Source organism: Saccopteryx leptura, chromosome 6 (genome assembly GCF_036850995.1).
Source record: "Saccopteryx leptura isolate mSacLep1 chromosome 6, mSacLep1_pri_phased_curated, whole genome shotgun sequence".
Classification (NCBI taxonomy): domain Eukaryota; kingdom Metazoa; phylum Chordata; class Mammalia; order Chiroptera; family Emballonuridae; genus Saccopteryx; species Saccopteryx leptura.
Genome location: NC_089508.1, coordinates 37,153,230 through 37,384,440, shown reverse-complemented (window position 1 = coordinate 37,384,440; position 231,211 = coordinate 37,153,230). Strand labels below are relative to the sequence as shown.

At 40.1% G+C, this 231,211-nt stretch overlaps 1 protein-coding gene across 5 annotated transcripts; it reads right to left on the bottom strand.

Annotated features, from left to right (window-relative positions):
- Positions 1 to 24,224: 24,224 nt before the first annotated feature.
- On the bottom strand, positions 24,225 to 191,037 carry PPP2R5E (protein phosphatase 2 regulatory subunit B'epsilon). Of its 5 annotated transcripts, none has more exons than XM_066342796.1 (14): positions 190,427 to 191,037; positions 187,715 to 187,878; positions 104,368 to 104,564; positions 78,876 to 78,977; positions 68,991 to 69,083; positions 45,321 to 45,451; positions 45,145 to 45,204; positions 44,041 to 44,149; positions 42,524 to 42,577; positions 42,378 to 42,428; positions 40,294 to 40,413; positions 35,301 to 35,428; positions 33,277 to 33,363; positions 24,225 to 27,350 (listed from the first exon to the last, which is right to left on the bottom strand). In XM_066342796.1, exons 2-14 carry the CDS (start codon positions 187,869 to 187,871, stop codon positions 27,251 to 27,253), a joined length of 1,389 nt encoding a protein of 462 aa, XP_066198893.1. In that variant the 5' UTR covers positions 187,872 to 187,878; positions 190,427 to 191,037; the 3' UTR covers positions 24,225 to 27,250. The 5 variants fall into 5 exon arrangements, with proteins under 5 accessions (XP_066198893.1, XP_066198892.1, XP_066198891.1 ...); XM_066342795.1 differs by having other exon boundaries at positions 33,262 to 33,363; positions 187,715 to 187,875; positions 190,427 to 191,036; XM_066342794.1 differs by having other exon boundaries at positions 33,262 to 33,363; positions 190,427 to 191,035.
- Between the last annotated feature and the right edge of the window lie 40,174 nt (positions 191,038 to 231,211).

Here is a 231,211-nt window from a genome sequence, read left to right as displayed (position 1 = left end):
AAAGTTGACAAAGTCTAAGTTCTGAGCTTTGACTTCAGTTAGTACAATGTATCCAAGAGCTGGGGCCAGGGTCCCAGACAGACCTCAGGACCAACGCTTCCTGCACTCAAGAAACAACAACTGAGTCAGCTCCAGGGTCATGGGCAGCACCTAGCGGAACGTTCTCTCCTCGTTGCCCCACCCCTGAGATGCTAGACTGGGTGTCTGTGGTGCCATTTCATACCTAATGACAGAAAAAATATATAAATAACACACAAAACTGACAAAAATGCGCAAATAATGTACCCATGTTCTGAAGACCTGGTAATCTGGTACAAACCTTTTGTAAAATAATTTGCCCACATGTCTCAAAAGTCATAGAAAGGTTTCTATCCTTCTATGCCTGGGAATTTATGCTAAAGCAAAAATATCTAAAATGAGAATACAACTTAGGCAAAATGCCTTTTGAAGCATTATTTTACAGAAACCGCAACAAGGAAACACCTTAATTATGCAAGGATAGGAAATTATTAAATTATGCTTCATCCACACAATGAAATAGTATATATTTATCAACTGAAATTATTATAAAAACTATAGCTTGTGGAAAAGCATTTGAAATAACTTTAAAGGAAAAATCAGGATGTAAATTACACATAATAAATGATATAACTACATGTATTTAACAATTATGCAAGCATATGGACTAAAATTAGAAAGTCATATAAAAAATAATTTTTTAAAAATATTTATTTATTTATTTATTGTGGCAGAGACAGAGAGAGTCAGATAGGGACAGACAGACAGGAAGGGAGAGAGATGAGAAGCATCAATTCTTTGTTGTGGCTCCTTAGTCGTTCATTGATTGATTTCTCATATGTGCCTTGACCCAGGGGGCTACAGCAGACGGAGTGCCCCCTTGCTTGAGCCAGCGACCTTGTGCTCAAGCTGGTGAGCTTTTGCTCAAACCAGATGAGCTCGCACTCAAGCTGGTGATCTCGGGGTTTCGAACCTGGGTCCTCCACATCCCAGTCTGACACTTTATCCACTGCGCCACTGCTTGGTCAGGCTGAAAAATAATTTTTAAGGTAAATATATTGTGTTAACCATAAAAAACTGAATTGTTTTAAATCTCCAAGGAAAGAAATTCTGACACTATTTAAACAAACTCAGAGAGAGAAGAAAAATGCCCCAATTCTTTTTATAAAGACATGAATACTAAAGCCAGAACAAGAGAGCACCAGAAGAGGAAGATAGCATCTTATTTCCCTTATGAATACTGACATAAAAATGATAAACAAAATATTAGCAAATTGAATCCAGCACTATAAGAAACAAATTATATACTGTGGCCAAGTTGGGTTTATTCCAGAAATGCAAGGATGATTCAGAAACAGGAAATCTGTTCACATAATTCTCTGTATTACTAGATCAAAGGAAGAAAAATACATGATGTCATCTCAACAGAGGCTACAAAAGCTTGTGACAAAATAAATACTATAGTTATTTCTGATTTACAATAACATTTAAATTATTAGTGAAATAGGAAAAAGAAGTACTTTCTCAATATTTTATTCTATCCATGAGTATATATGTATAGTTATCTGGATTTTTGTTACTCAAAACTATAAAAATGCAGCAACAGTTAATTGACCTGACGAATTCCTTGGAGATTAAGTGGGTGTAATAACATTCAAAGGTTTACAGGCAGACTAGCCATCAGAGAGTACTATGGTTCTTGTAGACTGTATCTTCAGGCCCAAGGTACCTTACCTCTGTACCCATTAGGTTGCTCTGAGCTGCAAAGAACTCCCATTTTCAGTATTCTCCAATAGTTTCCCATCACATAGACAGGCGATTCCACTTCCTATTGTAGCCTCTAGGAACCCACTGGTCTCACCACTGCCTCACTCTTACCACAATCTCCATTTCACTCAGCTGGGCCAGCCTCCTGTTTTTCTCTAAAAACACACCGAGCATATTTCTGCCTTGGGACCTATGAACTTGCCTTTCCCTCTGCCTGGAAAGTTTTTCCCTCAAATATTTTAATGTCTCACTCCCTCACTTTATTCATTTCCCTGACCACATTGCTTCAAATAGCACTCCTCTCAGGCATACGACCCCCCATCAACACCCTCTCCCTCCTTACCCTGCTTGATTACCTGGCATCATTTTATGTATTCGTGTAGGTATTGTCTTCTCTGCTTCTAGACAGTATGTTTTATGAGGGTAGTCACTTGGTATTGTTCACTGATGTATAGCCAGTACCTAGGACAGTGCCTGGCACGTAACAGTTGGTGAGTAGTTATTTGTTAAATATGTTGTTGAAACCAGAGAAAACCTGCCTAACATAGATTTTAAACAATTAAGAGATTTATTATCTCACATACCTAAATCCCCGAGGTGGGACAGGTTCCAGGAAAAAGGCTTCTTTCTCTGCAATTCTCTCTGTTCTTCCCTCTTTAGCATGCCAGCATTGTCCTCATGAGAAGGCTGTCCTCATGGTCACAAGGTGGCTGCAGCAGTAACCGCAACAATGCACTTTCTCATTCCTGTACATTGGAGGGAGCAAGATTCTCCCCTCATGTTAGTCATAATTCTCTGAGGTTGACATATAAAATTAATCATCACACTCTCTATCGTGGAATAAAAGTCATTCCCTTCAGCCTGATTGAGCCCCATTTGTTCATGTGCCTACCCTGTACCAGTCATTGGAAAGGACAATTGAATTCCATGGTTGGGCTCCGTGAGTCAGGACCCACCATCAGGAAAGGTTGGAGTCAGCCTCTGTGGCCTCTCATGGGTTCACGAGGAAGAGCAAGAGGATGCATGTTCTGGATAGACACCAACCATGATCACTATGACCTCTGATTCAGAAGAACTCCTGAAGCCCAGGGAACTCTTTCTGGTAGAGTAACCAATTTCTTGGGATCCTGAAACAAAATCATTTCCTTGAGATGTTTCTTGAGTTAAATATAACTCTTATATCCTAGAGCTGCCTCAAAACTCTTCCTCCTGGAGCACCTGAGCCCCAGGAGAAAGGAAATGAAAATAGCCCTGCAAAGTACATTTCACCAGAGAGTATTTTTATCAAATCAGTATCAAAACACGAAGCATCTACAGTGTTCCTCAACAGAAAGTAAAGGTCATTAAATTCATATTTAAGCAACATGAACAGAGGCAGCAATTCGGCACAGGAGAAAAGATTTTGGGCTTCCCGGTCAAGGTGATAGCATAGGTTAATGCAGGGGTCCCCAAACTTTTTTCACAGGGGGCCAGTTCACTGTGCCTCAGACCGTTGGAGGGCTGGACTATAAAAAAAAAACTATGAACAAATCCCTATGCACACTGCACATATCTTATTTTAAAGTAAAAAGGCAAAACTGAAATAAATACAATATTTAAAATAAACAGCAAGTAAATTTAAATCAACAAACTGACCAGTATTTCAATGGGAACTATGCTCCTCTCACTGACCACCAATGAAAGAGGTGCCCCTTCCAGAAGTGCGGCGGGGGCCGGATAAATGGCCTCAGGGGGCCGCATGCAGCCCACGGGCCGTAGTTTGGGGACCCCTGAGTTAATGCATCCTACCACAACCACATCAAAATTGCAACTAAACTAGAGAAGAACCATCATTCAGCACTGCCTGAAATCTAGCTACACAGAAATCCTACAACTAGGGATTTAAAGAAGCCACATTGAGACTGGTAGGAGGGGCAGAGAGGTAGACAGCGCTGGCCTGTACCTCTCGCTAAGTGGCCCAAGGCTAAACACTAGCAGCAGCCAGCCTTGGTTCACAGCTTGGCCTCTTCTGGGCACCTCCAAGTCCACCACAAGTAGCAGCCACCTGCAGAGCACTTTGTAGCTCATGCCAGGTTTTAACCCTGGGCAGAACGCCAGTGGTGGCTGACCTTGGCTTGCACTCTCTGAGAGACCCCAGAGCCCTGCTGAACTAAGTTCTGCTCCATGTCCTGCACAGCTGATCCTTCATGGATGTCACACTCGGACCGTGCAACCAATGGTCCTTGGGTAAATCCCTTCTATTGACATGCCAACAGCAATCAAGGCTCAACTATAATAGGAGGTATGCACAGCCTACATGGGGGGAGGAGGTGCACAGCTGGAGTGCCCAGCTCAAATGCACAGGGAGGCTGTGCCACTGGGCCCTGCAGGACATCCCTACACTGGGCCACTCTACCGAGCCCAGGAGACGCAGCAGCTCTACCTAGTACATAAGAACAAACGCAGGGAGGCTGTGCCACTGGGCCCTGCAGGACATCCCCTACACTGGGCCACTCTCCCGAGCCCAGGAGACGCAGCAGCTCTACCTAGTACATAAGAACAAACACAGGGAGGCTGCCAAAATGAGGAGACAAAGAAACATGTCCCAAATGAAAGAAAAGAACAAAACTCCAGAAAAAGAACTAAACAAAATGGAGATAAGCAATCTACTAGATACAGAGTTCAAAACAATGGTTATAAGGACGCTCAATGAATTTAGGGGGAGAGTAGACGAACTTAGAGCTCCAACAGCCTAAAAAAGGACATGGGAACCATAAAAAAAGAACCAGTCAGAAATGAAGAATACACTAACTGAAACGTAGAATAATTTACAGGAAATCAGTAGTAGAGTAGATGAAGCCGAGAATCAAATCAGCGATTTGGAAAATAAGGAAGCAAAAACACCCAACCAGAACAGCAAAGAGGAAAAAGAACCCCCAAAAATGAGGATAATGTAAGGAACCTTTGGGACAACTTCAAGCATACCAACATTTGTATTATGGGGATGTAGGAAAGAGAAGAGAGAGCAAGAAATTGAAAACCTATTTGAAAAAATAATGATAGAAAGATTCCCTAACCTGGTGAAGGAAATAGACATACAAATCCAGGAAGTGCAGAGAGTTTCAAACAAGATTGAGTCCAAAGAGACCCTCGCAAAGATGCATTATAGTTAAAATACAAAAGGTTAAAGATGAAGAGAGAATCTTAAAAAGAACAAGAGAAAAGCAGTTAGTTTCCTACAAGGGAGCTCTCATAAGACTGTCACTGATTTCTCAACAGAAACATTTCAGGCCAGAAGGGATTTGCAAGAAATATTCAAAATGATGAAAAGTAAGGACCTACAACCTAGATTACTCTACCCAGCAAGGCTATCATTTAGAATTGAAGGACAGATAAAGAGCTTCCTTGACAAGAAAAAGCTAAAGGAGTTCATCACCACCAAACCACTATTACATGAAATGTTAAAGGGTATTGAAAAATAAGGAGGAGGAGGGGGAGGGGGAAGAGATAAAAAACATAAATAATAAAATGGCAGTAAATACAATGAAAAAAAGAAAGAAAATATCTTGTTAGCAAAATAAACCAGACTGTAACTTACTGAGAACATATCATCAGCAGACAACCTAAACTGTTAAACAAATAGTTTGACTAAAAATTTGCTCAAGCTTGCATTAAAGTGACTTGCTAGGAAATAGGGCCACAAGGAGACTTAGAAAACAATCTGAAGTATTGTCTGCCCTTTGAACAATGCTACAGTAACCTATTTCGTCTGCTGCAAAAGAACAAACTGACTTCTAATATATCATCCCTGAAAGATACTTGATTTATTTTTTTTTTACATTGTGACTCCTTTACTGAGATATTTTAAATCCCATAATTAACTTTTAAAATTAGCTGTTCAGGTGTCAGGTACTATGCTAAGACATTTTGGACTCTTTCACATGCCTTTAAAAAGCTGCTTTTCTCAACATTAGCTCCATCACCTCTGTGAGAAGTTGGCCCTTCCCCACCCCCAATGCTGGAAGCTGCCCACAATGCACAGAAAAGACAAGCCTTTTGTTTCTGTCATCAAAAGATACAGCTTTGAGGAGAGCTTTCTTGCATCTTTCTAATTGTCCTGCAAGGGTGACTTTCTAAAGGGCTTCTGGTGCTCACATGACACAGCCCCAACATTATGCAGCATTTATAAACCCATTCATGAGAAACATCTCCTGATTCTGCAATGAATGAGTGGGGATGGTAAAAGATTTGAAGATGCAAAATATTGCATTACTAACCAGGAAAGCAGCTACAGTGGCCCCAGAACACACAACCAGCAAGAGACAGATTTTGACACCAACTCCAGGATGCCAGCTTCAGCCCAGGGTTCCTGCCACGACAGCAGTGCTCTGGTGGGAGGTTCCCCATCACCAGGTGGCCAAGCCCCTTTCTGGCATGTCCTTCTGCACACACAGTGGGCTCCTGCTTGTGTACTATAGGAAAGCGCACATTCACCTCTGAGTTCTCCTTCTTCCAAAGTGAAGGCTAGTGGAGGGTCATATATCCATAAGGATATATAGATAGCTGAAATAAAGTTGCTTAAAAGAATCACAGCCATTCCCAGTTCCGAACCTGAGAGAACTTTCTCCAAGCATGTGATATAATGAACAGTGGACTCACACCATATTCATAGAAAGTACAAAAGTGTGTATTTAGGCTGTGTCTCATGTTGTTTCTTTCCTTTTATTGTGGTAAGAACTCCTAACATGAGATCTACCTTCTCAACAAACTCTTAAGTGTACAATACAGTATTAGCTATAAGCATGATGTTCCACAGCAGGCCTCTAGAACTTACGCATCTTGCATAACTGAAAACTTATACTATTGAACGATGACTCCCCTTTTCCCTCCGCCTCTATCCCCTGGCAACTTTTGCTTCTGTGAATTTGACTATTTTAGAGATATCACATAAATGGAATATCATGTAGTGTTTGTCCTTCTGTGTTTGGCTTCTTTCACATAGTATAATGTCCTCTGGGTTCATCCATATTGTTGCATATAGCAGAATTTCCTTCTTTTTCAAGACTGAATAATATTCCATTATATGTGTATGCCATACTCCCTGTCTATGTATTTGTTGATGGACATTTAAGTTGTTTCTATGTCTTAGGTGTTGTGAATGTTGCAATAAACATGGGATCTTGATCTCAGTTATTTTGAATATAGACCCAGAAGTGGAATTGCTGGATCATATGACAATTCTATTTTTAATTTGGGGGGAAAATCCATACTGTTTTTCACAGTAGCTGCACCATTTTACCTTCTCACCAACAGTGTGCCAGAGTTCTAATTTCTCCACATCCTTGCCAACATTTATCTTTTATTTCTTTGATAACAGTCATCCTAACAGGTGTCAGATGATATCTCACAGTGGTTTTCCCTTGCATTTCTCTGATGATTAGTGATGTTGAGCACCTTTTTATGTGCTTGTTGGCCATTTGTATGTCTTCTTTGGAGAAAATCTCTAGTCAAGTTCTTTGCCTATTTTTTAATTGAGTTATTTGGGTTTTTTGCTGTTGAATTATAGACATTTCTTATATTTTTAAAATATTAACCTTTAATAGAAATAGAGCTTGCAAATATTTTTCTCTCATCCTGTAGGTTGCCTTTTCATTTATTGATGGTTATTTTGCTGTGCTGTGCAGAAGTTTTTTAGTTTGATGTGGTCCCTCTTGTTAATTTTTGGTTTTGTTCCCTGCGCTTTGGTATCATACCCAAGAAATCATTGCCAAGATCAGCATCAAAAAGCTTTTCTCCTATGTTTTCTTCTAAGAGCTATATCGTTTCAGGTTTTACATTTAAAACTTTAAACCATTTGAATTGACTTTTGTGTGTGACATAAAATAAGGATCCGATTTCATTCTTTAGCATGTGAATATCTAATTTTCCCAACACCATTTGTTGACAAGAACATCCTTTCCCCATGGTGTAGTCTCAACTCCATTATCAAAGGTCAGTTGACTATACATGTGCATGTTTATTTCTGGTCTCTTTACTCTGTTCTGTTGGTCTATGTTTCTATTTTTATACCAGTGTCATACTGTTTTGATTACAGTAGTTTTAGAATATATCAAGTTATTTCTTACTGAAGTGACATGGTACCAAAGCAGGGCTCAGTAAAAGAGTGGATGAGTTGACCGGAGGGGAACTAACAAGAAGTTCTGAAGAAATATGTTTACAGATTGTTTTCTCTCAAAATAGAAACCAAGCCAGAGAGAAGAAAGAAGTGGTCCTGGGGCCCATAGAAGATGAGCAAGGGTTTAAAACAGTCACTAAGGAGAATGAAGCCAGAGAGATTTAATCTAAGTAAACAGACAGCCAGGCTGCAGAAAGGACTAAGATGCGTCTGGAACTCCACAATTTGCAGAGGAACCAGCCTCAAGGTCAGCATGACCTTATTCAGCAGCGATCAGCAACCCAGGTGAGCTAAACTGCAGAAAGCAGAGAGTTGAATTGAGGTAAGTTTAGGAGGTTTCCAGGACAGCTGAAAGGGAAGGGTTTTGAGAGTGTTGTCAATAAAGTGTGTGAGGAAACAAAGCAGAATTCTGAACTAGATGGATAAAGGAGTAAGGACAAGGGAAAGATGACAGGCCATGGGGTCCTCGCAGCAAGAGCCATCTCACACTTGTCTTTGAATCCCAGCATCACCGACATAGCAGATGCTTAGAACATATTGCAGCTAAGATGAATGAATGAAACAGATGAATGGATTCATATATAACCAGGAGTTTACTCACTGAAAAAGAATGAGAAAGAGAGAAACTTACACATATATGCTAGGAAACCAAGGTCATCATTAGACAAAATTCACTGTTATAATTAATCCTTGTTACTTCAAATTCTTCTTTGCTTCCCTTGCAGTAACCTTTAAGATCTAAGAACTTGGACTCTCAAATTCCTGGGAGAATTCTGGGAAAGAATTTCCTCTGTGATGGAAAGAGACCTAAAAAAGAAGCTTTTCTTCCTTCTGGATGCAGTAGCATGAGGACGTGATGCCTGGAGCTGTGGCAGCCATCTTGCAAGAAGGAGGAAGCAAGCCTGCAAACGAAAGCCAGTGCAATGAGGGCAACACTGATGAGATGGAAGTCCTTGGGCTCCATTTTTTTCACTAAATTAAGCAACCTTCAGACTTCTTATTATCTGAATTTATAAATATTTTCATTATTACAGCCACTGTTAGTTTGATTTTCTGCTAGTTGTAACCCCATCCCATCTGATGATACCATAAGAACAACAGAGTGGAATCCCTCACTGGCATACTGTAATTCATACCAGGCTGCTATAAAGGGGAGGTAGCATTGGACTCATTTAAACTGAAATACTCATGTATTTAGGTCAGGAAGTTCAGAAGCATGATTACTTGGGTTGGTTCATGAGTATATTGTTTACAATATTTCTGACCAGCTAATCCAGGAGAGACTGATAGAAACATAGATAAAATCTATACCTCATTTTAGCCTATAATTTGAGCCCCACTTCCTCTCAATTAATGAAACTAATCCACATACAATGTTTTACAATTTATGTTTGTTGATCTTACTTTGTACCAAGCACTATGTTGAGCACTTTGTACATATCATCCCTTTTAATCCTCAGAACAATCCTATGAAATAAAAAATGTTATTATTCTTATTTTACAACTGAGGAAAATCAAGCTGAAAGTAACCACAGAATTTGAACTTGCTGTAAATTTCTTCTCTGTTATCATTTTCATTTTTCAGTGTAAATGTTAATGAGTGAGGAAATACACAAATATCAGGAAGAAAAAGTGGCAGAATAGCAAGAGACTCCAATAATCCACTGTTAGAATAAACCTAGTCACGGCTTAGGGAAAAAAAAATATAACTTGTTTAGAACTTAACAATAAAATAATATGGAAAAAGATCAACTTCTACATAAGTTTCTTCAATTTTATTATTCAGTTTCTCACCAGGAGGCTATAACTGGGGTTCCGTCTCACCTTTCCTGTGGCTACTGTTTTAAAAAGATACCTACATTAATGAACCACTCTTCATCCATTCCCCAAGTTAAAGAATTGATCTTCTTCCAATTCATGTTTATAAACTGTCAATCAGGAGTCATCAGTGGTAATAAAATCATCACCATTAAAATATAAAACTTTTAAAATGCATCTGCAAAAAGAAACCACAAAGACAACAAAGAGACATGTTTGTTTACTTCAGAACGACATAGTAACTCTGTGCTGTTTAATCAACTTTCCAACTAAACCAGGATTTCTATTCTCCATAACCAGGACATTTGATCAAAGGAAAATACTAGAAAGCCTTGGTGTGGCTTATTTCTCCACCCCCTTTTCCCTGGTAATTAAGCCAAACACAAATTTCATTATCTGGTTTCTAGTCACATTAATGAGCCATTCTATTCCAAAATCTCAGACATCAGAGTCAAGGATTGTTCAGAGGGGTTGTAGGTAAATAAGAAAGAAAAAGAAAGAAAGAAAATAGTAGTTAATGGCAACGGTTTTTAGGGAGGAAAAAAAGAAAAGCGTGCAAGTAAGGATTTTTCAATGCACTAAGTGAATTCTGTAATCTCTCCTCTTAGGAATTTGTCACTCAAATTCACTAAGGTTCCAAGAGAGCCTTAGGATAACATGGTGTCACAGCAAGTTTCCCAGCTTTCCACACAGAAAATGCTGTAGCAGGCTTCATCACTTTTTCTGTTTATAAATGCAACAACAACCATTACTTAGGGGTTACCACTTGGATTTGTTCTCTTTATGGGGCATGAAGAATGATATTTAAGATACTCTTTATATGACATTTTCATTTGATGATGAGAAACAATGCTATAGGACTGCACACATCACACAGGAATGTGTTCACAAATGTGTTCTCCAGAGAGAAATAGAACACCCGGATAAAGTCAACATATTTAAGCCTATTTATACATTTACTTAAAAAGTAATAAAGACCACTGAGAGGTAAGTGGAATTATGCCATACATTTTACATACATCTTTTTATATACATATTTTACAGGAAAAAAGAATAATACAGTACCAAGTGATTTAAAAATTTTTTAATATCTCAATCATTGTATATATTACTTACATATTAGTTTGTGCTTCAGTTCAACTGAGAATTTTGAAATTGAAGTCTTTGTCACATGAAATCATTGAGCATAAGAATAATGTTGGATGTGTACATGATTAAACATATTGGTCTCAGGATCCCTTTATTCTCTTAAAAATTACTGAGTACTCACAAGAGCTTTTTTAAAAATATTTTAAACTGGTTTTTAAAGAGACTGAGAGAGAATGGGGGGGAGAGAGAGAGAGAGAGAGAGAGAGGCATCCCATCCATTTGTTTTTTCACTTAGTTGTACATGCATTGATTGATTCTTGTATGTGCTTTGACCGGGCTCAAACCCACAACCTTGGTGTACTGGGACAATATTCTAACCAACTGAGCTAACCAACCAGGGACTCCAAGAGCTTTTATTTAATGTAGGTTTTACCCATAGATATTTACCATAGTTGAAATTAAAACAAAAAACATTTTAATATTACCTATTAATTTTAAAATAACAATAACAAGCCCATTACATATTAACATAACACATTTTTGTAAAAAAATTATGTTTTCCAAAAAAAAAAATAGTAAAAGAAAGTGTTCTGTTTTACACATTTACAAATTCCTTACTATCGGCATATAGAAACATCTGGGTTCTCACAGGTTTCTTCATAGTCATTCTGTCATGATATGTAATGTGAGTGATACATATAAAGAACATCTTGCCTCATAGTGATACATAGTGGGAAACAAGAGGAATATATTACTACTTTAAAAAAATTTTTATTTAGAAAATTAAATTTAACAGGATGACATTGATCAATAAGCGTACATAGGTTTCAGGTAAACATTTCTATAGCATTTGAATGGTTGATTACCTTGTATACCCATCACCCAAAGTCTAATTATCTTCTGTCACCGTGTATCTGTCCCTCTTTAGTCCCTTCCTTCTACTCCCTTTACCCCCACACCCCACTCCCTCTGGTAACCACTTTACTTTTATCTATGAGTCTGTTTTATATCTCACCCATGTGTGAAATCATATAGTTCTTAGCTTTTTCTGATTCAGATAATGTATATTCTTTGATACTAAACCAAAATTCAGCAAGTGGTAGTTTCTAAAAGATTGATTGTAATGTGGAATTTAAAATCATATTATTGAACTTTTTATGAGCAGCATTAAAAGCCATTGGTGTATCTTGAACTTTGAATGTATTGTTTACCCGTGCATGATATTTGTAATGTCCTACGTTGATCATTTAGAAAACTTTATGTACTGGGCAAATCGTCTAAGCGGTCACACATTTCATCATACAATATCAAACAGTCACATCCATTAGTATCATCAGCACGCTTTTCAGAAAAGACTATCTTTTTGGAAGCCTGCAGGCTCACGGAAGTGGATACAAGTTTTCAGAAATTTTAATTTCCAATTTTATTTATTTATTTATTTATTTATTTATTTATTTTTGTATTTCTCTGAAGCTGGAAACGGGGAGGCAGTCAGACAGACTCCCGCATGTGCCCGACCGGGATCCACCCGGCATGCCCACCAGGGGGCGACGCTCTGCCCATCCGGGGTGTCGCTCTGTCGCGACCAGAGCCACTCTAGCGCCTGGGGCAGAGGCCAAGGAGCCATCCCCAGCGCCCGGGCCATCTCTTGCTCCTATGGAGCCTTGGCTGCGGTAGGGGAAGAGAGAGACAGAGAGGAAGGAGAGGGGGAGGGGTGGAGAAGCAGATGGGCGCCTCTCCTGTGTGCCCTGGCCGGGAATCGAACCTGGGACTTCCGCACGCCAGGCCGAGGCTCTACCACTGAGCCGACCGGCCAGGGCCTAATTTCCAATTTTATCTTAGCAACAAATACCATCAGTTACTTTCCTTGAACTGACAGGTTCCTTTGGTTTACGTTCTAGAAAATACCTGCCAAACGTCCAATTCTAAGTCACCAGTCTGTCCGTCAATCAGTGCTTTCGAGTAAGAACGATGTCCCTTGGAAAACGATCGGCAACAGCTCAGTGCACTCACACCAGTGCTCCATGCATACTTCCCATATCATCCTCACACCAGCACTAAAACGTTTCGATCTTAGTGAAATTAATCACATTTACTGCTTAAACCAGGGCATTCTTGCTTGAAACGAGCTTTTTGTTTTTCACTGAGAATGTGTGGTGGTGAAAATTTTGGTTCGGTGCCACTGTCTTTAACTCACACACCTTCCTCTTCCATTGAGCTTACACCGTCGGCGGAGACACCAACGTGGCAAAGAGCCAAGGCGCCTTCATATTTCCCTGTAAATAGTATCTACCTTGCACACGCCTAAAAAAGTCTCAGTGTTCAAAGATCACACTTTGAAAGGCACTGCGCTCCAAAAAAGATAGACTAAACTTTAACTAGAAGGGCTGGGGAAGAAAAACAGCAGAGAGAAAATTTGATTTTTGGTTCATTCATTTCTAGAATTCACTATCATTTTCTTTAAAACTTAAATTTATGCATGGTAGAACTAAACCACATAAATCTCAATACATTTTCAATAAGGTAATCAGCAACTTTATTAATGGTCATGAGGTCCGTAACATATTAACTGGCACCAGTGACCAAGATTTCTTCCTGAATCTCAAAAATCAAATTCCTATTGTTTTTAGGAAAATCTGTTTTAACTGAAAGGGTGGTTTTGTATTAGACGATAAATCTGTTAACAATGTTAGTGGGTTTTTTTTTAAGTTGCCAAGTGTTATTGCCTTGCAATATAATCAATTCATGATGATCTGTGATATGGTATTGGGCATTTCAAACAACTTTATTTTACTCTATCAGTACAATGGCAAAAAAAAAAAAAATAGCAGTGAGAAGTTAATAGATAACAATTGTATTCAGTCCTCCCTTTTTTTAAAAAAAAAATTTTTTTATTGCTTTTCAGAGAGAGGAAGGGAGAACGAATTGGCATTTTCTACTTAGAAGAAAATTCTAAGACTGCCTGTTTCTCACATCAACTGAAATTTTTTTTTTTTTTTGTATTTTTCTGAAGTTGGAAACGGGGAGGCAGTCAGACAGACTCCCGCATGCACCCGACCGGGATCCACCCGGCATGCCCACCAGGGGGCAATGCTCTGCCCATCTGGGGCGTCTCTCTGTTGCGACCAGAGCCATTCTAGTGCCTGAGGCAGAGGCCATGGAGCCATCCTCAGTGCCGGGGCCAACTCTGCTCCAATGGAGCCTCGGCTGCGGGAGGGGAAGAGAGAGACAGAAAGGAAGGAGAGAGGGAGGGGTGGAGAAGCAGATGGGCGCTTCTCCTGTGTGCCCTGGCCGGGAATCGAACCTGGGACTCCTGCACGCCAGGCCGACGTTCTACCACTGAGCCAATCAGCCAGGGCCTCAACTGAAATTATTGTTACCCATGCAACCCTGCTCCTGGAAATTGTATCCACCCAACAAAGAAAAACAGATAATGAGTTTTAATTAAAGTTGATCAGAAAATTGGCCAAGGTTTTTGGGGTAATTACAAGGCAAAGCCACCCCTGATTGAGGGGACTTTCCTAATAGACAAGTAAAAATGAATCTTTCAAAAAGAAACATTTACATGACAGTGGAGAAGAGGATCCTGGCTAGAACTGAGGAATATACTGACCTAGATGAAATGGAAACACCTCTAAGAACGGATGTTACTCATGCAGTAGCAATTTCCTAGGCAGAAGAATGGTTCAGTTGGTCAACTGAGATGTAAAGATGCTAAGATATAAGGCCATGCCCATGGCATTGCTGAGATCATGCTGAATAAAGCTCATGTGATAGATACCAAGTTAGACAGGCATGATCCTTAAGGCACTCAAATGACTATAGACTTTTCATTCTGATATTTGCTACAGAGAAACATTCCAGATTAGCAGAAACCAAGCATGAATGCAAGCAGCACTCTTGAGCTGTGGAAGGCCCTTTGCTGTGATCCCAAGACTCACCTTCAGGGTACATCTCCAGAATTGGACACAGGTCAAGGAATCTCATTGCCAACTGGGCTTGTTAGAGCAGACACTGTTGCTAGGAGGACTTTATAGCCTGAAGGCTCTTTCTCATGTGTCAGAACACTTGGGTACCCTGGCTGCCACCGCAGGGGACAGCCATCATAGGATTTGTTCATCCTGCTCAAAGGTCAGACTGCTGGAGGAAACATGTGGGCAGTGGGCCAATGGCTTGCTGGAGAATCCACATTTTCAGATGGGTTGGAGATCACAAAGCACAACCCATTACCAAATGTTTCATTCCTAACACCCCTCTAAGCCACTCTCACCCAGTTGTGTCTTTCTTGACATTCCTATCTCCCAGAAACCTCAAGCCCAGAATCTACACTCAGTGGCTTGACTTCAAGGGAATTTGCTCTACTCACTCATCAGGAAGACTTTGCACAGCATGTGCAAAGGTCCTGAGGCAGGCCAAGGAATAGGATGGTAGCCAGTAGAGTTAGGATCAATGATTAAAGGAGGGGAATAAGGAGGGGAATAGCAGGAGAGAAGGTTAGAGAATTGGGTAGTGCCAGATAACTTATAGACCATGGTTGGGAGTCTAGTTTTTATTCCTAGTGTATCAAGTTGTCACAAAAACATTTAGAAAGGCGAGTGACATGACCTTACATTCAGAGCAATCTACTGTCTTTCCTTTAGTTTTTCTTCCACTTGTCTGAGTCAGTGATGAGTCATTGGATGGGAACAAAACCTGAATTTCCTGGAAAAATCATAGCAGCATCTTCGCATTTATTCCCTTACTTGCTCCTAGTCCTGTTTCTTCTAGATCCGGAACCTGAAGTCTTTTACTGCCTTCCCAGGTGTTACTGGGTGCAACCATGTAGTTGGCAGGATGTAGGTCACTGTGGCATCCTCACAGGGGGTCATGCCTCAGGCAATCCTGATTGATCCTGCAAGGAGCAAAGACAATTACGGGGAGATGCAGCTAACTATGGCCCTCAGGTGCATACAGGAGCATCTAACCTCTGTCACTAGGTGGTGACAGAGCAGAACACTGTCTCTCCCAAACTGTCTTCTACTTCTAACTTTGGTTTCTTGCTTTCATCTTAAAAAGCAGTCAGTAAAAATGCAGTGAACTATTCGTATACAACGTGGGCACTTTTCTGCAAGGATATTGTACTTCAATAAACAGTGACAGTGAAAGGATACATGCAATTTCATGATGAACATAAAGCCTCCAAAACTGATGTGCTTTTTACCGATGAGCTGTTAAAAGTATTCTCCCCAGGACTTCCCCTCTCTCTTCCACTGCTGTAACTGAGCTAACTGTTCACACAGTGCTATATAGACCTTCCGAGTTCTGATAACTCATCAAATTACTAAGAAGAAGAGTACAGGACTACACCCCCTCAAGGGTGCCTTTGGCCTCAGAAGCTCTTTCCCCTTCCTGACTGCCTCCCGCTCCCTAGCTCCTGGCTCGCTGGACCTCCCCTCACTGGCACTGGGCTTTCTAAATAGAGTGCTGTCCCAGGGTTCTAACAAAGAAATTGGCCTGCCTTTGAGATCCTACGAGCTCAATTTGTTCAATCATAACCACTTGGCACTTCAGACTGCACATTCTGTGAACTTGCTATTGTCTGAGACACTCCAGGTGCTGAAGTGCAGTGGGGAGCAGCGATAATATCCTTTTTGTGTCAGTGAAATCGCCTGTCAACATCTAGCTAGTTAAAGCCATCTGACGTTCACATTTCCTCATTCAAACAAACTGGAAGTGATCTGTGCCAGCTTCCTCTCTCATTGGGACATAGCATGCGTGGTACTGGTCAACTTCTGGCCCCCTACACTCTCAAAAGCTCAAGAAAATAGTTATGTATTTGGGGGCCTATGAGCTCAACATGTTACCTCCTAAGGCTTGACCCGAATCTGCTTTGTCCTGATATTGCAATCACTCTGGCCTCAAAGAACGCCCCTTTTATACCTACAGGCAAGTCTCAATCTGCTGCTGAGGTTGTCTAAGGTCTATTACGCTTGAAAAGAGAATGCACACTATTTATTTGACCTATTTTTCAGACACTGAGACTTTGGTAAATGATAGCTATGCTTTCTTTGCGTATCACTCTTCCCTTCAGCTAATTTTAACTCCGTGATCTGTTAGTAGTTGCTTCCTCATTTCCAACTGTTTATATTGCTATTCCTCTGCTGCTGTGCGAAACAACTTGGCAGTTTCTCAAGATGTCCTATTGCCATAGGACCCAACGATTCTATCTACTGTATATACCAAAAGAGCTAAAAACAGGTACTTAAACAAAAACTCACAATGAATGTTCATAGCAGCATTATTCACAATAGCCATAAGGTGGGTTTAACAAACTAAATATACATCAACTGATGAATAGATAAACAAAATGTAGCATATCATACAATGGAATATTATGCAGCCACAAGAGTGAAGAAGGCACTCTCCCTCTCAGAAGCACACCCATGCTTTTCCCTTCCCCTCTTCTTCCCCTCAGGTATGTTACCTTTGTCCTTCTCTCTCCTAGGCCCTAAGGGCCCTTTTTTCCTTTCATTCTTCTTTTTCCAAATGAGAGGAGGGTAGAGAGAGAGACATGCACCCTGACCAGGACCCACTGGCAACCCCCATCTGGGGCCCATGCTCTGCCCATCTGGGGCTATGCTTGCAACTGAGCGAACGCCTGAGGCAGAGGCTCCGTGGAGCCTTCCTCAGCACTTGGGACCGATGTGCTTGAACCAATTGAACCATGGCTGTGGGAGGAGAAGAGAGAGGGGGAGGGGGAAGGGTGGTGAAGCAGACAGTTGCTTCTCCTGTGTGCCTTGACTGGGGTATCAAACCTGGGACATCCACATGCCAGGTCAATTCTCTACCACTGAGCCAACTGGCCAGGGCCCCAAGGGCCCATCTTTTGCCTCTGTAACTTGTTTCCTGAGCTCACACACTTTACCCAACTCACTTCTACTACCTCTGTGACTTTCAAAATAAACTTACTCTTATAATTTGAAAAAGAAAAAGTGAAATAGTAATAATACATGCTACATGAACTTCAAAAACTTAATGCTAAATAAAAGAAGCCAGAACCAAAAGATTATGTATTGTTTGATTCCATTCATATAAATATCCAGAATAGGTAAACCCATAAAGACATAAAGCTGATTAGTTGTTGCCAGGGGTTGGGGAAGGAGGATTGGGGAATAACTCAGTGGGTCTGGGGTTTCCTTCTGGGGTGATGAAAGTATTTTGGAACAAGATAGAAATGAAGGTTGTACAGTAATGTGCATTTAATGTCACTGAATTATATACTTTAGAATGGTTGATTGCATGAGAATTATATCTCAATACAAAGACAATTTTGTTAAAATTGAACTGTTCCTTGAGAGTAATCATGCAAAGTAAGCATAACTGTCATTTACAAAAGTCTTGCCTGACCAGGTGGTGGTGCAGTGAATAGAGTATCAGACTGGGATGCGGAAGGATCCAGGTTCGAGACCCGGAGGTCGCCAGCTAGAGTACGGGCTCATCTGGTTTGAGCAAAAGCTCACCAGCTTGAACTCAAGGTCGCTGGCTCAAGCAAGGGGTTACTCGGTCTGCTGAAGGCCCGCAGTCAAGGCATATATGAGAAAGCAATCAATGAACAACTAAAGTGTCACAATGAAAAACTGATGATTGATGCTTCTCATCTCTCTCCATTCCTGTCTGTCCTTACCTATCCTTCTCTCTGACTCTGTCTCTGTTAAAAAATAAAAAATATTTAAAAAGTCTCAAAATAAGACAGTAATTCAAAGATCAATAATAAAAAAGCAAAACTGTTTTTACTTGTAGATGATTATTCACATAGAAAATTCTAAACAATTTATAAAACAACTAATTGAACTATTAAGTGCTTTTAGCAAGGTTTAAGGATGCCAGTTAATGTACAAAAACCAATTGCTTTTCTATACCAACAGCAAACAATTGAAAAATGACATTAAAAAACAATTTTATTTATAACTTCAAAAATCATAAAATTTTAGTAATAAATTTAACAAAATATGAGTAAGACCTCTATGTGAAATATATTACTGAAATTCAATACTACATAAGTCAATAACTATACCATGTTCATGGATTATAAGACCCAATATTATAAAGATGTCAATTTTTCTCAAAAAAATTCAGATTCAATGTTAACTCCAATCATAATTCCATGAGTTTTTTCTTAGAAACTGATGTGCTTCTAAGTTTTTCATATATTATTTGAAAATACAAAGGACCTATAATATGCAATCTTGAAAAATAAATTAGAAAAAAGGACTCAGACAACTTGATTAAAGACTATTTTAAAGCCACAGTAATCGTGACAGCATGGTTCTTGCATAAAGATCAAGTCAATCATTGAAGCAGAATAGAGAAGCCAGGTATAGAACCAAACTTTAGTGGTAGCTTTATTTTTGACAAAGATACCAAAGCAATTCTTTGGAGAAACTTTTCAAAAATTGCTGCTGCAATAACTTGACATCCATATAGGGGAAAAAATAAATGTAGATTCCTATCTTAGAGCTTATGCAAGAGAAAATAATGCAAGGTGAATAATGGACCTAAACATAAAAGCAAAAACTATAAAGCTCATAGAGAGAAAACATAGAGTATAATTTGGCTGGAGGGGTGGGGTGGGTGGGAGGGGAGGAAGCAGAGAGAAATAAATGTTTAATCAGATTTTATCAAAATTTAAAACTTCTCATCAGACAAGAAGAAAATATTACAAAACATATATCAAACAAAGAATTATTATTCAGGATATATAAAGAGCTCCAATTCAATAATAAAAAGTCAAGAACACAATAAAGTAAAATGGGCAAATGATTTGAACAGACATTTCATAAAAGGTAAATAAATCTCCAAAAACTTGTTCAATTAGTCTTCAAGAGGATACATATTAAAGCCACATATATGATACCACTATAAACACTCACCAGAACAACTAAAATGATAAAGGATATCATTTTTGACAAGAATGTGAAGCAACTGGAATTTTCATACATTGCTGGTTAGTGTGAAATGTTATATCCAGTGTAGAAAATAATTTAGTAGGCATTTTTCTTACTCGTGTGGTAAAACACGTGTTATTGAATTTATCACTCAACCATTTTCAAGTGTCCAAGTCCGTGGTATTAAATACATTCACACTGCTGTGCAACTATGCAACCATCCATACTCATCACTCTTGTACCTTATAACATGGAAATGCTGTACCTATTAAATAGTAACTCCCCATCCTCTCCTCCCAGCTCCTGGCAAACACCATTACACATTCTGTCTTTATGATTGACTACTCTTAGATACCTCATATAAGTGGAGTTATATAGTATCTGTCATTTTGTGACTGGCTTATTTTACTTAGCATAATGTCCTCAAGGTTCATCCATGGTGGAACATATTTCAGCTTCATTCTTTTTTGAGGCTGAATAATATTCCATTGCACATTTGTTTATCCATTCATTGAATGCACTTGTGCATTGCTCCCATGTTTTAGCATAATGATGCTATGAACATGGGTGTCCAAAATACCCCTTGGGGACCTTGCTTTCACTTCTTTGGGGTATATACCCAGAAGTAAAATTGCTGGATATGATGGTTTTATTTTCAATTTTTTGAGGAACTGCCATACAGTTCTCCAGTGGTGGTACCATTTTACATTCCTACCAACAGTGCACAGGGGTTTCAGTTCATCTACATAATCACCAGCACTTGTTGTTTTCTGTATTTTTTTTTTAAGTGGGATGAGTTGGGATAGAGGACTTGAAGGATGATACACAAGCTTGGGGAGCTCTAGAAGAATGGATAGTGAGTGGAAATGCAAGGATGAATGAAATAAGGTTCTTTCTTGCAAAAAAGAGTAAATTTCGGTCTTTCAAGTTATGGGGAATAAAATTTGATGTTATGTTCTCAGAAGCAGCCATCCTACTGCACAGTGATCACTGTTCAGAGAAAACTGGAGCCAGAATCTTGGTTCATTATTTGGTAAAACCTCAGTTGTCTTATTCTCACCCATAAAATGGGGATGATAACTTTTATCCCAGGATTGTTGTGAAAACTTAATGGATAAAAAATTCTTAGCACAATACAATGCATATTTGATAAGAGATAGCTTTTATAATTATTCATTTATATTTAAGTCACCACTGTAAATAATAGCTAATAAAATAAGCACTTATTGCATGTAATAATATTAATTGCAGGATACTCTGTGCCAGGCATTGTTGTTTTACATACATTATCTAATGAAACATAACACTATAAATACCATTTTACCTGCATTTTACAAATTATACTAAGGCTTGGGTCAAGAACCTTTCCCAAAGTCACACAGCTGATAAATAGCAGGTCCCAAGTGACCCCAAGGGTCTCTGCTTTCCAAGCCGATGGCCTTCACCTTGGGCGACTCTGGCCAAAGACACCTTACCTGAAGAGCTTTAGCAAGGATGAAGGGGGATGTGGCTGATGTCCATTGTGGTTGTAGGCCTCGAATCATCTCTGGTATCCACTAAGTTTGACTCCAAATTATATAATTCAGACTATGATTTTAAAAAGGGTGAACTAAGTAAAATGAGTAGAAAGAAAATCTGAAAATCAGAGAATGGGAAGAATATGGACAGAGCCAATCAATAAACACTGGTCCGATCAATCAATGAAAACAGTCTTGTGGTAGACTTTTAAGTATGAGGAGCAGCATGCAGCTATCCAACTTTCTAAAAATCTGCCTTTTCAAGAATAAATTATACAATGCACATGTATCATTAAAAAACCAAATTTTAATTCCCCTTGCTATTCCATAGTTTAGTCTGTTTTAAAAACTCTACTGTGAACTTGATCTGGGAAATGGGAATTGGGCTGTGCATTTACTTTGCCTCTATTATCGTAAATATGTACAGGCAAGAGGCAACATTAGGATTCGCTATTCCATTGAAATAAACTCCAATTTCTCTGAACCCTAAAATTCTTTGTTACAAGTTTCTTCTCCCATAATTTACCAAGAGGGTGATTCTCAGATGTTACCAACGGTTAAGCTTTGAAATACAAAACTGCTGAGTTTACAAAAATTTTTCCCTCCCAACTCAGTTTAACATGAAACATTAGTTAACTCTACACAGTTCAAAGTCTAATGTGATTTAATTACCTACCTATATTGAATGTGTTTGCCAAGAAAGTATCCTATAGTGGATGAAAGACGACATTGTTCTCGTCACATTTTACAGTGAGATCTGTGCCCCCCTCCACTTGAATCTCAGAAGGCCTTGTGACTACCTGACCAATGAAATATGACAGAAGTGATGGCAATACAGTTTCTGGGCCCAGGCCTCAAAGAATTAGCAGCTTCCACTTCCTGTCCCTCAGCAATCATTCTGAGAACCCAGCTGTCATGCTGTGAGGAAGCCCGAGGAAGCCCCATGAGGATGTCGTGAACCAAGGCGTCTGGCTGAACCCCAAGCCACCAGCCAGCACCCATCTTCTAGCCATGTGAGTGAGCGTGCTGGAGGTGAGTTCTCCTGCCCTATTCAACCCAAGTTGACACCGGCGAAGCAGAGATAAGACGATCTTACCAACTCCTGCCCAAACTGCATATTGGTGAACAAAAAAATAACATGGGTTATGGCACTAAGGTTTGGAGTAGTCCGTTACACAGAATTAGACACTGGACCACTCCTGATTTTCTGTATGTGAAAGCGTGAACTTACCAACCCCATGTACTCGCTTCAGCAGCACATACACTAAACATACAAACCCCACTGTCTCACAGGTAAGTTGATCAAATTGATTATTTGTATGGTTCAAAAGGCCACAGAGGTCAGAAACAAACACAGTCAGGCGCCTTGAAACTCTTCACTGCTGCTTTATTAGGATGCACCCACAGTACAGGACCTCTCACGTCTGTGAAAGGGGAGGGTTACATTTCTCTTTGGGAGCACCTTCACTTTTATTTCCATTACCCCTTTGATGAAAGTAAACCATTTTCAAAGAAAGGCGTTTAAAATTCCAAGTGTTTAAGACTCAGCTTGCATTTTGTTCTGTTTGAAAGGGAAGTAGCATATTTGAGCCAGAGCTGGAAGGTTGTTTTGTGGCATTTTAACTTTGATGTGGATAAGAAGTCTTCACCATCTGGTTGAACCAGTCCATAATTTTCATATGCAACTTTTCATATCAAAAATGTTTCATCTACTCACAAACAGACGCTGTTTAAAAACACACATGCACACGCACACACACGCGCACACACACATATACACACACACACACACAACTCAATTTAAAACCAGCCATGAACCACAGCATTTCTAACAGGGAAATTAAACTTTTGCTGCCCTCTCCTGCTAAAACAATGAAATACTAAAATATCAAAAGGTTTATGAAGCTGACGCGAAATCCTCAAACCAAAAGCAATGGACATGTCATTCTGATATACCTCAATCAAAAATCAGACAACAAGCAGAAAATGTATTGGTAATATTTATATTTGAAAGTTCCCCACTGATACATGAGGTTTGGATTACAACTTATTTACAATAAGTGATGTCTAAAAAAGTAAAGAAAGAGAAGGGAAGGAAGCAAAAGAAGGGAGAAAAGGAGCGAGGGAGGGAGGGCGGGGAGAAAAGGAAACCTATATTCACAGACATAACGTGGGATGTTGGTTCCGAGACACACTACTGCTACCATCGTGCACAAGGCGCAGCACAAATGAACATTCCACTAGTTTGAAATTTGCTCAACTTTCTCTCAAGATGCACAACTCTTGTAGATTTTCAAAATTAAATACTGAGAAATATAAAATGCATTGTCAATATGCCTACTACAAAAATCCTTTGTGGCTCATTCCGTAACTCTGCTCAGACAAAGCAGCCGAGCCAGCATATAAAAATAAAAATATTGATGTGCAAATAAAACACCACGATCGTGTCTGCTGCCACCTTTTTGTTGTAGGTGACCATCACTTTGTGATAACATTGGTAATAGCATCAAAAGAGAGAATCTTTTCATTTCCTGGGCCAGGTCAGTGCATCCAATTACCGGGGGGGGGGGGGGGGGGGGGGACAGAACAGAGGTAGGGAAAACAAAAACAAAATTCCGAACACTTAAAAATGCCAACATCATCCATACATTTCCCCTTTCCCACCCCCCAACCCCCACAAAAAAATAAAAAAGCTTTTAAAGCTCTAAATATACTTTTTTTTTCTTTCCATAGTGTGATTGAGCCTAGGTCTATACGTTTAAGTATAGCAGGTGCAATTACAAGCAATTCCTGGCTCTGCACCCTGGACCGTCCCACGCATAGGAGGAGGTACAAAATAAATTAAACCCTTCCATTTAGGCAAGCAAGCCCAAGATGAAGGAGCATGACCCTGCTTGTGAGTATCCAGCGGCATCAAGGGTATTATTTATGTCTTACTTTTTTTATTATTTTATTTTATTTTATTAAAAAAACAATCAGATGTTAGGGAGAGCAAAATATAATAAAATTTAAATGGACAAAAACTAAACATTGAAGTAAAACCGGGGACACCTGCACAATGAGAAAAGGAATGCATGCTTGATTCAAAGGATGAGATGGGTCAATTCACTCACATGGTTTTTCTAGGCCCACAGCCTAAGGCCTCAGCATCACTCTAAACCACAGGGTTTTTGTTTTTTCTTCCAAAGACACTCTTAATCCTACCCCTGAAACCAATATGGTAGGGATAAGTTTGGAGTGATCATCACTCACTAACTACAATATTTGCTATTTAAAAAATAGATTTATATATAGTTCTGGAAATTATGAAGCCAACAAAATATAAACACAAAGATGCACTTGTCACAATGAGCTCAAGTCGCAGCAACAGGAGAAATGTGGGAAAGGACAGAGAGGGAGGGCTGCTGCAAATGCAGCAAGTACGTCCTTAAATATGTCACATAGTGCAACAGTCAGGTTACCTCAGCCATTCTGCGTCACCAGACACGTGACAAATGACACGTTGTCACTCCCAATGAAAAAAGAAAAGACAGCATTTCTTCTCAGAAGTTGCCCTATGAATTTCAGACATATAACTGCTCCTTTAAAATAGGTCTGAAATTTGGCTTTATTCTCCTCAGTTTGGAATGATCAACATGTAAATTGACATCAAAGATATCAGTGGAGTTCTCACCTTAACACTGAAGACCGTAGGTGCAAATAAGGAACTGGTCTTTTTCATTTCAAATGACTGCATTTCATTCTAATGGGCAGGGATATTATCATAAACCTGTGATTTTAATGTCTACTATCTAAAAAAGTTGACTTAATGGCAAAGTAAAGTTTATACAGTCAAAACTAAATGTAATTCAGGCTCAAACTAATGGGCTAAAATTGGAGATGATTTGTTACGTACGTATTTTGTCTTTAGTACCTGAACTTGCACCTTTGCTCCAGCACTTTGAAAGGAAGCTGTTTCCTCCTTAGCAGCCTCTGCTGATTTTACATCGACTCCCCATGAATGTTCTTTAAAAAAAAAAACCTATGAATTCCATTAAATCATGTGTTTGGTGTTGCATGTGACTCCTTTACTGCTGTTTCTCTTTCAGAATTAACACGCCAAGTTTTGTTTCTGTTTTACAAAGTGGTTGAGATGACAATATCCATCTTTAGCTGACTTTTATGCACAAACTCTGACCTGATAATCCTGGAACACTTAAATAGGGGAGCAAAGTCAGTGGCCTTTTTTTCCCTTTTTCTTGGAAACAATACAACTGCATTTTCTACTTTGTACTTAAATGGAAGAAAATATACAAGCCCAAATTCATATTATATTTCTACTAAGAGCAACAACAGTTCATATGTTCATGTTTGCTGCTATCACAATTCAACGCATGAACACGAAGCCAGCTGTACATGTGAATACTGCTGGAAGTGATGGTTTAGGATTACCAACTCACTGCTACCATATCCACAAGCAAAAGCATCCTGGAATAAGCCCCCACACGTCTTTCAGTACAGAATGATGCGACCACAATCGGTAAGCACACACTGTATACAAGTTTTGTCAGTACTTTTATCTCCCCAAGATGTTGAGTCCTCTTTTAAATACAAAGCAGAGAGCCAATATGATATATCTATAATACAGCCCTAGATTTTGTTTTGTTTTTTTGTTTTGTTTTTCTTAAACAATTTGGTCACAATGCACCTTTGATATAAAAGCATTTTTAAACTTTATTATTAATACTCAGGACATTAGGAATTTCCAGATTTTTTTCAGTAGCATTTGTAGAACCACTTTTGGTAACAAATACAGTAGTTAGGAATATGCATCCAATTCAGAATGCATAATAATGTTTATCCTGAATCCTTTCCGGCTAAAAACAGGGCTGGCGCTGTGATGAGATATAGAAGGAGAATCTACAAAAAACACTGTAACATGTTTGTTTTTCCCAGAGGCTACATCCTCTTTTGCTGGAATACTTTATAAATACATATTAAAAAGTAAGGCAACAACTCCAAACAGTCCAAGCTGTTTGCTCAACTCTATTCCCAATTAGATTCGCAATCCTGGCGATCAATTTCATGGTTGTACTGTTTAGTGTCTGTCTTTCTGATTTCAAAATGGTCCAAAAGGATGTTTTCTGACGTTTCTAAAACATCTCTGGTATGTGTGTTCAATGATGTATGCAACTAATACTGATCAGGTACTGAAGCCTATGATGTCCCAGTGCCTGTTTTCAAAGGATTCAAGACATTGATTTGGATTCATCATAAACTCCTGCATGAATCCAAAATTCCCTTCCCTACTATGTTTATCACCTCTTCTCTTTTACTCCTAATTTTAAAACTAAAGGAGTACCAGGCCTACCTGGATACTGGAAAGATTTCACTCCAGTAAACAAACCTTTTATCAGGGACCTTTATAATTCATGGCCCCATTCCGTGTGGACATTCAACTCATGAAGATGTGCAAAAGGAAAAGATGTCAAATTACAGTCAAGTTATCCAGAAGAGGATGTTATACAAACTTATACGGAAATGACAGTCTTTCTTCCCCTTCCTTTACTATAAATACATTTAACAGCTTAGCAGAAAGACAAGCTAAATTTAAGATTGTTCACATTTGAAAATTGTTTCATACTCTCTGCTAATGATAAATAAGGAACTCCTGACAATGGAATTTTAACAGCAATTTCATTAACAGATCTCTGACGACTGCTCTTTTTTGTTTTGTTTTTTTTTAGGGTTAGAACAATGATTATGTTTGCAAAGTTCTGAAAAGTCCATCTACTGTCCAAACTTTGGATTGAAGTCCTTATTTTTTTTCCTTTACTTAGAGACAGGTATATACAGTGCTGTTGTAATAATGAAACGAATGTGAAATCTACTGTAAAGTTGCACAATACAGAAAACTGTTGCTCCATCTCCTACTACATAAATGTGTGACTCCACAGGTTAGTGATGCGTTGTCATGGTTTCTGTTAGGTTGGAATTATCCCATCACGTCTGAGACCTCTCTTCAACTCCAGATCCTCCAGTTTTTTCCAAAGTTCTTCACGCTCTTTTTCTTTCTTTTTCTCGCTGGGGAGGAAACAGACACAAGGTAAACACCTGGGAAGGCCTGGAGAGGTTATTCATCAGAACTGCCCCGTGACACACTTTCCCCAGGTATGTTTTAAAAGGTCTTTGAAAAGTTTGGCATTAAGTTTGTGGATGTTTTTTCTTTTTGATTTTTCTCACTCTTGTTCTTTTTTTTTTTTTTTGGCACTTACATAGACATAAAGTTGTATTAACGAACAGAGCGGGAGATTTTACATTAATATTCCTTTATATTTAATACAGAATATTAACTTCAAAATTACTGAGAAACAAAAATAGGGATCATTTATATGTAACTGTTATTGTAAAACCGAGGGCAGGCACATTAGTGACTTTCACTTGGGGTCTAGTTAAAATCTGATTATTTTGTCTCCAAATAGTTTCTCGAAGGGGATGCTCAAGATGACACTAATGCAGAGAAGTCGCAGGTCAAAAAACTATACTTCCTCTTTGTGAATATCTATTTTTCCTACACTATGTATATTTAAGCTCTTTAGCAGCATCTTGTTTGTACAAGTATTAATAAATCACAAAATCTGAATTTTACTAATTAAAATTATCAATTATTAGCTTATTTTATATTTACATATATATATAATAACATGAAATATTCTTTCTTCCGTGATTTCAATTTTAATGATCTGGACGGAACTTTGTTGATATCATTATATATTAAAAATTTAAAGTTCCAAGCTTTTCAAATTTGGTTTGATAGCAATTTGACTAGTGCCCTCCAGACTTCTGGGAAAATTGGTAAAATCTACCAAAACTCTGGATGTCTAAAATAGGGTTAAAAACTTTAATTTTGCCAAACATATTTTTAGATTACCATGTTTTTATAAAAAAAAACATGTTAATTCTAATATCAACAAAGTCAGAAATACATAATCCAGAAATACATGACTATACTGTAAATTAAATAAATTCACACATATTAAAAATAATTCACTGCACTGTCCCTAGCTTTCCATGTTGTGATGAACCAATAAACAAAACCACACCCAAATGACTTCTGTATATCCATATTCAGATAATTCCTGAAAAAATGGCTCTGTCATCTCAGGCATGGGTGATATGGTCCTTGTACTGCTTTACCTAGCAAGGATTTAATATCAGTTACAGTACAACATTTACTCAGGGAAATCCACATAAGTTAAGTGAAATTTGTATATAATTCCAATACCTCATAATGTTTTTTTCTTCTTAAGAGAGAGAGAGAGACAGAGAGAGAGACAGAGAGAGAGAGACAGAGAGACAGAGACAGACAGGAAGGGAGAAAGATGAGAAGCATCAACTTATAGTTGCGTCACTTTAGTTGTTCATTGATTACTTCTCATACATGACGGCAGTGGGGAAGAGGAGGGTGGACTCTAGCCAAGCCAGTGACCCCTTGTTCAAGCCAGTGACCTTTGGGTTCAAGCCAGCGATCATGGGATCATTCATATCTATGATCGCATGCTCAAACCAGTGACTCCGCGATCAAGCTGGTGAGCCTGTGCTCTAAAGCTGGCAACTTCGTTTTTAAACCTGAAACTTCAGAGTCCCAAGTCAATGCTCTATCCACTGTGCCACCACTGGTCAGGCCAATGCCTCAAATATATATGTATTAATTTTGAGATTTCATTTATTAAATTTAGAGAGAGGAGAGGGAGAGAGAGAAAGTATGGGGGTGGGTGGGAAACATCCCCTTGCTTCTCATATGTGCCTTGACCAGACAAGCCTGGGTCTTGAACTGGCGACCTCAGCATTCCAGGTTGACACTTTATCCACCACGCCACCACAGGTCACCTCATATTTTTTATATCATCACCGATTTTTTAAAGTTATATTGATATGTATAGCAACAAAAATTAATGTTCATTTCCCCCCAAAATTCTCTAGAAATAGTTAACTTTATATTCTCATCTCACCAGTCTTAAGAGAATACTTAATTATATAATATAATTGATGTTATCACTCATAATATTGTTATTTTAAGGCTTGTTTACTGTAATTAGTTTCAGCTATCTCAAATATAATCCATACAATTTCTTTTTTTTAATTCAGGGAGAAGAGAGGAGGCAGAGACAGACTACCACATACACCCTGACCAGGTCCACTAGGCAAGCCCACTAGGAAGCAATGCTCTGCCCATCTGGGGCCTTGCTCTGTTGCTTAGCAACTGAGCTCTTCTCAGTGCCTGAGGCAGAGGCCATGGAGCCACCCTCAGCATCCTCAGTGCCTGGGGGGGGGGGGGGGGGGGAGAAAGAGAGAGAAAGACGAGATAGGGAGGGGTGGAGAAGCAGATGGGTGCTTCTCCTGTGTGCCATGACCAGGAATCCAACCTGGGACATCTACACTGGGCCAATGCTCTACCACTGAGGCAACCAGCCAGGGCCTGCACAGTATGAATTTCAACGGGCATATGGTTTTTCAAACAATTACCAACTGGGTAACTTTGACCCTGAAAAAGTATATTTATAGGGCAATAGGGGCAAGATGAGATAATCTACCAATCATTAAGCATTCTAGATTCTTATAAAAGCAAGCTTTTTGGTAAATTATCACTTTTGGTTTCTCAGTACAGTTTAAGGATAATAATAAATCTAAATAAATATTATAACACTGATTTAAATACATTTAAGTCAATTCTGTGATCCTACTGAGTTTCAGAGTATATGATCTTTTTATCTGGAGGGAGAGGGAGAAGAAACAAGGCAAGCACTTAGTGAATTTATTCAACTAAAAAACTGTTCAAACATACATTAGGTTCATACAGCCCCAATTCACAGTTTAAATTAAGGTCCGACATCATTAAAATACTCATTATCTTATTATTGAAGTGTTTCACTCACGTCTTGGATCATAAGTTTTATGACATTCAATGCAATCTGTCCTGTGGGACTTCTTTTGCAGATGAACTCTATGCTGTGTTATCATACATATTTTATGCTGACTTCATCTTCAAAAATTCTAAATATTTCTGATACAGTTAGTGTCACCCCAATTCTTTCCCACTTATTTTCATCTGTCTGTAGCTGGGAATTTAAAAACTTAACTATGTTATCAAGCTAGGGATACTGTCAAATTCTCTCCCAATTTCAATTTTACTTAGCATTAATGTTGGCATGTGTATCTAACACTGTTGTTACTTATTTCACCCACCATTTCAGATTCATAATACTTAAAGTTTTATCTGAACTGAAACAATTGCTAATGTCTTGTCATTCGGAAGTAAAATCCTTCATTTAGTTCCTCTCAGATAGTATCAAACAGTCTCTTTATTCTCCTTTCCTATGTCTGTATCTACAGAGAAACCCACATTCCCATCTATTCTGGATAACCTTCCATTGCTCGTTGGACAATACATTACCCTTGCTTTAAAAAAAAATCTGTCTCTCATTAATAAAGTTCACTCAGTATAAGTCACTTTAATATATCAGATCATCAAAATCAACTTCACTGTGTCTATTCCTGGTTCCCTTGGTTAATTCTTATTCTTATCTTTTTCAAGAGTTTGATCTAGTTCCTCCATCGGCAAACTGTGGCTCACAAGCCACAGGTGGCTCTTTGGCCCCTTGACTGTTTAGCAAAAGCAAGCTTAAGAGTATCCTATTAATAACAATGTGCCTACCTAAATATTTTAACTTTAAAAAATTTGGCTCTCAAAAGAAATTTCTATCATTGTACTGTTGATATTTGGCTCTGTTGACTAATGAGTTTGCCAACCAGTGGTAGTTTATGTAATAATGATCAGAAAACAGTTTTATTGTTGAAGTTCAATATATATGAATTAATTTACTTCAATCAAAGTCAATATTTTAGAAATAAGGTCTTTAATACTATTAATGGGATTCTACAGATTCCATTAATTATTCAACTAGGACAGTGGTCAGCAAACTCATTAGTCAACAGAGCCAAATATCAACAGTACAATGACTGAAATTTCTTTTGAGAGCCAAAATTTAAACTTAAACTATATAGGTAGGTACACTGTTATCAACTTAATTAGGATACTCCTAAGCTGGCCTTTGCACCCGCACTCAAACTTTAGTTGCTACAAAGGAACATTATGGATATATAACACATTTTAATGGTACATCACAGTATGAAAATGTATCCTTTATCTCCTTTAACTAATATTCTAAAAATATTTTAAGTTTGGAATAAGTTATTATAAATTCAATGATTTGCAAAAACTGTAACTATAACAAATTAAAAGTTCTACAAATTACAAATATGACACAACATATCCATAATTGCTATTTATTTTACTAGTATAAAAAATAAAAATTAAAAAACTCAGCCTCTTCTATCTATAGTTAAATACTTGCCAAATTCCATAATTAAGCTGCTTTTCAATATATCATATCCCAGTCATTATTTTATTTTAGATTTTATTTTTATTTATTGATTTTAGTGAGAGAGGAAGGGGGAGAGAGAGAGAGAAAGAGAGAGAGGGAGACAGGAACACTGATCTGCTCCTGTATGTGCCCTGACTGGGGATTGAACTGGCAACCTCTGCACTTCAGGACAATGCTCCAACCAATCAAGTTATCTGGCCAGGGCCATTCTGGTAAATTTTTTTTAAATGACTGTAATGGTTTTTTGTCTCCTGCTACCAAACCTTTCCCCTCATTGCTCTTTCTTTATCAGTAAAATACAAGTAACACATTCAAAATCAGGCAAAGTAAAGAAGCAAGGGAATCACAGATAGCTTTGCTCAAGAGATTCTGCAAGGTCTTGGGTCTGAACATTCACACACACCTTGGGGTCCTCTAAGGTCCACGGTTTTATAGTATACAAAGTGGAGTTTGTTTCTGTATGACCAATACCAAAAACCAAAGGTCCTACTACTAACAAACTCTCTAGACTTCCCTCAATCTCTCCAAGTACATCAATGCCATAGTCTGAACCTTTGTGTTCTCTCCCCCAAATTCTTAGGCCGAAACCCTAACCTCCAACAGTGATGATAAAGGAGGTAAAGCCCTTGGGGAGGTGATTATGTCTTGAGAATGGGCCCCTCATGAATGGGATTAGAGCTCTTATAAAGGATCCCACAGAAATCCCTTGACCTTTCTACCAAGTGAGGACAAGTGAGAAGGTATCAGCTGTGAACCAGAGGGCTGTCGTTCAACCATGCTAGCACCATGTTCTTGGACTTCTAACCTCCAGAACTATTTATGAGCAATAAATTTCTGTTGTTTATAAGCCACTCATGAAGTATTTTGTTATTGCAGCCTGAGTGGACAAAGACATCTTTTATAAAGTTGGACATACTGAATAAGAAATAACAAAAATTGAAGGATAACATAAATAATATCAAGAAAGGGTTTACTCGGCCACAAGCATTTATTACAAAGAATATAACTGGTTTAGCTTCCTTTTGGTCTTAAACACTTCAAGATTTGTATAATACCAAACTCTCCATGTTCTTTTCACAGCTCTTTAAATTATAATGCATTTGCTGGGTCTGAGAAGAGTCAGTAAGTTCTGGGCCAAAGAGCTAAACAAAATGGTGCCTCATCCCCCCTGCCTCCAGAGTGTAGTGAAGTACATGATCAGCCCAATTATAGTTCAAGTAAGTTCAGAATGGGAATGAACCCAGGTAGCAACCTACCTGATGGTCTCCTTAAGTGGGCCTGAAATACCACCTTTGTGCCAAGCTCCTAACCCCGAGGCAGAAGAGAAACATTATAGAAGGGAAGCAGGAAAGCAGTCTTTTTCCAAATGACATCTTGGTACCCAGTGGTACACTACTAAAGACACAGCTAACGGGCATGCAAAAATGAACAAGTAAATAAATAAAACTGTGCTGTTTAGGACTTCGGTGCAATTAGGTAACTTCTGCAAGGAGCAAGAGAAGAACTCAAAAGTTTTATGCACAGCTGACAAAAAAGCTTTAAAAAGTTACCGCTGACGATCTGACTTGTATGTGGCTGTCAGCTCATCAAACATGGTGCTGTTCATTTCCATAAATGCCTTCAACACGTTGTAGACTAGCGCAACGATAGCCCTGGGAAACAGAGAGCAGAGAACCTGTTGGTTATCGTACGGATGGGATGAAGAGAAAGCACAAGCTTGGAGGGAGCTCCCCGTATTGCACACGACCTCCTCCCTTCTTTATTTAGGTGGAACAACTAGGAATGACCAATGGCTCATTTCCACAAGAGTTACATTCTTTATAGTTCAAGGCAAGACATCTTTCTTAAGGGTTGGCAGGATTAAAACAAAAACCTCTATTTTGCCCTTCTAACTATTGGTACCCAGACAGACAGACTTGCCAGTTTGGGTACTTGCTAACTTCATTTAATAAAAAGGCGAGCATAAAAATAAAGCAACTTCACCCTAAAAAGGAGCACCTGTGGTAGAACTAACCTTAGAGACCTGAATTTGCATAGATAATTTTATTTTTAAAGTGATAATATACATAGTTCATCTAAATCAAAAGCTGTTCTCATGGAAACAATATACATTACTCATATTCAAAGATACAATGCTCAACCCTTGTCAATTTGGCAGTTTAATAAGAGCTATGTTTCTAGTTGTGATTTACGTCTGTCCATGCATGCCTGCTCAGTCCCCTCACTGATGCGATACAGTGCCCGTGAGGGGAGCAGGCTGGTGACGGCTCTATTGGCTGGAGAAACTGTACAGCTCAACAGCCAGAACAGTGGGCTGGCTAATCGAGGGGAAGAATAAGCTCTTGGGCAATGTGAAGACTGTCCCATGACGGGCTTTCCAGCTTCACACTAGAGTCTGCACTGCCCTCTGCAAAAATACACAACAGTACTTTCATTTGCAACAACATTCTACCGATACCTCTACAAAAGACACCAGTAAAAGGCCATATGTTCAATAAACCATGTGTTTAATGTTTCTAAAACATTTATAAGAAAGTATACTTGCTGTGCTGTTTCTTCCCTGTGCCTGTTATTAAAGGAAAACTCGCACTCCCTTCTGTTTCGGGGAATGACGAATTGCCCCCCCCCCCACATACGACAGGCAATAACAGAGAAGGGCCACGTGCAGCACACTGAGCGGTTACCACACTTGCCAAACACACTCTCAGGTGCTCAAGAGATTATCTGAGTAAAGAGACTTAATTGTTTACCACCTCTTTATTTTTATAAGTTTTGTTAATAAAATTGGCCAATTTGAAAGAAGAAAAATGTTAAAACTTCTCTTAGAAGGTTGTAAACTTTTCTTTCCTAGACAACATATATAATGCCTGAGTTGGTGTGTCAGAAATGGATCTTGCTAAAATGCAGATCAATTCCGCCACATCACTCCTTACACTCTAGGATTTTCATACCATCCCCTTGGTGAAGCCCCGCCCCTTTTCTAACCTCTTCTTCCAGCAAGCTCCCCAAATGCCTTACCCCTAGCAAATTCACAGGTCTCAGAACCTGACAGGTACTTTTTACATTTTTGTTCCTTTTCATGTGACAGACAGACCTAGCTCTGAAAGGGCTGCCCCCATCCTAACCTGCTGCTAAATTCCCTAAAGATTCAATTGTCATATCTCCACCCCACTGTGTCCACTGATGCGCTGTGTCCACAAACCTCTCCTCTCGCACCAGGGCATCCCAAGTCTGCTGCATTCACAGACAGGTCAGGAGCCCTCAAGTAAACTGATAGTTAACAGAACACACTTGAAACACTACTTTATAAAGTACTCATTTACTTGTGGGTCTTGCCAACCAGTCAGTGAATTTGTAAATGTAGGGATTTTATCTTTCTTTATCTATCTTAGCAACAAGCACAGCAACTGGTACATAGCAAGCACTTGAGATATTTTATAAAGCAAAAGAGAAGGAGGGAGGGAGGGAGGAAGGGAGGAGAGGAGAGGGAGGGATGAAGGGAAGGGGAGGGAGGGGAGGGGAGAAAAAGGAGGGGAAGAAGAGGAAGGGAGGAAGAGGAGGGGAGAGAGGAAGGAAACTGAACACCTACGGATTCCAATGTTCTTTTGAAATCCTATAAAGACTGGAAAACATGATGGGAAGGATGACATTAGAGTTTTCTTCTATCAAACTCATGATGTATTCATTATTCCAATAGTACAGTGCCCTTTCTGCCACCTTTGAGAAAAGAAAAATAAAACGTTAAGAGAAAAAAGACAAAGATGAAACAAAATCATAAATCTCCACACAAGATATTTTAAGACTATGTCTATATCACTCAATCAAATGGAAAATTAAATATTAATTGCACTCTACATTTTTGTGGATTTAAAGTCTTTCAGAAAGTTCCAAAGTGGTTCATCGATTTGGGGAAGGAGAAGAAGTTCTGCTTCCTATTTCCATCCTTTCAGAACGCCCGTCCCATCTGCCCCCACATCCTTTCTGCACAGCTTCCAAGCTCCAGGCACCTCCACTCCCCATGCCCTGCTGCTTCCCCGCCGCTCAACCCTCCCGCTCACCTGTCACCCACCCAGCCCAGGGCTGGCGTTCAGTCAGCAGCTGCTGAGACGAACCCAGCTGCCACCCCTGCAGAGCAGCCACCTTTCTAAGCACCTCCTACGGCAGGCGCTGTGGCAGTGTGGCAGGTGGAACGTGCCATCCTTACCACGCCTGAGGAGCAAGTACTGCTGTACTTGTACAGAGAAGGACACTGAGGCTCAGAGATGTTGGCAACCCAGCCAAGGTCACATCCCTAGGAAATGGTAAGAGCTAGGGCTTGAGTGTAGCACCCGGCTTCTTCCCAGAGTTCATTTCGGGCTCCCTTCCTTTGGACTAAATGAGCCAGGAGAAAGTCACTCAGCTTCTGGACTCAGGGACACGGCTGTATGTGCACCTGCTGCTATCTCAGGTCCCTTTTCTCTGACTACCACACTGACAACGGACTTTCTAAATTCAATACAACACCTCAAAAAATCATCTTAAATCTCTAAAAAGTAACTTAAAACAATAAAAATCAAAATAAGCCAAAATCTCCCAAAATATTTTTTTAATCTCTAAAAAAGGTAGTTGTTTGGGGAAAGGGAAAAAAGACTGGCTTCTTTCATTTAATTATATTAAGAAGTTATGTTTTAGTTTAATAAAATTTAATCTTAAATTAATTTGAATTTGATTTAATAAAACATACAAGATACACCCACCAATAGACTAAAAAATCAGAACCTTTCCATTTACATTACTCAATTTATTTCAAAAAAATCCTGGGACTTGAGAGGCACTAAACCCCGAGAGTGCAAAGAAAACAATGATAAATGCTGCATCTATTTCTTTATTTCTCTAGTGTTGGAGGAAGAGGCAGAAAGAACCAGCCCGACTCTCCAGGAAGAGCGCCGGGATGGTAACACGGGAGGCAGCATCTGAGCTGGGTTCTGAAGGATGAAAGAAGGCTGGGCATCCCAGGCTGGGGGAACTGCGGGAAGGGGGGCGGACGCACCAGGGACAGTGTGTCTGAAACCCGTGAGGCATGCGGTGAGTCTGAGACAAGAACACTAGGCAAGAAAAGGGAGGGAGGCCCTGGCCGGTTGGCTCAGTGGTAGAGCGTCAGCCTGGCGTGCAGAGGTCCCGGGTTTGATTCCCGGCCAGGGCACACAGGAGAAGCGCCCATCTGCTTCTCCACCCCTCCCCCTCTCCTTCCTCTCTGTCTCTCTCTTCCCCTCGCGCAGCCGAGACTCCATTGGAGCAAAGATGGCCCGGGCGCTGGAGATGGCTCCTTGGCCACTGCCCCAGGCGCTAGAGTGGCTCTGGTCGCAACAGAGCAATGCCCCCTGGTGGGCAGAGCGTCGCCCCCTGGTGGGCGTGCCGGGTGGATCCAGGTCGAGCGCATGCGGGGTCTGTCTGACTGTCTCTCCCCGTTTCCAGCTTCAGAAAAATAGAAAAAAATACAAAAAAAAAAAAAAAGGAAAAGGGAGGGGAGAAGGGAAGGAACTGGGTGAGGCGGCTCTGAAAGTTATAACTAAAAGGAGGACCTTTCAAAGAGACCACAGGAGGACATCATAACAAAGGAGGGATCTCGGCTTTCCTCCATCCAGTAAATGAGTCTAAAATGTACCTGCCACTTAATGCTAACAAGTGTCCTCATCTCCATCTATCTACATGTCAACATGTAAATCACTTAACAGAAAAAAGGTATCCAGTAAAGTTTCTTAAAGAGAAAGGTGTTGTTTACACAAAGTTAAATTAACATGTCTGACACTAGAACAGAGTTACTACCTTCCTAGAACCCACTGTCCTACACACACACACACACACACACACACACACACACACACACGATGGCAGTGTCTCTAGCTAGGAGCCTTCTGATCCCAATGCCACACCTGCAGCAAGAAGTGATCAGCATCTGGCTACGCAGGGTCGTACTGGCTTAACGAGGAAATAAAGGACCTCTTTTCTTTCCTTTCTTCTCAGTTTTACCCCTGTCAAATAATGTGAAATTCTTTCTGTTTCTGCTATGGACTGAACTGTGTCATTTCCCCAGTCCCCACCAATTCCTATGTTGAAGCCCTAACCCCTGCTGTGAGTGTATTTGAAGAGAGAAAGTATTAAGGTTAAGCGAGGTCATAGGGTAAGGTCCTAATTTGACAGGCTTGGCAGCCTTATAGGAAAAGAGGGGTCACCTCTCTTTCCACATGCACACAGCAAGGAAAGGCATGTGGGACAAACCAGAAGGCGGCCATCTGCAAGACAGAAAAAAAGCCCCACCAGCAGGCCAGGCTGACCTCAGACTTCCAGCCCACAGAACAGTGAGAAATGAACTTTTCTGTTGTTTAAGCTACACAATCTGTGGTATTGTATTATGAAATCTGCTATGGTCTAATACCTGTGTTTCCTAAATCTCATATGTTGATATTCTAACCCCCAAAGATGATGGTACTAGTAGGTGGGACCTTTGGAAGGGACATACTACTAAAATCGTAAGAGTGCCTTTCAAGAAGTTCCAGAGAGATTCCCAGCCCCTCTTGCCTGTAAGGATACAAGAAGTCTGTGATCCAGAAGACAGCCCTTACCTGATCATGCTGGCACCTTGCGCTCAGACTTATAGCCTCCAGAACTATAATAAATTTCTGTTGCTCATAAGCCACCCAATCTGTGGTGTTTTGTTAAGAGTCGTCCAACTAAGCCACCACAGCTAACACACTGTGTCCTCCGGGGTGCTGAGTATCATTTCAGCCTCTCTGTGACACTCATTTTAAAAGATCCCTGCTCCTTAGCCCCCACTACTCCAAACAGCCTCATGAAAACTGAAAAATAAGGTAAACAACCCAGATGTGTGAGCACCACAGGTCACGTGTAATATGAAAAACATTCACACAGTATCCTGAGGTGTTTAATCGACATTCATATGTTATATCATCTCAATGTTAATGGTTCATGTAATAGTTTCTACTCATTTGGGGGTGGGGGGAGCTTTGTGTACAATCACAAGATTGTCATAAGATCACTGACGTGACATACTAAGATATCTTTAGACAGCAGCCTGTGTCTCTAACTATGCAGCATAATGACAGAGTGGAAAAAGTCCATCATGCCCACTAGAGCACTGCAGTTCCGTGCTGCCAACAACCTGAGCAATCTCTTCAACTCGGCAGGAAGTGTATAAAAGCAATTCCCCAGATCACCCTCTGCTCTGCTGCCTGGGTTCCTCATCACCGCAGCACGGGCCCCACTGAGAAAGGGTTGCCAGGTTCACCTGCCCTGTGTTCTCCCCAAGTGGCCACAAGGAGGCAGAGCAGTGCCACGGGAAGGACAAAAAGCTATATCCATGACTTGACTCCCTAATGAACTTGGGACCTTGAGCAAATCATTCTCTGAGCCTCATTTTTTAATCTAAAAAATGGGGGTGGGGGAGTTCATAGAATAACTTGAAATTTACAAATAATGATGTAAAGTATCTAGCACAGTATAGAATATTAGTGTTCTTTTTCTTTCTTTTTATTTTTTACAGGGACAGAGAGAGAGTCAGAGAGAGGGATAGATAGGGACAGACAGGAACGGAGAGAGATGAGAAGCATCAATCATTAGTTTTTTTGTTGCGACACCTTAGTTGTTCATTGACTGCTTTCTCATATGTGCCTTGACTGCGGGCCTTCAGCAGACCGAGTAACCCCTTACTCGAGCTAGCGACCTTGGGTTCAAGCTGGTGAGCTTTTTGCTCAAGCCAGGTGAGCCTACGCTCAAGCTGGCGACCTTGGGGTCTCAAACCTGGGTCTTCCGCATCCCAGTCCGACACTCTATCCACTGAGCCACCGCCTGGTCAGGCCATGTTCTTATCTCATAAGCTTTATTTAGCATTCCCTCTCTCATACACACTACAGAACCCTACCAGTCCACCTCTTATGTAGCTACTTCATTTGAGACAAATTATTTTACCACTTTCAGCTTCAGTGTTCACATCTGTAAAAATCACAAGCCCCTCTAGAGAGTAGTCATGAGAACTAAAGTTACTGAGCAGAAAGCACCATTGCAGTGGCTGGCATATAGCAGGTGCTTGTTAAAATCATTATGTGAAAAAATAGCAAATATGTAACAAATATGTTACATATTTGTAAATAGTGTCTGTTATATATTTTTCAATACAAATAAAATTTTACCGCCTGACCAGGTGGTGGCGCAATGGATAGAGCGTCAGACTGGGATGCGGAGGACCCAGGTTCAAGACCCCGAGGTCACCAGCTTGAGCACAGGCTCATCTGGTTTGAGCAAAGCTCACCAGCTTGGACCCAAGGTCGCTGGCTCGAGCAAGGGGTCACTCCGTCTGCTGTAGCCCCCCGGTCAAGGCACATATGAGAAAGCAAACAATGAACAACTAAGGTGTCGCAACGAAAAACTTATGATTGATGCTTCTCATCTCTGTCCGTTCCTGTCTGTCTGTCCCTATCTATCCCTCTCTTTGACTCTGTCTCTGTAAAAAAAAAAAAAAAAAATTTTTTACCAAAATGATATGTGCTGCATAGGTCACACTGACACATGCCCTCCTTACTACTAACCTGAAAATGGGGGCTGGATACACACTTGGCAATTTGTTTAAACAAAGGTTCTTGAATTTTAACAAATTGTGAAGGTTCAATCACATCCAGGATTTCTTCCAGTTCCCCAAGGAACATAACCTGTAAACACATGCAAAGCAGAAAACGTCAGGCCCTTCACTGAAAATCCACAGAATGATGAGGCTCAATGAGCACTCCCCCTGTTTTCAGAAAACTTTACACACAAAATAAAACATGAACCAATCAGGTATTAACTCATGTGAGACTTTCATTTCAGAAGGAATTCACCAGAGGATACTTGTCAAGTTCCTATGCTCTCTGGAAAATCTTTTGGAAAACTTATTTTTGGAAGAAATAAGTGTTACATCTATCACACAGAACAACGGCACTTAAATAATGCAGCAGGGCTCCAGAAACAGGACTGTCCACGTGGGGCTCTCCTCTCCACTGCTACCCACCCGCTGTCTCCTCCTCTCACCCCCGGTTTTCACACAATAGGGAGGCGGCATCCTGCATGCATAGAAACAGGTCCACAGTGGCACAGGACAGGTAAGTACCAGGTGACATTGAGAGACACAAATCAGATTCACCCACACAAGATATGTTTTCAACCCTCCAGAACTGTGGTTTTCAACCTTTTTACACTTGGGGACCAGTGAAAACAGGAGAATTATTTTGGGGATTGCTAAGGCAGAAATCACTCTGAGCATAAGTGAATTGTACTAAGATCACTGGGTCGATAATCTTCATACATCGAATGGTGGTTAACTCTTTTGCCCCGGCACAAAATTTCTGGCAGACTGCTACAAGTCTGTGGACCAGCAGTTGAAAAATGCTGCTTTAGAACACACTGACCCAATTTCCACACTTACATACATACACACACACACACACACACACACACACACACATGCACACAATAACTTCACTATCAAACAGTGAATCTCAGACATCAGCACCATGTGCCTTGATAAACTGCTTTTAGATCACAAAATCATCTCAGCCCCGTGTGCCTCAATAAACTGCTTTTAAATCACAAAATGGAATCAAACTAATAGTATAGTCAACTGTTTTAAATATAATGGAAAACTGACAAGAGAAATAAAAACCAGTCACCTATTTAGGCATGACAAACTAAATACCTTAGCAAAATTAAGTATACAATTAAAATATGAAAAATGAGTTTTCATATCTTAAGCTACAACAGGGTAGCAATATATAACCTTTAATTTTACTTAACAGGTATTAAGGAATTAGAGGATTCTGAAATTGTATCAAGCAGGGTTTTGGAGAATTAAAACTGATTTGGAAAAGCAGAGTGTTTCTGTTTACAGCAAGATTTAGTATACACTTGCCATTTGTCAAGATACATAAATTCTCCCCAAAATTTTCCGAAAAGTAAAACTAACAGCTGACCTTTTTCCTGGGCTATTTTTACACGGTTTCTAACCTTCCAGAAGAGTGGGGGCAGATCTGGTACCCAACTAGGCTCACCTCCAAACCAGGAGACTCACTGCCCCACAACCTCACATGGCACGTGCCCAATTAGGTCTTGGCAAAAGTTCAAATCACTGTAGGTCAGAAGTTTTCAGGGCCACTTGTAAACAGCTGAAACTAAAAGTTTGTAATATATTTTACAATTCTATATAGTAAGATCTTATCTACACTGTGCTTTTAAAGTGAGTGTTTGGGCAGATTACTCTAGCATCTATCTGTAGTGAGAGCAAAACCTCCACACTATGAAGGTGGTCACGAGGAAGGTGACATTGAGAGAGCTAGACATTTAGACACATGACTTGGGCTTCCGTGGGGTTGAGCAGCACTGCGGTAAAAGTTCAGGGTTCACGTATCAGGGAGGCGGGTTCCTGCCTGACCATCTAGATACTCAGTGGACTCGGGAGAATACTTAACTTCTCTAAGCATCAATTTCATAACCAGTAAAATGAGAATATTTACACTCCTGCCTTACAGAGCTCAATGAGGATTTAATGAAAGAATGCATTTTATACATGCTTATTAGCTTGGTGCCTGGCACACACCCAAGTATTTAGAAAGCTATTAACACACTGACATTACGCACTTACCTCTTTCTGACTACATGTTTTGGGCCAAAACTTCATTAATCCCCTAATAACCTAAAATGAAAAGGAGAAAAAAAAATGGCACTTAATTTTCATGTACGCTCCATGAAAAGTGGCCCATAATTTGAAATTATGGAGAACTGACTTACTGGCTCTGTGAGTGAAGGGTCCTTCTCCAGAAACTGGACTATGCAGTATGCCAGCTGGAGGACAGAAACGTGGGAGACTGGGTTGGAAAGCCTATCTACTAAAGAGTCCTAAGGTGCAGTATTAAAACTTCCTACAAAGTTTACAGACTCTAGTTTTAGTAACTTCATGGCCAATCCATTTTAAAAATAAAAAATACATAAAGCAAATAAAAAGCAACATTTCCCAAGTCAAAGACTAACACTTTAATAAAGCTCCAGCAGAGTTTTTCTTAAAAAGAATATTGGGACATGAAGTAGCCAGCTAATGGAAAGCAGAGGTGAAATAATACGTTGGATATATACTGAAAGTATCTCATCTACATCACGTTTGAGCTACATCTATCTCATGGGCTTCCTGTCCCTCTTTGCTAACCTCAATGGTACTGGTTTTCCTGTGGGTCAGAAAAGTCCTCTATGACAAGCAGATCTTTCTAAAAACATTACTGACTGCCAGAAATGGCATGTGCAAACTAAAGCAGTTTCAGGAGACAGAAAAGGTTCTACCTGTCCATTAGAACCTGGAGAAATGTGAGAATGACATCTGATGCTAACTCATCTGGGTAAAAATTCTTTTAAATGATCACGAAATATGATATCCTGTTTCAAAAACTAGAGGCAAGATTTCTAAAAGGCTCGTAAAGATTCTTGGACAAGAAATCCACTCTTGTGAAACCATATTTCGAGGTTGTTCTAAATTAGAAGCATATGGACTAATTTTTCCTTGAAATACCGAATTTTACATTTAAAGAGGAACACCACTCAGAAAAAATGTGTTACATTTTTAAACAAACTCAAAACATTCCCATCAGGAGAGGGGAGAGTCAGAGGTTTGAATACTAGATTTAAAGTACCGCTCAGTCATGTGCCTACACCCTGGTGACAACATTTACCATCCAAGGCTGTGGCACCTGGGAATCAGAGTGGAAACAAAACAGGGTATGCTTTTTAAAGTAAGGAGGCTAAAAATAAAAAGATGAAAAAATACTGATTTGTATACTTGTGTGAGCATTTATTTGTGTGTAGAATATGAGAAAGAAATGGTGAATGAACTAGAAGAGGGAGCAGAGGGCAACTGATAGACTATTACAAAATAAGACTGAGACAAAAATACTCAAGAACATTCAAAAGTAATTACACGTGTCCAAAGATCTAAATCTAAAAGCTCATGTATGTATTTGTATTATTTATCATATGCAGCATGTTCAATATATAATTTTGTGAACTGGGCAAGTCATCTAAATTCTCTGAAAAGTGAGACTAAATACATGCTGCTTCCACTTGAAAAATATTCCCATGAGAATCCTATGCATTGAAAAAAAAAATATATATATATATATATATATGTGAAAAAATACACACACACATTTCAAACTTTAACAAGTCTTTAAAAAAATAAAATTAAGTAAATATCAAAATCAAAGAAACATTGGGTTTGCAAACTTTACTTTGCTTCCAAAAGTACTTGTACAAAATTCTACCTGGGCATGGAAGAGTGATAAGCTCCTGACAGTGTGTAAAGGGATCAACACTTTCACCAGAAACTGTTTGTGTTCTGCCTTAAGTGGTAAAGCAAAGCCATTGATAATACTAGGAAAAAGAAAAGAGACATGAATTAGCAACATTACCACAACAAGCTAAACTAAGGCAAACTGTTCTTGTGAGGTCAAGTTAAGTCTTAATCAGTTTGATTGGTCCTCAGCAACCCAAAACCCATCCCAGTGACGTTCAAGATTTCTTAGTTATTTCAAAGAATATATTTAAGTAGAAAGGAAATTTAAAAGAAGAAAATCTGCTACTGATCTCCCAGCATAGGCTCCTGTGCTCTTGAACCTAGCTGGGTGGTCCCCAAATCCTTTATATCAACAACTCTTGATTCTTTCTCCCTCTTTTCCTTTCCTAAGTAATTGCCTGTCTTGCTCACTCATGACCCTTTTCCATTTCCAGACATCATTCCTTCCTGTCTCTGACCTCTCTGCTCAGACCAAGAATACCCTAGAGCCCAGCCTCCGGAAGTAGCAGAGAAAGAACCATGTGGCTCCACCTTCCCTTTCTCCTCATATTAGGAGGAGAGACTAAGTCATCATATCATCCAGTTACATTAGTCTCCCTTGAGTGTAGAAATCTATACAGCAGCTGTCTCTTTCCAATTCACTTCACTAGGCCAAGAACAGCTGTTCAAGAACTACACCTGGGTACACACTTCCTTTAAAAATGGCAATCTTCCCAATTTATCAAAAACTTGCTTTTAAAAGACCTGGCAAAGGACAGGTAACCTAGAAACTAACAAGAATAAGACGTTTTGGAGTAACCGGCCTGACTGCAATTAGATGTGCTGTCTCTGTAATGAAGATAAACTGTTGGCTCTTTCAGTCATCCCGGTAGAATTAACAACACATAACTGTGGAACAATGGGAACAAGAAATCTTGTTTCGGAGACTCAGTTAGGAAACATGCTAACGCACAAATGAGAGTATCCGATGTACACACACAAGAGACCTAGGTCAACATTTCCCGGTGCCACCTGAACCTATTTACAGAACGATAGCCACCAGAGATTCGCAATGCCATCGAAATGCGCTTACCTTCCTAATATTTCCAGCAGTTCAGCTACCCCATTGAAGTGTTCTGTTTCATAAACAAACCTTTAGGTGAGAAAGAGCAAGAGCTCAGTACACTATGTTCAAATATTTGCGGTTTACTTAATGCTTCTATAAAACCACCAACTTTGCTTCTCCTTCTTCCCCCTCCCTCCACTTACCTTAGAAAAATATTGTTAATCTGTTTTCGGATAAATGCTCTAAGACCAAGAAACTTGCCATAAATTCTGTGTAAGACTGTTTTTAAGTAGTCCCGCTCCCGAGGGTCTTCGCTGTCAAATAGCTCCAAAAGCTGTTGTGAATGAAAGAGTGCAGTTGTTAAAAGCGGTTTCAGGAAAGAATTTAGGAACTCTGCCACTCATTATTTAAAAAACCCTTCCTTCCTCAAAAATGTATTGAATATCTATTATGTGCCAGGCACAGTGCTAGCCTTTGGGAACACAGTAATAAATAAGTCAGATAAGCAGCTTATATTCTAGTGAAGAGATACGCAATAATCATCATAACAATAATAATACATAACACATATACAGCACTTAGTATGATCATCAGGCATTTTCTAAGCAATCTACTTATATGTATTATTACCGTTTATGAGGTAGTTTCAGCCCATTTTACAGATGCAGAAATTGGGGCACAGAAATGGTAAGTAAACTTGACCACGATCTCAAAACTAATAAGTGGTAGGGCTGAGATTTGAAGCCCTACAGCTCATTATCTCAATCACTTTGATACTATAACATACGCTACCTACTGAGCTTATGTTCCAGATCTACAGTTAGGATAAGTCTGCAGTCTACCAGAGCATACAAGTAAATGAAACAACCTAAACCAAAGCAAACATCAACAAGTCCCCAAAGACACAGGTAATGTTTCTTTCTAGATCTTCGTTCTTGTTACATGGGTAAATAAATTTCTGAATATTCATTAAGGTGAATATTCACAATTTCTTTATGAACATTAATGTTAATAGCAGCATTATTCATAATAGCTAAAAAGTAGGAAGAGCCCAAATGTCAATCATCTGATGCACGAATAAGCAAAATGTGCTACAGTGAAATATTATTTGGCCATAAAAAGGAATGAAGTATGATATATGTTACCATATGGATAAATCTTTCAAACATCATACAAAGTCAAAGAAGCCAGTCACTAAAGTCCACATACAAGTATGAAATTAATAAACTGTATGAAATATATAAAGATTCCATTTATATGAAATACATAGAATAAGCACATATCAGAAAGAGTTAAAGCAGAATGAGGAGAGAGGGCTAATGAGTATGGTGTTTCTCTGGAGGACAATAAAAATAAAAATGTTCTGCAATTATGGAGTAGTGATGGTTACACAACTCTGTTGATACACTAAAAAACAATGAATTGTAAATTTTAAAAGGGTAAATTTCATGGTATGTAAATTATATCTCAATAAAGCTGCTATTTTCCCCCCTTAAACGACAGTGGGCAGGTTCCTCCAGCTGAGGAATAAACTTAGAGACTAGTTTAAATTTTACTGAGTTCTTCATATATTCATTATCATGGCAATAAAACAAAACTCATAGTTCTAATGTTAACTTTACAGCAAAACAATTCAAGAGTATACAGCCAGCATACAAATAAATGCAGACTACCCTAATTACCAAAAAGCTATCTACATACTAAAGCATGATTTCAGGTGACTAAAACATGAGACTAAAATTAACAGCAGAATATTATACTCTGTGAGCTATATTCAAATAAATTATCTAATTTTGTTTGGTGCTCTTCTTTGAATAAAAGGTAGAGTTCTAGACCAAAAAAAAATAGCCCTACAAATAATGACAGGAAGCACAAACTGAACAGTAGTCTTCAAAAGTGGGCAATGAGACAATTCAAATTTTTTGCTACAAAATGTCATCACCTATCCATCCATCCATTCATTCAAAAAATGAGTATTTCAAATAAATGTGGCTGAAGACACAATCTACTTTCCGAAAGCCTAGTCTAATGAGGGATGGTGGTAAATAAACAGCAAGGTAGGTGGCTCAGGACGCTATATAAATACATAACGACCTATCTACTCTATTTGGGAGAAGGGGAAAGCTTCTAGAGGAAGTGACACGCAGGCTGACCTATGAAGAAATTAGGAGTTAGGGATGGGTAGAAGTGTTCATTGCAGATTCAGTACCACATACCTTCACCAGCAGCTTATGTGAAAAAAATATGCTGTTAAAATACCTGCCATATCTCTACCCACCCGGCCATGCAATCAATCAATCAATCAATCTGTCTATCTATCAATCAATGAGAGGGACTGTCCTCATTGCTAGGCACACATATACTAGTGAAAAAATTGGAGCCCACAGGAAAAGCAATGAGCAGGTCAACAATACATTTCCACAGGAAACAGTCTAAAAAAGAAAGAAGTGACTCTATAGGTAAAAAAGACCAAATGACTCATTATCTCTTATCTACTGCATGCACAAAATGACAAAATATTTCTAACCTACCCATCCTATTCCTTGATAATGAAATAATTACCCTTTTGAGTTCTATTTTTTCCTTGGTTTCTATTTTTAAGTGCTATAAAGGGCTTAATGAGTAATTTACAGCACAGGGTTAAAGAGGGTGCATTGTCAGCAAAACCTCAATCAACTATGCTTATATATTGTTAATCTTAAGAGTTTAATGAAAACATAATTAAACAAAAATTACTGAACTTATGTTTTCATTAGGCTCTTTAAAAAAATACATTACCAGGCACCTAACTTGAGTCATTTACAAAGCCACAAGCATTATGTATATCATGTTCAATAGGAATATAAGTTACTTTTCTGTTGTTCTAGGATGATTTCATGACGCATGAGACAAAGGAAACTGTGTAATAGTGCAGAGGACAAAAGAGGGGGAGGAGGATGAGCTGAGTTTCAAAATGAAATAACACATGTGTGCGGTTAGTCATAGATATACTCCAAACACCTCCCACAAAAAAGGCAATAAAAAACATAATCTAACCCTGGCCAGAAGGCTCAGCGGTAGAGTGTCAGCCCAGTGCATGCATGTCCTGGGTTCAATTCCCAGTCAGGGCACACAGGAAAAGCAACCATCTACTTCTCCACTCCTCCCACCCCCCTCTTCCCTGCCTGCCTGCAGCCATGGCTCAATTGGTTCAAACGCATCAGCCCCAGGCACCGAGAATGGCTCAGTGGAGCCTCTACCTCAGGCACTAAAAATCACTTGGTTGCAAGCATGGCCCCAGATGGGAAGAGCATCAGTCCCAGACTGGGACTGCCAGGTGGATTCTGGATGGAGCATATACGGGAGTCTGTCTACCTCCCCTCCTCTCACTTGGAAAAGAGAAAGAAGAAGAAAAGAACCCATAATCCAGTGTCTGCATATACCTCGGTGAAATGTGTCCCCTACACTATAACATGCAGCCTGACTCCAATGAATCAGAACAACTCAATATGAAATAAGCCAACCAATGAGAAAGCACAGTGGAGACAAGGGGTCAAAATGCTGCACACTATAAGATTCTAGCAATCAAGATCCCTGTGGAAATTCAGTATAAACTTTTAAAGGGGTCATACAAATATGAACAACTCGACCAAGTCACAAGCTTTTATTTTCTTCCTAATTTCAGGTATTCTTCTCACAAACTAGAAGTCCGTTCTTTTCTCCCTCAAGCATGCACTTTATCTGATTTAAGAAAACCTGTGATTTAAATCTTTAAGACAACCAATTTGGTCAGCATTTCAAGAAAGAACTGCTGTGCTACATAACTTACATCTATTTAGTGGATGCAGGATACATGACTAGGACCAGCTACCGAATCTACAGGCCCCAATGCAAAATGAAAATGTAGTGCTTCTTGTTCAAAAACTATTAAGAATTTCAAGTCAGCAACAGCAAAGTGTTAAGCCCAGTGCAAGACCTCCCTAGGCCCAGGCCTGTGCCACTCCCCTGCTGCACACCCATGCCGCTGAACGGGGCTCTCAGAGCAGTGAGCCAGCGGTGGGACTCAGCCGGTTTGCACCGGTTCGGCAGAACCGATAACTCATTTTTGGTTGAGTTTGGTGAACCAGTTGTTAAAATGGCACTTGTAATCAGGGTCTCTCTAAGGTGGGCGCGTGGGCAGCCGCCCAATGTGGAAATCACAAATTCACATTCCTTACTTGTGTGTGTGTGTGTGTGTGTGTGTGTGTGTGTGTGTGTGTGATACAGGGACAGAGAGAGACAGAGAGGACAGATAGAAACAGAGAGCCAGGAAGGGAGAGAGTTGAGAATCATCAATTCTTTATTGCGGCACCTTAGCTGTTCATTGAGTGCTTTCTCATATGTGCTTGACTGGGGGGCTACAGCAGACCAAGTGACCCCTTGCTCAAGTCATCGACCTTGGGCTCAAGCTGGTGAGCCTTGATCAAACCAGATGAGCCTGAGCTCAAGCTGGCGAACTCGAATTTTTGAATCTGGGTCCTCCGCATCCCAGTCCAATGCTCTATCCACCGCACCACCACCTGGTCAGGCTCCTTCCTCTTTTTTAACATTTATCTGAGCAAAACCATATTCTAAGCACCCATAGTAATGTTCAGTCCATCCACTGGTGAAAAAATTACAAGTGAGGAATCCAATCAAGAAGCAAATGGAGCCTGACCAGGTGGTGGGGGCAGTGGATAGAGCATTGGACTGGGATGCGGAAGGACCCAGGTTCGAGAACCCGAGGTCGCCAGCTTGAGCAAAAGCTCACTAGCTTGGGCCCAAGGTCACTGGCTCGAGCAAGGGGTTACTCCATCTGCTGAAGGTCCGCGGTCAAGGCACATATGAGAAAGCAATCAATGAACAACTAAGGTGTCACAATGCACAATGTAAAACTAATGATTGATGCTTCTCATCCCTCCATTCCTGTCTATCCCTCTCTCTGACTCTCTCTCTGTCTCTATTTTAAAAAAAAAAGGCAAATGAATATATCTTAAATAACAGTGTTATTGTTTTTTTGTAAGGTATTTAATATTTTTTCATTAATATTTTAAAACTCTTATAACAATCTAGATTTGTGTACCTCTTTTATTATTCTTATTTAAGCATTAAATGCATGAAATAATAAACTACCTTTCAGTATATCTTTTTTATATACTTAAAATGGTCATTAGGGCAGAGAACCAGTTATTAAATTATTTAAATCCCACCACTGAATAAAGCCCTTTTTCAAGGTCTAAGTTACAGGTAGAGAGGGTGGAATGAGGTGATTTATTGTCAATTGGTAATGGCTATCTAATGAAATTCCTAGTATTTGTACTAGAAATTTATTTGCGGAAATAAATTCTCTCAAGTTTTATCATTTTTGCTACAGACTGAGAGAGAAATGTAAACATTTTAACATACTCAAGAAACTTCTTCAGAAAATTGTTCTCTGTATTAGAGTTGAAATTCAAGGCCTCACGGAATTTATTCCAGTTTAGAACTTAAATTTTTTAACTAGCTGTCATGTCCAATTTGTCTTGAGACTTTAAAAACACAACAAAAGGTCACTTTTAAGGACAGACTGAATGATTTGCATAATTTGCATAATAAATAAGGCACCTTTCTGCTAAGATAACTGCAAATGTGATGTACAAATTTCTAAATAGCATTCTCCAGCAGTACATATGTTTATAGGGATACTTGAATAGTATGTCTCTTAGCAACCACCAACTGCTTTTCAGATTTAAAGTGGCTAAAAGCAGTCTTTAGAAATATGCTGCTACACTGTTGCCACAATAATCCACCCAATGAAATAATATAAGGTTTGGCAATTCATTTTGGTCTAAAGGGGAAATAATCAAGATATCGTTTTCCCAACCATTCTAACTCAGATGGAAATTACTTTTATTAGGAATAGACAAAGTTGTTCCATAAGCCCAGGAAAGCCTACAAACTTATAGCTATAGAAGGCAGTTACCAAGTTAGCTAAAATCAACATTACCATAGATACAAGTGCACTACGTAATCAACTGACTATCTTTGATAAATCTGACAGCTTTCTTGTGTAAAGGATTATATTAAGTATATAAGAAATGCTAAAGGTTATGTAAATCTAGATTTAATAAAAATTACAACAAAATTTAAGCAAGGCAATCATTCCTTTCTTTTTTTTAATTGGCTTTTTCTGTGTGTGTGTGACAGAGACAGAGAGGGACAGAGAGAGGGACAGATAGAGATAGACAGACAGGAAGGAAGAGATATGAGAAACATCAATTCTTTGTTGTGGCTCCTTGGTTGTTCATTGATTGCTTTCTCATATTGCCTTGACCAGGGGGCTACAGCAGACCGAGTAACCCCTTGCTAAAGCCAGTGACCTTGGGCCCATGCTGGTGAGCCTTGCTCAAACCAGAGACCTCAGGGTCTCGAAGCTGGGTCCTCCGCGTCCCAATCCGATGCTCTATCCACTGCGCCACCGCCTAGTCAGGCAAGGCAGTTATTCTTAAATTTGAAAAAAACAGCAAACTGTTCAAAGTTATAAGTCACAGACAACTTTGTTGGACCCATACAAAAATCTGGATTTTCAGCTTATCTTGAAAAAGTAGACGATCTAGCACAACTTGGCCCATTACCTACCAGCCAACACTTAGCAGCCGCAGGTCGGCAGCAGAGTCCAAGTCCCCGAAGTCACCTCTGTTTCCATGACTCCTTTCTGTCACACTCAGACTACTTCATTATGTACCCCTTGTCTGGCCTCTGTAAAGATTTGAATGTGCTATCCCTGGTTCTCCCATATTAAAAGGTACATGCTCCTAACAGTAATCAACATTCACTTTCAACACTGATTAGAAGAAATCAGTGCCTAACTGGAAATGATGAGAATCCAAGGACAGAAGAGACCATATTTAACATCTTTTAAAAGTCCCAACAGCCTGACCACCAGGCAGTGGTGCAGTGGATAGAGCGTCGGACTGGGAATGCGGAGGACCCAGGTTCGAGACCCCGAGGTTGCCAGCTTGAGCACGGACTCATCTGGTTTGAGCAAAGCTCACCAGCGTGGACCCAAGGTCACTGGCTCAAGCAAGGAGTTACTTGGTCTGCTGTAGTCCCATGGTCAAGGCACATATGAGAAAGCAATCAATGAACAACTAAAGTGCCACAATGAAAAACTGATGATTGATGCTTCTCATCTTTTTCCGTTCCTGTCTGTTTGTCCCTATCTATCCCTCTCTCTGACTCTCTCTGACTCTCTCTCTCTCTCTCTCTCTCTCTCTCTCTCTCTCTCTGTAAAAAATAAATTTAAAGAAAAAGAAAGAAAAAAAAAGTTCCAACAGCCTGGGAAAAACCATCAAAATAAAGTCCAAAGAGATTTTTTATTTTTAGAATGGTAAAAGTCGGATTTCAAAAAACCCATAACACACTTGGTAAGGCATGGTACATTAACACCATATGACTTCATGGAGTGAGGCTATTCAAGAAAATATGATGAAAGATGGTCCTCAAAACAAGAACTGATGATTCCAATAAAAACAGTAGTGACAGCAGCAGCATAACATTTATTGAACACTTAGTATGCACCAGGAATTTCTATGTGCTTATGTATTCACTTAGGAAGTTTCCACAACATCCTTTCCACATAATTACTATTACACTGTGAATATTCTGCACCTGCTTTCCAGAGTAGATGAAGCATAGAATAGTTATATAACTTGCCCAAGTTCACACACTAAAAAATGGCAGAGCCTGAATTCAAACCAGTTCGTACACTTAACCACTAATCTACACTGCTTCCTGATAAGGAATAAAAATGGAAGGTATTGAAAAAGGTTCTTGTAGCAACAAGGAAGTTTTCTATCAAGCTTCAGATTTTCAAAAGGCACATACAGATGATAGGAAGGGAAACGCAACAAACGTTAAGTGTAAAAGAATGGCGCAGTCTTATGAAAATAGTCTTAGGAAAGCTAATACACAAAATTAGCTAAGGTTTGGTCCTGGCCGGGTAGCTCAGTGGATAAAATGTCAAACTGGCACACAAGAGGTCACAGGTTCAAACCTGGCCAGGGCACATAGGAGAAGCAATCCTTAAATACATAACTAAATGGACCAATTAAGTGGAATGAGTTAATGGTTCTCTCTCTTTTTCCATCAGCCCACTCCCTTTCTCTCTCTTTTTCTCTTGAATCAATGGAAAGTTTTTTTTAATCAGCTGAGGTTTATGAAAATGCAAGGCAACAAAATGAGAATGTACTTATAATTGAAATATTTTTACTATTCTTACTGATTATAACATATATGTTCATTATTTTTAATGCAAAAAAAGAGAAATACAAAAATTAGGAAGTGAAGATCATTACACACAATCACATCCTATCAGACAATTGACAATTTCATATATCTCCTTTCAAAATATTTAGTGCATATACAAATAATCTTGTCCCATAAAATAACAGACTCAGGCTCAAAAACCATACTGTTCCATAATGTGCATGTTTCACTTAAAAACAGATCAAGCATAGTTCTGCACACTTTTTTACAAACTCATGATTATTTCACTATATAAATGTCCACAGTTTATTCAACCAAGTCCCAACTGCAGAACTTCTAAATTGTTTCCAATTTTCTAAGTATTGTTAACAATGATGGATTCGATATCCTTGTACATATATCTGTGTGTATGTATCTGATTATTTCTCATGAACTTAGTCAAAATTTAAGTTGATAGAAAACTATTAGATTTCCTCTTTTGAGGATTATGCCAATTTAATGTATGTATGTATATGTATATCCATCCACCAATCTATTTATTTTCTTATGAGGTTTATGGCATATTAAGAAGGGGTTTTTTGGCCTGACCTGTGGTGGCGCAGTAGATAAAACGTCGACCTAGAAATGCTGAGGTCGCCAGTTCGAAACCCTGGGCTTGCCTGGTCAAGGCACATATGGGAGTTGATGCTTCCAGCTCCTCCTCCCCTTCTCTCTCTCTGTCTCTCCTCTCTCTATCTGTCTCTCCCTCTCCTCTCTAAAATGAATAAATAAAAAAAAAAACTAAGCTTTAAAAAAAAAAAAAGAGAAGAAGGGTTTTTTTACCCAAGCCTCTAGTCTATTTCATTCTCCCCTATACCACACTTTAAAATGAGTGTACTTAAAAAAAAAGACTTTATTCATTGATTTTAGAGAGAGGAGAGAGCGAGAGAAAGGTGAAGGGAGGAGCGGGAAGTATCAACTCATAGTTGCTTCTCATCTGTGCCTTGACTGGGCAAGCCAGGGTTTCAAACCCACAACTTCAGCATTCCAGGTCGACATTCTATCCACTACACCACCACAGGTAATGCATAAATGTACTTTCACAGTATGTTTTAATAGCTAACATCATTAGTTTTCTTTTTCAAAAATTTCCTTTATTTCATAAAAATTTCATTTGAAATTTTCAAATAAACCACTGAAAATTCAATTGGAATTGTGCTAAATGTATAAATTACTTGGAGGCTCTATAAATATCTTTATGATGGCAAGTCTTCTCATCTAGGAATATGTGACATTTTTATATTTATTCATGTCTTCTTTGCAAAATTTTATTATGTTTCACATAAACTTTTAAATTTGTTTCAAAAGATAGATATTTTTTAAAATATCAAGCCTCACCAGGCAGTGGCACAGTGGATAGATCATCAGCCTGGGATACTGAGGACCCAGGTTCGAAACTTCAAGGTTGCTGGCTTGAGTGCAGACTCATCCGGCTTGAGCACAGGCTCACCAGCTTGAGTAAGGGGATGCTGGCTTGAGCATGAGATCATGACTCCATGGCTGCTGGCTTGAGCCCAAATGTTGTTGGCTTGAAGCCTAAGGTCGCTGGCTTGAGCAAGGGGTCACTGGCTCGGCTGAAGCCCTCCAGTCAAGGCACATGTGAGAAAGCAATCAATGAACAACTAAGGTGCCACAACTATGAGTTGATGCTTCTCATCTCTCTCCCTGTCTTAACAAAACAAACAAAAACAAAACAAAACAAAAGGTCTGACCTGCAGTAGCATAGTATAGTATAGAGCGTCAACCTGGAATGCTGAGGTCGTTGGTTTGAGACACCAGGCTTGGTGGGTCATGGCACATATGAGAAGCAACTCTAAGTTGATGCTTCCCATCCCTCCCTTCCTCCTGCCTTTCTCTCTCTCTCCTCTCTCTAAAATCAATAAATAAAACCTTTAAAAATATACATATCAGAGTAAAAAAAAAAATCTTATTCTTATGGGAAGATAATGAGGATAATGTGAAAAGAGAAATTAAAATTTAATGAGCAACTACTATGCCCATGCAAAATACCAGAATTTTTATAAATCATATCCTTTTATCATCATACCAAGCCTACTTATAACTAGTAAGAGAGGTGACTGTTATTGCCATTTTATAAAAGAAAACACTGAGGTTCAGAAAAGTCAATAATCCACTCATGTTTTCAGTACCTGTTTAAAATTTAAGGTATGGATCTTGTCTCTGTATCCAAAATGCCAACTGAATTCACAGCTGTCCATTTTGGGGTCTTTCCCTATTTTACTTAACAATGACTCGTTTATCCTGTTATCCCCATGTCACAAATGAGAAATCTCAAGATTGGACATTAAGTAGATAAACTTATTTAAAATTCACATTGCAAATAGGTAGAAAAGCCAGGGTTTGAAAGGAGTTTCTTCTTACTCCTCAGCTCATATTCTCAGCTCCTACAATATACCTAGAGTCCATAGGGAAATCAGAATTCAAATCCACAGCTTCCAAACTTTCTACAATGTCATGTTAAAATAGCTTAATTCTTATTTTGCTTTTGTCTTTACTGACAGGGGAATGAGAGTCAGAATGGGAAATAAAGAAAAGCTAGTGGCTATAGAAAATAAGTTTAAATCTGTGGGTAGAATAAATTAAGTCTAATAAATTAAGTCTAACATCGACCAGGAACGTTGAGGTCACAAGTTTGAAACCCCAATGTCGTGGGCTTGAGTGCAGGATCGATAACATGATCCTAAGGTCACCAGCTTGAGCCCAAAGGTATCTATCTGACTTGAAGCCCAAGGTCACCAGCTTGGGCCCTAAGTCCAATGCCTAGTCAAGGCACATATGAGAAGCAATCAATGCACAACTAAAGTGAAGGAACTATGAGCTGATGCTTCTCACTCTCTCCCTCCCTCTCTCTCCCCCCTCTTGTCTCACTGTTCTAACAAACAAACAAACAAAGTGATACACTGAGATCAACAAAACTCTTTTTGAGATCTTTGAGACTTCACAGAGGGTAAGAAATCTGTCCATAGAAAAGGAATGAAGTAAATGTCATCACAGGGTGGAACCTCACTGACAGTAATGCCTCAAGCTCCTAAAGGCCCATCTATTTCCAGCAGGTCCTAAATCAGGACCAAGCCTCCCAGGAAGGGGGCTCAGAAGAAGAAGGCAGAGAATTAAAGCCCCATTCCTAAAAGGTGCTGGGGTCCCAGGTGATTCATCAGCGTAAGAAAAGAGACAAGAGGCCAACTATACAGGTTACAACATAAATGAATAGGATATTCTGGAAAATGGCTTATCCCCAACATGACAGTTAATACACTGGTTAGTCATACATATTCAAGTACCAGTCAGTGGTGCCATTGAATCTGCCAACAACCTGTTTATCCCTTTTATGACTGATTTAGGAACTGGGGTGAGCCCTGGTCTACAGATCCAGAAAAGGGAATGTAAAGAAACAAAAGTAGTAAAAATGAGGCAGGGGCTGAAAACGTCTAGTATAAATGAATGGACTTCACTAATTTTACTTTGTGTCTTGTCTCTGGCAAAACTTGGGGACAAACGATCATCCCATGGTTTGCAAGTCCTTAAAGCAATTTCATCAGTACATAGCAGAAGGCCCCGGAAGTTCATTGATGCCCCAAGGCAGATGAACAGCATTCATCATGATAGAGTCCCGAGGCCTATAGACGAGAATGCTCTAAACACACAGCATCTGACAAAGTCTTCACACTCTCCTCATGAACAGAATTTAAACTGAAGGAAGGCTGTGACATTAGGGTAAATTCCTAACTGGTTTAAGTAAGGATGAAATTTAAAGACTGTTGATTAATGAATCTGTACTATAATAAAGGGAAGGTGGTAAAGGCATGACACAGATCCCTATCCTCAATCCTAGCTAGTTCAGTAATTTTAATGAATGACTTCAATGAGGCCAATAACCAGTATATTTAACGTCATAGATGTGATTAGGATGGAGATGTGCCTGACCGGTGGTGGTGCAGTGGACAGAGCGACAACCTGGGACACTGAGGTTCCACATTTGAAACCCCAAAGTCACAGGCTTGAGCGTGGGCTCATTCATCTTGAGTGCAGAATCATTGACATAATCCTATGGTCGTTGGCTTGAGCCCAAAGGTTATGAGCTTAAAGCCCAAGGTCACACAGACCTGAAGATGGCAGCGGAGTAGGCAGATGCACAGACTCCCAGCTCACACCACCAAACTGGATTACAAATTAATTTAGGAACAATAAGCGTGAAAAACCAACTCTGGACTACAAGACCAGCTCTCAAAAACCAAGGAACAAAGAAGAAGCCACACTGAGCCTGGTAGGGAGTGCCAAGGAGTGGTGAGTCTCCCCTGCTTACAGGAACAAAGCGGGTGTGAGGCTGAGAGCCCAGAAGGGCTCTCATTCCAAGAAAAAGAGTAGAAAATATTGCTCACAGCCACTTGCCTAGGGACCTGGGAATGAGGTGTGTTGAAAGGGCTGGCTTATCTTCCAAAAAGAAAGGGGAAAGAGAGTGACAGACGGTGAGGGGCAGAGGAATGCATGGGAGAACCTGAGAAGCTGACTCATCCAGTGCTGGAGGCGGCCATAGCTGGGGGAGGGGTTGATCCTTCCACATAACACAAGACTAAAGTGCTTCTGGATCATACATCTTCAGACATCTCTCCAGCTCCAATCAGCACAACAAGACATAGCTGAAAACAAGAAGTGGGGAGGAGGGGCAATAACTGAGGTCTCCATGGAGATCTGAGATACACCTCCCCCTACTGAAGCAGAGGAAGCACCCACCCCCAGAGAGAGTAACTGGCAGATCAGGCCTTCAGAGCCTCAGGTTACAACCACCACATTCCTGGATAAAGTTTCAAATAAGACCCCTGCTGAGATCAGTAAACAAGACTACAACTGAGAAGAAAACAAACAAATCAAGAATTCAAAGCAGCCCAAATCTGAAAGTGGATTACAAATAACAGCTGATGCCAACTCAAGAAGACCTAGAAATAACACAACTGAAAATTAGAGGCAGACAACACGAAACCTAGACTCAACCAGCCCTACAAACAACACATCCAAACACACAGACATAATGAGAAGACAGAGAAGTGCAATCCAAATGAAACCACAAGAGAAATCTCCAGAAAAAGAACTGAGTGATATGGAAATAACCAAACTGCCAGATGCAGAGTTTAGAATAATGATTGTTAAAATGCTTAGGGATCTTAGAACAACAATGGATGGTCATTACGAACACCTAAATAAAGAGATAGCAAGTATGAAAAAGGACATTGAAAATTAAAAAAGAATCAGTCAGAGGTGACAAATACAGTATCAGAAATGAAGACCACCATGGAAGGAATTAAAAGCAGGATGGATGAAGGTGAGGATCAAATCAGCAAGTTGGAGGACAAGATGAACAAAGGCATGAAAGCAGAGCAGAAAAAAAAAGAGACTCAAAAAGTCTGAAGAAACTCTGAGAGAGCTCTGTGACAACATGAAGAGAAATAACATCTGCATCATAGGGGTTCCTAAATAAAGAACAAGGGATAGAAACTTTATTCCAGGGGTCCCCAAACTACAGCCCGCGGGCCACATGCGGCCTCCTGAGACCATTTATCTGGCCCTGCTGCACTTCCGGAAAGGGCACCTTTTTCATTGGTGGTCAGTGAGAGGAATATAGTTCCCATTGAAATACTGGTCAGTTTGTTGATTTAAATTTGTTCTTTATTTTAAATATTATATTTGTTCCCGTTTGTTTTTTTTTACTTTAAAATAAGACATGTGCAGTGTGCATAGCGATTTGTTCATAGTTGTTGTTTTTTTGTCTGGCCTTCCAACGGTCTGAGGGACAGTGAACTGGCCCCCTGTGTAAAAAGTTTGAGGACCCCGGCTTTCTTCAATCAAATCATAACTGAAAACTTCCCCAAATTGATGCAAGGAAGGGTCTCACAAGTTCAAGAAGCACAGAGAACTCCATTAAAGAGAAACCCCAAAAGACCTACACCAAGACACATCATAATTAAAATACCAAAGTTAAGCGATAAAGAGAAAATATTAAAAGCTGCTAAAGAAAGGAAGGCTATCAACTACAAAGGAGCCCCCATAAGGATGACATCCGACTTCTCAACAGAAACACTTGAGGCCAGAAGGGAATGGCAAGAAATATTCAAAGTAACGCAGAACAAGAGCCTACAACCAAGTACTTTTTTCAGTAAGGCTATCATTTAAAATTGAAGGAGAAATAAAAAGCTTCCCAGGCAAAAAAAAAAAAACTCAAGGAATTCATTACAACCACACCAATGCTGCAGGAAATGTTAAGGGGTCTGTTGTAAACAGATCAAAGTGGGAAAAGAATATAGCAAAACAGGAATACATCTTTAAAGAATAAAATGGCAATAAACAACTACATATTAACAATAACTTTAAATGTAAATGGATTAAATGATCCAATCAAAAGACATAGGGTAGCTGCTTGGATAAGAAAACAGGGCCCGTACATATGCTGTCTACAAGAGACACATCTTAAAACAAAAGATGCACATAGACTGAAGGTACAAGGATGGAAAAAAAATATTTCATGCAAATGGAAATGAAAAAAAAGCTGGGGTAGCAATACTTGTATCAGTATTGATGATATAAGTAGATGATATAAGTACAAAATGGACTTTAAAACAAAGACTATAATAAGAGATAAAGAAGGTCACTACATAATGATAAAAGGGAGCAATCCAACAGGAAGATATAACCATCATAAATATCTACACACCTAATATAGGAGCACCTAAATATATAAAGCAGACTTTGATGGATTTAAAAGGCGGTATCGGCCCTGGCAGGTTGGCTCAGTGGTAGAGCGTCGGCCTGGCGTGTAGAAGTCTCTCTTCCCCTTCCGCAGCCGAGGCTCTATTGGAGCAAAGATGGCCCAGGCGCTGGGGATGGCTCCTTGACCTCTGCCCCAGGCGCTAGAGTGGCTCTGGTCGCAGCAGAGCGACACCCCGGAAAGGCAGAGCATCACCCCCTGGTGGGCAGAGCATCGCCCCCTGGTGGGTGTTCTGGGTGGATCCCGGTCGGGCGCATGCAGGAGTCCTTCTGACTGTCTCTCCCCGTTTCCAGCTTCAGAAAAATACAAAATATATATATAAAGGCGGTATCAACAGCAATACTATAATAGTAGGAGATTTCAATACCCCACTAACATCACTAGATAGATCCTCAAGAAAGAAAACAAAGAAACAGCAGACTTAAAGGACAACTAGATCAACTTGACTTAATAGATATCTTTAGAACCTTTCACCCTAGGACAGCAGAATATACATTCTTTTCAAGTATATTCATGTATATTCTTTTCAAGTACATTCTCTACGATAGACCACATGTTAGGTCACAAAAGCAGTCTCAACAAATTTAAGAAGATTGAAATCATATCAAGCATTTTCTCTGATCACAATGGCATGAAACTAGAAATCAACCACAACAGAAAAACTCAAAAATACTCAAACACATGGAAACTAAATAGCATGTTATTAAATAACAAATGGGTTAACAATGAAATCAAAGAAGAAATTAAAAAATTCCTAGAAACAACTGATAATGAGCAAACAACAACTCAAAATTTATGGGACACAGCAAAAGCAGTCCTGAGAAGGAAGTTCATAGCACTACAGGCATTCCTTAAGAAGCTTGAAAAAGCGCAAATAAACAACTTAACCCTTCATTTAAAAGAACTAGAAAAAGAACAGCAAGTAAGGCCCAGAGGTAGTAGAAGGAAGGAAATAATAAAGATCAGAGCAGAAATAAATGACATAGAAGCTAAAGAAATACAGAGGATCAATAAAACCAAAGATTTTATTATTCTTTGAAAGGGTAAACAAAATCGATGAACCTTTAACAAGACTCACCAAGAAAAGAAGAGAGAGGACTCAAATAAAATTAGAAATGAGAGTGGAGAAATAACAACCTACACAACAGAAATACAAAATAATGTAAGAAAATACTATGAAGAACTGTATGCCAAAAAATTAAACAACCTAGGTGAAATGGACAAATTCCTTGAAACATATAATCTTCCAAAAATCAATCTGGAAGAATCAGAAAACCTAAACAGACCGATTACAACAAAAGAGATCAAAACAGTTACCAAAAAGCTCCAAAAAAACAAAACTCCTGGGCCCGATGGCTTCACTGGTGAATTCTACCAAATATTCAAAGAAGAACTAACTCCTATCCTTCTCAAGCTATTTCAAAAAATTCAGGAGGAAGGAACACTTCCAAGTTCCTTTTATGAGGCGAGCATAATTCTGATTCCAAAACCAAGCAAAGACAACACAAAGAAAGAAAATTATAGGCCAATATCCCTGATGAATTTAGATGCTAAAATCCTCAACAAAATATTAGCAAACCGGATCAAGCAATACATGAAAAAAATCATACATCATGATCAAGTGGAATTTATTCTGGGGAGGCAAGGATGGTACAACATTTGTAAATCAATTTATGTGATTTACCACATAAACAAAAGGAAGGAGAAGAACCACATAATTTCAATAGATGCAGAAAAAGCATTTGATAAAATCCAGCACCCATTTATGATCAAAACTCTTAACAAAGTGGGAATACAGGGAACATACATCAACATGATAAAGGCTATCTATGACAAACTCACAGCCAACATTATAATTAATGGACAAAAATTAAAAGCAATTCCCCTAAAACAGGGGTTGGGAACCTATGGCTCACGAGCCAGATGTGGCACTTTTGGTGGCTGCATCTGGCTCGCAGACAAATCTTTAATAAAAATAATAATAACATTAAAAATATAAAACATTATCATGTATTACAATCCATTCATTTCTTACCGCTCATGTTCATGGTTGCAGGTGGCTGGAGCCAATAACAGCTGTCCTCTGGGACAACACCAAATTTTTACTGGATAATGCATAACGTACATGGGTCGTTGTATGGCTCTCATGAAATTACATTTTAAAATATGTGGTATTCATGGCTCTCTCAGCCAAAAAGGTTCCCGACCCCTGCCCTAAAATCAGGAACAAGGCAGGGGTGTACCCTTTCACCACTCTTATTCAACATAGTACTGGAAGTTCTAGTTATAGCAATCAGACAAGAAGAAATAAAAGGCATCCAAATTGGCAAAGAAGAAGTAAAACTATCATTATTTGCAGATGATATGATACTGTATATAGAAAACCCTAAAGTCTCAGTCAAAAAACTACTGAACCTAATAAACGAATTCAGCAAGCTGGCAGGATATAAAATTAATACAAGAAATCAGAGGCACTTTTATACACGAATAATGAACTCTCAGAAAGAGAAATTAAGGAAACAATCCCCTTCACTACTGCAACAAAAAAAAATAAAGTACTTAGGAGTAAATTTAACCAAGGAAGTTAAAGACTTGTACTCAGAAAATTATAAAACATTGATAAAAGAAATCAAGGAGGAGACAAACAAGTGGAAGCATATACCGTGCTCATGGTTAGGAAGAATAAACATAATTAAAATGTCTATATTACCCAAAGCAATTTATAAATTCAATGCAATACCGATTAAAATACTAATGGCATACTTCAAAGATAGTACACATATTCCAAAAATTTATATGGAACCAAAACAGAACACGAATAGCATCAGCAATCTTGAAAAAGAAGAATAAAGTGGGAGATATCACACTTCCTGATATCAAGTTATACTACAAGGCCACTGTACTCAAAACAGCTTGGTACTGGCATAAGAACAGGCATATAGATCGATGGAACAGAACAGAGAACCCAGAAATAAACCCACATCTTTATGGACAACTGATATTTGACAAAGGAGGTAAAGACAGTGGAGTACAAACAGTCTCTTTAACAAAGGGTGTTAGGAAAATTGGACAGCTACCTGCAAAAAATGAAACTAGACCACCAACTTACACCATGCACAAAAATAAACTCAAAATGGATAAAGGACTTAAATGTAAGTCGTGAAACCATAAGTATCCTAGAAGAAAACTTAAGCAGTAAGCTCACTGACATCTATTGCAGAAATATCTTTGCTGAATTATCTCCACAGGCAAATGAAATAAAAGGATAAACAAATGGGACTATATCAAACTAAAAAGCTTTTGCACAGCTAAAGACAATATGAACAGAATAAAAAGACAAACCACACAATGGGAGAACATATTCGACAATATATCTGATAAGGGATTAACAACCAAAATTTATAAAGAACTTGTAAAACTCAATACCAGGAAGACAAACAATCCAATCAAAAAATGGGCACAAGAAATGAATAGACACTTCTCCAAAGAGGACATACAGAGATGGCCAATAGGCATATGAAAAAATGCTCAACATCACTAATCATTAGAGAAATGCAAATTAAAACCACAATGAGATACCACCTCACACCAGTCAGAATGGTGCTCATTGACAAAACAACACACAATAGGTGCTGGCGAGGATGTGGAGAAAGGGGAACCCTCCTGCACTGCTGGTGGGAATGCAGACTGGTGCAGCCACTGTGGAAAACAGTATGGAGATTCCTCAAAAAATTAGAAATGGAACTGCCCTTTGACTCAGCCATCCCACTTATAGAAATATATCCGAAGGACACATCACCGACTGAAAAAAAAAAAAAAGCACTCCCATGTTTATGGCAGCATTGCTTACAATAGCGAAGATCTGGAAACAGCTCAAGTGTCCATCAGTGGACGAGTGGATTAAAAATCTGTGGCTCTGTGGTAGAGCATCAGCCTGGCGTGCAGGAGTCCCGGGTTCGATTCCTGGCCAGGGCACACAGGGGAAGCGCCCATCTGCTTCTCTACCCTTCCCCCGCTCCTTCCTTTCTGTCTCTCTCTTCCCCTCCAGCAGCCGAGGCTTCATTGGAGCAAAGTTTGCCCGGGTGCTGAGGATAGCTCCATGGCCTCTGTCCCAGGCACTAGAATGGCTCTGGTTGCAACAGAGCGACGCCCCAAATGGGCAGAGCATCGCCCCCTGGTAGGCATGCCGGGTGGATCCTGGTCGGGTGCATGCGGGAGTCTGTCTGACTGCCTCCGGTTTCCAACTTCAGGGAAGAAAAAAAAAAAAGCTGTGGTACATATATACTATGGAATACTATGGGGCTATAAAAAAGAAGGAAATATTACCTTTTGCAACAATGTGGAGGTACCTGGAAACTATTATGTTGAGTGAAATAAGCCAGGCAGAGAAAGAAAAATATCATATGACCTCACTCATTTGAGGAATCCAAGGAATAATGAAAACTGAGGAACGGAATTGAGACAGAGGGGAGATCAAAGGGACCAGAGGAAAAGAGGACAGAGGGAAAGGGGAAGATAGAATGGGATAAACCTGAAGGGAAGGGGGAAGGGCGCTGTATGGAGGGGGGCAAGGGAGATGTTGGGAATAGGGGGGAGGGGGAATGCATTCGGGGGTGACCCTAGAATCTATATAAACACAATTAATAAAATAAAATAAATAAATAAACAAAAAATTTTTAAAAATGACTTGAGCAGGGGTTACTGGCTTGGCTGGAGCCCCCCCCCCCCCCATGAAGGCACATATGAGAACATGCTCAATGAACAACTAAGGTGCCACAACTACAAGTTGATGCTTGTCATCTGTCTCCCTTTCTGTCTTCCTGTCTGTGCATCTCTCTCTTGTTTAACTCTTTGAGTAGTGAGTTTTTTTCATGCTTGCTGATCCCTGGGAGTGAGTTCTTTTTCAAAAAGTGAATTTAGTTTCAGTTCCAGTTTAATTAACTTAAAATCATGTTTGTTTGATAAACAATTTATTGAAACAAGAAGAACATACAATTGCCTTTTTTGGGGGGGGGGGGTTCTGAAGCTGGAAACGGGAAGGCAGTCAGACAGACTCCCACATGCGCCCGACCAGGATCCACCAGCACGCCCACCAGGAGGTGATGCTCTGCCCCTCCGGGGCATCGCTCTGTCACAACCAGAGCCACTCTAGCGCCTGGGGCAGAGGCCAAGGAGCCATCCCCAGCACCTGGGCCATCTTTTGCTCCAATGGAGCCTCGGCTGCGGGAGGGGAAGAGAGAGAGAGAGAGGAAGGAGAGGGGGAGGGGTGGAGAAGCAGATGGCGCCTCTCCTGTGTGCCCTGGCCGGGAATCGAACCCGGGACTTCCGCACGCCAGGCCGACACTCTACCACTGAGCCAACCGGCCAGGGCCTTACAATTGCCTTTTTTTTAATGTTGCCTTACACATTTTTAAAACAAAAATTTTTGTATGACATTCTCTGGATGCTCAGGAGGCACTATGTATGACATACATGAATGTTTGTACTACTCAAAGGGTTAAAAAAATAAGAGGGAGACACAGCCAATAAGGTAGATGACAGATTCAAGATCCAGAAAGACTTCAAGAAGCTGAGAAAAAATAATATTCTACAGGAATATATATCAGATCCTACACCTAGACCAAAAAAAATGAACGAGAAAACAAGGGAAACCAGGGCTTCACAACAGCATGCATAAAGCTAAATTAGAAGGCAGCTAAAACCACAAGCATAATGTAAGTTAGTGGTGTGGAACAGTAAGAAGAGCTAGTGAGACTTCCTCCTTAAGAACCCAACTTGAAGCTGTGCTGGACTGAGCAAGTTCGGAAACAGATGTTGTCCCTGAAGACAAATGGACACATGTTGAAAACTTCAAAAACTGACAAATGAAACAGTGTTGACAGAACTAAGGACTCAGGCTACAGCCGAGAATGCATACTGACAGCTGGTAGGCAGTATCTAGAGAGCAGATGGGCTTAGTTCATCCTGATCAGGGTATTAGAACTACCAAAAATTTCCCATGAAAATCTGGATTTCTGTTTTTCTTAGGGGAAAGAAAGTCTGGCTGTACCTGAAGGAAGGTTGGTAGTCAAGCTCCCTCAGTGATGGCCGGTCTACCTCCTACTGTCTGACACCTGGATACCAGGCCTACCATAAATGAGCCTGCAAGCGTTCGAGTTGCAGCTGCTACTCCAGAGAACAAGAGCCAACGGGCAAACACAAAAGCTGTGCCCCAATACCTGAAAGGTTACATATGGGCTAGTGACACAATGAAGGACTATTCCAGGGAAATACGACCAGGGGACAAGGTATAGGAAGGCTCAACATAGAAAATCTTCTTCTCCTACAAATGGAACAGGCTGCCTGTGTATGTGGCCTCTCCTTGCTGAAAAAGGGTAAATTGAGGTCACCCCTGATCAGGGTTTCAAAGAAGGCTGGTTAAAGAACTAGACTGGACCGCATCCCTTTCAAGCCTGGGTTTCTCTGAGCTTTATGACTGTCAGTGCCCATCTACCATGGAGAGCACACTGCGCTGGGCCAGCATGCTTTTCATGTAAGGAAAGCACTGGCTTCACAGTACGATTGTAGAACTTACTGTTTCCATGTCAACTAAACACAGGCTTTGCTGAAAAATCATTAGCTGGTCCTCTCAGGAAGTTTAATTTAGAGTAAATATAAGAAAACCTGATTATTTCATTACTATTGAGAAGTAAGGGCTACTCCTGCCTTGAAGTCATTCCAAGTTATCATGTTTGGGATTACAAGGAGGTATCATGGCATACTGGGCAGAAAACCAGAAGAGAAGGTGTGCTTGGGAAAACTCCATCTTCCCAGTTACAACTGAATTTCAGATAAACAACAAAATTTTCTACTGTAAGTCTGTCCAAAATATTACACAGGATATACTTATATTAAAAATAATTCATTGGGGCCTGATCAGGTGGTGGCACAGTGGAGAGAGCATTGGACTGGGTTGCAGAGGACCTAGGTTTGAAACCTCGAGGTCACTGGCTTGAGTCTGGGATCATAGACATGACCCCATAGTTGCTGGCTTGAGCCCAAAGGTCACTGGCTTTCTGAAGCCCAAGGTCACTGGTTTGAGTCCAAGGTCGCGGGCCTGAGCAAAGGGTCACTCGCTCTGCTGTACCCCCCCCCCCCGTCAAGGTATTGAACAACTAAAGTGCCACAACGAAGAATTGGTGCTATCTGTCCTTATCTGTCCCTCTCTCTGACTCTCTCTGTCAATAATAATAATTATTATTATTATAAATGCATTGGTGAAAACTTTATCTTTCTAGACCTCAGTTCACTCATCTTTGAAATGGGCATAAAACTTAGCCACATCAACTCTAGATTGCCGTACAAATCAAAAGAAATAATGTATGTAAAGGTGCTCTGACAACTATACAGGTTTATATAAATGCGTGGACTTTACAATACAAACACAGACCTGGAATGTGTTGCATTCATTTTATCTGATATGCATTTTGCCTTCTTGGTATAAGAATCTGAATCAGTCTACCCATTTACCCAGTGACCCATGTATTCATCTATTTACCTGCTTCTCTACGTACTTCTCAAATCTCAGTTTTCCAAAGCCTCCCATGTTAGGGAGTGAGGCATGATTTCCCAGTGTGGTATCAATGTATGCTAAATGTGCGCTATAGCTCAGTGATCTACCCACGTACCCAGAGGGAAAGGGGTATACAGGTGCAAATGAGCCCCGGGGGGAGCTCCTTTCCATCTCTTAGCTGACAACTGCATTAGGGTTTAATTCCCCTCAGCCGCATTACTGGGGAGCTAATGGACCCTCCATGACCCTCAGCTCCTTGGAACAAGCCTGCTTCTGACATTCTACTTCACGAAACCATATGAAACTGCTGTGTTTTGAATGTCAAAACCAATCAAAATATCAGCTACGGCCCAACCTTATATATCCAGAATTCTTTATGTATTCATTTAATTAGGGAGGCAGAATGAAGTCCTCACGAAGGTTATCAAACTTTATCCAGGTAAGGCACAGGGAAGATCAATTTTCTGCCAAATTAATGGTTTAAATCTGACATTCTCACTGGAACACTTGGCTCACTTAAATAGATATTTGTTCTTTTCTATTCCAGATGCCCCATGTCTTACTTAGAAAGGAGCTGCCACATTCCACACACCAATTGGCTCAAGTACCCATTTTTATACATGAATGTCAACAAGAGAAGGAGCTGTTACCTAAAAAATCAGTGCCATGAAAGTACCCAAGAGCCAGATACAAAGGAAGATGTGATCTATAGTTTTAAAATGTAAAATGAAAAGTCAAGGAAAATATGTATGCTGATAAATTCCAAACAGATAGGTGAGACTCAATCCCTTCAGGGAAATTTTAAAGTGCTGAGTTGTGCTGCTCCTAGCTATGACTAGTACTCTGACTTTATTTATTAAAGGTTACTCTGAACCATGCCTACTCAGTTTTAACAGATCTATCTGCACAATAGTTCCTTAAGACTCCTTATGCAAATACTAGTTTACAAACTAGGTAAAGATTCATGCAAACTACTAGGGTTATATAAATAAAATTCCTTTATAATTAAATTTTAGGAAGACTGCAGGGATTTAGTATTAACATTCCATGTTATTTAAAATGTAATTAATTTCCAGTGCAATAAATTAAAGAGGTAGCCATTACTTTTAATGGGAATTATGGAAACTTACTTGTATATTCATATATTTGTTTACAAAGTAATATAAATATCATTGCTAGATTTTGCAAACATCAAGAAAAATGAGGTAAAATGTTATCAAATTGAATAACAAATACGTGCAATCACAAGAATGAGCTTACCTGTAATACAAATTTCTGATCTATGTATTTTTTGGCAATGCTGGGTTGGAATTCTTGGCTTTCCAAAAATCGTATGAAAAATTCATATACAAGCTGTAACAAACAATTAAATTCAAATTATTATTCACTGAGTACAGTATCAAAAACCATGAAAAGCCTGTGATGCTAAAACTGACAGGTCTTAAATGCTAACTGAAACTAGTATAATATAATACATCAACTATAATATTTTTACAAGTCTATAAAAGAAAATATGACATGTCTTAGAAAATTGGGTTTTAACATAAATCAATTAGCTATACTAGCCTTTCACTGTGGCTCACAGTTGCTGTTTTTTTTAACTTTTTAAATTAAATATTGGAAAATACAGCCAAACACAACAAATAAAGACTCCTGTAATCTTGCCACTCCGAGACAACCATTAAGATTTTAATGTATAAACCTCCCAAATTTTCTTTATAGTTCTACAACACACCAATGTATTGTAAACATATTTTATATAGTTCTGTAAACTACTTTTACCATCTAAACCAGTATTTTTCAACAGTTGTGTTGCAGCACACTGGTATGTTGCAAGAATTTTTAAAACATGCAATACCTATTTAGTCAGGGGCACTGACCTCTTTTTCCTTAGACTGTCAAATAAAAATAAATAAATAAATAAATAAATAAATAAATAAATAAATAAATAAATAAGCAAGCCAGCACAACAATAGCTATTTGGTATGAATGCCTTGTCTTGAACCATAAAAATATAGGTCTTACAATAGAGTTGGATCTTATTAGTCATGTCGCATAATAAGGTTGCATCTGATTGGTTAATAATTCTTGGTACCAGAAATCCTTATATACAAGTATAGGTTCCTGATTTTTTTCAAAGTCACTTCGGAACAAAAAAGGGGAGGTGATTACTATTTTTTTCCTGTAAATCAATCAAAATTATACATTTTATCAGATTTGCAGAAATATATATTTTCTTGTGCCACGGAATATTAGTAATTATTTTATGTGTGCCATGAGATGAAAAAGGTTGAAAATTGCTGATCTAAACAATATATTATGAACAATTTATGTTAACAATATCTAAGCCATTTTTCTTAGTAGCTACAAGTAGTCCATTATAATCTATGCTCGGACATTTAAACAGTTTTAAATTACTTCTCTATCAAATTATGCCACAAGTACATCATATAGTATACATCAGTATGCACTTGCTCAACTATTTTATGAGGAAATACTTCTAGAAGTGGAATTGCTAGAGGAAAAGATATTCAAACATTCCAGAATTCTGAATAATCATTGACAAATTTCCTTTCAGAAAGTTTACAGCAATTTATACTCCTCTAAGCAACATGCGATGGCAGAATATTCTCACCTGCAAAGAGTAAGAATATTCTCAACTGAAGTGACAACCTTGAATAACTGTTCTGATAAACAGTAGGGGATCACTGTTTATGTTCTTCGCATAATAAATCTATGTTAAAGTATACACAAGATCCTAGTATAGTACACAACTGTATATTAACCCAGAACTTGTAAGAGACAGACACTTAGGTTAGAAGTCTAGGCTCTTTCCCTTACTAACTGTGTAACCCTAGGTAAATAAATTTCTCTAAATTCTTTCTTCAACTATAAAGTGAGGTTGACAATCCCTAAGATTAAATGTGAAATACATACAAAGCCCTCTGCACAGAGACTCACATCACCATTGTTACTATTGCCTAAAACAGCATTCTCAAAATTTTTAGACTCACTTAACATTTAAAAATGATTAAAGACTCAAAAAAGCTTTTGTTTATATATAACATAGTATATTTAGATTATAGTATATATATTTAAAAATAAAAACAGAGCTTTACATATGTATTTATTATTTCATTTTAAAACAATAAAACACATTACATGTTAACATAAATCATATTTTTATAAAAATAACTTTATTTGTCCAAAATATCATTGAGAAGGGAGGCACTGCTTTTTCTTTTTGCAAATCTCTTTATTCAATCTGTATTCAATCTGTTTAGGTTGAAGTATACAAAGAAAGTCAATCCTCACACCGATCTAGCCATATGAAAAAAGGAACATATTTTCTGTCTTTTCACATAATTGAGGATAGTCTTCTTTGATACCACACTACAACTCCACAAACAGTTCTTTCTTAAAGATGAGCTGCAATGCAGATTGTGAAACCACATCAATGAACTTTTCATACTCTGTTACACTCAATTCCATAGTCTATTTTGCATTTTCAATGAATCTTTACTCGTGTGGTTTCCTACTATCATTTATTGGCCAACTGGAAAATATTGGTTCACTGTATTATATAGGATCTTTAAATGTTGACACAATTCATTAGTCACATTCTTTAGTATGTCCAATTTTATCAAAAAAATTTAAGCTTTTGGAATCTGTAAAGTTCAAGGTGACAGATACAAAATAGATAAGTTTCTCACATTTTAATTCTAAATTTTGCTTGAATGTACTGATTTTATTAGTGGTAATAATTGTTTTCTTTGTCCATTTCAGAAAAAATAAACCCCAAATACCCAAGTTGGAATAATCCTGCTCTGTCAGGCATTCCTTTAGGTAAAAACGATATTTCATGAAAAAACAGTTTAGTCTGCAGCTCAAAGCACTCACAAGTGCTTCTGCACAGACATCCTCATATTTCTGTGATCAGCAGCTGGGCTTTATACTTCCCATTTCTTCATAAAGAATATTTTTAAAATGTGTATTCAGCCTGACCAGGTGGTGGCGCAGTGGATAGAGCGTCGAACTGGGATGCAGAGGACCCAGGTTCAAGACTCCAAGGTCGCCGGCTTGAGCGTGGGCTCATCTGGTTTGAGCAAAAGCCCACCAGCTTGAACCCAAGGTCGCTGGCTCCAGCAAGGGGTTACTCAGTGTACTGGAGGCCCACAGTCAAGGCACATATGAGAAATCAATCAATGAACAACTAAGTGTTGCAGCGCGCAATGAAAAACTAATGATTGATGCTTCTCATCTCTCTCCGTTCCTGTCTGTCTGTCCCTGTCTATCCCTCTCTCTGACTCACTCTCTGTCTCTGTAAAAAAAAAAAAAAAAAAGGTATTCAATGGTCAAAATTCAATAAAATTAATAATTTTTGCTGCTTCAAGGACATTCCTAACTAAAACTGCTCTTCTTTAAAATTGCAAGTATGTGGCAGAGAAGAGTAAGTCTGCTCGGCCAATCTGACACAAGCTCCTTGATTTGTGCTAAGGCAACAGCAATTGCAACCACTGTCACTTTTACAACTATTAGTGAAAATGTCAACGGTGAAAAGAAGTAAATAGAGTATTATTATAAAACTAGTTTTGACATTGCAGGTCACTGAAAATCAGGTCTCAGGTCCTCCCAGGAGTCTGCAGATACCACTAACCCAAATGTATCATATAGTCTTCTAACTTCAGACACAAATTTAACACTTAAATTAAGGATTCACATTAGCATTTTAATTCTTTATAAAACTGTGTGTGTGTGTGTGTGTGTGTGTATATATATATATATATCACATAGACACAGACAAGATAGCAATAGACAGAGGGAAAGGGGGGTGGAAGACAGAAAGAGACTTGGCTTGGGGTGGAGGGTGCATGATGTGGTGTGCAGGTGGTGTTATATTGAATTGTACACTTGAAACCTGTATGGTTTTGCAAACCAATGTCATCCCAATACATTCCACTAAAATAAGTAAGTAAACAAATAGAATTATGTTTTTTCTCTTTATACTCGCTGAATTCAGAAAAGCTCCTCTCCCAATAACCTGAAGAATGCTGTCAAATTGTACACATTGTTCTCTTAGTCATAATAACACCCGAGTCCCAACACTACCTAGAAGAATTGTTCTTTTTTCAATACACTAACCTTTCAAATCTTAGTTTTACAAACAGAACATAAGCCTTATTCAAGTAGCCCATAAAAGGGGGTTCCATCTCTCTTCTGACCCCCCAGAGTGGAGAGATTCTCACCTTCCAGACCTGACTTGTAGGCTGGCTGGTCTCGCCAGTGGGGCTAGCAACGTGCTCTCTCCCCTCTAGTCCCTTGAAAGCAGTTATGGTTTCAAATGGTTTGGTGAGAACACTTCATACACACTTATTAATAAGCATAAATGGTTTCTATACTTAAGAGACAGATAGATTTTACCTCAGAATCAAAAATCTCCCAGGAGTTTCTAAAGGGAAAGGCTGGCGACTTGGGGAGGATCAATTACTTTTTAAGGTCACATAAAAGAATTCTCTAAGGAACATGAATAAAGAGACTGGAGCATTGTGCTTTCGGTCTCAAGTATAAAGCACTAAAAACAATCCCTTAATTGTAAATTTTTAAATCATATTCTACTGGAAATATAGACCCAAGTTCAGAAAATACACAAAGAATATCCATGGTAACCATGTGTCACCAGGTTAAAAGATACCAATACAGATGATAGAAAAGATCAAATAACACATACAGTAGACCCCCTGACATATTTGAACGAATATTTGTGGGTTGTATGTATTTCTTTTTCTATTTTTAAATATTCCCAAAGATCCATGATTTGTTATAACGAGTAGTTTTGTCTTTTGCCACAAACCTAAATGAAAGAAGAGGAAGGCAGGAGCAGGCAATTAGCTGGGCAGTGAGGCTGGCCATTCACCCAACAACCACATCTCAAAAAGCAGCAGAAGTGCATTGAGATGTGCTGGCTGGGTGATCATTTTAACGCTTGCTTCCTTGTGAATGTGGTCCAAACAAGGCAGTGCAAGCTAATGCTGAAGCTAAGAAAAAGTGAAAAGGTCAAAGAAAGTGCTATGTTTTGGTATAAAAAATGAGTTGTTTGATCAATTAAAAAGTAAAATGTTGAATATGGTGATGAATCACTGCGACATGAATGACCTACCCATCATGAACAGAAAAGGAAGTTTCTTAATTGTTCAATGAGTGCTCCTGTCAGTACTAAAACCATCTCTTAGTGAAAATGGAGAGGTGGACTAATTGTAGAGTCAGAACATACAGAGGAAACACAGGACTCTTGACCCAAAAGGAGTGTGTACAAAGACCTGCACAGAGCAATAAATGGTGAGGGCAACAGTGTGCCTACTGAATTAGTCTTTACTATAAATGAAGATTGGTTTACAGATTTTTTTTTTTTTTTTTTGCATTTTGCATTTTTCTGAAGCTGGAAACAGGGAGAGACAGTCAGACAGACTCCCGCATGCGCCCGACCGGGATCCACCCGGCACGCCCACCATGGGGCGATGCTCTGCCCACCAGGGGGCGATGCTCTGCCCATCCTGGGCGTCGCCATGTTGCGACCAGAGCCACTCTAGCGCCTGAGGTAGAGGCCACAGAGCCATCCCCAGCGCCCAGGCCATCTTTGCTCCAGTGGAGCCTTGGCTGCGGGAGGGGAAGAGAGAGACAGAGAGGAAGGCGCAGCGGAGGGGTGGAGAAGCAAATGGGCGCTTCTCCTGTGTGTCCTAGCCGGAAATCGAACCCGGGTCCTCCGCACGCTAGGCTGACGCTCTACCGCTGAGCCAACCGGACAGGGCCTGGTTTACAGATTTTAAGAATAGGTTTCCTTTACCTCAGTGGTCCCCAACCCTGGAGTACCGGTCCGCAGAGAAAGAATAACTTACATTATTTCCGTTTTATTTATATTTAAGTGTGAACAATGTTTTATTTTTAAAAAATGACCAGATTCCCTCTGTTACATCCATCTAAGACTCACTTTTGACACTTGTCTCGGTCATGTGATACATTTATCTGTCCCACCCTAAAGGCCGGTCCGTGAAAATATTTGCTGACATTAAACTGGTCCGTGGCCCGAAAAAGGTTGGGGACCACTGCTTTACCTGACCCAGCATTAGTCGAATTTCCCCGAGCTAAAGAAGGGATTAGAGGAGTATAGGCTTAAACAGAATGTCAACACAGATAAAACCAGCCTATTTGAATATAATTTGTGACTTTATTTCCAAAAGTCTCATCATCACACCTTTCTATTGCTTTAGTTTTAGAGTTTAAGGTGAATTAATAGTTAATGTTCCTGTAGTAATAATATAGTATAAGCTAGAGATATTTGGTGACAGAATTTAGTTTAGTATCTTTAAAAATTAAAGTTGGTCCTGTATTTTACAGAGTCATTAAGCTTAGGAAAGATTAACTGAAATATTAAGGTAAATTTTACTGTACTTTAGGGGAAACATATCTACGATGATCGTAATTTTTAGAGTATTCAAAAAGCTCTTGCAACTGGCAACAGTGGTCTATTGTCTCAGCTTTAAAGACACCTCTTTCCCTGTCTTTTCTACCATAAGATATGGAACTTTCCTGAAAAGATTATCTTTTGTTTGTTCTGTTTTTAATTTTCTTTCCAGTCTACAATGCTATTCTGTAAACTGCTGCCAAGAATTAAGAATAAGACATGCCCTGGCTAGGTAGTTCAATGGATAAAGCATCATCCTGGTGCATCGAGGTAGTGAGTTCTATCTCTGATCAGGGCATGTATAAGAAGCAATGAGTGTACAACTAAATAGAACAACTGGATGCTTTTTTTCTCTCTCACCCCACCCCCATCCTTTCCCCTCTTTCTCTATCAATGGAAATAAAATAAAAAGAATAAGACATAAGGCCCTGGCCAGGAAGCTCAGCTCGTTAAAGCATCATCCCAACACAGCAAGGTTGCAGTTTCTACTCCGGGTCAGAGCACATATAAGAATCAACCAATGAATGCATAAATAAGTAGAAAAACAAATAGAAGTTTCACTTTCTCTCTCTAAAATCAATAAAAAAAAATTTTTTTTAAAAGAAGATAGGAGCTGCTTTGCTTAATATATAGTGTTTCCTTTATCCCTCCTACCTCAATGTCCCACTCATATTTCAGGCTGGGACCTACTCCTAATTTGGAGCTCTCTTTCCCCTTTTTGCCAACTTGTATTATGAATTTACCTTTGCCACCCAGCTTAGTGTATCCCAAGGTTCTCTTTACCATGCCACAGTCGCAGAGCTCCAGGGAAAAGCAACCTGGTCTCAACTCTCCAGGCAGAGGAGAACAGAAGTTCCATATCCACGCATGCTGCAAATGGCTTTTCCAGTCTACCTGAATCATTACCAGCCAGAAGCAGCGGTCACTGGGACTTGGACATGAGCTGCAAAGTATAGAATGGTGAAAACAACTCCAGTGCCATGCGGACTTTTCCTGGATGTGGACTTTTCCTGGATTCCTGCTCCCTGTGACAGCTCCTAACAGACTGAACTGTGGTTGGGTTGCATTTTTCAGGGATTTGGCATGGTGATGGGGCCAATTTGGACTTGGTGAACATGTTAAGGACACTACTCTTTTATGGATTCTTGCTGTATTGGCCAAGAGTTTGCTTAAAGGCTTTTAATCACTGTAAAAAAAATAGAAGACTGGATAAAGAAGATGGGGCACATATACACCATGGTATGCTATTCAGCTAGAAGAAACGATGACATCGGATCACTTACAGCAGAATGGTGGAACTTTGATAACATTATGCGGAGTGAAATGGGCGAATCAGAAAAAAACAAGAACTGCAGGAGTCCATACATTGGTGGGACATGAGGGTGGGACTAAGAGACATGGACAGGAGTGTGGTGGTTACGGGGGGTGGGGGAAGAGAAGGGGGAAGAGAGGGAGGGAGGGGGAGGGGTACAGAGAGAGCTGGATAGAGGGTGACGGAGGACGATCTCTCTTTGGGTGATGGGTATGCAACAGAACTAAATGACAGGATAACCTGGAGATGTTTTCTTTGAATATACGGGCCCTGATTTATTGATGTCACCCCATTAAAATAAAATTTTATTTATAAAAAAAAAAAAAAAAAAAAAGAAGAAGATAGGAGCCTGACCAGGCGGCGGCATAGTGGATAGCGTATCGGACTAGGATACGGACCACCCAGGTTCGAGACCCCAAGGTCGCCAGTTTGAGCACGGGCTCATCTGGTCTGAGCAAAGCTCACCAGCTTGGACTCAAGGTCACTGGCTCAAGCAAGGGGTTACTCGGTCTGCTGAAAGCCTGCGGTCAGAGCACATATGAGAAAGCAATCAATGAACTACGGTGTTGCAACAAAAAACTAATGATTATAAAGCGTCGACCTGGAAATGCTGAGGTTGCCGGTTCGAAACCCTGGGCTTGCCTGGTCAAGGCACATATGGGAGTTGATGCTTACAGCTCCTCCCCCCTTCTCTCTCTCTGTCTCTCTCCTCTCTCTCCCTCTCTGTCTCTCTCCTCTCTAAAAATGAATAAATAAATAAAAATTTTTGAAATTATAAAAAAAAAACTAATGATTGATGCTTCTCATCTCTCTCCGTTCCTGTCTATCTGTCCCTATCTATCCCTCTCTCTGACTCTTTTTTTAAAAAAAAAGGAAGATAGAAGCCTGACCAGGCAGTGGTGCAGTGGATAGAGCATTGGACTGGGGCATGGAGGACCCAGGTTCTAAACCCCAAGGAGAAGAAGGAAGAAGGATAAAGAAGAAGAAGAAGGAAGAGGAAGGGAAAAGGAAGGGAAGAGAAGGAGAAGAAGGAGGAGGAGGAGGAGGAGAGGGAAGAGAAGAAGAAGGAGGAGGAAGAAGGAAGAAGAAGAAGAAGAAGAAGAGTAATTCTTTTGGGTTTTTTTTTGTCATAATCTCGGATATACCATGAAAAGCACAAATAGTTTTGCATATTTCTTAGATTATCAATAATATGTCTGGTACCTTAAGAAAAGATCAAGCATCTAAGATAGTAAATGAAGTGTGGCGTGTTAATTAATTAACTCGATCTCGGCGTTAGTCGTAGAAACAGATATGTATAACATGCCTGGGAAGAGTTGAGAACAAAGCCCTGGAAAACCCTGTACATAACCAGAAAATGTCTATCTGTAGTAACCTGGAGTTAGCAGAGCAGGACAGGAAATGCTGCAAGTTTATGTCAAAAATTCTGAAGTGGAGAAAAAAATAAAACCCTTAGAATGTTTCTAGGTCTTATCTCCCTGCTGCACAGTTTTCGGCGCTTCAGAAAGTCAACTAGTAACCACGAGCACAGCTGCAAAGATGCAGTGGCTTCCGCCTCGGGTGAAGATGTGCAAGGTCATATTCCTGTTCTTCCATCCTTCCCCTCCCGGCTAGTTCTCGGAGGACTAGGCTCCGAGGACAGTCCGACTCAGTGGAGATGACTTCGGGGTTCATTACATAAAATTTCCTTTGTTCTATTCTTTTGAGAAATGTTGGCCTAGAGAAGACAGCCAGGAGAGAAGATGGAAAATGGCCAGTGTGAATAAGTAAATGCACCACAGATGAGCCTGGTGCCGGGAAAGGAGGCGAAGGGGTGGCCCTGATCTGTCCCGGCTCGTGAGCACAACTGGAAAACATGGCCTTCTCGGGCCGTCACACAAGCTCTCCCTCAGCTGTTGCTCTTCTTTACAACACTCTGAAATAGCTACTGCACTTTGTGTTTGCCCTTCCAGGCTAAAGAAACACATTTGTGGTTATCATGAAGACAGGCATACAAGTCCCCAGGCTACCAACCGCTGAAAATGAGATATGTACTCTGTGACCTAATCACATCTAACTAATATTAATGTGAAAATACTCTGTTCTTGTTTGAGGTTCCAGCGGGCAGGCTCACAGAAGAACTCTAAGTAAGAACTGCCGCTGGACTTGTGACACGGGAGGGGCTACACTAAAGCATTACATGGATGTTATTATTTTATTCTTTTGGCATCCTAATTATCAAGAAGCAGAAGAAACATAAAGGGCATTCTCTAGCTTCCCATTAATGTACTGTAATTTGATTTCTTAGTGAACAAAGGCCTTTAAGAAATTCCCATGCTAATCAGCTAATAAGTTAATGGATCTTTCCTTTATAACAAATGGTAGTTCCAAGTACCTGTAAGTGCGGCCACGATGCCTCAAGGGTAGGTTCATCTTCTTCTGGATCAAATTCATTGCTGTCACTAGGAGGGAGCGTTCTGAATATATTGCAGGAAACCTAAAAATAAAATAAACAAGCATCAGGGTTAGGTGGAAGCACCTCTGGGCAGCCTCCCACAAGGTCTTTCCAGCCAGCCAAAGGGAACCCAGATGACAGATGACAGGAGCGCCACTGACCTGGACCAGGGACCTCTTTCTATAGGCTTTCAGGTCGGGACCACCTCTAGGCAAAGCTGGAGAGCTGCAAGCAGCACCTTCTACCCTGGTGAACAGTACTCCTTAACCTTATATGGCCGTTCCCACCCCAAGTCCCCATGGCTGCGCACCTTCCATCAAAGCCTGCTTTGGTTATTCACGAGTCAAGCAGGGTGCTAAATAACCAACTTTCACTAAGTCACAAATAACTGATAACGGGCTTCTTGTATTTCCCTTCTCAGGCTTATTCACCATTTGCAAATTTACAGTCAAATGGTGAAATTTCAGGCATTCACAAAAAGTCCATCACAGAAGATATTTTTGAACTTTCTAACATGCTTAAAATCATAGCCAATCTGTTCTCAGTTGGTTTACAAAATAATAACAATGCCCAGGGTAAGATACAAACCTCTATAAGCCAGGCATTCCTTCACCCTAGCTGCTCAAAGAATGGCCATGAGTTTGTAACCACTGAAACTGGGTGAAAATGGTCCATTATACGATTTCTGTACATATTCCAAGACTGCTACAGTAAAATGCTTATTTGGAAGTGCTGCTGCTACTATTCTCAGGGTTTCTTTTCCGTTTCTATTCTGCTTGTCCTACTCACTCAACTATCTTTTCCTAAGTATCCTAAGTTATCTCCAAGCATATCCTCAGCTCTGAAGAACAGAATAGGGGAAGAAAACTGGGGTGGGGTGGGGGTGCTAGTATATGTGTAGAAAGCAAAAAGGAAAAGCAAGGAGATACTGCACCAGAAGCCTCTGCTGAACTTCCTATATAATGCAGAAAATAAAAAATATTATGTTTTAAAATTCTGACCTGAATGAAAGAGGGAAGAAGAAAGGCTTTAGGGGGTACATATAATCTAAATGTGCTTATTCATTCAAAGAGTATTTATTAAGTGCCCATTATGTATGTGCACCCACCGTTCCAGACACTAGGGAAATGGCAGTGAGCAAAGCGGATAATAATCTGTGGCCTCATGGAGCTTAGATTCTAATTAAAGTCAGATTATCTAATTTTCTAGCTATGGAAACTGAGCCCAGATGTGTAAGCATTGAAAAGATCTGACTTTATTTTAAGTACATAGGAAGCCACTAGTGGATCTTAAACAGTTGCATGATTTGATTTTTACTTTATAAAAAAAAAATGACTCTGGTCACTATGTATAGAACAGACAGGAAGGGGACAAGTCAGAAGCCTGTGAAAGTAGTAAGAGATGATGGTTTGAACTAGGATAGTGACAGAGAAGATGGACAAAAATAGAGCGATTTAATATATATACTGCTGACTTGGATATATGGGGTGAGGGAAAGGAAAGAATCAAGAATGACTCAAGTTTAATGCTGTTTACCCAAGATGGAGATAGTTCAGAAAGAAAAAAGGTTTTGGAGGGGAGACCAGAGATCCAGTGAAGAGTATGTTAAAGGAGCAATATCTAGGAGGCAATCAGACATATAAATCTGGGCCTCAAAGCTGAGCAGGTCAAGACTGGAGACATAAGGCCTGGTCGGCATATACACGACGGTGACAAACAAGACTAATGGGACACCTTGGAATGGAGCAGAGAGGGAAAGGATTTTTAGACATCCAACATTTAGAAATCAGACAGAAAAAGAACAGCCACAGAAGAAGTAGGAGGCAGATGAAAAGAAGTAAAGTTGGGGGTCTCAGCAGCTAAGAAAAAATGTCTTAAGAAAGAAGTTAACAGCAGCAAACGCTATTCTGAGATCAAGATGAGCACAGAGCAGGATCTATTGGATTTGGCAGCCCTATAAACTGGGTACTACTATTATCCCAGTTCACCATTGAGAAAACAAGCACAAGTGTTAAGATCTAAGGTTACAGTTAGGAACCAGCAGTTACAACTGAACCAGGCTGTCATGCTCCACCATGTATTCTAGAGAGTAGGTAGACCACCTCTTTTGCTCTACTTTAGTTTAGATGACCGAAAAAAATTATATTAGAATGTTGACTAATGACAGTATGTACAGTTCTACTATTTTATTTCTGTGCCTTCCAATGATTATTAGAAATTATATATACAAAGAAACTAGTGACTTTTCAGATAACCAACAACCTGACTTCTCTTCAGTCAGTCATACTACAATCGCAGGGCAATGTTCTTTTAATTTCTTGTTTTTGAATCTTCCTTAAACTATATATGTATTTCAAAAACTGAATAGGGTTTTCATTCTAACTGAGTCATTTATATTTACTGTACCCTATAACAAGTTTTCTTCCTCTCCTGAAATGTGAAAGTAAACCATAAAAAGAAAAAGAAAATGGCTTCCATATGGTAAAATCTGGATAAAAAGAAACTTCTCCTCCTCTGTACTCTTGGACATATAAACTCTTACAGTCCCCACCACACGGTACAGCAATTGCTTATTCACACATTTGTTTCCGTCTCCCAACTAATTAAGATATTCATGTCATATTCACATTTATTTCCTCTAGCAAAATCGAAGCATCCCATAAATAGTCACAAAATAAGTGCTTTATTGAGTTTACTGCTAAACATTCACCAGATGAGTAATAAGGAAGCAAAGATCTGTTGAGCTGGACACAATCAAGAGCTGACTCAGCTGGATAAGTAGTTCTCTGGAACATTTGCAAAGAATGTCAAAGCGTATCATCAGGTGGCATGGAAATGGCTAAGTCTTTGACCCAGTTTGTCACATAATAGGTGCTTAATAAAAATGTCATGAATGAATGATCATTGCTCACATCCTAGAGAATCTATCCTAAGAAAATAACTCAAGATGAAACTGAAAAATAAACTATTTAAAATGCTCATCTACAACATTCTTCAAAAAGTATATTGGGCCCTGGTCAGGCAGCTCAGAGTATTGCAGCGATATGCCAAGGTTGTGGGTTCAATCCCTAGTCAGGACATATACAAAAATCAACCAATGAATGCATAAGTTAGTGAAACAACAAATCAATGTTTTGCTGTTTTGCTCTTTTCCTCTCTCCCCCTTCCTCTTTCTCTAAAATCAATCAATAAAAAAAATTTTCAAGCATAAAATTGGTAATAAGCTTTATGTCCATCATCAAAGAGATACATCACCTTAGTGGAATATTGTGCAACATTAAAGATGATGGCTATATGAAAGCACAGAGAAATATTTATATAGATTTAGGTAAAAAGACAATTGAAAATGGTGTGGCTATAACTATAGAGATAAGAATGGATATGAGTAACTTAAGGGAAATTTTTAAAAAGCTGTATTAAAGCAAGAAGAATACGGATGATAGTTGCTATTTTCCTCTTGGGATACACCAATAAGTCCTAAATCTATAAAAAGCATAAGTGAAAGACATATAATATGTAAGTTATGTCTTTAATTTTAAGATGAAAATGAGCTCTTGAATTTGTTTGAACAAGATTATTACTGTCAGGAGAGAGTTAAAAATCAGAGCCTCCCATAATACCTTAAGAGTCTAGTTCAAACTTGAATCACTGAAGGACTGAATGAATGAATCAATTTAACTGCACAGTTTAGCTCCAAAATCGTGAGTTTAAAACTGGGTTATCCATGGATGGGCTTGGAGGGGTTCTCTAAATCCCCTCATTTTCCTGCAACATTTCGTATGTGTGAGTCCAATTTGGGAAAAGCTCCAGCTGCTTTCATTAGATTTTCAAGACCTCCTAGCTCTACAAATGGTTAAAAACCACTGTTCAAAATGATAAATTTGCTTCCATTTAAATCTGTTATCACTAGCAGCCATTTCTGATTTATAGCCAGGGCTAGAGACTTAAATAGATAGTATCATTAAATAGGTAATGGCAGTTGTATGCTTATGAAAATACATTATGACCACAGGAGCCACCCACATCACTCCCTACCATGAAGCAGTTTTGTAAAGAGTCTAAGACACGAAGTTAAAATGCATCCAGGTATTTCTAAAATCACAAACTGTTTCTCTAATATGTTTAAATATATGAGGCTCTAACCATAAACCTTCTCTTTTATTCATTCAGGAGCAGACTATCAAAAATGAACAAAAGAAAAAATTTAACTCTATTAGAAGGATTTATTTTCAACTATTTATTTTAATCTACACTGGTGTCAATGCAAAGGAAAAAGTTTAAGAAATAAGAGTCTTTGAGGTAGTCTAGTTCATTTGCATACTAAAGACATTATAATAAACACTGAATGCTGGAATCAAACTGAAGGCTTGGAGGCACAGGACTGACCTCCAAAAAGTGACTGTAGGGACAGAAAGCAAGGCTAAGGGAATGGCAGGAACAGGTATTAAATTCAGATAGAAAACCCAGGATCAGGGGTTCCACTATGCAGCATCCAGAATCAGATCACGTCAGAGACTACTTCATCCAGCACCTTCATCACACAGATAAGCAAAGTGAGGTTCAAAGGGCTGATGGCTTGTTCAGTCACACAGAACTACACAGGCTTGTTCTCTGGCACACCCCCAACCCAACCCGTGAAGACCATGTACAGACCAGACTTCCTTCTATCTCTGTTTTTTCCTCTAATTTAACATTCCCCTACCCATTTCTTTTTATGATTTTTTTTTTTTTGTATTTTTCTGAAGCTGGAAACAGGGGGGGGGGGGGGTCAGACAGACTCCCGCATGCGCCCAACCGGGATCCACCCGGCATGCCCACCAAGGGGCGATGCTCTGCCCCTCAGGGGCATCGCTCTGTTGCGACCAGAGCCACTCTAGCACCTGGGGCAGAGGCCAAGGAGCCATCCCCAGCGCCCGGGCCATCTTTGCTCCAATGGAGCCTCGCTGCGGGAGGGGAAGAGAGAGACAGAGAGGAAGGAGAGGGGGAGGGGTGGAGAAGCAGATGGGCGCTTCTCCTGTGTGCCCTGGCCGGGAATCGAACCCGGGACTTCTACACGCCAGGCCGACGCTCTACCACTGAGCCAACCAGCCAGGGCCATCTTTGTATGATTTTTATTACTCTTTAGTTTCTCACCTCTCCTTTGCTATTATCTTTAGGTTCTTGGCCTGCTAGTGGCCCTTAATGGCACCCATGGACATTGTTTACCTTCCTGAGAGCATTCGGGTATAAGCTGATCACCTTGCTCAGCATTAACAGGGAAATACAACAGTCTCTTCATTCCTGCTGTCTGGTTCAGAGCCTCATTAACAAACATCTTAATTATAATAGTTTCCTCTCTGGAGTTCCTATTCCTCGAATCCCTTCTTCTTATTTTCCCCATAGATCTTGAGCCCCTTGCATACTCCTTAATAATTTCTGAATGCCTAGCACCTAATACACAATAAATGGAAATAATTGGGATTGCCAGATAAATCTGAATTTCACATAAACAAATAATTTTTAGCTCAAGTATGTCCCAAAATTCAAACATAACTAGATGCCCTCTGTTTTTATTTGCTAAATCTGACAACCCTAAAAGAACACTGATACTAATGAAGAACATCTCCTGGTGAGAACTCAGCAGCACTCCCTGCAGCACAAAGGGAGGGAGAGGGACCTCACAGCTGTTTGCCTCCACAACAAGGCAAGGGCTGCTCTCTTACTTTCCAGTTCTTACAGTTTCCTGCTAATTACTGTTAACTATGGTGCCGAGAAATAAGTGTGGAAGTAAGTCTTGGCCAAATGTGAAAGAAGGGACTAAAACGTTTCCCAGTGCATGAACCAACATGCAAAAAAGAAAGATGTGTTTTGGTTTATTTTCATCAGGTTTGAGTAAACAAAAAACTTTTACTTTTGATTTGAATATCCAAATACAACTCTTCTTATTTTTAAATAGTCAATCGAATTACTACAGAAACCAACAATTCGCTGTCCTTAATCCCTTAATCTCCATAGAACTACATACTAATTTTACACCAAGATGTTGATGCCATTTTGTTGTTGTTGTTAAGAAAAATGACTGACAAATTAAAAAAGAACTGAATGTGGCTAGAACCTAGTAGCTACTCATAAATATCTACCAAGATTAACACTGAACAAAACAGAGTAATGACAACACAGTGAGTTGTAAAAAAGAAACAAACTATTAAATGAATAGTTCCAATATCTGTTAGTTATATATTTGCTAGTACTATTATTATTTAAGGCTTAGGTAAACCAGGCATGTATTGTGATTGGGAGACCGCTATAGAACAAGGCAATTTAAATGAACTTCTCTGTGCTTTGCAATCATATTTTCTACATGATTAAGTGTCATCTTTCTGGGATAAAAACAGATGAACTAGTTGACCTTTTATGTGAAATTAATGTCATTACAATTATGTAACACTGTAAGAAAACTGCCAATACAAATACAAGGGCATCAAAAATATAAAATCAATTTTCTTAAGATTACATCTAAAAGAAAATTTTTCTAACCAAAAAAGGATTAAATGAATGATGTTAGAGAACATTCAAGAAAATTGAAAAGCGTCTTTATTCCTTTTGCACTATTTGTATTAAGACCTCATGCAAGTAACAATTTCACTAATATCCTCCTGTGGCAATGTTGAAGCTAGGTCATTAAGCATTATTCTCATGGTATTCAGTGTTAGCCCAACAAACGTGTCTGAATAGAAATAGTAAAACTAAATCCGGAAAAGAAAATCTCAGAAAAGTTAATTAACATTTACTGTGGATACAATTTTTTAAAACTATTAAATGCAAAACAAAAAATGTGAACATAAGTAAAACTTACTTTAAAGCTATAAATCAGACATTTGAAGAGAGACTATTTTCAAACATACTAGAATTTGTATTAAATATTCAAACTCCAACAAGAACTAAAATCCTGCCTGACCTGTGGTGGTGCAGTGGATAAAGCGTTGACCTGGAAATGCTGAGGTCGCCGGTTCGAAACCCTGGGCTTGCCTGGTCAAGGCACATACGGGAGTTGATGCTTCCAGCTCCTCCCCACCTTCTCTTTCTCTCTCTCTCTCTCCTCTCTCTCTCCCTCTCTGTCTCTTTCTCTCCCTTTCTCTCTCCTCTCTAAAATGAATTAAAAAAATTAAAAAGTTAAAAAAAAAAGAACTAAAATCCTAACAAAATTCGTCTAGATACTTTGCTATGTTATGTTTTATAACAAAGTCATAAATAATAAACTACGTACATATAATATCAAGCTACTTTTGGTAACAGCAAATTTAAGAATTCTTAACAGTCTCAATGATAAAAAAGAACTTTCTAAACCTGACTCTCAGCCCCATTTAAAGTAATTATAGATTATTGATAAATAAAAATAAGGAAAAAGTCCCAAAGCCCCTGTAATTATGCTCAAGAGACTTAGAATCAGAGCAAATATCTTTTAAGCTAATGCTCTGAATAGGGAACAAATGGCAAAATTTTTAAACTTTCAATTAGGACTTAATGTAATTTACTCAAAATTTGTTTAATCAGTAATTTGTTTCTAAAGCCAAAATATGTCTTTTAATTACCACAATAAATCTACTGAAGTTTCCACTTCACACGAGGCATATAGTCTCTTTTTATTCCTCACCATCTATGTGAATAAACATGCCTGTTTAAAAGTTAACTGAACTTCTATAGAGATGTTGACCTGAAACCTATGTACTCTTATTGATCAATGTCACCCCATTAAATTTAATTTCTAAATAAAAAAATGTTATCTGAACTTGTGAAACCATTAAGATCCCTTATTCTAACATAAAGGCCTTACTGTAAAGAGCAGAAATGTAGAGATCAATATAACTTCCTAATTATGAGCCATCCACTACTAACTTTATTCTCTAAGATGATAAATATATAACTGTCACTGCTATGTAATATTAACAACACAATTCAAATTTTCAGACAAGACTTTCTAGAAGTTATTACTCAAACATATTCACTTGAGTTGAATATGATTCCTTGAGACAAACAATCTTCACAATGCCCTTGTTTGCCACAAGTGCAGGTATCAGCAACACTACACTGTAATGCACATGTGTGTTCAAGCACTCCAGCAGGGCTGTCCCCTTTTATAATAAAACCACCTTTGAGAGAAAATATTCACCAAACCAGAACCAAAGACTGAGTGCATTGTTTACACGTGACTAAGAAACACGCATTTGTGACAGTTGTGAGATTTGCTTTACAACATCTGGAAATCTAGAAGAGGATTTAAAATATTTCTGAAGTTGATGACTACGTTATTGTTACACATTCATTGTTATACTTTAAATTTGTATTAGCAGGGCTTTCTAGAACATAGCATCTATACTATTAAAGCTGATTTCTGAAGTGAGACAGAAGAAACATCTTAAAAAATGGGAAGAGATGCTTAACAATCAGTGGAAGAAAGGGAATAACAAGGCAACAAAAAGGAAGTTTGAAATTGATATTGCCCAGTTTGAATTTTTAAGTATGCAGCAAAATGCAAACAAGACTAAAGTGACAGAAACCCGAGCATGCGCTATCTATGTTCCTAACTCACAAGGATGTCATCATTTTTACTTATATTTCCTTTATCAAGTATTTCTTTCAAAATCTACTAGGTATAAACAGTACTCACATTTGTATACACTTTAAAAAATCTGTTTGCATTATTGGCTGCTGCTGCTGGGAGCAGTATTTAGCTAATAATTTGATCAATTGGTGTAACTTGATTTAACTTATAATGATTGTTTTGAAATAATCTGATCTCTTCAGCATTCAGCATTTAGAAGGATCAGAGCATTGACAACTGAATGGAAGAAAGGACTCTATTCATGAGAGATCAAGAGCAGTCAACAGATTTTGAACACAGATCAAAAATCAAATCTAAATATACGATATAGTTTTGAGAAATACATCAACATTTAGTTATAAAGAAGCAAGAGAAAAAAAGCGTATGAAGATAAGGACTCGTTCCATTCTCTCTGACTTATGGCAAGCCCATCAGGTGACAGAGATGCCACAAAGGCAGGAAAGAAATGGGGTAGGGGGAGCAAGGGAAAGAGGAAAACATTTTAATTGAGCCCCTTCCATGCACGTTTATATCAAGTTCAAAACATGCAAAACCAATTGATTGTACTGATAACAACTGATAGCAAGGACAGTGTCAGGAGAGAGGAATCGACCCAGAAAATCTGTGCTCTTACAATGCCACATCCAGTCACATTTAAAACGGGAACTGTGTGTGAAAGGGTGGCACTGAGAAGGTTTGCCTGTGCTGAGACCAGGTGGGCTATTATTCCTCACCACCCTCTTACCATCGCCCTTTCACCTTCTAAAACTGTCCTTTAATTGGTGCCTTTAGGTCTTTTCCCCTCCAGAGAAGAATCGTCCATTTCCAGACTACAGGCAAGGGATCTGGGAGCTGAAGGGAAGAGAGGGTGTTCTTTATCCGACTGCTTTCAATGTACCCACTACTTTCAGAAAGGTGTCCGCTGCTCTCAGCTGCGCCTAATGTCCTTGAGTCCAGACTCCCTCCAGTTTAGCCTCTCCAGAGAGTAAACTTTCAGTTTTTTGTTGGGATTTGGGAGGAGCAGTCACCTGGCAGCTGGTTGGGGGGAGCAGGGTATGATCAGGAGTTCCAGCTACTTCTTATACAAACTTCCAGCAAGTCTCCTATTTTTGCCCCCAAGAACCCTTATTTGTAAAGGCATCTGTCTGACCTTCTTGCAGTTAATGGGGTGTGAGTTGGCCACTTCCGGACTTTCCTTGCTGATGCTTAGGGTTCAGCTTTCTCTGATAGGCCAAGATAGAGACCACCAGCTTACTGGCTTTCTAGTTTCCAAAATGGAAACTAGACACTGAGATCTCTGCATTTTGCTTTGGTCTTGTGAGTTTTATTTCTTTTCAGTAATTTTTGTGTGATTTTCAGAGGTAAAGGTAGTAAACCTATACATATTTACTCAAAAGTTAGTTATTTCCTATTACATTATTTCTTCTATACAGTAAATTCTCTTAATTCAAATAATTTCATTATCTTATGTAAATATATCAATTCTGTTTTAGTGGGAAAGACTCCAGTAGAACCAGAAGAAAAGCAAATAGCAGGTGCTCTAACCTTAGCCTAGGCAAGATAAGAGACCCCACATTGGTGTTCTTTCTCAGAATTAGCACAACCACATTAGGTCTTAGTGTGAAACAAAACAGAAAATAAAGCACATTCTCAGAGGCAGATTAAGGTCAGGTGAGGGCTCAGGCGCAGAAGAAAATATTGGGCCCCTTACATTGGAAAAAAGTGTCAAGTTGGGGTTTCATGGGCCCTTCTTCACAAGTCAGGGCCCAGGGCGCGCTCTCAGTGCACCCGCTGTTAAATCTGCCTCTGCACATTCTGGATCTTGGGATACTGTATACAGAAGTCAAACGAATGTCTCAAAGTCATCACTTTACCCAATGAACATGTAAACAAATCTCAAAATAACAAATCAGCCCTAGAACTCAAGGAAGAGCGAGGCTGAATCCTTAGCATGATGCTCTCCTCTCAATTCTGTCACCTTTTCTACTATGACTTCTGTTTCCAGGCCACATAAATGTCTTAGTTTGATTATTTCTAGTTACATACAGAGCAGTTCTGACATCTCACTAGATCTCGGATTCACTCTAGTCAAAACCAATCTCATCCTCTTTGACCTCCATGCCCCCCTAAGAGAGAATTCTATTCTCACCTTCCCAAGTCTGTCTAACCTTCTGGGGTTTTCTTTGACTCTTCCTATCCTACATCTGTTTTATGTTATGCACTTCATCACCAAGACTTATTATTTACTCCTTCACAATGTCTCTTTGGTGCAAATGGTGGTGTTAATTTTAATATTGGAAATTTGGAAACAGTTTAAATGTCCCAAAATGGGCAAACAGTTAAATAAATAATGGTATAGTCACATAGTGGCATATTAGGCAGCCACAAGAATGATGTTCTAAAAAGATATTTGACAACATGCCTGAACCGTGGTGGGGCAATGGATAGAGTGTCGACCCAGGATGAGTTCCCAGGTTCGAAACCCTGAGGTCACTGACTTGAACATGATATCATCAACATGATCTCAAAGTTGCCGGTCTTTTCAAGGGATCACTAGCTTGGCCAGAACCCCCACCCACCCACCCCCATCCCCGATAAAGATAAGAAGCAGTCAATAAACAACTAAAGTAATGCAACTACAAGTTGATGCTTCTCATCTCGTTCCCTTCCTATCTGTGGTGTGTGTGTCTCTCTCTCTCTAAAATCAGAAATAAAAAAAGTGATATTTAACAACATGAAATCATGCTTATATCATAATACTAAGAAAATAATTTTGAAAGAATCCAAAATTATACTGTATGTATTTATATATAAATTATACTACATATATATATGTGTACCTGGTCCCTACCGTCCACTAGTGGGCATTCCAGCTTTCACAGTGGGTGGTAGCGGAGCAACCAAAGTATAAATAAAAAGATAGATTTAACTACAGTAAGTTGTTTTATAAAGATTTATTCTGCCAAATAGCGAAAATCTGACATAAAGTACTTGATAAGTAATTATTATTATATGCTTTAACTTGCTGTACATCTGCTTTATAAATTTTATAAAGTAAAGTTACTTCCCTACTTTATAAATCACCATTGCTGTGGAACTGGTGGGCGGTTAGAAAATTTTACTACTAACAGAGATACAAAAGTGAGTGGTAGGTATAAAAAGGTTGACTACCCCTGGTATATACTACATATGCTACATATAGTATATATACTAGCTACAGTATATAGTATCGATATAAATTACTATATATAGTAAGATTAGAAAATATTTTTAACCCAAAACAAACAAAATAGGAAAGGGTTGCAAGGGAATTTTCTTGGGTGATACAATGTTCTAGATCTAGGGTTTGGTTTTATGAGTATATAGAATTATTAAATTCATAGAACATTCACTGCCTAAGGTTTGTTCTTAAAATTATGTTGCATGTTAAGTATATCTAATTTATTTTAATTTAAGGGGGAAATCTCACAAAAAACAAAACAGGAGAAAACTGGTCAATATGTGAACAATGATTGAATTTAAATAATAAAACTACAGCCCTGGCCGGTTGGCTCAGCGGTAGAGCGTCAGCCTAGCGTGCAGAGGACCCGGGTTCGATTCCCGGCCAGGGCACATAGGAGAAGCGTCCATTTGCTTCTCCACCCCTCCGCCGTGCCTTCCTCTCTGTCTCTCTCTTCCCCTCCCACAGCCAAGGCTCCATTGGAGCAAAGATGGCCCGGGCGCTGGGGATGGCTCTGTGGCCTCTGCCCCAGGCGCTAGAGTGGCTCTGGTCACAACATGGCGACGCCCAGGATGGGCAGAGCATCGCCCCCTGGTGGGCAGAGCGTCGCCCCATGGTGGGCGTGCCGGGTGGATCCCAGTCGGGCGCATGCGGGAGTCTGTCTGACTGTCTCTCCCTGTTTCCAGCTTCAGAAAAATGCAAAAAAAAAAAAATAAATAATAATAATAATAATAATAATAATAATAAAACTACACATAGTAATCGACTTACGACCTATACAACTTACGACCATTCGACTTTACGACCACAGTCGCTAGCCACGACTGCTCCGCATCTGGCAGTGCAAGCGTTGCCCAGCTGGGCATACGGCAGTGCAGACCAGCTTCCGGCAGCACTACCATCTCCGTGTGCACCATTTCAACTGTTATCTCAGACTCGGTACAGCAATTTGTGTTTTGTGTCTTGGATATTTTTCATCAAACCCTTCCCAAGATGTCTACCAAGAGAAAATTGTCTTTGCAAATATTAAACCAGTTGTACTAGTAATGGAGTGTTTTTACTTAAACCTGACAAATGTAAAAATAAGAAACAAAATGGTGTAGAGATGATACAAATGGCATAAAATGAACAAATAAAATTATGATATATAATAATAATGAAAGAAAATTATGATCAAATATTACTTAAAGATTTTTATAACATCATTTCACAGTACTGTACATATAGCCTACTCAACTTACAACCAAATTGTGTTACGACGGTCTGTTGGAACCAATTGAGCACTAGCTGTATAGGTATTGGCCCTGGCTGGTTAGCTCAGCTGGTTAGAGCACTGTCCCAACACACAAAGGTTATGGGTTTGATCCCCCGTCAGGGCACAAATTGATGTTTCTGTCTCCCTTCTTCTCTCTCTAAAATCAATAAATAACAAATTAAAAATAAATAAAACTACAGGTATTTTTCCCTTTGTTTTCCTTTTTTATTCTTTTCTTTAATAAACACTTAAATATTCTCCATTTCCTCTTCCTTTGCCACCACCTGACAAGATCAGGACAACAGCCCTCTGCCGTCAGCCACCCTGGGTTAAATGTGCCAACCTATATCCCCTTTAAGGAGCTGGCAGGAGGGTACAAATTTTCTTTGTGGGGGCTAAAGAAAGAAAAAGAAGAATATCATTTGAATTTCACCTCTTGTTCAAAAACCTTAGCAACTTCCTGTTTGCTGTCTACAAGACTGTCTAACTTCTACTTAGCTTGCTAAGACCTCTGGAATCTGGACCCATCCCTGCCCCCCTACCTATTACCCACAAACTCCAACCACGAACCCTCCACTCCATTAGGCTCCTATTTCCAGATTAAACTTGGCTGAAAATAGTAGGCAATTTTTTACCTGCTGAAATGGTGACAGTAATGTTAAATTAATTCTCCCCAGAGTCTGTTATCCTCACACAAAACCATCACAGGGAAGTATTTCCCACACAGAAACAACTATAGTGTACTGTCTCCAAAATTGGAAATGTAGCAGTGAATCCAAAAGTGAAGACTGTTGATATTAAATCTTGAAATCCAAGAATAGAGGTGTAAACACTGCCATCGTCATGGTGCTTACTGGGTACAAATCCAGAGCAGGCCCTCGCCCTGCTGGCGTCCTCAGTCAAGCACAGCCCCACGCACAGGCAGGCTAGCCTGTGGCACTAGGTTTTTACTTCGTTTCACTGTGCAGGGACTGCAGGTCCTAAAACCCAGAAAGGTACAAAAACTGGTCAAGTAAGAGATTTCTGTAAGAACCAAGGGGTACAAGTTGATAAAACAGTGACAGTACAGGGCTTTTTTGAGAACAGATATATTCTAATATCTGCTTTAACTACTTCATGGCTCAAGGTCAGCTAATGCTGAAAGAAAACTCTTGAATTCTGAATTAAAACACTTGAGGCTCCTGGTACACATTTGTGGCTATTCAATACATGTTCTTACTTGTAATCACTAAAAATAAACAGGAAATGCTGCAAAAATTATCCCTGTCCCTTGTTCTGTGTGTGTTTGTCTGTTTCTGTGACCCCCCCATTAGTAAAACAAAGTCTTGAGCTAGCAGCTGGGTGATGAAAACAAACATGCCCGAAGGGAACTACATCTTACCCCGGAGTATCAGTGCTCCTCACCGGCTAGTGCTGCTTGGCTAGTGCTGCTTGCTCACGGTTGAGTAATACAGGCCCCTCTAGGAGAGGGCAGGACAGACAGCCCTCCTTCCTGGGCCTCACTGAGTCATGCCAGCCTCGCCTCATCTTAGGGGGCAAAGCAGGAGTGTGGATTAAGTTCTGCAGAAAGAAACCAACCCTGTTTGCTTCCATTTTAAATGTGCACTCAAAGATCACTGCCTTCCTATTAGTATTTTATGCCTCAACTAACTACTCCTACCTACTTCTCAGAATAGGGCATAACAGACTCCTCATATAGTACCTAAGGCCAGTACAAATATAAAACTTAATTTTCCAGGCCTTCTCTATTGTCTAAACTTAACAAATTTTCTAACTTTCCTAAGAGAAAAAGCCAACAGTGCCACAAAAGGAAGAGGCCTACAGTATTCCAAAGTGTTCTACCTTTTCTCACACTTAACTTCCTCAGGAAGGGAAACTTCACAGCACTTCAGAGCAGCCCATTTAGTGCCTAACCCTATCAGTCTAGCCCCTCCTCCGTTTGTCCCCTACAGTTCTGAAAGGTCAGGAAACATCATATTCTCCAATATAGCTTGCTTATTTGTTTTATTTAAAAATAAACTCATTCTCCAACTTACCAAGAAGTTAGAACCAGTCCTGTCTTTACTCAGAAGCACCCTCTCCTCTCCGTGCCTCCCTGATCCTGGCAGCGTTGGCCTAGCCCAGACCGCACGCTGCCTCAGGCTGCGGTCTCTCCAGTCCGCTTCTCCGCTGCTCAGCCCACCCCCGCCTCTCTATCCATCGTTGTAAAGGCATTCTTACTCTAAAAGTCCTTTATTTTATCCTCACTTTCCAGAGGCACCTTCCTCCACAGAAGTCACTGGATAGCACATGTCTTGTTTTCATCTACAGATCAAATTTGGCTTTTCACATTGGTCAGTAGCCAACTACCTCCAGAAAATGACTTGTCCATTGTTTTCTTGCCAAATTCTTGCCTCAAGCATTACTGTCTCTGAGAATTACACATTGAGGACACGTGTTCTTCTCTTTTTTACACTGGTGTAACCAGCTTTCTCTTCTGAGAGAATCAACCAATAAATAAATCCCTCTCTCTCATTTCCGTCTTCAGTACAGAGACGGCTGAACCATATGAACTAGCACCAAGTGCTAGAATTATCCATGACCCACTTGCAAATACCTTAGGCAATATTTCCCAGTTGTTTTTACCCATTTTCTTGATAGATTTTTTCACCCAGATATTGCTTATAACTATAACCGTATTTTCAGTTTCAAGGTTAAACTAAAAGGTAGGAGCAAAAGGAAACCAGAACTTGAATGCAGTACTGAAACTTATTCTGCAAAATTCTGTTGCCAGGATGGAACAGAGACGGGACATAGAAGTATTCTCTTTCCAGTGAAATAACAGTATTGGGTACATCTGTGCTAGACAAGTCATAGCTGCCAAACAACTTTAAGTATCTTGAAAACTCTGAACAATCTGTAAAGCCGTAAGCCAGAAGGACGACAGCTTATAAATGAAGCAAATAGCGATCATGAGTCGTCAGTTGCTCCCTAAGTAAAAACAGCTCCTTATCATATTTAAATAAAAACTAAACATATTAAAATCCCTGTCAGATTCCTTGAGAGAATGTTTACAAGGGAGAAATGGTAAATTACTAATATAGTATGGACATGAATATGCAAGTACAGTAGGAAAAATTTTATTTAGGTTCACTAAGGGTAGCAGATATACACATGTAACATAATTACACAGACACATGCACATTTATAGGGTCCTCCAGAAAAAATAATAGATGTAAAAATAAAATTACCCAGACAGAAGTGAAGATTAAAACAAACAGTCATAGAAAAAATATGGAAGGTCACCTTGAAGAGACAAAAAGCTTTCAGGCTAGTAAAATTGACTAATCTACCTAAAGAAAAAGGTAAGCCCTGGCCGGCTGGCACAGTGCTAGAGTGTTGGCCAGGCATGTAGATGTCCCAGATTCAATTCCTAGTCAGGGCACAAGGAGAAGTACCCATTTGCTTCTCTGCCCCTCCCCCCCCACTTCTCTCTCTCTCTCTCTCTCTCTCTCTCTCTTCCCCTCCTGCAGCCGTGGCTTGATCGGAGCAAGTTGGCCCTCAGCACAGAGGATGGCTCCATGGCCTCTGCCTCAGGCCCTAAGAAGAGTTCGGTTGCTGAGCAACAAAGCAATGCCCCAGATGGACAAGGTATTGCCCCCTAGTAGGCTTGCCAGGTGGATCCTGGTCAGGGCGCATGCAGGAGTCTGTCTCTCTGCCACCCATCCTCTCACTGAATTTAAAAAAAAAAAAAAAAAAAAAGGTAAGACTATCAGAAGCAGTAGAGGTGGTATCATGAATAATAATAATAATAATAATGACATCACAACAACCTTACAAAGTGACAGTGGGGTAACAAGCTTACAAGGGTTAAGACCATCTAAGATCACAGTTAAGTAAGTAGCAGCACTGGGCCCAGGTCTGTCTGTCTATACTACTGACTGAGGAAGGACAACAAAAAGAAAAAATGGACTGTACACACATACTTCTAAGACTGGGGTCCATCATGGAGGGGGAGGCATGTTCAAATCTTCTGACTCCCTTGCTACAAATTCAGGCTAACCAAGCAACTTAAGGCTGCCTTTGGCTGCTGGGGGAACATTAAATCTGAAGAGTCAGACAAAGCAACCCCTGCACCTGTGGTAAAATCAAGCTTAAACCATTTTGAAGTCCGATATCTTTGAGATTTAATCAAAAGCTTTGTTGTTCTACCACAAAAATATACAAAACACACAAAATTTTGCAGTGAACATTAGAGGGTCCACTGACCAATGAAACCAATCTATGGACACCCTAAGATGCTAAATTAATATTGTTAAATGAGCACTAACTAAAGAAGCACAATGTGGTAGCTGAAAATGGTAATTAAGGAAAGGATGTCATGCCTGCCAGTTTCTCTACCCTCTGGTAAATCACAAATGGTAACAATCTGCTCCTAACCTGGAGCAGTGAATTCTTCCTGATCTACTCTTAAAATGTCCTTTGGTAATCTTCATTATCATAACCTTCAATTCTTTTCTAAGTACCAAGAAATTCTTTACTTTCTCATTTAATTCTCAGATCCTAGCTTTTGTAAACTTACCCTACCCTCAAAGCTTACAGAAACTTCAGTTCCTAAATGCCTTTCCCAAATAGATACTACTCCACATTCTTCCATTAATTTATATTTCCAGTGGTGTAAGCAGCCTACCTCCACAACACCACAGCCCTCCACTCTGACAGATCTTATCTCCTTGGGGTCTGAAGAGGCACCTCCCAGGCAAATTCTGGCCAGGATGTATATTTATATTCCTTATCAGATGCAGGAAGATGAAAAATGGAAATTTCATCTTTCCCCCTGGTAGTTATTGTTCCCAATGCTCCTTTCAGATAGTTGTTATTTTACAAAAATAAACTCTCTGTCCTTCAGCCAATACAGTATGCAGTGAAGAAAGTACTTCTGTGTAGGCAGACTGAGACCTTTAATTGCGACTTCATAATTTTCTATAAAACCATATTATTCTACTAAGAGGCTAAACAGAGCTGTGATTTCCAGTTAAATTAAAGAATGTATAAAAGATTAAGCACTTAGCCTGACCAGGCGGTGGCACAGTGGATAGAGCGTCGGACTGGAATGCCGAGGACCCAGGTTCGAGACCCTGAGGTCACCAGCTTGAGCGCAGGCTCATTTGGTTTGAGCAAAGCTCACCAGCTTGGACCCAAGGTCACTGGCTCTAGCAAGGAGTTACTCGGTCTGCTGCAGGCCCGCAGTCAAGGCACATATGAGAAAGCAATCAATGAACAACTGAGGCAGGGGTCCCCCAAACTACAGCCCACGGGCCACATGCGGCCCCGAGGCCATTTATCCGGCCCCCGCCGCACTTCCGGAAGGGGCACCTCTTTCATTGGTGGTCAGTGAGAGGAGCACAGGATGCGGATGCACAGGATCCTGGAGTACTGTATGTGGCGGCGCCACAAAGCACGGCGTCGCTCACGTACAGTACTACTTCTGTTTTGTTTTTTTACTTTAAAATAAGATATGTGCAGTGTGCATAGGGATTTGTTCATAGTTTTTTTAATAGTCTGGCCCTCCAGCGGTCTGAGGGACAGTGAACTGGCCCCCTGTGTAAAAAGTTTGGGGACCCCTGAACTAAGGTGTCGCAATGCCCAACGAAAAACTGATTGATGCTTCTCATCTCTCCGTTCCTGTCTGTCTGTCCCTGTCTATCCCTCTCTCTGACTCTCTGTCTCTGTAAAAAAAAAAAAAAAAAAGATTAAGCACTTAGATAACCAAATGACAATGTATAATTAGAAAGTGGGAACAACAAAATTAATGGTGGCTAAGAAGCAACAGAAAGGACTCAAGGAAAGACTTCAATAGAAAAGACAAAAATGTACTCAAATATTTTATCTTAAAAGTATTTAACTTTGGCCTGGCCTGTGGTGGCGCAGTGGATAAAGCATCAACCTGGAAACACTGAGGTTGCTGGTTCAAAGGCCTGGGCTTCCCTGGTCAAGGCACATATGGGAGTTGATGCTTCCTGCTTTTCCCCCTTCTCTCTCTCTCTCTCTCTCTCTCTCTAAAAATTAATAAATAAAAATCTAAAATAAAAAGTATTTAACTTTGGAAAATCACCTATGGTTTGAGGTATATAGATTTTTAACCACAGATTAAGAGTGGGGCTGCCTGGGGCCCTGGCTGGTTGGCTCAGTGGTAGAGCATCAGCCCAGCCTATAGAAGTCCCAGGTTCAATTCCCAGCCAGGGCACACAGGAGAAGCGCCCATCTGCTTCTTCACCCCTCCCCCTCTCCTTCCTCTCTGTCTCTTTCTTCCCCTCTTGCAGCCAAGGCTCTACTGGAGTAAAGTTGGCCAGAGCGCCCGGGCGCTGAGGATGGCTCCATGGCCTCTGCCTCAGACGCTAGAATGGTTCTGGTTGCAAAGAAGCAACACCCCAGATGGGCAGAACATTGCCCCCTATTGGGCATGCCAGGTGGATCCCAGTCGGGTGCATGCAGGAGTCTGTCTCTCTGTCTCCCACCTCTCACTTCAGAAAAATACAAAAAAAAAAAAAAAAAAGAGTGGGGCTGCCTGAGCTGTCATGATGCAGTGGGTCAAGGGTCGGCCTGGAATGCCGAGTTTGCTGGTTAAAATCCCTGGGCTTGCCTGGTCAAGGCACATACAGGAAGCAACTAATACGAGTTGATGCTCCCCACTTCTCCCCCTACTTTCTCTCTCTCCTTCTCTCAAAATCAATAAATAAAAGCTAAAACAAACAAACAAACAACAAATAAAAAACAAGAGTGGGGCTGACTTTGAAACCAAGAAAAATCAAGTTACAAAAACTTAGTAACAGCAACGACCAGTGCAACAAGGTATACTTTCTGCAGGAGAGAAGAGGTAGGGTACTACTCTAATCAAGACTGTACACCAAGATTCTACCACTGTAGGTGCAATCATCATCTACAGCAATCATCTCAACACGTTCAGATTTCATGCACCCCTCAACCCTCTGGCTCCCACCAGTACCACTGCACTCATGTATAACAATCCCTGGTGCACCAGGAGTTCCGTCACTGTTTCCTATCTCCCCTGCCCAGCTTCCATGCTGATGACTAGTCATCTCTATCTCTAGCTTTCTACATCCAGGTCTCCCAAAACCTCAGTTACATCAAAAAATCAACTCCTCAGCCTCCACCCAAAACCTGCTCTCCTCCCTCCTGCTGTACCCTTCTCAAATAGCAGCACCACAAACTACCAAAACTGTCCTACATACCTTCCCCTCTCACTCCAAACATCCATGCAAATGCTAAGGGGCTTCCATTTTGCCTCCTAAGTGAGTCTCTAATGCCATCCTTTTCCTCTCCTTCTCTACATGCACACCTGTGCTTGGTTTAGGCCCTCCACAACTACCCAAATGCCTCTCTGCTTCCATTTCAGCCTCTCCAATCTATCTGGCATGCTGTCATTGCAAAATAAATCTAACTGTGTCACACAACTGCCGCCTTAAACTTCTCAAGGGTTATCCATTGTCCATGAAGTTCTTTCAGGATCTGGTTAGCATTTACATCTTAAATTGCCACCATTCACCTCCTCCCATTCCCCAACACACACACACACACACACACACACACACTCTCTCTCTCTCTCTCTCTCTCTCTCTCTCTCTCTTGGAACAACAGCACTATTTGTGTCTCTCTGACTATAAATCGTAAGGTTGGGGAATTCTTTTGTATCGTGTAATTCTCTTCTTCAGTTCGACACTATTTCAGCCTCCTGAAAAATACACATTCACCTTTAATACGCCACTGAGGCTTCACTCACTTTAAAGCCTTCCTTCACCACTCCTACCTACCCACGCTAACCACCTGTCTTGCTACTCCATCCTTGCCTTGTATTAATGCATTTATGACATGATATATTTATTTGTTCACATAAGTATCCTCTCTACCTGACTGTGAGTTTGTTAACAGAGCAGGGCCCTGCCTTTTCTTTTAACATCAAAATGTAAAAGTGTGGTTCTAAGTCATTCAGTAAACATTACCTAGAGTTAACCGAAATAATGGCTGCACTAACTCAATTTCAGCTCACAATTGAACTATCACCAAGAGACATTTTGAAAAGAAAGACGTGCCAATATAAAGAATACAAAAGACAGAGAGTTTGAGTCTGGTTTTAAAAAAAATTTTAACAAAAGATTACTGAGAGAGTCAGAAATTCTAAGAAATCTTTCAAATGGATGCATGGCAACAGAGCCAACAGGAAACATGAGCACAACGTGGTAAGACGACTGCTCAAGGACAGAAGTCTGACCTTGAGAAGATACAAAGCTGAATGTGCCAAAGCCAAAGGAACTACAAGTCCCAATTCTCATTTTTCCATCAGCTAGGACACCAAGAGAAATACATAAAACAAACCACTCACCTAAAGCAACTACTTTGGCCAATGGTTTGTAAACTTTAAGAATGGCAGACCCCATTCTAAAGTTCATAGGCTCTGTTAACCAAGAGCTGGTCGTTTCCACAACTTGAAGGATGCGAGACAGAATCATCAGTCCCTCCATTTACAATAGGAGAAATTCGGGCTTAAAGCAGAAATTACTTACCCAAGATATCACCACTAGTGAAGTGAATGATGAGAAATGAGTGACTTCCACATTCTCTTTCTGGGGCTCTTTCCACTACCCCACACTACTTACTCTTCAGGTAAGTACTATATTGTTTTGTCTGAACAAAGTTGTTTTTCTTTCTTAATTCTAGCAGCCTGTAGGTGATATCCAGACTTCATGTAAAAGCTATAAATGGCTGCCACCACTAACAGATTACTTTTATCTGCCACTCTTCTTTTCCCCTAACAGAAATAGCAATTCTCAAAGTACAGGTCCCACTAGATTGGATCCAAAGCTTTTGGAAATAATGCTGACACCATAACATGCTGTCACAAGTCATTACCCATTCTGGTGTCTAAAACCTAGCTATCGCTTCATTGATATTTCATTAAGAGCACTAGATATGTCCTCCACTAAGCCTAATGAAGCAGTTTCAATTACAGTAATTAGAAAGAGGAACAGGTGGGGAGAGTAACTGTTCAACAGGCAGTACCATTTGGAATTACAGAATTTGAGAACACTAAAGCAATGCCATATAACAGGTCTAGCTGATAGAGCATCGTCAGTCCACAGCCAGGGACTCTGGGTTCTACCAGTCAGTATCAAATCAAGTGTCTTATAACAAAATCATCAAAACATCATAATTCTATTGACTGAATGTCTGCTGTGTCTTAGGGACTGTTCTAAGTGCTTTACACTCATCATCGCAAATCCTCACAAAACACCCAAAAGGGAGGTAAGAAACATAAGGAAGGTGAGCAAGAGCAACTCCAGAATTTCTATATAAAAGGGTGGTAAGATGAAAGGGAGTAAAGGATACCAAGTGGGGACTTGGTTCCAATCCTCTTTACAGAGTGGTAAGTACCCTGCTTACTAGGTTGTATATATATTTGAGATGGTTGAGCATCTTGACGTACAAACAAAATCACAACAATTCTACTGAGTTGGACTATTTATGTAGCAGGGTAAGCAGGACCACCGCCCCCTTCCCCTCAATTCCATGTACCTCTTAGCACCACATGAAAACCAAGGGTCCAAAGCTGGAGGACTCTATCCAAGGTGAGGAAGCAAGTGTGGCCCAGGGCTGGCACTTGAACCACGTCTATGTGCTTCCAAAGTTCTTTCTACTCTCCAACACTACCTCCTTCTCTGTGAATATACCCATTGTCTAAGAACCACACAAAGTTAGTAGTTAGCAATTTCACAAATCATGAGATAGGAAAAATAAATTATACCTGTGAGAACCATAAAGTTAATGTAGAAAGTTAATTTTCTAATGCCCTGGAATGCCATGCATGCTACAGATTCAATACCTCCTAAGGTAGGGATCAAGAATATTTTAAACACACATCTAATAAAAATATATTTTAAAAAAATTTTGGCAATAGTGAAAGAGGGGTAGAAGGAGAGAAGAGAATATGGTCTCCTTTAAGAGACCAAAGCTGGTTTAGGACCAAGCTATTTCATAAGAATGAAAGAATTTTTGGATTATGCCAAATACTAGGTTTAAAAACTGAGTAGAATCCAATGACATTCAGTATCTTAATCGTGATTCAAATACCTGAAATGCTCACATTTTAAGAGGGTTCATTTACTCATTCAATCAACTTCAGGTAGGCCTGAGTTAGGAGGTGTTAGGAGGCCACAGTGATGTGCAAGACACACTTCTTGCCCAGAAGTGCTTAGTGTCTAATTAGAAAAATCAGAGAAATAAGTGAAAAGATTTTTTTAAGCAAGGGAGAGAGAGAGACAGGAAGGGAGAAAGATCAGAAGCTTCAACTCATAGTTGCAGCACTTTAGTTGTTCATTGATTGCTTTCTCATATATGCATTGACCAGTGGGCTCCAGCCAAGCCAGTGCCTCCTTCCTCAAGCCAGCAACCATGGAATCACGTTGATGATCGAACCTGGGACCTCAGTGTCCCAGGTCAACACTGTATCCACTGCGCCACCACTGGTCAGGAAATAAAAAAAGTAAAAAAAAAAAAAAGAAAAAAGAAAACAACAAATAAACTAATTTACTGGAGAAACAACCGAGACCAAAAGGGTAGGTTGCCAAGAAGAAACCTCGGGCCCTTTTCAGGAGACAGTGGTAGCACTTTCAGCCAGGTCCTGAAAGGAAAGGAAGAATCAGAGTTGGGGGGGGGGGGGGGGGGGCACGGCGGTGAGCGGAGGCAGGGAATACATGAAGGCCCAGAAACAGGAAAAAAGAAAGACTCTTTTTTTAAAATTCAGCAAATATACAGATGTTCTCACACAAGGGCAAACTGAGATGCATAAAAGGACATTCATAGGATACTGGTTAAATAAATTATAGCACATCCACACAATGATATTATGGAGCTGTAAGACTGAATGAGGCAGCTTTATAGGTACTGATATACATTATATAGTAAGCATAAGCGTAAAAAGCAGGTTACAGAGAGTGTGTATACAATTTTATGTTTACAAAAAACAATATTTATACATATATGCTTGTATGTACTGACATTTTCATAACCCCATAGAAAGGTATAAAAGGAAGTTATAAACGGTGGATAAGTGTTGGCTGAGGTCACAGGTAGGTTAAAACCAAAGGACTATCCTCTGCAGAAGGCAGGAGGACTAGAGAACACCCTAAGTATCGGGTTAAGAGATGACATGCAAACTCTAGAGCAGGGTTTCTCAACAGCAGCACTGATGACACTGGGGGCCAGGTGATTCTTTGTCGTGGGGGCTGTCCTGCGCATCATAAGATATGCAGCAACATCTCTGGCCTCCCTCCATTGGTAGTACATACACCCATCCAGCCCTGGTTGTCACTACCAACAATGTCTCTACACATTGCCAGAGCAGAGCCCTGGGAAGCAAAATCGCCCCTGGTTGAGAACCACTGCTCAAGAGCCACATGTTAATAATCTACAAAACATTCTAGTACTATACTCCTGCCAATTAACAATGAATGCAATCAATATACATGCAAATATGGATCTGAGGAATATACTGAATGTTGATTTGAAATAGCTTTCACACATCATTAGTTTCTCATGTTATGAAAATATGTACTACGCTTTTTTACCAATTAGTAGACCAGCCCTTTCTCCACCCCTATTCCACCCACATAGCATGCACTGTATAGATCCCAGATCTTCTAGGATGCCAAGGAAGGCAACCCTCCCACAGAAACTGAAGAGAAAACCATATTTTGACTCAGCTTTTGAAAAACTAACATAATTATTGATACAATAAGAACATAATTATTTGCCTTATGCTAATGTTTCTTCTCTTAACTACTAATGACCACACAAAGTGCAAGACACTGTCCAAAAATAATGAACAAGATCAACTCTGATTTCAAGATTATAAAGAGAATGATTAGCTTATGAAGCCAAGAGAGGCTTAACTTGTCTATAAATCACATTTTATTAAGCATAAAGCCATTTCTAATATACCACAATGAATAAAGAAGGGCGGGAAATCAAGACATCCAACAGGCTTGAATATTTTTCAAACAGAGATCTAAAGCTTTTGTTGATTCTCCTGTGTCTGTTCTTTCCCAGTGCCAGAAATCCAATAAGACCCTGGCAATCTTGGCTTCATAGTCTGAAGTCATTGATTCCTCCAATACTGTTGTAGGTGAAAAGTTCTGGATTTCATTCTCATAAAATAATGCTCTTCAAATTCTAGTACTGTGCCACTACTTGTGCTCAGCTCTCAGAAGGTTGGCTCTCTTTTGTGGAGGTGACCTCCAGTGACCTGACTGCAACAAATACACCTGTGAGTCGCTATGGAAGGTGCTTAAAAGTGTCCGCGGCGGAAAAAAAAGAAACTCACCATTCTAACTACTTCAGGGTAAGTCTGCTCTGTCAAACAGCCTCTGCTTATTGTAATGTAGTCCACCAGTTCATTAAGAGTGGAGCGCTTGTATTCTTTCATTTTAAGATCAGATAGCGTGTCCATGAAGTCAAAAATGACACAGCACTGCTGAAGTTTCTTTAGGAACAGTTCAGGCTGCTCTGAGGATGGAACGTCTAAGAAAAAAAAAGGAAATGGTGTAAGTCTGTCATCAATTTCTAGGTAACAGGAATTCTCTGTGAAAGTTATTTCAAAAGCAAGCTCAAAAAAATAAGAATGCACATGACAACAGTGTTTTGTTTTGGTTTTATAACAGTTATACACCCGCAGGAGGGGAAACCATATACACTACTTCCAAGAACTTGTCGTTGAAAAACTACAAGATACCAACACAACTGACAGCATTTGTTATTCCACACCAAAGGCTGACCAAAATCCCAAGAGCCATTAGAGTTGAAGCAAAGTTTAACCAGAAACACTCCCATGTCAATATCCTTAAGCCAAAAACACTGAAAAAGGTCAAATTTCCCATTATAAGGTAAAAGCCAGAAGTTTTCAGTTGTTTAAATTAGCGTTAGTAAAAAAATTTCAAAGGAACAATGTCAGTCAATTCATTTTAATTTTATGCTGACATCCTTGGTATTTAAAGCAACTGCTGTGTGTGTGTGTTTATATTTTTTGTTTTGTTTTGGCTTGATATCTATGAAATTTCTTTATCACAGAAACTTGAAAAGTTAACAAAATGAAGTAATGCCACCAGCTCTCTCAAAAGAGCGTGTCAGTACTGGGACAAGAAAAACAGTTTCTACTTAAATCTAAGCTCTCCTTTATGACTCGTCTTTTTCCCTTACGCTGGGAAAAAAACCACTAATATCTGTATTAATATGTTCTCAGAATACACATCTATTCTTTTCCTACAAACAGCAGACCAGACATTTGGTTTTATCTCATGTCTAAAAAGTAACTATAAATTTTAGGTTAAAATTCCCCAGCTAGAATGAAAACCTGAGGTATAGTCAAGCTTTATTTTCTTCCTTTCCAAGTGAGAGGAGGGGAGATGAAGAGACAGACTCCCACATGTGCCCTGACTGGGATCCACCCAGGCACCCCCACCCCCGGTCTGGGGCTGATGCTCTGCCCATTTTGGTCCATGCTCACAATCGAACTATTTTTAGCACCTAAGGCAGAAGCTCCATGGAGCCATCCTCAGTGCCCAGGGCCAATGCATTTAAACCAATCGATCCATGGCTGTGGGGAAAAAAAGAGAGAGGGAGCTAGATAGGAGTAGGAGGAAGGGAAAGGGGAGGGGTGGAGAACCAGATGGTCGCTTTTCCTGTGTACCCTGACTGGGAATCAAACCCAGGACATCCACACACCAGGCCAACACTCTACCACTGAGCAAACTGGCCAGGGCCTATAGTGAACTTGAAACACACCACCTAAGTTGTAGACAGCCATTCCATTCCTATCTTCTTTCCACTATTTTATTCCCCCAAAATGGAGTTTCCCTTGAAAGGCAATAAAATTATGACCAGCGCAAGCTCTGCTGCCTTCATCCAAGGTGATGAAATCATTAACACTCTTAGAGGTAAGCAAGTAGCATTATATTATTATTTCCTATTTTCCAAAAAGAAAATCAGAGATATCACTGAGGTCTCAAAATGAGTGAGTTATGGAGCTGGGCAGAGAGCCCATGCCTCCAATCACACTTCCCATATTCCCTCCATACTACTCATGAAGGACTTTGACAATATTTGGCCAGTCACTTGCAAATCCCTGTTCTCAGCCTCCTAATAAATGTTTTACAGCACCTTCAAAGCATGGGCCACCTGCTCCCTGGAGGGTAAGTACAACAGCTACAGCACCCACCTTACAGCTACTAGCTGCCCCAGCAGAAGGGAGTGAGGGCCAGGCTCCTCTTCACAGGATCATGTGACTCCTTTCCAAAACCCCCTTCCCCTCCTCACATCCCACAACCCAAGGACTAGCCCAAGTACACAGGACCTTATGAATAATTTCCCCAAAACAATGCCTACTGACATTGACTTTAGGGTGCACCTAAGTGAGAGTGGATAGAACACCTAAAAACACAGCATTTCAAGACCAGATATAAGAGACCAAGAGGTCAGTCAATATTTTTGAAGGTAGTACCACTGTTTCTTCCAGCAAAAAGAAGTTATGAATTTAGAAGTGATTCTTAACCAATGAGTTTCCCCTCCCACTACCACAGCACAGGCTCCCAAAGGCCCAATGTATCTTAAAGTCAAAGACTTTGGAATTTGAGTCAAGCAGTGAAATATTTCTTATTCTATGCCCTTTGATCACTTCCAAAACATCTACGATTAGACTGTAAGAACTAACTTTAGTCAGATCAAACTTTCTCTTTGTTATCCTTTAAACAAAAACTAAACAAGGCCGCTTATGAACATGACTATATTCCCTTAGCCAATGATTAACTACATGCACAACCATTATGGTTAATTACTAAAGTTGTGTAAGTTCTAAATCAGACCCCATACTTCGAAGCTAAAAGGAAGTTTTGATGCTGTATAGGGAACAAGAAAAGCTTATTAATGTAACACTGAAGTTAAAATCTTCAGGAGAAATTTTAATCCTATTTTTAATACAGGAACTTTAATAAGGCTTAAAAACCAGACCATTCACTCCATAACTCAGCACATATGAATTATAAAAGCATCTATAAATGATAACCTTTTCTCCAAAAAACAAACCATATTTAAGCAGTGACAACAATGAATTAATCTTTGTGGTCACTGCAATAATACTCAAGAGATTCATATATTTGGTTATTTTTAAAATTCAGGCAGTTAACATTTAGTCCTATTTTTTTTATATTAGGCCAAACTTTTTGAAGTCGAGGCACATTTAAAATCCTACAAATAATTGTAGGTGCACTATATACAAATTTCTGAGAAATATGTTATAATAATTAAGTCAAATATTAAAAATATATATAAAGTCCAAGCATACTTTTAAGGTAATTAAACAAAATATGACAAAATTAAATTTATTCTAACATTAAAAAAACTTTTATGTTAATTTTTTTGAGTTATGCTTTTCAGAATTCATAAAAAAGAGAGGTTAAAAATAAAAAAAGACAACAAAAGTGTTTTTTTTTTAACAGAGACTGAAAGAGAGTCAGAGAGAGGGACAGATAGGAACGGAGAGAGATGAGAAGCAATCATCAATCATTAGTGTTTCATTGTGCATTGCGACGCCTTAGTTGTTCATTGATTGCTTTCTCATATGTGCCTTGACCATGGGCTACAGCAGACCAAGTAACCCCTTGCTCAAGCCAGCAACCTTGGGTCCAAGCTGGTGAGCTTTGCTCAAACCAGATGAGCCCGCGCTCAAGCTGGCAACCTCAGGCTCTCAAACCTGGATCCTCCGCATCCCAGTCCTACGCTCTATACACTATGCCACTGCCTGGTCAGGCAAAAAAAGTTATCTTTTTATATACAGTGGTACCTTGAGATACAAACAGACCAACATACAAATTTTTTAAGATACGAGCTGCGACTCCGTCCATATTTTTATTCGAGATCTGAGCAAAATTCCGAGATACGAGTCGTGATTTGGGAAGCTGCTGCTAGTTGGCACGTTGGCGCCTGGGTCCAGTATCGGCAGTTTGATATACGAGTTGACTGACTTACGAGCTCAGTTACAGAACGCATTAAAACTCATATCTCAAGGTACCACTGTATATAAATACATTCTTAGTAAGATTTAGTAAATTCGGCAGGTACCGGCGCAAATGTGTTTTTTCATTCTCGTATTTATGAGAAACATGAGCCTGATGTGTCCTAGTGATTTCTTCAATATTTGGGCATATATTTGAAAGGCACTCTCATTTCCTCATCAATGCATTGAAGAATTCCTCTCTTTTTACTCTTAACTGTGTTGAGTGCAGAAAACCCCCACCATACATATCATCTTAACTTTACATCAAACAAAGGATAGAAGAAACTTGCCTCCAGTCTTTCCCGGGAACATGGAGGTAGTGTAAACAATCCAGCACCACAGCTTAACAGCCTTTTACAATCTAATCAGGCAAGTGAGGAGGGAGGTTGGGCAGACTGTCAGTTTACAGCTAATTCCTCACATCTCTGTGCCCCAAAAATCTAAACTGCAAAAACCTTGTTGGTTTTTTGGTCCCCAACAGGCACATATTTCTCTGGAATACCATAGGGCGCACCTGGAAATCTTCTAGGGCACCATCAGTGCGCCCTGGCACACACTTTGAGAACCACTACGTTAGGCAGTTGAAATTTACTCTTTATTTATCCAAAGTAATGAATGTTATAGACAAATGTGAAGCAGTCTATCCACTACCTAGTGAACAATGATAATACCTTATATTTTCTGACTTCTATTGGGTACAAATATTAGGTCCTATTCCAAGCACTTTCACATATTACTGTATTTCCCCATGTACAAGATGCACCTTTTCCTGAAAAATTTGGAGTCTAAAAACTGGGTGCATCTTATACAGCGGTTGTATATTTTTTTACTTGCATTTTCTGCTTTTTCGTGCTTGTTTTCACATTCATTGTTGAAGACAGTGGTTTGTCATCAGACACAGATGAGGACAAGCTAATAGATGGGAGCTTTGACGGTAATAAGGAGTTGTATGAATTTCATGATGAATAAAACTTGGGTTCAATAACTTTATGTAATACATTTTCTTTCAAATTTTGGGCTCCAAAATTAAGGTGGGTCTTATATATGGGATCATCTTATACATGGGGAAATACAGTATATCTTACTTAATCCCAACAGCATCCCAGTGAAGTCAGTACTACTTCCAATTCAATAGATAAGAAAATTAAGACACAGAGAGATTCAGTGATTAGCCCAGAGTCATAGAGCTAACGAGCAGTGGAGACAGGATTCAAACTCAGGCAGACTGGCTCCAGTGCCTGGACTCTTCACCACCTGGTAACATTCAAACCCAGTCAAGGGCAAGAATAATACCATAAGCCATAGAACAGGGTATGTATGCGCAAACAGACAAGGAAGAATGCAGAAGGAAGAAACAAATTAATCTCCAGTATGCCCCATTCATAAAGGATCATACTGAACGCCCCCTCTCTCCCCTCTAGCCCATTCCCTAGACACTAACACATATACCAGTAAGTACTGGTTCATTCTTTATCACAGACTAAATTCTTCTAAAGTGATTTTCTCTCCTTCAGTTAAACAACTTAAGGAATTAAGACAACCAAAAGAAAAAGGAGAGATTTCTTCAAAGAGCCAATGGCAACATACTTTAAAAATTCTCTCAGATGTGCTAAAGGATGCCCTAATTAAGTTAATCAGTCCAAGCGAAGGGCTCTTCCTATAATGTTTGGCCCTTGAACTGCCCCACACAGCCATGCTGCTTCCAACCTCCTTACCCTCCTCCCTAGTTCTGGTGGCATTCGAAAAAGTAGGATGTGAAAAGGTGTGACAGGCCAGGATCAGAGAAGGGACAAATACTCTCTGAACAGTTCAGAAGACTTCAATGATAAAAGCTTAATGTCCATGGAATCAATTCCAGAGGCAAATACAAATATCCTTTTATTAAAAGAAACATTTATTAAAACGTGTCAGGTACTAGACCATAAAGAAAAAATTTTCATAAATGACAAAAAGAAGAAATCAGGCATTTTTACCACAATGAATAACACCAGACTTTAACTACTCAAAGCTACCCACCTCCCAAATCCAAGCCACCTGAAAATCTAAAAACTTCTAAAGTAACTTAAAGAGGGGAAAAGTATAGACATTTAAAACTAAATGTAAATTAGAAAAAGTAAAGGTCATCTCAGAATCCCAAAGCAGACCAGGCAGTAGATCAGGGGTCCCCAAACTTTTTACACAGGGGGCCAGTTCACTGTCCCTCAGACCGTTGGAGGGCCGGACTATAAAAAAAAAAAACTATGAACAAATCCCTATGCACACTGCACATACCTTATTTTAAAGTAAAAAACAAAACGGGAACAACAAATACAATATTTAAAATAAAGAACAAGTAAATTTAAATCAACAAACTGACCAGTATTTCAATGGGAACTATGCTCCTCTCACTGACCACCAATGAAAGAGGTGCCCCTTCCGGAAGTGCTGTGAGGGCCGGATAAATGGCCTCAGGGGGCCGCATGTGGCCCGCTGGCCGTAGTTTGGGGACCCCTGCAGTAGAGGCTCATGTTGTCTCTCTTCCAACAGAAACCTCTGGTCTCCATGGGCTATTCCTGACTCTGGGACGGGGATCCCATAGAATCATAACCATAAATAATGAGGAATCAATAAGTGGTTATGTAATACCATCTAGGTTGTTAGCACAACAATCCATCCATCCAATGTGAGAATGTTTAAAGAATAACTAATCCAATTATTGCAGTTCAATAAGATCCCATGGGGTCTGATTCCACTGCTCTCAAACAACCTTTTAAATTAAGCTGATTTTCAAAAAATGCTTTTCACCCCAGAAAAGAATGTAGTGACCAGCAAAGTGGTAGGTAATTCCACTTGGCTGTTATATTTCTCACTGTATTGTCCGTCTCTTTTCCTTTTTAACATTAGTCATTTCCTCCCACATTTTCTATTACCATCTCTCAGCATCTTCCAATCAACTTCCATCAATCAGCTAGAGAAAATAACTACTCCCACCTCTAAGGTGTTCATATTTTAAAATTTACAAGTGCCACAAGTAATGGAAAAATGGACACAGAATTCAAAAGTAGAAGGAGGATACAAGTTTACTTAGGTGATAAAGATTTTCCTTCTGTCTAAAAAATAGTCAACAGAACTATAAATATGCTTTTTAACCTCCCCTCACCCTAAATATGATTCTGAGGGCTGACTGCTTGTTGTCTGTCTGTTTATAATTGGCTGAAGAAGCTCATTCTTCTCTACTCAACAGTTTCCAGTATTCCATCCCATCTAATATTTGGGGCATAGGATAATGGATCCGATATCAGCCCACCTTTCCCAGGGGCCTGACTCAGTCAGGACTTTGCAAAAGCAAAAGGTAGCAAAGGGAGAAGAAACAAAACATGAGCCTGAAGTCCCTTGCATTTGGTGCTCTGGGACTCCAGTCAACTGAAGTTGTTGAAAATCAGAATGTTAAATTCACATCTAAATATGCCAATTAAGTAAATAAAGAAGGTCCCCATCATTGTATTTATTAGCCATAATATCAGAGGAAGAAGGCAGAATGGTTTTAGAGGGGGAAAAAAAGATGTGGGCTGCTACCTTATTTATACATAGACTGTTAAAAATGTATGTGGAAATACAGTGACTATTCCTTAAAAATGGTCATGTTTGCACTGGTAGCTAACCAGTATTATTTGATCTCCTAATAAATAAAATTTATAACCAGTTATCTCAATTCAAAAGATCTGAAATATAATTTAAAAACTTCTAAATTAACAATGCTTTTCACTAGAAAATGCCCTAGAATATAAGCCCCCTACCTCCATTTCTCCAACTCACAAAAAACAGAAGTACCAATACAGACTGAGCATGTAAATGTGGTCTTTGATCCCCTCCACCTCAACCGTTACAACTTTCCCTAAGTTGTACAAATCCCCATCTATGCAAGTTATCACTCTCTCACACAACACCTCCAAAACTTCAGTCAGTGAGAATTTTATTTGCATAAGGCTTAGAGCCTGTATTTATAGAAGACTAGTCCCATCATACTAGGGAGAGCTTAGCACTAAAATATTAAGTTGACTTGGCCTTGAAGGACTGAAGCATGGCAAGTTAGCACATATGGTAAAATGCCTAAGTGACTGTCCATGTTGTCTGTCCAAACCCTTGTCACCACTTTATTTCTAACACAAATACAGGTGGCAGTCCTTGTTTGTAACACATACTTAAAAAGAATCCTATTTTACTATGGAACTATACTTCTAATACAGGGGTCGGGAACCTTTTTGGCTGAGAGAGCCATGAACGCCACATATTTTAAAATATAATTCCATGAGCGCCATACAACGACCCATGTACGTTATGCATTATAAAAATAAAATTTTAATAAAAATAAAAATTTGGTGTTGTCCCGGAGGATAGCTGTGATTGGCTACAGCCACCTGCAACCATGAACATGAGCGGTAAGAAATCAATGGATAGTAATACATGAGAATGTTTTATATTTTTAAAGTTATTATTTTTTTTTTATTAAAGATTTGTCTGCGAGCCAGATGTAGCCATCAAAAGAGCCACATCTGGCTCACGAGCCATAGGTTCCCAACCCCTGTTCTATTAGGATTTGCCTTTGACATCCAAAAGAATCATATATAACCAACAATATTTCATCAAAACAAGGAGACATTTATAAATCTTTAAAATAAATCAAATAATAAAATTGGGCTTCATGTCCTATGAACTAGCTATACCAAAGTGTAACATGATTACACAGATACTTCCATGTAAATAAGAAAGTAAGAAACTAACATGTTAGCTAAAGTAAGTACAATATTATGTACATACTATACTTGACCATCGTAATTACTTTATTACTGCATTCAAAAAAGTGGGTTCAAAACATTTGTTGCTGTTGGTGGTGGTGGTAGTGGTAGTAATGGGGATCTTTCAAGTGATATCAAAGTATGGCCACAGTTGAAAACTACTGTTTTTAAAGTTATAACTTAAAAAGCCTTGTGGTGTAGGGGATGGAGCTTAGATCTAGGATGCTGAGGACCCAGGTTCGAAGCCCAGAGGTCGTTGGTTTGAGTGTGGGCTCACCACCTTAATCACAGGACCACAGACATGACTCCATGTTTGCTGGCTGGAACAAGGGGTCACTGCTCGCCTACAGCCACCCACCCCCGGCGAAGGCACATATGAGAAAGCAATCAATGAACATCTAAGGTGCCTCAATGAAGAACTGATGCTTCTCATCTCTCTCCCTTCCCGTCTGTCTGTCCCTGCCTCTCTTTCTCTCACTAAAAATAAAATAATTTTAAAAATCCTTTTTTCATCTCCTTTACCTTCTTTCTCTCTCGGTTCATTTAAAGTTAACGGTGAAAACTTTCCATTCCCAAGCCAAAGAAGGTCCCTGGAAACCTCTACAAGAGTGAAAGCATTCCTTCTTGGCCTCAACTATAAATAAATGAATGTAGAAATGGCTGCCTTTAGAACTCTTTCCAATTGGGAAAATCGAAAACCGCTTTCCTGATTATTAGTATGCACTGCTTTTAAAGGTTCAAAATGTGTCTCGTAGAATGGCTATACAGAAAAAATAATAACAAGAATGAGACTAAGGTATATTAATTAAACAAAAAACTGAAAGGCAGAAAGTCCAGAACTGGTATTTCACGATAAAACTAACGACAATGATAATGAACATTTGCTGTTGCAAAGCACTGTATTAAGCTCCTGGCATACATTATGCCCTTTAGTCCTCAGAATACCTTATGAGTGACTACTATTAATATCCCAGTTTTTCAGATGAAAAAATCTGGGGCCCAGAACAGCTAAATCACTGGCCCAACATCTCCCACTAGTAAGGACTGTAGCTGTTATTCAAGCACAGGTTTTACTCCAGAGCCCACACCAATAACAACAATGATAACTGTGATAAATAACAGCAGCTAACAGCTGCCGCCACCACTGGAGATAGGTATAAACTGTCATGCTTAGCTACTTAAGAAAAGTTGAAACCTAAATAAAGAAAATTCTGATTGACTTCTATAAAAGTAATTAAATGTTTTAAAAACTTAAACTGTATAAAATCAGCTTTAAATAAACGAGTGCTAGTAGGTGGGTTAAATTACAATTTTACATAAAAACAGTATAGTAATATTAATTATTCTTCCTAGCTAGGACAATCATGTGTTTATTATTGTTCTTTCATGGAGTTCTCCAGTTTGCCTTTTCCAAAAGCTGACAAACATGTGCTCCCCAATTTATAACCTAAACCCAAAGGTCACAACTAATGCAGGCTAGTGGCCTCAGCAACAAATTACAGGATGCAGGGCTTTCATGGTGTTTTTGACACTACGTTCCAATCAGAATAAATACAGAGAAACACACAAATGACACACAGATACAAAACCTCTAATAAATATTTCTGTTTCCAACCCTTCATTAGTGTCTTTTATGTTTTATCTTCTAAGGCCAAGGTAGTCACTGAAATTTGTCAGGATAAGAAATAAAACATTTAAAATTGATCCAATTCCTAATTACAGGTGTTACTTTCCTGACAGCAAGCTCACTCACACAGGACAGAAGCCACTGAGACCTCTGACTAACACTGTCAATCTCTCTAATGCTAATTCATTACCTAAGGGCTCACCTCCACAGATGGAGACACCAGGAGTATGGGGACTACCCCTTTTGTATTCAAATACTCTCTTAATACAATAAATTCCTGAAGCATACTGGACTATACCTTACCCAAAAAAAGAAGGCTGCAGGAATTATGCAGTGGTCTAAAGCAGTGGTCCCCAACCTTTACTGGGCCACAGACTGGTTTAATGTCAGAAAATATTTTCACAGACCGGCCTTTAGGGTGAGACGGATAAATGTATCACGTGACCGAGACAAGCATCAAGAGTGAGTCTTAGGCCCTGGCCGGTTGGCTCAGTGGTAGAGCGTCGGCCTGGCGTGCAGAAGTCCCGGGTTTGATTCCCGGCCAGGGCACACAGGAGAAGCGCCCATCTGCTTCTCCACCCCTCCCCCTCTCCTTCCTCTCTGTCTCTCTCTTCCCCTCCCGCAGCCAAGGCTCCATTGGAGCAAAGATGGCCCGGGCGCTGGGGATGGCTCCTTGGCCTCTGCCCCAGGCGCTGGAGTGGCTCTGGTCAGAGCGACGCCCCGGAGGGGCAGAGCATCGCTCCCTGGTGGCTGTGCCGGGTGGATCCCGGTTGGGCGCATGCGGGAGTCTGTCTGACTGTCTCTCCCGTTTCTAGCTTCAGAAAAATACAAAAAAAAAAAAAAAAGAGAGTGAGTCTTAGACGGATGTAACAGAGGGAATCTGGTCATTTTTAAAAAATAAAACATCGTTCAGACTTAAATATAAATATAACGGAAATAATGTAAGTTATTTATTCTTTCTCTGCGGACTGGTACCAAATGGCCCACGGACCGCTACTGGTCCGCGGCCCAGCGGTTGGGGACCACTGGTCTAAAGTATCTCTGTCAGTGGTTCCCTCTTTTGAGGATTTCACATACCTTATCTACACAATTTTAAAATTACAAAAAGAGTACCTGACCTGTGGTGGCACAGTGGATAGAGAGCACTGACCTGAATTGCTGAGGTCACCAGTTTAAAACACTGGGCTTGCCAGGTCAAGGCACATATAACAAGCAAGCAATGAACAACTAAAGTGATGCAACTATGAGTTGATACTTTTGCTGCATCCCCCTTTCTCTCTCCTCTCTCTGTAAAATCAAAATCTTTAAAAAAAAATAATAAAATTGCCAAAAAAAGAACAGATCACCTTTATTTCTTCAGGGAAAGGCATTAAAATAATAACTAACCACCATTAATTTTCACTGTAATTTCATTAAAAGAAAGGACAATCTCAGAATAAAAGATAACCTTTCCTTTAAAAAGCAGGCCTGGCAATCCTACATACACACAGTGGATTCTCTCCCTCTGTATTCCTTCTCTTCTGCTCATTTTTCACTTTGCTCGGTACCAGTAACAACCTTTCTGTCAGCCTGTATTTGAGAATTTCTGAGCCATAGCACTTCCTTGTTCCAACATTTTTCTAGTAGCATAAAAAATAAGAGTTCTAGCTATAAAGACAATGCTGATTTCAGCTGTATTTAGAAGGCAGTTAAAGCTGAGGAAACAATCATATACCCGCAACAGTACAGGAACACCTCACTTTACAGCAGCTGTGTGTAGACCCTAGAAATTCTATTACATCAACATTTCCATAAAACTTTACACAATCCTCAATTCAAAGACTTGCCACATTATATTTTGGCTTTTTTTTTAATAATGAAGAATCATATTGATTTTTTTTTAGATTATATTTATTCATTTTAGAAAGGAGAGAAAGAGAGAGAGAAGACGGGAGGAGCAAGAAGCATCAACTCCCATATGGGCCTTGACCAGGCAAGCCCCGGGTTTCGAACCGGAGACCTCAGCGTTCGGTTCAACATTTTATCCACTGCGCCACCGCAGGTCAGGTCATATTTGGGCATTTTCTAAAACCAGTGAACCATATGTTTCGTTCATCTCTTAATGTCTAGCCCCTAGAGAAGTTTCTAGAATATGGCTGGTATATATATAATAAAAGTGGGTTGAGTCAGTAAATTCTATATATTGGATATTATTTCCATGTTTTCAATTTGTAAACCAAAACTTTATTGCCTGAAAATAAAATTATAGTGAAAAATAAGAGGAAAAGGCTTATTATCACATATTTAATATATTGTTTCCTAATATTTTAATAATACCAAGTCACAAAATGCAAATTTAAAAATTAGGATGGACTAAGTAAAATAAACAGGGAAAGACAAGTACTGTATAATATCACTTATATGTAGAATCTGAAAAGGCCCAAGTCATAGAAACAGAGATTCATGGTCACCAGGGCTGTGGGTTGGAGGAATGGGGAGACGTGGTCAAAGAGTAGGAACTTCTACTTACAAGAGTAGTAAGTTCTGGGGATCTAAGGCACAGCATGGTGATTATGGTTAACAATTCTGTATTATATATTTGAAAGTTACTAAGCAAGTAGACCTTAAATTTTCTCACCACAAAGAAAGGAATGGTAATCATGTGACCAGATAGAAGTGTTAACTAAAGCTATAATAGTAATCATTTTGTAATACCTAAGTGTACCAAATCAATACATTGTATACCTTAAACTTACACAATGGTTTTTTTTGTTTGTTTGTTTGTTTTTTGTATTTTTCCAAAGCTGGAAACGGGGAGGCAGTCAGACAGATTCCCGCATGCACCCCACCAGGATCCACCTGGCATACCCACCAGGGGGCATTGCTCTGTTGCAACCAGAGCCATTCTAGCGCTTGAGGCAGAGGCCATGTAACCATCCTCAGCGCCCAGGCCAACTTTGCTCCAATGGAGCCTCGGCTGCGGGAGGGGGAAAGAGAGACAGAGAGGAAGAGGAGGGGGAAGGGTGGAGAAATAGATGGGCGCTTATCCTGTGTGCCCTGGTCGGGAATCGAACCCGGAACTCCTGCACGCCAGGCCGACGCTCTACCGCTGAGCCAACCGGCCAGGGCTAACTTACACAATGTTATATGTCAATTATATCTCAGAAAAAGCTGGCAATAAGCCCTGGCCGGTTGGCTCAGCGGTAGAGCGTCGGCCTGGCGTGCGGGGGACCGGGGTTCGATTCCCGGCCAGGTCACACAGGAGAAGCACCCATCTGCTTCTCCACCCCTCCCCCTCTCCTTCCTCTCTGTTTCTCTCTTCCCCTCCCACAACCCAGGCTCCACTGGAGCAAAGATGGCCCGGGCGCTGGGGATGGCTCCTCGGCCTCTGCCCCAGGCGCTAGAGTGGCTCTGTTAGCAACAGAGCAACCCCTTGGTGGGCAGAGCGTTGCCCCCTGATGGGCGTGCCGGGTGGATCTCGTTTGGGCGCATGCAGGAGTCTGTCTGACTGTCTCTCCCCATTTCCGGCTTCAGAAAAATACAGAAAAGGGAAAAAAAATGCACACTTCCTTAGCCCCCTACTAATATTCAATAAGATAATGCCTCATTTTCTAACACTTCATAAAAAAAGTCTCGCTGACTTTTAAAAATAAAAGAATGGTTTATATTCAAGGATATCAGAAAAATATTTTTTAAATATTCAAAATTAAGATGAATAAAGAAGTATAATTTGGAAATGCCCTCCAAACCAAAAATAACCTAATAATTTTGTCAAATTTACAACTAACAAATGAAAAGTGGGAAGGTCTAGTACAAAGCACACGGGCTTTGCACTCCCTCACTTATTCATTCATTCACCAAATATTCATTTAATACTGTAGCATCCACCGGGTATGAGAACAAACGTTGGAGACTTTCAGGAGTTACGATGTTACTTTATTGGCCAGTTTAACCTGCACAGGGGCGAACTCCCGAGATGTCCGGAGACACCGTGCCCACAAGGAGCTGCAAATGGGAGCCGCGCCTGGAGCTTACAGCCAAGCCCTTATATATCCTAAGTGAGCAAGCATAGGACAGAAGCAGATGTGGCAGTTTAGCTATTGGCTAGGGAGGTCACACACAGCATAGCAACAGGGGCCGGCATAGCAACAGGGGCCGGTTTTAGCTTAGTGGCAAATTTCAAACCTAAACTTCTGATAAGGGTCTCTGACCTTCTTTGTTTCCAGCCTCACAGGAGCCATATCAGCACTTACTGTTCCTTCAATAGTTACACTCTTTGGCAGCCCCAGTACTCCCTGAATCTAACAAATACCAACTGAGGTCCAGGCATTGCTGGGATACCACAAAGTGAAAAGGAGCCAAAATCCCTTCTCTCACAAAGCTTTACATTCTAGCAGGAAGATACAAATAATAGCAACCTAAAAATAATAAATAAATGCATTATATGGTACTTGGGATGGAAGAAACAGTATGCAGGGTGAGGAGCACAAGGCATGCTGGGGTTGGAGGATACAACTATAAATGGAGTACTTAACTGGAAGCTAGCATTTTAGCTAGTATATACTTTTAGGAGGTGAGGTAGGCAGTCAAAGGGTGTGTGGGGTAAAAAAAAAAGCAGAGAAGACAGCGAAAGCAAAGGAACTTGGAAAGGAGGGAGCGTGCTGGTGAATTAGCGAACACAGCTAAAGCCAGGGTAGAAAATGAGAGATGGTCCAGAAGAGTCAGGAATTAGTAGCTCAGGAAAAATCATGTTGGGCCTCATGAAATACCTAAGAACTTTAGCCTTGACTATGGTTCTGAACTAGAATCGCAACATTACTGTTTACTAGGAGACAGTAAACAGGCACTTACTTCTCTGAACATTAGTTAGGTTCCTTATCTGGAAAATTAGAGAAAAGGGACTTGAACGGGTTGAGAGAGGATTAAATGAACACCATTCGTACAGTGGAAAGTGCTTTTCACAGAAAGTTATCCTTCATCTGACAAATACCTATCAAATATCTACAGCATACAGTATAAGAGCAATCCCCAATTTTAGAACTGTTATTAAAACTATTTTCTGTGTGGAAATGTTTATATTATTGTTGGCATAGCTTCAAAAATTTTAAAAGCATTTTTGTTGAAATTTTATTTTAATAATATCAAACCTCAATTAAACAAAGGCCTCTATTTAGAACATTCAAATAACCATAACTTGTCTTCTCTTCTATACTTGTCTTTTAAGACAAAAAGCAAATCATAACCTCATAAAAAGGAATTAATAGAACAAACTTCCAGGATGTGCCTAAGAGTCAGCATTGTTGAAGGCCAATTTTCAGCAGCATTCAAAATTATGAGCAACAAAAATCTTAGAAAAAAACACTATCTTTACTTAGGCCATGATTATAAGGTAAAGAAATAAATTAATAGAATTAAAGATTTTCCACAAGCACGTATCCTTTGGTTGACCCACCCCCCAAAAAAATTGCAATATAAGAACACATTATTTTCAAGTATTTCAGTTAATTGAAGGTTCCTCTCTCCTCAAGAGATTTCTTCTACAGGGGATAAAAATGGCCTATCTACTTTCCATTTGAGGATTAACATTAATGCAAATAAGTTCAGAATGGGATGAACCTGCAGCTCTTACAACAGTATGACATGAGGTTTAAAAACCAGGTACCACATTAATATCAATTAAGCCCAATGTCTGTTATTTTACAGCTTGCAGTTGACACCAAAGACATCATTAAGCTTAAAAAAAAAAAAAAGATTTAGAGAAAAGACTCAATGCAATGTTGCAATGCCAGCTTAGAGATGCTATTTCTGAACCTCCCTCAGTTGAGAGTTTTAAATATGAGATCTTAAGCTCCTGAGAGTGACACAGGACTGAGTGACCACAGTGGAATGGCCTCTAATCCCAAGAGTAATAAAGAGTGTACATTTATAATTAAGGTCATAACCTAGGCAATAAAGCTCAGTGATAGCATGTAGCACACCCATTAATTGTGAAACTTGTTGGTACATCATACCAAATATATTAATACAAACTAAATATAAATCTAAGGCTATAAGGGTTGAGAAAATCCAAAATTCAAATTTTAAACACCATACTAAGAAAAATTAAATCCTTTTAAAACCTTATTTCCTGGTGTGTATAAAAACAGTACTATCAAGCATAAAATAACAGAGAAACTTAACTTTATTTTAATAATTTCTATTTCAATTGATTGATTGATTGATTAGAGAGAGAGAAACACTGATTTGTCATTCCACTTATTTACGCATTCATTGGTTGATTTTTATGTATACCATAACCAGGGATCGAACCCGCAACCTTGGTGTATCAGGACAACACTTAACAATGGAGCCACCTGGCAAGGGCACTTTATGTAATTATATATGTATGTATATGGGTATGTATAATTGTGGATGTAGAACTCCAAAATTAAAACTTAGAAAAAAAGTAATACAAAGAGTTTTTAGAAGACAAATGATGTATCTGGAAAGCTTAACACTTTAGTATATGTGCTGCCGAAGCGAGCACTGGAAAGCTTAACACTTTATAGCAGAGAAGCGTTTTAAAACACAGAGGATGAGGATACCAGTTTGAGCCAGGATGTTTACAACTGATTTTACTACTGATTTCCTGACCACAAACGTCTGTGTCCAAGGGTAGGAAAAGTCACTGAAACCTAAAGATAAGCATGCTAATAATGCAATTCTAAGCACAAGCCTTTTTTCAGGATCTAGATATAATTCAGCATTCTATGCCAAAGAGGTACCCTATGGCTTAAACGTGCCCCTGGGTAGTACAAACGTTTTTCTTCAGTTATACTAAAAGTGACTTTCCCTTTCAGAAAACGTGTTGCCGGTATATAACTGTATCTTCCATTTAAGAAGCCAGACCAAATATGTGAAATAAGATTTGGTGTTAACAAGAGTAACAAAATTAAAGCTAACTGAGCAACTCATTCTACCATCTCAAAGTCTGTCAGCTGTAATTCGGGAGAAACCACAGAAATGCTTATGATGCCAAATTAATTCAATTTCTTTCAGCACAATTGATAACTTGAAATAAATGTAAACCCATTCTGCATTCTTCCAGATGGCTGAGGTTGTCCTTTGGGACAACCACACCCAGATCTGGGTCACACACACCCAGATTTTGAAGTAGGGGTTCTGGTTCTTTTCTTTTTTGCTTTTAGAGAGGGAAAGGAAAGGAGAAACATCCATGTGTTGTTCCACCTATTTATGTACTCAGTGGTTGACTCTTGTACGTGCCCTGACTGGCAAATGAAGCTACAAACTTAGCGTATCAAGATGACAATCTAGCCAACTGAGCTACCCGGTCCAGGCAAGGGGCTCCTGGTTCTAATCAGATTCCACCATGGACCAGCTGGGCAATTTTGGGGAAGTGTGGTGTAGCACTTAAGACAATGGGCTACAGACTGCTTGCATTCTAAGCCTGGCTTTGCCACTCCATAGCTGGGAAGCCATAGGTGAATCTGTGCCTCAGTTTCCTCATATGCAAATGAAGGCATAATAATAGTTCCTACCTGATACAGTTGACTTAAGAATTAAGTGAATGGATAAAAATAAAAATACATAGAACACGGACCAATTTAGGTGCTCAATAAACTTCAGTTGCTAAGTTATTAAAAGAGCATTGCTGCCTGACCACGTGGTGGCGCAGTGGATAGAGCGTCGGACTGGGATGCAGAGGACCCAAATTCAAGACCCCGAGGTCGCCAGCTTGCGAGCAGGCTCATCTGGTTTGAGCAAAAAGCCCACCAGCTTGAGCCCAAGGTCACTGGCTCCAGCAAGGGGTTACTCGGTCTGCTGAAGGCCCACGGTCAAGGCACGTATGAGAAAGCAATCAATGAACAACTAAGGTGTTGCAACGCGCAATGAAAAACTAATGATTGATGCTTCTCATCTCTCTCCATTCCTGTCTGTCTGTCCCTGTCTATCCCTCTCTCTGACTCACTCTCAGCCTCTGTAAAAAATAATAAATAAAATAAAATTTAAAAAAAGAAAAGAAAAAAAGCATTGCTGAGCCGTAGTATCCTTTGCAAAATGAGCATAAGAATAAAGCTCTGTCAGTGCTAGCTCCAGAATTAAATAAGATAATAATAAAATGTTTCATACAATGCCTGGCACATGGAAAATCTTCGATAAATGCCAGCTTTAAAAATAACTACTTAACAGATGAACATAAATGGCTGACATGTAGAGGGTTTGTTCCCTCCCCTTTTTTGTGTGTCCAGTTGTGTGAGCCATATTTAAAGAAAATAATATTGAGCTTGACCTACTAATATCCAGTGAGATTACTCAAAATAAAAACGTAATTTGATCAGAGGGAAGGTGAAGATGCTGACTCAATTCAATATGTGAAGTGATTCAGCTGTCAGGACATGCATCAGCAAAGTGTCGAAATCCTGGAGCATGAATAGAGCATTTGGATGAATGAATGACAGGCTAACAGAGCGTTTGGGATAGAAAAGCAAAAATTTATAAAGAGTTCAACAACCTGAATGAGCACTGCCAAGACCAGGACACCCCTGGTTCTCTTACATCCCAAAATTCCCTCCAGATACAATCCAGTTTATGCTAAATTTGCAAAGGAAAGAAAAACAAGCAATGTCTGACAACTCTAAATTCCGAATTAATATTACTATTCAGATGTTAATACTTATAAATACTAGCTAAATGTAATAATAGTAGTTTGCATTTGAAGAGTTCTTTACAATAATATATTCGTATCAATATTATTGACCTCCCACTAAAATAGCATTAAGTACTGAACCACTTCAAAGTATTTTGTGAATCTTTCTTCTTTTCCACACACCCTATAAAAGATCTAAGGTCTTAACTATAATTCTGCAAGCTTTTTATAGCCTCCTATTAGGTCTCCTACTAGGCTAAGTCTGGAAGGAATATGATAGGTAGTTTCAACCTTCCCAGAACAAACCCGGATCTACTTAGAATCTATGTTTAACTTAATCAATCATTTATTCATTCATTCCAAAAATATTTACAGAACACATTTAACATGCCAGGCACTAGTCTAGGTCCTAAGTATACATTTCTGAGAAAAAATCGAACAAGATCTTAGCTTTCATGAAGCTTATAGATCAAAAGGGAAGAAAACCTAATTAAATGGTCATATAAATAAAAAGTAAAACAGGTTGCTCCATGAAAAAAAGGTACAAGGTACTATATAAGATCGTATACTGCAGAGAAAGAAAAAGAAATATACTTGTCCTCGAAAACTTGACAGTCTGGTAAGAAGCAAGATTAATATATATATATATAAATAAGAGGAAAATTACAAGAAAAACGTAAGTACCTAAATTTCATGGACCAATTTAAGAGACAGGAAAGGAAAAAGGACTTGGCAAGGACCTACACTATTCCAGACAGGGTCCCTCCATGTGCTCTCTCACCAAAACCTTGCAAAAATCCTGCAAGATAGGACTTTACAGATGAGAGCTGAGGCTGCGAGATATTCAGTTCTATTAGTATGAGTCAATAACCCGGATGTAGAAACAGCTTCATTAACACAACAAGAAGGTACAATTTTACAGAAAAATAGGATATATTTGATATTAAGTTGGACAGAGACATGTAGCAGTAGAAATGTGGAGGTCAGAGCAATGAATGTCTTCCTCATCCTCTACCCCCCTTTTTACAGCTAACCTCCAACCCTCCAGGGAACAAAAATCAGCCTTTCCTCTGAAAAGTGGTTAATTTCCCTGGCTGCTAAAGGGTTAATGGGTTTACCATAAAGAAACATTTTTACTTGCAAAGCCTTCATAGAAACACTAACAAAATAGCTTCATTTTTAACAATTTCAGACATAAAATGGGCAAATGATTTGGAGCTCCTCGGGGCATTTATTCTACTTTCATAAGGATCCGGAGGCATGCTTTCTCAACCTATCTTGGTCAGGGGCACATCTTGATAAAAATAGAAAACGTCGTATTGTGAAGTTTTAACAATTTGCATTGCTTGCTTGTACCGTTAGTGCACTAGGTATCACAAAATTGATCAATCAATAGTTTCTCAACCACCTCAAAGTCCAAAGACTTGATTGTTACCAAGCATGCAAATGACAATGTCTCTTTGGAAAGGGCCAAGTGCAGCAAGCTCAGGAGAGTCCTTTTAAATGACACTCTAGATCAGTGGTCCCCAACCTTTTTTGGGCCACGGACCGGTTGAATGTCAGAAAATATTTTCACAGATCGGCCTTTAGGGTGGGACGGATACATGTATCACGTGACCGAGACAAGCGTCAAGAGTGAGTCTTAGATGGATGTAACAGAGGGAATCTGGTAATTTTTTAAAAATAAAACATCGTTCAGACTTAAATATAAATAAAACGGAAATAATGTAAGTTATTTATTCTTTCTCTGTGGACTGGTACCAAATGGCCCACGGACCAGTACCGGTACCGGTCCGTGGCCCGGGGGTTGGGGACCACTGCTCTAGATCTCAGAAATTCTCATATTACATAAATCTGAAAAAATATGCAACAGACTCCGTGGGACTGGAGAGCACACATATAATGTGTATGTTTCAAACTTCAGATGAAACCCGATGCTTTATCTATAGATTGCTCATATTCAGATGGTCCGGGAAACCTCATTCACACAACAACCCTTACTAGAGTAGTTTTCACAATCTATCCTCTACTGAAAATACCATGATCTCTTTCAGACAGTCTGCCCTTTTAGGATCTATAACACAAGGAACAAGTAAATCAAAATAAACAAGAGTCACCAAGGTCAGATTAGGTATGAAAAAAACATATAAATTTGAAGAGCCATTTCTTGTTTCACAATAAATAGTTCTTTATGAAAATCCTGAATGAATCATCCTTTCCCAATCATATCATATATATATTATAATAGTAAAAACTTAGTAAGCACTTACTCTGAGACAGTCACTGTCCTAAGCAGTTAATATTTATTAACTCCTTCAGTCCTCTCCACAATGCTGTGTGGTATTATCCTATTTTACATATAAAAAATTGAGTCTCAGAGCCATTTAGTAACTTGCTCTTGACTGCACAGCTAGAAAGGGGCTTAGCTGAGCTTCAAACACAAGCAATCTGGTACCTGTATATATTTATACATTATCACCTCTGCTAAAGGGTAACATGAGTTCGCTTATCACTACATTTGTTTTTTATCTAATATCTACAACATACACTAGGGACCACCTGGAAGCATTAATCTTCCTAATAGATTCTTGAACATAGAGATTAAGGCAAACATGAGTTCAGTCACCTCCTTCCACCTTGTACCACACAAAATGCAACTCTCCAGGGGTGATACAGATTCTCTAGCTGGCTAGTTATTTCTGTTAATATGTAAACAACCCCTTTATGATGGTGTTAAGTGTCTCTGATGATCCAAGCCTTCTCTGGCCTTCCAACATTCTCCTCTGCACCTAAGCTACCTTACTTTAAAGAATTCAACATTCTATTTGGATTTCTTTTTTTTTTTGTATTTTTCTGAAGCTGGAAACGGGGAGAGACAGACAGACAGACTTCCGCATGCGCCCAACCGGGATCCACCCGGCACGCCCACCAGGGGGCAATGCTCTGCTGCGACCAGAGCCACTCTAGCGCCTGGGGCAGAGGCCAAGGAGCCATCCCCAGGGCCCTGGTCATCTTTGCTCCAATGGAGCCTTGGCTGCGGGAGGGGAAGAGAGAGACAGAGAGGAAGGGGGGGGGGTGGAGAAGCAAATGGGCACTTCTCCTATGTGCCCTGGCCGGGAATCGAACCCGGGTCCCCCGCACGCCAGGCCGATGCTCTACCGCTGAGCCAATCGGCCAGGGCCGATTTCATTTATTTTTATAGGGAAATGAAGTGACAGATTTAGCCATTTCCTTTTGTTCTCAAACACCTGACATTTGTTGTTCCCTGTATGGTTGTTTGTTTTTAACTTATTGATTTTAGAGAGAGGAGAGAGAGAAATACAAGGGTGGAGGGAAGAGTGGGAGGTGCTTCTTATATATATCCTGACCAGGCAACTCCAGGGTTTCAAACTGGCAACCTCAACATTCCAGGTTGACACTCTATCCATTGCACTACCACAGGTCAGGCCCCTATGTGTTTTTGATGAGTCAGATCACGAGTTCAACCCTGTGTTATCACTGGCACAGCCTAAGTTTAAGAGGACATCCGGTATGTTGAACTGCTCCCAAAAGGGAACTTAGAGAAGTATGAACAGGATAAGAAATAAACCAAAAAAAGTAATAAAACATTTTAGGCAGAAAGAGCATGGAGGTAAGAGTGAGTGAGTTATAGGGGAAATATGAGAAGACACGCATGGTGGGCAGAAGAGATGGGCCACTGGGAGGAGCAGGAAACCAGAGTGAAGAATTAGAGCTGGGGTCATGAAGGAATGCAGGGTAATCTGGGTTTCATGTCACTGACAACAGAGATACTCTGGTCAGGATCAAGCATAAAGAGTTTGTGTTTCTAGAGAGGTTTGGATAGGACACTGTCAACCAAAACAATGTCACCAAAACCAAACATGAAACACTACAGGGCCTATAATAAGCAGATGGCAGTAGAAGAAGTAAAGAAAAAGATGTCTGAGACACACTTAGAAGATGAGAACAAAGAGATTTTTTTGTCATACTAAGATATAATGGAAAGGAAAGTCAAGATTCCTAATGTTTCCAGGTTGGAACAATGATTATATTGCTGGTAAAAATGGAATCACCAGACACAGAAGTTAGTTTATCAAAGGAGCTCATGCATTTTAGTGTTGGGGACAATGGACTGAGAGTTAACTCCAGAGCATTAATTAAGAGGAGAGGTTCAAAACAGTACTGGAAACATGAGGCTAAATGAGAGAATACATTCCAGTTTTCCCAGCAAGGTGAGCGTCAGAGGAATAGATAAGCTCAACTGAGAGCAAATGGAGAGGAACAGAGGTTGAAAATGAAAACATGGGGCAGCTGGTGGTAAGATCAAGAAAATTCAACAATGAGGTAAACGCTCCGGTTAGGATGGAACAGAGAACCCACAAGATGAAGTGTCACCAAAAACAAGAAGTTAAGTTTCTAAACCACTTTAATGCTAACAGTTGATAATAGATATATAAGTGGGGGGAGGGGTGTCTAAGAGATGCCTACGTAAATCAGAGACGTGGGTGACTGGGACAAAGCTACTATTTGTTTTGGTGTGGTTTTTATTAAAGTAAGAAGAGTATTAGGAAAAAGGGACAGGTGAAGGGGGAAAAAATCAAGTCCATTCGAGTTTTTAGAAACTCAAGAGCTTCGATCACATGCATTTGATTTTAAGTATTAAGATTAAATTTTAATTAGTAATGTCAGGAAAATTGGGTTTAAAAATGCCAAGGTGAAGGGAGAATAGCAAAGGTGAGAGTAAGGAATCTGGATTTCTTTCCAGACGCACTGAGCAATCAGGGCAATTTTAAAGCCGGAATGCAGACACAGCATAGGATTTGTATTTTTAAAGAGACTACTCTTTAAATACAATATTTAAATATTTGTATTTTAAAAAGACATACCACTATGAGTGAAATGAATGAAAAAGAAGCAGAAGAAGTAGGGAAACCAGTCAGCAGACCACTACTATGTAGGACACTGCTGCTAAGTAGTCATGATAATGACTAGAGACAAAGAGGACAAATATATTGGGGTGAAATCTAAAGTACTTGCTAGCAGAAAGTATTCTAGGGGGAAGGTGCTCAGGTCAATAGAAAGTGAGAAACAGGGAAGAAACAAAGATGACTACCAACTGTCTGGTTTGAACATCTAGATGAACAGAGGAATCATTAAGTAAGGGAGAGAAAAAATAGATTGATGGGGGAAATCAGGACAAAATGTTAAGTTGAAGATGTTTGGGAGACATGCCTGGAGATGTCTAGTCAGCAGCTATATATACAAGACCAATGTCTGAATAAAGTCAGGGCTGGAGATAGAAATATGGGAGAAAACAGAATATAAATGCTCTTAAAGGTAATGGGATAAATGAGACCACCTATGGCAAGAGTACAGAAAGTGAAACACAGGGGCCCTGAAAAAATCCAATACATAAAAGTTGAGTAAAGGAGGAAGACCCAGCAAAGAGAATAAAAACAGCCAGAGGTAAGAAGAAAATCTGAGTAGTGTCACAGAAGCCAAAGAGGAGCATGTTTTCACATAGAGAATGTAAACAAGTATCAAATGCTGCTGATATATGTGTCCCACAGACTTGGAGGTGACCCTGACGAATAATTTCAGTAAAACAACAATAAGGCAAAACCACATAACAGAAAGGATTAATTTATGGAATCCGTTGAAATGACTCATGTCTTCAGGTTCTCTTCCTGTTTTCAACTGCTCTGTATAGTTCAAATGTAAAGGCTCTGATTGGGCCCTGGTAGGCCTGGCGTGTGGATGTCCTGGGTCTGCTTCTCCACCCTCCTCCTCTCACTTCTCTCTTTCTCTCTCTCTCTCTCTCTCTCTCACACCCTCCTTCCCTCCCTCCCTCTCCTTCTCCTTCAGCCACTGCCCGATTGGATCAAATTGGCCCCAGGCACTGAGGATAGCTCCATGGCCTACACCTCAGGCGCTAGGAAGAGCTCAGTTGTAGAGCAACAGAGCAATGACCAAGATGGGCAGAGAATCGCCCCCTAGTGGGCTTGCCAGGTGAATCTCAGTCAGATGCATGTGGGAGTCTGTCTCTGCCTCCCCTCTTCTCATTGAAAAAAGAAAAAAAAAAGGCTCTGAGCCCTGGCCGGCTGGCTCAGTGGTAGAGTGTCAGCCTGGCGTGTGGAAGTTCGGGGTTCGATTCCCAACCAGGGCACATAGGAGAAGAGTGCATCTGCTTCTCCATCCTTCATCCTCTCCTTTCTCTCTATTTCTCTCCTCCTGCAGCCAAGGCTCCACTGGAGCAAAACTGGCCCAGGCGCTGAGGATGGCTCCATGGCCTCCGCCTCAGGTGCTAGAATAGCTCCAGTTGCAATGGAGCAATGCCCAAGATGGGCAGAGCATCGCCCCCTGGTGGGCATGCCAGGTGGATCCCAGTCGAGCACATGAGAGTGTCTGTCTCTCTGCCTCCCCACTTCTCACTTCAGAAAAATACAAAAAAATAAATAAGAAGGCTCTGATTGGTACATTAAGTCACTCTCATCTCTGTGGGGTAGAGCCTTTAATGCAGATTACAGCCTAGGCTAAAGGCCTTCCTACTGATTAGATGGTCTTGGGTCAGGTGGCCGTTCAGTCTGGTCAACTGAGACCAGAGCATAAGTTTTCACATGAGCCTGACCAGGCGGTAGCACAGTAGGTAGAGCATCGAACTGGGACACGGAGGACCCAGGTTCAAAACTCTGAGGTCGCCAGCTTGAGTGCAGGCTCATCTGGCTTGAGCATGGGCTCACCAGCTTGAGCGCAGGGTCGCTGGCTTGAGCGTAGGATCATAGACATGACCCCATGGTCGCTGGCTTGAGTCCAAAGGTCACTGACTTAAGCCCAATGTCACTGGCTTAAGCAAGGGTCACTTGCTCCGGCTGTAGCCCCCCCCCCCCCCATCAAGGCACATATGAGAAAGCAATCAACGAACAACTAAGATGCTGCAACAAAGAATTGATGCTTCTCATCTCTCTCCCTTCCTGCCTGTCTGTCCCTAACTGTCCCTCTCTCTGACTCTCTGTCTAAACAAAACAAAAAGGTTTCACAAGATATACATTAGAAGGAGGTCTGTGGATATAAGGGGGTATGCTAAGTCTTGGCCAGTCTCTAATGTACTTTACCAAGAATACTCTTATTAATGAATATCTGGGGAGGCTTACAAATTATAAGCAATTTATTTTTTCTTAACTTGGGATAGGTATCCAGATGTTCAAAATATCACTGATCTTTTTATCTTATAATTAGTTTATGAACATGATTTACATTCTTAGATAATGCAATAAAGACAGTGCTTGTTTTAAGAGGAAAAACTACAACAGCAAAGAAATACTTATGAGTATCACAGTATCTGATACATTTTAAAATTATTAAATTAATAAAAATGCAAATGTTTTTTAAACTTTTATGATAAAATGTTATACAATGCAAGAAAGGACACGCAGTTTTTAATAGCATGCATTCATTCCCTTTTTATAAAACAAAATAAAGTTTCCATCCAAAAACATTCAGGCCCTATAATTTTATCCCACAAGAAAGCCAAGCTAAAATGAAAAAAACAAAAACAAAACAAAAATACCCAAAGGGAAGTTTACAGTGGAAACTATGATACATATTTAATTACAGCATCATGAAAAACACTGTTATCATATGCATATGTCCATATAGCCAGATACAAATACATATAATCTTCACTTCAATTTAGTCAAAAAAATGAAGGATTATGATACTTACCACTGATGAACCCAAACAAAAAATTAAACCCATAAACAAAAACTGGAGCCAGAACACTCCCCAAACAACACCCTTGCATTTGAAAGTAGAACTGATGCTAATTTATATTTGTATAGCATGGAAAAGTTTTTCAAGGCATTTTCAAAATTCACTATTCACTTAATGATCCTAACAAAACTATGAGCTAGGCTGGCTAGATTTGATATTCATCTCGCAATTGAGGAAACTAAGTTGCACCACAGAGTCAAAATTTGCTCAAAACTATACACATAGTAAGTAACAGGCCATATTCAAATCTATGTCTTGTAGGTTACAAGAAGCCTGCTGCTCCTTCCACTGAAGTTTATATTCTATAGCCTTCAACGAACAGGTTTTCAAATCCCTGCTGGAGTTAATTCATACATCACATACCACACTCTGACTTCAAAAACAGACTCAACTATTCACTCAAGTAATATAAATATTAGTTATGCTATGATTATCAGTTCTAAGGCATTCAATGTCTTACTTATACTGGTCTGTTACTAGAAAGCCATTTTGACAGTTCATTCATTATGTTAGTGTATTATTTTTCTTAATGAGTACACAGAACTCATTATAGACTACTGGTGGCCAGTGTGTTTTTATCCTTTCTTAGAAATTCCACTGATTTCAATCCCATTAATAATTAGTAGTCATAGAGTAATCTATAAATTACTTATTCATGACATCCATGAATAAGATAATTTATTTAGTACAAACCTCACTAAATAAAAAGTTACTTTATTATACCTACCCAGTATTCACTAACAGCTGAAAATCAAAGAACAAGTTGATTATTTAGAAGACTATAAAATATTAGAGAGTTTGTTTGTTGTATGACTTTAATACACACAACAAAAGAACTCGATACATCTCATTTTAAAATGCTTATTTGCAAGCACCAAATCTTCCCACCAATACCCATTTAATTCAATGGGTTGCTCTCAGGAGAAGCCGTTATGATGTCCACAGTATCTACTAAATACTTGGATCTTAACCACAAACCATCAGTGTGCATCATTTCATAAAAAAAAAAAAAAAATTCTCATTTAGAAATTAAGATAGCATATAAGAATACTACTACTTCACATTTGCCTCAGCCAAAATTAATTCACCATTAAAAAGCAAATATGCAATGCAGTATATTAAATAATATGAATAACTACTATTTACTGAGCATTCAATACATTCCAGGAACTAACTTCCAATCTGCTTGAACTATAACAACAAAATATAATAATGGCAGCATTTACTGAGTCTGTATAAGTGAGACAGGCAATGTTCTATGTGGTTTACAGAAATTATCTCACAACCCCACACTTCATAAATGGAGAAACTAAGATAAACAGAGACTAAATATTTTTTGTCCAAGGTCACATTGGCAGTTAGGGAGAAACCCAGCAACAGAGCCCTTGCTCGCTCTTCATCACAGGTGGGTGAAATGGGCTAATTTAGCCTGTGGCGCAGTGGATAAAATGTAGTGGATGCTGAGGATCCTGAGGTCACTGACTTGAGTCGGGCTCATCTGGCTTGAGCGTGGGCTCACCAGCTTGAGCATGGGATCCTAGACTATGACCTCCATGGTCGCTGGCTTGAGGCCCAAGGTCGCTGGCTGAGCAAGGGATCATTGGCTTGGCTGGAGCACAGCCCCCAAATCCCCACTCCCCACCCCCATTCAAGGCACATATGAGAAAGCAATCAATGAACAACTAAGGTGCCGCAATGAAGTGATGCTTCTCATCTCTCTCCCTTTTTCTCTCTCTCTCATAAGAAAAAAAAAAGGGCACACATTTAAGTAAACACTCAAAATAATGCCTGACACATGATAAACACTCCATAAATACTAGTAATTATTACCAAGATAATTCAATCCCCACAACAATCAAGTAAAAAAAAGGAAATGGGGGGGGGGGGGGTGAGGAAAGCAAACGGAAACTGGGAAGAAGCAGGAACTAGGATCAAAAGAAAAAGAAAGTTAAAGCTTTCAGAAAGAATGGTCAAGCTAAAAGAAGGCTGCTCAGAGGTTTATTTTATAATCTTTGTGATAAAATGTTTTTTCCTATCATCTCACTGATTTCTTCGTGTAAGAAATAAAATGCAGTGACAGAGAATGTTGATGAGAAGGGGAGAAGAATAAGAAAAAATAGGGAAAGAGAAGTTAGACATATCATCTGAAAAATTAACTGTCAAGTAAGTACAAATCCCCACTGTAAGGCAAGCCCTTTCAAAGAGAAGTATAAATGTCAGGGAGCCCTACGGTTAAGTTTCTCCCCTATCCACTACCAGATCCTATTGAACAAAACATTTATCACACATATAAACTGGAGTTCAACATCCAAAAATTTATAGGAGAAATAATAAGTTCTGGTTGATATTGTTCTTAAGCAAAATGCAGGCAAACAATTCAATGTGATTTAGCTTTGGGATACTTAAATATTCTCTTGAGGCTGTTTTCCCACTTTAAATATGGAAATAACAACAACAACAAAAACATAGCTCAGTTTACTTTCATACTTGGTTCACTTAATACTTAGTCACCCGTTGAAACTACAAATAAAGAAACTAAAGAGGAGCAAACTGAATAAAGGTTTTTATGATGCAGATACCTATCCCATAGAATTGAACACCAAGACTACTGATTTCAAATAACTTGTTCTACACCAAATGACAACTTTTGATCCTCAGCAATCTAATATCCAGTATCCAACCTTCTTTTTTTAAAGAATGAGGAAATTGTAATCCAAAGAGGTCTGTTCAACAAGGAAGCAGAAAGGTGCCATGGAAAGAGAGCACATGCTGGAATCAGGCATACTTGGAGCAGATTCCCAGTTCCATCACTGACTAACGGTTGCTTCAGTTTCCTCATCCAGTGGAAGCAAGATACCACTCTCTAGCAAATGGTGGTTAGAAATAATAAAAACAGAGTGTAAAACACTTGGCAAGGAAAATGCTCTCGGTAAGTATTAGCTAATTGTATTAATGGTAGATCAGTAGGAGACAATTGTCATTATTTATGAAAACAACCTTCCAGGCTTGATAAGGACTGTATCTGCCTTAGGCAGAAAGTACAAGGCCTGGCATAGAGTAACCTTATATAATGGAGGCAGGGAAGAAAAATGACACAATAGTGGAACTGATATTCAACAAGGTTCTCAAAAATTCCTTCCATTATAACAACCAAGATATGAAAGCAACATAGGTGGCCACTGATAGATAAATGGATAAAGAACATGTAAGATATATATTAGAATATTATGTAACAATAAAAAGAATGAAATCTTGTCATTTGTGACAACATGGAGGGTACTATTCTAAGTGAAATAAGTCATGAGAGAGAGACAAATACTATGATTTCTCTTATATGTGGAATCTAAAAACAAAAAAAAAAAAACAGACTCATAGAAACAGAGGCTTAAAGGGATGGCTACCAGAAGGGAAGTGCAGGGGATGAGAGAAAGGGGAAAGGGAATATAATCAACAATATCGTGGTAAGTTTATACATTGATGATTACTAGAATTAGTGGGTGATCACATTGTAAGCTATAAAAATGTTGAATCACTATACAGTCGTCCCTCGCCATATTGCAGTTCACTTTTTACAGTCTCACTATATCGCAGATTTTTAAATTGTATATATCTAATTTTGTATCGCGGATTTTTTGCTATATTGCGGGATTTTGCAGTATATAGGTATTTTTATACATTTATTTTTTAATTATTTTTGTGATAAAATAAGCAAAGTAAGTGTGGGAAAGGTTTATAAGAGTGTGGGGAGGTTTACAAAGCCTTAACATATATATAAATAAAATAAATATAAGGTCGCTACTTTGCGGATTTTCGCCTATCGCAGGGGATTCTGGAACCTAACCCCCTTGATAGACGAGGAACTACTGTATTGTATTTATACATCTGAAACGAGTATAACCTATAAGATTGCATACTCACTATACTGAAATTTAAAAAAACAAACATTTTTTAAATTCCTTCTAGAAGGCATTTATGCCATATGTACAACAAAATATGTCCTATTTCATTGTTTGTTGTTTTCAAAATCAATTTAGGGAGTTATAACACCATATTTTTAAAAATGAAGTAGAATAATAGAACATCATAGAAACCATTGTATCTATCATACTGAATAAGTTCTACTTCCTTTAACTTTTATATTGGTTACATGTGCACTTCTACATTATTTGTGTGTGTGTGTGTGTGTGTGTGTGTGTGTGTGTGTGTGTGTGTGTGTGTGTATTGGACTCAGGATATAAAATAAATTCTTCACTGCAAATAGCAAAAAAAAAAAAAAAATTGAAATAATACCATCTTAGAAAATTTTCCAGGAGAGCTCTACTTTTATGTGATCTTATAGTTTTCAATAAATGTACAATGAAGAATATTAACCAAATGGGATCTGAATTTTATATTTATATGTTTCAAAAACCATGAAAACAAATCTTTGCCAGACCCTAAGTTCATTTATTAGTTTAGAAAATACAAACATGGCAACAACTTGAAAAACGAATACCTTAAAACATCCATCCAGACTACATCAAGGAAGTCAGCCTATAAAACTCAGACAAAACTAAAATCCTATGCCTCAGTAGTTCTAAACCACGGCAGCTTTTTCCATCCAATGCAAGACATAAAAATTATTGTACATTATTATTATTTTTTTATTTGATATCCCTTGATCACTTACACAGATTTATTTTATTTTTTTATTTTATTTGTTCATTTTTAGAGAGAGAGAGAGAAAGAGAGAGAAAGAAGTGGGGAGGAGCAGGAAGCATTAACTCCCATATGTGCCTTGACCAGGCAAGCCCAGGGTTTTGAACCAGCGACCTCAGCATTCCACGTCGACATTTTACCCACGGTGCCACCAGAGGTCAGGCAAATTACGTTATTATTAATTGAAGATCATTGCTGAGCATCTTAATTCATTTGTGAGTTACCACAAAATAATACTGATATTTCTGAGGTTCTAGATCCCTGATGGCTAACCTTTATAGAAACCATCCACTTTTGCAGTGCTGGTCAACCTGGTCCCTCCCGCCCACTAGTGGGTGGTAGCCGAGCAACCAAACGGCGCCGAGATTGGCCCACTATGAAAGCTGGACCGCCCACTAGTGGGTAGGAGGGACCAGGTTGACCAGCACTGCAAAAGTGGGCAGTTTTTATAAAAAGGTTCTCCACGGTTCTAAATAGGCTGAAGTATCAAAGAAAATTGTACCATGGGCAAAGATCACTACTGAGCTCTCCAAAAAGAAAATTCAGAGGCTTGTTCTATACATCACAAAGCCAGAGCTTTGTGGTTTATGGCATATGATACCTAAATAGGCAAAAATATATTAAATGCTTAATATCCTGTTAAACTGAAAATTGTTAAAGTAACACATGTATCTAGAAAGCCAGGAAACTCTGGGTGACAAGAGCCAATCTGGCTAGGGCAGCACTCTGAGAACCAGTCTAAGATATGGAGCATGCACTGAAAATCCATGAGAACCTGACTTATCATGATAGCAGCTTAATCATGTCACTTCTCTAGATCACAATCTCCTCATTAAAGAAAATATTAAGAAGAGAATCTGTCTCCAGCCCATTATTCCCATACACACAAAGACAAAAACACAACAGATACACACTCTGAGCTCTTTAGAAGATTAGCTTCTTGCTAAAGTCAACTTGTCAAGTACTACTCAGGTGCAGCTCCACCTGTCTGGCCCAACACCCCTTCTGTTCACTCAGCACCTGGCTAAAACTGACCAGTTTGTTGCCCACACTCAGGGATAAAGAGCCGAACAGAGCCGAACAAAATGTAACTTCTGTCTTTGGAATAATAAAGGTAAAAAGAGGCTGCATATTTAACATGTAGCATACACTGACAGCAAATGAAAATTCTTTCTGACCAATCTCTAAAAAGATAGTGTTTGAAGATTAAAAAGCTTGAAAAAATCCTCCTTGACCCATCAGGCTCTGTTCCTAACAATTAGTGAAAAGAAACTGGTTTGGAGGGAAAACAAATACCTACATTTCAATATTGCTAGGTTGAATCATATGACACTATCACTTTTTATAGGCCAAAAATAGTCAAATATTGGCAATGCCTTTTGTTCAACCTAAAAGAATGCCTTATTTTGTTAATCGCACTAAGACTAATGGTGTTAATGACATCAAAGGACAATGGTCTCAAACCAAAATACACATATGGAAACATTTTCCAGAGACTTTTTGCTTTCTCTTGTTTTACTTTTGTAAATATTAAAATATCCTCAAAAATAGAAAGAACAGTATAAGACAGAGAGAGAGACAGAGACAGAGACAGAGAAGCATTCATTTGTTGTTCCACTTAGTTATGCACTGATTGGTTGCTTCCCCTGTGCCCTGACTGGGGGATCAAACCCAATACCTTGTCGTTTCTGAGTGACGCTCTAACCAACTGAGTAACCAGCTGGGCTCAAACATTCTCTTAATGTCAATATTGACGACATCCTGGAAATTACATGCTATGCAATTATCTAAACATACAAGAAAAACTTTCAGAATAATATAAAACCTCATTCAAGTTTATATGACCAAAAATGTTTGAAAACTCTGCCATGGGGCTTGAGTGATTTTGGACTCTATATAAATGGTACAATGGAAGCATGAACTTTAATGAAATATTTTCTAAGTTGTTTGGTCATTGAGTTTTGGCTTATTTAAGACAGTGGGCATGAAACAAATCTAGCTGACTAGGAGATCTGAAACTAATAGAGTAAACCAGCTCTTTACAAAAGGTCATATTTATTCCAATGCATAAAATACCTAAAAAGTATTTAATTATATTGTTTTATAAGTACCAGACAGGGCATAGGCTATATCCCTCAGAAAGTCTAACAGAATAAACTGTTCATTAAGAGCTTCATTCATCCAATGCCTGCTGTTAGCTAGGCCCTGGAATACAAGTACTCATTCCTTCCACAAAGATTTCAGAGCATTTCCTATGTATCAGACACCGTTCTAGACCCTGATGATATGCAGTGAACAAAAGAGAGAGATCCCTGCCTGGTAGAATTTACGTTTTAGCATGGGAGCACAGATAACATTATATATAAGAACATCATATAAAGTATGTTAAAGGGGGACAGGTGCAACAGAAGAAAATAAAAAGCAGAAAGGGAAATAGAGGGGGGCAGGGTTACAATTCTAAACAGGGTGAGCTCACAGACTTGTGGAAAAGACAGACATTTACCTAGTTACATCAGTGCAATAAGTACAACATGCGATCTGATCAAGGCTCCATGGGAATAAGGAGGAGACGGCACTTAATTGTGCCTCCCAGAGGAAGTGCTATCTGAGTCACTGTTGCGAGAGCAAGAGAAGTTGGCCAGAAGCACCAGGGAAGTAAGAGCTCTGCATGCCCAGAAAAGAGCATGTGTGAGGCACTGAGAGGAACAGCCCAGAGCATTTGCCGCAGGCAGCTCCCTGTGGCTACAACTTAGTGTATGAGGGGGAGGAAGCAGCCAAGAAAGAGAGGCAGGCAGGGGTCAGATCTGAGGGCTTCCATTTGGGGAGGAAAGATAGGCGGGGCTGGGAACCAATCAGCCTTCTATCACAGAGCTGTGATACAGAAAGTTTACCTGGGCAGCTCTAAAAGGTGGCTTTGCAAAGGGCCAGGCAAGAAATGACAGAGCAGAGCAGTGATGGAGAAAGAAGACAGGACAGACTCAAAAAGCTATACTGAACAGCTGGAGGCACAAAGACTCCAAGCCCAACCAGATCAGCTTGACCCACAAAGGAGATGGTGGTGCCACTCCCTAAAATGGGGAAACTCGAAAGGAGATCCTAGGGAGATGTGGGCTGTTGAATTTGAAGTGCCTGAGGGACCAAGGAGTAACTAGAAATGCAGGTCTGGACTGGAGAAAGCTCTAGCCTGGATAAATAGAAATACAGACAAGAGTCTGAGAGGGGCTGCTGAAGGCATCAGAATGGATCTCGCTTTCTCCCTCTCTCTCTCTCTGTCTCTCTTTAAACATTTCCACCAGGAAGCAATTTATTTACATAGTGCTCTTAAGTGGAAACATTTGCACAAATGCTAGGTTCTTTAACAAATCCCCAAAGAAACACTCTTTTCTGGAATATGTTACACACTCACACCCATACACAAAGATCTATTATGTACATATGCCAATATTCTTATTTTGACATGTATATTAAATTACACACTGCAAATTCTCATGAAAAAGTACTTACCAATGCCATAGTCTTCTAAAGTATATCTATCAGAATGTAAGACGGCAGAAAACATGACATCCACAGTACTCCACCATTTCCCTCCCCACCTATTTTCTTTCCTAGCCTACTTCGGCTTTCCAGCCTCCTCCTTCCCTACCACCCCAATAAACTCTAAGCCCAGCCAAACTGTTACCTATGTGTGGTTTAACTAAAGACCTAAGAAAACCTTCATTCCATCATCTCACCCACCCTCCCCACCTCATCTGACCAAATCAAATACCTTGCCCCTTCTCCTTCCAGTCTCCATCTCCCTCCATTCTTAAGAGGTCCCTCTCAAATGTTACTTCTTTCATGAAGCCTTGCCTGGTGATTCCCTCAGCCTGCTGTGATCTCTCTCTCCTGTGAACTGCAAGGGTCCCTATCTTATACCTCTCTGATTGTACTTAACCAGATTACATGATGTAATAATATCTGCCCTCTTGGAATTATGTTTAATTATATTTGTGTCCCTATAGCACCCCTGAGACCTGCACATAACATGAACAGAGCCGAGATATTTCAAAGTCATGTGTGTCCATAACAAATAATGTATTTTAAATACAGCTGCCCATAAAGCTAGCCTGTATCCAGGCTCTTTAAGAAGCCAGTTTCTACCTTAGAAATAATCAGAGGAAGTTATTTGTCCAGAAAAGTAATACAGAACCAGTATCCTAGTATTATTACATCATGGCCTCAGTTTCCATAATGCAACCAACTAAACATATTACTTGAAAGTGAAAATAAATATTAGCTCAAATTGTTTAAATATTTTAAATTTTTTTTTAAAAAATGTTACATTCCACTAGGAAATCAGATTTGGAATTACAACACTTTATCTTGCCTCTCTTTTACATTCCTATGTTTGGTCTTTTGCCAGAGCAACAGATGTGTTTTCTTCTTCAGCTTGGTCATTTGGGGAAGAAGAGGAGCTTGAAAATGGTTAAAAAGAAAAGTGCAGGCAGTGTACATGGATCAATGGCTGGGCTGACGAGGTGGGCATTTAGAAATCAATCCAAAGCTTTCGGAAAAGAATTTCAGAGAGTCCTATAAAAGCCTCAGAGGAATATCTAGGCTTTGAGGGTCTAACCATAATTTTAATCATTTCTGCTTCACAAATTGGTCACTCAGCTTTCAAAACATCTTTAAACCCAGTAATAAAAACCGCATTCTCCGTACATATTGACTATGTCAAAGATCCCCCCCACCTCCACCCTAAACCTCTTCACTTTTGTGTATTACTGGTAGTTTTGGGATTTTGGCTTTGTACATATATTTATTCTGTAAGGGTGGGGGTTTTTTTAATTTGGGGGGATTATTTGATTATAAAAATAGTATCAGCTGACTACAGAATATTTGGAAAGTAAAAAATGAGCACAAAATATTGTTGATTCACTTTTAAAATGTCACTGCTATATTTGTCTCAAAACTCAATTTTGTTTACTGAAGTTAAATTGACATTCAACTTACACCAATCTCCAATTTGTAAAGTCTTACTAAAGGTAGAGCCCACGTTCTTCTTCATGGATTTTTTTTTTCTTCTTCTTCTTTATTTTTCTTTTCACATGTATGAGACCAAGCGTACCTGGCTGCTAAAGAGTATAGCAGACAGCTATAGTTAAGAAACAACTCTTTTTTTTTTTTTGGTATTTTTCTGAAGCTGGAAACGGGAAGAGACAGTCAGACAGACTCCCGCATGTGCCCGACCAGGATCCACTTGGCACGCCCACCAGGGGCAACGCTCTGCCCACCAGGGGGCGATGCTCTGCCCCTCCAGGGCGTCGCTCTGTCACGACCAGAGCCACTCTAGCGCCTGGGGCAGAGGCCAAGGAGCCATCCCCAGTGCCCGGGCCATCTTTGCTCCAATGCAGCCTTGGCTGCGGGAGGGGAAGAGAGAGACAGAGAGGAAGGAGGGGGTGGGGGTGGAGAAGCAAATGGGCGCTTCTCCTATGTGCCCTGGCCAGGAATCGAACCCGGGTCCCCGGCACGCCAGGCCGACGCTCTACCGCTGAGCCAACCAGCCAGGGCCAACAACTTTATTTTGAGCAGGGGGAACGACAACACAGCACTTAACAGCTATATTGGATTTCTATAGCTCCCCACTCAATGTTAGTCACCAACAACAAAACTCTTAATTTCAATTATCTACTAGTTTCCTAAGGTTCAGAATATTTCTACCAGAGTACGCTAAAATTTAATGTGAATAAAAATCACCCTCACATACATATACCTTGAATGATACTTTTCTCAGCTATCTGCCAGTTTTTAAGGAATATACAGCACTGGAAAATTGGTATGTGCACACTCACAAAAACAATAATGTTCAGGCCAATTTGTGACATCAAATACAATGCTGAAACATTACATATTTTGAGTATCTCAAACGAGCAGTTGAGGTTACTAATTATAAAATCTTTTTTTCTTAAAGTATATGCTAGTATATTAATATCTTCGTCTGCATGTCCTTTAACAGGTAGTAAAATTCTTGCAGAATAGAAACAGACCAATTAAGATTATGCTGTCCAGGAGGTGCAGAAATGGGGAGATGCTCATCAAACAAAACAAGCATTCAGCTGTAAAGCAAGTGAGTTCCAGAGATCTAATATTATAGTTAAAAATAATGTGCTGTATACTTGGATTTTGCTGAGAACAGATCTCAAGTATTCTCGATACACAAAAATAATGTTAACTATGTGAGGTGATGAGTATTTTAATTAGCCTGGTTATGGTAATTTCACAATGCATATATATCTCAAAATATCACATTGTACATTTTAGATATATATAATTTTATTTGTCAATCATACTTCAGTAAAGCTGGAGAAAAAAAGGACTGTGCTATACAAGCTGTCCAATATGGTAGCCACTAGTCCATATGTGGCTATTGAGCATTTGAAATATAACTAATCCTAAGTGAGATATTATAAATATACAATACACATGGAAATTCAGAGACTTCTTATGAAAAAATGTAAAATACCTCATTTTTTGTTACATATTAAAATGATAATATTTTAGACAGACTGCATAAAAGGAAAATATTATTAAAATTAAGTTCATCTGTTTCTTTTTACTTTTTTAAATCAAGCTACTAGAAAATTTAAAATTACATACGTGGTTCACATCATATTTTTATTGGGGAGCACAAAACTAGGACAATGAAAGAAACAAAGGGGAAAGAGAAAGACAAACACAAAGGGGATAACCTCCCCCTCCCTGGAACCTAGAATAGCCCAGAACCTTTCTACTCTGTGGTCTTAAGAGAAACCCAATCATTCACTGTTACTCAATATACAAAAACTTACATCTTACTACTCTGAACATATAGCTTAAATAAATTCCACTGAACTTTTATAGCTTGATATACACGTTACATGCTTAGCCTAAACCTAAACAGAAAGAAAGAAAAAATATATACCTTATTTTCCAATGGGAGAACTTCCTTCTTACTCAAAAGGAAACATATCTCATGAAACTTTCTGTCCCAAAAAGCTGTTCTTTCCTGTTAAGGACCCAAAAATTCCTACCTGTTTTTCTCTTACAAAAGGGTTGATAATATAAGAAATGTGGCCAAATATAAAGGTGCACTTTAGAAAGGCTTCCACTCAACAAGCAGTATTCTATATTATTACGGCTCTGAGGCCTCTTGTGGAGATTTTTAAAGGGTCACAACAGGTTTAAATTAACCCAATGGAAAGAATCTGGCATTTTAAAAAGGATCTGATGACTCAAAACATTCTTTTGGACTCTCCCAGCCTCTTCACTGAAACGAATTCAGGGGAGTCAGACCAGTTAGTTTTCTTTTAGGCTAGCCCAGGTCAAGCACAAACTTGAAATGTGAACTAAGGATAATTACTCTACGCTCACCTTGTTCACCAGGTGTTTTGTTTGTGTTTGCTGGTTTTTTGTTGTTGTTTGGCTGAGAGTTTGCTTTAATTCTCCATCTGAGTGGAAAGGTCTTTATTAGTAAAATAATAACAGCCAATTCTTCCAGGACAGAAATTACCAAAATCCTTAACAGAACTCAGAAGTTGAGTCTTTATCTATCTAATCCTGACTGCCTCTATCTCTGAGCAAGTAAGAAAAAAGCTAGAAATTCTAATAACCAAGTCCCCAAAGGAAGCAAAAGGCAGCCAGTTACCTGATATACTAAAGACAGACCTAGCATGTAGCTGCAGGAAATGGGGCAGAATTGGTTTAATTAAAGGAATCTCAGATTCATGTAGAGTTGAGTTTCCCAGCCTCAACTCTATTAATATTTTGGGCCAGAAAATTCTTTATTGTGAACAATGTTCTGTAAATTGTAGGATACTTAGCAGCATCCTTGGCCTCTCTAACCCACTAGATGTCAGGAGTAACCTCTTCCCTAACCTCTCCACCAAAGTTGTGGTAGCCAAAAAGGTCTCCAGACATTGCCAAGTGTCTCTTGGAGGACAAAAGCACCCCTAGTTGAGAATCACTGATACAAAGCAAAAGCTGAAAAGGTTCACCGCAGCAGCCAAATCAAATGCATTTGACTCTACATCCAGGGTGGCAAGTTGCACTCAAGTGGTTGGCCCTACACAGGTGGTAAGAAGTATTTCTGACAGTTTCTGATAATACTACCAAACATGAAAGGTAATGATATAATAAAGTATTCTAGGGATATGAATCAGCCAAGCAAGGTTCACATGTCACAGAGTATTTCAAATATGGTGAAAGTGAGACTTCCTGCCTTAGTAATTAATTTAGTTTGCAAACATCTTTCTTTATCAGATTAACCAATAAAGATGGTCAACTATTCAGAAGACATATACTTCAACTTCTAAACTCACATTTGTTTGTGTTTTTTTACAGTTTTAAAATAAAAAGGTACTACTTTCTGAACTACATAAATAGGAAAAATTAACAGGCCTGAGAAACACTCAGGGACCGTGGGAAAACAGGTATTCTAAGAAACGCTTGGCAGGAATGTAAATTGCTACTTGTAAAGCAATTTGGCAGCATCTACCACTTTTCACTTTTTCACTCAAAATTCCACTTCTAGGAATCTATCCTACAGTTATAGTCACCTATGCACAGGAGAGACACGTAGTAAGCAGTTCCCACAGCACTGTTTACAACAGCAGTGAATTGGAAATACCACAAATGTTATCAATAAGGACACTGTTTAAAGAAATTACTGTATATTCACATCTTGGAAGCCTGTCCAGCCATTTCAGGCATCACAAACACTCAACAAGCAGCTGTTTTTTTCCCCCATTGATTTGAGAGAAAGAGAGAAAGCATCAACATCAACTCACTGTTCCATTTAGTTGTGTACTCACTGACTGCTTTTTTAAAGTGCCCTGACCCAAAATCGAACCCGTGGCTTTGGTGTGCCAGGATAACACGTTATCCACTGAGTCACCAGCCAGGGCCTGCCTAGCCATTTTAAGAAATGCAACAAAGTGACAAACTTTTAAGTGGTAAATAAATGCATACATATGCATATATATAAAAAGTGGTTAATAAATGCATATATATATATGTATTTATTTACATATACATATATATATAGAGAGAGAGAGAGTAGGGTCCCATTTTTAAAAAAATAAACATGTATATACATAGGTTGATGTAGACAAAGAAAAAGGAATATACACCAATCTGTTTTCATTTCTTCAGCAAGTATTTTTTTAAGCCATTAACAATAATTTTCAAGAAACATTTAAAATTAGACTTGGGCTGTCTTTATTTTTCTAACTTAAGGCTTAAAAACTTTCTTTTGCAAATGTCACTTTTCCTATAAATCAAGCTTTGTGGATAATTCTTGTGTCACACATTGGGGTTCACCACTTGTCCACCAACATTACACTGACAATGCTGAACCTTCAAGCAAGTTATATAAGGCGAAAACAACTTCAAAGAGTTAGAAACTTCACTCGACTACCCCCTTGAGCCATAACCAATTACCAACTAAGAAGGTATCCAGAGAAGTAGTTTAATTTAATAGAATGTTCATTTTAATAAATGCTTAAGCAGAATCTGTTCATATGCAATCAAATTTAAATAATTTTAATTTCCTCTCCTACCTAAATCCTGAATGAATAGCCAAAGAATCAAACGTCTGAAAGACTGACAGACCTGACAATTAATAAAAATTAAAATCCCAATTCCAGATTTTAAATAGCAAACTATTTCATCTGGGTGCACAGTGAAAAAGGCACTTGTCCCAGAAAATTTTCTGGTTCCAAAATAAACGAACAGACACACTTCAAAACAAAATGTCAGGCACTCACCATAATAGCTGTGGCCTTTAAACCACCAGAGCATCCCTCTTTCTGCCCTGGCTCTAGACAGTTTAACTACTTCTAAATGGAACGCTCTAAATTGCTAAAAAATAAACTATATCTATTGCTTCCTGCTTAAGTTTTCCCATTTATCTGTGGCATTTTAACCTGATTCAGGCACTTATCACAAATATACAATCCCCATATGATACCATTTCTAAACATTTTACATAGAGCTGCACATAAATATTTGAGTGTGATAGTATTTCCTTCCCTTTGAAAGAACAATATGACAAAATAACCTTGCATGTCTTCATTCAATTAGAACCTTGGATGTGAAGACTGGCTCCATGGGATTTTATATAACTTGGCTCCACCTCTAAAGGCCATAAACCCTTTCTTTCTTGACCAGCACCATCTCTGGATAAACCACACCTCTTCCCCCTCCAAAAGTAGCTTACAGTATACAGGCTAAGTAACTGGGTATAAGCATATGAACTTATTCAAAGTTTACCCAGAAACTGGAAAGTAAGTCAGTGATCACTGTAAGCTGTCACAGAACACTGCTCCTTTCATGGCCGGAAACACACTCATCTTAGTGGCATCACCTGGTATCACTTCTTCATTGTCAGGGGGGTTTTGTTTTGTTTTTGTCATAAATATCAAGAAATCTCATTTTCTTAATTGCCCTAGAAGATAATACATCTGAGGAACTTTTGGCAATACTAAATTCAAGTTCTATAATTTGTTGTATTTTTGGCACAATGCCAATTTAGTCAACAAAATCATCTTATCAGAAATGAGGTTATTACCTTTTCCTTATAAATTAGATAGCTTTAATATTAAAAATCAGCCATGTTTTTTCGCCTGACCAGGCAGTGGCACAGTGGATAGAGCATTGAACTGGGTTGTGGAGGACCCAGGTTTGAAACCCTGAGGTCACCAGCTTGAGTGTGGACTCATCTGGTTTGAGCAAGGCTCACCAGCTTGAGCCCAGGGTCACTGTCTTGAGCATGGATGGGGTTACTCTGTCTGCTGTAGCCCTAAGGTCAAGGCACATATGAGAAAGCAATCAATGAACACCTAGGGTGCAGCAACAAGGAGTTGATGCTTCTCATCTCTCTCTTACTGTCTGTCTGTCCCTTTCTGTCCCTCTGTCTCTGTCACAGAAAAAAAAAACTTCCTGGTGAACTTCCAGGAAATGTTTACTGACTCCATCTCCATCAACCTAATCAGGAAAAAACTGAAGAAACTCCTTTGCTATCCATGTACAAAAAAGGAGGGAAAAAAAATCTCCAAGGAACTCATAAAGCAGGGGTCGGGAACCCTTTTGGCTGAGAGAGCCATGAATGCCACATATTTTAAAATATAATTCCATGAGAGCCATACAACGACCCGTGTACATTAAGCATTATCCAATAAAAATTTGGTGTTGTCCCGGAGGACAGCTGTGATTGGCTCCAGCCACCCACAACCATGAACATGAGTGGTAGGAAATGAATGGATTGTAATACATGAGAATGTTTTATATTTTTAACGTCATTTTTTTATTAAAAATTTGTCTGTGAGCCAGATGCAGCCATCAAAAGAGCCACGTCTGGCTCACGAGCCATAGGTTCCCGACCCCTATAAAGCATTCTCAATCAACTACTCTTCAAAAGAACAGCAGGGAATAAATTTTTTTTTTAATCAGCCATGTTTTGAGGGGTTTTCTTGAATGTTTCTCATTGTGTCTTGAGACCCAATACTCTAAATCCTTTAAAGAGACAAACATATGTTATTTATTAAATGAAAACACAAAGTTTGTTTAAATTTCTTAAGTTTAACTGAAAATAGAAACTACTTAATACACACATACCGTACTTCTAAACACATGCATATCAGTTGGATACTGTGATCATTTCACTAACTTCTTGACATGGTTTTAAAGAATAATGTTTTCCAAGCTTCAGATATATAAATTTGGGAGGTTTTAATGTACTCTTGAATCTGTATGGCCTGTGGTGGCGCAGTGGATAGAGCATTGACCTGGAACGCTGAGGTCGCCAGCTCAAAAAGGCACAAACAAGAAGCAAGCAATAAACAACTAAAGTGAAGCAACTAAGATTTGCTACTTCTCACTACCCCACACCCCACTCCCCTCTCTGTAAAATAAATAAATAAAATCTTGAAAAATTAGATAAAATAAAGTATTCTTGGATCTTTATATGCTAGTAACTGTATCACTGATATCATTAAAAAAATACATGACAGCCTGACCAGGTGGTGGCACAGTGGCTAGAGCATCGGACTGGGATGCCAAGGACCCAGGTTCAAGACCCCAAGGTCGCCAGCTTGAGCGCGAGCTCATCTGGTTTGAGCAAAGCTCACCAGCTTGGACCCAAGGTCGCTGGCTCGAGCAAGGGGTCACTCGGTCTGCTGAAGGCCCACTGTCAAGGCACATATGAGAAAGCAATCAATGAACAACTACGGTGTTGCAACGAAGAACTGATGATTGATGCTTCTCATCTCTCTCCGTTCCTGTCTGTCTGTCCCTATCTATCCTTCTCTCTGACTCTCTATCTGTAAAAAAAATAAATTAAAAAAAATACATGACAAATGATTTTTATGAATTCAGTACACGATTTTAAATAAATCTGGGCTTTAGTTATCATAAACACATATATATTTGAAAAACACTTCTATATTTATGCCCGAGGCCTATTATTTATTTAGTCTACAGTTTAGAGATTCATATAGATGACTGACCTCTTACAATAACTTCATATACATCTCCAGCTTTTGGAGCCCACATTTAGGAACCACTGGCAAAGAACATGAAATATAAAACTGCCTAGTTACAAAAAGAACGGCTCTTTAAATATGTGAAATCTTAGATGAAAATTTGTGTCTGATACCAATCTGTTTTTCCCTTATAAAAGTAAAATTCCAGATTTAAAATCAAAATTAGGCACAAAAATCATTTATATACAAAAATGTATTTCATAGGCAATGTTTAAGAAATGAAGTTACTCTAAAAAAAGGCTGGGGACACACCAGAACAGAGAACATACGAACTTCCATTTCTACCACCACAGAGAAGGCTGGTTTTAGTCCTGAGCTCCACTGCCCAGCCGCAGGCACAGGAACTAAAACCTTTTAAGATTTTGAAGGTATTACAGGTCGGAGCTGCCGGCAAAAGAGATGACTACATGCAGCAGAAATGCAAAAATAGCAATCATAAAATAGCCACCTCATTGTGGAACTAGAAGGGGCGGGGTAGGAATGATATGAAAAAAGAGCAGTAAAATCACAAATTTATAGATTTCTCTTCCATATCTTTCCCTTGCTAATGCACAGAGAATTAATTGATCAACGTTTGGTAGTATTCTATTTGTTGTTATGAGAAACAAACCAAATACTTTTTGCTCTGGGTCAGCCCCAAGAGACCATATATTCTGGTCTCACTGTCTCATTTTACAGATGAGGAAACTGCAGCCCAAAGAACATAAGTGGCATTCTCCAGACCTTGTTCAGCTGACTGGAAGCAAGAACTTCTGGTTCCTAGCTCAGCATCTCCAGTGTCTTATCTAGTATTTCACAATCCCACTCATGTGTCCTATCAAGATTTGATTCCCATTTATATTGAAAATTATTTTAACAATGATAACGATTTCAAACAGATATTTCTCACGCTTCATTCCACTATCCTACAGATCACTTAAACTGAACCTCAGAATTTTCCCATCTATGAAGGTGGTGGCGGTACATGTTTTGGGCACTGTGAATCATTCTTGTAGGAACACATCTCCTCTTTGACCTTGGAAGTCTATGAGAAATGTGTTCTAAAAACTTAGCTTCAAGCCCTGGCCGGATGGCTCAGTGGTAGAGCATCGGCCTGGCATGCAGGAGTCCCGGGTTCGATTCCAGGCCAGGGCACACAGGAGAAGCGCCCATCTGCTTCTCCACCCCTCCCCCTCTCCTTCCTGTCTGTCTCTCTCTTCCCCGCCCACAGCCAAGGTTCCATTGGAGCAAAGTTGGCCTGGGCGCTGAGGATGGCTCCGTGGCCTCTGTCTCAGGCGCTAGAATGGCTCTGGTTGCAACACAGCAACACCCCAGATGGGGAGAGCATCTCCCCCTGGTGGGCATGCTGGGTGGATCCCGGTCGGGCACATGCGGGAGTCTGTCTGACTGCCTCCCCGTTTCCAGCTTCAGAAAAATACAAAAAAACACAACAAAACAAAACAAAAAAAAACTTAGCTTCAGCCCTGGCCAAGACCGCTCAGTTGGTCAGAGCATCATCCCGAAGCACAGAGGGCAGCAGTTCGATCCCGGTCAGGACACAGACAGAAACAGATCAATATTCCTATCTCTTCCTACCTCTCTGTTTCTCTTCCTCTCTTTAAAATCAATTTTTTAAAAAAAAATAGTTTCAAATGCAACATTCAAGAACCAAACTTACTCTGGTGAAAGTACAACTTGAGTTTCAGAATCCAATGCCCTAGATTTACTTTAAATCAGATGGGTGTACCATCTCTCATTCAAATAAATACACCAAGCTGCCAAATGAAGATGTGTAATTGCACTGCCAAATGGTGCCTTTCTTCACCAACTAAGTCTTTACGATAGAAATATATACTTTACAAAGACTAAATTCTAAACTCAGGACTTAGGAGTTCAGAATTCACACAATATTCAAACTGACTTGAATAATTTTTACATACTTAAAAAGTTAGCTGTTCTATGTCAACATAGAAACAATAAATACCAATATGGAAAACTACAAAATAAATTCATTAGAAATATGACAGATCCTAGCATAATAACACAGCTAAATTTATAGAGTACTTATTGGAAACAGATACAGTTTAAGTGCTTTCCACACATTAACTTATTTAATTCTTACAAGCCCATATATAGATACTATTATTATCCCCCACGTCATAAACTAGGAAACCAAGGCAGACACAAATTAAAGGGCAAATCACGGTCACACTCTTACAAGGAAAGAGAGAGGATTTAAACCCAGGCAGGGTAGCTCCAGAGGCTGCAAAGAAAATACTAACAAGATACAGAGTTGTTAGAAATTATACTGAAATGTGCAGACTAGGCAAATCCAGCGAGACAAAAAGCAGATTAGTGATAGCCAGGGGCTGGGGGGAGGGGTAGTGAGAGAAACGGGAGTGACTATGAATGGGTATGGGGTTTCTTTTTAGGTGATAAAAATGTTCTAAAGTTAGACTATGGACATGGTTACATAAACCTGTGAATATACTAACAACTAATAAATTGTACCTTTTAAATAGATGAACTGCATGGTAAGCAAAGTATATCTCAATAAAGCTATTTTTTAAAAAGATAGTGGTGAGATATATTCAGAACTGAACCACACTCGGGGGAAAAATGGAGATGATGGTTATATATAAACTGCTAATATTAGGGGAAGCAGTTTGAAGTCTATGACTATTTTTGCAACTTTAAGCCTACAATTATTTTTTAAGTTTTTTTTTTCTTTTAAAGTAACCATAAATGCAACATGAGGGTACTACTGGCTTTAGAGGCAGGAAGTGCTGGCCCTGCCTCTAACCATCTGAAGTTTCCCTTGCGTTCTCAGGGTGATAATACTCATTCTCCTCACTCCCTCACTTGTCATGAGGACCAATGAAACATGATGTAATGAAAACACTTCTAAGATAATCAAATATTATTCATAGGAAGGATAAATGTTACCAGGTTGAGATTTTATTAAACCAAAATTAGCAGTAGACTATCATAAAATTATCAGAAGGTACTTGAAAGCTCGTGAAATACCATAATAGTAATAATAATAAATAGCTAATTCTTAGAGAGCACTCACTGTATGCCATAATGCTCGTAGCACCAATTTGTTTGCTTACTTAATTCTCACTGCAACCTTATAAAATAAATACTGTTATTATTAGCCCCATTGGAGAAAAACTGCGACTGAGACACTTGCCAAAGGGCACGCTGCTAAGTGGCTAAGCTGTGTAGTATGAACTTACACAGTCTGACTCCAGAGTCCTGATCTTAAATCCCCTTTAGATACTGCTCCTAAACATGATTTTTTTTTTTCTGAGAGCTATTCATTCACCACTCATCCCACTTATCTGATGCATTCGCATAGGCCCTATACAAGGCAAAGAAGATACACAGTCATGGCCCTTAGGGAGCTTACCTTGTAGTGAGGACACCATGCAAATAAACCACAAATACCATTGTGCGAAGGGTGCTATAAGAGTGCTGGGGATGCTGTGAGCAGACAGAGGAGGGGCACCTCCCTGAGGTCAGGGAAGTCACAGGCCTCCTACAGGTGACACCTGAGCTCCACCTTGCTGGAGCAGTAAAAGTTCACCAAGAAGAAAAGGAGAAGGAAGAAGAAAACCAAATAATAGCAGGATGACCATGGAGCAAGAACTAGAAACAGCAGAGATACATCCAGAGCACAGACAGAAGAATGAGTACTGAACAGGAGGAAGAACACGGTCTGCACTGAAATGAGAGAGAACATAATTGGATACATAAAAGACAAGAGATGGGACAGGAAGTTGAGGAAGTTCAAGATGATTCATGCCTGTTGGTCATCACAAAGAGGCATGTTCATGGTAGGGCGTGGACAGGAAGTGGGGAATGAAACAGGGTGGGCAGGAAGTGGAAAATAAAGTAGGGTGAGAAACTGGTTATCACATTTATCCATCAAATTAATCTTTTGTGTTTAGGTTTAGACCCATTTTATAAATGAGTTAACTAACTCAAAGGGGTCAGGATCTCCCTACAGGTAAGACACAGGTATAAAGCATCAAATCTCCAAAGCCTGTTCTCTCCCACTACACCATACCCCTTCCATGAACACAAAGAATCTGTACTGGCACTAGCCAGCAGGGACTTGGATTCTTTCTGCCCAGAAGACTGGAAAGATAAAGAATTAGAGAAATGTGAACATCATATATCATTACTCAGAGAAACTGTACATGTACAATCTCTACCCCCAAACTACAAGAAAAAATGTGCTGACTCAGTTTTCAATATTTAAAAAAAAAAAAAAAAAAAGAGTCAGTCTGACCTGTGGTGGTGCAGTGGATAAAGCGTCAACCTAGAATATTGAAGTCGCTGGTTCGGAACCCTGGGCTTGCCTGGTCAAAGCACACATAACAAGTAAGCAATGAACAACTAAAGCGAAGCAACTATGAATTGGTACTTCTCACCACCCAGCCTTCACTCTATGTAAAGTCATTAAAATAAAATAAGTCAGTGTTTCCCAAAATGGAGACAAAAGAGTATTGAGGCAGAAGCATATACTACTACCTAATATTCTAGGCAAATACTGCTTTATATTCTTTACATTTCAGTGTTGCGATTGAACGAGCACTGATCGGACTAGATGTATTGCTGATTAAATAAACTAATAACTCAAGTTGACTTGACAAAAAGGCAAATTAATATAAATTATCCATAGTGATGACTGTTAAAACTTTTACCAGACTAGTTAACAAAACTGGAATAAGATAGAATTAACTCCTTCCAAAAATTTTTTTACTTCCAAATAAATTCAGAATTATTTTCAAGACCATGAACCCATACAAACATAGCTACTGTCACCACCACCCCACCACCCCACTCCGGGGCAGGGGGGTGGGGGGAGCTTGAAGAATTCACACCAAAACGTCTGAAATGGTGATCATCTCTGGAGCTGAGTGTAAAGATGACCTTTACCTCCTTCCGTTATATTTGTTTTTATTTTCTACAATAATACATACGTATATGATTTGTAACTCTAAAAAAGTTCTCTTTTCTCTTTTTTAGAAAAAGACCAAAAACACATATGAACAACTTGTATCTTTTTTTCTTTTTTTTTTTTTTTGGCAACACTCAGAAAAAATTCAAGGCTTCTAACTAAAATCCTTACATCAAAATCTCCTTTAGCCTGACCAGGTGGTAGCGCAGTGGATAGAACGTCGGACTGGGATGCGGAGGACCCAAGTTTGAAACCCCGAGGTCGCCAGCTTGAGCACAGGCTCATCTGGTTTGAGCAAAGCTCACCAGCTTGGACCCAAGGTCGCTGGTTTGAGCAAGGAGTTACTCGGTCTGCTGAAGGCCCGCGGTCAAGGCACATCTGAGAAAGCAATCAATGAACAACTAAGGTGTCACAACGAAAAACTCATGATTGCCTGACCTGTGGTGGCGCAGTGGATGGAGCGTTGACCTGGAATGCTGAGGTTGCCGGTTCAAAACCCTGGGCTTGCCTGGTCAAGGCACATATGGGAGTTGAGGCTTCCTGCTCCTCCCCCCTTCTCTCTCTCTCTCTCTCAATCTCTCTCTCTCTCCTCTAAAATGAATAAATAAAAATTTAAAAAAAAAAAAAGAAAAAGAAAAACTCATGATTGATGGTTCTCATCTCTCTCCATTCCTGTGTGTCTGTTCCTATCTATCCCTCTCTCTGACTCTGTCTCTGTAAAAAAAAAAAAATCTCCTTTAATAACAGTATATTCCATAAGACAACATTCAATCAATATATTTTAACGACTTAAAATATTACTTGTCACAAACTTATTAAATTATAATATAAATGAAGCACTGGTAGAAAAGAACTCTAAAAATAATTTTTTTTAAATATTCATCAATTAATACTGTGGCTAGCTATCCTTAAGTCATTTCTATTAGTATAGTATTTTTTTAAATAAATGATAAAATAGTACCACCACATTTCTCTATGTATAAAATTGATTTTGAAAATATGAGAAGAAATAAATTGAATATAAATAGCTACTGGGTACTATGGAGAACACAAAAACCTAAATTATTCCTACTTCCAATGCACTTAAAACCTTATTGAGAAAAAAGGATTATTTTCTACATTAAAAGACAGAGGGCCAGGCCCTGGTCAGTTGGCTCAGTGATAAAGCATTGACCCAGCATGTGAATGTCAATTCGATTCCCAGTCAGAGCACAGAGAAGTGACTATCTGCTTCTCCACCCCTCCCCCTCCCCCTTCTCTCTCTCTTAATTTCTATCTCTCTCTCTCTTTCCCTCCCACAGCCATGGCTCAATTGATTTGAGCATGTTGGCCCCTGGATGCTGAAGATGGCTCCATGGAGCCTCCACCTCAGGGGCTAATAATAGCTCAGTTGCAAGCATGGCCCCAGATGGGCAGAGCATTTGCCCCAGCCAAGGGTTGCCAGGTGGGTCCTGGTCAGGTGTATATGGAAGTCTGTCTGTCTCACCTCCTCTCACTTGGAAAAAGAAGATGGAAATAAAGAGAGAGAGGGCCAGCACATAACATTATGCAGTGTACAACCTGTGAAGCCATACATGGGAGCCCTTCAAGGTAAGGCAGGCCAATATATGGCAATGGTCCAAAGAGCAATATGGACCATAAATTAAGAATTATATATTCCATACACCACAAAAGCCCAACAGGGACAGTGTATGAGTAAAACCAGCTCAATGAAAATAAGGTAGCAGCATAAATGTAAAATTAAACAACAAATGAACATGTCCAGAAATAAGGATTAACAGGAATGGGTGAGACCTGCGAACTATAAAGTAAAAATACTGGTAATTAGCTCTCAAGTTATCATGAGAGAATAATGGGCTAGTTTGTTAGAAATTAAATTTTTCGGAGTAGCTCCTAATACTGATGAGTCTTTTAAAAACTATCACATATACAGAGGCGTAAACTCTAGAGGAATGTACCCCTCTCAGGAAGCCCATCCCTTGAGCTGATCCCTAAGGCGACAAGACATTCATTTCCATCTTGGGGGGAATGAATAGAGCATAGGCACTGAGACCATTCAAGAACACAGGGTGTGGGGCAGCAGGCTGGGAACAGGCCAGATGGCTTGTGTTGGGGAATGCTAAGAAAAGAGGTTAGAAAGAAACATTGTGAAGCTTCCAATTCAATGTCCCGTCTGTGCTCACAGCATCCAAACCATCTGGCCAGCACATCCCCAGGTGAGATCTACGGATCAGACCACTGGGGAGTACAGATGAGAATCAACAACTTGACCAATTCCACCATTGATTCTTATGCACACTGAAGTTTGAAAACAAGTAACTGGAGCAAGGAGGTAACAATGAAAGTAGTAAGGGCAAAAACCAGTACATTCACAACATATTTTAAACACTGGAAGGGAAACAACTGTTTTAAAAGACGTTCCTTTTTTTTTTTAAGATTTTATTTACTGATTTTTACTAAGCAGGGGAAGAAGGGGCAATGAGAAGTATCAACTCATAGTTGCTTCACTTTAGTTTTCATTGCTTGCTTATCGTATATGCCTTGACCAGGCAAGCCCAGGACTTCGAAATGGTGACCTCCGAGTTCCAGGTCGACACTCTATCCACTGAGCTATCGCAGGCCAGGCAAAAAAGATGTTCTGCTTTAATACTCCCTACTACTATCTTTCCCAAAAATGTTTTATTTTTTATTTTAGAGAAAGAGAGGAAGGAGGGGGAAGAGAAAGAAAGAAAGAGAAACATTAATTTGTTATTCCACTTATTTATGCATTCACTGGTTGCTTCTGGAAGAAATCTTATGGCATTATTTGAATTTTGTAATCTGGTAACTCCAAAGAAGTTTCCAAAGATACCAAAGGCAGTTTTACACCTCTAAGGTTAAAAAGACAAACTCAGACCTGACCACGTGGTAACACAGTGGATAGAGCATTGACCTGGGATGCTAAGGACCCCAGGTTTGTAACTCCAAGAACACCAGCTTAAGCAGAGGCTCACCAGCTTAGCACAGGGTTGCCGGCTTGAGCATGGGATCATAGACATGACCCCATGGTTGCTGGCTTGAGCCTAAAGGTCACTATCTTAAGCAAGCAGTCACTGGCTCAGCTGGAGTCCCCACCACCCTAGTCAAGGCACATATGAGAAAGCCATCACTGAACAACTAAAGTGCTGCAACTATGAGTTGATGCTTCTCATCTCTCTCCCTTCCTGTCTAGCTGTCCCTGTCTCTCTATCTGTCTCTCTCTCAATTAAAATAAAAAATATAAACTCAGTAGTAACTACTTTAAAAATGAGGAAATCCACATAAACAGTGGGTATTACAGAATAGTACTAATAAAAATCCGTTCACATGCTCAACTCTCTGCCATTCACTCTGTTCTCCACCCTCCTTTCCTACACTTAAAGACCAGGCAAGGAAAGTTGTGTTCTCAGACCCAGCCTGTCTCCAGTCTCTGTCAAAATTTGGACTGCAACCTGAAGATACTTTTTTCTAAGTCTTCAACTCCTCATGAGCTCTGCACACTCTACAATCCTAAATCTAATTCACGAAAGCCAAGTACACCACAATCTAGACCAGACACATCCCCTCTTTCACTTCAGACTTCTCCAGAGAAATCCATCCATTCACAGGCAACATTTACTGACCACCTCATACTATACACGTGCCAGAAACTCAGCTGGGAACATAGTGGACATAGCATCTGCCTCCCTAGGTATACTGGGTGAGAGAGAAAGATACTACAAATATATTACAAAACAGTGTGGGCATAATATAATAGATATAAAAATGTACACACTCTAGGAATCCAAGAGAGGAAATAATAACTTGGTACAAAAAGCTTGGCAAGGCTTTCAAGAAAAGATAATGTTTCTTTCATTCGTTCATTCATTCATTTAACAAATTATTTATTGAACATGCACTACATGCCAGGCACCTACCCAAACATAACAATGAACATTGGCCTTAGATTCTGAAATGCTATATAGGGAGTTTACTACATAAAGAGTAGGCATGGGGGAAGCACTTATCCACAAAAAAAAAAAAAAGACATGCAGAGTAATGAAGCAGGCAAAGGGTATGACAAATTAAGATGAAGGTAACATATTCCAGAGGTTTAGACATTGGTGAGATATTCAGCATGTCTAGAGAAGACATTGCCAAACAAATAGAGCAGGCCAGCTTGTGGTAGAGCTTTAAATGCCAAACTTAAGTGTTTAGAGTTTATCCTTGTGGACGATGGGAAACTGATGAACATTTGTGAAAAGGGAAGTGACATCATCAGCTTGGATTTTTAGATCTCTTTGCGGAAGATGGACTGGTGTAGGCAGGACAAACAGTCAGTGACTTGCCATTATCAACCAGTTCATCAGTGACAAAACTGACTCAAACCCTGGTTCTCTTGTTCCTAGCTCAAAATTCTGCAAAATAGCTAGGGATTAAAAAAAACAGTAAGAAAAGGACAGGCAATAAAAGAAAAAAGGATAAACAGAATTGTATTAAGATCAAAAACTTTTCTGCTTTAAAGGACACTATCAAGAAAGTGAAAAGACAACCCACTGAATGGGAGAAAATATTTATAAACCATACATCTGATAAGACACTTGTACTCAGAATACAACTCGCCTGACCAGGCGGTGGCGCAGTGGATAGAGCATCAACCTGGGATGCTGAGGTCCCAGGTTTGAAACCCCAATGTTGCCAGCTTGAGCATGGGCTCATCCAGCTTGAGTACAGGTCGCCAACTTGAGCACAGGATCACAGACATAACACCATGGTCGTTGGCTTGAGCAAGAGGTCACTGGATTGGCTGGAGACCCCTACCCTGTCAAGACACGTATGAAAAAGCAATCACTGAACAACTGAAGTGATGCAACTATGACTTGATGCTTCTCATCTCTCTCCCTTCCTGTCTATCCCTGTCTCTCTCTTGCTTAAAAAAAGAAAAAGGAATATAAAAAGAACTCTTAAAACTCAACAAAAAGACAATCTAAAAATAGGCAAATGATCTGAATAGACATTTCTCCAAAGAAGATACACAAATGGCCAATAAGCACATGCAAAGATGTTCAATACCATGAGCCATCAGAGAAAGGCACAAATCACACCCAATCAATTGGTTATAATCAAAAAGACAAAAAAGTAACAAGTGCTGGCAAGAATGTAGAGAAATTGAATCCTTTATACATCTCTAGTGAAAAAGCAAAATGGTGTAGCTGCTTTGGAAGACAGTTTGGCAATTCCTCATAAAGTTAAATGTAGAGTACTGCGGCCCAGCAATTCCATTCCTAAAGTATTTAACCAAGGAAACTTAGAATATGCACATACAGAAGAAAAAAAAAGTAGCATTATTCATAATGATGAAAAAGTAGAAACAACCCAAATGTTCATCAAATAATGAATGGATAAATAAAATGTGTTACAATGGAATATTATTCAACCATGAAAAGGAATGAAGCACTGATAAATGCCACGACACTGATGAACCTTGAAAACATTACAGAAAGTGAAAGAAGTCACAAAGGACCACATATTGTATGATTCCAATGGCATAAAAGTTCCAGAAAGGCAAATCTTTAGAGACAGAAAGTAGATTAACGGTTGCTTAGGGCAAAAGGTGGCAGAGGTGAGAGCAGAGAAATGAGGAATGACCCATATTGGGTAGTTTCTTTTAGAAGGAACCAAATGTTCTAAAATTAGCGATAATGGTTGCACAACTGTGAATATACTAAACAATGAGCTGAATACTATAAATGAGACAACTAAATGGTATATAAATTATATCTCAATACACTGTTTAAAAAAAGCAGTAAGAAAGAAACTGGATATTTTAGGCCACAGTACAAGAAAGAAAAGATGGGGAAGTGAGCACTAAAGGTCTGGCAACTAAAGAGCTTTCAGAAACTACCAGAATGGCCTGACCAGGCGGTGGCGCAGTGGATAGAGCGTTAGACTGGGAGGCGGAGGACCCAGGTTCAAGACCCTGAGGTCGCCAGCTTGAGTGCAGGCTCATCTGGTTTAAGGAAAGCTCACCAGCTTGGACCCAAGGTCGCTGGCTCGAGCAAGGGGTCACTCGATCTGCTAAAGGCCCATGGTCAAGGCACGTCAATGAACAACTAAGGTGTCGCAACAAAAAACTGATGATTGATGCTTCTGATCTCTCTCCATTCCTGTGTGTCTGTCCCTATTTATCCCTCTCTCTGACTCTCTTTCTGTCACTGTAAAAAAAAAAAACCCAAAATTATCAGAATGTCTTACAGAAAGGATCTGGGCCTACAATGCCAGAAGAAGAGCAATGAGGGGCCCTATCTATCTGCCTGGCTGCCCGCTGTGTATAGGAAGCCACTTCTAAAGCCCTCTGTCCTGGCAGTCCAAATGCCCTACTTGGTACTAGACTGAACCAAGGAAAGCAGCATAAGTGCCATCCAGAAGACACACGATAAACATGACACAACTCTTCAGAGCCATTAACTTTAATAAAAACATCAATTTTTAGACTAACAAGAAGATATTATGAAATTTTAAAAAAAGAAGTAAAAAAGACTTCAATGGAACTCCAGGACTTTGCCTGACCAGGTGGTGGCGCTGACAGAGCATCAGGGATGCAGAGGACACAGGTTCAAAACCCCAAGGTCGCAGGCTTGAGCACAGTGTCGCTTGGCTTGAGCATGGGATCATAGACATGACTTCATGGTCGCTGGCTTGAGCCCAATGTTGCTGGCTTGAAGCCCAAGGTCGCTGGCTTGAGCCCAAGGTCGCTGGCTTGAGCAAGGGGTTACTGGCTCAGCTGGAGGCCCTCCGTCCATTAAGTAAGGCATGTATGAGAAGCAATCAATGAACAACTAAGGTGCCACAACTACGAGTTGATGCTCCTCATCTCTCTCCCTTACTGCTTGTCTGGCAATCTGTCTGTCTCTCCCTCTGTCAAAAAAGAAATTGATTAAAAAAAAAAAAAAAGAAATTGATTCCTTCAACTCTTTGAATTTTCCTTCAAATCCTGGGTCAAATAACTGCTACAGAGACCTTTCTGCTAAAACTCTTAGCTTATTCTGTAGGTCTGCTGTGAACTGTAAATATTCCCACACAGATCATTATGCCCCAGTTATATCTTAGTCTGTCACATGCACTATAATTTAAAAATCATACAATTGCTCTTCTTTTAAAATTGAGTGTAGCGAGAGAAAGGCTGAGAAAGCAAGAAAAACATCAATTTGTTGCTCCACTTATTTTTGCATTCATTGGTTGATTCATATATATGCCCTGACGGTAGATCGAACCCGCAACCTTGGCATATCAGGATGACGTTCTAACCTAGACACCCAGCCAGAACTGCCCTTATTTTTAAAAATTCTGTGATCCAGAGGTTTCACTAAGCCAAAATGCCCTTCCTACTGCTCATTCCCATCCCATCTTATTATTCCAAATTAGAGGTTTGACTATATGTTACAAACACATACATGCAAAAGGTTAACTCTTGTGGAGTGACAGAATTCAGACTCAGAGTCTCAGAAGCAGCTATAAGAAAGTCATTTGAGAGACAAATTATACTTGAAGGACAGCACTCTAAGCCTGGGTTAGCTAAAGCTCAGAGGAAGCTGGCCCAGTGGGGCCTGAGAAATACAGGACACAGATCTAAAAGAAAAAGAAAAAAAAAAGAGGATCAGGGGACTGAAGTAATTTCAAGAGTACAAGGAGAAAGTAGTAACACCAAAACTACCTGAGCTTCTAGCCAATTACCTGAGCTTTTTGCCACTCTCTGCAAAAGCACATGCATATGAATATGTATGCATTTTTGTAAACCATCAGCATATAATGGAATGATTATATTTCTAAATCCAAAAAGATAGGCATTTAAAAAGAAAATGGTCCAACTATCATCAGCTTAAAATTTCTTAAATGTTTTTAAGAGGAACCAGATGAACTCTGCATTCATTATCACTAGTCCAGCTAGCTGAGCATCAGGCAAGGGGAAGCGACAGGCTGCCTCTAACCCAGAAATGATGAGACACAGGCCTTACCAGCTCTAGGAAAGAGCCTCCTCTAAAACCAGGTGATGAATTTCACTTAACAGTTACTCCACTGAGGCTTAAGGAACATCTACCCTGCACCAGGCACTGTTCTAGCAACTAGGGATAAACCCTCAAAGTCGCTGTCCTCATGGAGTTTACAGTCTAACTGGAGAAGACAAAATAAACAAGTGTCAGGTGGTGATAAGTGGTATGGAGTAAAATAGAACAAACCAGCAACTGGTAGGAATGAACACTATTTTATGTAGGGATATCAGTGAAGACCTCTCTCAGAAGATGAAATAGAGAGACTTAGAAGAAGTGGAGGGAGCCATGCTGAATATCTGACAAGAAAACAGCAAAGGCAAAGCCCTGAGGCAGGAGCACATTTCATATATTTGAGAAACAGCAAGGACGGAAGTGCAGCTGGAACAGGATGTGTTAGCAGGAGAGTGATATGAGGTGAGAGAAAGGGCCACATCAAGTAAAGTCTTATAGCCTCAGGAAGGATTTTACACTTTATTGTGAATGAGATCAGAAGCCATTGGAAGGTTCTGAACAGAGAAGGGACAAGATCTGACCATTTTTAAAAGTTTGCTCTGGCAACTGCATATTGATTGAACAGGAGGCGAGGGTGGCGGCAGGGAACCTGTTAGGAGCAATTACAATATAATAGTGGTTTGGACTAGGAGGTAGCAGAAGAGGTAGTGAGAAGTGGTTGGATTCTAGATACATTTCAAAATAGAGATAATATCCATTGAACCGATTCTTGGGAGTCCTCAGAATATTTGTGGCAAATTGAAAAATGGCCACAAATCCTTTCCCTCCTTGTATCCCCGCCACTGCAGTATAATTTTAGAGCCCCTCTAACAAAGAGGTGGAATCTTTCTCCACCCTCAAAATTTCAGCTGGCCTTGAAATGTGCTTTGATCAGTGGGAAAATAGCAAACATAACATAAGCAGAGATTTGAAAAGTACTTAAGCATTTGCACTTGCCCTCTCTCGCTGTTCTCAAGAACCCCACCTCTGAGACTAACCTGCTGGATGGTAAGACATACACAGCCCAAACCCCTCTGTAGCCACAGCCACCACATACATGAAAGAGACTGTCAACTGCCAGCTGACTGCCTGTGCAGGAGTAAGCCCAGAGGGGCTCAGGACCCTCACACAGCTGAAACCAGCCTAAAGTGTTCAACCACAGAAAGGTGAACTAAATAAATGGCTGTTGTATTTAAGCCACCAAGTTTTAGAGTGGTTTCTTAAGCAGCAAAAGCTGATTTCAGTATCTTTTTATCCCTCAAATCGAATGCTAAGCATTAAGCTCTCTTGGTTTCTTTAAAGGCATTATACCGAAACAAATTTCAATTCTAAAGTAAATTGATAGAGAATGGGCATGATGTTGCTGAGCTGATTAGAAAAGGAGAGAGCACAAGTCACAAATTACAATGCAGCTCATTAAAGTATGGTATGACAGCGACGGAGCTGAGTTCTTTATGCAATGAAATATTAAGATAAGGATCTCAGAAAACAGGGAGAATAAATGATTTCACACCAATAGAAATTCTCTTTTCAATGCCCCACATACCTTTTCAGCAAATTACTAAGTATTTACCCTCCTATTGAACATTTAAAATAATGCTTTTTTAAGGTGATCGAGATAGAAGAGCAATTAAAGCTCTTTCCTTATAGAAGAAACCAATTACATTAGAGATCACAAGCTGGGCTTCTCTTCCTTGGCTGATAAGACAGATGGGTAGATGGGCAGACGGATGGGTGGATAAAAGGACAAACATACACACACCAAATAACACCTTATAATCCTGACTGCTAGTTTGGTTATTTTTAGAATAAGCATTTATGCTATATGGAAAAACTCATATATTTCCTCACGTTACAATTAATTATACAAAGGTTTAAGTATGATGATCAGCAATGAATGTTCAGTGGATCGTTTTTTGTTTTTTTTTGTTTTTTTTGTTTGTTTGTTTGTTTTTTTGTATTTTTCTGAAGCTGGAAACGGGGAGAGACAGTCAGACTCCCGCATGCGCCCGACCGGGATCCACCCGGCAAGCCCACCAGGGGCGACACTCTGCCCACCAGGGGGCGATGCTCTGCCCCTCCGTGGCATCGCTCTGCCGCGACCAGAGCCACTCTAGCACCTGGGGCAGAGGCCAAGGAGCCATCCCCAGCTCCAGGCCATCTTTGCTCCAATGGAGCCTTGGCTGCGGGAGGGGAAGATAGAGACAGAGAGGAAGGAGGGGGTGGGGGTGGAGAAGCAAATGGGCGCTTCTCCTGTGTGCCCTGGCCGGGAATCGAACCCGGTTCCCCCGCATGCCAGGCCGACGCTCTACCGCTGAGCCAACCAGCCAGGGCCCAGTGGATCGTTTTATTCCCAGTAGTTTTCTTACTTTCTATTAGTTTGGAAAACAGACACATGACTATCCGTCTGTTTTACACTCAATGCTTTTTTCAATGTCAAGGTAGAAAGTAAAACCCTCCCTTCCTATTCCCCACAGATAACCACTGTTCACAGCTTTTTTGTATCTCCTTCTAGACTATTTCTCTCTTAAAACTTATGTTTGACACTACAATTTTAAAAACTTTAACATTTATAATTCTTTCCAGCTATCCTATAAATTAAGTAGAATCCTCTCTGTATTTGTGTTGTTATCAGAGCTTTCCAAACTCTAAAAAACTCTAACAATATTTATTATATGCTGACTGGCTGGATTTATGAAACAGCTCATCTATTATCACAAAAAAAGAAAAAACAACTAAACAACAATGAATGACTCCAGTCTCCTTCAAAAAAAAGGAAACCCAAGTATCTAATGGATGGAGAAAAATTACCTTTTTTGGAACTGAAACAGAAATTGTTTGGATGGTTCAATGAAAGCACTCACTACAGTTTATGGGCCTAAGTTTATATTTGACATGTGGAATGAATTTTAGAGAAGAAGAAAAAAATTCCTGGAGACAGATCCTGATTATCTATGTTTCTGAGGATACAATCACCAAAGAAAGGCCCCCTAGGGTCATGTACTGGTCTATTCAGAATATACATTGCATCTCCTTCAAGTACAAAGGACAAGGACAGATAGTTTTATCATTATGTAGAGCAAAATGAAGAGCCCCGGAAACAGGTTTTTAGTAAAAGAAAATCCTCCCAAATACTGTACACAGATTTTCAAAAACATGAACCACTGTGTTTCTCCTGTCACTTAGAAATTTAGCAAACCACATAAAATCTTTGCACCTCTTAATTACACTCAATAATGAAGGGATAGAAACTTGAATAATCTAAAATTCACTTCCTCCTGAGTATTAAAAATGTACGAACTGGGGGGGGGGGAGGGCCCTCCTACAACAGTAATCAGAAACTTTTCCTTTTTAATTACGACTGCCTAAGGCCCGAATTAAAATGAGCTTTTTAAATATCCTAAACACACAATAAACAAAAGTAAAGACAGGCTGGGTGAAGAGAAAATTCCATCTAAGAGGAAAGAGAAACTACACAGAGGAGCAGGGTAGTAACTGTGAGAGCATTCATCTTTCATTAATCATGACCAGCCAGAACCAGTGCTGCTGAGCTGACAGAAATCCCTATAAGGAACCGGGGGCCGGTCCAGAAAGAAAGGGCTAGAAAATTACACTCTCCCACAGCTCACTCCTCCACTCACACTCTACCCACAAATCTGCCCAGAGGAAACCGTGCAGAGGCAATGCTTTTCAGGTCCTGGGTTCTTTGAAAAGTTTTCTATGGTGTATTCCAAGGAGAGCAGCAAACTGTCAGGTTAGTACCAGCAGCAATTCTTGTGACTCAGCAAATCTCTGTCTGCTCTAAACCCAAGATGTGACTGGAAACTGAGTTGTTTTTGTTGTCAAGGCTGCTACTTGAAATTCATTTAATGTTTGTTACACTATTTCTGCTCTTCAAAGCTGATCAAATAAATACTATCTAATAAAGACCCACTAGGCCTGACCTGTGGTGGTGCAGTGGATAAAGCGTCGACCTGGAAATGCTGAGGTCGCCGGTTTGAAACCCTGGGCTTGCCTGATCAAGGCACATATAGGAGTTGATGCTTCCAGCTCCTCCCCCCCTTCTCTCTCTCTGTCTCTCCTCTCTCTCTCTCTGTCTCTCCCTCTCCTCTCTAAAATGAATAAATTTAAAAAAAAATTTTTTTTAAAGACCCCACTAAATTTTGGTATCTGAACAACCACCATATTCATTCATTCATCCATTCATCCATTCATTCATTCATTCATTCATTCAATAAACACTCATTGCATGTCTCCTTCCACACCAGAACACTGCCAGATCTCAATCAGAGCTGAAGTGATGGAGGATAAAACCAGTAAAGGAAACATGTCCAAAGCCTGTCAAAGCACTCTACAATCTTCGATAATTATAAGCTGTTAGATTCATAGTCTATGTTGTGTCCAAAACAGTACCTTTTTGGCTCATCACAGCACACCAAAAACTCTTTCCATTTAAAAAAACTTCCATAAAAGAATATTTAAGATAACCAGAAAAAAAGGAATGAGTAAGAAGTGATTTTTTGAGTCAGCACCATTTTATATACATGAAGAATTCCCTTCCTAGCTGAAAGGATGGTTTCACTCAACAAGTACTCACTGAGCAGTGAAGATGTGCAGGAGGCACTGTCCTAGACAATGGGAACACAATCATGAATGGACATTGTGTTCCCTAACCTCCAAGATGGATATATCAGAACTGTCAATTACCAAGTGCCTACCCTGTATCAGCACTGGTCTAGGCATTTCACATACATCACCTCTCAAACTAATCCTGCAAGGCAGATGATACTGTCACTACTTTACAAATGAGCAAAATGAGGCTCTAAGAAGGTCATTTGCCCAAGGTCATCCAACATGCAGGGCAAACTGGCTGGAATTGTGAGACTGGCTGGTTGGCTCACAAACCTATCCTCTTTCCATAACTCTACCCAATGGACATGCAACATCTTTGTATCTTCAGCATCAGTCTATCTAGCTATCACTGTATTCCTGATCTGGCCATAGCTCTACATGCCCTAAGCAAACTAACCTGCAAACCAACTAAGAAAGAAAAAATACAGAAAGGAAAAAACCAAATGTCAAAAATTCTTTTTCTAAAAAAACAGTTGTTTAACAACTATAGAGGACAGTCTCTCACTTCAGGAAAGCTGAAGTCAACAGTACATATACCCATAGTGCCCTGCCTTGACCGAGGCTCTCAGTAAGACTGGAATCTTTATTTTAAATCTTTAAAATAAAAAGTAAAATCTCAAGGCAGAACAGACACATCAGCATCTACCAGCTCAAGAAGGTAACTTGGAAGAGAGACTTCTGATTGACACTGCAATTCAACCACACTTACTAAACTCTGAACTGACAGTTATGTATTTCCTAAAACCTTGGTTTCCCTCATTCTATACCTACTTCAAATTATTTTTATTAATGTTTATTGATTCCAGAGAGAGGAAAGGAGAGAGAGAGAGAGAGACATGATCTGCTCCTGCATGTGCACTGACCAGGATCAAACCCACAACCTCTGTGCTTTGAGAATGCTCTAACCAACCAAGCAATATGGCCAGGACTACCTACTTATATGTAAGTGTTGCTTTTTGAATATTTTCATTCACATTTATTTTATTTAAACTCATTACAAAAGGAAAATATCCACTGGGATTGAGTACATTTCCTGTCTTAATAAAAACTGAAGACCTATCAATGACAACAATCAGTATCTTGAGATAAGTATGAGAAATGAACGGTGTAGAAATTATAACTTCCCACGAAGGAGAAAAAGGAAAAACAACTTTCTAGGTCTGCATAAAGAAATACAGGTTTCACTGCTAATCAAAATTATAGATGCTCAACAAATCCATCTTGATCCAGTACTAGAAATATACATATATATGAAACAAGCTTCCTGTAACAATAACACCCTCTATTTCTACTTTATGTCAAAATGATGGTCACAACACACTAATATTATGTTGTGTTAATAATTTCAGTTCATAAAAATAGCTTTAGGTAAAAACTCATAGATGTAGCAAGTGTCTATGAAATTCATATTCTAAGCCACTTGCTCCAAAGATACTTTGGCAAAACTCTTAGCAACATATTTACATTTTTTTAAAAAACCTTTTCAATGCTCCCACTTAATGAAAGATGCTAGCTAGGTTAACAGCTATTTCCTATCTGTCCAGGTAACATTCACCAACCTCTCAGCAACCAACAATAGTCCCTCCCGATGTTTCACAGTGACAATGTTCAGTGTCATCACACACATCCAACTCCCCAATGCCCCACAAAACACCACACATACCAGCTGGGAAGACAGGTGAACACAATGCTTTAACATCTGTCATAAAGCAAAGCTGCTCACACATGGCTAGACTAGCCCTCCGATCTGGTAATATAATGACTTTGACAGCTTCCAAATGTTACTTCACTCAAAAATACTTTATAATTGCTTTTTGAAGTTCATAAGCAAATGCAATATACAGTGGTATATTGTTTTATTTAAACAGTTTAGTCTATGGATAGACTTAACGGGCTTCAAATAAACAGCCACTTCTCTAAAACATAAAATACAAAATACAGAAATAAGTCATCTTTAAAAGACCCATTTGAAACCGAAGTCTTAAAACACAGATTATAAGTAGTATTTATAAACAAATAATAACACCAACAATGATGGCAAAGTCAGCTAACATATAGCACCATGATCTTTATTAACTTAATCAATACTGAAATCACCCTATGCTCTGCCCATCTGGGGTGTTGCTCCCTTTGGCCAGAGCCATTCTAGCGCCTGAGGAAGAGGCCATGGAGCCATCCTCAGCACCCAGGCCAACTTTGCTCCAACGAAGCCTTGGCTGTGGGAGGGGAGAGAGAGATAGAGAGAAAGGAGAGGGGGAAGGGTGGAGAAGCAGATGGGCACTTCTCCTGTGTGCCCTGGCCAGGAATTGAACCTGGGACTCCTGCACGCCAGGCCGACGCTCTACCACTGAGCCAACCAGCCAGGGCCCTATGGAGAAATTTTTTATCTCTCATCTTTTTCAAATGAGTCAAGCAAAATTTCATGATTATCTCACGAAGAAAAAGGAAAATAACTGCTCAATTAGCCTTGTATTTATGAAGAGAATTGAGTACCAGTCATTAACTATGATACCCTAATATGAAGAAATTATTCTCTCTTGCCTGACCAGGCAGTGGCGCAGTGGATAGAGTTTAGAACTGGGATGCAGAGGACCCAGGTTCGAAACTCTGAAGTTGCTGGCTTGAGCACAGGCTCAACTGGCTTGAGCGAGCAAGGGCTCACCAGCTTGAGTGCAAGGTCGCTCGTTTGAACGTGGGATCATAGACGTGACCCCATGGTCACTGGTTTAAGTCCAAAGGTCACTGACTTGAAGTTCAAGGTCACTGGTTTGAGCAAGGGGTCACTTGCTCTGCTGCAGTCCCCCTTCCCCAGTCAAGGCACATACGAGAAAGCAATCAATGAACAACTAAGGTGCCGTGCCACAACGAAGAACTGATGCTTCTCATCTTTCTCCCTTCCTATCTGTCCCTCTTTCTGTCTCTCTCTGTTCCTGTCACACACACACAAAAATTATTCTCTCAAAAAAGTATAGAATTATAAACAGCACTGTCTAAAAAAGGGGGGGGTATTTTTCTAAGAAATATAGTGTAGTGCCCTCCTTACATTAGCATGCAAAAGAAAAATAATGTTCATTAAGTAAAACCTTAAGAAAATATAATTTCACCAATACTATGTTAATATTATATACATATTTGCACTCACAGGATTGTACATTGCTTGTCTAATCATAAAATGATTCCAAAATGATTCTGAAATTCATTTTTGTACCATTGAGGTATAACAGTGGTCATTTAAGTACTGACTGTCAAAACCACCAAACTCTACAGTCCTTTTATTTGTATTGTTGGACTCGCCGCAGGTCAGAGCCTGAGATAACCACAGATGATGCCTTCCCTTTTCTACAGACCATCTCAACTCCAGCTCTGCTTCAAGCACTGGTACGGGGAAGCACTCAGCCAGCTCAACTTTCATCACCCACGGAATGCAGCACAGATAACACAAAATAATTTAAATCATAATAGCTCGAGAAAATTTAAAATTAGCAAGTGACAAGGAGGTAGATTCAATTTTTAACTTTGTTCAATTTGTCAAATTTAAAACATTCAATTATTTATTTTTCCAATCTTCACAGTAACTATAACACCACCAATGTATTGTTGCTTGCTTGTATGTTCATATAATTAACTTCAATTGGTGCTGACAGTAATTCTAGCTCTAATCTTCTAAATTTTTATTCTTTTAATGAATTAAGTCTATTGTATTATGTCCCCCACCACCACTATTCGAAGCTGCAGTTCATAAAACAGTGAATTAAAACAAACGAAAACTTAAGATCATGAACTTCAATAACACAGGGCCAACCTATAGAGTATATAGCTGGAGATGGATTTTACTTAGTTATAAAAGGATATTCTGTACATTTCGTGTTTCTAGTCTAAAAGTAAATTGGTAATTCTTTTTAAAAGCAAGCAATGATTAAGTGATTTGTTTTCAAAGAAACCTCAGTATCATCAAATGACAAGCCCGATGTTACCATGACAAAAGAACTTTTTCTAATTCCAACTCCAACAATAAGACTATCACAAAGTAATTATAATGCTATTAATCATCACATAGAACAAACAAATTTTTAAAGTGTAACACAAGAATATATAAACATGAGGGGGAAACATCATTCCTCATGACTGGATAAGGAGTTTATGAGTGATTTATATAATCTATGGTTGTATATTTACAGAAAAACACAAGGACAGGATCAAGGACAAATTTTAACCCAGCCTGAATGATTTGGTCCTGACAACCTAAAGAGCCCCATCAGTCTCTGACCTCCAGCTACAATGGCCTTTTGAGAAAAGAATCTCATCAACCTTCATGTGTTGCTCATGACTGTGCTCCCAGGGCAGTGCCTGGTGCATCATACTGCTCAGAAAGTTGATGAATGAATGAATGGATTAAATTACACAGTCCACAGAACAATTACAAAATAAGAATTTAAGGCCTGTCAAAGAGACTATTTAGTGAGGCTATATATGCAGACTCTTTTCATAGCTGTTTGCTTCATATATACTTTGAAAAGTATCTGCATGTAATTTATTTCATTCAAGCGTCACCATAATTCAAGGGTATGAGTACAGGGTCTACCACTCCTAAGCCCAACAGCACCTAAAGTATACACCATTGCTAGAATATCCCACTAAACCCCTGGTCGGCAAACTGCGGCTCACGAGCCACATGCGGCTCTTTGGCCCCTTGAGTGTGGCTCTTCCACAAAATACCACGTGCGGGCGCTACCTCGATAAGGAGTGTACCTACCTATATAGCTAAAGTTTAAAAAATTTGGCTCTCAAAAGAAATTTCAATCACTGTACTGTTGATATTTGGCTCTGTTGACTAATGAGTTTGCCAAACTAAACCAAAAAGCCTAAATCAATTTTACCATTAGTTGAAATGCCTTTTACAATGTTAAGATATAAATCTAGCCCTGGCCAGATAGCTCAATTGAGTAGAGAATCATCCCATATGGCAAGGTTGCAAGTTTGATCCCTGGTCAGGGCACACACAAGAATCAACCAATGAATGCATAAATAAGAGAAACATCAAATTAATCTCTCTCTCTCTCACCAATAAATAAAACTTTTAAAGATATAAATCTAAATACAAAATATAGCTCTATCCAAAATCTTTAAGAAATAATTAAATCTAGATAAAGCAGAAAGCTTTCTCAGCAGCCAAAGTTCATGTCAAAGTTCCTCGTAACTTAAACTTGACTGACAGGTCTCTATATCCAGCCACAGACAAGTAAATTTCAGAAGTTTTAGAATTTCATCTTAATGATTTTTGATTAAAATAACTTTAAGCTTTCTTGTAGTAAAAGGAGTATATCTACTATTAAAACCACCAGACTGTTGTATCAGTTGTAGATGGAGATCAAATGAAGATGGAAGTGCCCTGGCCAGATAGCTTGGTTGGTTAGCATCGTCCCAAATCTCAGACGTCACCAGTTCAATCCCAGTCAGGGCACATATAGAAACACACTAATGTTCCCCTCTCTGTTTCTCTCTCCCCCTTTCTCCCTCTAAAAAAAAAAATCAATAAAGTAAACATTTTATTAAAATGTAGAGGAAAGTATGGAAGGACAAGGCAGAACAGACAGCCTTGAAACATCCTTTTACTTTTAACAAGTCCCTTGTATTCATCTTTCAAGTCATTTTGGCTTTTGCTCACAAATTGGAGAAAAATACCAATTCTTCTGATGCATCACTATGTTTCTGGAAAATTAGCTTGATGAGACAAAAGCTGAAGTAGCCTCCTGAACCTCAAAAAAAAACAACTTTCATTTAGGCTACAAAAGTTCTTGATTCTAAAATACTCATTCAAAAAAAGTGTTCTATGCCTATACTGGAATACACACAATAGCTGTGATTTCCAATCTGCTAAAATGATAGCTCCTGAAGCCTGAACCCACTCTGAAGTCTCAGTTTATTTTCTTAGAAGATGTGGCAGAGGGTTATCCTCTTCTAGGGGTGCTCTGGTAAAAGGATAGTTCAAACCTGACCAGTGAGGGACACTGAGGTCCCAGGTTCAAAAACTGAGGTTAACAGCTTGAGTGCGGAGTCACCAGCTTGAGCGTGGGATCATCCACAGGACCCTATGGTTGCTGGCCTGAGCCCCAAGTTGGCTGGCCTGAACAAGGGGTCACTGGCTTAGGTGGAGCTTCCCCATCAAGGCACATATGAGAAGCAATCAATGAACAACTAAAGTGCCATAACTACAAGTTGATGCTTCTCATCTCTTGCCCTTTCTATCTCAAAAAAAAAAAAAGGATAATTCAAAAGTCTGTATTAGTGGTAGTCAACCTGGTCCCTACCGCCCACTAGTGGGCGTTCCAGCTTTCATGATGGGCTGTAGCGGAGCAACCAAAGGATAAATAAAAAGATAGATTTAACTATAGTAAATTGTTTTATAAAGACTTATTCTGGCCCTGGCCGGTTGGTTCAGTGGTAGAGCGTCGGCCTGGCGTGCAGAAGTCCCGGGTTCGATTCCCGGCCAGGGCACACAGGAGAAGCGCCCATCTGCTTCTCCACCCCTCCCCCTCTCCTTCCTCTCTGTCTCTCTCTTCCCCTCCCGCAGCAGAGGCTCCACTGGAGCAAAGATGGCCCGGGCACTGGGGATGGCTCCTTGGCCTCTGCCCCAGGCGCTGGAGTGGCTCTGGTCACAAGAGAGCGACCCCCCGGAGGGGCAGAGCATCGCCCCCTGGTGGGCATGCCGGGTAGATCCCGGTCGGGCGCATGCGGGAGTCTGTCTGACTGTCTCTCCCCGTTTCCTGCTTCAGAAAATACAGGAAAAAAAAAAAAAAGACTTATTCTGCCAAACTTAGTGAAAATCCGACATAAAGTACTTAGTAAGTAATTATTATTATTTTTTTTAGTAATTATTATTATATGCTTTAACTTGCTGTAACTCTGCTTTATAAATTTTATAAAGTAAAGTTACTTCCCTACTTTATAAATCACCATTACTGTGGAACCGGTGGCTGTTAGAAAATTTTACTACTAACAGAGATACAAAAGTGGGCAGTAGGTATAAAAAGGTTAACTACCCTGGCCTATATCTTCCTTATTAGAAGACAGAACTTTTTCTGGTATGATGTCAAGTCCTAATATTCTTCACATTCTTTCTAATGTTTTACTTTGAACAGTTTTCCAAGCACAAGCAACCATGAATTAATTAAATTAAAATGTGCCATTACCATAAAATGAAAGTCCTTCATGGTGCCCTACATAAACGGATGAACTTTTACCAGATCTCTTCCCTTACAACACTACGCAGTCTGACACAAGATCCAGGACCAGAGGAGTGACTCAAAGAAAGATCAACAACAAACAGAATGTTTGGGGAAGGAATATTTTATTAAGCAATCAACCATATATTAGGCAGTTTACCCACCTGATCTCATGCCTCATAACCACCTTGGGAAGTATTAGTTCCATTTTTTTTCTTTTTTTTTAATAAAGATTTTATTTATTCATTATAGAGAGGGGAGAGAGAGAGAGAGAGAGAGAAGGGGGTAGGAGCAGAAAGCATCAACTCCCATATGTGCCTTGACCAGGCAAGCCCAGGGTTTTGAACTGGCAACCCCAGCGTTTCCAGGTTGACACTTTATCCACTGTGCCACCACAGATCAGGCAGTATTAGTCCCATTTTACAGAAGTGAAAACTGAAGCTCCAAAGAGGTTCACAAAAGCTAGAATGATCACCTATACTTCAAACCATACCCGCTCCTATAATAAGCAATTTCCCAAAGATGAAAAGATGAATGATAAAGGACACCACAGCCAGAATGCTACCAGTTTACCAAACCCTGACCACCCTGTGGCTGACATGCCTTTACTGGGACAGCATCTGAGTCCTATAGGAGTCCAGAGAGGCAGCCTCCCGCCGCCCCCCTTGTGAGGCACCGTCTACCCTTCCTGCCTGCCTCCAGGCTGCACCGTTTGGCCCTTCCAAGGAGCCCAGTCGTAAGCCCACTGTTCTTCCAGGAATCTTGCCCATCATCACCTACCTAGAGCTTCCCACAGTGCTGCTGCCCACCCACCTACTCCCCCACTTCTTTTCTCAGCTTCTCCTTCCCATACTTCAGTATCCTAATAATTTTCAGGTTCCCTCAAAAGGTAGTAAGATGACTCACTCAGTCAATCATCCCAGCACAGCATGAGCAAGATGGCAATTAGCTCCAACGCTCACCTGTCTTCGTCTACTGCTACTGCACAGAGTAGAGAAGGCACCGTCTTCGCAGCCAGATGGGACTGTGGTCCCGACCTGGCTCTCTCGGCAGGACTGGGCAAGTTACTTGGCTCAGTTAACAGCAAACATCCTTGCTCTGGGTGGTGCTGGGAAGCTTCAATGAGACACCATGTACTCGCTTGGCACACAGCAGAACAAACAGACACTGCTTCTCTTCTCCTTCTAAACTATTCATTCTCCAGCAAAGATAAGTTAACTTTCTCCTCCCAACTTCTTCCAGGTCCCCAGCTATCCCAGGAAAAATACTTTTTCATAGTACACTCAATTTTACCATTGGTAGTCCTATTCACCGAGCTTAATTTTCCAAATCATCACCCTGTAGCCATGTAATAATTTCTACTTTCCAACACCTTTTAAAATTCTGTTTGATATCAAAAAGAATTAGAAATCAGGAGAGACATGCAGAAGAAACCTCTTGTCATGAGCTCTCCTTTGTACAGAAAGGTATTATATGACAAATTCTCTCTTTCTGCTCTGAGTGAGGAAACTGACACCTACTATCCAAAGCAGCAGTCCCTAGTCTTTGGAAAAACTCTTCTAAGAATCTGATGAAAGCTCTAAAGCCTTTGCCCAGCAAAATGTCAGTCTGCACAAAGACACAAAATACTGCCTGGAATTTCAAGAGGGTCAAGGGCTCTCTGAAACCCACCCACCAATAGCAAGATAAGAAACCTCGACAAAGAGCCATCTATGATACTCCTTAAACTGGCAAAATCCTCAATTCAGATTTTGTTCTGTAAAGTGCAATAAATTCAAACGCCTGGACAAAAACCTCAAGAAGGTAAAGAAAGATTTTGCATTCACTTCTTCACATCTCTGGCTCAAAACAAAATGCTACAAAAGTAACAGGGCTCAAAACCTAAAGAGGAGGTTTACTCTCAGAGGCAAAAACTCAAAACAAAGATGTGCTCAGGGCTGGGCATGTTTCAGGGATGATCAAGGGAAAGGGAAATAAAAAAATAAAGTTATTAGAACTCTATACGTTTTATTTTGCAATATCATACTTCTTAACATCCTATGTCCATGTGTGTTCTTAATGGGCATTACATATTTGTATAATAGCACATGTTTAAAATGTATAAACAGATACATGTTAATTTTACTGAAAGGAGTAAGCAATTACAAAAGAAAGGTTTAGACATCCTGTGCCAATAAACAACTTTCAATTAAGTTATTTAACAAAAATTTTACCTGGTAACTCTCCACAAATGTAATTTCCCTTGCAAATAATTACAATAGCCAACTTTAATTCTTATTCCTGAAATCAGAAGTCAGTTTGAAACTGATATTGACTAAATAGTAATGCTGAGATTGTTCCGTAAGAACTAGTTCTTCTTTCTGCTTTAAAAGTGTAACCCTATTTGACCTTGGGTGATGGGTATGCAACATAATCAAATGTCAAAATAACCTGGAGGCCCTGGCCGGTTGGCTCAGTGGTAGAGCATCAGCCTGGCGTGCGGGGGAACAGGGTTCGATTCCCGGCCAGGGTACATAGGAGAAGCGCCCATTTGCTTCTCCACCCCCTCCTTCCTCTCTGTCTCTCTCTTCCCCTCCCGCAGCCAAGGCTCCATTGGAGCAAAGATGGCCTGGGCACTGGGGATGGCTCCTTGGCCTCTGCCCCAGGCGCTAGAGTGGCTCTGGTCGCAGCAGAGCGATGCCCCGGAAGGGCAGAGCATCGCCCCCTGGTGGGCAGAGCTTCGCCCCTGGTGAGCGTGCCGGGTGGATCCCGGTCGGGCGCATGCGGGAGTCTGTCTGACTGTCTCTCCCCGTTTCCAGCTTCAGAAAAATACAAAAAATAATAATAATAATAATAACCTGGAGATGTTTTCTCTGAACCTATGTACCCTGATTGATCAATGTCACCCCATTAAAATTAATTAAAAAATAAAAAGTCTAACACTCACAGCTATACATACTCCATATTGCCCCTCCTTAAATGGAAATAATCCATGTAATACATTAAAGAAATCAAAACCACTGAAAAACACTGATAAGCATTTTCCATTACTGTACAGTTCTTCCTACACTTGTAATAATTATATCCTTCAACTCCTACAATATACCAAGCACTGAGCTAAATGTTTTACCCACTTGAAGACACCTAGTCTGACTCTATGAGGTAGGTTCTAATACTCTTCTAATTTGGAAGGTTAAAAAAATACATTGCTGAAAAGTCACATAGATGTAAGTGGTCCCAGAATTGAAGCCCACCTGTGTGTGACCCCCAGACCTCTATTCTTACCTCAAGAAGGCCACCTGCCTCCCTTAGGTAATTTATGTTATATATATAAGGTCTACCGGAAAGTTGTCTGTTTCTATCACAAGTTTCGACACGTAAGCACATTTATTTGGCGCATGTGTGCCTATTTTTATCACTTAATGTATACATATTGACATAGCAAATTAACTAAAACAAAGTTGATTCACATTAGTCTTATGTGTGAAGCGATAATGTACCCATGGCTACTGATAAAGTTCATTTAAGCCCCTGTAATTTTTACGAATTTCAACAAGGAAGAAATGCTACAGAAGCATGTTTGTCGCATCCACCATATTCCCCGGCTTAGCACCCTCCGACTATCACTTGTTTTTGTCCTTACAAAATTTTTTGAAGGGCAAAAAATTCAAAAATGAAAAAGATATCAAACAAGCACTGGTTCAATTTTTCGCATCAAAAGATAAAATATTTTTCAAAAATGGGATATACAAATTGCCCTCATGCTGGCAAGAAATCATTAATAATAATGGCAATTATATTATTTAATAAAGTTTATTGATGGTAAGAAAAATTTGTATTTTGTTTTATTCCAAAAACAGACAAAGCCTGACCAGGCGGTGGCGCAGTGGATAGAATGTCAGACTGAGATGCCGAGGACCCAGGTTCGAGACCCCGAGCTCGCCAGCTTGTGTGCGGGCTCATCTGGTTTGAGCAAAAGCTCACCAGCTTGACCCAAGGTGTCTGGCTCAAGCAAGGGGTTACTCGGTCTGCTGAAGGCCCGCAGTCAAGGCACATATGAGAAAACAATCAATGAACAACTAAGATGTCGCAATGTGCAACGAAAAACGAGTGATTGATGCTTCTCATCTCTCCATTCCTGTCTGTCTGTCCCTGTTTATCCCTCTCTCTGACTCTCTCTCTGTCTCTCTAAAAAAAAAAAAAAAAAAACGGACAGAACTTTCTGGTAGACCTTATATATTAGGTATATATTATTACATATTAGGTAACAATATAGTAGTGTATTTTTCAATTAATATGTTCCTATGTTTAATTTCTACTGTAACCCAAAAATAAGATTTCTATTTGTTTTTATAAAATCTTCAAATACAAAAGATAGAAAAAATATATGTATTTTTTTAAATAATGAAAGAGAATGTCATCACTGGCAAACAAATCAAAGAACCTTAGTTAGCCTCTTTATTTTTTAATGGCCCTAAGTGTTTGAATTGGTAATTTTGTTACCAGACAGGGACAGAGCCCAGAGCGGGTCTATCTCAGGCTGGCCTACAGGGTGCGGGTTCTTGACCTCGTGCAGGAAAGATTTCACACACGAGTCCAAGTATTTTGAGAGTATGTTCCTCAAAGCTGGGGACAGCACAAGGAGGGCTTTAGGAGGAGCAAATGGAGAACCTAGGCAGGGCTGCTTCAGCTCTCTAGAAATGTCACAGGAAAAAAGTGAGCCTAGGCAGGGCTGCTTTGGCTCACTGAGAAGTCAGAGGAAAGGGGATCCGGGAGATAGGTTCAGGGGGTCAGCCCAGGAGGAGCTGCCGGTTGCGAGTTTAATGGAGTCCTTTAGAGCTTAGGAGATGCACACCTATGGGGGGAAAAGAAGGGGAAGGGAGAGGTGTGGGCATGCTCCTGGGAGGGAGAGCACACTTAGTTAAGCCCTTTTGGCTCAGTGGTAGTGTCGGCCTGGCGTGCAGGAGTCCCGGGTTCGATTCCCGACCAGAGCACACAGGAGAAGCGCCCATCTGCTTCTCCACCCCTCCCCCTCTCCTCCTTCCTCTCTGTCTCTCTCTTCCCCTCCCACAGCCAAGGCTCCATTGGAGCAAAGTTGGCCTGGGCGCTGAGGATGGCTCTGTGGCCTCTGCCTCAGGCACTAGAATGGCTCTGATTGTGGGAGAGCGACGCCCCAGATGGGCAGAGCATTGCCCCCTGGTGGGCATGCCGGGTGGATCCCGGTCGGGCGCATGCAGGAGTCTGTCTGACTGCCTCCCCGTTTCCAGCTTCAGAAAAATACAAAAAAAAAATAAAGAAGCCCTTTTGAAATATCGAGAGACTTTGCTGTTCTTTTTCAAGCATTACAAAATCTACTTGGTATTAAAATCTAACATTATTATAAAATAAAAGATTTGACAAGAGAAAATTAGATCATAAAACCTTGCTCTAAAAGTCCATTATAAATTTGAGATATGCTAGTTTCTCAAACTACATTAAAAAAAAAAAGGTCTGGTCATCTGATTAATGCATAATTCAGTCCCCAAACACCAGCACAAAAAAGGGATTCACTGTACTTAACATCTTTTTATTATTATTACTGTTAGAAAGAGAGGAAGGGGGCCTGACCTGTGGTGGCGCAGTGGATAAAGCATCAACCTGGAAACTCCGAGGTTGCCAGTTCGAAACCCTGGGCCTGACTGGTCAAGGCACATATGGGAGTTGATGTTTCCTGCTCCTCCCCCCTTCTCTCTCTCCCTATCTCTCTCCTCTCCAAAATGAATAAATAAAAATTTACAAAAAGAAAAAAGAAAGAGAGAAAGAGAAACATCAATTTGTTTTTCCCCTTTACTTAGGAATTAGTCAATTGTTAGACATGCCCTGACCAGGAATGGAAACCACAACCCTGGCATACGAGGATGACGCTCTAACCCAGTTGTTTTCAACGGCCAGTTTGCAAGAGTTAACTGGCACAAAATTTCTGGTGAACTAGCACTGGTCCACAGACCAGAAGCTGTTCTAACCCGCTGAGCTACCCAGCCAGGGCTCTACTTAACACCTTAAACTTTGTAAAATGCAAATGATGAATTCTCTAAATAAAAGGAATCACTCAGTCTGTCATCCATGAAATCCACTCCATTCTCTCTCAAGACATCACTTCAATTTACAACTTGAACCATGCAGAATCACCAGAGCAAAAAAACACTCTCAGGATTTTAAGCAAACACTCAGCAATTTGATCCCTTTATAAATAAAACGTCTTCATTAAACAAATTTATAATTTTGTGTATTACAAGTTAAAATAAAATTTGCATGGCCCGGATTTGGGGAAATTTTGTTTTTAAAGTTTAGGAAGGAAAAAGAAATGTCTGCTACTATTACTAATAATCAACAATGTTCATTCATTTACTAACAAATACTTACTGAATGTCAACTATGTACTAAGCACTGATTTAGGACCTAGAGATAAGATAAGCAAGGTTCCTACACCAAGTAAAATTATATTCTAATGCAGAAGAGAGACAACATACAACTGAATAAACAAAGACTAAATAATTTCAAATTATAAATATGATGTAACAGCCTGACCTGTGGTGGCGCAGTGGATAAAGTGTCGACCTGGAATGCTGAGGTTGCTGGTTCAAAACCCCAGGCTTGCCCAGACAAGGCACAAATGAGAAGAAACTACTATCAGTTCATGCTTCCCACTCCTCCCCACCCTTTCTCTCTCCTCTCTCTAAAATCAATAAATAAAATCTTTAAAAAAAAAAAAAAAAAGAAAGAAAGAAACGTCAGGGAAAGATGTTGTAGGTACGTAAAGACTACCTCACATTCTGAGATTCATTTGGTGCCTCAGGACTTTTATGCCCTGGCTGGATTATACCCTGGAGAGGCCCAATTTATGATGAATTCTGTTGTTTACAACTTATAGTATTTACTGGCAACTGTCCAATGTATATGTGTACACACACAACTAACATGATACTTAGAAAATAATAACAGCAATAATTCCTAAATTTTTACTCTAAGCCAAAAGCTCGTAACTATAGGGAGGAAGCAGGAATGGTAGGGCTAAATCTTTGAGAATCTTTTTTTTTTTTTTGCATTTTCTTTTCTGAAGCTGGAAACAGGGAGAGACAGTCAGACAGACTCCCGCATGCGCCCGACCGGGATCCACCCGGCACGCCCACCATGGGGCGACGCTCTGCCCACCAGGGGGCGATGCTCTGCCCATCCTGGGGGTCGCCATGTTGCGACCATCCTGGGCGTCGCCATATTGCGACCAGAGCCACTCTAGCGCCTGGGGCAGAGGCCACAGAGCCATCCCCAGCGCCCGGGCCATCTTTGCTCCAATGGAGCCTTGGCTGCGGGAGGGGAAGAGAGAGACAGAGAGGAAGGCGCGGCGGAGGGGTGGAGAAGCAAATGGGCGCTTCTCCTATGTGCCCTGGCCGGGAATCGAACCCGGGTCCTCCGCACGCTAGGCCGACGCTCTACCGCTGAGCCAACCAGCCAGGGCGAGAATCTGATAAAAGCAATAAACTCTGTCCTCTAGAAAAACTGCACATACATGCAACCATTACATATACTACTAGGAGCTTCTTTTTTATTAATTTTTTTAAATTGATCTTTTAGAAAGATAGAAAGGGGGAGGGAGAGTGAGGGAGGGAAGAAGGGAAACATCAGTCTGTTTCTATATGTGTCCTGACCAGGGATTGAACCCACAACGGTTCCATATCAGGACGATGCTCCAACCAACCCATCTATCTGGCCAGAACTATTAGAAGATTCTTTTTTTTTTTTTTTTTTTTTTTAATTTTTTTTTTATTTATTCATTTTAGAGAGGAGAGGGAGAGAGAGAGAGAGAGGAGAGACATAGAGAGAGAAGGGGGGAGGAACTGGAAGCATCAACCCCCATATGTGCCTTGACCAGGCAAGCCCAGGGCTTCGAACCGGCAACCTCAGCATTTCCAGGTCGATGCTTTATCCACTGCGCCACCACAGGTCAGGCAGAAGATTCTTAAAATCCTGAAGCTCACAAGGTCGCTGGCTCGAGCAAGGGGTCACTCGGTCTGCTGAAGGCCCGCGGTCAAGGCACATTTGAGAAAGCAATCAATGAACAACTAAGGTGTCGCAACAAAAAACTGATAATTGATGCTTCTCATCTCTCTCTGTTCTTGTCCGTCTGTCCCTGTCTATCCCTCTCTCTGACTCTCTCTGTCTGTGTAAAAAAAAAAAAAAAAGAAAAATCCTGAAGCTCAGTCATGATGCACACACATCCTATCCCCAAACAGAAATCCATGAACCCTAGGTTAAAAACTAAGCAGTGATTATCATACTCAGATAGTATGGGATATAAATGCAAGCTGCTACCCTACTTTTAAGTGATTAATAAATCAGAAACACTAATTCTCAATTTCTTTTGGCCCACTTAAGACTCTGAATGGAAACTATTTCCATTCTACAGAAACAAACTATTAGGATATATAAAGAAAAAATATTCCCTCCTAAAAGTGAATAAAATACCTCTTAACTACAAATAAGTATAATCTTTCACACATGAAAATGGTATAATCTAACACTTAATGTTCTTACCATGTCTTCCCCAAAAGAAAAACATTACCACATTATTTCAAAGACTGCAATGCTAGAAGTTACCATTTATTAACTTACTTGTGGTTCAGAAGAAAATTTATGATTAATTTTTAAAACAACCCCCCTCCAGCCGCCCACAGTCTCTCTCTCCTTCTACCTTTCACTACAATTTAGTTGTCTAAATAACATACATCATTAATTTAAAGTACAAACTAGATCAATGGTTCTTAACCTTTTTGATTCAGACACCTCTTTGAGAATCTGAACACTGGCATGGTATTCTCCCATTTAAAAATGGACATACACATACAAAGTGTACAGATAATTTCAGGCTGCTCCAACGCATTTCAGATTCAATCAATGGGTAAGAATGTCTATACCCCCTGGTCGGCAAACCGCGGCTGGCGAGCCACATGCAGCTCTTTGGCCCCTTGAATGTGGCTCTTCCACAAAATACCACGTGTGGGCGCTACCACAATAAGGAATGTACCTACCTATATAGTTTAAGTTTAAAAAATTTGGCTCTCAAAAGAAATTTCAATCGTATTGTTGATATTTGGCTCTGTTGACTAATGAGTTTGCCAAACACTGGTCTATATCATCTATACAAGAATATTAAGAATGGCTGCTTCCAGGAAGGGAAACTAGGAGAACCAAGTTGAAAGATTTTTTTTCATTAAACATCCTTTTGTACCTTTTGAAATTTGAACCATACAACTGTATTAACTTTAAGAAATGAATAAATTTGCACTGGCCGGTTGGCTCAGTGGTAGAGCGTCGGCCTGGCGTGCAGAGGTCCCAGGTTCGATTCCCGGCCAGGGCACACAGGAGAAGCGCCCCCCTCCCCCTCTCCTTCTTCTCTGTCTCTCTCTTCCCCTCCCGCAGCCCAGCTGAAGCTCCATTGGAGCAAAGATGGCCCGGGCACTGGGGATGGCTCCTTGGCCTCTGCCCCAGGCGCTAGAGTGGCTCTGGTCGCAGCAGAGCGACACCCCGGAGGGGCAGAGCGTCGCCCCCTGGTGGGCATGCTGGGTGGATCCCAGTCGGGCACATGCGGGAGTCTGTCTGACTGTCTCTCCCCGTTTCCAGCTTCAGAAAAATACAAAAAAAAAAGAAATGAATAAATTTTTTTTAAAAATTGGCCCTGGCCAGTTTGCTCAATGGTAGAGCGTCAGCCCGGCCTGTGGACATACCAGGTTCGATTCCCAGTCAGGGCACACAGAAAAGGCAACCATCTACTTCTCCATCCCTCCTCCTCTCGTTTCTTTCTCTTTCTCTCTCTCTTCTCCTCCTGCAGCCATGACTCTACTGGAGAGAGCTGGCCCTGAGCACTGAAGATGGCTCACTGCTTCCACTTCAGGCACTAAGAAGAGCTCAACTGCTGAGCAACTGAGCAATGCCCCAGATGGGCAAAGCATCACCGCTTAAGTGGGCTTGCTGGGTGGAACCCGGTCGAGGCACATGTAGGAGTCTGTCTCTCTGCCTCCCCTCCTCTCACTGAATAAAAATAAAAAATAAATAAAAATTACAGCCCTGGCCAGAGAGCTCGGTTGGTTGGAGCATCATCCTAAAGCACAGAGGTTGCCAGTTCAGTTCCCAGTCAGGGCACATACAGGAACAGACTGATGTTCCTTCCTGTCTCTCTCTCTCTCCCTCGCTCACTAAAAAACAGTATTTTTTATAAATAAAAAAATACACTAAAAAAATGTGGCAAGATAGCAATGAAGTTGGTGAAACTCTCCAAAGATGTTTAAAAATAACTAATCTATAAAGCATTGTACCGAAGCACAGAGATTGCCGGTTCAATCCCTGGTCAGGGCACATACAGGAACAAATCAATGTTCCTGTCTCTCTCTCCCTCTCTCTTACTTTCTCCCTTCCTCTCTCTCTAAAAGTTAATAATTTTACAAATTAAGTAAATAAATAATCTACTAAATTCAATACTTTTGCAAACTGTTTCTTTGGGGTTTTTGGTTGCAAAAGGTTTGTGACTGCAAAACTATGTTCTAGTTTTATAATTTTCAGAGATATTTCCAATTTAAACTTTTTTCTAAAACATAAGTCATATAATAATTCCACATTGTTCATATTATAACTTCTGAAATCCCAGTTGAATAATAGCTAGCATTTATTGAATATGGCACTAACACATTTACTTAAAGCAATACATAGAAAATTAAATCTATAGCTACCCTTTGGCATGTATATATAATTTATTCTATTTTCTCCTAAAGAAATAAGAGAAAAAGAAAAAAATTCCTCCTATATTTTCTTTATATTACATAAATTACTTCCTAAACTTGGTGAAAAGGCAAAACACAAAAGGTCAATTTTTAAGGAAAACAAAGGTCATTTAACAAACTCTTTATACTCACTATGACAATCAATAGCAATTACACATTTTTTAAGTCTACATCTGATAGTTCTTGTTATGCTCTAGATATTAAAATCTTATGAATGCTTTCCAGAACATTTTCCCAGAATAGGTTTACTACACAAGAATTACTTTTAGTCTATCCAGAATTAAGTTCATGCAGACATCTAGCATTATACGGTCCTGTTGCTCTTTGGAAGGCAAAGTTCTTGGAAATTTGACCATACTGCCAAACTTTACTTAAAAAATGAGAAAAGGATATACAAATGGCCAACAAGCACAGGAAAAGATGCTTATCACAAACCATTAGGGAAATGCAGATCAAAACCACAATGAATTTCCACTTCACACACATTATGATGGCTATTTAAAAAATCTGAAAATAACAAATGCTGGTGAGGATGTAGAGAAATTGGGTTGCTGGTGGGAACATGAAATAATGTAGAGCTTTGAAAAACAGTATGGTGCATCTTCAAAAAACATTAAACATTTCATCCAGCAACTCCACTTGTTGGTGTACACCCCAAAAAAGTGAAAGAAGGGACTCAAACAGATACTTGTAGTATACTTATGTTCAGAGTGGCATTCTTCACAATAACAAAAAGGTGGAAGCAACCAAGTGTCCACTGACATGGGGATAAATAGTATGTATATTCATCTTAAAAAAGAAGAAAATGTTGACACATGCTACAGCATAGATCAGGGGTCTCAAACTCAACTCAGCATGTGGGCCGCAGAGCAAGATCACAACAGTTCAGTGGGCCGCACTAGGTCTACAAAAGGCAACTGTTACACAACACTTTTCTCACTGCAGTTGAAAACAAAAAAAAAATCAGTACAACAAGCACAATCGTACATGCAGTTTACTCAGTATCACAAAACGACCAGAAACTGTAGTTCGCATCACAACTGCTGTTAACTAAGCTAATATCTAGCTAGGATGCTAGAGAAATGAAAAATACAAGTAGGCCCCTAGGCTTACTTAATTTTATCCAAAATATTTTGAACTTCGTGGATTAGTCTGCGGGCCGCACAAAATTGTTCAGCGGGCCGCATGCGGCCTGCGGGCCACGAGTTTGAGACCCCTGGCAGAGATGAACCTTGAGGACATTATGCTAAGTGAACTAAGCCAGTCACAAGAAGACAAATATTGTAGGATTTCACTTACATGAGGTACCTAGAGTAGTCAAACTCATAGAGGCATCAAGTATAGTGGTGGTTGCCAAGGGTTAGGCATAGGGAGAATGGAGAGTTAATGTTTAATGTATACAGTTTCAGTTGGGAAGATAAAAATGTTCTGAAGATGGGAAGTAGTGATGGATGCACAGCAATGTACTTAATGCTCACTTTTAAAATGGTTAATTTTATGTTATGTATAGTTTACAATAAAGAGATAAAAGACAACAAAATATTAAAATATATACCAAATTCTTCTCACACGTGCCTCTTTCACTACCCACAAATCCAATACCCTGGCTATGACTGGTAGTTAAGTTCTAATAAAAATGTTTACTGCCCTGGCCGGTTGGCTCAGCGGTAGAGCGTCGGCCTAGCATGCGGAGGACCCGGGTTCGATTCCCGGCCAGGGCACACAGGAGAAGCGCCCATTTGCTTCTCCACCCCTCCGCCGCGCTTTCCTCTCTCTCTCTTCCCCTCCCGCAGCCAAGGCTCCATTGGAGCAAAGATGGCCCGGGCGCTGGGGATGGCTCTGTGGCCTCTGCCTCAGGCGCTAGACTGGCTCTGGTCGCAACATGGCGACGCCCAGGATGGGCAGAGCATCGCCCCCTGGTGGGCAGAGCGTAGCCCCATGGTGGGCGTGCCGGGTGGATCCCGGTCGGGCGCATGCGGGAGTCTGTCTGACTGTCTCTCCCTGTTTCCAGCTTCAGAAAAATGAAAAAAAAAAAAATGTTTACCACGTGCCCCAAGAAATTAATACAACAAGTTTAAAGTTCTTTCTAATCCTAAAATGTTTAATTTGCTTCCTCAGAATAAAGTCCTTTGCCAGATATAAATGATAATAGCTCTTACATATCTAGTTCAAATTAAATAAGTTACTAAAGAATCCAATATGCCGCCAAACTTTGTATTTCAAGCATGGTTATTTTCATCCCTAGTTTTTCCTTCAGTTTTCTTTCAAAACCTCATAGACTATTTTCATTTTTACCAGCAAAATCTTTAGCCAGAACCCTCTCTCTCCCCCAACTTAGAAGAGCTTGTCTTTACTAACTGGTAGACATAACATCTTTATAGTAATCAGTATTCATTTAGCTTCCACCAATTTCAAGTATAAACATTGCAATATCATTTATAAATCTCCCACCCTTTAAAAAAAACTGGTCAGCCCTGGCTGGGTAGTTCAGCTGTTAGAGCGTCATCCCAATGAACCAAGGTTGTGGGTTCAATCCCTAGACCAAGCAAATACAAGAATCAACCAACGAATGCATGAATAGGTGGAACAACAAATCAATGTTTCTCTCTTTCTCTCTAAGAATCAATAGGAAAAAAAATTTTTAAACATAAAAAATAATAACAAAAAATATTGTTCACAAGGGAAAAATACAAGCTTGAAATCTCCTAGGCTAAATTTTAACGATCCTCTACAATCACCAGTGTTTCTTATAATAACTTTTGATTTCACTAACTGTTACAGAAACTAGCAAAGGTTGATTCTGATAGTTTCCATGCTATCAATGCTATGTTCAAACAATCCCTGTTCATAAATATAAAGTGGACAGATGAAAATTTAAAGGAACAAAAAGTATCATTACACCTAAACAAAAGTTGAAAGATCTGATTTAGAAAAAAGAGATTCATATTAAAAATTAGTCCTAGTCCTTAATTCATTCCAATGGAAAAAGAATAGTATTATTAAACAAGTATGATCATCATATACATTTTCTATTTGTACTATCTAAAAACAGAAATGCATGTAATCAATTACTGACCATTTTTTTCTTGATTTTTAAAAATGAATTCTCTCAAACAGTATTTTTTATATATAAGTTAATGGTACCATCTCCCCTACAAGGTCTACTTTCTGTAACTAAGACTGCACAATTTGTAACTGTCACTGCATACAACATGTACATCTAAATGTCAACAGAAGAAAATACAAAAAATACAAACCCAACAGCTTAAAGTTTCTATGGCATTCAGTATTCCTACTTATCAATGTGAGAGATCCTCCTGATAATAAGTTTCTTTTCATTTATGCACAGCTATTTATATGAAATTGGGCCCTTCAAAAAGGAGAAAGGGGCCCTGGCCGGTTGGCTCAGCGGTAGAGCCTCAGCCTGGCGTGCGGGGGACCCGGGTTCGATTCCCGGCCAGGGCACATAAGAGAAACGCCCATTTGCTTCTCCACCCCCCCCCCCTTCCTCTCTGTCTCTCTCTTCCCCTCCCACAGCCAAGGCTCCATTGGAGCAAAGATGGCCCGGGCGCTGGGGATGGCTCCTTGGCCGCTGCCCCAGGCGCTAGAGTGGCTCTGGTCGCAGCAGAGCGATGCCCTGGAGGGGCAGAGCATCGCCCCCTGGTGGGCGTGCCGGGTGGATCCCCGTCGGGCGCATGCGGGAGTCTGTCTGACTGTCTCTCCCCATTTCCAGCTTCAGAAAAATACAAAAAAAAAAAAAAAGGAGAAAGGGTATATCTGGTCACACACACACCAGTAACTTCAACAAGTCTGAACTCTCCTGTCCCTCCATTGTAACACAAAATTTTTAACAAATATAAAACTCTTCAAAAAGGAAATTATATACAGATACAAAAAGACCAATTGAAAAGGAATCCATCACCTGGTCATGAGCCTTACCTTTCAGCAGTGGCAGAGGTGTTAATTCAATAGGCTTGCCTTGAGACCTAAACTGTGAGGAACTTTGCGACCTCTTCTGTCTGGCTTTTCTGACGGACTTCCGAGAAAATCCGTCTACTTTATCCACTGATGGAGGAGTAGTTGGTGCTGAGGACATATCCCTACTGAAGAGAAAGAGGTATCATAAACATATTCCCAAGGCAGAAGCATACATGTGAGTTACACAAATTCCAAAATTCCTATATATAATATTCATGAAAATGGGAATATGTGATAAAAAAAAAAAAAAGCAAATAAAATCAATCAAAAAAAGTTTAAGAAACTCATGATCAGCCCTGGTTTGCTCAGTGGATAGAGCATCTGCCTGGCATGTGGATGTCCAGGATTCAGTCCCCAGTCAGGCAGGACACACATGAGAAGCGACCATCTGCTTCTCCTCCCCTCCCTCTCCCCCTTCTCTCTTTCTCTTTCTCTCTTGCAACCAGTGACTGGACTGGTTCAAGCAGCAGCCTGGGAGCTGAGGATAGCTCAGCTGATTCAAGCATTGGCCCCAGACTGGGGGGTTACCAGGTGGATCCCAGTTGGCGCACATGCAAGAGTCTGTCTCACTATCTCCCCTCCTCTCACTTTAAAAAAGAAAAAGTCATGTTCAAGGAAAAAACATAAAAATTTGGTGAAAAAACAGAATATAATTACTATATAAGTAATACTGCAAATCTAATTTATTATCTTGTTCCCATTACGATAAGCATTAAAGGTGCTCATTTAGACTTGAAGAACTCTAAGCTATCGACTCATTTTCTAACTATAAAGCTGTTCTCATCTTGAGATTCCTGAAGTAATGTTGAAGCTATTCTGCAGCTGGAAAACTTCCTTTGATACATTTTCCCCAAGATATTTAATATTATGAATGGGCTTGCAGTTGAAACCCTTATTGCACTTCAAGAATCCACACCAATGTATCATAACAAGTGAAATTTACAATTACTGAAACTATCTAGGCATGACTTTTAATGCAATGTGCTTGCTATGTTAGCTATGATAAACTACACCACACAGCAAATGAGAACAGGCTAGATGACTTTAAACAGAACACATAAAAGGCATAATTAAAATCATTTCAAAGACGTCTTCTTTTTGAATGAAGCCATCTTAAATTATTAAAGCTTAATAAACAAAACTATGATGAAATGTGAACCAAAGCTGAAATGAAAGCTTACATTCACAGCCTACTTTGACAACCAAGTTGAGGTCCCTTGAAGTTCATCATCAAATATTAATTTTCATTCTATCAAACTGATGAAACCGAACAGTTCTTTTGGATTTTTTAATCCTGTCAAACTATTAAAATGAAGGCTATTTCCTAAAAGTAACAAGCATTAAGCTCAATTTCACTCACCAATTCAAACAGATGCCATCAGTTTCATGGTATTGGAGCTCCATGTAAGATTAATGGCAGACTCAAATAGAAATAATGCATATGGGGAAAATGCTGAAATGCAATTACTCATCTGTCATTCCAAACAGAAGACAAGTGTTTTTTAACCTCTAAATAAACGTGTAAGGTAATGTCTTCCTGAGCTTGTAAGAATAAAAAGTTACCTCGATTACCTGGATTCTGACAAAGTAAAAATAACAAAAAACATTTAAAAAAAAAAAACAAACCATGATGTTGAGGGTTGTAATTCTGAAATCTTGTTTGGTTCTTTTAAAAAAGAAAAAGTTTTTTTAGAAATCTACTTTATTTAGTCTTAAATAAAATGTGAAAGATTCTAAACGGAATTGCAAACTATGAATGACTACAGAAGGAATATCACTTTCAAATGATCATGAAGACTTCATCCGCAAAAGGCTCCACATCACATTTGCACGTTGTAAATTTAGGGGCCGATTTTCCAATCTGATGTGTGAATTATTTAGATTTCATTTAACCGTAGCAACCCAAGATTTCAGTAAATCCAGTTACTCCATCACTCTTTTTGTCTCTTCTGTATGGCTTCTTGACAGCAAATTTTTAAAAAATCGTTTGCCCCTATGCCCGCGGCCAAGAATAAATAAACGTCAAGGATCTCAACCCTAATACGCTGCAGAACTGAACGTGCAGTAGCAGCGGGTCGGCGCAAAGCCCGGGGAAACAGGTTTCGCCCTGGACCAAGGCGCCCGAAGCCTTTATCATCCTCTAAGCACCAGGTACCAGGCATTTCCAAGGTTGAAGATAATCCAAAGGGTGTACTGAGGTGGAGGAGAAAGACAGGGAAGGGGTTCGTCTGCAGGGGATGGCTCACATTACTCCCTTTGCTCCTATCCACCCCCACCCCAAGCCCTGAGATAAGCTGCTACAGAATCTTCCTCACACCAATCCCCCGTTTTCCCCCCGCTGGGTCAGTGGATAAGGGGTTCAAGAATACGCCTCCAATGCCGGAAGGTGGAGAAAAAGGGGGAAGAGGGGAGGCGGGAGAGTGAATGAGAGGCATCATCAGAACCATTTGCAGGTAAATCAGACAAGTGGGACGGGCCCGGCCCTCCCTCTCCTTCTCCCTTTCCCTCTCCCTCTCCTTCTCCCTCTCCCTCTCCCGCACCCCACCCCATCCCACTGCACTCCTCGCTAGCCCCGGCCAGGCCTTCCCGAGGCCGGTGCCCTGCAGGTTCTCCAGGAAGACGGGGAGGAAGAACGGAAGCGGGCGAACAGCGGAGCTGGAGGGACGAAGTTACCTTGAAGCTTCTGGTGAAGAATCCGAAGATGATCTGTGGTTTTGAGGGGCGGGAGACCGGCAAGAGGGCCGCAGCGGGGGCGGATGGCGGGGCCGGGACTTGCAGGCGGAGGTCCGGACAGCGGCAGGGAGCCCGGGGCGACGGCAGTCCGGCGCGGAGTCCCTCCGGTTCCGCGACGGCGGCGCCTCTAGGCCTCACGGCCAGACCTGAACCTCAGCGCTCCGGCGGTGGCGGCCTCACGATCCTCCCCCGCGGGCCCGTCCCATCAAATCGGCACCGAACCCGTTGCGGCTCTGCCGGTGGCTCCTCGCTCACATTCCCGGCGGGCGGCGCTTCAGCTCGTTGCCCCGGACTTGGCGGCGGCGGCGACGACGTGGGGAGGGGGGGGAAGGGAGGGAGGAGGACTGAATCCGCAGCGGCAGCAGAAGGAAGGAGAGGGAGGAACCGCTGAAGCTGGAGCCGCCGCTGCCAGAGTCGCCGTTCAGTACCCGCGGTGGGTCCCCGTCAATGCCCCTTTCTCTCTCCTATTGTCAATATCACCGGGCGGCTGAGTCCATGGCACACGCGCAACCGAACCTTCTGGCCAGTAGCGCCCGCCCCCGGCGCCCACTCAATGGAGGCTTCAAACGGGAAGTGAAACGTCATTGGCCGGTGCCTGCCTTCACTCCCGTGCCAGCAAGTTCGGCTGAGAGCCGATCAGGGATTGGCGGCGGGGGGGCGGAGAAACAGGAGGGTGGGAAGAGAAGAGACCGAGGATTGGGCCGAGGAGAGAGGGACCCGGATGCAGCTGCGATCTCCGGCGGCGCGGCTGCCGCTTCCGCCAGGCGACTGGGTAGCTTGAAGAGGACAGTCACAGCAGCTGCTAGGCCTAAGAGGAGACCCATAGACTCGAGAGGTGTGCGACCGACAGATCAATGGGATGGGTTCCGCGCAATGCGGAACCTCTGGGCAGCGGCCGTCTTCAACCAGAGGATTCCAAGGGCTACGATCGGCTAAGGGTGGGGAAGCCGCCAGGGCCTGGATCGCGCCCCGTCCTACGGCTAGGGTGGCCCTTCTGAGCTCGAGGAGCCCCACTCAAGACGGAAACGAGCGCTGCGTAGACAGAAATACGGTCCCCCACTCGCGCCTGTGCCGATGTAAAAGGGCCTCCTGCAGCCCGCTGTGAAACTCCCGGCAGTCGCTCTCCGCTGAACCTGTGGGAAACCTCGCACCGAAATCTAAACCCCTGGGGCCTGGCCAAGGGTTGAGTATCGTTTCCAATTCTCTCTCACCTAGTCTCCTTTTCCCTAAACCTGTCTTGAAGATCAGATCCCTGAAGCTCTTGGTTGAGGGCGGCTCAATGGGGCTTATACAGGTGGGAACGATGTCTCTGCGCTCCGCAATCACTTATTGAGATGCAGGGCACCAACCCTCCGGCTGCGCCGAGCTCAGAGAAACCCTGCTCCAAACTGTAGGAGCTTGGGAGCTTTTCATTGGCCGGGTGGACCAATTGAAGAAGAAGAAAAAAAAAAAAAAAACAGAACAAAACAACTCAAGAGTTTGTGGAGAAGCCTTGACTTAACTGTAGCTAGAACAAGTGATAAAATATTATAGAGATGTGTTGGCATCCTTGGTGGGCCCTAGGCCAAATGGTGCAAATCCAGAGAATACTCTTGGACACTCACCCTATTTGAATACATTTTACATACCTCTTTTGCAGGGGCAAGAAAAAGGAAGAACAAGATTCTTTATTTTTTATTTTATTTTATTTATTGATTTTTAGAGAGAGAGAAAGGGGAGGAGCTGGAAGCATCAACTCTCATATGTGCCTTGACCAGGCAAGCCCAGGTTTTCCAACCAGCAACCTCAGCGTTCCAGGTCAACGCTTTATCCCACTGTGCCACCACAGGTCAGGCAAGATTATTTTTTTATTATTCATTTTAGAAGAGAGAGAGAGAGAGAAAGGGGGAGAAGCAGAAAGCATCAACTCCCATATGTGCCTTGAGCAGGCAAGCCTGGGGTTTTGAACCAGCGACTTCAGCATTCCAGGTCAATGCTTTACCCATTGCACCACTACAGGTCAGGCTTAGAACAAAGTTCTTAATGCCAACTACTATGTCAGGGGGCTGATTGTTAAAAACTTGGTAAATGGAAGAAAAAAAGAAAATAATTCATAATCCCTCAAACACTGTTGGCATTTTGATGTATTTCCCTCCAGTATTTTTTATAATAGTATGGGTGTCATTCTGTAGCCTAGTTTCTCTCAGCATTATATCATGTTTCTGTACAGTTAGAAAATAGAACTATATATAAATAAAGCTATATATACCATATGTGCCAATGATGACCAAAAAATGCATTGTGTTTTTGTTGTTTGTGTTAACCATCAAGTATTGCAAATTTCTATGCTTATTCCTAGAAATACCTCCTGAGTGGGGAAAAGAAAATAAAATTGTGCCATGAAAGATACTCCTGTTTTGCAGTGAAATGGAAAACAAGAAAAGATGGCTCTGATGGCAAGTTCCCCCTACTGACTCCAGATGATTGGCCCCTTTTAATAGTGCCCGTTTTAGATCTGATAAAGTTCATCACCATGAGGCCCTGTAAAACTGGTTGTTAGCTTCAAGAAACTTAAATTTCCACATCTCAATTTCTTTTACCAGTCTGTATGAAAATGTCACTGTCCCAGCCACCAAGATTTTGCTAGCTCAATCTCTGACTGAGGATAAACACGGAATTAGAAACCAAAGGAGATTTTAAAGCCAACTAAATTTCCCTTGGCAACATTTGAACTGTCAAAGAGTATAGTGCACGTTTGAAATGCTCACAGCTGTTGCTTAGAACATAACACGTTTTGTAGAGTGGGAATTTTGCTTGCAAATTATGGATCTCTATAATGACAATTCATTTCAAAATTGTTTCGCTTTCTATAAAATGGCGAAGTAATTAAAATGAGCAGGCCTTTTTTAAATCAAAACATCTTTGCCTATATGAGAAACTGTTCCCTGAACCAGTCATTCCTATAGAAGGTCCATGCATCCAAGGGGCGTGTGTACAGTAGGGATAGCACAAGGCAATTCATTTGGGACGTAAAAGAAAATATGAGGACATCTGTATGTGCTTAATTCAAATCAGAAAAGAAAAATATTAAGCCCTGGCCAGGTAACTCAGAGCATCATCCCAATATTGCAAGTTCTATCCCTGGTCAGGAAACATACCAGAAGCAATCAATGAATGCATAATTAAGTGGAACAACAAATAAATGCTTCTCTCGCTATGTCTCTATAAAGTCAATAAAGAAAATCAACCAATGAATGCATAAATATGTGGAAAAAAATCAATGTTTGTTTCTCTAATAAAATTAATTTTAAAAAAAGAATAATAAAGCATTAAGCTCAACTAATATTATACAGGAGTATACAACCCTGCAATTCATCCATTCCATGGTCTCTTGGCCTAGAATAGCATAGGAGATGTCCTCAAGGAAAAGTGGGAGTTACCCATTTCCAAGGGTTGACTGTGGTGGTCCCTCCCACCCAGGGAGTTTCTGCCAACACAGTGATATAGTGACAACTGGCCATGTAGCTCAGTTGGTCAGAATGTCATCCCCATATATCAGGGTTGTGAATTCGACCTATGTTAGGGCACATACCAGAGTCAACCCATGAATGCATAAATAAGTGGAACAACAAATCGATGTTTCTTTCATTCTCCCATTCCCCCTCTCTCTAAAATCAATAAATAAAATAATTTTAATACTTTTAAAAAAGAAAAAGTTATTTTTTAAAAAAGGGAAGCTAGACAAGTGACTTTACCAGAGTCCTCTGCAAGGAAATCACAGAAAAACAAGCAAATGACAGAACTGATACTTCTATTCTCAGATCTTTAGCAGCCACATTTCAAAGTTCAATAACAATCTAATAAATCCAACCAAGTTTTGATTTTAAAAATATTAAATTCATCAGGAAGATTACTTGAAATGTAAATTTATACTTTCTATCATTAACAATGAACTTCAACCTAAGCATATTTTGTATTTGAGATACAAGCTAGTGATGGTAGCATATGTAAATACTTTATAAATAAATATATGCATGGTATATTTGGTTAAGAATTGCTCCCCAAGAATATAGTATACTAATAAAAATGAATGATTAAAAAAAAAGTATAGAGACTGCTATTGTAGATAATACAAAATGAAATAGATTATAGCCATCTGGGGAGCCATTATCAAATGACAAAACACTGTACATTGCTATCTGATGAAAGCACTTACTTTCCAGATAGCAAGGCTGAGCTTATCAGTAATCTACTGGCGGGCTAGCCACGGGATAAGACTAGAAGACATAGATGATCAAATGGTGGCCGACTGTTGAGCTAAAGAAGGGCTAAGATAATAAGCAGAAGCATCAAACCAGTTTTCAAGCAGCAGAGGAAGAAAAGATCTATGCTGGTAAAACATGATCATCAGAGGTAGACTAGCCCAATTTGTGTGTGGGAGGCGGAGGGTACATGAAGCTGGGTTTGGGCTGAGAAGGAAGAACAGTGAAAAAAATCTAAGGTGAGAGCTACTCCTTTAGGTGAAACAATAAAAGGAGTATGCAGAATAGCTAGTATAGACAAGGGACTTCTTTGAGCCACATGTATCGACACAGGAAACACCCTCAGCAGTGACATTTTCTTGGGTCATAATTTAAATAGTACAGTTACATTTTCAGATGTGCCTCAAGGGTTGTAGGTTACTCATGGCTTTCCATGTGAGTAATGTATACAATTACTGCTTGAAATTTAAAATGTTTAGGTGCTCTAGCTCCCTACCAAGCAGTGAGAGGGCCTAGGTGTTCCTGATGGATCAAGACAGGAAAAGGGGCCCTATGTCATGGATGGGGAAGAAAAATTGAAAAACAATCAGACAAAAACAGGAAGGAGAAAGCCAGCTTCAAGTACACTTTATTCTATACAGGATAAAGCACAAAATAATGTACCACAAATAATAATCTTCCCTGTAAAAGACTCAAATTACACAGTTAAATAGACTAAAGATATAACTAATTATAAGCATAATGATGAGAACACAGACTCTAGATTCAGATATATCCAGTGGTGGGATTCAAACAACTTAACAACCAGTTCTCTGCCCTAGTGACCGTTTTAAGTATAAAAAAACGATATACCAAAAGGTAGTTTATTATTTCATGCATTTAATACATAAATAAGAACAATAAAAGAGGTACATAAAACTAAATTATGTTATAAGAAAAAGTTTTAAAATACTAATGAAAAAATATTAAATAATACCTGACAACACAGGCCCAGGAATGTAGGTAGCCATGAAGCTGAAAGAAGAAGGAAATGGCTTCTCCACTGTCCAGGAGGAATGCAGCCCTGACAGCCCGTTTGGATGTCCATCTTCAGAACTGCTGTGGGTAGAAGACTACCGCGTAGCATAATTGTTGAATTGAAACCTTTCAAGTAGAAGAAGAAATCTGGAGAGATTCTGTAACTACATATCCCCAAACCCATTCAGGACCCACCAACCCCACCTAGCGCAACCAGGACTGGGATGCAGCCTTCCTCCTGCCCAGTGCCCAGCAGAGGAGCTGATGCCCCTGGAGGAAACTGAGCTTACAGACCAAAAGAACAAGGTGTTTGAAGAGGACAACTGTTTCAAAAGAAAGGCAACACAGATTCTATCAGCAGCAGAAATATTAGAACTGAATGACCAAGAATTTTTAAATTGGGTTACTAACTATACTGAAAGAAATATACCAATTTGAAACAAGAACAAGAAAACACAGGAACAAGCCAACCAATAATATTAGGTATCAAAAATACAATAGTTTATATAAAGAACCCAATGTGCCCTGGCCGGTTGGCCCAGTGGTAGAGCATCGGCCTGGCATGCAGGAGTCCCGGGTTCGATTCCCAGCCAGGGCACACAGAAGAAGCACTCATCTGCTTCTCCACCCCTCCCCCTCTCCTTCCCTCTCTGTCTCTCTCTTCCCCTCCCACAGCCAAGGCTACATTGGAGCAAAGTTGGCCTGGGCGCTGAGGATGGCTCCGTGACCTCTGCCTCAGGCACTAGAATGGCCCTGGTTGCAACAGAGCAACGCCTCAGATGGGCAGAGCATCGCCCCCTGGTGGCATGCTGGGTGGATCCCGGTTGGGCGCATGCGGGAGTCTGTCTGACTGCCTCCCCATTTCCAACTTCAGAAAAATACAAAAAAAAAAGAAAAAAAAAAGAACCCAATGTAAGGTGTAAACAGCAGAATGGAACAAACTTGAATATTAGAAGATGAGATTAAGAAAATCTCCCAGAGAGAAGAAAAATACAAATAGATTTTTAAAATAGCTAAGACAAAGAAAAAGAAAAAACATATGCACAATTACCCAGAAATGAAAGGGGATAATATCAATGTGGTAGTGGTTGTGGTGAGGAAGACCAAAAAAAAGGAGAGTTTCCAAATAGAAATATAGAAAAAGCAGGACAAATTGAAATAAGGGTCATGAGAAATATGTCTGAATATAGAAATAAGAAAACACAAAACACACACACACACACACACACACAAAGAGAAATAAGAAAACAATGATTAGTTCTAGAGGAAATAAAGACCATAAAAGAATCCTTCATGTACATTATATGTACGCTAGATGGCCCTAAATAGTATTCACAGTCATACTAGTGCAAGGGCGAATGTTTTCCTGACCAAAATTACGCTGCAGATACCTGAGGAAGAGGGCACCTGAGGAAGATGGGGACAAAGAGAGGGATCTGTGTGTGCCGCAGGGACAAGGCAGGCAAGAGAACAAAATTCTTATCTTCTGGTGGGAATCAAGAGCTAATTTGTAAAACAGAAAAATTAAAAGGTGCTGAACTAGAATATTATTTAGAGACAGAGTAAAATGGCAAGATAATCTGCCATAAATGAGGAGACAGTAGTTACTTTAAGGAAGTCAATACAGGGGCCAGGAGTACAGAACTGCTTACAGAAAGAACTCTTTGACTCTTTAAACTATGTGATGTGTAGCTTTTATTAAAATAAAGACTTTTTAAAAATACCTGACAAAAATCAATAAAACTGTTATTTAAGATATTTCCACATTGCTTCTTGATTGGCGTCCTCACTTGCAATTTTTTTCACCTATGGACAGAATGAACATTACTATGGGCCAGGGATCAGGAACCTATGGCTCGCAAGCCAGATGTGGCTCTTTTGATGGCTGCAGCTGGCTCGCAGACAAATCTTTAATAAAAAAAAAATAACGTTAAAAATATAAAACATTCTCATGTACTATAATCCATTCATTTCTTACCGCTCATGTACATGGTTGCGGGTTCCAAATTTTTATTGGATAATGCGTAGTGTACACAGGTTGTTGTATGGCTCTCCCGGAATTACATTTTAAAATATGTGGTGTTCATGGCTCTCTCAGCCAAAAAGGTTCCCGACCTCTGCTATGGGCACTTAGAATACACTGTTGCGCAGATAAATGTTAAAAAAAAGAGTAAGGAATGTAAATTTGTGATTTCCACATTGGGCGGCTGCCCAGGTGCCCACCTTAAAGAGAACCCTGATTATAAGTGCCATTTTAGCAACTGGTTTGCTGAACTCAACTGAAAATTCAGTATCAGTTCTGCCAAACCAGTACGAACCAGCTGAATCCCACCACTGGATATATCCAATGTGGAATCCCACTCTGCCAATCAGGAGCCGAGGCAAAATTACACACCCTTCACGCTTTAGTTTTCTGGCCTATGGATAAGCAAACTAGCACTTCCTAACTCATAGGATTGAATTCAGTATAAACGAGGTTATGCTTTAATACAGTGCCTGGCACATGTGAACGGCTCAATAAATGTTAGTTATTACCCTAATCACCCAATTTTTTCATATTCTAATAGTTTTATCCAGCTAGAAGCTTTTCTTTAAGAAGTTTCTACCCCCTTTTTAATTCTGGCATACCCCACTATGTCAGGAAGAAAACAAGAAGCAAGGAGGCATGCCTTTTAGTCCCCTTCCACACTAAATTGTAGAATTGTGTGGGATCACTCATTAGCAATAACAGAGACTTGCATTTTATACTAGACACATACTTCAGAAAGTTAAGAAAATAGTCATTTAATTTAACATCATTTCAGAACTTTATCTTAATTTCTACTTTATATTCCTTTAAGAGAGGCTCAAACTGTTTTTGCTCTAAGTTTACCTATTTCTCTTCCTCACTGTAACTTCCAGAATTGAGGTCAGACTGAGGCCCTGGTTTCTGGTCCTAGCTCCACCTTTAGTAATAGCCTGGTCTTGGTGTGGTGGATATCTGCTTTGCACCCATCCCCCCTTTTTCTCTGAGGACCACACCCCTCACTTCATGTGATCCAGGTGGGACTAGAAACCATGCTTTTTCTCTTTTCTGTCACCTAAAACAGTGATTTTCAACCTTTTTTGAGCTGCGGCACATTTTTTACATTTACAAAATCCTGGGGCACACCACCTACCAAAATGACACAAAATGACACTCTAACACAGTACATATTATACATATAGTTAATAATATAGTTTCTAAATGTATTTATACTCACTTAGTGTGAAACCTGGGCCTGTTTCAATGAACACAAAAGGGATATCCTGGCAGGAATGGTAGAAAGACACACACGAAGCTCTTCCTCAACAGTTCTCAGTCTCTCTCTGTTTTTAGTTTTTATCACAGTCAAGCTTGAGAAGCTCAGCTCACATAGATATGTGGTTGAAAACAGGAGCAATGTCAAAATAGCTTTGTTGGCCAGAATGGGGAACTCCTTGACAACAGATAACCAAAAACTGTCCAAAGGAAGATCAGCAAACTTTAGCTTTAAAGTTAGATAACATTGTGACACATTGTGATGCATTGTATATCACCCTCTGCGGGGGGGCCTCTTTTAAAAAGAAAAAGGTCAAGTATCTATATACACCATCAGGATAGACATAACCAGCTGAGGCTGAGGCTTCATCTAGTGGTGGCAACATTTACCTCCAGTCCTGACCAGGATTAGAAATCGGGACCATGGGGAGGAGTAACAGCTTCAACTACTTGCCATGGCCACACAATGACAAGTGCGTGACAGCCAGAGCGGGGACCTTCCTGGGTGTGGATGAGAGGCGGCCTACTATTGGTTCATCGCTAGTGGTCAGGATGAATCCTAGAAGGTGATTGGTCAGTGAGTGTTCCCTGTACCTCCACTCTTCCTGTCGCTGATAGCTGGAGAGATTGTGAGGGGAATGTTTATGTTCAAATGGAGGCGGCTGGCGGCAGGCCGGATAAATAGCCTCCGTGGGCTGTATCCGACAAGCGGGCCATAGTTTGGGGACCCATGTTTAATTTCCCCACGGCACACCTGACCATGTCTCACGGCACACTGGTTGAAAAACACTGACCTAGAAAGATGAGAATAAGACCCAAGGGGATCAATTGGATCTTCCCCAAGACACACTCTGGACTGCTGGGAGCGAGATGCCTCTCTTCCTTTTAGATCATAAACCATAGAAAAGACGTAAGCTACTTCTGATCACCTCCCTCTCTCTTCTTCATCCTTGAGGAAGCCAATGCTGTGGAATAAACTTTGGCAAAAGCCAAATTTTAACAACACGATTGGAGCTGCTGGATTCAGTTATGTCTGAAGCTAGTTTTAGGTATATGAGCCAGTAAGTTCCCTTTTAGTTTAAGCTACTTTGGAGTTAAATTTCTATAACTTACACCCAAAAGAATCCTGACTCATAATATACAGGCAAGTCACTTAACCTTTCCAAGCCTCAGTTTGCTCTCAGTCTCTGAATGTGGGATTTCCTAAGGGTTGAACTAAATGAAATATTTAAATGAAATCTAATGTTTGTTGTTTTTTTGTTTTGGGTTTTTTGTTTTGTTTCGTTTTTTTGCGGCAGAGACAGAGAGTCAGAGAAAGGGACAGACAGACAGGAAGGGAAAGAGATGAGAAACATCAATTCTTTGTTGTGGCTCCTTAGTTGTTCATTGATTGCTTACTCATATGTGCCTTGACTGGGGGGCTACAGCAGACCGAGTGACCCCTTGCTCGAGCCAGCGACCTTGGGCTCAAGCTGGTGAGCCTTGCTCAAACCAGATGAGCCCGTGTTCAAGCTGGCGACCTCAGGGTCTCGAACGTGGGTCCTCCACATCCCAGTCCGACGCTCCATCCACCGTGCCACCACCTGGTCAGGCAGATGAAATCTAATGTTAATAAGCACAAAAGAAATTATTCAGCCTGACCTGTGGTGGCGCAGTGGATAAAGCGTCGACCTGGAAACGCTGAAGTTGCCGGTTCGAAACCTCTAGGCTTGCCTGGTCAAGGCACATAAGGAGTTGATGCTTCCTGCTCCTCCCCCCTTCTCGCTCTCTGTCTCTCTCTCTTCTCTCTCTCTCTCTCTCTCTCTCCTTCTCTCCTTTCTAAATGAATAAATAAAATTAAAAAAAGAAAGAAAGAAAGAAATTATTCAAAGTGGCCCTGCTGGAAATTCTCTCCTAATGTGATTCATCAAATCTAATTCATTTGTTGTTGTTTTTTAAAACTTATCAATTCTTTTTTTTTTTTTTTTTTTTGTGACAAAGACAGAGAGAGGGACAGATAGGGACAGACAGGAAGGGAGAGAGGTGAGAAGCATCGATTCTTTGTTGCAGCACCTTAGTTGTTCATTGATTGCTTTCTCATATGTGCCTTGATTGGGGTAGTGGGGGGCTACAGCAGAGCAAGTGACCCCTTGCTCAAGCCAGTGACCTTTAGGCTCAAGCCAGTGACCATGGGGTCATGTCTATGATCCCATGCTCAAGCCAGCGACCCTGTGCTCAAGCTGGTGAGCCCACACTCAAGCCAGTGACCTTAGGGTTTCAAACCTGAGTCCTCCGTGCTCCAGTCCGACACTCTTTCCACTGCACCACTGCCTGGTCAGGCAAGACTCATCAATTCTTAAAAATTACACCTACATGAGAAAGGATAGTGCATTGACCTACCAAACATGAAAAAACCTTTTTTCTTAGTGTTAAGCCTAATCCGGAGGGACTCGAAACATTGAAAACACGAACAAAATCCGTCGATTACACACCAGAGCTTTATTGTCTAGCTTGGCCAAGCGGTGGCAACTCTAACAGAAATCTGAGGGAGAGCGTGCCGGCCCTTTGTTCTACTTAGTTTTTATAGTTTTGTAAGTGGGAAGTACAGAAGCAAAAATTGCAATTAGGTGCCTTTTACCACTATTGGTTATAGTCATATGCCCTTTAACATGATAGGACCATGTTCAATTTGCAAGCCATACATCATTTTGGAGAAAACAAAATTTACAAGTCAACACAATGATAGAAAGATGTCTGTTTACATATTAGGAGACATTCCTATATTTTCTAATGTTTATTTGCCATCTCTCTGTCCAGAGTCACACATATTAACTATATGCATTCATATGGGAGAGGTAGTTTCTGTGGGGACAAATGCCCGCAAATGGTTCATTATTATAAGAAAAGGTTTATTTTGGCTTTTTTCTTCCTGCACCTGGCTAGCCATTCACCCCTTTCCCCACAGGTGTGGTGGAATGTCAGGGAATCCATGTTTTCCTCCCCTTTGCATTTACAATACAATGCCAAGGGCCATCCTGGTTTTATGCCAATCACACAGTACAGAGATTATTCACAAAATTCCTCTGCACACCTTAACCCAAATTAATAAAATGTTCTTTAAGTCTCTTAAAATATTAACATCGATTCTGTAGCTTTTGGTACTTTACAACACCTGCGGGTGAGGAGGCGCAGTGGCTCCTCAGGGCTCCTCATTAGCAAACTGCAGCTTTTCAAGAGCTTATTTTTACTGTGATCCTTAACACACCAAGGCCATATTTTAGATACTACAGCCTATGGTTCAATGTTGCATCTAGGTTCTTATCTATCATAGAGGAAGAACATTGTTTTTAAGATAAATCTAAAATTGGGTAAAACCTATAAAGTAGGGTAAATCACTGCTAAAATCTTCTAAAGGGGCAAGACAACCAAAGAAGGGTGAAAACTTAAATCTGAGCACACTGTTATTAAAATAAACTAATAAGGACAATGTACACAAACTTTTATGGGATGGGAAATAATAATTGCAAACAGGTACATAGCAATTCACTTCAGTTTTTAAAATATTTTTATTGATTGATTTTAGGAAGAGAGGAAGGGAGAGAGAGAGAGATAGAAACATTGTATGTACCCTGACCGGGGATCGAACCAGCAACCCTTGCGTACCAGGATGATGCTGTAACCAACTGAGCTATCCAGTCGGGGCTAGTTCACTTTTTTTTTTAAGATTTTATTTATTCATTTTAGAGAGGAGAGAGGGAGAGAGAGAGAAAGGGGGAAGGAGCAGGAAGCATCAACTCCCATATATGCCTTGTCTAGGCAAGCCCACGGTTTTGAACTGGCAACCTCAGCATTCCAAGTTGACACTTTATCCACTGCACCACCACAGGTCAGGCACTAGTTCACTTTTATATGTACTATTTAATTTGAACCTTAGCTCTGTAGATACACATTATTTCCATTTTCTAAATAAGAAATGTGAGGATTAAAGAAGTTGTCCAGTGTCACATGGCTAGTAACTAGTAGAACCATAATTTAAACGCAGTTCTTCCAAGGGCCTCTGTACCAAATTACCTCTATTTGTAAATAATTCTTGTTAATGATAAGTAATTGAATATAAAGCTACTATTTTCTCCATCTTACAGAAGGAAGATTAATAAGATACAGAGTTTAAATGTCTAATATCATAAAGAAAATAGAGGAAGGGCTAAGTGTCCAACATCATCATGAACTCCCCATTAATTGAACACTATGAGCCAGGTACTGTGACAGCCATTTTGCATGTATTATCTTGTTTAATCTTCAAAATAACCCACTGATGTTGGTACTCTTATCCTGTTTTACAGATGTAGAAATTCAGATACAAAAAGTTTTAGTTTCTTTTCCAAGGTCATACAGCAAATATATGGTAGAACTTGGGCAGGAAGTAAGACTAGAAGTTAGGCACTATAACTCTAACTATTATACTGTGTAATCCTCCAGAAATCCTCTCTACAGTCTGTGTGTATGTAGTGCTGTGTAGAATATATAGAGAACACAAATTGCCCAACTTGTGGTGGTGCAGTGGATAAAGCATCAACCTGGAATGTTGAAGTCACTGGTTCAAAACCCTGGGCTTGTCTGGTTAAGGCACATATGGGAGCTGATGCTTCCTGCTCCAACCCCCTTCTCTCTCTCTCTCACTCTTCTCTAAAATGAAAATAAAAGAAGGAGGAGGAGGAGGAAACATAAATCTTTTCAGTTCATTTCCTTTGATATTTAAATCTCTTTCCAAAATAACAAAGAAGCCCCATTTTGTCTTTGGTGACTTTCTGCTCTTCCTGGATGAGTTAGGTTGCAGTGTGGATCCAAATCAACCTTCTTCTTAATGAAGAGATGTTTTGGGGGTGGAGGGAGAATTTTATGTTTAAAGAGCTTTGAAAATAAGGATAACAGCAATGGTCACCCCAGTATTTGAAAACATTCTGACTGATCATATTGCTAAATCAAGAAAGCTTATAATCTCAGATTTGGAAGGTTAGTGACCCAGTTAACAAATCAGTTGTCAACTAGAACAAAGTTGTTGTGGGGAGCCCGGCACCCAGATCTGGCAGGAAATGCTGAAGCCAAAGGCAGGACAAGGCCAGAACTTCCTGCAAGAAAATTGGGGTTGGGCCTTGGGGTCCTGCAAACCGGTGTAAGAGCCAATAGTAGGCAGAGAAAAGTCTGATGGAGGAGAGGCTTAAGAACACAGTGGAGAAGGGAGGGTCCCCTGGCCAGCAGGGGAGGAGAAAGAGAGAATGGTAGTGGTGAATAAGAAACAGGATTTTGCCAAGGAAGGGGACGGGGCTCTTGGAGGGAAGAGACCCAAGTGAAAGAGGTCCGTAGAGGGACTAGAGAGAAGTCCCGAGAGAGAGAGAGAGAGAGAGAGAGAGAGAGAGAGAGAGAGAGGCGCCCACAGGGGATCAGGAGGGGGAGAGAGTTGGGAGTCCATGGAGAAGGAAAGACCAGGAGTGGAGGTTTTAGGTGAGGTTTCTCTGGCCAGAAAAAGGGCCTGTGTGGTGGAACAGGTGGCACAGAGATTAAAGACGGGCACACAAATAACTGGAAGCCGTGAATGTAAGGGATCTCCAATCAGTTCCCAGTGTTTTTGGCAATAGTTAAATTGGTGAGGGTGTTAACACCGAAAGTCCCTTCAGGAGGCTAATTCAGTGGGTTCGGTGGCCTGGCCATAGCAGAGAAGAACAGTTTCCTCTTCTTTAGAGATGGAGATTCCTGTGCCCTCACGGCTGCCCTCAGTCCTCAGAGTGGTCAGAGTTGAGAACTGGCATCCCAAAACTCAAGCTCTGGCCATGAACAGATAAGGTAAAGTGGATGTGCTTGGGATGTCTCCATGGGCACATGCACTTGGAACAGAAAGAGGTCCCTGACGTAGGTACAGTTTCTGGACAGGGAGTCTCGGCAGAAAGAACTCAAGGGTGGTTGGAGGCAGGGGACTTACCACACCATGCCCCGAAGTGGGCGGAAGGTCGGATCCTGGTTCTTTCTCGAAGGGGAAGGGAAGAGGAGCGGTCCTTGTGGACTTCAACTCCTCTCAGGTGTTGGCACCAAAATGTAAGGTATTTTTCCCCGCTGAGAAAGAGAAAGAAGGAAGGAGCCGGAGCCACGAAGTGTGGAATAATAAAAGGCTTTATTGAGTACAGAGAGCGCAATCCCACCCGACGAGTTTCCCTGGCCCCGAGGAAGATGGAGGCCAAGGAAGTCACAAGGATTAAACCGTGTGAGAAATATTTAAAGGGTCCCTAGGGTGGTCGAGTTAATATGATGAGGTGAAATCTCACTGGCTGGCAGACGGTTGCTTTTTTTCAAAGGACTCCTGGGAAGTTTCTTTTGGCACGCTTGGTTGTGGGCGGTCCGAGCCAAAGTTTGTGGGTCTGGGTTCCCCACGTGACCATCCCCCATTATCCACCAACCTTACAGTTCCCATGTTCGGTGGGGAAGAAAAAGAATAGGAGTAGTTGCCCCCAAAATACACACAGTGATTCTCTACTTAGATCTTTGATTACTTCCTCAAATTTAATTTATAATAACAAAATTAATAGACAAAAGGTATGAACGTTTTTTAAGTCCTTGATTAAGTTCTGCCACATTGCCAAAACTTTGACTCCCTTTCTCACCTTTTCTACATCAATAGGTCAAAAAATTCAAAGTAGCCTGGACTGTGGCCTGAGCTGTGGTGGCGCAGTGGATAAAGCGTCGACCTGGAATGCTGAGGTTGCTGGTTCAAAACCCTGGGCTTGCCTGGTCAAGGCACTTATGGGAGTTGATGCTTCCTGCTCCTCCCCTCTTTCTCTCTCTCTCTCTCTCCTCTAAAATGAATAAAATAAATAAATAAATAAATAAAAAGTAGCCTGGACTGTGGTGGCGCAGTGGAAAGAGCATTGACCCGGAATGCTGAGGTTGCTGGTTCAAAACCCTGGACTTGCCTGGTCAAGACACATACACAAGCAATCCATGAACAACTAAAATGAAGCAACTATGATCTCCCTCCCTCCCTCTCTCTCTCTCTCTTCTTCCCTCTCTGTCTAAAATCAATAAATAAAATCTTTTTAAAAAATTAAAGTAATTATAACTTTCATCTCTTTGATCACAAAGTGAGAATATTTTAAAGATTATCCATGTATTCAATAGTCATGTAGATTTCTTTTTTCTGCAAATGGTCTATTAGTATACGTTGCTTATTATTCCATTACAGTTTTAGTGCTTTCACGATTGACTGATACAAAGTTGTTGTTTTTTTTAAAGCTTCTAGAGAGTGAAGTTTTTTTTCTTTTTTTTACAGAGACAGAGAGAGAGAGTCAGAGAGAGGAATAGATAGGGACAGACAGAAATGGAGAGATGAGAAGCATCAATCATCAGTTTTTCGTTGCGACATCTTAGTTGTTCATTGATTGCTTTCTCATATGTGCCTTGACGGCGGGCCTTCAGCAAATAGAGTAACCCCTTGCTCGAGCCAGTGACCTTGGGTCCAGATGAGCCCATGCACAAGCTGGCGACCTCGGGGTCTCGAACCTGGGTCCTCCTCATTTCAATCCGACACTCTATCCACTGCACCACCGCCTGCTCAGGCTGATACAAGTTTTTATATAATGACTTTACGTAGAGTACCATACCATCTTCCTTGGGGCTTATTTCATTGCCAAGCTTAAATTCTTAGAAAGTCTTTCTCTTAAAAATTCTTCCCCCTGGCCTGACCAGGCGGTGGCGTAGCAGATAGAGCGTTGGACTGGGATGTGGAAGACCCAGGTTCGAGATCCCGAGCTCGCCAGCTTGAGCGCGGGCTCATCTGGTTTGAGCAAAAGCTCACCAGCTTGGACCCAAGGTCGCTGGCTTGAGCAAGGGGTTACTCGGTTTGCTGAAAGCCCACGGTCAAGGCACATATGAGAAAGCAATCAATAAACAACTAAGATGTCAGAACGAAAAACTGATGATTGATGCTTCTCATCTCTCTGCGTTCCTGTCTGTCCCTATCCATCCCTCTCTCTGACTCTGTAAAAGATAAATAAATAAATAAATAAAATCTTTAAAAAAAAAAATTCTTCCCCCTGGCCTGACCTGTGGTGGCACAGTGGATAAAGCATTGACCTGGAACACTGAGGTCGCTGGTTCAGGACCCTGGGCTTGCCTGGTCAAGGCACATATGGGAGTTGATGCTTCCTGCTCCTCCCCCTTCTCTCTCTCTTTCTCTCTCTCTCTAAAAATAAATAAATAAAATAAAATAAAAAGAATTTTAAAAATTCCTCCCCCTGGAAATGTTACAAACAAAAGTAATCATAAGGTTTACCAAGTATGGTCACTGAAGAATTTTAATAACAAAGAAATAGAAACAACCTAAATATGTATTAGTTGAGGGAGAGTTAAATAAATTATGGCACAGAAATAAATTTTTTTGAAGAAAATAAATAAATAAATTACGGTACATTCACAGTATGGAATAATATGCAGCCATTAAATAAAAGGAAGAGGCCTGACTTGTGGTGGCACAGTTGGATAAAGCATCAACCTGGAAATGCTGAGGTCGCCGGTTCGAAACCCTGGGCTTGCCTGGTCAAGGCACATATGAGAGTTGATGCTTCCAGCTCCTCCCCCCTTCTCTCTCTCTGTCTCCCTCTCTCCTCTCTCTCTCTCTGTCTCTCTCTCCTCTCTAAAAATGAATAAATAAAATTAAAAAAATTTTTTTAAATAAATAAAAGGAAGAATATAGTTACTCATTTGGCAAGGTGTCTATGATATCATGTGGAACAAAGCAAGAATTAGCCCTGGCTGGTACTCAGTTGGTTAGAGCATCATTCCATATGCCAAGGTTGAGGGTTTGATTCCCAGTCAGGGCACATACCAGATCAACCAATGAATTCATGAATAAGTAGAACAATGAATTGATGTTTCCCTCTCTCTCCCTTCTCTCTCTAAAATCAATTTTTAAAAAGCCAGAATTATAGAATTAAAGGTAAAGTAGCACCCTAATTACCTCAGGAAACACCTGGTGTATGAAATATACAGATATCTAAAAAAGGTAAATGTCTTGAAAAGGTCTGAGAGAATATGCTTGGAACTGTTAACAGAACAGTAAAATACTTTTGGGCATGGGCCAGAAGTGAGTGGTAAAAATTAACTTACACTGTTAGATATTGTTTTAATGTATTATAAGGAAATTGCACTACCTTTAAATTTTATTTCACCAAAACATTTTAGACTTACAAAGCACCACAAAGAATAACATAACCAATACCCACGTGTCTACCACACAGCTCTAGAATACCAACGGAAGCCTCTTGTGGAAGCTTCTCCCACATCCCTTTTTTCTCAGAGGCTACCATGCCCTTGAATCTGGTGCTTTTTATTTCCACGATGCCATACTTCTACTAAATGTGTTCATATTCCTAAGCAGCATGTAGTTATTTTTTTCATATTTTAGAATAGTATACATATATAATTGGTATTATACTATATGTATGCTCTGTAACTTAATTTTGTATGAAACGTGATGTGCTTGAGGAGCCACTGAGCCATTTCACCCGCAGGTGTTGTAAAGTACCAAAGGCTACAGAATTAATATTAATATTTTAGGAGGCTTGGAGGACATTTTATTAATTTGGGTTAAGGTGTGCAGAGAAATTGTGAGAATAGCCTCTGTACTGTGTGATTAGCATAACCAGGATGGCTCTTGCCATTGTATTGTAAATGAAAAGGGAAGGAAGCATAGATTCCCTGACATTCCACCACACCTGTGGGGAAAGGAGTGAAAGGCTAGCCAGGTGCAGGAAGGGAAAAGCCAAAATAAACCTTTTCTTATAACTATGAGCCATTTGCGGGCATTTGTCCCCACAGAAACTACCTCTCTTATGTAAATGCATGTGGTTAATACGTCTGACTCTGGACAGAGAGATGGCAGATGAACACTAGAAAATATAGGAAGGCCTTTTAATATGTAAAGAGATATCTTTCTACCATTGTGTTGACTTGTAAATTTTGTTTTCTCCAAAATGATGTATGGTTTGCAAATTGAACGTGGTCCTATCATGTTAAAGGACATATGACTATAACCAATAGCGGTAAGGGGCTCCCAATTGCAATTTTTGCTTCTGTACTTCCCACTTACAAAACTATAAAAACTAAGTAGAACAAAGGGCCGGCGCACTCTCCGTCAGATTTCTGTCGGAGTTCCCGCCGCTTGGCCAAGCTAGACAATAAAACTTTAATGTGTAAACGACGGACTTTGCTCCTGTCTTCCATATTTCGGGTCCCTCCGAATTTGGATTAACATGCTCTTAATTTAAACATGTTGATACAGATACTTTACATCATTTCCTTCCACTGCTATACAGCATTCCATTTATAAATGTTCAAACAAAACAGAAAGAGACTCATAAATACAGAGAACAGACTGATGGTTACCAGAGGGGAGGGGGTTTGGGAGACTGGGTGAAAAAAGTGAAGGGACTGAAAACTACAGATTGGTAGTCACAAAATAGTCATGGGGATAGTATGGCCAAGAGTCCCCGCCATCGTGGCCATTCACATGCAGGTTCCCATTGGATTTGGGTAGACGGTAAAGAAATATTCGAGCCGGAAGATGGTGGGCCATTCTGTTTATTGGTGTCTCACCAAGACAGGCAAGCCACAAGAAAGCCAAGGGAAAATCAAAAACCTGCTTTTCCCGTGGAGGGCAAGGGATCAGGGAGGAGAAAGAAATCCTATGGCACCTCTCAGTGGTGGGGGCAGAATCTCTCTTTCAGCAAAACATTAGCAAGACAATTGTGCTTCCCAAGTGGGAAGGTAATCTGCAATTTCTGACGAAGTATACCTGGTGCTGCCCAGCCCCCAATACAAACTATAAGCGAGCAAACATAAAAATCATATTTTACAAACTTATTTGACCAACAAGGATGTAAAGTGAGGAGTCACTGCGCCACCTCACCCGCAGGTGTTGTAAAGTACCAAAAGCTACAGAATCGATATTAATATTTTAAGAGGCTTGAAGAACATTTTATTAATTTGGGTTAAAGTGTGCAGAGAACTTTTGAGAATAATCTCTGTACTGTGTGATTGGCATAAAACCAGGATGGCCCTTGGCATTGTACTGTAAATGCAAAGGGAAAGAAAACATGGATCCCCAGACATTCCACCACACCTGTGGGGAAAGGGGTGAATGGCTAGCCAGGTGCAGGAAGAGAAAAGCCAAAATAAACCTTTTCTTATAGTAATAAGCCATTTGTGGGCATTTGTCCCCACGGAAACTACCTCTCCTATGTAAATGCACGTGGTTAATACGTGTAACTCTGGACAGAGAGATGGCGGATAAACACTAGAATAATATGTAAAAAGACATCTTTCTATCATTGTGTTGACTTGTAAATTTTGTTTTCTCCAAAATGATGTATGGCTTACAAATTGAACATGGTCCTATCATGTTAAAGGACATATGACTATAACCAATAGTGATAAAGGGCACCTAATTGCAATTTTTGCTTCTGTACTTCCCACTTACAAACCTATAAAAACTAAGTAGAACAAAGGGCCGGCGCGCTGTCCCTGAGATTTCTGTCAGAGCTGCCGCCGCTTGGCCAAGCTAGACAATAAAGCTTTGATGTGCAATCGACGGATTTTATTCGTGTCTTCAACATGTCATTTCTCTCTGGATTAGGTTTAACATAAAGTACAGTATAGAAAATACAGTCAATAATGCTGTAATAACTATGTGTGCTGTCAGGTGAGTGTAAGGTATTTTTCCCCGCCGAGAAGGAAGGAAGAGGGCTCGGAGCCGCAAAGTGTGGAATAATAAACGGCTTTATTGAGTACAGAGCGCACACCCCGCCCGGCAAGGTTCCCTGGCCCCGAGGAAAGAAAGATGGAGAAAATGGAGGCTAGGGAAGTTGCAAAGATTAAACCGCGTGGCAGATATTTAAAGGGTCCCTCTAGGGAGGTGGAGCTACTATGATGTAGTGAAATTTCACTGGCTGGCAGACTATCGCTTCTTTCCAAATGGTTCCTGGGAATCTTCCTTTGGCGGGCTTGATTGTGGGCGGTCCTAGCCAAAGTGGGCGGGTCTGAGTTCCTACGTCACCATGCCTCTATCCACCGACCTTACAGTGAGTACTGAAAATATCAAGGGGAACACTTTGTAAATTACATGAATAGCTAACCACTATGCTGTGCACCTGAAACTAATACAAAATAATATTGAATGTATATTGTAATTGTAAAAAATGTTCTGCAGTTTATTCATCCATTTGTGTTGTGATTTTGGGTTATTTCCAGCGTTTCACTGTTTTGAACAGTGATGCTGTGAACATTCCTGGGCACATCTCCTTGTGTACTATGGTTTCTCAAGTTCATGTTTGAATCTGGAAGTAGAATGAGGTCATAGGGTAGTGCTTCTTCTACTTCACAAGATGGGGCAAACTGCTTTCCTAATTGATTGCACCAATTAACAATCCCAGCAGCGGTACACAGGAGATTCTGCTGCTCTCAAAATTCCTTAACCCATTCAGAAAGCAAGCATTTATCTAGCTTCTCTTCTATTTTTGTTTTATTTTTCTCTTACACTCTACTCTTTAATCAAACTTGAATTAATGTTATATTTTTCTGAAGCTGGAAATGGGGAGAGACAGTCAGACAGACTCCCGCATGCGCCCAACCGGGATCCACCCGGCACGCCCACCAGGGGCGACGCTCTGCCCACCAGGGGGCAATGCTCTGCCCCTCCGGGGGCATCGCTCTGCCGTGACCAGAGCCACTCTAGCGCCTGGGGCAGAGGCCAAGGAGCCATCCCCAGTGCCCGGGCCATCTTTGCTCCAATGGAGCCTTGGCTGCGGGAAGGGAAGAGAGAGACAGAGAGGAAGGAGGGGGTGGGGGTGGAGAAGCAAATGGGCGCTTCTCCTATGTGCCCTGGCCGGGAATCGAACCCAGGTCCCCCACACACCAGGCCGACGCTCTACCGCTGAGCCAACCGGCCAGGGCTAAACTTGAATTAATTTTAATTTTGGTATATGGTATGAGATTGATATTTTTAATAAATAACCCATTTTCCCCAACATTCTTTATTGACAAGGCAAGTCCTCTTTAATTATGCTTTTAAATCTTCGTCTTAGTTATTGTCACCTGATGATTTGTCTTGTTGAATTTCAGCATCATTTTGTAGAGGTCTCCTAAACAACCCATTGAGATGTTATTGTAATTGCACTAGGTCTATGAATTATTTTGGTCTAAAACCCACATTCGGCCCTGGCTGGGCAGCTCAGTTGGCTAGAGCATCATTCCAACATGCCAAGGTTGTGGGTTTGATCCCTGGTTAGAGCACATTCAAGAATCAACCAATGACGACATGAATAAGTGGAGGAAAAAATTGATGTTTCTCTCTCCCTCTCCCTCTCTCTCTCTTTCTCTCTCTCTCTCTGTCTCCCTTCCTCTCTCTCTAAAAATCAATCAATAAAAAACATTTTAAAAATAAAGCCCGCATTCAACAGCTCATTCCTCTACCCCCAAACCAAAATGACTAAACTTCTCACTGTATATAATCCAACTCCCCAAGAGTGCTATCGAAGTCCCCCCATTTATCTGCACCCCATAACCTTTCAAACTCATCATTTCAAGCCAAACAGTCCTTGTCCTCTGAACTGTCCTCATTTATTTTTTCCTACAAATTTTGTTCATGAGGTTTCCTTCCATCAGGAATGCCAACACTTGCTTCTACTCCCTTTGTTTTGTTTATTCAACCCTTTCCTTCCTTCAAGGGCCAGCTGGGGTCCAAGCTAAGCCAAGGATTTGATCCTAGTCAGGATTCAGCCTACCAACTTGCATTGCTATTCAATTTTCTCAAATGTCTGTGTATAATCTTTCCGATTCAGTGACTGAGTTAACTAAAATAAGAAAATTAAGACAAGTGGAACTTGCCTGGTAAGAAGTCAGTGAAAATAGCTGCCCGTAAGAGGATCCACAATCAGGTTAGGCATTCCACTTCTAACATCCGCAACCATAAATTAGGAAAAATAGCAGTAAAAATGGAAGAAGAGAGAAGCCAGAGCTGGTGCCTCAATACGCTGCATGACAGATCTGGGCAGAGGCAACACTGGTGAAGCCAGATAACAAAGAAATCCATCATCATCACCATCAAAATGCCTTACATTTGAATAGTGCTTTAGGCTCTGCCAATTTAGACTTCATTTAAACTTTGCAAAATTCTTTGAAGTCAGTGACATGATCTCCATTTTACCAGTGAGGACACTGACATTTAGAGGTTAAATGCAAGCCCAAGTTCACATGAGGAGCTGGCAGTGCTAAGACTGCAACCCCAGACTTCTAATTGACCTGAATTCACTGCTCATTCCATCATATCCACAGTGGCTTCCAGGTCAACAGTGTTAACTTTAAATGTTTGTTTTTAGCCTGACCAGGCAGTGGTGCAGTGGATAGAGCATCAGACTGGGACGCAGAGGACCCAGGTTTGAGACCCTGAGGTCACCAGCTTAAGCAAAGCTCACCAGCTTGGACCCAAGGTCGCTGGCTTGAGCAAGGGTTACTCGGTCTGCTGAAGGCCTGCAGTCAAGGCATATATGAGAAAGCAATCAATGAAAAACTACGGTATCACAACAAAAAACTGATGATTGATGCTTCTCATCTCTCTCTCGTTCTTGTCTGTTTGTCCCTCTCTGTCCCTCTCTGACTCTCTCTCTCTGTCTCAATAAAAAAAAAAGTATTTATTTATTTGTTTATTTATTTATATTAAGTGAGAGGCAGGGAGGCAGACAAACAGACTCCTGCATGTGCCCTTAATGGGATCCATCTCGCAAGCTCCCTACAGGTGATGCTCTGCCCACTGGGGCCACTGCTTCATCACTCAGGCAACTGAGCTATTTTAGAGCCTGAGGCAAGGCCATGGAACCATCCTCACCACCCAGGGCCAACTTGCTCCAACCACTTGAGCCATGGCTGTGGGAGGATGGAAGAGAGAGAGAAAGAAGGGTTAGGGGGAGGGATGGAGAAGCAGATGGTCGCTTCACCTGTATTCCCAGACTGGGAATCAAACCCAGGACTTCCACAGGCCGGGCCTACCCTTTATGGCTGAGCCAATGGGCCAGGGCCAGGCTTTATTTTTAACTGCAGCACAAAACACACAATACTAAATTTTCCCTCTTAAATTAAAAACTTTAAATGTACAGTTCAATAGTTAACTAGATTCACATTGTTCTGCCACAGATCTCTAGAATGTTTTCATCTTATAAAACTGAAACTCTATAGTCCATTTCTCTCTCCCCACTTTCTCCAGCCCCTGGCAACCATCTTTTACTTTCTGATGCCATGATTTTGACTATTTTAGATATTATATACAAGTAGGATCATACAGTATTTGTCTTTTTGTGACTAGCTTATTTTACTCAGCATAATATGCTTAAGGTTCAACCATGTGGTAGCATACGACAGGATTTCCTTATTTTTTAAGGCATGTTGTGTGTGTGTGTGTGTGTGTGTGTGTGTGTGTGTGTGTGTATCACATGTTCCTTATCCATTCATCTGCGCATAGACACTTGGGCTGCTTCTACCTCTTGACAGTTGAGTAATGCTGCACTGAACATGGCTGTGCAAACAGCTCTTTGAGACCCTGCTTTCAATTCTTTAATATATATACTCAGAAGTAGATTGCTGGATCATATGGCAATTCTATTATTTAGGTTTTTGGGACCATGTTAACTTTGAAATAAATAGTCCCATTCTCATGGACACTATTACAATATGTTAAGAGGCAGCATATTGCCTCCCCTCTAATTAAATGAAGATAGCATTAAAATATGTTTAAACTTCTTACTTTTTTATTTTTTTTTATTTTTTTAAGATTTTATTTATTCATTTTAGAGAAGTGGGGAGAAAGAGAGAGAGAGAGAGAAGGGGGAGAGGAGCAGGAAGCATCAACTCCCATATGTGCCTTGACCAGGCAAGCCCAGGGTTTTGAACTGGCGACCTCAGCATTCCAGGTCGATGCTTTATCCACTGCGCCACCACAGGTCAGGCCCTAAACTTCTTACTTAACATGTATTAATTACACTGTTGGCAACTATAGACACTTCCATTTCCTCCCAGTCTCAGTTAACACGCGGTTCTTCACTTTTAACACCCCCATACCCTAATATCAGGGTCACTAGATTAGAAGATTCAAGATAGAAGAACCTATCTGCCTTGTTCAATAGTATGCCTCAAGTAACTAGCACAGCAGCTGGCACGTAATATGCACTCAAAAATGGATAAATGAATGAGTGCATGAATAAAAGATCATGTTTCTGGGTACAGTTATAAAAAATTGAACTTTGGGTGTTGTCATTGATGAGAGGGAATAGTTTAGCACTTCTTATTCCAGCAAGCAGGAAGTAGAACACAGATGGCAAAATACATTCAATGACATGAATTTTGCCAGAATAATGATACCATCTTTAGGATAAATTCAAACTAAAGATCTGATAGTAACACAGAATCATACCAAACATGAGGATTTGGGGAGCTTGGGGAACCCTTTGCATTATAATAAGGTCCTACCAGATCTAATAGGACAGTGCTCTCAGTAGGAAAAGCCAAGAGAGGGTGAAAAGAGTGTAGGACTGCATTTCCATCTCTTCTGCCAGACTCTATGGTCCCTGAAAGCAAAAGCATTGTCACATCAAGTGAAAGATTCTCTGCTGGCCAGCTTGTTGCACCGTGGGCTGACTGATGCCCTCTGAATGGGGACAGAGGGTGGAAGTAAAGAGAGGATTAAGCACATTGAGAGTAGTTATTACCTCTGAGAAAGCAAGCTCTCCTGCCAAAGGCTGCTGTCCACACATCTTTGGACTTGATATATAATCTAATGAAAAGAAGTGGAGGAAATAGGAGTACATTGTATCGATAAAAATGAAATTTAGACTTAACAAAAATTGCATGAATTTTTAAAGGACATGGGCCCTAGAACAAATTGGAAATTTGCTCTGCACTTATCTGAGGAATGAATGAATTGTAAACTCTCTTCCATTCAAAGAGATGGACTTCAAGAGAAAAGTATCTTCTAATACGCATGTCTCCCCAAAAAAGATAAAAGACAAGGCTAGTTGCTTAGTGATTATGTAAAATCTTATCCCATTCCTTAATCAAGAATTTAAATTCAGGCCCTGGCCGGTTGGCTCAGTGGTAGAGTGTCGGCCTGGCGTGCAGAAGTCCCGGGTTCGATTCCCGGCCAGGGCACACAGGAGAAGCACCCATCTGCTTCTCCACCCCTCCCCCTCTCCTTCCTCTCTGTCTCTCTCTTCCTCTCCCGCAGCGAGGCTCCATTGGAGCAAAGATGGCCCGGGCGCTGGGATGGCTCCTTGGCCTCTGCCCCAGGCGCTAGAGTGGCTCTGGTCGCAACAGAGCGACACCCCAGAGGGGCAGAGCATTGCCCCCTGGTGGGCAGAGCATCGCCCCCTGGTGGGCGTGCCGGGTGGATCCCGGTCGGGCGCATGCTGGAGTCTGTCTGACTGTCTCTCCCCGTTTCCAGCTTCAGAAAAATAAAAAAATAATATAAAATAAAAAAATAATTTAAATTCACACTAGAAGATTAATATAGTAAATAGTAGAAGCTTTTATATTCTGCTCTACAGAGGAATCAGCATAGTTTAAAGGAAAATCTGCTACATTATGGTCAAAAGACTTGAGTTATGATATTGATACTGTTTTGACCGCTTTAGTCTTTTGGAGAATTACCAATTCCCATTGTCTGCACTGACAACAGAATGATACATTCAGATCATGTTAACTCTCAACATAAAATTCTTCTTGGGCACCCAATACTTAGAGGGCAAATTTTGAACACCTCTGTATAGTGCATTCCTTCATTAACTGACCTCTGCTTCCCTAAACAGCCTGAACTTCTGTCACTGGCCCTTCATTTCATGTCAAGCAACCCTGAACTATATGAAGCTTGCTCAACATATACCAGGCATTCATGCTTCCTCTGCTTGAACACATTTCTCTCTACTTTGCAAACTTCTACTGAACATTCCTGTCTCTGCTTAAATGCCATTACTCTGACTTGGCTCCTGGTCCTCCTGTGTGTTCACTGGCTGACCCTTATCTATACCTTCACAATGACGGTTGTATTGTAATTAGTAATTTGCATGCCTGCCTCCCCATTAGACTCTTCCCCCACCACGCCTTTTTCTTTTCTGACCATAAACGTTATATATTTTAATTGTGTCAATTCAAAGTATAGAATGTAAAATGGTCCCTCAAAACCCACTCTTGAAAAGATCTTGTTAACGTAAGAGCAGGAACCGTAAGTTCTTACTTTAAAATTTTTGGATTTGCAGAACACAGTGGGACCTGGCACATAAGAGACCTCAATAAGTAGTGTTGAATAAATGAATCTTTAACTAAAGATGGCATGACTGGCTGTACCAGACAACAGTGTGCTATAGTGATGAAATCATGCAGGATAAGGAATATGAAAGTCCTTTGAACACCAGAAAGCATCATGTGAGTACAAATTCGTGTGATCAGTGACTAATGCCCTTGGACCTCATTTTATCAGACTCCTACTACCTGGCAAATTTGGTTGCGATGAGGAGGAAGAGGAGGAGGAGGATGGCTAATGCTTGTTGAGCACTTTCCACATTCCAAGCATTATGCTAAGTGCTTCCCCTGTATTAACACCCTAAAAGGTAAAGGTTATTAATTTCTCCATTTCTTCCCAGATGAGGAAGCCAAGGCACAGAGAGGTTACATAACTACCCCCTCCCAAACCAGAGAGGTAGTAAGTTATCCAGCCAGGACTTAATGCCAGGCACTCTGGAATCTGAGTCCACACTCTCAGCCATATCCCGCCACTGTCTCCTGTAGATAGCTGGGAGGATGTGCCCAGGTCGTAACAGGAACCGGGTACTGACCACTCTTCCATTGCTTCTTGCTCCAGCTTTAGTCATAAGTAACTTTACCTCTGTAATCCTCTGTTCCCTCACATGCAAAATGGAGAGATTAGTGGTTGCTATCTCACAAAGTTTACCTCTAACACTGCCTCTGGTAGCAGTGCGAGATAGGGGATGAAACCTAGAACCCAGCGTCAGTGATTCACTACATTGCAACAGACACAGCAGTAATGAGAAGCGAAAGGACCACAATGCTGTAGAGAACAGGTAATCCCAATCCAGGTAGAGGTAAGCATCTATTAATGAGTACATTTGTATGACCAGACTGATGCCAAAAACCTATCGAAGACTCCAATGGCCAAGTAATTAGTACAGGTTCCCTGAAGTGAACAGGCATTCACAAGATGGGACACCACTTCTTATTGATTCAATTTCTGTGTTGGCCAATAGGAATGATAGCAGTGGTTGATGGTTATACACACCCACTGGGACAGTCAGAAATGAAAAATCTGCAGTATATCATACATGTAACAGCAGAGGTATATGAGTAAAGTATAATGGGAGCAGAGAGAAAACCACACTGGCATGGCAGGTTCTTACAGATGGTGCTTGGATCTGAAATAGGCTTCAAGGCTTGTAGAAAACTCAGTCCAACTTTAAAAGGAGTTTCCAGTCGGTGTTGCAGCTCTGTCCAGCTAAGTGACAGTAAAATCACACCAGGTTGGACTCAGTAGGGTCTCTGAGGAAACAGTACTTGTTAAACCTATTCGGATTTCATTCAACTCGTGGGCCAAGCTACATTATTTGCAAAGCCCCTAAGAAAATATAGAGCCTTTGTTCTGTCCTAGAGAAGAGAAATAAGGCACAGACAGCAATTTCATCCATATAGACTAGTCTAATCAACAAAAAGGATACTAGAACCAAAGCCAAACAAACAAGACACAAGCTAAATTAATGCAGCATTGCCCCTAAGCTAGGGAATAAAGACAGAACGTAGAAAACCAACAAACCTGTTGTTAAGTAGAACCGAAAAGCTAAATACCAACCAGCAAGGTTTTACAAGGCAATCTTACCAATGCTCTGAATGCCAGAGAAGAGGATGAGCCTGAATATACACAATGTCACGATGACTCATCAGCAGGACCTTGGGCTGGCACTGAGGAACATTTCTCCAGAACAGTAATATCAACAACTTCAGTTATTACCCAGCGGTAGTGAGTCTAGAAAACAGGCTCAGGGAAAGTACCCTCAGAATTAAAAAAGAAAAAATCAAGACCTAATAGAGGCGACGAGCCATCTTACAGAGGTAATTCACCTTAAGAAGTGTTTCATGAAAGTGTTTGCAGAGAAATTTAGGAAGACCTCAGTCCAATGCTCAGAACTAAAATTAACCATGTATTTTATGCCTCTGCACCTTTGTACATGTTGTTCCTTCTGCCCATTTCATCTTCTCTTGCTCTTTTCTGCCCTTTCTCCAGTCTATCAAGTGAATAATTTCTTTTTTTGCAAAATACAGGCATCATCTTTTCTCAACCTGTGCCTAAAAACAGAATGAATAATTTCCTCATCCCTCCTACTCTAGCACTTCGTGCATATCATCTCCAGCGTCATCTACTCCAGTGACCAGCCCAAGAGATGTGTATCTCAACTGAACAGCTGCGTGGGCCCGGGGAGGGAGGGGCTACGTTTCTGGGAGGAGCGGCGTATCAGAATCTGTGCGTGGGAGAGTGCTGCTTTGCATGATTGGCAAATTGAATATTATGATCGATTTAGGGCAATGAGAATCTACATGAGCCATGAGATTTTTACGTTTGTTAAAAGAGAACTCCAGTTTTGTTTTGTTTTTTTTTTTTTTGTTTTTTTTTAGTAAAAAAGGCATGGTTAGTAGGAAGACAAAAGTGTAGACAAAAATGTACAAGTTCTTTAAAAGTATACACAAGATTAAGTAGTAGTTGAAAGCAAAAGGAAGATTAATTCTCCCAGGTGGGGATCAGAAAATTGTCACAGAGGAGGAAGGGATTGCTAGATCTGGGTCTTATGGACAAAGAGGAGTTTTCCAAACAAAGTAGCAGGCAGATGGAACAACCTTACCGAAGCATGGCCATTGAATAACATTATAAATTATTACTCTGAGCTTACTGTATTCTCAGACACTGTTCTATGAGTTTTTACACGCATTAGCTCATCTAATGTTGACAATAATCTTTAAAAGTTTATACACTTCAACAAATGGTGTTGGGAAAACTGGAAAGCCACATGCAAAAGAATGAAACTCGACTACAGCCTGTCCCCGTGTACTAAAATGAATTCAAAATGGATCAAAGACCTAAATATAAGACCTGAAACAATAAAGTACATAGAAGAAGACATAGGTACTAAACTCATGGACCTGGGTTTTAAAGAACATTTTATGAACTTGACTCCAATGGCATGAGAAGTGAAGGCAAAGATAAATGAATGGGGCTACATCAGAATAAAAAGTTTTTGCTCAGCAAGAGAAACTGATATCAAAATAAACAGACAGCCAACTAAATGGGAAATGTTATTTTCAAACAACAGCTCAGATAAGGGCCTAATATCCAAAATTTACAAAGAACTCATAAAACTCAACAACAAACAAACAAACAATCCAATAAAAAAATGGGAAGAGGACATGAACAGACACTTCTCCCAGGAAGAGATACAAATGGCCAACAGATATATGAAAAGATGCTCAGCTTCATTAGTTATTAGAGAAATGCAAATCAAAACTACAATGAGACACCACCTCACCCCTGTTAGATTAGCTATTATCAACAAGACGGGTAATAGCAAATGTTGGAGAGGCTGCGGAGAAAAGGGAACTCTCATCCACTGTTGGTGGGACTGTAAAGTAGTACAACCATTATGGAGGAAAGTATGGTGGTTCCTCAAAAAACTGCAAATAGAACTACCTTATGACCCAGCAATCCCTCTACTGGGTATATACCCCAAAACCTCAGAAACATTGATACGTAAAGACACATGCAGCCCTATGTTCATTGCAGCACTGTTCACAGTGGCCAAGACATGGAAACAACCAAAAAGCCCTTCAATAGAAGACTGGATAAAGAAGATGTGGCACATATACACTATGGAATACTACTCAGCCATAAGAAATGATGACATCAGATCATTTACAGCAAAATGGTGGGATCTTGATAACATTATACGGAGTGAAATAAGTAAATCAGAAAAAAACAAGAACTACATGATTCCATACATTGGTGGAACATAAAAACGAGACTAAGAGCCATGGACAAGAGTGTGGTGGTTACCAGGGGTGGGGGGAGGGAGGACATAGGAGGGAGGGAGGGAGAGAGTTAGGGGGAGGGGGAGGGGCACAGAGAACTAGATAGAGGGTGACGGAGGACAATCTGACTATGGGCGAGGGGTATGCAACATAATTTAATGACAAGATAACCTAGACATGTTTTCTTTGAATATATGCATCCTGATTTATTAATGTCATCCCATTAACATTAATAAAAATTTATTTAAAAAAAAAAAGTTTATACAGTGTCATCAGTTAGCTACCACTGCTTGTAAGAGACCTAAAATAATGGCGGCGTAAATAGAGCAGTTTCTTTCTCCACAAAAATCTCAGGGTCCCCAGACCCTTTTAGTCAACTGCTCTGTAAGTCAGTCCTGGCCTTCATCGTCCTGGTTCAGGAGAGCTCAGCCATCGCATCCACATTCCAGACGACAGGAGAGGGGACATCGGGAGCGCAGCAACTGTCATCTTACGGAAGTTTTACAAGTTTTCACATACGTCTCATTACCCCAACATAGTCTTATAACCACAAACAGTTGTAAAATACCCTGGGAAATACAGCCTTTAATTCTGGGCCTCCTTTCCCCACCTAAAACTTGGGGGTTTTATAACTATGAAAAAGGAGAATGCGAGATAATTTGCAGTTTCTGTCACGTACTATTCTATTTTTCAGACAACGAAACCGACGCAGAATGGTTGCATTCTTTTCACAGTGCATCCGGGATTTCAAGTAGTTTCTTTTGGCTTCTGAGTTAGGTGTAGAGTGGGAAGAACAAAGGGTAATGGGCTTTAAAATGGTATGATTTTTAATTCTGACTACATGATCAAAAAGCTAATGGGCAGAGAAATAAACAAAACCCAGGCAGCACCAAAGTGCAGAAGACATAATGTGTAAGTAATCTCAAAACTAGGTAAGTGAGAGTTGGCTTGTGGATCTGAGAGATGGATTTACTAATGGTTCAGTAATTGAACAGTAAATTGATTCAATGTGACATTGCTGATGGCAGTGGCAGATGACATAAAATTAGCCATAAGGACAACAAAAATCATCTGACACATTTTTCAGTTTCTCCTTTTAATTTTTTTCATTTTTGACTCTTCTCTAAACAATAGTCTAATAAAAGTACAAAGTTTGCATTTGATGCATACTGATTTAAGCAAAATATATGCAAGTTATTTATTACCTCACATATATCTTATATTTATTTAATTCAATGTTAAAAGAAAAACATTTTGAAATAATATATACACATAATTGAAATCAAGTAGCACCTGTAGAATACTATTCATCAACCCAACATACTTAAAAGAAGTTCTAGAATTTTTATTTACTTTTTTTTATGATATATTCTTTCTATTGCTTTTACAGAGAGAGAAACATTGCCTCTGTTGTTCTACTTATCCATGCACTCACTGGTTGACTTCTGTATGTGCCCTGACCAGGAAACAAACCCACAACTTGGCATATCTGGATGCTCTAACCAATTTAGCAACCTGGCCAGAGCTAACCCAACCTACTTTTTGAACACATGTGCTCCAGAAAAGCATATATTATCTCCAGTGCCATAGGTAGTGAATCATGATTGGGCCAGTCGATGGTGATTGCATTTTTTTTCTTTATTTTCTTTTTTCTTTCTTTTTTTTGACAGAGACAGAGAGAGAGAGTAAGAGAGAGGGACAGATAGGGACAAACAGACAGGAAGGGAGAGAGATGTGAAGCATCAATTCTTTGTTGCGGTTCCGTAGTTGTTCATTGATTGCTTTCTCATACGTGCCTTGACGGGGTGGGGGGGAGGAGCGGAGGCGGGTGCTACAGCAGAACGAGTGACCCCTTGCTCAAGCCAGTGACCTAGTGCTCAAGGCAGTGATCTTGGGCTTCAAGCCAGAGACCTGGGGTCTAGGATCCCACACTCCAGCCAGCGACCCCGTGCTCAATCTGGTGAGCCCGTGCTCAGGCAGGATGAGCCTACGCTCAAACTGGCGACCTCGGGGTTTCGAACTTGAGTCCTCCACGTTCTAGTTAAATGTTCTATCTGCTGCGCCACCACCTGGTCAGGCATTATCACATGTTTCTTTGCCTATGACCATTTGTTGGTAAGTGTGGATATGATCATTGGCTGATTATAGTCATCTTTTTAACTTGAAACTGACAAGATGCAGATTGGCAGAGCAGAGACGGGGAAAAATTTTGCATTCTTGTTAACAATCAAACCCTAGAAAAGCTTCTGAATTTCTGTGAGGTAAGATGCTCCTTATTTGGTTAATTTAAACTGTTATTTGTAGCCAAAGTACCCTGATATTCTACCACAAAGTGTATATAGTATATATATATATATATATATATATATATATATATGTATGTACAGTATATATATATGTATATACAATATGTACATGTAATCTACGACAAGGTTAAAGAACAATAAAAACAGTAGTCCCCTAGTCCCCTCTTTTTGCTTTTCTCTCTTCTCCAGAGGGAACCACTTTCAACTCTTAGCTGTTTTGCCAGATGATTTACTTACATGCTTCTAAATAAGATGCTTATATTGTTATTTTCTTGATTTATCCATAGAAAAAAATGCTGACTTTTTCTATGGAAGATGAAAACTAAGCATTTGCATACCCCTTCCCTTCCCTGTTTGCAATATTGTTTTGCAACTTTTGATTAAGTATTAGGCTTAAATTTCTGTTTTTTACAATTCTTTACACCTTGTAGTTAAAAATAATTTCCCACCTTTTTTCCTCAGCATGGTTTTTCATTTGCCTATTATTAGTTCTCAAACTCTCCAAAAGAGTTGTAATGTCCTATCAAAGTGATTTTTTTTAATTAAATTTTTTCATCTTGTCTTTCTCTCCTCTCTCCTCTTCTTCTTCTTCTTCTCTCTCTCTCTCTCTCTTTTTTTAGTGAGAAAGTGACAGGAAGGGAGACAGATAAGAAGCATCAACTTAATAGTTGCAGCACCTTAGTTATTCATTGATTGCTTTCTCCTATGTGCCTTGACCAGGGGGATCCAGCCGAGCCAGTGACCCCCCCACCCCTGATGCTCAAGCCAGTGGCCTTGGGGGTCATGTCTATGATCCCACGCTCAAGCCAGTGACCTGCACTCAAGCTGGTGAGCCTGTGCTCAAGCTGAAGACCTCTGGGCTTTGAACCTTGGTCCTCAGCATCCCAAGCCAACACTCTACCCATTGTGCCACTGCCTAGTCAGGCCTCTCTCCCTCTTTTATTTCTAAACCCACTTTCATTCCCTTCTTCCCCCATACCAAGCAACAATTCTATGGTGATTAATATGTATAATTGTACATTCTTGCAAAATGTGAATTTTTTGAATATTTTAAATTTATACAAATGGCTTTCCCCACATGTGCATTCTTACTTTTTTTTTTTTTAGTGAGAAGGAGGGGAAGCAGAGAGATTCCCATGTGCACCTCGACTGGGATACACCAGGCAAGCCCACTAGGGGGCGATACTCTGCTTATCTTGCTTACAGCTAATCAAGTCATGGCTGCAGGAGGAGAGGGGGGAGAGAGAAAAGAGGGAGTGGTGAAGAAGCAGATGGTTACTTTTCCTGTGTGCCCTGACCAGGAATCGAACCCAGGACATCCATACATTAGGCTGATGCTCTACCACAGAGCCAACCGACCAGGGCCTGTTTCTTACTATTTTCATTGGGCACCATATATACATATACATATACATATATATAATTTTAGATTTTATTTATTCATTTTTAGAGAGAGAGAGGAGAGACAGAGAGAAAGAAGAGGAAGGAGCAGGAAGAATCAACTCCCATATGAGCCTTGACCAGGAAAGCCCAGGGTTTCAAATCGGTGACTTCAGTGTTTCAGGTCTCTGCTTTATCTACTGCGCCACCACAGGTTAGGTGGACACTGTATTTTCATGATCAAGCCATATGGCTAAAATGGACACCTGTGGCTTGTAACTTTTTTTTAAAGATTTTATTTATTGGCCCGGCATGTGGATGTCCCAGGTTGGATCTCCAGTCAGGGCACACATGAGAAATGACCATCTGTTTCTCTTCCCCTCCCTCTCCACCTCTTCCATTCTGCAGCCAGTGCCTTGACTGGTTCGAGTGTCAGCCCCAGGCACTAAAGATAGCTCAGTTAATTCGCGCATCAACTCAGATGGGGGTTTCCAGATGGGTCCTGGTCAGGGTGCATGCGGGGAGTCTCACTATCTCCCCTCCTCTCACTTAAAATATCAATAAAAATATTGTATTGATTTTTTAGAGGGGGATGGGGGAAGAGAGAGAGAAGTGGGGAGGAGCAGGAAGTATCAACTTGCAGTAGTTGTTTCTCATATGTGCCCTGTCCAGGCAAGTCCAGGGTTTTGAACAGGTGACCTGAGCATTCCAGGTCGACATTTTATGCACAGTACCATCACATGTCAGACTGTGGCTTGTAACTATTGCAGAACACTTAATTATGTACATCCACCACATTGTCACCTATCCTATCTCCCATGTATGGATATCCAGGTTGTCTCCAACTCCGTAACAGCACAATGACCAACAATGAATCTGTATGAAAATCTCTTTAGGCTATTACACCAATGTGTACAATCACTAGGTCAGAGGGCACACAAACATGCATATTTTGCTCCCCAACTATGGCTACGTTCTCATCAGCATTGCATGAGGTATATGCTCACATACCACCACCATTTGGCATTTATTTATTTATTTATTTATTTATTTATTTATTTATTTATTTATTTTTAGCGAGAGGGCAGGGGCGACAAACAAGGACAGACAGACAGGAAGGGAGAGAGATGAGAAGCATCAACTAATAGTTGGGGCACTTTAGTTGTTCATTGATTGCGTCTTCATATGTGCCTTGACCAGGGAGCTCCAGCTAAGCCAGTGACCTCTTTCTTAAGCCGGAAACCCTGCACTCAAGTTGGATGAGCCCACGTGCAAGCCAGCAACCTCAGGGTTTCAAACCTGGCTCCTCTGTGTCCCAGTTCGAGATTGTGCCACCACCTGGTCAGGCCATTTTCTCTAATTAGTAGAGTTTGATGATCTTTTATATTTTGAAATTTGCCTTTTCACATTCTTTTTTTTTTTTTTTTTTTTAATTTTTTTAATATTTTATTTTTAACTTTATTCAGTTTTTTTTGGTTTGGTTTTTTTTTTTTTTAGAGAGAGAGAGAGAGAGAGAGAGAGAGAGAGAGAAGGGAGAGGAGCAGAAAGCATCAACTCTCATATGTGCCTTGGCCAGGCAAGCCCAGGGTTTTGAACAGGCGACCTCAGCATTCCCAGGTCGACACTTTATCCACTGCGCCACCACAGGTCAGGCACCTTTTCACATTCTTTGCTTATTTTTCCACTGGCAGTTTTCCCCTGATTTGCAGGAATTCCTTGTATAGTCTATATTTAATCACTTGTTAATTTCAAATGTCTTTTCTCCCATTTTGTCATCTATCTAGAGATCTTTTGTGACCAAAAATATTTAATTTTAATATATTCAAATTTGTTTTTGCCTTATATGCCATATTATTTTAACTGCAATTTTTCTAAAATGTATTTTTAGCAAGAGAGGAAAGGAGAAAGACAGGAACATTGATCTACTTCTGTATGTGCCCTGACTGGGATCAAACCACCATTCTCTCTGCTTCAGGACAATGCCCTAACCACCAAGCTATCCAGCCAGGGCATATTTTATACTTTTAAGAAGTCATTTGCCACTTCTAGGTCACAGAGATATTCTCCCACACTTTCCTGTACTAAATTCAGTTTTAAACCTTTTATCACTTTAGGAATCTAGTTTCATTTTTCTCTATATAAGTGAGCTAGTATCATAAATACCATGTAATATAGAACTCCCGTTTCCATCCTGCCTTTATAACATTTTAATTTCCATAACCTATGCTGTCTCCAGGCTCTGCTCACTTGCATTGTTCTAAGGACCTATCAGTTTTTACTATTATGATTTTGTGGAATGCCTTAATACCTGGTAGGAAAAATTCTTTTTATTACAGTGGACCTTATTCTTCATACAATTTTAAAAAAGATTTTGATTGATTTTATGGAGGGGGGAGAACAAGTTTCAACTCATAATTACTTCACTTTAGTTGTTCATTGATTGCTTGTTGTATGTGCCTTGACCAGGCAAGCCTAGGGTTTCAAACCAACCATCCCAGTGTTCTAGCTTGATGCTCTGTCCATTGTGCCACCAAAAGCCAGGAAGGGCTTTATTTTTTTCTTACTAGCTTATTGCTGTTTTGGGGACAGGAGAAAGGAAGAGAGAAACTTTGATTTGTTGTTATACTTATGCATTCATTGGTTGATTCTTGTATATGTCCTGACTGGAGATTGATCTCCAATCAGGGGACATATAGAAACATATTGATGTTTCTGTCTCTCCCTCTGCCTTCTTCTCTCTCTAAAATCAATAAAATAGTTTTAAAAAATCTAAAACTAAGAAGTTTTTGCTCAGCAAGAGAAACTGATAACAAAATAAACAGAAAGCCAACTAAATGGGAAATGATATTTTCAAACAACAGCTCAGATAAGGGCCTAATATCCAAAATATACAAAGAACTCATAAAACTCAACAACAAACAAACAAACAATCCAATAAAAAAAATGGGAAGAGGACATGAACAGACACTTCTCCCAGGAGGAAGTACAAATGGCCAACAGATATATGAAAAGATGCTCATCTTCTTTAGTTATTAGAGAAATGCAAATCAAAACTGTAATGAGATACCACCTCACACCTGTTAGATTAGCTATTATTAACAAGACAGGTAATAGCAAATGTTGGAGAGGCTGTGGAGAAAAAGGAATCCTCATACACTGTTGGTGGGAATGTAAAGTAGTACAATCATTATGGAAGAAAGTATGGTGGTTCCTCAAAAAACTGAAAATAGAACTACCTTATGACCCAGCAATCCCTCTACTGGGTATATACCCCAAAAACTCAGAAACATTGATACGTAAAGACACATGCAGCCCCATGTTCATTGCAGCATTGTTCACAGTGGCCAGGACATGGAAACAACCAAAAAGCCCGTCAATAGATGAATGGATAAAAAAGATGTGGCACATATACACTATGGAATACTACTCAGCCATAAGAAATGATGACATCGGATCATTTACAGCAAAACGGTGGGATCTTGATAAAATTATACGAAGTGAAATAAGTAAATCAGAAAAAAACAGGAACTGCATTATTCCATACGTAGGTGGGACATAAAAGTGAAACTAAGAGACATTGATAAGAGTGTGGTGGTTACGGGGGGAGGGGGGAAAGGGAGAGGGAAAGGGGGAGGGGGAGGGGCACAAAGAAAACTAGATAGAAGGTGACAGAGGACAATCTGACTTTGGGTGCTGGGTATGCAACATAATTAAAAGACAAGATAACCTGGACTTGTTATCTTTGAATATATGTATCCTGATTTGTTGATGTCGCCCCATTAAAAAAATAAAATTAAAAAAAATCCCTTAAAAAACTTTAATTTCGTAAAATTGTCTGATATTAGACACCTATATTTATCTTCTGTGGTTTTTATCTTTTCTCTCACTTTCTGTCTCTTTTGAGTTCTACTTTCAGAGGTATTTCTTCATCTGCATCTTCCAACTCTATTACTTTTAAGTATTTTTAAAAGCTCTATTCTGATTTCTTTCATTTCCCCTTTTTTTTTTTTTTTTTTTTTTTAACAGGGACAGAGAGAGAGTCAGAGAGAGGGATAGATAGGGACAGACAGACAGGAATGGAGAGAGATGAGAAGCATCAATCATCCGTTTTTCATTGGGACTCCTTAGTTGTTCACTGATTGCTTTCTCATATGTGCCTTGACCGCGGCCTTCAGCAGATCAAGTGACCCCTTGCTTGAGCTAGCGACCTTGGGTCCAAACTGGTGAGCTTTTTTTTGCTCAAGCCAGATGAGCCCGCACTCAAGCTGGTGACCTTAGGGTCTCGAACCTGGGTCCTTCCGCATCCCAGTCCGACGCTCTATCCACTGCGCCACCGACTTCTCAGGCTCATTTCCTGTTTTTATAAATATAATTTCTCCAAAAGTCTTTTTAACCAGCTTTTCCCACTTAGAACATAGTCAGGGTTGTCTCATATCCTAAATATCTTGAACACATGGTTTCTTATTGTGACACAATACTCCATCAGAAGATCAGATATTTTAAGCAGCATGAGGCATTATCAATGCTTGGCCTGCAAGCAGCGGAGGAGGAACTGCAGGCAACTAGAGACGGTCAGTAATCTAGGTGAGAAATGATGAAAGTCTTATTAAGGCAGTAGTGGTGGGGCAAAGGCAAAAGGACAGCTGACATATTAGGAGGTGGGATGGCACAGGCCTTGTGATTTATAGCTTAGGAGAAAAGGGAAAAATCCAGAATTACCCTCAGCATTATTGTTTGGACAATAGCAAAAATAACCAAATTAAAAAAAAAATGATAGATTTTGAATATGTTTAACAGTAACTTACCTATTGTTCAGTCTCAAGTGAGTTAAGCTACAGCATACCCTAAATGTAAACTCCAGTGTTCTGTAGAAAAATAAAAATGTTCCCCAATATCGCAGTCGCAGAAATAAGGCTTTAACACTTACAGAGAAATGTAAAAGGTTCTCAAATAACATGTGTTTTTCATGACTATTTCTAATGCAAAATATGAAATATTTAAAATATTGTTACAAATGATTTAATTTATAAAAAGATTTTATTTTTAATTAAGCATAAGGAAATATAGCAAACCTTTAAAGAAATTAACTTTATAATTAAGATTCTTTGGAGAAATAATTAAAAGGAAAGATGAAAAATCAGCAGTAAACAAAAATTCAGGTTTAAAATTATTAATGAAACATTATAAAAAATAATTTTATCACAAAATATTAGGGTAATTTAAAATACAAAGTCATTCTGCTATTATACTTTTATTTTTGTATAGTCACTTTGAGTCTCAAAATGATTCTGCAAGATAATTTCCTCTTCATCAGTGAAATACCTGTTTACTGTTTAACCTACAATATATGTATATATTTTTTTCTTGTGGGAGAGACAGAGAGAGGGACAGATAGGGACAGACAGACAGGAAGGGAGATGAGAAACATCAATTCTTCGTTGCGGTTCCTTAGTTGTTCATTGATTTCTCATATGTGCCTTGACTGGGGGACTACAGCAGACCGAGTGACCCCTTGCTCGAGCTAGTGACCTTGGGCTCAAGCTGGTGAGCCTTGCTCAAACCAGATGAGCCCTCACTAAAGCTAGTGATCTTGGGGTCTTGAACATGGGTCCTCCACATCCCAGTCCGATGCTCTATCTACTGCACCACCGCCTAGTCAGGCTAACCTACAATATTAAAGTACAGATGCAAATATTTACTAAACATTTTTATCAAAGAGATGCAAATCATTTTATTTCTAAGATTTTAATTCTATTTAGACACATCAGAATATTTATATTTAAACACTCTAATGTAACCTATGTGTATTAAGCAAGCAGGAGCTCCTCAAATGAAGAAAAGTCTCATTCGATTTTATAAATAATAAAGATGATTTAAAATGTAAAAAACAGCCTGACCAGGCGGTGGCGCAGTGGATGGAGAGTCGGACTGGGATGCGGAGGACCCAGGTTCGAGACCCTGAGGTCGCCAGCTTGAGCGCGGGCTCATCTGGTTTGAGCAAAGCTCACCAGCTTGGACCCAAGGTTGCTGGCTCGAGCAGGGGGTTACTCGGTTTGCTGAAGGCCCCCGTCAAGGCACATATGGGAAGGCAATCGATGAACACTAAGGTGTCGCAAGAAAAACTAATAATTGATGCTTCTCATCTCTCTCCATTCCTGTCTGTCCCTATCTGTTTCTCTCTCTGACTCTCTCTGTCTCTGTAAAAATAAATAAATAATAATAAAAAAAAATTTTAAATGTAAAAAACTGAGCTTAAAAAAAAAAACACAGCCCAAACCACCTGCTTTTTTAAGTCACACCAGCCATCTACCTCTAAAAAGTCTTTATCAAAGATATGTCTTGGTTTTTTTTTTTT

Excerpts from the sequence above, each read along its gene's own strand:
- PPP2R5E (XM_066342795.1), bottom strand. The coding sequence starts at position 187,871 with ATGTCCTCAGCACCAACTACTCCTCCATCAGTGGATAAAGTAGACGGA. Across the intron at positions 78,978-104,367 it reads ACCCTGAAGTAGTTAGAATG|GTTTCCTGCAATATATTCAG; the intron begins GTGAGTTTCTTT and ends TTTTATTTTTAG. Across the intron at positions 42,429-42,523 it reads ACCCTTCACTCACAGAGCCA|GTTATTAGGGGATTAATGAA; the intron begins GTAAGTCAGTTC and ends TTTTCATTTTAG.